Source organism: Muntiacus reevesi, chromosome 9 (assembly GCF_963930625.1).
Source record: "Muntiacus reevesi chromosome 9, mMunRee1.1, whole genome shotgun sequence".
NCBI classification, from domain to species: Eukaryota; Metazoa; Chordata; class Mammalia; order Artiodactyla; family Cervidae; genus Muntiacus; species Muntiacus reevesi.
Window position 1 is genome coordinate 58127553 of NC_089257.1, and position 249341 is coordinate 58376893.

The 249341-nt window shown below is 44.1% G+C and overlaps 3 protein-coding genes, 2 long non-coding RNA genes, 2 other non-coding genes and 1 pseudogene across 9 annotated transcripts; 6 read left to right on the plus strand and 2 right to left on the minus strand.

Moving 5' to 3' along the window:
- Positions 1-47096: 47096 nt before the first annotated feature.
- Positions 47097-65170, minus strand: LOC136176011 (uncharacterized). The gene is made up of 3 exons (XR_010664462.1): positions 65155-65170; positions 48827-48927; positions 47097-47129 (listed from the first exon to the last, which is right to left on the minus strand). It is a non-coding gene; the product is annotated as an uncharacterized lncRNA (long non-coding RNA).
- Positions 62494-159322, plus strand: CLMP (CXADR like membrane protein). The gene is made up of 8 exons (XM_065946183.1): positions 62494-62512; positions 63084-63426; positions 140657-140814; positions 153499-153700; positions 155766-155933; positions 156399-156521; positions 157503-157644; positions 158235-159322. The coding sequence occupies exons 2-8, from the start codon at positions 63399-63401 to the stop codon at positions 158533-158535; spliced, it is 1122 nt and encodes a 373-aa protein (XP_065802255.1). The 5' UTR covers positions 62494-62512; positions 63084-63398; the 3' UTR covers positions 158536-159322.
- LOC136176010 (uncharacterized) lies at positions 154294-164379 on the minus strand. The gene is made up of 3 exons (XR_010664461.1): positions 164023-164379; positions 157472-157582; positions 154294-154614 (listed from the first exon to the last, which is right to left on the minus strand). It is a non-coding gene; the product is annotated as an uncharacterized lncRNA (long non-coding RNA).
- A 75-nt stretch (positions 164380-164454) lies between these two features.
- HSPA8 (heat shock protein family A (Hsp70) member 8) lies at positions 164455-168990 on the plus strand. Of its 2 annotated transcripts, none has more exons than XM_065946180.1 (9): positions 164455-164659; positions 165387-165596; positions 165872-166077; positions 166222-166374; positions 166465-167020; positions 167219-167421; positions 167653-167851; positions 168042-168274; positions 168555-168990. In XM_065946180.1, the coding sequence occupies exons 1-9, from the start codon at positions 164470-164472 to the stop codon at positions 168750-168752; spliced, it is 2148 nt and encodes a 715-aa protein (XP_065802252.1). In that variant the 5' UTR covers positions 164455-164469; the 3' UTR covers positions 168753-168990. The 2 variants fall into 2 exon arrangements, with proteins under 2 accessions (XP_065802252.1, XP_065802253.1); XM_065946181.1 differs by having other exon boundaries at positions 164516-164655.
- LOC136176172 (small nucleolar RNA SNORD14) lies at positions 167063-167150 on the plus strand. Its single transcript, XR_010664539.1, has one exon. It is a non-coding gene; the product is annotated as a small nucleolar RNA SNORD14 (small nucleolar RNA).
- LOC136176173 (small nucleolar RNA SNORD14) lies at positions 168363-168446 on the plus strand. Its single transcript, XR_010664540.1, has one exon. It is a non-coding gene; the product is annotated as a small nucleolar RNA SNORD14 (small nucleolar RNA).
- An 8277-nt stretch (positions 168991-177267) lies between the features above and the next one.
- On the plus strand, positions 177268-178687 carry LOC136175944 (large ribosomal subunit protein uL16-like; annotated as a pseudogene).
- Positions 178688-206616: 27929 nt separating this feature from the next.
- On the plus strand, positions 206617-247820 carry BSX (brain specific homeobox). 2 transcript variants are annotated; one of them, XM_065943960.1, is made up of 3 exons: positions 244153-244414; positions 246356-246552; positions 247581-247820. In XM_065943960.1, the coding sequence occupies exons 1-3, from the start codon at positions 244153-244155 to the stop codon at positions 247818-247820; spliced, it is 699 nt and encodes a 232-aa protein (XP_065800032.1). The 2 variants fall into 2 exon arrangements, 1 of the variants encoding a protein (XP_065800032.1); XR_010664379.1 differs by lacking the exons at positions 244153-244414; positions 247581-247820 and adding an exon at positions 206617-206674 and having other exon boundaries at positions 246356-246447.
- Positions 247821-249341: the final 1521 nt, after the last annotated feature.

The following is a 249341-nucleotide window of genomic DNA, read 5'->3' on the forward strand; positions in this document are numbered from 1 at the left end:
CCAGGCCAGAATACTGGAGTGGGTAGCCTTTCCCTTCTCCAGGAGATCTTTCCAACCCAGGTCTCCCGCGTTGCAGGCGGATTCTTTACCAGCTAAGCCACAAGGGAAGCCCAAGAAAGAATACTGGAGTGGGTAGGCTATCCCTTCTCCAGCGGATCTTCCCGACTCAGAAATCGAGCCTAGGTCTCCTGCATTGCAGGAGGATTCTTTACCAACTGAGCTATGAGGGAAGCTTATAATGAACACCACCACCCTTTTATCTGAAACGCTAAGAGGACCTGCAGATACCTAGGCTGACCACCAGGTGGCACTAGCGCTGAGCTAATGCCGGCTCTAGCCTCCTGCTTGCCTAGCCCAGTAGAGAGGTAACCACGTGTTACCAACAGAGGCCAGTAAAAGGAGGTAAAATAAAAACTGGAAATAGGAGCTGGAAATAGGGCTGCTCTTATAATCCCACAGCGAGCCTTTTATGTGATTGCGACTTTTATCATTAATAGGGCTTTTGTTCTGCACCAGAGGCCCGAGTTAGCAGTGGATTAAGATTTGAAACCAGCCTAATGTTTAAACAACTCAGAGGAAGTTCAGAGGGCTTTCAGAGAAATGACCTGAGTAATCTCCCAGCTGGGTTAATGTAAATGAAGCTTTTCTTTGCTGAACTTCGTTCTGCTGCCCTGGGCTTTCAAAATTACAGGTTTTCTGAGGCTCACAGTTTAATTACCTATTTGTACAAAAATATCCTTAATAAAGGAGCAAGCTAACAGAAATGATGGCAACATTTTCCCAGCTATGACCAGCTCCTGGAGGCAGCCTAGTATAGGTAAAAGAATGGGTCTTGGAACTGAACTGGGGTTTGAATCATAGCTTTGCCTCTTCCTAACTGCATATCTTTGGGTGAGTTCTTTAATCTCTTAGGACCTGTTTCTCTATTAAATTAGCGTGATTAGGTACAGTCCACAGAATAGTAAGGGTTACGTGATGTGTGGCATCTGTAGATGCCTCACATATTGCATGCCACGTAGTAGGTGTGTAGTAAATGAGAATCCTTTCCCCCGGCCACTGGAAGGCAGCAGAGCTTTGCGCTGATAATGAAAGTGGACGCACTGTCCTTTGGCAGCCCGCATACCCTGGATTCTGTTGCTCTGAAATCACTTCTCATCCACCATTCCATTTTGGCTTGCACATTTTGAAACAGCTCCCTAGGGCAGAGAGCTGTGTGGGATGGAGGGTTTTTCTTTAAAATGCAGATTAAGGATAGATGCAGACCTCTGCATCGTGGGCTGTACTGGCACCTCCCACTGGCTTGCTTTCCAAAGCCCTGCACTGTCCAGTCCCAAAGACAAGCTCTCTGCTGAGATGGGAGAGGAACAGGGTGAGTGCCAGCATCCTTTCTGCTTCAGCTTTGTCACTTTAGAAACGTGGTGGTTGGGTTATGAGTTTGGTCTGGTTTCAGGTGGGCAAACAAAAGGACGGGTGTGGTTTTCAAAAGCCTGTGGCCTCTCTCCAGGTCTTTGGGAGGTCAGAATACATCATGATTTCTCACTCCTAAATGCACAGCCAGAAAGCCAGGGTGGGGCCAGGTGCTGGGGGCCTGGTGTGGGGTGGCGTGGAAAGCCTTCGACCTGAATTCTGCAAACATAGGGTCAAGACCCGGCTCTGCTACTATTGTATAACAAATAATTTGTCTGGTCTTTGTCCCAGGTTCCTGGGATGAAACTTAAAAAAAAAATATTATTATTTGTTTTTATTTATTCAGCTGCACTAGGTCTTAACTGTGGCATGCAGGTTCTTTTTAGTTGTGGCACGTGAACACTTGATAGAAAGTGAAAGTGTAGTCACTCAGTTCTGTCCAACTCTTTGAGACCCCATGGAGCCTGCGAGGCTTCTCTGTCCATAGAATTCTCTAGGCGAGAATACTGAAGTGGGTTGCTATTTCCTTCTCCATGGGATGGAGCTTCTTAAATGCTTGGAATTGCCCAAGTGATAGGAGTGTCTGTTATTCACGAGCCCTTTGGTCACACCTGAATTTCTAGTAATGAGATGGGTCAGGATGGAGACTGGTTACTAGAAAGACCAACCATGTGACTAGAGGATTGGGACATTTGAGCCTGGAGAGCTGTGGGGGGCTGGAGATTAAGTTATCAGTCATGCCCAAGTGATGAAACCCCAATATAAGTTCCAGACAGTGAGGCTCAGTGAGCTTCCTGGCTGTGCTGGGAGGGTTACATGCTCTGATTCCAGAGGGAGAGGACACAGAAGCTCTGCATTTAGGACCCTCCACACCTCACCCTGTGTGTCTTTTTGCGTGGCTGATCCTGATTTAGAATAAAACTACAGTTGTAAGCATGAAGAACTGATGCTTTTGAATTGTGGTGCTAGAGAAGACTCTTGAGAGTCCCTTGGACAGCAAGGAGATCAAACCAGTCCATCCTAAAGGAAATCAAGCCTGAATATTCATTGGAAGGACTGATGCTGAAGCTGAAGCTCCAATACTTTGGCTACCTGATGAGAAGAGCCAACTCATTGGAAAAGACCCTGATGCTGGCAAAGATTGAAAGCAAGAGGAGACGGGGACGACAGAGGATGAGATGGTTGGATGGCATCACCGACTCAATGGACATGGGTTTGAGCGACCACGAGAGGTAGTGAAAGACAAGGAAGCCTGGTGTGCTGCAGTTCATGAGGTCGCAAAGAGTCCGACACGACATATCTACTAAACGATGAGGCATAGAATTTTCCTGAGTTTTGGGAGTCCTTCTAACAAATTATCGAACCTGAGGGAGGTAATGGGAATACCCCAGGTTTGTAGCTAGTTGATCAGAAGTATGGGTGGCCTGGGGCTCCCCCTTGCAGCTGACATCTAAGTGGGGGCAATCTTGTTTCGGGCCTTGCCTTTAACTTGCAGGGTCTGTTGTAACTCTGGGTGGTTAATGCACAGCTGAGTTGCAGGTCACCAGTAGGCATCAGAATAGCTCCTTACAGCTGCCTGGTCTCTGGCAAGTCACGTCTGAGGTTCAGTTTCTTCATCTACAAAGTGGAGTTGGTGTGATGACTATTGGAACTACTCACAAGGAGATGGTATCAAGGAAGGTGTTTGGCAGTCTGCCTGGTGGTATACATGCCTGCCCCTGTTCCTCCTGACTCAGGCAAGTCCTACCTCCCCAGGCCTCAGTTTTCACGTCAGGAAGATGGGCCTTCTGTTCCTATACCTTACAGAGTTTTTATATAGTCAATGAGATTATCAGTGTGAGAAAGCTTTGGGGAAAAACTCCATATTATTTTCCAAATAAAGTTTTTACTTCTTTTTCTAATTTCCAAATGCATCGCACAGAAACACCTGAATACATTTTCCTTGAATTTGGAGTGTTTGGCAAGGTCAGACTTAAAAGATAATAAATAGATCACAAGGTAATAAAGGAAATTCACACCTGGGACGCCTCAAGGGGCTAGCCGGCCATCCTCCCTGGTGATGAGCAGAAACTAAGAACCTGCGAGGTCTTAGCGAGCAGGTACTTGGTGAGCAGTACCTCATGCAGGTATTGCTGACCTTGAGGTACCACTTGGGGGAAACAAACAGGAGTTTTGACATCAAAAACCACCAAGAGGGGTGGGTTAAAAATGGCAAGTGTTGATTTGCAGTGGATTTATTTTTCTCATGATGGTTAAGGATTCTTCCCATCAACTCCAGGCATGCCAGCTGGTTGTTGTTGTTTGGTCACCATGTCGTAACTCTTTGCAACCCCGTGTAGCTACATATGAATCTACAAGTTACAGATGCAGATGGATAGGGTATGGTGATCTAGATGAGGGAGTTTTCCGTCTCTTGGGAATAAAGTCCTTTCCTTCATGTTTCAGTTTGAGCCCCCTGATCAGCCCGGATGGGGGGTAGGGAGCTGCCTCTCTTCAGTTCAGAATGAAAACACAGACCTGAAGTAGGCTGCTTGTGTCCTATTGTGCTGGGGCCTTAGCACGTATAGCGGGGAAAATGCTCTTCTATCCTGCCCCCACCCCCACACACGTGCAATCTGCTCCTCCTCCCTGTGGGAATTTGGATAAGACCCTGATTAGTGGGGCCTTCATGGAACCCACCACCCACGCTGCTGCCCTCCTAAGAAACCTGGGGCAGACTCTCTTCCTCACCCCCTACTTCAGTTATTAACAAGTTCAGCTCATTGTACCTCTTAAAGATACATTTGTCAAACCCATTTTCTCTTCTCCAGTCCTTTGGCTTTGAACCTTGTTTGAAGCCTCATATCTAGGCTGAGAACCAAATTTACCTTGGCCTTCCTACCTCTTCATCCCTCTTATTTTCTTTGCTATGACCCCCAGCAACCTTCATTTAGGTCCTCGGGTGCAAGAAGCCTACTCAGACGATTGAGTATTTGCACTTGCTGTTTCTTCTGCCCAGAAGATTTTCCTAACTTCTTCTCATTGTTAGTTCCTAAATTAAATGTCACCTACTCAGAGAAGTAGCAACCTCCCCCATCACCTCTTGTTTTCTGCAAGACACTCATCAAAATATAAAACTACTTCTTTGTTTTCATGTTTCTCTTCCCTCCATGAGAGCAGAGACACCAGTGATCCTTTTAAAATCACTGAATTCCCAAAATCTAGAACCGCCTCTGACACATCTTAAGTGCTAAATGTTTGTTGGATGAATGAGTGAGTGAATGAATAAAAAAAAATTTTAACTTTGATGGCAGACCTAGCATTAGTAACTCTAAGAGCCTTTATTAACCAACAAGAAAAATATGAACAGGCTCACAGAAGGCTGTGGAAGCTCCCAGGTGGGAACCTAGAAAGCATTCTCAGCCCAGCCAATAATACTCAGACAATGACTTTCCTTTCCTTTTCTCTGACACTGAAAATGAAGAAGGATGTTAAGGAGCCAAAGGAAAGGGAGATTTGAGCCTGCAGATGGAATTGATGATAAAGAAGAGATCAAAAAAAGGAGGAAGAGGGGCTATGTGTCTTAGGTGGTGTGAAATGACCAGGCTGAACCAGGAGGGGTGTTGAGTCACTTCGTGATGACTACAGCCCATCCCAATCAGAAAAGTCCAGGACACAAAGTCAGCATTGTTCACTCTCTGACCTTGTCTAATCTCCCCTCCTCATCTCTATTTTCTTGTCTGTGGAAGAAATGAGTAGAATTAAAGAGGAATCAGGAAAGAGTTGACCTGTCTTTATACTTAGAAATGTCCTTTAATAGTAGGCTTCCCTTCCCTCAAATGGTAAAGACTCTCCTGCAATGCAGGACCCCTGGGTCGGGAAGATCCCCTGGAGAAGGAAATGGCAACCCACTCCAGTAATCTTGCCTGCAAAATTCCATGAACAGAGGAGCCTGGCAGGCTACAGTCCATGGGTTGCAAAGAGTCAGGCATGACTGAGCAACTATCACTCACTCACAGGGAAGAGAAAGGTGAGAAAGTAGGAATTTGGGGTAGGAGAGGTACATGGAATGATAAACAGCACAACATCTATCTAAGTGTTAGAAGTGAGGGTGTCATTTTTAATTTTTCTGAAGCAAACATATTACCAGTATAAAATTTTAAAATACAAATTTTTAAATGTGTATTAAAAGAACCTCAAGCATGAGGTGCAACAAATATATTCACAGAAACCCACCAGGTGTGCCAAATGTCACACATCCCTAGCAATGAGCACCTGATCCACACAACGGCGATGAGATGGTTTTGATCATAACCTTTGTATCTCCCCAAATCAATATCGGCTAAATGAAAAGTCACATGGCTACAGAAGCTCAGGATAGGAGAAAGGACACAGAATAGAGAGGCAAACCTTAGACCTTTCACCAATGACCCTAAGGAAGTAAGTGACAGGCTCAGCTCAGGATGCAGTGAGACCGACTGTCCACAAGGGGGCAGAGGCTATCCGATTGCAGACTCCGCAGACTGTACCGAATGTAGTTCTACGGGAGCGGAGGGAGACAGATCTCTAGACATGGATTAGTGTATGTGACTGCTTTGCTATCATTTAAACACAAAATACTGAAGGGTGAGAACCGTGACCATTTTCAGAAGTAGCTTCTCATGTGACGCTAACAGCATTTAGGGTCAACTCAGCCACAAACGGGAAAGAATCTGCCTGCAATTCAGGAGACCTGGGTTCGATCCCTGGGTCGGGGAGATCCTCTGGAGAAGGGAATGGCAATCCACTCCAGGATTCTTGCCTGGAGAATCCCATGGACAGAGGTGCCTGGCGGGCTACTGTCCGTGGGGTGGCAGAGTCGGACACACCTGAGCAACTCACACACACACACCCACAGCCTTCCTGCCCGTCATGTGCAAAACTCAAATGGGGCCTGGTTCAGAGCCATAGGAAGTTGGCAAAATGACCTACACTAGGAAAAAAAAAGTCTGAACAGAGAGTGGTCTGCTTGTTCCAGTGACAATTCAGTGCCTTCTCCCAAGAGAAGACAGGTGCCCTACTCCTCCAAGACAACCGGGCCCATCTGGAGGCACCAGAGCTGTGACTCTGAGGCCAGGATTCAGGACCACCTCAAGATCTCAACAGGACACAGGCCTCAAGCTCTGTTTGCCCCTAATTCCCTGGTGCCCAAGACCTAGCTTGACAAAGAAAGGAAACAAATAACGTGACCAGACACAGAAGACCACATCTACATTACTTACTCTCCGGATCCACGTTCATGACTTATTTCCTTTAGCTGTATTTGTAAATAATGAAGATTGACACTCCAGCACCCCACCAGCCACACACACTCACTTGCATGTACACATACCCACCTTTGCCCTGGTTAACCCACATACACACCATCCTGGCCTTTATCTAGGATCAACAGATCTCAAATGTCGGTGTGCATCAGAATCGCCTGGGAGGAGGGTGGGATGAACTGGGAGACCAGGACTGACATCTATACACTATTGATACGATGCATAAAATAGATAACTAATGAGCACCTACTGCACACCATAGGGAACTCTAAGTGCTCTGTGGTGAGCTAAATGGGAAAGGAATCCAAAAAAGAGGGGCTGTGTGTATACATGTAGCTGGTTCCCTGGTGGCTCAGACCGTAAAGAATCTGCCTGCAATGCAGGAGACCCACGTTTCATCCCTGGGTTGGAAAGATCCCCGGGAGAAGGGAATGGCTAACCCCTCCAGTATTCTTGCCTGGAAAATTCCATGGACAGAGGAACCTGGTTGGGCTACAGTCCATGGGGTTGCAAAGAGTCGGACACGACTGAGCGGCTAACACTTTCACTTATAGCTGATTCACTTTGCCATACAGTACAAACTGACACAACAGTATAAAGCAAATATACGCCGGCAAAAATTAAAAAAGAAAAAAGAAGCACCTGGAAAGTTTTCACAACACTATTTGCTGGACCCCGCCCTGGAGTTCCTGACTTAGTAGGACTGAGGTGGATGCCTATGCTGCTGGTTGGGGGACCACACTTTGAGAACCACTGTTATTGTTAACAAAGCACAGAGGGATTTGTCTCTGTCTCTTCATTGCACATCATCCTGAAGCACTAGAATGCTCAGGGAGAAATACCCACCAAATATGGAAATGTTTACTAAGATTACTGTATCCTCTACCTTCATTATCTCATTTTATTTGATGTGCACAAATTCTTGGAAAGTAGGGTTCATTATCCCCACCTTCAAATAAGGAAACAAAGGCTCCAGAGATAATTAATCAAGGTCATGCATCCATCAAGTATTAGAGCCCAGATGTAATCTGGTTTCAAAGATTGTGCTGAGTATTCTACTTCTCATATGAAAAGTGGATGATCCAAAATGAACAGAAGTGTAAAAATATTCAGCTTGTGAGGAAAAGTGAAAAAGCAGACAGTGTAAGAAGACACAATTAGTATCAACAGTGGACATGAGGTTGCCCCAGTGCCCCCAAAATACACAGCTCTTGCAAGAGATGGCCAGACTAAGCAAAGAACTCTCTGATGCTTAGATAAAGTAGGCACTCCAGTCAGACTCAGAGAACAGAACACTATACATTATTCAGAATAAAAAGTAGTTTCTATTTTTGCATTCTGAGGAGAAGTGGTATTCATATAAAAAGGTTGTTGGGGATGTTTGTTGAAAAGCTTTCTACATTAAAAAAAAAAAAAAAAGCTTTTTATAAATCAGAAATCCCCAAGCTGGAGGCTTGATGAATTAAAAAAGTAGAAAAACAAAATGTGATGAAATGCTTAAATGCCCAAGAAATTGATTAACACCCCTTAGAGTTTTTAGGTTTCTGCCTCAAAGTGTTTGCTTTCTTACACATTTCCTTTCTGTTTTATTTAATAATAAGAATTTCTGATTCTGAGACTTTTGATTGTGTGTATTTTGCAGGGCGTGGGGTGGAACTGTTTCTATTCAAAGTAATGCACTGTCAGGAAATACACTGTTTGCATGAAATAATCTTGACATCCAAAACAGACTAATAGTTGGTATGTCTTAGGGAGCAGCTAGACAGATTTTTATTAATAGCATAATCAGTCTGAAAAAATCTGATTTCAGCATTGATTTGATTTCAGCATAATTGTGTATTAGGTTATACACAATTTAATTCAACCAACAGAACCCACCTTGCAAACAAGGCATTACTTTCAAGAAACTTGCATTTAAATCAGTAGTATTATAGATATAATTATGGTAACTGATATGGACTGAAAGTTTATATCCCTTCAAAATTCACATGTTAAAATCCTGACCCCCTCATTGTGATGGTATTTGGAGGTGGGGTCTTTGGGAGGGAATTAGGTCAAGAAGTTGGAGTTCTTATGAATGGAACCAGTGTCTGTATAAAAAGAAACACAAGATAAATTATTTTTCCTTCAGCCAAGTGAGGATACAGTGAGAAGACAGCCGTCTGCAAATCATGGAGCACGTCCGCATCAGACAGAGCATCTGCTGATCTTGGACTTCCCCATCTGCAGAACTGTGAGAAATGAATGTTTGTTGTTTAAGCTCCCGGTCCACGGCATCTTGTTCTAACAGCCTGAGCTGAGACAGTAACTTCGATCCAACCAGGGAGGAAGCACACACAAAGACTGCCTCTTTCATCATGATCCCACTCATGTGTCTTTGTCTAGTCCCATCCCGGCTTACTCTCTGCCAGCTGCCATCCTAGCCATCCCAGCTCTCCTGTGGACTTGTTGCTCCTGACTCTGATTTCCCCAGCACATCGCTACCAGGTTTATCTTCCTAAATTAAAGGCACTCTTGATGCTGCAGGTCAAAGTCTTTCCATGGCCCTTTGCTGCCTGCAAAGCTGAAGTGCTCCTGACTGTCAAAGCCTCTCACAATTCAGCTATAAACCCCATCCTCAACTACTGTCTGAGCCAGCAGCCCCAGTCAAATTGATACATAGTATCATTTGAAAAGACCCTGATGCCGGGAAAGATTGAGGGCAGGAGGAGAGGGGGACAGAGGAAGAGATGGTTGGATAGCATCACTGACTTGGTGAGCATGAAGTCTGAGCAAGCTCCGGGAGTTGGTGATGGACAGGGAGGCCTGGTGTGCTGCAGTTCATGGGGTCAAAAAGAGTCATACACGACCAAGTGACTGAACTGAACTGATTTGCCCCTAAACGCTGCCAAGCTTCCCACTGGAAATACAGTAGCACTGAGGGTACCCCTCATCTAGTATTTGTGTGGGCTGCCTTGAGAGAATGTTTGCTCTGGTCTGTGTGCCTCATGACTGCCTCAGCTCCTAAGCAGGAATCCTGGGCTACTTGTCATATCCTCAGGACTCAGCCCAAGGCTGGGTACACAGTAGACTCTTAATCAATCCACCCAACTTTGACTGGGGCTTTCATTAAAGACATCAAGCCTTGTTTACATGATCCACACTTAAGTGCATCTGAGATAAATCTGCCTGTACAGAGTTATCTCAGAATCTCTTGGAGTGACATAAAATAATAGCCCAAGAGTTAAGTCCCCTCTGGACTTTTCAAGTGGATGCATTTGCTGTTCTCTGATAGGATAACACCCTGCTCCTTTCAAGGTCGATGCTAAGTGTCACACAACAATACTGCAGCTGGGTCAGCATCCTTTCCATCTGCTTGTGTTTAGTTCTCAGGTTGGGGAGGCATGTCCTCCTACAAAGAGGACCAGGCGGGGAACTTCTTGGCAGTAGAATGATCTGAAACCACTCTCATCAGCTGGGTGTGAAGAGCCTTCTGACGACTCTGCTAGACTCTTCTGACTTAACAGAGGTTTTTCACCCCGGATTTCAACTCAAATATACCTTCTGACTATAAGGTTTATTTCTCCCCTTTGCCACTTGGTTTGTCGTGCTGTTTGGGCCAAGTGGCTACTTTTTTTTTTTTAAGCTTTTTATTTTGTACTGGGGTATAGCTGACTAACAATCTTGAGATGGTTTCAGGTGGACAGCAAAGGGACTCAGGCACACATATAGCCTCTCTCCCCCGGACCCCCCTCCCGTCCAGGCTGCCACATGACTTGAAGCAGAGTTCCCTGTGCTACACAGTGGCGCTTTAAGTTTAGTGGTGTGTACACATCCATCCCCAATTCCCTTACTATCCCTCTTCCCACTCTTTCCCTTGGGTAATCCAAAGAGGAAAAAGAAGTGGAAGTTTTAGCCGTTCAGTTGTGTCTGACTCTTTGTGACCCCATGAATTATACCCCACCAGTCTCCTCTGTCTATAGAATTCTCCAGGCAAGAATATTGGAGTGGGTAACCATTACCTTCCCTAGGAGCTTCCCAACCCAAGGATCGAACCCCAGTATCCTGCATTGTAGGCAGACTCTTTCCCATCTGACCCACCAGGGAAGCCCCAAATGGCTATTTTTTAAAACTTGAACAAAGGTAAAGATCATGAATTTCCTCTGATCCATAAACATAGTGTGGGTTATTGTTTAAGATAGACAACAAGAAATTAAAATTGCAGAGTACATAGAAATTGTAAAATGTTTCCCTTATTTCTCTTCCTCTCCTTTCACCAAAAAGGCTTATTAGCTGTTCAATTTTGTTCAGGAAAATGATGACATTTTATTGTTACTCTGAGAACAACGGCCACACAACACTGGCAAAACGGTTGGGCAGGCCTGACTAGCTTACGAACAATAGCTACAAATATAAATAATATATAGAAAATATATTACTTATTTAAGAGCTGTTGAGCCAGGGAAAACTTCAGCTGTTCATCAGTCCTCTTGCCTAGAATTGATTCCAACTTGGCAAAATTAGAGAATCGCTATCATGCCATTGAGTTTCTGGAATACAAAGCAGTTGAATGATTCAGAGAGGAATTACTCAGAATTCCTGGCTCTGGAGAGTGGCGGCGGGGTCCTCATGGGTTGTCAGTATTTTAAATTTAGTATTTCATACTTAGATTATTTTAGATCTCAGGATTTTAGTATTTCAGGCTGTCTGTATTTTAGAAGTCTTACTTTGACCTAAACCTTTCTCACATCATTGGAGACAAAATCTCACTCGCATGAGCATAATGAGTGAATCGGACTCAGCCCTCTCCTGCCACCCACGACTTCCGGTGCCTCTGCATGTGTACTTTCCAAATTAGGAACTTGCAAAATCTGCTAAAAAATCACCAGTGTTGCCCTGTGCAGAGCAGCCGACTGCTTAAAGCCCAAACCCTCATCCAGACATCTCCGCTCTCCAGCAGGTGACCCTCCAGGGCACCTAAGTCTCCCTCATCACGTGTCACCGCTCCCTTGTGTTTCCATTAGATAGTCCTTTCTCTTGGACCACACACTTGCTTTGTCTACTTTTAAAGAATGTATTTACTCATTTGGCTGTGCCGGGTCTTTGTTGTAGCACAAAGGATCCTTGATCTTGGCTGAGGCCTGTGGGATCTCGTTTCCTGGCCAGGAATAGAACCTGAGCTTCCTGCACTGGGAGTGCAGAGGCTTAGCCGCCGGACCACCAGGGAAACCCCTCTTTGGCCACTTTTGACAGTTGCTGTAAAGCAAACACGCAATTATTGATCACCTATTATGCATTAGGTGCTACACAGACATTTCTAATATTTTGTTGAATTCCAATGAGAGTGCCACAAGGTCTTCTTCAAATAAGGAATAAGATTCAGAAATCTGTGGTTTGATAGTAAGTGTTGGATCATCTGTGACACTAACACTTCTCACAACAAATTTTCCCCCTTCTTTTGGTGTATCTTCCCAGCTCAATTTCACGTCTACAAATTCTACGTTTGCTCAAGGCCCAGAACTAACCTGCCTTCTCCTGAAACCTTCTCCTTTCTCTTTAGAGACATTGCCTTCCTTGGAGTTCGCAGCACTTACTGAGACTTTAAGTGTTAAGTGTTCGTCGCTTAGTCGTGCCCGACTCTGTGCGACCCCACGGACTGCAGCCCACCAGGCTCCTCTGTCCATGAGATTTTCCAGGCGAGGATCTGGAGTGGGTTGCCATTTCCTTCTCCAGGGGATCTTCCCAACCCAGGGATGAAACCCGGGTCTCCTGCACTGCAGGCAGACTCTTTACCGACTGAGCTATATACATAGGGTCTTGGGTTTTATATATATTTCATGCATGTATATAGTTTCTCTCCAACTAGACTGAAAGCTCCTTAAAAAGTCATGAATTTCCAGTCATGTTTACTCAACACAGAGCACAGAGTAAGTGCTGAATAATTTTCTTTTAAGGAACATGACACTACTGAATGTGTCTAATACCATCCTTGCTGAAGTCTGTCTCCTGTACTTGAACTAATTCAGGAAAACATCTAGCTAGCTTCAGAAAAAGCAGACAGATGCTTAACAAACAGAGTCTTTGGAGAAAGAAGGGAAAGCACCAAGGTTTGGATGTGTCTCAGAGACTTAACCTATCTTTAAATGCTTATAAAGGACAAAAAGTAAAAAGAGATCCATGATTACAATCAAACATGAAATGGAAATTTGGGCACAAGCATTGTGGCCATAAGATTAGTCAAGTCCTCCCAGAAAAGTGCCCATTAAAAGTAACTATCTTGGGACTTCCCTGTTGGTCCAACAGCTAGGACTGCATACTCCCAATGCAGCGGGCCTGGGTTCCATCCCTGGTCTGGGAACTAAATCCCACATGCCACAGCTAAGAATTCACATGCTGCAACTAAAGATCCCACATGCTGCAATTAAGACCCAGTGCAGTCAAATAAATAAGTATAAATATTTTTGAAATTAAAAAACAACTGTCTCAGAATATCCATCTCAGTTGCCCACAAACACGTATTTGGCATCTACTCTGTGAAATAGCACCCCCTCCAGTATTCTTGCCTAGAGAATCCCATGGACAAAGGAACCTGGCAGGCAAAGAGTCTGACATGACATAATGACTGAGCAAGCATGCAGGCTGTAGAAGACACCACTGGGGCTACCAAGTGGTATAAGAACCTGCTTGCAAAGAATCTAGAATGTGATTAGTGAAAGAGGACAAATACCTACAGAGAAGAGCAAAAACACCAGGGTGTATATACTAGTTAAGGAATTAAGTTCCTTGAGGGCAGGTGCTGGTGGAGGTCAGTGCGGGAGAGATCCCTGCAGATGTCACATCAGGAAGAGGGGGGATGGAGGTGGAGGGACCCTTCCAAGCACATGAGCCTCAAGCAGTGGTGGAAACTCAAATTTCTAATGAAGGTACAGAAACATATGAAGCAGCCAGGTCACCTAACACCCTGTCCGGCTGCTTAAGTACATGCCCCATGTGACACCTAAGTATGTTGCCTTTACAATGTTGCACTAAGGCAACACAAAAACCAAAAATAATCAAATGAATCAAATCTGTGGCTACTAGTTTGTGAGAACTGATCCTTAGGAATCAAGCAATATGTGTCCAACTCGATGCTAGGGAGTGTAGAAAAAAAAAACAGGACAAATTTAAAATGACTTCAAAAAACTAAACACTTACTTTAAAAGCAAGACCAGCTCACATGGAAATGTTCAACTCCACTTTAAAAGCCAGAATAGGGACTTCGCTGGCAGACCAGGGGTTAAGACTCTGGGCTTCCAATACAGGGGGCAAAGGTTCCATCCCTGGTCAGGGAACTAAGACCCCACATGCTGTGCAATTTGGAAAAAAAAAAAAAAATTAAAAACCAGGATGCTTGTAGGCAGGCTAAGTTGCTTCAGTTGTGTTCTACTCTTGGAGATCCTATGGACTGTAGCCCACCAGCCTCCTCTCTCCAAGGGACTCTCCAGGCAAGAATACTGGAGTGGGTTGCCATGCGCTCTGGGGGATCTTCCCAACCCAGGGATCGAACCCATGTCTCTTGCACTGGCAGGCAGGTTCTTTACCTCTAGTACCAGCTGGGAAGCCCCAAAACCAGGATAATCGGTGCTAAATTATCATCTTCTGACTAAACAACACAAAAGCATTTTAGAGACTAAACATATTAATATGATATAGGTGGTTCCTAGAGGTCCTGTTTCAGTAAATTTCCTGAGACAGCCCATCAAGATGCAGACTTTAGTTTGGCTGGTTTGCCCCAATTTCTCCTTCCACAGTCAGACTTCTTCCAGCCACTGAGAAATCTCTTGCGAGTATGTTGGAAGTGTTCAGTTCTAACCTGAAGCCGTTTACAAAGGAGAACAATTTCAAGGCCAGGGAGGAGCCACCTGACTCGTCAGCTTGGGGAGGTGGGAGAAGCTGGTGACGTCACCCTCCCACCAGATTCCATTTCTGCAGAGATCTACCAAGTGAGAGACACCAGGGCCAATTTGTGGGATATTAAAAGTGACAGACACAAGCACCCTGTGAGGGGCGTTGCAACTCCCAGGACTGAGTCAGTGAATTATGCATGAGGCAAGCTTCTAATTTTTTTACGGTTATAAAATCCACACACTCAGCCCATGGCAGAAGCAGCTGTTTTTAAACTGCCATTTAAAAGTCTGTCTGAAATTGTATGTGTCTTATTTTAACGGTTCCCAAAATGTTCTAGAAACACCAGATTCAGCCCTGGAGCTTGCTGAAAACTCCACCCACACGGCCATCTCCATTATCCCTGTGATCTATAGGGACCTAGCAGTCGGCCAACCTCCCCAGGATGAGTCAACAGTGCAGGAACTTGATGCGTAGGACTCCCTCCCCACTGGGAGCACAGTATATCCCTGGAGGCGAGTTGACTTTCTCAGCTCCAGTGACCTCTGGAGGAGAAGATAATCATCTCTGCCAGTGACTGAAGGAATGCAGTTCCAACCAGAGAAGAAAAATGAATTCAGCCTCCGAGGAGCCAAGTGGACGGTGACATAGATTTTTCACTTCCTGTGTGAGGAGGACCGCGGTGATGCCCCATCTATGGGTAAGGGATGAGTTCATAAATGAAGTCACAGTTCTCTACTAACTAGGTCAAAATGGTGAAAGAGACATCTGTAATCAAAAAAGCTACCTTTACTGAGGATTGCTGTACCGTCTTTCAAGCCTTTGTCCTATATCATCTCCTTTTGTCCTCCCAAGCCCCTGGACATGATGATATTTTGTCCCCGCTGTACAAAAAATAGATTAATTGTTGTAGATTAGAAATAGATTAATTAACTTTCTTGGCTTGACGTGAAAAAGAAAAAGTTAGTCACACAGTCGTGTCTGACTCTTTGCAATCCTGTGGACTGCAGCCTTGCCTGGCTCCTCTGTCCGTGGAGTTCTGCAGGCAAAAGCACTGGAATGAGTTGCCATTTCTTTCTCCAGGGGATCTTCCTGACTCAGGGACCGAACCTGGGTCTCCTGCATTGCAGGCAGATTCTTTACCGACTGAGCCACAAGGGAAGCCCTTGGCTTGACATGGTAAGAGGCAAAGACAGGACTGGAGCAGAGGCATTCTCACGCCATGATTCTCATGTCATGATTCTCACTCTATGATTCTCACGCCATAATTCAAGCTCTTTAACTCAGGCTTTACATCCAGATCCAGGGAACACTTAGGACAGGGCTTCCCTGGTGGCCCAGTGGTTGAGGATCCACCTGTCAATGCAGGGGACATGGGTCCGATCCCCGCTCTGGAAGATTCCACAATCTATGGGGCAACTAAGGCAACTAAGGCCACAACTACAGAGCCTGTGCTCTAGAGCCCGGGAACCGCATAGGAGAGTACTCCCTGGCCACTGCAACTAGAGAGAGCCTGCATGCAGCAACCAAGACTCAGTGCGATCAAAAAATTAATTAATTAATAAAAAATTAATTTAAAAAAAGTTAATTAATAAAAAAAAAAACACATTTAGGACATATAGAGAGATAGGAAACCACATGCTTATTCATGGTTGCTTGAGGGCAGGGATCCCAAGATGGCTTGGATGGAGTGGCAGCTGGCCAGTGTCATTGTACGAGGAGAGCTACAAGACCTATTAGTCCAGGTACGGTGGGAGGACAGGGGAGGGGTTAGGTGAGGCTTCCTGGGGAAGGCCCTGCTCAACCAAACTGTGGTACATACATGTAAATTCGAATTGGAGAAGCATGTGGTAGATTGGTTGCAAAAATGTCTGAAATTTTTCATTCCTCCCTACATCCCGGCCCTTTGTGATTAACTTTGCAGCTCTTCTCATAGAAAGCAGAGTCTATTTCTCAAGCTTTGAATCTTGGAACTTGCTTTGGCCAATGGTGTACGTCAGAAGTGATGTGCCAGTTCCAACCCTTGCCCTGCAGACCTCGTGTGTTTTTTTTTCTCTCTCTCTCTCAGACTTTGTCACGGACATGTGAAAAGCCTGGGCTAGCCTCCTGGATGATAACACCACATGGTCCAGTCATCCCAGTCCGCAGCTCACCAACCATCCTAAACCAGCCAGCTGCCAGCCAAACCAGCAACTGACTGCAGAGACCTCCGTGGGCTCATCAAGGTCAGCCAGGCCCAGCCCAGATTAGCAGAACTGCACCACTGACCACCAGCCTCGTGAGCAAAAATCAAGGTTTATTGTGTTACATCACTGAGGTTCTCTGGTTGTTTTTTATAAAGCAGGGTTATCATAAAAAGGTAGGCAGGTCTTCTTTTACAAGGCTAAAACCAGCATGGTAGGGACTGCACTGTAATCCTACTACACTTTGCTTGTTTTAAAAAAAGATATAATGGGACTTTGGACTTCCCAGGTGACTCTGTAGTAAAGGATTCACCTGCCGACGCAGGAGACGTGGGTTTGACCCCTGGGTTGGGAGGATTTCCTGGAGAAGGAAATGGCAACCCACTCCAGTATTCTTGACTGGAAAATCCCACGGACAGAGGAGCCTGGCGGGCTACAGCCCATACATGGGACTGCAAAAGAGTTGAACACAACTTAGTGACTGAACAGTAACAATGGAACTTCCTTGATGGTTCAGTGGTTAAAACTCAGCACTTCCAATACAGGGGGCCCAGGTTCAATTTCTGCTCAGCAAACTAAGATCCCACAGGCCACAAGGCATGGCTAAAAAGTAAAAAATAAAATAGGAAGGATGCATTATTCACTTGGTCCAGGATAGGTTTTCTCAAACTTGACGCTATTGAGATTCGGGGCCCAGTCATTCCTGTGGGGGGCTCTTCTGTGCATCAAAGTATGTTTAGCAGCATCCCTGGCATCCCACTAGATACCAGGAGCGTCTCCATTTGTGACAACCAGAGTGTCTCCAGACATGGTCACATGTCCTCTAGGGGGTAAAATTGCTCCCAGTTGAGAAACATCGGTTCAGAAATCAGTGCAAAAACGTTCAGTTACCAAATACCCCAAGTCCCCCTAACTGGGCACTCTTTCCTACAAGATGGTTCCAGCAACTGATCAGGCTCAAGCCCCATGTGAACACGAGCGCCTTCTGGTGTGGTACGGGAGTGGCCGCAGTCATGGGGGACTTCATGGGGAGGCTTCTGTGAGCTGCTCCAGCTCAGGTGGAGCCTTGCTCTGGCAGGGCATGCACTGACTCAGCACAATGTGTGGCCCACACAGTGAAGTTCAAAAGAAAAGAACCATGTAAATGCAGGACAGAGGCTGAAATTCCAACCACGTAAATCAGACCACTTGTGTTCAAAGATTTCCTCCAGGTCCCCTGACTCAGGCTCTTTTCCTAGTGCCTGGTTTCTCACTCTCAGACCCTTGTAAAAAAGAACAATTCATTATTGCATTCCCATTCATACTTGGATGTACTATAAAAGGACTCCTATGTTATCAGAGTGCTTCTTAAGTTGGAGTTCAAAAAAAATGGTTTGCATTTCTCTTATTCTAAGCCTAACATCTTTTTTTGTTTTTAATTTATTTATTTGGCTGTGTCAGATCTTAGTTGTGGCACATGGGATCTTTCCTTGTGGTGAACACATTCTTTAGTTGTGGCTAGCGGGCTTAGTTGCTCCACAGCATGTAGGATCTTAGTTCCCTAACCAAGGATCAAACTGGCATCCCCTGCATTGCAAAAGATATCTTAGCCACTGGACCACCAGGGAAGTCTCCAAAGCTAGCATTTAAATCAACATCTCTACTCATAATTGCACTTGCCAGGAGCTAAGTCCCCCTCATGAGAGAATGCCAGATCCAGGCTTTTAACATCACAACTTAATTAGCCCATTCACTGATTCCAGAAGAAGAAAGGCAGTGAAAGAAGATGGCCAAACATTTGCTGACTTCTACCTCACTGTTTGCTTGTGCATTTCATTGATAATGATATTTCATTGATTACACAAATGGATTTTGGTCTGAAAGGGTACATGCACTCCAGTGTTCATTGCAGCACTGCTTACGATAGCCAAGACATGGAAGCAACCCAAATGTCTATCAACAGAGGAATGGATAAAGATGTGGCACATATATACAATGGGATATTACTCAGACATTTAAAAGAATGAGATAAGGCTATTTGCAGCAACATGAATGACCTAGAGATTTTCATACTGAGTGGACAGAGAAGGAGAAATATGTGTAACATCCCTTACATTCAGAATCTAAAAAGAAATGATACAAATGAATTTATTTACAAAACAGAAACAGACAATGAACTTATTTTTGCTGCAGAAGATAGGGGGGAAGGGATAGTTAGGGAGTTCAGGATGGACATGTACACACTGCTATATTTAAAATGAATAACCAACAAGGACCCACTGTATATATCACAGGAAAGTCTGCCTAATGTTATATGGTAGCCTGGATGGGAGGGGAGTTTAGGGGAGAATGGAAACATGTATAAACATGGCTGATTTCCTTTGCTGTCCACTTGAAACTACTACATTGTTAATAGGCTATATGCCAATACAAAATAAAAACGTTAATAAAAATAAATGAACAGATGTGTTTTGGGGAGCCTCAAGCCAATTACCTTCTCTAGGCTTCTATTTTTCTAAAATAAAAATAAATTTTTCTTGCTTTACAGGAAAAACTGGTAGAATCAACCACAAATGATATGTATTTCACAAATCCATGAAAACTAAAGAGAACATCCATTAAGAAAAAGAAGAGCAAATCAAAGTTGAAGCTATCTTGAATTCTAAATTCTCAGCATCTCACAGGCAACTCTGTCTTCTTGATTTATTTAGTTTCCCAGTGGAACTGTGCCCAGTCGTGCATTTTAGGAGTGTATCAGAAAAAAAAAAGGTGAAGTCATAGATTCTTGGCATCTCAGTGTTGGATGCAGCCAGACTTTATGAAAATGAACTATTAATCACTTTCTTTGTAACTTGATTGTTATTTGTCCTACAGGGGGTTGTGGTAATGGTTCAGCTTTGTAAACACATGAGCATATTGGGGTGGAGAAGACAAAAGAGAGTTTGAGAGTTCAGGTGAGGTTCCTCTAAGGTTGTTTTCTGGGAATTTTCATCAAATCTAAGTGCTAGATATGATTGGTTTCAACATGTATAGAGTCTTTAGACAGAACAAGAAATGCAAAGGTTGTCTCCACAGGCTAATGGCAAAGGATGCTCCAGACTTCATCACCAAGGGCAGCCAAGCATTATCTGCAAGGCAAGGTGATTCCAAAGTGTGCCCTCACCCACCGGGGTCCCACAGGTGCTGCCCCATGTCCATATGGAAGCTATGATATTAAACTGAAGATAAAGCTCAGGTCCCTCTTCCTGAAACAGGCCAAAACCCTGCTTTTTTGCCTCCACAAACCTAACAAATCCACTGAGAGGAGAAACAGCCATTTCCATGGATATATTGACTTGCAGAATTCACAGCACTTTTCCTTGAATTACCTTGTTGAACCTCAAAGCTCTGTAACTTACATAGGAGAGAGATCATAACCCAGATTTTTTAAATGAAGGAATAGGACTTTGAAGACCTGGTCCATGATCACTGGAGGAATGAGGGTCAGAACAGGGTTTCCTGACTCCAGACCTTGAGCTCTGCCATCACACCTACTTCTCTAGGCAGATCTGGAACATGCAGATAGCTTGGCCCCCAGGTGATATTTTGCTGACCGCAGCTGCTTGTACAATCCCCCGCCCCTGCGCCCCGCAACACACTCTTATTCCCAAACCAGAACTTAGTTTTCAAACTAAGTGCTTAAACTTAGCATCCTTGGCTTCCAACTTCTCAAAAAGGAGTGCAAACAGGTGAGGCAACATGTTCCTTTTGTTGGTAGCAATTTTGTTACGGAGCCTCTCACATCAGGCCCCAGCCAGGGTCCTCGAACCCTACTGTTGTCCAAGCCAATAGAGTGAGACTGAGTTCAGTTTGGAAGCAAAGGAAAGCTTTATTCTCTCAACAGAGTGTGGAGAGATGTCAGCCTGGGCTCTAGAGTAGGGGTCCCCAACCTCCTGGATCTAATGCCTGATGATTTGAGGTGGATCGGATATAACACTAATAGAAATAAAGTGCACAATAAATGTAATGCACTTAAGTCATCCTGAAACCATCCCCTTGCCCCTAGTCCTTGGAAAAATTGTCTTCTTTGAAACGGGTCCCTGGTGCCAAAAAGGCTTGCAGATGGCTACCCTAAAGCACACGCACCAGGTGGAGGGCGGGCTGCTTTCTAAGGTCCTCTGGGCGGGGAGGCGGGCTCTCGAGGGATCGGCCGCCGAGCGGCTCGCGCTCCTGCGCCCGCGCCTGGTGCAGGCTCTGCACACGGCCTGCCGCCGCCATCTTGAGTCCCGCGTGGTGCCTCGTGCAGCCGCCTTTGCACACGGCCCACCAGGCTGAGGGGTCAGCCTTTCTCAGGAGGAGTTCTGGTCCGAAGTATCCCGCTCTGGACTGGTGGAATTAGACTGAGCACAAAGGAAAAGGAAAAGGTTAGATTTTATTTGATTACTCGGATTCTACTTTTACTTCCTGAAAACGGTGAATGGGCTTCGCTGGTGACAGTATGAACTCTTACGCGCTTTCAGTCTCATTTGCCTTCTTGAGCATCAATGAACATTCAGAAAACAATGTGGATAACAGATAACTAAGCTGACTGCCAAAATGCAGTGAAAAAGACTAAGAACAGTCTACAAACCCTGCCTGGTTAACACGGGGCCTACATGGATTGGCGGGGCGGTGCGGGTGGGGCTCTGAGGGAGGGCCCCGCTGGGAGGAACTGAGATCCAGCCTTCATCCCCTTCCCCAGCCCAGCCCCCAACACACAGGGCAAGTTCACGTGGGAAGGGGCATTGGTTTACGATCCTGCACATCCACCCTCCCCGCTGCCCCCCACCGGGGTCCCTAAAGGTAGCATCAGTGGAGGACGGGGGACCCTGTTCCTCCGTCACACCAGGCATCCACAGTCCAGGTGCCTGCACCTGCATTGTCACGTGTACCAGGACCCCAGGGGTAGAGGGCATCACTGTCATTTTATCGGTGGGGTTGGCAAAGTGTAAAGAGGTCAAGTGGAAAAAAAAAGAGGTCAAGTGATTGGACCGAAGCCTCGTGGCTGGAACCACTTGTCGAATCCCAGGAGGGTGACCAGGCCCTAGCACTGCCATTTCCAGGCTGCACGCCAGTCTTTCTCGCACCTACCCACGTGTCTGGACCCTGCCCATAGGGGCAAGGAGGCCTTGAGAGTGAGCTTCAGAAACTTAATTCAGGGAGATAACCTCAAGATACTCATCAGGAAAGCTATTTAAATGCCTTATGCTTGCAGATCTGAGCCAAGATCCTCAGGCAAGAATTTTTCATAGATGATTGGAGTTCACACTTTAATATTCCCATTTCCCAAGGAAACTAGAGAAACACAAGTCGTAACCATTTTTCTATGCAATAGGGAGTTTCAAGTTAAGAAGATACTATTTAAGACGTTTATAAAAAAAAAAACCTGCAGAGACAGAACAAAGACTGCTTCTTGATTCTGAAGCCTTCATCAGGCCAGGAATGCCTGACTCTTCCCCTAAACCCTCTGGTTCCCTTCCTCCTCATCTCCATAATCAAATATTCTTTCTCCTCAGCTGTTGTCACAGTAACCACTTGAATCACGTGGCTGTCAATTTACCATCAGCTTATGGAGCTGCTTGTAATTCTTACTCCAAGGCATGGTGACAGCTCATTTAGAACTAATCAAACATTTATTAATAGAAAACCAAGGGGCACAGGCTCTTCACTAAAATTCTTTGATTCCTTGGCAAGGGCAAGAGCAGGGGGAAATAACTCACAGGTGGGGGTTGGCAGGCCATACTGTGTCTGGGAAAGAGTCTTGGAAGTCAAGGAAGCCTGACTTGACTGCTCTTTAGCTGTGCCTTCTAGGCAGGTAATGAAACCCAGCTGAATCTCCATTTCTTTCAAGAGCCTGTTGTAAGGCTTAAAGATAATGAAAATAAAAGGCCTGGCTCCCAGGAAGGAGTTAATATCCAGCAACCATTGTAAATAAAAGTTATAAAGATGGAGTGAAACAAAATCATGGTTTAAGACTGAAAACTAAATGAATGGAATTATTTAATCCAGCAGCTGCTTTCAAAGAGAAGTACTTTTAAAAACTTAAAAAAAAAAAACGCTTATTTTTTATTTGGGTGTGTCAGGAGTTTCAGGTGCATCATGCAGGATCTTAGGTTGTGGCACACGAACTTTGTAGTTGTGGTGCACAGGCTTAGTTGCCCCCATAGCACATGGGCTCTGAGTTCCCCAGCCAGAGGTTGAACCCACGTCCCCTGCATCGCAGGGTGAACTCTTAACCACTGTACCTCCAGGGAAGTTCCCAGAGGTATTTTAAGAACAGAGGCTACGTGGTACCAGGAGAAAACAGAGACAGGCAGAATTGCAGGGCACCATAAGGGGAACTCAAGACAAGTGAGCTTTGTTTCTTTGTTTGGTTTGCTTTTTGTTACCGGAAGCATAACTAAGGGGATGTCTTGCAATATCTTCTCTGTTCTGTGGTCTGGGGCAGGAGCTCATCTTCAGGATCTAGGTGATCCTGCTAGAAGCCCAACAGTAACCAGTAGAGTGCCTAGGGCTTCCCAGGTGGTGCTAGTGTTAAAGAGCCACCTGTCAATGCAGGAGACTTAAGAGACTCAGCTTTGATCCCTGGGTTGGGAAGATTACCTGGAGAAGGAAATGGCAACCCACTCCAGTATTCTTGCCTGGAGAATCCCATGGACAGAGGAGCCCAGCAGGCTACAGTCTGGGGTCAAAAGAGTTGGATGTGACAGAAGTGGTTTAGTGCGCGTGTGTGCGCACGCACACACACACACACACACCCCAAGTCCTTGTTAAATAGCTGTTGAATAAAAGAATGAATGACTGAGAAGTAAATTATTTAACAGACCTAAGGATCCCATAAGAACTCTTGGGCTTTATGAAAATGGAAGAAACTGACACTAACACCCAATTTCTTCCCTCTGTGTCCTACTTTCTTACAACTAAATGTGTTAACTATCCTTTCTTGGCAAAGGCTTTGGGAAAAAAAGAAAACAAAAACCCTAGAAATGTCCAGATGGATCTGACATGGGTGACAATCCCCAGAAGTGAAAAAGTTCCAAGATTGATGACTAGACCTCCTCCCTCTATACTGAGCCAGTGAAGTCACATCCAACATTTTCCATGTGAATTGTTTACAGCCAAAAAGATGAAACTGACTATAGTCTTTCAGCCTCGTGTCTCTGTTCTGTCAGCTCAGGCGCCTTGGGCAGTGCTAGGCTTGACCGCTGTGAGCAGACCTCACACCCATCCTGGATCTGCCCCACTTTTTTCTTTCTTTTCTCTCCATAACCTTCTTCTTTTTTCCTCCCTTTCTCTCCGCTTTCCTCATGCCTTCATTTTCCTTTTCTTTCACATCTTTCTTTACCTGTGTTCAGGGATTGTAATTCAACATCAGTGTTACTCAGGGTCAAAGAACATGCTGCTTTTTCACTGAAATCAAGTTGTCTTGTCACCCTGGGTCCCTGAAGACTCTTGAGTATAGTTGCACATTCAAGATCATAACATGACTAATCCATTTAAATTCCACAGCAGTGAGAGCCAGAAATCCTTCTATAAATCTCCCTCCTCCCGAGAAAGTATCTTAAGTTGTCTTGTCTTACCCCACCTTACCCAAGATGATGCCAATCTCCCTCTTCAAGACTTTTATTAGAGATTGGTATTACTGAGCGTATCAGCCATGACAGCAGTGTAGGTTGATTACAGTGACTCCCACTTCAGAGTCTTTGAAATTTGTACCCATCTTTTCTCTGCATTGTGGCTCAGTTGGTAAAGAATCTGCCTGCAATGCGGGATACCTGGGTTTGATCCCTGGGTTGGGAAGATCCCCTGGAGAAGGGAAGGGCTACCCACTCCAGTATTCTGGCCTGCGAAATTCCATGGAATATACAGTTCACGGGGTCGCAAACAGCTGGACATGACTGAGTGACTTTCACTTTCACTTTTCTCTGAGTTGTAGCTATGGGTAACTTCTACTACTTGCCTAATAATAAGTGTTGCTTCTTCCTTTTTTTTTTTTTTTTGCCATGCACCACGGCATGTGGGATCTTAGTTCCCTAACCAGGGATTGAACTTGTATCCCCTGCATTAGAAGGTGGCTCTTTAACCGCTAGACTGCCAGCCTCCCGAAATGTAGCTCCTTAAATCTGTCACATCTCTGCTCAGAACCTCCTCAGGCTCCCCATTTTCCCTAGAATAAAGTCCAAATATTGTGTCACCTGGAACCCTAAAAAACCTGGCCCCAGTTTCCATTTTCAGTAGCTTCTTTGTCCAGACAAACCATCCCCCTTTCTAGGTCCTCAATGTTCACTACACCTTCCTGCTTCCTAGCCTTTTCTGTCCTTTACTTGTATCCCTTTTTGACCTATCAAACTGGGGGACACTCTTTCTAAGTCTTACCTAAATACTCCTCCCTAGGAATCCTGGCCTGATCACCCCAACATGAAATAATTACACCTTCTCTGCTATCCAAAGCTCCAGTGTGCTTAACTGTCCCATGTTACAGATGGCAGATACCATGCCTTGGCACCTGCCTTGGGCTCAGTGCTGCTCCAGAGAACTCACACCAATGATCTTCTTTTCTCACAACAATCCCATTTAACAGAAGTAACAAGAGATCATGCCCAAGGTCACACAGCTGGGAACTGAGACCAGGTGTGTTGGACTCCAGGTCTTTTTCTATTACATCAGACTAGCCCACAAAAGATGGGGCTTCAGTGGTGGCTCAGAGGTAAATAATCCATCTGCAATACAGGAGACACAGGAAACATGAGTTTGATCCCTGGATTGGTAAGATCCCCCAGAGGAGGGCATGGCAACCTACTCCAGTATTCTTACCTGGAGAATCCCATGGACAGAGGAGCCTGATGGGGCCGCAAAGAGTTGGACATGACTGAAGTGACTTAGCATGCACACACACATCCCACAAGAGATGAAGCCTGGGCACTCTTATTCACACTCATTCATTGAGAAGCATTTGTGTGTATAGATCAGGTCCAGACATGATGCTGAGAGCCTGGTGTGGGACCAGACAAGTGATCTGGGGCTTAGGTAAGAACCAAGGCAGCAGGTATGAATTACTGTTTTCAACTATGCCTACATATCTCATCTATGAGATTATAAACTTTTCAAATATGTATGTGTGTCCCACAATTCATTTTTTACCATGTGAGTAAATATTTTTCTCTTTAAAGAAATGGACTTAAGTTTATGTAGATACTCCTTATGGTTTCAGATGCTGTCACCTTTGAGACCATCTAATTCTTATCTTCTTAAAAATACAGGGACTTCCCTGGTGGTCCTGTGACTAAGACTCTGCACTCTCAATGCAGGGAGCCCAGGTTCAATCCCTGATCAGGGAACTAGACCCCACATGCCTCAATGAAGACCGAAGCTCTTGCTCACCCCAACTATGACCCAATGTTGCCAAATAAGTAAATATTTAAAAAATAAATATAGAAGCCTAGTTCTGGAAAGGATAAGCCATCTGCCTGGAGTCACATAATGGAATAGTGGCCGGGGCGAGATGAGAAGGTGGGCTTGGACCCTGACTAGGTTATTTTCCAACTGTCCACAGTGAAGGTAAAGCCCCATTTCTCTTTGCTACTGCTTAGGCAGGAAAGTTTCTGTACTTTCTCTCCCAGAGTTAGTTATCAGCATTTAATTCTGGATTGTTTCCAGGTTGGAGCCTTCAAGTTCAGGTCAGCAGAAGCTTGTGAGTTGCAGTGAGAATTTTCAAATCTGACACTTGCCAGTTCCCATTGAGCTCCGGGTGAGAAATGTCCCTGGCCTCGTCCATTTTTAATGTCACAGTCATCCTAGCGGAAGAGATCACCTCCAGGTAAAGTCATTCAAAGCAAAGGTTTGTCATTTTAGTGCCATTCAACTGTGGCAGATCACAGGGCCACTCTGGCTCACCTCACAGGTTCTGGGTTTCCCAGGTGGTGGGGCTTGAGACAAAGGCCAGTTTTCCTTGCATGTTTTCCCTTCCCACCCAGTGTGGTCAGACAGAGACCCATGATAACATAGCCATTGACAGAGTTTCAAAGTGCTCAACCTCTAAGAACACTTGAACACAACCTCTAGAACTTGCAGTTCTAGTCTAACTTTGAACCACTCAATCTTTCATGGACTGCCTTTCTTCTTCTTTCTCTTTTTTGCTTATAAGTTGCCCTTTCTAGATCATATAAATTTTTAATGCGTTCTCATTTGCTAATAAGGAAGAGGGAAGAAAAGAATCAATACATTCTTCAATTTACCATTATTCATATAGTGAATTGCCAGTTTCTACATTTTTTAATTCTATTTTTAAATTTTATTGGAGTATAGTTGATTTATAATGCTGTGTTAGTTTCGGGTGTGTAGCAAAGTGATTCAGTGATGCATATACGTATATTCATTCTTTTTCAGGTTCTTTACCCATATAGGTTATTATAGAATATTGATTAGAGTCCCCTGTGCTATACAGTGGGTCCTTGTTGGTTATCTATTTTATATATAGTAGTGTGTATATGGGGCTTCCCTGGTGGCTCACTGGTAAAGAATCCGCCTGCAGTGCAAAAGACATGAGACATGAGTTCAATCCCTGAGTCCGGACAATCCCCTGGAGGAGGGCATAGCAACCCACTCCAGTAATCTTGTTTGGAAAAGTCCATGAATAAAGGAGCTTGGCAGGCTGTAGTCCATAGGGTTGCAAAGAGTCGGACATGACTTAAGCGACTTAGCATGCACAGTGTGTATGTGTTAATCCCAAACTCCTAATTTATCTCTCCCCATCCACATTTCCCCTTTGATAAACTGTAAGTTTGTTTTAAAAAATCTGTGAATCTGTCTTTTAAAAAGTTTATTTGTACCATTTTTTAAAAAATTAGATTCCATATTGAATGATATCATATATTTATCTTTCTCTGACTTACTTCACTTAGTATTATCATCTCTAGGTCCATCCATGTTGCTGTAAATGGCATTATTTCATTCTTTTTATGGCTGAGTAATATTCCACTATGTATGTATACCACATCTTTATCTAGTCTTCTGTTGATGGACATTTAGGTTGCTTCCATGTCTTGGCTATTGTAAACAGTGCTACAGTGAACATTAGGGTGCATGTATCTTTTTGAATTATGGTTTTCTCTGGGTATATGCCCAGGAGTGGGGTTGCTGTATCATACGGTAATTCTATTTTTAGGTTTTTAAGGAACTTCCATACTGTTCTCCATAGTGCTGTAGCAATTTACATTTCCACCAACAGTATAGGAAGGTTAATAGCACTGCATCATAACTTGACTATATAGTTTGCCTGAAATAACCACGAAAGCATTTTGTAAACTATAAATCACTATAGTAGCACAAAGTACCAAATCTTCAGGTTGTGTTAGGCAAATCCCTGAATTCTTTTAGGATTCGAAATGCTGGGGAGGTAGGGTGTTTAGTATCCAGAAATGGAGAAAACAGCCTTCTTCTCTGATGTTTGTTTAAGTATGTCTCATAGCACCCAGGAAACATGTTATTCTTAGAGGGATCTGCTTTTCTTCATTCTCTCAAAGAAGAGAGAGGAAATTATTGTTAGTCAATAAACACCATGTGCTCATTGATTTATTCCTTCAAAGGACATTCGTTAAGCACTGAGATGTAGCAGGTTAAGCACTGAGCTAAGTGCCAGGAATACAGAGATGAAGATCAACATACATGTGTAAACATTTAGAAGAAAGTCTGGAAGGTTGTCCCCCAAAGGTTCCTACCTGCTCTTTTTCCTTAAGTAAAGCTAATTTCACGTGCTCTCAGTCCTAAGTCAAGGTAACTGCAGGTTGGTTCTGGCATCGTGTCTGTGCTGGCATCCTCAGGCACCTCCCCTCGAAAAGGCAAGACAAACACAATGTTAACCAGCAGAAGCATCGTAGCTCTGTCTTCTTGGGCAACCTTTTATCTTTGAGGAAACTTTTCCAAAGTGACTGAAGAATTCCATTCACTTCTCCTTTGTCTGAATTGGGTCACATGTCCATTCTATATCACTGGTAAAGGGACCAGTATCCCTGGTTTAGACCAGTGATTCTCCAAGTGTGCTCCAGGGACCCTGACTCTTATCAGATGGGTCTATGAGGTCAAAACTATGTTCATAATACTACTAAGATTTTTTTTTTTTTTGCCTTTTAGTCTCATTCTCTTACAAGTGTACAGAAAGTACAAAAGATTTATAGATATGAAACTACTACCTTTTCAGAGTTTTTTCTATTTCTGTTTTTTCTTTTTTAAATTGAGATATAGTTGATGTACAATATGTTTCAGGTGTACAACATAGTGATTCACAATTCTGAGAGATTATACTCCATTTATAGTTATTATAAACTGTTGGCTGTATTCCCTTTGCTGCACAGTATATCCTTGTAGATTGTTTTATACAGAGTAGTTTGTACCTATTTAGTCCCTGCCCCTATTTTCTCTGTCTCTCCTTTCCCCTCCCCAGTGGTAACCACTATTTTCTTTTCTTTCTTTTTTTTGAAAGTATTTGTTTGGCTTTAGTACATGGGATCTCGCTATGTCAGGCAGGATCTTTTGTTGTGTTGCATGGGCTTTGTTAGTCGCGGTGAGCAGGCTTAGTTCTCCACAGCATGTGGTTCCCCAACCAAGGATTGAACCCACATCCCTTGCACTGCAAGATAGATTCTTAACCACTGGACCACCAGGGATGTCCCCATTATTTTTTTCCCTATATCCTTCCTATTTTTTGAGTATTGATGTAATAGCAAATCAGAGTGTCAACAATTATATAAAAAGAATATTGAAACACCCCTCCCTTTTCTAACCACCTATCTGTGAGACCACATTTCACACATTTTTTAAGCAGAACAACATATCACAACAGATTGAATGCTGAAGCAGATATGAAAGTCCAGCTGTCGATTAAACCAGACATTAAAAGATTTGCTAAAATGTAAAACAGTGCCACAGTTCTCACCAAATATTTTTTGTTTTGGAAAATATATTATTTTTCATAAAAAATGTTATGTGTTAACCTACAACAGGTTTATTATTGTTATTTTTAGATTGATTAGTAAATATTTAAAATTTTATTTTAACATCTAATACAGTAATGGAAACAGTGACAGACTTTATTTTTTGGAGGGGCTTCAAAGTCACTGCAGATGGTGACTGCAGCCATGAAATGAAAAGACACTTGTTCCTTGGAAGAAAAGCTATGATCAACCTGGACAGCATCTTAAAAAGCAGAGACATTACTTTGTCAACAAAGGTCCGTCTAGTCAAAGCTTTGGTTTTTCCAGTAGTATGTATGGATGTGAGAGTTGGACTATAAAGAAAGCTGAGTGCCGAAGAATTGATGCTTTTGAACTGTGGTGTTGGAGAAGACTATTGAGAGTCCCTTGGGCTACAAGGAGATCCAACCAGTCCATCCTAAGGGAAATCAGTCCTGAGTATTCATTAGAAGGACAAATGCTGAAGTTGAAATGCCAATGCTTTGGCCACCTGATGTGAAGAACTGACTCGTTTGATAAGACTCTGATGCTGGGAAAGATTGAAGGCTGGAGGAGAAGGGGACGACAGAGGATGCGATGCTTGGTTGGCACCTATGGACTCTATGGACATGAGTTTGAGTAAGCTCCAGGAGTTGGTGATGGACAGGGAAGCCAGGCGTTCTGCAGTCCATGGAGTCACAGGGAGTTGGACATGACTGAGTGACTGAACTCAACAGTAAAATTCAGACATAGCTTATTAAACTGAAGCTCTTTGGGCTTTCAATAATCTTTATGAGTGTAAAGGGGTTCAGAGACCAAAAAGTTTGAACAAGATTAGATATGTCACTGGTCAGGTGTGGGGTGAGGTAGATACCAAACTTTGGCAAGAAGGAAGATATAGGAAAACAACTATTAGAGAGGAACCCAGCAATGCATATAACCCCTGTTTCTGAATTTTGGAGTTACTGGCTATTGTTAATATAATTTTTAAAATTTTTGGCCACATCCTGAGGCATGTGGGATCTTAGCTCCCAACCAGGGGCCAAGCCCGTGTCCCCTACGGTGGAAGTGCAGAGTCTTAATCACTGGACGACCAGGGAAACCCCTGGTTATTATTATTTTTAATTTGAGTTTCTTTATGTAGTGAGTGAACTTTTAAATGTCTATTTATTTTTGGCTGCGCTGGATCTGCTTTGCTGCTCAAGCTTTCTTGTCTAGTTTTAGCAAGCGGGGGCTACTCTCTAGTTGCATTGTGGTGACTTCTCTTGTTGTGGAGCATGGGCACTGGGGCACTCAGGCTTCAATGGCTGCAGCTCCCAGGCTCTAGAGCACGGGTTCAATAGTTGTCTTGCATGGGCTCAGTAACTTCACGGCATATGGGATTTTCCCAGACCAGGGATCGAGCTGTGTCTCCTGCATTGGCAGGTGGATTCTTTACCACTGAGCCACCAGGGAAGCCCTTGAGTGAACTTTTAAAACAAAATATACTGCTTTTATGAGCAGAAAAAAATCAGTAAGACAACTTTTACTTTGAAATAAATAAATGAAAACAAGGATGGATAAGATTCCTAGTTACAGAAGCAGAGGAGTAAATCCCTGAGGATGGGCCAACTTCATCTTCCAAAATGCTTGGAAGTGAAGAAAAGGGGAGGGAGCAGTGAGCTAGGAGAGGAGGTGGGAAGGGAAGGAGGAATTCTTTTAAATACGAGAAATGAAAGCAGCATAAACCTATGCTGAGGGAAGGATCCAGTGCAAGAAGGGTGGTAGAAGGTAGAGGAGGCAGAGACAACAGATAAAACAAAGTTCCAGAGGAAGGGGCTGCCCAGGAGTAGAAGAGACAGAGAAAGAGATCTCTCCTCTGGAGACGGGAGGAAGAGATCAGAGAGCTTTCAAGGTGAAGTGGAGGGCGTTTGATCCTGTGTCTTTGTCTGAGGACACTCATGCCAAAAAGGGAGCTGTGAAGAAGCCTGGATGATAACCTGTAAGGGGAGTAAGCAGCCTGAGGCAAGAGTGCCAACTCAAAATTCAACAGGCTCAAGACTCTACTTACTAATCATTCTGCTCGTAATGCCTGACTGCTTGATATTCTGCACTGCTGATGTAGACAGACTCATTTTTCAATCTTTTCCACCCGTGACTTTCAAGTTTCTTGGGATTTGGATCTCTGGTAGCTCCGATAGTAAAGAATCTGCCTGCAATGCAGGAGACTCAGGTTCAATCCCTGTGTCGGGAAGAGCCCTGGAGAAGGGAGTGGCAACCCACTAGAGTATTGTTGCCTGGCAGATTCCATGGGCAGAGGAGCCTGGTGGGCAACAGTCCATGGGGTCGCAAGGAGTCGGACAAGACTGAGCAACTAACATTGTCATTGTCAACAGTATCAATTCAAAAAAGGGAAAACACTAATAATGCTGAGTTTTTCCAGTAGTTCTGAAGCAATATAAAATTTAACCATTTCTTTGAAGGAAATGTAAATATGATTGATAATTTAATACAGGTTTCAGCAAACAAAGGCAGCAAGACAAATCCTGCTTCTCACCTATTTTTGTTGAGCCTGGGTTAAGAATGGTTTTTATATTTTTATATAGTTGGGGAAAATCAAATGAATATTTTATGACAGGTGCAAGTTATATGAAATTCAAATTTCAGTGTCCATAAATAATAGTTCATCAGAATACAGACAATTCAATAGGAACATGCAGATGCAGAAAAAATTAAAAGTAAACTAATTGCAGTGTAAAGAATATTTATTAATATATATTGATGTCTGGGAGGGCTTCCAAGAGAAAGTGCTTTTCACATTTGGAAGAAGATAAAGGCCACAGGTTGGCAGGAAATGGGAAGGTCAAACCAGGCAAAAGTGCTTGCTGAAAGTCCCCTCTGTGCCAGGTTTGCCGGGCATCATGGGCAAAGAGCTTCCCCGGGTGGAGTGACTAGTGTCTGGTGCGTACAGAGGGTGACGCCTTCAACTGAGGTGCCTCGTTTGTTTACCTACTGTCTGAGTGCATGTGGACAGAGCTGTGAAGCACTGCAGAGGGAATGCAAGTAAAATGTAGGGTCCTAGACCTTACCTGCAGGATACTGCAATCTGCCTGGGAGATGAGATTTACTCAGTGCAAAATATTAGTGAAAACTCATAGACTATAGTGTTTGGATCTGATAGTATTTGCAATGGGATAGACTGGTTAAGTATAAAGAATACCTGAACTAAATAAAGGTCTCCCAATACTCTTCCAAATGGTCTCTCAAAATGATGGAGGGAAACTTTTGAATGGACATTTTGTTTTTGGCCCTGCTTAGCACTGTTCAGACAGCACAGCTGCTTTGAGGCCCAACCCCTCTTTCCAAATATTTTTTTCCTCCCTTTGTCGTTACCTCCTTTCTCTCTCCACCCCTCCCTTCCAGCCTCCCCTTCATGTCCCTTTTACCACCTCCTCCCTTTCTTGCTCTTTTCTGGTCCTTTCTCTCTCCTTTTGTCTTGATGAAAGAAGAAAAACATAGCAACAAAATAAAAAATGTTCATTTGTGACAAGAGATTAGTACTAAATGAAAAGACATTCCCCCCCTTTAAGAAGCAAATTTAATCATCTCTAATCTCTAACTGCTTTCATTCCTACTGTTTATATGGGCATAATTTTACATACCTGCTATCATAAAGTCTATATCAAAGCAATTTTTGCCGAAGGCAGAAATTAGAGATGTATTGCATTCTCCTGAGTTTTAATGGTCCACTGCTCGCTTAACCCCGAGTCAGTGCTGCAGTAAACAGTCAGACACTTTCATTGCAATAGGGTGCCAGTGATCTCTATAAAGAAAAAGAATACAAGGGAAAAAAAATTCATCCACTCTCCAACAGACAGTGCCATAGGGTAGAATGCTCTCAGGAGTCCTTTATCTTCCCTGCACAAAACCAACTTGCCAAATTGACAGAGTCCTCATACCTGAATAAAGACCCTCACTCTCTCTTCCCCTCATCCAAAAAATAAGCCTGTTCAATGCATGGGCTGCTTAAACTTTCACTTTATGTAAGTGCCAATTTGGGAATCTGTGATTAGCTGCCTGAAAAATCACTTAACCCAATTTTTATATTCTTTAGAGAAAATTTGTGCTTAGCCAGCCAAACCTTTCATTGAATGCCAACCTGTGGGGCTACAAGTTTAAGAGACAACAACACAAAAATAACTCCTGAGTGAACCAGGAGGCACTTTTACTTAAATCTTGAATGAACAATCAGTCTGGGTCTAAGGATTTTCTTATTTAATCTTCATCATAACTCTGTGCTTGTTGTTGTTTAGTCACTCAGTTGTGTCCCAGTCTTTGTGACCCCATGGACTGAAGCCCACCAGGCTACTCTGTCCATGGGATTTCCCAGGCAAGAATCCTGGAGTGGGTTGCTATTTCCTTCTCCAGGGGATCTTCCTTAGCCAGGAATTCAACCTGAGTCTCCTGCATTGTCAGGTGGATTTTTTACCACTGAGTCACCTGGGAAACCCAACTCTGTGGTATAGGTAATATAATTATCTCATTTTACAGAGGGGGAAACTAAGGCTTAGTTGCATATCAGAATTATGCAAGTGAGTCATGACAGAATCAGATTCCAGCTTAAGCAGTCTGACCCCTGCCTGGGCAGACTAACTCTTGAGTTTGTATCCTGAACCCTCACATCATACTGCTTCCTCAGACCTTGTTGGAGAGCCATCTTCTCTGTGCAACACCCCCTGCCTCCCTGCCTCCCTGCCTACCTTGCATCCTCCCAGAGCATCCTCAAACTTTTTTTAGGACCCTCATCAGAGCTCTTATTTGTGGTCTGCCTTCCCAAAGTCAGGGGATATGCCATTTAAAAAAAATTATTTGGCTACACTGGGTCTTCTTTGCAGCACGTGGACTTTCTCTAGTTGCTGAGAGCATGCTCTCTAGTTGCCCTGAGACCCGTGAGAGTCCCTTGGACTGCAAGCAGATCCAACCAGTCCATCCTAAAGGAAATCAGTCCTGGGTGTTCTTTGGAAGGACTAATGTTGAAGCTGAAACTCCAATATTTTGATTACCTGATGCGAAGAACTGACTCATTTGAAAAGACCCTGATGCTGGGAAAGAGTGAAGGCAGGAGGAGAAGGGGACGACAGAGGATGAGATGCTTGGATGGCATCACCAACTCAAGGGTAATGAGTCTGGGTAAACTCCGGGAGTTGGTGATGGACAGGGAGGCCTGGCGTGCTGCGGTTCATGGGGTCGCAAAGAGTCAGACACGACTGAGCGACTGAACTGAACTGAACCGACCAGGGATGAAACACACGTCCTCCTGCATTGAAAGGCAAGTTCTTAACTACTGAACCACCAGGGAAGTCCCTGGTGATATGCCATTTTGATCTTTATAGTCCCAACATGTAACTCAAGGTACTTTTTCAGTAGTTGTTTGTAGGTTGCCATGGATGGTCTACAAAACACATTCTGTTACCAGGAAGGGTCTTAGAGAGCAAATGTAGGTTCCTCATGGTGCCAACTTGTATTTTCAAAACTCACTTTCTTTTAGTCATTCCTTCTTCCCTCCTTTTGTTAGACCTTAGAACTCTTTTCCCTATGCAACCTCTCTCACAATTACCCTTTCCTCCTTCATCCATCACATAACATGAATTTATTTTGGACTATGGTTTCATATGTTTCTCTTGGTAGGCTATGAGATCTTTTCCTTGTTATTCATATTTATTTGTTAGAGACTACAAATTCTAAAACAGAATAAATTTTGTAATAAATCTCGGAAGAGGACTACCCTAGTGGTCTAATGGTTATGAATCCACCTGCCAATGCAGGAGACACGGATTTGATCCCTGGTCTGGGAAGATCTCAAAAGCCACAGAGCAACTAAGCCTGTGTACCACAACTACTGAGCCAGCACTCTAGAGCCTGTGAGCTGCAACTACTGAACCCACATGCCTAGAGCCTATGCGCTACACCAAGAGAAGCTACTACAAGGAGAAGCCCAAGCACCGCAACAAAGGCTAACCCCTGCTCTCCGCAACTGGAAAAAAGCCCACTCGCAGCAACGAAGCCCCAGCACAACCAAGAATAGACAAATTAAATAAACCTTTAAAAAAATCTTGTAAGAGCACCTTAAATCTAGAAGGCGCTTATTAAATTAACAAATACAATTCTTCTGCTCATCTTTCAATGTAGCACCATATGCAATTCAACATTCTGTCATGATTCGTTCATTCATTTATTGAGTAAATGAATAAGTGGCTCTTAGAGACAAAGTCACATGTTGTAGGCTGAGAATACAAAGATAAAACTGATAGGAACTTGGCCTTCAGGAAGCATATGTCTACATAAAGAATCTTCCATCAAGAAAAAACAGAGAATGCGATGATCATCCCCAGCAGAACAAATTAGAGAAGACTTCGAGGAGGAAAAGGACTTTACACAAGGTTTTAAAAATCAGTAATATTTAGAAATTTGGCAAGGAAAGAGACAGAAGGGCATAACAGATGGAGGAAAGAATTTGAGCAAAAGCAAAAAAGTAGGAAAGCCTGGGGCATGTACTTGGAACAGAGGAAAGTTCACTTGCTGGGGCATGGAGTGTGGAGCAAGGAAGGGTAAGAAGTGGTGATGGGAGTGTTTGTGAATTCCGGGTGATGAGGCAATCCAAAAGGGGCTCAGGACATCAGACCATTGGGAGCCTTCCGCTAACTTGTGTTGCTCATGTGTGCCATCTCTTTACCAACCAATGAAGGCCTCACAGGACCCTGGGCTATAGGGGATTGGCTGGTGTGTGTTTTCTAACACCAGCCACCTCCTAGCAGATACTTCTACCTTGGTGCAGATTTTCACTTCTGGAAAGATAATTCACATCATAATTATATTTGTAAGTGACTTTTGCACTTATGTAGCCTTGTACACACAAGGATTGCATTAACACAATATTAGGAGTTTCTATAAAAACTCGGGAGGAGACTGCCCCCAGGTTCTCCTTCCTACCATCAAATGCTTCCCATCACTCACTTCCACTACAAGACAGGAATGAAGCCCAAGGCAGTTTGAGCAGCAGACAGTAGATTCAAGGTATCCAGGGGCTTGACCTTCTGTGTTACAGTTGGAGGCGGTGTTCCAGATACAGGAAGATGGTGCCATAGGAAGGACATATCCAGACAGGAAAGCATTATTATTGCTGTTGAATCATTACCCAGAGTCTGTTGTATGTGGCACAGAGCTGGCTACTATACGCAGGAAGCATTCTCTCTGAACCTGAGTAGATTTCTTTGCTTCCCTAGGCTTCAGTTTCCTAATCTGTTATATGGTGGTAGGTGGGGAGAGGTTGCCATCACCCACAGTGTAAGAGTATTATGAATATCTTTAAGGCAGCATATATAAAATACTTAGCAGTTGCTAACCTATAAGGGGTACTCAGTAAATAGTAAAGGATGTATTGCTAAAAATTTAAAGACACTTATGTTTTATTATGGACTTCTCTGGTGGCTCAGTGATCAAGAACCTGTCTGCCAGGTTCAATCCTTCACTCAGGAAGATCCCTTGGAGAAGGAAATGGCAACCCATGCCCGTATTCTTGCCTGGGAAATCCCATGGACGGAGGAACCTGGCGGACTATGGTCTGTGGGATCGCGAAAGAGTTGGACACGACCTAGCAACTAAATAACAGCAACAATATTTTATTATCTGTGTGCAGTTTTATATATGTATCTACAAACATATATGTAGATGCATAGTGATTTTTCACAGTATCTGATGAGATAGGGAGGGAAACTTCCCAAAGAAATTAATCCCGTAGGACAGAAGATGCATTTGCCTGAGGTCACACATGAGTGGATGGCTTGGCTCAGAACCCAAGGCTCCCTTTTCCTAAGACCAGGCTCTTTTCCACACAGTATGGTACCCAAATGCACTTCAAGACCACCTGTATATAATAAATGAAAATCAGGAAATGAGCTGAGAGGATTCTATGACCAGAAAAGGCAGGGAAAGGAAACCGTCAGTTCTCCTTCAGGTTGCTGTTTTGACAAGGTATGTCTAGTTTTGCTGCACCTTATACATAGAGGCTGCTTTATAAGATGTCAATCATATTCCTCTCCTCTCTTCCAGGATTTCTTTAAATTGTGAGTGAAGTTTCTTCAGAGACAGGAGACCTGAACTGAGTTCACTTTTTAGATAAAGGCCAGACTCAGCTTAGGGCAGTGGCTCTGTGTGTTCTTCATGGCCAGGGTGCATCTCATTTAATCTTTGTCTCACCAGCATCCTGCACCTCATGGGCTGTGTATTCTCAGGGCATCTTGAGCTGTCATGGGTTTTAGTTTTAAGTATCAAGGTCCACAGGTCTGGTTATACCAGGATTGGCTGGAGGACAAGACCCAGGCAACAAGCGCAGAGGATGGGGCAGCAGGCAGGCAAGAAGGAAATGGGTCAAACCAGGCTGTTTCTTGCCTGGAGAATCCCAGGGATGGAGGAGCCTGGTGGGCTGCCATCTATGGGGTCGCACAGAGTCGGACACAACTGAAGCGACTTAGCAGCAGCAGCAGCAGCAGGCTGATCCAGAGGAGCAACCAGCAAAGCACAGAAGCACAGGAGAAGGGTGTGTCTGAGAAGCAGTTAAGAGCAGGGGAGCCCTTGCTCCAGGTCAGAGACCCTGATGAACTCCCCAGCTGCTCCAGCTGGCTTTCTGCCCTCTTACTTCACATTCTAATGTTCTGGTCCAGAAGAATATTAACAGAAAGGCGTGACCTGGATGTCTCAGAGCGCTGAGGCAAATAAACCCCCCCAAAAAAGAGAGGGCCAGAAATCTTTGGTTAGATAATTTGACTAGGATTACACTGTTACAATAACTGGGAGGGTGCCAGATGAACTGCCATCAGGGTGGTGTCATCTGCATATCAGGTTATTGATATTTCTCCCGGCAATCTTGATTCCAGCGTGTGCTTCATCCAGCCCGGCATTGCGCATGATGTACTCGGCATATAAGTTAAATAAGCAGGGTGACCATATACAGACTTGATGTATATATTTCAGACTGGAACCAGTCTGTTGTTCCGTGTCCAGTTCTAACTGTTGCTGCTTGACCTGCATACAGATTTCTCAGGAGACAGGTCAGGTGCTCTGGTATTCCCATCTCTTGAAGAATTTTCCACAGTTTGTTGTGACCCACACAGTCAAAGGCTTTGGGTTAGTCAATAAAGCATAAGTAAATGTTTTTCTGGAACTCTCTTGCTTTTCCGTTGATCCAATGGATGTTGACAATTTGATCTCTGGTTCCTCTGCCTTTTCTAAATCCAGCTTGAACATCTGGAAGTTCACAGTCCATGTACCACTGAAGCCTGGCTTGGAGAATTTTGAGCATTACTTTGCGAGTGTGTGAGATGAGTGCAATTGTGCAATAGTTTGAACATTCTTTCGCGTTGCCTCTCTTTGGGACTGGAATGAAAATTGACCTTTTGCAGTCCTGTGGCCACTGCTGAGTTTTCCAGATTTGCTGGCGTTTTGAGTGCAGCACTTTCACAGCATCATCTTTTAGGATTTGAAATAGCTCAGTGAGAGACTTTATTTTTTCGGGTTCCAAAATCACTGCAGATGGTGAATACAGCCATGAAATTAAAAGACACTTGATCCTTGGAAGAAAAGTTATAATCAACCTCGACAGCATATTAAAAAGCAGACGAGATCGGGCGCGTTCAGGGTGGTATGAATCCAGATAGGAAAAGAAGAAGTGAAACTCTCACTGTTTGCAGATGACATGATCCTCTACATAGCAAACCCTAAAGATTCTACCAGAAAATTACTAGAGCTAATCAACGAATATAGTAAAGTTGCAGGATATAAAATTAATACACAGAAATCTCTTGCATTTCTATACACTAACAATGAGAAAACAGAAAGAGAAATTAAGGAAACAATACCATTCACCATTGCAACAAAAAGAATAAAATACTTAGGAGTATATCTACCTAAAGAAACAAAAGACCTGTACATAGAAAACTATAAAACACTGATAAAAGAAATCAAAGAGGACACAAACAGATGGAGAAACATACCGTGTTCATGGATTGGAAGAATCAATATTGTCAAAATGGCTATTCTACCCAAAGCAATCTATAGATTCAATGCAATCCCTATCAAGCTACCAACGGTATTTTTCACAGAACTAGAACAAATAATTTCACAATTTGTATGGAAATACAGAAAACCACGAATAGCCAAAGTAATCTTGAGAAAGAAGAATGGAACTGGAGGAATCACCCTCCCTGACTTCAGACTCTACTACAAAGCCACAGTCATCAAGACAGTATGGTACTGGCACAAAGACAGAAATATAGATCAATGGAACAGAATAGAAAGCCCAGAGATAAATCCACGAACCTATGGACACCTTATCTTTGACAAAGGAGGCAAGGATATACAATGGAAAAAAGACAACCTCTTTAACAAGTGGTGCTGGGAAAACTGGTTAACCACTTGTAAAAGAATGAAACTAGAACACTTTCTAACACCATACACAAAAATAAACTCAAAATGGATTAAAGATCTAAATGTAAGACCAGAAACTATAAAACTCCTAGAGGAGAACATAGGCAAAACACTCTCTGACATAAATCTCAGCAGGATCCTCTATGACCCACCTCCCAGAATATTGGAAATAAAAGCAAAACTAAACAAATGGGACCTAATGAAACTTAAAAGCTTTTGCACTACAAAGGAAACTATAAGTAAGGTGAAAAGACAGCCCTCAGATTGGGAGAAAATAATAGCAAATGAAGAAACAGACAAAGGACTAATCTCAAAAATATACAAGCAACTCCTGCAGCTCAATTCCAGAAAAATAAATGACCCAATCAAAAAATGGGCCAAAGAACTAAACAGACATTTCTCCAAAGAAGACATACAGATGGCTAACAAACACATGAAAAGATGCTCAACATCACTCATTATTAGAGAAATGCAAATCAAAACCACAATGAGATACCATTACACGCCAGTCAGGATGGCTGCTATCCAAAAGTCTACAAGCAATAAATGCTGGAGAGGGTGTGGAGAAAAGGGAACCCTCTTACACTGTTGGTGGGAATGCAAACTAGTACAGCCACTATGGAAAACAGTGTGGAGATTTCTTAAAAAACTGGAAATAGAACTGCCATATGACCCAGCAATACCACTTCTGGGCATACACACCGAGGAAACCAGATCTGAAAGAGACACGTGCACCCCAATGTTCATCGCAGCACTGTTTATAATAGCCAGGACATGGAAGCAGCCTAGATGCCCATCCGCAGATGAATGGATAAGGAAGCTGTGGTACATATACACCATGGAATATTACTCAGCCGTTAAAAAGAATTCATTTGAATCAGTTCTAATGAGATGGACGAAACTGGAGCCCATTATACAGAGTGAAGTAAGCCAGAAAGATAAAGAACATTACAGCATACTAACACATATATACGGAATTTAGAAAGATGGTAACGATAACCCTATATGCAAAACAGAAAAAGAAACACAGAAGTACAGAACAGACTTTTGAACTCCGTGGGAGAAGGTGAGGGTGGGATGTTTCAAAAGAACAGCATGTATATTATCTATGGTGAATCAGATCACTAGCCCAGGTGGGATGCATGAGACGAGTGCTCGGGCCTGGTGCACTGGGAGGACCCAGAGGAGTCGGGTGGAGAGGGAGGTGGGAGGGGGGATCGGGATGGGGAATACGTGTAACTCAATGGCTGATTCGTGTCAATGTATGACAAAACCCACTGAAATGTTGTGAAGTAATTGGCCTCCAACTAATAAAATAAAATTTAAAAAAAAAAAAAAAAAAGCAGAGACATTACTTTGCCAACAAAGGTCCGTCTAGTCAAAGCTATGGTTTTTCCAGTAGTCATGTATGGATATGAGAGTTGGGCTATAAAGAAAGCTGAGCGCCGAAGAGTTAATGCATTTGAACTGTGGTGTTGAAGAAAACTCTTGAGAGTCCCTTAGACTCCAAGGAGATAAAACCAGCCTATCTTACAGGAAATCAGTCCTGAATATTGATTGGAAGGACTGATGCTGAAGCTGAAACTGCAATACTTTGGCCACCTGATGCGAAGAACTGACTCACTGGAAAAGGCCCTGATGTTGGGAAAGACTGAAAGCAGGAGGAGAAAGGGATGACAGAGGATGAGATGGTTGGATGGCATCACTGACTCAATGGACTTGAGTTTGAGTAAGCTCTGGGAGTTGATAATGGACAGGGAGGCCTGGGGTGCTGCAGTCCATGGGGTCACAAAGAGTCGTACATGACTGAGCGACTGAACTGAGCTGAACAGGTGGATAGTTGTCGTGGTATTTTTTTTTGCAGCAATCAGTGGATGAAAACAGGTTCCCACCTTGAGTGTGACATAGCACTGTGGCTCAAGAAACCATAGAAAAGAACTAAAGATTCCATATCCAGGGGCTAGTAAGATTCAAGTTGAAGAAAATCAGGTCATAGACTTGAGGGAGCTTAACTTGAACTTTTAAACTTAGATTTATTTTTTCTTTTAGTTAGACTTGTAACAAAAAATAGGTAAGAGAAAGTGATGGACAGAGGCCCTCAGACCTTGTGTCTAACTTTTCTCCCTGATGCTACAGTGTGAACCCCAGATTCTTTTTTTAAAATTTTTATTTATTTATGGCTGCACTGGGTATTCATTGCTGCTTCCCTGGTGGCTCAGACGGTAGAGTCTGCCTGCCTCAGATGGTAGAGTGGGAGACCTGGGTTCAGTCCCTGGGTTGGGAAGATCCCCTGCAGAAGGAAATGGCAACCCACTCCAGTTTTCTTGCCTGGCAAATTACATTTACAAAGGAGCCTGGCAGGCTACAGTCCATGGGGTCGCAAAGAGGCGGACACGACTGAGTGACTGATACCTTCACTTTACTTTCTGGGTCTTCGTTGCTGCCCACAGGCTATCTCTAGCTGCGACAAGCAGAAGCTACTCTTTGTTGCGGTACCAGGGTTTCTCATTGTGGTGGCCTCTCTTTTGGAGCAGTGCTCCGCAGCAGAGGCTCTTGGTCCACAGGCTTCAGTAGTTGTGGCACATGGGCCTTAGTTGCCCTGAGGCATGTGGGGTCTTCCTGGACCAGGCATTGGACTATGTCTCCTGCATTGGCACGTAGGTTCTTAACCACTGGACCACCAGGAAAGTCTGAATGCCAAATTCTAACAGCATCATTGAAAATAATAAGAAGTCAAACTACTCTTGTGTTTTTTCATGCTAATACCCACCAAATAAGCAGGCAGAATGGAGGTCCCAGAGCCCCAGCAAGTAACCACCTCTGCCTCCAGGACAGAAAAAGTCAGGGGCTCAAATTAAAGTGTTATCTTGCTGGCGATAGAAGTGTGAAAAACTGCTGTACCCTTTTCTAGCAACCCCAATAAGCTCATGTATTTTCATTTTGAGGTGTTAAACATTGCCAGAAAGAGGGCTTCCTATGGGTATTTAGGTCAATTGCTAGGATTTCTTTTAACCCTTCAGTGTTCCAGCTGAATTCCAAAGACTCTAAACCGAGATCCTAAAACTGGAACCTTAAAAGAGTCATCACTAATATTGTGGATTTTAGAAAAACCACCTGATTTTAGAGCTGCAGTGTCTCTTTCTGCCCCCCTATAATGATCCCTGTGGGAAACCTCCATCACGTTGTGCAGCGGCCTGTCTCTCCGTACTCCTTTCCCATCTGCGGTTGTATCCTGGCTAGCTCCCTGATGGGAGAGGGTTCCGTTCCTTGCTTGGTCACTCCCCAGAGAATTATATCAGGTTGTAAGATAAAGGGAAAGGCATCTCTTCCAAGCTTTTTCACCCAGGCAGGTCTCTGCAGGCCATTGGGAAGTCCTAAAACCTGGCATAAAAGACATCTGTCAAAGAAGCCAGACTCAGAAACAGAGTAGAATAGTGGTTGTCAGGAGTTGAAGGATGGGGAAATAGAGGAGATGTTGGTCAAAGTGTAGAAATTCCAGTGATAAGATAAGGTTTGGGGATCTAATGCATAGCATGGTGATTGTAATTAGCATTATTTAAAATTGTTAAAAGAGTAGGGCTTAAATGTTACCACCTCACATAAACACTCAGATCTTAATTATATGAGAGGATGGAAGTGTTGATTAACTTTATTGTGGTCATCATTTTGCTATATATATATATACCTAATCATCACATTGTACACCTTAAATGTACACTGTTTTATGTCAATAATAGCTCAGTAAAGCCGGAAACAAACACAAGAATTGTAACAAAACCGATGATGGTAATTCCTGGGGTTTCTTCGTAAGGGTGTTCAGTATAGAGAAGTCACTTAAACTGTAATTAAAGTATCAAAGTAAAATGGTTCAAAGAGAATCCCTGGCTTCTAGGAAAATACATTATTAACTGCAGGGGCATTTTACCTGGGAAACAGCTGAGTCTGAAGTGTGCATGTATGTGTGCCTGCAGCCTGGTAATGGTGGCAAGGCACAGGAAAGATGTGTAGTCTTTTAACCATTTTTAAAAAGTCCTTGAGAATGAATCAGTCTGTCAAGAAATTATAAGCAATCCACTCTTCATCCTGGAAAGATAAGTGAAATCAACTCTCTGTTTCTGCCCTAACACCAACAGTAACTAAACCCTAGGAAGCCTCAGCTCCCAAGAAGACACAGGAAGGGTCACTCAGACACCAACTAGCTACTTTTGGTGCTTGGTGTAAGGAGTTTGAGTTAAGAAAATTCAGTAGGCTGGCTCATACACAGTTATACACAGAAATCAGTGCCTTTCATCTATACAAATAACAAGCATCTGATAAAAGATCTATTTTACAACAATTTTTTTTAAAAAAAGAAGGGAATAAACTTAATAATACACAAGATGAATAAAACCTTAAAATGCTGAAACTAAACCGACTGGGAAACTTGGTAAGTGAAAAAGCTTGCCATGCTCTTGGTCAGAGCATTATTAAGACATTAATTCTCTTTTGCATGTGTGCATATGTGCTCGGTCTTGTCTGACTCTTGGACTGTATGTGACCCTATGGACTGTAGCCCACCAGGCTCCTATGTCCATGGACTTTTCCAGGCAAGAATACTGGAGTGCATTGCCATTTCCTCCTCCAGGGGATCTTCCCCACCCAGGGATCGAACCTAGTGTCTCTTGTGTCTCCTGCATTTTCAGGTGAATTCTTTACCACTGAGCCACCTGTATCTGTAAATTTAATGCACTGTCATTGAAATACTAAGTTTTTTTTAACCAGTCAAACTGATTCTAGACTTAATGTGGAAAATAAATATGTAAGAATATCCTTAAAATGTTTTAAGTGAAATTTAATGGGAGCGCAAACCTTAACAAGATACTAAATATACTCTAAAGTTACATTAATATAAATCATGTAATACTCATGCAAGGAATAGACAGATCTTGAAATAGAAAAATTTTTTGAGAACCACAAATGCAATTTGGTATATAATCAAGTTGGAATCACTAATACCCACTGATGTTTATGTAGAGAAAGAGATTATGGAATGGATGGCTCAGGGATGATAAGATAACCATTTAGGGAAACGATTAAGATGAAACCATAACACTAGAATAATCTCCAAATGAGTCAGAGATTTATATGTGAAACATGGGACTATAAACTTATCAAAAGAAACCTGGGAAAGTTCTTTTATAATCCCAGTACAGAAAGTCCTTTCTAACTGTGATACAACACTAGAAGCCATAGAAGAAAATAGTGACAAACTCAATAACATCAAATAAAAAATCCAACTATTAAAAATCATCATAAACAAAGTTAAAAAAGACAACCTAGGGAAAATATTTACAACTTATATCTTAGACTAATAAACCAATAGCAAAATTGACAAGATATGAACACACAGTTCTGCCAAAACAATGTATATATATTATTCTCAATTATGTGAAAAAATGCTTTACCTCAGTAATATAAAAAAAAATACAAGTAAAAACTACAATGAGATACTATCTCCCTTCTCAAAGTTCAAACTTTTCACAACCCTGCTTTCATGTTGGCAAGCACTCTCATATATCGCTGGCAGGGGCGGAAATTGCTACAGCTTTCCATAAGGAAAGTAATACCTCAAAAACTTCAAAAATAATAAATGTGTCTGTCATTTGACCAACCAGTTTCACTTGTAGGAATTCATCCTACTTAGTCATACAAAATTATATATATATATATAGTTACTCACTGCATCATTGCTGTTGTATCAAAAGACTGGAAACCATCAAAATAAATATTAATAAGAGAATAGCTAAATAATTATGGTATATTTATCCAGTGGAATAGTATGAAGCCATAAACAACAGTGAGGGAGCCCTTAAAGCAAGTTGCAAGACAGTGTAAAACAGTCTACTGTTTATTGGAAAAACAAAAAAGAATATATAAATATAGATGGTAGTATACTGGAAGTTATACAAGTTGACTTTGGGGAGGAAAACTGGGTGTCTGGGACACCAGTAGAAGGTAAAATCTTCAGAATATACACTTCTAACTTTTGGAATTTGAACCAAGTGGTTGTATTGACTATTTTTAAAAATTAGCAAATACAATTTTAAAAGATTTTACTGGATATGAGGAATGACAAGACAAACAAAAATTAACAGATGTGCCTATAATACATAAACATCAGTTCACAAACAGACCCAGTATGTGCTGTTAGCCAGCAGACTGTGAAGCAAAGTGACTTCAGTGGCGTGATATGATGGAAAGAGCTTGGAATATGGAGCTGCCATTGCATAACTTCTAAAAACGTGATTCTCCTACAAGATAGGGTTGTGATGATTATTAAATAAGATGTGTGTGTGTCAATTTTACACACTAAGTTCTATACAAAGCTATACAAATATTTAGTATCAGGATGGGGTTGTGTCATCCCAACCTGGCCCTTCTTTCAGGTTCTATTTTGAGAATCAGTTCTCTTAACTTCATCAGGGAAAGCGTTCTGGAAAAAATGACCTTGAATAGCAATATAAGGAGAGGAAGAGATGTCATGTGGTTGTCAGGAGGTGGGAGGTTATCCCAGACATAAGTGACAGTTTGGACAAAGGCTCAGAGAAAGGAAAGGGTGAGACCATCCCAGGGGACCACAAAACCGCCAGCCTCACAGGCTGACGGGAGATGAGAGCCGACAGGTCCTATGGCACACGTTGCAGCATCATAATAACTCACCTATCCCAAGAAACATCAGGGTGACTCCCGTCAGCTTTTCCCCCAAACGCCTCTAAAAACAGAAGGATGAAAATAACTCTCTAAATAGGCCACTACAATTGGGACACTTCTTTAAAATTGTGTTTTCTTCATAAATTCTTGAAAATTTTACATTCTATTTTATCACATTCCCAAGATTATTTTAATATTAAGAATACAGACTTCCCTGGTGGCTCAGTAGTTAAGACTTTGCCTTCCAATGCAGTGGGTGTGGGTTCAATCCCTGGTTGGGAAGCCGGGATCCCACATGCCTAAGTGGCCAGAGAAACAAAGCATGAAATAGAAGCAATATTGTAACAAATTCAACAAAGACTTTAAATAATTAAAAGATAGGTCTTAAAAAAAAAAAAAATCCTGCTTAAAAAGAAGAAGAAGAATACCACCACCACCACCCCTGCCCCTAGAAAAAGATCTTTGGTAAAACTGATTTACACCAAGATGTTCTATGTTCATTCTATAGTTGAGTATCCTAGTCAAGAGGCTTGTGTATACTAGTGTGAAAACACCATCCTATTAGCACCTTACTGTGATAAGTTTCAGTAGTCATGTATGGATATGTTAGAGTTGGACCATAAAGAAGGCTGAACACTGAAAAATTGATGTTTTTGAATTGTGGGGCTGGAGAAGATTCTTGGACAGTAAGGAGATCAAACCAGTCAATCCTAAATGAAATCAACCCTGAATATTCACTGGAAGGACTGAGGCTGAAGCTGAAGCTCCAATACTTTGGTCACCTGATGAGAAGAGTCAACTCATTGGAAAAGACCCTGATGCTGGGAAATACTGAGGGCGAGGGGAGAAGGGGGCGACAGAGATGAGTTGGTTAGATAGCATCACTGACTCAATGGACATGAATTTGAGCAAACTCGGGAGACAGAGGACAGGAAGGGTGGCATGCTGCAGTCCATGGATTGCAAAGAGCTGGACACGACTAAGCAACTAAACAACAGTGATATGGTTCATGACACCTCAGGGATAAAGGCTACTGCACAGGAGCTTCCACACTTGACTGAGGTCCTCTTGGGCACTTAAGGAGCCAGAACTTGGAGAAGGCCCAAGTAGAGGGCCTGCTATAGGCAGAAACTCCACTCCAGCCTTCTCTGCAGGTCTTCCTCTTTGCAAAGACTGCCACCACCCATGAGCCCCACCTGATGCCTTCTTGACCCTTGAAGGACTAACTGGTTTAGGGAGATTTATGACTACTTGATTTGGTCCAAAATTCCTCATTCTTTTGACTCCTTTAATTTCTCTGCTGCATCATTGGGTGTGGAAATGGAGCCCTAGAAGGGGAAGAGGCAGGAGAAGGGGGCGGTGCTGGAGATTCAGAACAGAGATTTATTTCCATGGGAAGGACAAGCGGTCTGAAACCTGTGACCTGGAGACCACCCAGACTCAATGCCTCCCACCTGCACAGAACCCCTTCTGCCATGCACATATTTCTGCTCTCTGAAGCTTCACTCCCTGAGGCAGAATTATTATTTGTTGATGATTAGGACCAGACTGCTGAACGCAGAAGGGACTCTGGTAAACTCAGGTTGCAGCCCTCCTAACTGGCTGTGTGTTGTGTGTTTTTCTTCATTAGAAGCTGCATGTTTTGCTCAGAGACTTGTTGACTAAATTAATGAGTGCCTCTTTGTGTCTCAAAGGGGAATTAGGGGTAAGCTGATGACTCTTCTTTGATCCCTTCTTCCCTCAGAACTTGTTTTTATTACCATCAAAGGGACTGGTGGATTACAAAATAGTTCAGAAGAGCACATAAAATATCTTTTCCCATTTGTTTCAAAATGGTGGAGGCTGGAGAACCAGGCAAAAATGAAATAGATAAAAAGGACTAACTGCTGCAGCTAATTGTTGAAATTAGGTATGAGGAATGTGGGAGATCTTCACACTATCCTATTTTTTTTTTAGGTTGGAAATTTTCTGTAAGAGATTTTTAAGAAATCCCTACCCTTGTGGTGATTATATTGTCTTGCTCATTCTTTGCTTCATCCTTTGGTGGCTGGTCCAGGAGCACAGGCTTCCCAGGTGGCTCAGTGGGAAAGAATCCACCTGCCAAGCAGGAAACAAGGATTCCGTTCTTGGGTTGGGAAGATCCCTTGGAGGAAGAAATGGCAACCCCCTCCAGTACTCTTGCCTGGGAGATCCCACAGACAGAGGAGCCTGGTGGGTTACAGTCCATGGGATCACAAAGAGTCAGACCCGACTTAGTGACTAAAGAACCACAAATCCCTGAGCACAGATTCCACTATCGAGTCTCCGCAGAGGGCTTCCTGGCAGGACTCTGACTTCACCTCTTGGCAGAACTCTTGCAAATCTGAGGAGAAGTTTCTCCAAGTGGGGAAGGAGGGAGGAAAGGGGGAAGGGAAGACCAAGACCCCTCACCTATAGGATCAGCACCCCCCAGGGGCAACTAAGACCAATTCTGAGCAGAGATGAGAGCTACTAACCCTTCACTTGACTAATGCCTAAGAACCAGTATCCAAAGTGAAATCTAAAAATGCAGACTTCCAGGCTCCATCCCCTTCACCTTGGGGTTGGAGAGGTAGGAATACATCATTTTAAAAGCTCCCCTCTGCTGCATCACCCGATGTGGGAATCACTGCACCAGGCCAGCACTTAGCATCATGTTGGTGGGGCTGCAGTGTGAGCTGGAAGATTTTAGCTGTAACAGTTTGATGCAACCTGCTGCTCCACTGTGGACCCCTCTGTTACCTTACTGTTTGCCCTGATGGTGCCTGGAGATCTCAGTACTCCCTTAACCACCCTGTTTGTTCATTCATTTTCACTGTCTTTTAGCTGTCTTGTCCCAGTGGGCAGCTCTGGTTCTGCCTAGTGGCCCTTTCCTGATATAGGTAACTAGTAATCCAAATTCAAGCTGGAACACGTGACCATCCCACCAGGCGTCCTAAAATTTCCTCAAACTCAGTGTATGTGAGTTCACTGGGCTCTCCTTTCTCAACCAGTTTTCTCTCCTGGCTTCTGTGTTTCTAGCCTCAGAATCATAATTTTTCTTGTCTCCTAGGCTTGAAATCCACATTATCACTGCTTCTTTCCATCCCTCCACATCCTTCATGCTCTCTCTAATCAATCACAAATCATTACTATTTACAAAAGTTTATATTCATGGGACTACCCTGGTAGTCCAGTGGTTACCCCGTACAATGCAGGGGTGCTGGTTCAGCCCCTGGCTGGAGAGTTAAGATCCCACATGCTTTCTGACCAAAACGCCAGAACATAAAACAGAAGCAATACTGCAACAAATTCAATAAAGATTATTAAAAAATTTATATTCACCATCTCTTCCTTCTGGGCACATGGCCTTTGTCCCAGCTCAGCCCCCTTTACCTCTCATCCGGAACACTGAATGCCCTAGAGGTGAGCTCTCCACCTCCAGGTGGTCCCAATGCCTCTCCCACCTCCATCATCTCCAGTCCCACCTCCACCCTTTAAGGTGTTTGCAACAAAACCCGACCACTCTTCATAAAGACTTTGGTGTTCTCCAGATCATAAACCTTCAACAGCTTCTTTTTGCTTCCTGAATAAAGCTTAGGCATTTTCTCAGTGATCTGGCCCAACTCCACCCTTATCCACCCACGTTTCTTATGCTCCCATAAAGCATTATCGTTCATGGATCCTTCAGAATTGCTCCCATTCAGATACTCTGAGCCTCTGGGCTTGCCATTTCCTTTATCTGGACTTCCACCCACTTCTTTCTCATGTATGAAAATGTCACCCATCTTTCAAGGCCTGAACTCAAAAGTCACCTTCTCCATGAAGACTTCCATGATCACCAGCCAGATGGGAGACGCCATGTGTCTGACTCCTAAGATGAGTACACTTTCCTTAGGACACTTTTCATTCCCTGTTCTTCCTGAAATTATTTGAGTATATGCCATAGCTTTTTTTTCAAGACTATACATTTTTTGAGGGTGTATTTCTTCCCTCTTTTTCTTTTGAATTTATTTGTTTTTAATGGAAGGATAATTGTTTTACAATATTGTGTTGCTTTCTGCCATATATCAACATGAATCAGCCTCTTCCCTCTTTTTTAAAATATTCATTTAATTAATTAATTTATTTGGCTGCACCAGGTATTAGCTGCAGTGCAAAGGATTTTTGATCTTCATTGTGGCAGGATCCTTAGTTGTGTCATGTGGGATCTAGTTCCCCGACCAGGGATCTAGTGCAGGGCCCACTGCATTGGGAGTACAGAGTCTTAGCCATTGGACCACCAGGGAAGGCCCTCTCTACTCTTTTCATATCCTCCCTTTTGTCTAACTTAATGCTTCTGTTTTATGGGGGTTTTGTTTGTTTGTTTGTTTTGATTTCAAGGCCAATGGGATCTTAGCTCCCGTACCAGGGATTGAATTCACATCCCTTGCACTGAAAGGCAAAGTTTTAAGCACTGGACCGACAGGGAAGTCCTTCTAACCTAATGCTTTACACAAAATAGTTGCTCAAAAACTCTAAGTATTGACAAAAGAAATTAATAATAGATTACATTGGAACAAAGAAGGTTGATTTTCAAGCGGTACGCTTATTATTACATATGTAATATTAGATGCTGGAATATTTCCATTCCCTTGGTCAGTTTAAGCAGCTACTGCTCTGGGCCTCTAGTTGCCCCCCAGTTGCCCTGGATCCTCCTCCAAGAGTCCCTGAACCCCTTGGATAACTCCCCAACTAAAGAGAGGACACCTGACACATCAGAAGGTCTCCAGAGTTAGTTGGTGCCTCCACGGTAATCTTGAATATCATCCAGGGGTGGAGCAGCTGCATAATCAAACAGGGTTAATGAAACTGACATTTAAACAGGATACTGTTCTCATCTGGGCATAGAAAGAACTAGAAATATAGACAAAGTTTCTGCACAGCTTACAATAGTAATGTTCTAGTGCAGATGGAGGGCATATTAATGTTTGTGTGATGACTAGTGAGGCACAGGTGGGTAATACTATTAGTTATTACACCAACCAGATTTACCAAAACACTTTTACTAACCTAAATTAATTTTCACCAGAACTCTTGGAAGCAACCGGTATTACTGGTATTACCTCATTTTACAAGTGGACCGATAGTCCCAGAGGACCAAATAGATACCACTGTGGCCAGGTTCCTACAGTCAGAATACATGCTCTCTGAATGCATGGGGTTCTCCACTGTTTTATGTTGCTTCAGCTTCAGGCAGCAATGAGAGAGAGAAATAGAAAAAGAGAGAATGAGAGAGAGGAAGGAAGAGAGGGAGGGAGGGAGGAAAGAGAGAGAGAAGGAAGGCAGGAAAGAGGAAGGAAAAAGAAAGAGGGAGGAAGGGAAGAGAGAGATGAGGGAGAAAGGAAGAGAAGGAAAGGAAAAAGAGAGAGAGAGAGAAACAAACTTATAAAAATTCCGTGGTCTTCCCAGGCCTTCCAGCCCCACATCACATCATACTAAGCATATTAAAGTATATTTGAGGGACATCCCTGGTGGTCCAGTGGTTAGGGCTATGCACCTCCTCTCCCAAGGACAAGGAGTTCGATTCCTGGTCAGGGAACTAAGATCTCATAAGCTGTGTGTGTATGAACTGTTAACTTTTCTAACTACAATAATATTGCAGTATTTTTATAATTTTCCTTTTGATTTCTTGGTGATCACTGCACATATAATCAGGAATTCTGCCAATGATGAAAAACTGCAACTTGTTTTCAAATAGGTAAAAAATCTTGTGATAATACATGTAACAATTAAAAGGTATCATACATCCCCATAGATTTAGTGAGGTACCTATTAATTTTATTTTCAGGGTCTTCTTTCATATTGTGAAGCCGATTACATTTTTTAGATCTTCGGCGTTTTTAGGTCTCCGGCATTAGCCTTGGGGCAAAGAGCCTTGGTTGAGCCCACTGTGAACTTAATGTTGACACTTGAAGTACTGGACGTGCCATCCGCCACCCTCTCCCTAGGGCATCTTGGTCCATCTTCAGGGGCAGGAGAACTGTGCTTCCACAGTGGAGTCATTCCATCTCCCAGGACCTCTTGTGGAAACTCGCTCCCCACTCTGGATCTGGCAGCGCCAGCGGGATACCAGGAGGGAAGCTGCATCCAGAGGGCTTGAGGCTGGCGAGCTCCCTGACTCGCCAGTCCCTGGGCCCAGAGGGAGAGGCAGTGAGCACTGTTTACTTGGCCAACCTGAGCACATTCCCAGCCCAGGCCGCAGTCAGAGATGACGCTGAGCAGGCCTCCTTTACTTTGGGGGTTGCTATGACAGCCAGGAATTCGCAAACCAAACCAGACCTAAAGAAGAATTCTGTCCTTGGCCCCAAAAGTTAGTGGTTCCACGTGGTTCTGCTTGTGGTTCCTGCTGTCCCCTTCGACACCTACCAGATGTAAGAATCTCTAAACGGAGGATTTGGAGATGTCCTAACAGAAAGGCGATTTCTAGGCTGGCCAAAGCCATGTTAGAAAGAATCTAGGTGTGATTGAAGAAACTTCTTGGCAAGAAATGTTGGAAAATATTACATTAGATCCCAGAGAAAACCTCATTATTCTCTCAAAAAAATCTTTTGTATTTGTTTAGTGTTCTGTGGTTTGCAAAGCACATTCACATAAATCACCTCATTGAATCTACACGTCTGCCCAGTGAAGGAGTCAAAGTTGATATTATTATTATTCTCAACCAAAGACAGGAAATTGAGGTTCAGTAAGAACAAGGTCAAGCAGCTAACAAGCAGCAGATTTGAGATGTGAATATAAACTTTCTGACTCAAGACTTAGCTCTTTGAATTAGACCATGATGATCTCTGAAAGATAAACTAGGTCACGTTTGTTATGGACAGCTTAGGAGCAGATTTTTTTTTTTTAATATTTATTTATTTGGCTCGGTTGGGTCTTAATTGTGGCACTCAGGGTCTTTCATTGTGGTGCATGGGATTAGTTTCCCTGAAGCTTGTGGGATCTTTGTTCCCTGACTAGGGATCAAACCCTTGTCCCCTGCATTGAAAGGTGGGTTCTTAATCACTGGACCACCAGGGAAGTCCCAGGAGCAGATTTTTTTTCCAAAGTAAGTGATGTTTTAGATTAGTGAATTTTTAAATTTTGGTAAAATACACATAACATAGAATTTATCAACTTAACCGTTTTGAAAGATATAGTTCAGTGGTGTTAAGTACATTCACATTGCTGTTTAATCATCACCACTGTCCTTCTCTAGAATGCTTCATCTTGCAAAACTGAAACTCTGTATCTATCAACACAACTCCTCATTCCCCCTCTCTACCCTACCCCTGAATTCACCATTCTACTTTATGTCCCTATGACTGTGACTACTATACATACTTCATGTAAGTGGAGTCATTCCGCATTTATCCTTTGGTGACTAGTTCTTGTCACTCATTATAATGTCCTTAAGGTCTATCCACGTTATAGCGTGTGTCAGAATTTCCTTCCATTTTAAGGCTGAATAATATTCCATGTATGGATATGTCACATTTTTTTTATTTATTCATCTATGGATGGACATTTGGGTGGTTTCCACCTTTTGGCTATTGTATGTTGCTATAAATATGGGTGTACAGACATCTTTTTGAGTCCCTACCTATAGTTCCTTTGAGTATATACCTAGAAGTGGAATTGCTGAGTCATATGGCAATTCTAGGTTTCATTTTTTGAGGCGTCATCGTATTATTTCCCACAGCAGCTGTACATCCCCACCAGTTCCTCTCTCCACATCCTTACCAGCACTTGCTGTTTTCTTGTTTTTTTTTTGATATGTCATCCCAGTGAGTGTGTGGGCTTCCCAGGTGGCTCAGTGGTAAAGAATTTGCCTGCCAAGCAGGAGATGAGGGTTCAATCTCTCGGTTGGGAAGAAGCCCTGGAGGAGGAAATGGCAACCCACTCCTGTATTCTTGCCTGGGAAATCCCATGGACAGAGGAGCCCGGCGGACTGTGGTCCATGGGGTCACAAGGGACACGACTGAAGCGACTTAGCATGCACACATGCTCCCGTCAGAGGGATGAGTTAGAGTGTTATCTGTAAAGAACTTTGGAGGAAATGCACTGTGTAGGCTGGGCAGGCGTTGCCTCTTTGGTGGATATATATAGGGCATGGGCTAGGCAGCCAGTGCACAGGGTCTGTCAGCCCTGTCCTTGCGCTTGACACGTCCTCCGGGAAGTGAGAGGGGAGGGTGAGGGAGGGTGAGGGAGTCCTTTGCCCCTTCTGTTTCTTCTGCATGCCGTGCTATGTCTGCTGTGGGTGCACATGAAACACTCCTGGATTCATCGATTTTCTATTCCAGCTGAGAAACAGGGGGAACAGAGAAGAATGACCAGCTCTAATCAGGTCACGTCAGTTCCGACCATCTACACTCCTAATAATACTTCCCTCACCTTCATAAAAACGTAAAAACTTAACCATGTTCTAGCATTTGTATTGTCTTCAGATGAAAACAAAGGCTCAGAGAGGTTAAATAACTTGTTCAAGATAACTAAGTAAGCAACAGTGCCAGGAAGGGCTCAGAGCTGGTCTCCCGATGCCACACTTCTTGCTCTGTCCACTGCCCTCCAGGTCAGCGGTTTCAGGCCACAGCTATCCTGTACCTCACCCTGATTCATGGGAACAGTATGGTCAGGGGAGATGCAAGACAACACAAGACAGAGAGCTGAGTTTGTGTCATGAACTTGTGAGTGTGCTGTGGTCAGGAAGACGGGGGATGGTGATCGTCCCCGCTGGCCCCTCAGCCTGGCCACTGCAGACACCGGTCTTGTCACTGAGCAGCTGCAAACAGCTGCTCGTAGCTCCCAGCACCTCAGCCTACAAACATAGGAGCTCCTCACAGGACACCAGTGGCGTACACAGGCTTTGGCTATATTGTCCTCAGTTTTATTCGATGGCTTTGACAGCCTCATTCATTACTAGAAAAAAAAAAAAATCCCAGCTCTTCCTGGGGCCCTGTCACACGTGTTTCTGCCAGCAGACACCACGCACTTTTCTGTGCTCATTCCCGACCTTTCAGGAGGAGGCAGAGCCACTCTGGGTGATCATCGTCCACACTGCTGGAAAGACAATGGGCTGGTCTCTAGGCAACCGGTCTCCAGCTTGGCTCTGCCTCCAACTTGAGTATGTCTCCGAGACAGCCCCCTCTCCCGGGGTTGGGTCACAGTTGACAAAGTGAGGAAGCTTGACCGAAAGGAACTCAGAAGACCCATCCAGCTTGATAGCAGAGACAGCAGCTGCGCAGAGGTGGAACGAATGTGGGCTCACGGCTGGAACACTTCCGTTAGGGCTGGATGAGTGGAAAGCACGGGAGAGCTCATGCAGCTGCCCCATCCCCAGCTAGGAAGATAGGAATGATTTCTGTCTTCTGGCTTGGCCATTTGTGCTCTCTGCCCTGTGTTTACATATTACAGGGGACAGCATGCTGCTGGATTCTCGGAAAATCACCTAGGTCTCTGTCCAGCTGCAAAATGAAGCCAGGCGTGGGTCTGCTCACCTGCCCTGTTGAAGACCAGAGCAGACCCGCAGGAGACGTGGCCAGAGCACTGAACTAGGCATCAGACTGAAGCCCTGGTCACTTCTGTGCCACCAGCTGGCTGTGTGGCATTAGGCAGGTCCCTGATGCTCTCTGAGCTTGAGCTCTTTTCAGTGAAATAAGGATGTTAGATCAGATGCCTCTGCTCATCTTTGCAATCAAATGATCTGAAATTTAGTGCTTAACCTCATTCCTCTCATACAGACTTCCTTTGAACAGCTTGTCTTGAGGGTAGTTCTGAATATTATTACAAAGAAAACCTTCAGAATTTCATCTCATCACAGAGATGGGGAATGAGAAAGGGAGACAGCACAGAAATACTTTGACTACTCCTTTTGCTGTGTGTTTATAAGGCAGTCACTTCACATCACCCTGAGAGGGAAGAGATGTTCTTTCTCCCCTTCTTTGAGCAGTGACAGCAGCCCCTGCAGACCTGGTTTGTGATTAAGAGGGAACGTAGAGGGAGCCCAGTGTGCTGAGCAGTAGTGTGCCCTGTATTAGGTGCTTTCTCCGTGTGTGTGTGTGTGTGTGTGTGTGTGTGTGTGCGCGTGCGCGCTAGTCGCTCAGTCGTGTCTGACTCTTTGTGACCCCATGGACTGTAGCCCACCAGGCTCCTCTCTCCATGGGATTCTCCAGGCAAGAATACTGGAGTGGGCTGCCATTCCTTTCTCCAGGGAATCTTCCCGACCTGAGGATCGAACCCAGGTCTCCTGCATTGCAGGCAGAAGCTTTACCATCTGAGCTACCAGGGAAGCCTGCTTTCTCTGCATAGTTTCATGTAATCATCTCAAAAATCCTATGAGAACTCATAGATGACCCGAAGTCATAGAGGCCAAGGGAAGTTAAGAAACTTGCCCAAGTTAGACACAGTAAGGAGAGCTGCAGGAATTCAAAATCAGCCTGTCTTCTCCCAAACTCTGAATTTCATCCCTGAGGGTATCACTTTAGCAGGATTTGAAAGTAGAATGTGGTGAGGAGCTGGGAAATCCCAGATCTAGCTGATCTCAGAGAAGAAGGTGGTGTGGAAAGCCAAGATTCCAACTTCTTAGGATCAGCAACTACATTAACCTTCTCTGTTTTTCATCTTGCTTCTTGACTCTTCTGAGAGCACCTAAAAACCCCACTGGGGTGGGGGCACAGACCTATGCCTCCAGGGTCCTGGTAGGTGTGGGGGAGGCAGGGGTCATTTCTTCCCTGACAAATGTGCTGCAGGAAACCCGACCCCCACCGAAACCCCAGGTTCTCAGCTGACCACACAGGTCAAAGCTGGGGGCTGTGGTCTCACAGGGTGGGGTAGAGCAGGGCACACTGTTCTCACCTCTTCCCACTCAGTGGGGAGAAGAGCTGCCTCCTGTACCTCAGGAGGACCCCTCATTCCTCAGCCTCCGTCAGCACACAGGGCTCCTCAACACAGCCTCACAAAGGGCGGCCAGTCAAGACCCTGACAGCCACCTGGGGCCTCTTACCATCCAGCCATACAGAAAACCAGCGCCCTCAACAGCCGAGGCAAGAAGTGATGTCCTTGTGGGACAGGAAAAAATATATGAAGATAGCCTGTTTTAAGAGAAAAAGAAAATGAGACAAGAGCTGGCTTTTTGTGGGGTTGTTGTTGTTGTTGTTTACTGCAGATAATGTAATTCTGTGAACTCAAATTTTAGTTGGAATGAATATTTACTGAGTCTCCTATGTGTTATATACTGTGTGAGACACCTTCATCAGAATCTCATTTCTTCCCCATTACAGCGTCAGGAAAAGAGAAAAAGGCTCCGTGACATCAAGTGACCTATTGAAAGCCACAGAGAACCCAAACTGTCTGCCTTGCAGCGTGCAGCTCCTTCCATTCATTATCTGTCAGCTGCATGGTCCTAAATGCCCTCAGAAATGTGTCTTCCTCTAAGAGAGCAGGGCCCGGGTAGATACTGTAATACAAAGGGATGAGAAGACATGGCCCCTGGCTCCCAGGTGTCCTGCAAGAGGAGACACAGCACAGATCTCCTTCCCCTCCTGCTCAGGGAGGCCACCGTGATGTCTCCTACACCAGGTACAGGGCCCTGCCATCAGTTCACCCTTCAGCATATTTCTCACTCTGGTTTGTGATTGGTTCTTTGTTGTCCATCTTCCTTAACCCACCATATGCTTCTGGAGGGTGAGGACAACTTTTGCTTTGTTCACCGTTGACTTCCCAGTGCTTGGCACCTAGTAGGTACTTAACAAGGATTTACTGAATTATTGATTCAAACTAAAAATAGAAAAGTGGATGAACAGATGGATGAATGGATAGATGTGGTTTATCATTTTCTATGAGTTACAGTGTCTCAAGTTAAATGGATTTTTCCCTTCCTGACAAATTAACTTACTTGACTCCCTAGGAGCAATTATCATCAAAAGTCAGTGGGGGCTTTCCATCTTCTAACTTTAAATCCTGGCTCAATCATTTCCTAACCATGGAATGAGAAGCAGTTTACTTAATCACTCAATTAGTGATTGATATACTCATTTTAATATGTTATAGTGAGGCTTATTGATGACACATAATCCCTGGAATATACTAGAAGGTCTATAATTATAGCTTTAATCTTAGCATATATAACAACATAATAGATCACTTATCTTTAGTGTCTCTTGTCTTGTACTCCCTCTCCCACCCACAACGACCAATGGATATTTAATCTGGCTTATCTTTCTCCCAAATATCTTCTGTTTGCCTCACCACCCTCACCTCATCTCCCCACTTAACGCAGTAGGTTCTAACCAGTTTCTCTTCAGATTTTTCTTCCATTGTTTCATGCACACCCTGCAGTGGCTCTAGAATTCCTGTAGAGAAGAGATACAGTGGCTCTCTGGCTCCACTTGGAGTGGGGAGGGTAAGGGACTTGTCTTGAAGCTGTACGTGCATATCACTTTACAAAATGTTGAGAAAATGTAATTGCTTATACTAAAGCATGGGGATAGAGAGCCTGATGGATAAGAAAGGATACTAAAGCTTTCCACCCTTGGCCAATCTGTAGGATCACCTCTGGGCACTGCCAATTTATATCTCTTAAAATATGGTTTCCATCAAAGTGATTTTTACTAAATTTTTTCCAGGATGCCTGGAGAAGGTGCAGAGCAAGTTCCAGAGTCCAGTCCTTTGCCTCACATTCAGGACTCCTCACAATTTTGCTGGAGGCTAATTGTTCCAAAGCATTTTGCACCACCAATTTTTCATTTCAGGGATTTCATACCATTCAATGCCACCTGAATATACCCCAGCTACTCCTAACTCCATGTTTTCTTTCAGGAGTGCCCCTGCCTCTCAGTGGTCCTCCCCAGGTCCTCTCATCTAGTGAAATTCTCTCCATCCCCCAAGGCCTGGCTTAAGAAGTGTCCTCCCAGGGAACCTTCACAGCCACCCAAGCCCACAGTGCTCCCTCCCTTCCTGGAATTCCCAGTGTTTCTTGTTGTCAGGATAATTTATTCCAGCACTTAACTACATAACTTTCGTGTTTGTTGTGGAAACATTTCGCATATTGATGCTTCCTCTCTCACTGGACTGAGAGGTCCATTTAGGGTAAGGACTGCTGTGTACCTCTTCAGATCCCCATGGCACCCAGCCCGATCAGTGTGAACACAGCATAGGTAGGCTATGTGTTTCTGAGTTACGGAGCCATTTCGGGGCACTCTGCTCCCGGGCAACAGATAGGAGGCTTCGGATTCAGAAATAGTCATCTCCAGAGACCTGCAGACTCTCCTCAAGGAGAAGATCCCCAATATAGACTGGCTGTAAGACTTTAGACCTGGGTAAACTGAATGTTTATGACCCAATTTTAGCAAAACTCATAAGAAATTGGCATTTCCTATGCTTTGTTGTTGTTTAGTTGCTAAGTCATGTCCGACTCTTTACGATCCCAAGAACTGTAGCTCGCCAGGCTCCTCTGTCCGTGGGATTCTCCAGGCAAGAATACTGTGGTGGGTTGCCATGGCCCCCTTCCTGACCCAGGGATTGAACGAACCCTCTTCTCGCACATCTCCTGCATTGGCAGGCACATTCCTTACTACTAGTGACACATGGGAAGCCCACTGAGCCACCAGGGAAGCCCCATTTCCTATACCACCAACTGACTAACAGCTTAGAGCTAAAGGCATTTTGTTATCTTCAGCTTGAGCAATGTAAGTTTAAACTCATGTCTGCCTGCACCCACATACATCTGTCTTTATGTGCACACCAGCCCTCATGCAATACATGGTATCATGAGTTCATCAGAAAGGCCACCAGCAGTGAAGGAATAGAGATGGGGCTTTAAAACTTACAAAAATATCTCCTTTATAAAGAAACAAAAAGTATAGATATAAAGAAAGAAATCTGGATGAAGTGTATCAAAAATCTTTGTACTATTTTTGCAGCTTTCATATATCTGAAAATATATCAAAATATTAAATTTCAAGACAGAAATGACAAAAAGCTGCTTTCTCTATTAAGTTACCTTCCTACCTTCCTCAGCCTTTAAGAGAACTGACATTTTTTCAACACATTCATTTGTGAATTATATTTATGAGTGATTTTTTCCTATTAGACAAGAAATATAAAATGGAGAACAAAAATACTTTTAAAATATTTTATTTTTAATATAAAATAACATTAGAAGGTTAATATTGGAATAGAAGAGTTTTAATATTTTGGGACCTGGGGCAAGATAATTAACCTCTCTAGGTTATAGTTTCCTCAGCTTTAAATATTTTATGTATTTATTTCTTTGGCTGTGCTGGGTCTTGGTTGCAGCATGTTGTATCTTTAATTGCAGCATGTGAACTCCTAGCTGCGGCAAGTGGGATCTAGTTTCCTAACAAGGGATTGAACCTGGGTCCCCTGCATTGGGAGCGCAGAGTCTTTAGCCACTGGACCACCAGGAAAGTCCTTCCCCCTCTTTAAAATGGAATAAAAATTGCCTATCCTTTAGCATTATCATAAGAATTAATAAAAAGTTAATATGCTTCCTTGTCGATAGTTGGTGCCAAGATATACTAATTCCAGATGTTTAAAAAATGTCAATAGCCAAGTTCTACTCACTTTGTGTGCTCAATGCCTAAAAAAGCATCTGGCACAGAGTAGATGCATAATAAATTGTTATTGAAGAAGGTCGGGGGTAAGGGATGGGTGAGGAAAGAGGGGGTGGGGAATGCTAGAATTTTACTGGCGCAACTCTCACAGCTGATCCCAAAGCCCCAAGAGCAGCTCGCCTTCGCCTTCCCTTCTGAAGGACCTGGTAGGAGCGCCATAACCTCTCCACGCCTGTGCTATCCTCACCTATGAAATGGGGTTGGCTCATGGCAATCGGAAAAGACAAGCTAATTAGGGAGTACTTGCCTGGAGAATCCCAGGGACCGCGGAGCCTGGTGGGCTGCCGTCTATGGGGTCGCACAGAGTCGGACACGACTGAAGCGACTTAGCAGCATCTGCAGCAGCAGCAGCAGTACATCCCCTGGCTTCTAAAGGCGCGGGGAGAGAGAACTGGTTTAAAGTGTGATGGAGCAGCCTGCCAGGCCCAGAGGTGAATCTCTCCTGCGCACTGGGCAGACGCCGCCGGCCGCCGGAGGCTGGCCCCAGCTCCACTCAGCGGGCACGGTGAGGTCGTGCCTCCTACGGCTGAAGGAGCTGCTACCTCTCCAAGGACATCCAGAGGCCGGGGACCAGAGAGTGCAGGTCCAGGCTTTCTCGGAGCCCCAGTGCAGTTGAGACCTCAGTGTGGCAGTCGCTGCGGTCTCCTCCCGCCGCCGGGGGTCCTGGTGGGCACAGCCCCAGGCACCTGGGAGCGCGCGGCAGCGCCCGCAGGGTTTCCTTGACGGGGTCCCTCGTACAGAGGAGGTAATCCGTGTCCTCTGCCTTATTTTCTGAAACAGGGTGATACCTGTTTTGCCCAGGGCCACGTGCAGGGTGGTCTGCACCAGGGCGTCCCAACGGGCCCCTTTGCATCGAGTTCTGAACCCCCGTCCGCTTAGCTCGGCCCGATCCTAGGGTGGGCTGCTAGGATCATCGCCGAGAGTGAAAGAGAGAAGGCCAAAGGCCGAGGGAAATACAGGGAAGTCAGGAGCGCGCAACCAGACCCGTGCTTGACAGCCCCGACAGTCATTTTCAGGCTGAGCAGTCCGGAAAGGTGGGTCTGGAGTTTCACCCCGACTCAACGTGGCAGGGATGGCTGAGGAGAGGAGAAAGAGCGAGGAAGGAAGGGAAGAGGAGCGAGGAGGTGGGAGAGGCAAGGAGAATGCAAACGCGAGAGAAATGCAGAGAGATGGAAGCCGAGACAGCGCAGACTTGTGCGGAAGCCAGAGTGTGTGTGAGCGAGAAAAGGATGCGCGAGAGAAGTGGAGAGATAAGGACGAAGTGAGGACGCAGACCGAGGAGACTGACAAGGCCTCATCCTCGCTCGTGGCCCAAGTGTCCCCGGTTCTCTCCTACAGAGTCGATCCCACACCGGCCCCCGCGCGGCTCCATGCCCTCTCCTCCCCGCGGCCGCCTACAGAGCGCCCCGCCCCGGGCCGACCCCCGCCGACCCCCGCGGCTGCCTAGCTGGCGCCCCGCGCGCCCCGAGCGCTGGGAGGGAGGGAGCAGCGAGCGAGCGAGCGAGGGAGGGGCTGCCGGTGGGAGGCAACCATGTGGTTCCAGCTCACTCTTTTTTTTTTTTTTTCCCCTTCTCTCTTTCTTCACTCCTTTTTCTTTCCAAACAGGGAAAAGTGTTCCACGAAGCGGTAGCGTTTTTCCGTCTCGTCTTTTCCTCTCTGACCCGGGTCCCCGCTCCCGTCCGGGTGCAAGCTGGTGGGGCGAGCACTGGAAGCCCCTCTGCGCGGGGCGCGGGGACCCCGGAGCCGGGCGCGGGGCGTGGGGCCGTTCCCGCGCCGGCACATGGCTGCAGCCACCCCGCGCGCACCCCGAGTCGCCGCGCCCAGCTCGCCAGAGGTCCGTCGGCTGCGCTCTGCTGCACCCCCCCGCCACCGGAGCCAGGCAGCGGCTGAGCGGGGAGGAGCCCGCGCCCGGGCATCGGGATGACCCTCCTCGTCCTGCTGGGGCTAGGTGAGTGCCTGGGGAGGACGGGAGGGCGAGTGACCCCGGGGAACACACTGTCCCGCACCCGGGCGGCGACGCGGTCTCCGAACGTTCCTCCCCGCGGCCCCAGAGTGAGCCGGGCTCCTCTGTGCCTGCCTCCCGGGCCACTCTGAGCACATCTGGCAGCGGAGGGCCCCCTGGTCGGCCATCGAACATCTGGGCCTGGAGCAGGCTTTGGGGTGGGGAGTTTCCCGGTGGAGCTGGGCGGTGAACAGCTCCGTGTGGAGGGTCCTTTGGGGGGGCGGTATTTAGTTTCAGGGGTATCTGGGGAAACGGGAGAATTAGGGGAGGGAAGGTTTATTCAGGAATGTTTTGTGCCAGGTTCCTGAGGGTGGGGGGAGCTTTTTCGTTTCAAGCAGACGCCTGGAGGGCGCAGATTAGAAACAGATGTGTTGGAGGGTAAACGAAAAGGAGTAGGGGAGGAGGGGGAGGATAGCCGGAGAGGGGAAGGGCCGAGCACCAGGAGGACCAGGAGGGTGCGGAGCGCCTGGGAGGAAGAGAGGGGAAGGGAAAGGACTGGGAGCAGGAGAAAAAAAGGAGGATAGCGAGGCAGAACAAGACTGAGGGAGGCCGAGCAAGACCTGAAGAAAGATGGAGCACAGGAGAGCAGAGAGGGAAGCAGAGAAGTGCTGCCTGCATGCCCCTTCCAGGGGTCACCCAGGCGAGACTCCTGAGGCCTGGGAGGCCCCAAGGCAAAGACTCACCCCAGGCAGGAAGCAGGCAGGTCTATAGGACAGTGCCTGTCCAGGATGTATGGGCAAGAGCTGACAATGGGGTGTACCAGGGCAGGGAAGGTGGCTGGGGAGCTGAAGAAAAGTCAGCACAGGCACCAGGGAAGCGTGGGCTACACCTGACCCAGGACCAAAAGTGAGCCAGTGTTCAGAAAGCCAGCCAGCCAGCGAGCGTGGAGCTTGAGCACTGCCCTGGACACCAGGCCAGGGGAGAACAGCCCCCCGGTTTTGAACTGACCAGCTGGTTGACCTTGGACCACGTACCCACTACCCAGGCCTTCGGTTCCCTTAGCTCCAAAACAAGCAAACCAGACAGTTCCTAAGTCCCTTCTGTCTCTGACAGCCTTAAACACCAGGAGTTTGCTTGGGGCCTGATGGATAGAAAACCCCCCAAACCAAAGCAAAGAGGCACTAACAAGTCCCTCTGAAATAGACATCTAGGGCTGTCTCTTTTTGAAACCTTACAAACTGGCTAGGCCAGCCTCAGGCCAACAATAACCCATCACCCAGGTTGAGAGGATAAAAGAGGTGGATTAACCTGAACTATTGCTCAAGTAGGGCATGTAAGGAGCCATGATTTTTCTCATCTCTTTTAAATACCAGCCAAGTATGGCAATATCACTCCTGGGCACAGCTGGCATATCTGGATGGCACCTTTGTCACCTTTAACAGCCTCTACCCCTAAGCCACCAATCACCAGAAGTTAGTAGGCTCAGACGTCAGAGCAGTCTTATTCAAAAGAGCTGAAATTCACTGAGTACTCATTATACTGAACATGTTACACGGCCCATCTTGTTAGCTTATTTATTCTTCACACCAACCTTATTGGCCACCCGCTGTTATGATCCCCATTTTACAGATGAAGAAAACAAGACGCAAAGAGGTCAAATATAATAACTCACTCAAAGCCATAAGCTCCTGATTGCCAGAGACGGATTTGAATGTAGGTTGTTTGCTCACTAACCTGCCATGAATACAGCCTTCCAGCTCCACAGAAGGACTCTTAAAGATGTTTTCTTCAGTGAGATCCCATTCAGTCCTTTTCATGGAGCAGGAAATGTCAGTATGATCCTGCCTGTGGGAGGAGCCTGGGGAAGGGAAATAAAACAAGGGTGTTTGAGTCCCTGCTCTACTCCAGCCCTCTTTGGGCACAGTTTCTGATGGAAAGTGACTTTGGCCCACATGGTCAGTTGAAATCAGCCAGCTTTGATGATGGTCCATCCATCTCTTGGTTCATGAAAAGGAGAAAATAGACTAAGACATGGATCAGAAGATAACGTTGATTCCCTGGCCCTTTTTTATTGAGTGCCTACTGTGTGTAATCATTCCTCTGGTGAGAATATCATCTGTTGGGTTGGCGCTCTTTCTCATAGAAGCTGTCTCTTGTGATGTCTTTTTTTGGGAGGATGGGGGTTTGGTCTTTATATACCAAAGGCCATGTAGAAGAGAGCGAGTGGGCTGCTGACTTAGAATTGTGCATAACTGGATGCTCATCTACAGGTCGCCTGAGAGCAGGATGATCACCTATACTAAGCTTTTGCCGTATCTATGCCTTTGTCAGAAGTACACAGACTCATGACATCACAGACCTCAAATAGACTGTTCAAGTATGAATTCACAGAGGGACAACCTAGAGGGGTGGTGTGGGGGCGTAGGGGGGGAGGGAGGCTCAAGAGGAAGGGGACATATATATACTTATGGCTGATTCATTTTGGCAGAAACCAACACAACATTGTAAAGCTGAGGTTTTGAGCCCTGGGATGCCTGGGTGGGCACTCGAGAAAGCCAGGAGGAAAGCCGTCAGAGTTGCCTGAATCCTAAAATCATCTCTGGTCCCGAAAGGGACAGTTCCGCGGTGGCTTCTGGCCACTGCTAGTGTGATTTCTGGCCTCTTTTTTCTGGAGAAAGTACAGTATTGAAGGGGAGTCCGAAGGGCTAAGTGTTCATAATCTGAACAAGCATGGACCTAATGACTCCTTCCTTTCTAGACCCACCGGTGAGTGAAATCAAATGTCCCACCTCTCTGATGTGATTGAACAGAAGTTCATTCTTGATCTGATCTCTGATCTCCATGGAGGAGAAAGAAGGGGGACTTTGTGGACTCTCCCAGCTCCTCCTCTGCCCGCTGCCCTTCCCTCTCCCCTGTTGCTCAGGTCTCATCATCCTATCTGAACTTCTTCCTAGACTTCTATATTAGCAGCCACGTGGCCTCCTGCTTGAGCTCTCTCTTCATCCTGCACACTGCTACCCCAGTAATCTCATGAAACAGCTGTTATAAGACAAAGAATTTGGATTATGAATCTGGCAAGCTTTCTGGGTTCTTGTTCTGACTCCCTTGACTGTAAAATGAGGGTGGAGGGATTTTAAATTCAAATTTTCTCTGATTCCTTGATCTTGGTCTGCTCCTCCATAAACCTGGAGTAGTCTCCATTGCCTATTATAGCACTGAGGTTCATTCACATGTTAAAGATATTATACAGTATCATTCACAACTCACCCCCCCCCACACACACAACTCTTCAATAAACCTGGAGTACGTCCTGTATTCACATTATGCCCCATGCTTCTTTCTGGTTCTCTGCTTTTGTTTATGATAATTCCTCCATCAAAAATGCCCTCTTACGCTCCACCCTTAGATTGTTGACTTCAGATCAAAATCCTGTTTCACCCTTTAAGTCTCACCTCAGATACCACTTCCTCCATACACCCATCCATGATTTTGCCAACAGAATATACTTTCATTCCTTCCTTGAATCTCAACAGCCTTTCTGTTGTGCTGGTTTGTATTATAGTGATCTGAATGCTTAGAGTGTAAGCTCCATGCCTCATTCATCTGAGTATCACTTTCCGTACCTTGCATAAACTGAAAGAGTGGAAACTATCTGTTAGAATAGTTGGATTTTTGAAACATTTGGAACACTTAAGATCAAGAGAAGTGAAAGCTTTGGAATATGATTGCTCTTTGACTGTGGAACAACACAACTGTGAGGAGCCTAGTTTTAACTGTTTGCTTTTGTGTTTCCTCATCCATGAATGCAAATACAACCTGTACTGTTTTAATTATGTATAAAAATTTTACATAGAACATTACATGGACAGGGACCAGACAATACATCTGTTATACAAACTGGTTGTATCGACAGTACCAGATTTTTTTAATAGACTTAAAAAACTTTTTTTCTTCTATTACTCATTAATTAATTAATTAATTTTTGGCCACACTGGGTCTTTGTTGCTGTTAGTAGCCTTCCTCTAGTTGTGGTGCTCGGATTTCTTGTTTCAGTGGCTTCTCTTGTTGTGGAACACGGGCTATAGCGCGCTCGGGCTCAGTAGTTATGGCTCACGGGCTTAATTGCCCCGCAGCATGTAGAATCATCAGAGCAGGGATCAAACTCATGTCCTCGGGATTGGCAGGCGGATTCTTAACCACTGGACCACCACCAAAATCCTGTTAGCACCAGATTAACAACAGACTTCATTGAAACTTTTGCCAGGATGGGGAAGGGGCTTTGTTTCTGAGAAAATGAGTTTGAGGAGTGCTTAAACAGCCTACTGGCCCATGGCTTGATGATCAGTCAGTAGGCTTCCATGTCCTTCCCTTGTCTTCCCACATAAATAGTGATGGTCATAATAAAGATATGTTCCCAGTAGGCTCATATCGGTCTCATTCAATTTTTGTCTTGTGCTCAACTGGGCAAAAAGTATGCATGAGTATATTTCATAAATATGACTAATGATGATGAATTACACAGACATTTTTAAAAGGTAGAGTCAGAGATTATCAGACATGGGGAAAAGATAAGATACTATCTAAATCAGTGCAGTTGTTCTTAAAATTTTGAATCCCAGGCCCCTCTGAGAATCCAATGAAAACCCTGAATCCACTTCTTAGAAAAAGACATTTACACATCAAATTTTCCTGTAACTTCTAGGGGTTCAGCAACCTCCTAATACCATTCCTTGGAACCCAACTAAATCCTTGATCTAAACCCACCCCTTCTTTTGTGATGAAGAAAGAATCAAAGTTCAGAGAGATATGGCTAAACTTAAACAAGTAGCTTAATAGAAGGGCCCCCTAACTCCATAATCTATCCTAGCACACATTCTCGAGGTAGAAAATCTCCCTCTCTCCACTTTAGCTCATTAGTTGAGCTCCAACATCACAGTTGCTCTTCAGATGCTCCATTTAAATGAGCTAAGCGCTGAATAATTGCCATTTGGTTTTTATGTTGAGAAATTGCCTGAAAAATAGGGCAGATGTCACAGCATTTCAATTTAACCAGCTTAACTGAAAGTCTTGGAAACTTCTGCAGTGCCTTGTCTGGTGTACTGGGGGGAAGGGATTATACCCGAAGTCCTAAAGATGTAGGTGTGCCTTCAAGGAATCGAGCAGGAAATCAATAGCTCTAGCTGCAACTTCATGGTTTCACTGGTTTATTCTGGGCAAGTCATTACCATTCTGAGGCTCAGTTTCTTTCTCTCTTTCACATCAGTTTCTTTCTTTCTCTGTAACCTGAGGTTACTAGACTCAGGTTATCTCTAAATTTCCTTATATTCTAACATTCTCTGGTTTGTTTTATAATTCTGAGAATTTGTCAGCTGGTCCAGACATGGCTGTGGTCAGAACACATGGGTGTTACCATGCTTGTTTGATTTCTTTTTTTTTCAGGCATTGCCCACTCATGGGAATCGGTAGCATATGATTATGAATCCAGAAGGGCTGGCTGCCTGAGGTGACGAGAGCAGTTGTAACTCCACCCTGGGTCTGCCCTGGGGTGCTGATAGCCAGGCAGCATCATTCAAGGTCAGGGTAGATGGCCACAGACCTCTGCCCTGGAAGTTTAGTACCTGAAATACTCATCAAAGGCCTCGTCCTGAGCAGAGTTACGTATAAAACAACCCCAAGTGTGGACACCCAGGGTAGACTTCTGAGTAGCAGGTCTGTTTATGGAACTGTTTACAGGGATTAAGCATTTCCTTCAGTTTTTTAAATTGAGGCATAATTTACATATGATAAAGTGCACCCACTAAGTATGTAGCTTAATGGCCTCCCTGTGTGGATTTGAACTTGTGGTTGGATTTTGAAATATAAATTGTATATTTTTAGCTCCCTCATAGTACCTGAGAGAGGACTATGTGGGTGGGATTGTTATGACCGCAGAATTTATTGCTAACATTTGTACAAAGTTCCACAGTTTACATACCTTATCTCATTCTCAAGTCACTTGAGGGTAAATGTCATCATTATGCCACTTCACAAATAAATAAACTAAGGTCTAGAGAAATAAAGTGAGTTTCTCAAGATTACCATCTTAGTAAACAACTGAGCCAGGACACCAAGCAAGCATTTTAGATTCCAAAAACAATTTGCTTTCCAATTTTCAGGAGGCACATAGTTATTCTGAAATCAAGTCTTCTGTGTTACCAGGAAGAGAGGGTCAGGTTGAAGCAAGGCTTCGTTTAAAGAATCCTAAACCATAAATCCCACGGTGGAAAGTTCAGTTAGAACATTATCACCCCTTACCCCGTACTCCATTCAGGGGGTTAAGAAATGTTTGTTTGGGTTAATGCTTGTTGTTTAGGATCCAGAATTACTGCATATGACATACAAAGATTACCTATGCCGAGGAATGAAGCTACATACACTAGTGAATCAGAAGACTCTCCTAGTCCTCAAGGTCATTGTCATGGAGAACTTGCTGTGCTTTTGAGTCGGATGCGTGAGCTCAAGCTCCTTGTTGGTACTGAGCCTGGGTGATGATGGTGTACGTTTGGCTATGACTTGCCCTATATATTGCCTTTTCTAGTTAAATTCCTCTTTTCAGCAGTTTTGATTTCTTTGTTTCCCGTCCCTGAAGAAGAATGCAGACTGTACCAGAAAGAAAAAAAAAATTCTGGTTTTCTGAGCTTCTTAACTATCTAGATTCTGGGAAAATAAAAGTTTGTTTCCTTTGGCACTGAATAGACCAGAATGGGGAAGAAGGCTGAAATCAAACAGTCTTGATTTTGCTAGTGACAGCGGTGTGGAGCCCCACCAGAGTCCGCTGGTGATAAGACTAAGGTCTGCTTTGTCTTTGCGGAAGGCAGGAGAGAAGCCACTGCCTTTGTGACCACACTGAGAAGGGAACATGGGCAGCCGTCTTCAGACGCCAGTGTGGAATATGGGAGCTTTTTCTGAAGCCAGGCAGCAAGGGGATCTGAAGTGTTCAGGCCATCACAACAGGGGAGATGAAAGAGGAGCAGGCAGAATAGGAAGGCATATAAAAAGCAAGAGAAGAGGATGCCAAAGCTGAAAGCTAGCCATCCTGGCTTTATGGAGCTGCTTCTTTGAGCTCTTTCTACCGCACAGCAGAAAGGTGGCCACAACTTTTGAGAGCTTCCAGGAGCTCTTATGTGGGTCCCATAACATTTTTGACTTCATTCACACACCCTCATTCACAAAACAACTAGAGAGGGGGGGGGGGGCGGGGTGCTCTTTCCACAGTTCAGGCTCTGTGCTAGACTCCCAGGTGCCAGTGATATGAAATGCAGTTCCCACCATCTAAGAAGTCAGCCCAGTGGGGCAACACAGTCATAAACAAGACTGTCATTGAGTGCTGTCATAAACAAGTGCCATCACTGAGGAAAGTGCCAGGGTTTCTAGGTGTCCCAGGGAGAAAGCAACTCCATCCTGTGTTGTCTTATGGGATGGGCTGTACGTTCCTATGTGGGTCTTCAGGCTGGTGGCTGATGTTCTCCGGTCGTCAGCAGCACTTGCACATTAGTGGGGCTGGTGCTAAATAAACAGCTGGTCGGTTGATGGATCACCCGCATCACCATAAGAAGGGATGGATTCAGTGGTGTATGTCCTTGGCATTGAGCCCAGTGCTTCCTGGAGGGATCGGACCTCCCAAAGTCCTCGCCTATTGAAAGTTATGGGTCATTCTCCATCACAGCCTGCCAGTTCCATGGCTGCCTCTGGTTCCCTGTCCCTCATGGGATGTTAAAAAGAAAAGAAAAAGAGAGAGAAATACATCAGTGAATTTGGATGTCTTAGTTAAGAACGATAGTCTGTTCACCTGAGGTTTTAATAGCGTTTGTCCACATGAAAAGTGAATAGGATCAAGTTAAGAAGGAATTTTTTGTTCCATAAGAACAAAAAATTTTGTATTGAAAAAAAAATTTGTATTGAACAGTCTAAGCCCCTGACATATCCTTACTTTTCTTGTTGGGGTGTTGGGGGATGAGGGGGTGTAAAATCCTGGAGAGGGAGATTGCTTTGCGACTTCATTGTTTAAATTTAGGCTTGTGTTTTTGGGGGTCATTCCAACTCGGAGCAATAAGCCTTCCAACCCAGCTTCTGTCACTTCTCATTACTTCCAGTGACAGTTCCAATTATTTCCAATCACTCTTCAAGGGAAGAGTCGGGGCAGGCACAGGAACGGCCATGTGGACTGGCAGGGTAGCCGCTTCTGTGAGCACCCGGCCCCGGGGTCCTGGGTGGGCCTCTTTATAACCATGTGACCTTGGGCATTGCCCCTTCCTGACCTTAGTTTTCTCACCAGTGATCACATCTCATAACGCATAGGTTTGTTGTGAGAGTTAAATGAGTCAGTGCATACAAAGAATTTATCATCCCGCTCAGTACATAATAGGCTAATAAATGACTCTCTCTGCTGGGAGAGACTCAGCCCAGGGGGATTGGAGGGTTTGCTTGAAATCAGCCAACACCAGGCCAGCAGGGCCGGCCTTCAGGGTTCCGACCAACGCTGCCCCTCCATCCGGCAGATGAGTCCCCAGATGTCCTTTGGGGAATGTCACCCTGCCCCATGACCCCAGGAGGTGCATAGACTCTGTCTGCACTGCAGTTTCTGTAACTGCTCTGGGAGAGTAATTTTTTGTGTTACTCAGTCCTGGGCAAGAAACACCCACTCTGCTTACTGTCCACTGAAGCCGGATCACAGGGGGCCGGCTCTGCCCTGCCCAACACAAGCTCCCCAAGGCCCATGCCCACTTGAGCTGTCCAGCCTGCTCAAACACAGGCTGGTTCATTTCTGCTTTCACTCTCAGGCAGTGTTTTATTGAGCACCTGCTATGTAGCAGGCATCATGCTAGGGACTTTCCTACAAGAAATTTCTGGTAACCTCAGAGCAACACGAGAGGCCGGTATTATCATCATCCCTCTTTTGGGTCAGAAGAGTGAGAGTGAAGGGGTCAAGTGTTCTGACTTAGGCTGCAAAGCTGTACAGACTGGATCTGAGTTTGCCTCCTGCTTTGGCACAGACCTGGGGAAGATGGGAGGGAGAGACAGATGGATGACACACCTGTGGGGACACACAGATGGGAGGCCACTCAGGGACCGAGTGGCCACCACCTGGTCTTTGAGAATCTGGCCTGAGAAGCAGCTGCAAGGCCCCGCACCCTCCACTTTCGTCCTGACCAAAATTAGATCCAGTGAGCTCAACGCCCACACTCGACATGTTGAATTGTATTTCCTGTTTAAATTTGGGAGGAAAGGAAAACCTCAAGGTGGGAAGGAAAATGTCTTGTTTTTTTCCACTGACCTGAACAGCAAAGAGAGCAAAGAGTGTGATTCCCTCCCCGTTCAAGAGGGCTAAACTGGGTGTCCCAGATTTCCGTAGACCTAGAATTCCCACTCAGAATGGATTCCTGGGCCAGGTGGGTAGAGGCTGGGTGTCCAGCAGAGGCTTGGTCTCCATCTGCTTTCCTTGGCTGGAGGTCCGTCCCCCCAGCCCTTCAGCCAATGGCCTCCCGCCTCTAGGCCTGTCACCCTCAAAGGAGGAGAGCTAGAAATGCGAACCCCTCTTCACAGCCTCCATCTCTGCTCCACCACCTCTCTCTCCCTATTCCTGGAGTCCTGCAGCTTCCCAAGCCCCGAGGGAGTCAGATGACCATCCCTCACACACCTGCCACCTGGACCTGACCTTCCCCTCACTCTGCCCTTTCTGCTCTGGACCCAGTATGGCTGCTCTCACTGGACCCAGTATACCTGCTCTGGCAGGTATTGAGAGGGAGACAGAGATAGAGAGAGAGAAACAAGAGAGTGAGACAGAAAAACAGAGAAAAGACAGGAAGACAAAGAAAGAAGCAAGGAAGACAGAAGAAGACAGAAAAAAAAAACCAGAAAGAGACAGAAGGACAGAGACAAAGGCAGAGAAACAGACACACACAGAGAGACAGAGACACACAGAGAGAACCAGAGACTTAGGCGCGCGCACACACACACACACACACAAAGAGCAGGCACGTCCTCTGTAAAGCTCATCTTTCCTGCATCACCTGTCACATGGAGTCAAAGGTCCTCTTCCTCTTTTTCCCTTCTCTGACCTAGTGGATTCACCCTGCGCATCACTGACTCCACTGGGGTATCTGCGGTAGGGCGAGCAGAAGAGACACAAGTCAGTGATTATAGAATGTGTTGGTGGGATTTATAAAACATTATTTCCAGGCTTAGGGCTTATGTGTATGTTACCCCATATAATCTTCATGACAGCTTTGTGAGACAAGTATTCTCAGTCTCCATTTAATCGATCAGAGAGGTTAAGACATTTTCCTGGTGTTACGTAGCTAATGAGCAGAATCAAAAGGAGAAGGCAGGTCTTCTAATTCTTAAACAATTGCTCATCCCCCTCCTCCAGTGGACCATGAGAACCTCTATCCATGGCATCAACACCCCCCAGCACCGAGCAGGGTCCCTCACACGTTCCCACCTCTGCTTTCTCATTGCCAGCTCGTGGAGCAGGGAGTGAATGAGCTTCCTTTGAAAGATTGTTGCCCGTTGTGATTGTTCTCTACCCTGGGAGGACTTGAGGTTTGTCTAATAGGCACAGTGACCAACCGTCCTGATTTGCCCAGGACTGGAGGGTGGTTCTTAGAATTTGGAATACAGGATTGTCAGTGCTAAAATCAGGATAATCCTGAAAAAAACCATTTGGTTGGTCATCCAAGCTGTAGACTATGTCACCATTTCAGGTGTGATCCTCATGTGAGTGGCAGGGGTAGCACAGGGAGCTTGCTAAAAGTGTAGCATCTCAGGTCTCACCCGGACCCACTGAACCAGAATCTTCAAGATTCCCACAGAACATCGGAAACATCTGAGAAGCTCTAGAGCGGGACATCAGGCATGTTTGGCAGGAACTGGGGAATGGAAGACACACACCTTAGTTCCCTGATCTGGCACCATCACCTGCTATAACCTCAGGTGATGCCCATTGACACATAAGATGTGAGTTTATAGGCTGAAGGGAAAAGCATTCAAGGTCCCAGATTTGACCCCACAGGGGTGAGAGGCTAGAGGGTGTTTTGGTGCTGTGTGGGCGGGCGGAGTGAATTGTGGTTAAGCTTTTCCATCTGTCCTTGGAATGATGGTGTTATAAAGGTTCTGAAGTTTTCTGGATCTCCTTCCCTTTTATTGGGGTGAGGCTGGAGCAGGCAGTGGCCGACAGCAAATTACCCAGGGTGTGTGCGGGGCCACAGCAGCCTATGCCCCTGGGCCCTGGGGACACGGGAAGTGAGAACACAGAGCGTCTAACAGACCCATTATTGTCGAGGAGCAGACTTCCATGGTTAGTAGTTGAAGGAACAATGCAAGCCTATGCAAGCCGTGCCCCTCAACTACAGGATTTCCTGTCTGATGCCTGCTTCTTACTGCAGGAACCTGACCCAACTTTGCAAGCAAGCTGGTGGTGGTTACCCAGCCCTTCATGGCAAGCACTTCACTGGGCTGTAAATAGGAGTCATCGTGACCCTGTGCTCAGTGAGGAGGCAGTTGGCCAACTCCTCCATGCTTCACCAGCTCCTGTAGGTCTGAGCTTATCTCAGAGTTGAACCCGGGTCAAAGCAGGTGTTTTGTCCTCCGAGTGATGGTGGCGTGTCACCTTCTGTTAGTCTTTTTGCTCTCAGACCTGACTTGTGAAAATCACAGGGACAAGGCAAGGTAGGAAAAGATACTTGCATGTCTAGGGTGGCGGGACAGCCTCAAAGTAAAAGAAGCATAACCCACATTTGTCTACTTTCTCTCTGCTCCAAGTCACATGCCCAGCAGGGACTCTGAAATAAGAGCAGCCCAAAGGAGTGGGTGAGAGGCAGGCCTGGAGATGGATGTGTTCATCCCCTCAGTTAGAGCTGCTTCAGACAAAGCTGATTTCTCCTGTGATTTTAAATTGTAAAAAAAAATTTTTTTTTTTGGCTATGCTGGATCTTCATTGCTGTGTGCAGGCTTTCTCTAGTTGTGGTGAGTAGGAGGTGACTCTCTAGTTGTGGTTCGAGGGCTTCTCATTGCAGTGGCTTCTTATTGCAGAGCATGGACTCTAGAGCATGGATTCAGAAGTTGTGACCCATGAACTTAGATGTCCCATGGCATGTGAAATCTTCCTGGACCAGGGATCGAATCCATGTCCTGTGCACTGGCGGTGGATTCTGAACCACTGGACCACCAAAGGAGTCCCTCTGCTGTGACTTTAATCCCACCCTGACACTGAGAAGTCAAACCATCACTCTTCTTGTAATAGGGAGAGATGTCTCTGACCTAGGGTGGTTTTGTAACTAGTTTCGTCTGTGTGTGTTGCTTTCCCTGAGATCTCCAAGGGCTTAACTGTGGGTGGATTTTTTCAGAGGATTCACATTTCCATTATGAAGCAACTCCTGTGTCCTGGGTTACTTGCTCATCGACGTTCCGGTCAGGGGACCAGACTGACAGAGGGAAAAGGAAATGGTGAGAGAGGTCAGACAGAATGTGGTTAAAGGCCAAAATGTTTGGCAGAGACAGGAAGTGAAATGTGGGTTTCGGAAAAGGAGAGTCATTAAGGTGTAAGATCTTAACTTGAGCTAATGGTGGAACAAGAGTATGTGTCATGTGAGGTGAAGTCGTTTCGTCAGAGGTTGGGTGAGAAGGCAAGAGGAGACACACAGCTGGGGCGTGGAGTGGGGGGAGGATACATGGGGAAGTGTGTGAATACTCAGCCGCATTCTGGAAATAACACATACTTGAAGCTTTCAGGCCAATTTGGGGACCTACCTCAGGCAGTGTGGAGAAGGACCTTGGGCATCTATCTCACTCTCTGGGTCTCGGTTGTCACCCTGCACAAGCTGAGGTTGGAGGGAGAAGTTCCAGGTCCTTCCAGCTCTGCCGCAGGCGGGCTCTGCGGGGTTCCTTAGTGGGAGACGGCAGACCCCCGTGATCCCTTGCCACCCTTCCCACGCAGACAGTGTGAGCTGATGCCTTGCCTGTGCCCACCCCCCCCCCCCAGATCTCCCTGATCCCCGAGCCCCCAGTTCTGTCCCCACTGCTTTCCCCGGCACAAGAATAGACCCACACAGTCTGCCCTGAAGATGCCGAAGCTGCTTCAGTCCCAGGACCTTTGCACGTGTCTCTCCCTCACCTGGTGCACTCTTTCCCTGGTCTTTAAAGGCTCCTCTTGCCTTACAGTTTTCACTAACAAACATTACCTCCATGAGACCCTTCCTGAGCTCCAGTCAGCCTCGGTCTGGTCACATCACATTACCCTGCTATATTTTCTTCCTAACATTTATCACAATCTGAAGTCTTCTTTTTACTGCTGCTCAACCCCTTGTCTCTTGTCTGTTTCCACAAGAGTCTGGACTTTGTATGCCAATTTCTGGATCCCCACAGTGCATCTACACAGAGGTAGATGCTCAGGAAAGAGATGAATAAACATGTCTGCTTTTTACCCTCTATGGTGTGCATAGCAACTGAGACATTTTATAAATGAAAAAAAGTTATGTAATGAGCCCTTGTTTGTACAGAGCTCTTTGTATATATTATTTCATTAATAATTTAATCCTCATGAAAATGCTACTATGTAGATACTATTAGGATCCCTTTTACAGAGGAGGGCATGGATCATTATAGAGGTGAAGTCCTTGCTGAAGGTTACACAGCTTCTGAGCCATGAGGCCTGGGTTTGAACCCAGGCAGTCTGACTGCAGAGCTGGTGCCATAAGTTCACGTGCTATTAGTCACCTAAGCCAGTGCTTCTCAGACGTTAAGGTGCTTATGAATCACTTGGGGATCTTGTTAAAATGCAAGATCTGATTTAGCAGGTCTGGGGTGGGGACCTGAGATTCCATGTCTCCAACAAGTTTCCAGCCAGTGCTGCTCGTCCATGGAAAACACCTTTCAGGAAGGAAGGGAGAGATGGAGCGAGAGAAACTGAGGCTCAGAAAGGTCAGGTGGCTTTCCTTATATCATGCAGCCAGTTCATGGCCAGCCCAGTATCCTGGCTCCTAGCCCAAAGCTCTTCAAGCAACTCAGAAACGCTAAGGATTTTAAAGCATATACACATTTTCAAAGACCCTGTGTATAGGACATAGTCACCTGAATTAGAGATTGCAGAGGGGCCCATGATGATGGCCTGTGCACCCTGCTGATCATGACCAGGGTACCTGATTGCAGCTGGACTTCTTTCCCTCCCAGGGCAGAGGGCATGGGGGAGGCAGGGGAGAAGGGGTATGTGGAGATCACATACTTTAGCACCCTGAGTGTATGTGCTCAAAGGAGGTTTGGAAATTCTGGGAGACCACTCTTGTCTCTCAAAACAGGAACTGTCATGCCCAGGAAAGAAAGTGCTGCTATCTTGGGTTTATCAAGTTTTCTCTGGCTGTTCTAGGGTTTGCCGACATAGTGTTTATTACAGGGAACATCAGCTCATTTGGGGCTATCTCTACCCTTCCCCTGCCTTCCCCGTTCCTGTCTTCCTGACACAGAGGATTCAGTTCCTGAAGACTTTTATGCGTCTGTCTGTTCCCCTTCCCACCCAGCAGAAGTCCCTTCTGGAATATGGTCATCCATCCTCCAGTGGAACACACTGCAGGGTACTCAGGACCTGCAGAGCCCTGTTCTCTCTAGGACAGCTCTTACCCTGGGAGGGACTTTACGCTCTGAGCTGGAGTCACTTTTCCAGGTAAATGTCACCCACCAAGGCTACAAAGATTCGGAAAAGCCATAATGGCCTTAAAAGTGAAGGGCCCGCCAGTTTGTAAAGTGATGTTTTAAAAACATTTGTCTGTGATGGGTACTGTGCTAGACATTTTCACATACACATCACCTTGTGTAATGTTACAAGCACAGCCTGAAGTGTGTAGTGATCAATCCCCCTTTTGTTTAGGGACACTGAGACTCAGGAAGAGATTAAGGAACTAGGCTCAAGACAGACAACTAATGTCATTGCTATTACATCATAGCTGCCCATCCTCATTTTATCCCAAAGCCCAATATTCTTTCATGGTTGTCTCCTGTCCTGCTTTTCCATTTTACAAGCTAAATACTCCTGTTTTCTTTAGTCTTTCTCCCCACTTATTGCAACCAAATTCCCTGGTGGCTCAGATGATAAAGAATCCACTTTCAATGCAGGAGACCTGGGTTTGACCCTGGGTTGGGAAGATCCCCTGGAGGGGGGCATGGCAACCCACCTGAGTATTCTTACCTGGAGAATTCCATGGACAGAGGAGCCTGGCAGGCTACAGTCCATGGGGTTGCAAAGAATTGGACATGACTGAGTGACTAACACTTTCATTTTTCACTAATCGAAGCCATACTGTGAGCCAGGCACCCAATATGGAGACTGAATTCATTTCTGTAAAAACCCTAAGACATCTCCATTTTGTAGATGAGCAAAATACTGGAACTAAGAGAAGTAATTTGTCCAAAGTCACTTAATTAGTAAGTGACAGAAAGTGAGAATTTGAGCCTGGGCTTTGTAGACTGAAAAAGAGAAAAATGTTGGGATGGAAGGAGAACAGTGGGAATCAGGTGAGAAATGATGCAAACTTGGAAGTTCTCCCATCGTAACTATTGTGTTGTCAGGCGTGGCCTCCCTTACTGAATAACCTCACACTAAATAGATCTTCAGGGGGAACTGAATCTGCGGGGAGGAGGGACTTGAGTTATTGAGGGCTTTGTTGTTGAGAAGGTTGTTTTTGTTTAATCATTAAGCCGTGTCTGACTCTTTGCAACCCCATGGACTATAGCCCATCAGGCTCCTCTGTCCATGGGATATCCCAGACAGGAATACTGGAGTGGGTTGCCATTTCCTTCTCCAGGGGATCTTCCCAACTCAGGGATCAAACCTGCATCTCCTACATTGGTAGGTAGGTTCTTTACTGTTGAGCCATCTTCACACCAATTCAAAGTACTTAAAAAAAAAAAGCTTTATTGAGATGCAATTGACATATAATAAACTATCTATTTAAGGTATATAATTTGTTAGGTTTTGGCATATAAATATACCCATGAAACCATCATCACAATCAAGATATTTTAAATATACATCATAAATCCAAAATGACGGCATCCCCAGTAATGAATGTTGAGGGTTCTGAACTTAATGGAGGGTCCAGTATAAGGACTCAGGAAGGGTGTCAACCATCTCCAATCCCTGGAAAGTCTTGAGGTAGCCTTAGACCTAAGGTCACCTGTTGTCCAGATCTGTAGGACAGATCTCCAGCCTCCCTCTGCTTCTAGATGTTTGTGCTACTTGGCAGTCTTCTGACTTATTTTGACCTTGAGGCCAGAGCCCACGGCTCTAGCCCTGTTTGACTTCTCTGGATTCCTGTGAACCTTTCAAGAGTAAGTTAACTATCAAGTTCTTGGGGTTGAAAAATCAAGTAAAATGGAAGCCAACGTGGCTGGTCCTCAGCTCAGCGGTCTGTCCTTGCAGGGTTTTGGATTCAGTAAGGATAAGGTGGCCCATCCGATTCTCTAAGAGGATACCCAGGAGATAAGAGGTACTGGGCCAGTGTCCACTTCTCATCTTCCCACTGCCCCTCTTTCCTCACCCTTGCCTCCTGAAGTCCCATCCCTAAATACACACTGTGTTAAAGGGACCCTAAGTCTTATGGATTCTGATTGAAGAGTCTTGTTGTAGGATAGACGAATGGCCTAAATCCCTCTTCACTCTAAGACCTTCCAACGTTCCCCCTCTGGTTGAAGTCATCTCTGCTCTAAACTCCCAGAAACTATCCATATGTCACCAATCTTCTTCTACCCTTTGAAATATAATTATTCACTTTCTGGGTTGCATGCTTTCTCAGGCATGGTCCTGGTTTGATCTGTCTTTGCATCCCACGCAGTGTAGTAGTAGACACGGTAGCTGTTGAACAAGTGAATGAATGGCCCACCTTGTCCTCAACCTCAGGGAAGAGCTGAGCCTAGCGCTACCCCAGTGTCTCTCACACTAGATGAAACACGTGGAGTATCAGTATATTACACCCCAAATGCGATTCTCACTCAGGTGATATAAATAGAGCCAGAAAGATACACACACCGGCTTTGCACACTCTGTTAATTCTCAGCAAGGGTGAAGCGTAGCTTGACAGGCTTGGCCCACAGACGGAAGTGTTCTGCTGTCACTCGTGTGACTGCTGTCCAGAGACTGTGTAGCTGGTGAGGCTGTCTCCAGGGAGACGTGGCTCCCGACTCCCGTGGTTCCAGTGGATGCTAATGAGCCAGGGGAGAATAGGTAGCTGAAGTGGGAGAGAATAGTTCTGAGCAAGGGGATGGGGGCGGGGGGCTCAGCAACTAGGGTCCCATTTGGCAAGAAGTCTACAGAGTCCTGGTACTGTGAACCACCAGTCTGATTCCCCATCCAGAGATAGACAGAGAAAGACCCAAGTGATTAGGTGCCTTGGGTCACTGGAAAGGAATTCATTCATGGATTAGGCAAAATTTAGTTTGAAGTATAGGCATGACTAGATTATGGTTTCTCAGACTTTTAGATTTCAGGGGTCAGTGAAATTTCAAAAACAAATTTGGGGACCTCCCTAGTGGTCCGGTAATTAAGAATATACCTTGCCGTGCACGGGACGTGCATTCAGTCCTCGGTCAGGGAACTAAGATCCCACATGCTGTGGAGTGACTAAGCCCATGAGCCACGACTAGAGTCCAAGCGCCGCAAGAAGGGATCCCGAGTGGGGAAACTAAGACCCGTGGGAGCCAAATAAATAAATAATTTTTTAGAAAATGATTAATGCATAAATAAATTTGGACACAAAATCCACTTTTAAAATATTGCTGATTATTGACATTATACAAAAATGTAAACTATCATCCTTTTACAATTATTCCTAAAAAGAAATGGCAACAACAACAATAATAGAAACAAAAAGACAGTTGACAGCCATGCTTGGACAGCTGTCTATCTCAGCTATTTACTGAGTGCTCACCATGTGCTAGGCACCATTCTAAGTATTTTATTTTCATCTCATTTGACACCATACATATTACATCATTTACATTTTTCCTTCCCTACAAAAGGAAAATCTTGTCATGGGCCACCAGCACCAGTTTATATCTGAGAGTTCAGAAATCACCAGCTAAAAGAACTTTTAGAGGTAACTTACAGCCCTAGGAGTCAAACTCCTAATAAACCTTCAAGCTTCTGCCTGGTGCAGAGGCCAGGACAAGATCTTTCAGGGTAAACTCTTGAAATAGGATCACAAAGACCTTGCTCTGATGTTTTCTTTGAGATGTGGGACCCAACGAGTTCTGTTCCCAGTTACAACCGAGACTTGCCAGCCTGCAACTTTTATCGACAAATGCGATGACCCAAGTAATTCGCCATCCAGCCAAAGATAAAATGCTTCCAACTACATTTTTGGGTCATGAAAGGTGAAGGAAAAGCTACCACTTTTGCAAGATAAGTCCTTTTCTCCCTTTCTCTGCCTGTAGTTTGAAAAGCTTAATATTCCGCTATCATGTTTCACAACGAACACAAACCAGATGGCTGAAGCCAAAGGAAAAAATGCTGGGTTGAGTAACAGGGTATGAATTAAATAACTCTTAAACAGCCATGTAAAAAAAATTCCTTAGTGTTTCCTAACTTCTGGATTAAAGGAGGCCTGAAATTGAAAGAGAATATAAAGGACTTTAGAACACTGCATGGGTGGGGGCTTCCCAGTTGGCTCAGTGATAAAGAATCTTCCTGCAAATCCCCCCATAAGAGATGCGGGTTTGATCCCTGGTTGGGAAGATCCTCTGGAGTAGAAACGGCAACCCATTCCAATATTCTTGCCTGGGAAGTCCCATGGACAGAGAAGCCTGGTAGGCTACAGTCCAGGGGGTCACAGAGTTGGACACCACTGAGCACTCACTGTGGATACTGCCTCTAGACAGAAGGCCCTTCTTCAGATGGGCAGCCAGCAAGCTCATCCATTGCTAAGTCTCCCCAGAGATCAGACACATCTTCAAAAGGAGGAAGCGAGTGGGAGGCACTGTTGTTTATTTTTCCAGTGCTTAACAAATCAGCTCAAGGAAACCCAATGTCAGGCCTAGACGTGAAATACTATGTTTCGGGAGATAGTGTTTTAGTACCCAGATGGAAAAGGAGCCAGATTCAGGATAGTATGTGGTTTGAGTCCAGGCAAACCCATGCCTTTCCTTCCCCTCAGCCACCTTGCTTCCCTGAATAGGAAAGAAGGTTGCAGTTGAAACTTCCTATTATAGATGGAATGCCACAAAAAAAAATTTCAAACTACTTCTTATTCCCAAAGAACCAGATTTGGAGGGAAACATGAGGAAGCATAACATAGTAGAAAGAGCATTTATGTAAACGTAAGAAGAACTTCTCCGGAGAAGGCAATGGCACCCCGCTCCAGTACTCTTGCCTGGAAAATCCCATGGATGGAGGAGCCTGGTAGGCTCAGTCGTGTCCGACTGAGAGACTTCACTTTCACTTTTCACTTTTATACATTGGAGAAGGAAATGGCAACCCACTCCAGTGTTCTTGCCTGGAGAATCCCAGGGATGGGGTCGAACAGAGTCGGACATGACTGAAGTGACTTAGCAGTAGCAAGAAGAACTTAATCTGAAGGGCGAGTCCTAGCCTCTATGTCATGGACGTTTAGACTCATGGGGCTGGAATATTTAAACTCTGGTGGGGGATGAGGAACCCTGGAGAGCAATAGCTCCATTTTCTATCAGCTCTGTTAACCTTGGGTAAGTCACTTTTTCCTGAGTCTCAGTTTCCTTATCTGCAAAATGAGGATACCTAATCATTAGAAAAGACCTTGATGCTGGGAAAGATTGACAGCAGGAGGAGAAGCGGACAAAGAGAATGAGATGGTTGGATGGCATCATTGACTCAATGGGTGTGAGTTTGAGCAAGCTCCAGGAGATGGTAGAGAACAGGGAAGCCTGGTGCACTGTAGTCCATGGGGTCTCAAAGAGCCGGACATGACCGACCAACTGACCAAGTCCCACTTTACAAAGGAGGAAGATAAGATCTTAGAGATTCAGCAGCTTGGCCAAAGTCACAGCCCAGTAGATATCTTATTGCAAAGCCTGTGATTTTCTCCCTAAACCACACCAAGATGAGCTCATAGTCACTGAAATGCTTATAACGAGCCAGGCGCTGTGCAGTCGCCCCTGGTGGCTGTTAGGTACAGACTTCCATCTGGCATGTGCAAACACACATGTCCGCCCACTTTTTCACATGTCCACGAAGACACACAAGACAGTGCTTTACAAGTAGAAGCAAGTTCCTACTCTCACCAGCATGAGAATACTTCAGGAATAAATGGGCAAACCTAGGGACTCTCCCATAAATCCAGGCTTTACAGTAGCTCCAGTCATAGGAAAAGCAATCGTGGGTCGTGGACAGTTGTTCATGCTCTAATGCCAGTTCTTCTTCTTTTTAAAAATATTTATGTATTTATCTAGTTATTTATTTGGCTTCAGTGGGTCTTATTTGCAGCACAAGTGGTCTTTTGTTGCAGCGAGCAGGCTTCTCTCTAGTTGTGGCTCCCAGGCTCCCGACTCCAGAGCGCTCAGGCTCAGTAGTTGCCTGCTGCATGTGGGATCTTAGTTCCCCAACCAAGGATTGAACCTATGTCCCCTGCATTGGAAGGTGAATTCTTAACCCCTGGGCCAGCAACGAAGTCCCTCCAATGCCAGTTCTCATCTTTCCATCAGGGGTGACATTCATTTCGCTCTGGGAGAAACCTAGTCCAACCATCCTGCCTCAGAAATGAGTTTTTTCTAAGAGGTTAAAGCAAACCACGTCTGCTCTGATTGATCATTCCTCTGGGGAGGTCTGGGAAAAGAATGTTGACTTTGAGGAAATGATAAAGACGGAGTGGACTCCTGGTCTGCACCCAAGGGGCAATGCTCAAGCATAATTAGTGGAGTGCTGATAACACAAACCATTTTAAAGAGCAGTTTAAAGGAATTTTAAAGCCATTCATAGCCTGGGACCAACACTTCCATTGTTAGGAACCTATGCTAAAGAGATAATCAAATAGAATGACCAAAAGTTTATGTATTAGAATGTATTCACGTATGAAGATGTTCACTGCAGTTAAAACACTGGCACAAACTAAACGTCCCAGAATAGGAAAGTGACTAATTAAATTACAATTCATGAATCCATACAGTTAAAATATAATGCTGTTAGTAAAATAGGTTACAAAGCACTTTCATGACTTGAATAAATGTTCTTGATATAAAAAGTAAAAAGACTACAGAACTATGTATATAGTAAAATCTCTGTGCGTGTACACATACATACATGTATATATACACATATATGTGCTCAGTCACTAAGTCATGTCCAGCTGTTTGCAACCCACAGACTATAGTCCACCAAGCTCAGACTCTGTCTGTGGAGTTTCTCAGGCAAGAATACCGGAGTGGGTTGCCATTTCCTTCTCCAATATACTCACACACATATATATAAAAGACTGAAAGGAAATTTTACAGATCTTCATTTTTTTCTGGGTTATTTTTGTCCCTGTTTTCCAATTTTGTATAATAAATATGTATAACTTCTATTTTTTTAATGTTACTTTTAAAATTACTGAAATGTCTAACTGCTGCTTGTCTTTAACAGGCTTCTCCTTTGCTTGAGTAACTACAGGAACCTCCCAGCTGTCCCTCTCCCCCCACCCCGTTCCACTAGATTCCCAGCGCAGTCTGTACTGTCTCCAGGGTTGTCTCCTCTGCCTCCAAGCTGATCAATTTAATACTGTTGGTCCAATACAAGCTCTGGCTACCTGTTGCCTTTAGACTGGAAGGTTGGTCCAAACTTCTTTGTATGGTTTGCTGTTCAACCACACAGTGCAGACTCTCAGATCTGGCCTCAAGCATGGTCTTCCCTCTGCATTAAACACCCTTTTCCCTCCTTTTCTGCCTGGGAAAGACTTACTTGCTTTGAACGACAAGCTCAGAAGTGAGCCCCTCTGGGAAATCTTATCTGTGAATCCCAAGCAGAGCTGGTTGCTCTTGGCTCTGCTCCCAACTTTGCCCATAGCTCTGTTTTAGCAAATATAATTTATCGTAATAAATATATTTTAACATCTCTTGCTGCCCCTTCAACTTCCTCCCCGTATAAGACCATATGACTATGAGGATGAAGTCTGAGACTCATTTATCTTGGTATGCCTGCTGCCTGGCACAGAGCACCTGTCTGGTGATGGATAGATAAACTGGTGGGACGGAGCTAGACCAGAGGAGGCAGCAGGGAGTCCTAAAGCCAAGGGGTTGTTGTTCAGTTGCTCAGTCATGCATGTCCAGTCGCTCAGTCTTTGTGACCCCATGGACTACAGCATGCCAGACTTTCTTGTCCTTCACTACCTCCTGGAGTTTGTCCATCGAGTTGGTGATGCCATCCAACCATCTCATCCTCTGTTGTCCCCTTCTCCTTCCACCTTCAGTCTTTCCCAGCATCAGGGTCTTTTCTAATGAGTCAGTTCTTTGCATCAGGTGGCCAAAGTATTGGAACTTCAGCTTCAGCATCAGTCCTTCCAATGAATATTCAGGACTGATCTCCTTTAGGATGGACTGGTTGGATCTCCTTGCTGTCCAAGGGACTCTTAAGAGTCTTCTCCAACACCACAGTTCGAAAGTATTAATTCTTTGGTGCTCAAGCTTCTTTATGGTCCAGGGCTTGTGTGGTTGAAAGCCAAGGAGACAATCTGTAAGATGGTGGTGAACTGACTTTTCATTTCATTTCAAGCAAACAGACTTAAGTTAGCCAGAAAATGTTCACAGTTTGCCGTCACTGGAGTAGATGAGTGTTTGGGATAGGAGGATGGTTTCAGAAGAAGGGAGATACCTCCCTGTGTAATAGGGGTTGAATGCTGTCCTTCTTGGAGACTGCAGGGTGGACAAGGGAACCTCTGCCAGACCCAAGCTTCAGCGAATTGTCTGCATAAGCAAACCCAGATCTACAGTTTAAACCTAAAGGTCCTCAGATAAAGAAGACTGAGCTGAGAGTGAGGCCAATTGCTCACAGAGCCCAGCAGGGCTCTTGGCTCCACAATACTCATTAGCATCTTAAGCTCACACAAATATATATGAGGCCCCCCCTGGGAGTCCCAGAGGCCCTCACAGCCAAAGTGAAATCTCTCCCTCTTTCACCTCCTCCTGTGCCTTCTGAGCCCAGCTGACCCGGAGCCCAGTGTTGTGTGGCTGTTCTCCAGGAGTGCTACAGTTTATTTTCGGGGTGCAAAGATAGACGTTTGGTCCTTTGGGAGACCAGCTCTGTTCTGCCCCTCCCCTCCTTGTGGTGGTCCAGAATCTCTAAAGACCAGGGGTTTCCCCGCTGTTCCTCTCTCAACACAGATCCTGGACACTAGACGGCAAAGTGAACCCACAAAATGCCTGCAGGATGGCCCAGACTGGATGTTGCAAAATGTAGGGCTGTGGGAGTAAAGGCTTGGGGCTTTTTGTCCTTAAATGGCCCCCAGTCTAATGGAATATGCAAAAAAAGAGAAAGAAAATCAGAAACCAGAAAACTGAGACACAGTACAACCGCAGAGAGATGAAAATGGAGAAGATAATCAGCAGTGTGAGAAGCCTGTAAACTCCCAGGAAGGAAGTCTGGCTCCATCCAACCTCAGAGCTTCTTGGAGGAGGTGAATTTTGACAGGAGAAAGATGGAGTTGGGAAGGGAACTGACTACTGCGTGGGGCCGGCTGATTGCCTCCCCCCACACCCAGGGGCCTTGCAGGGCAATCAGAATGGCAGGGAGAAAGCAGCTTCAGTCCACCAACTCCCAGGGTTAACTTCCTCTCGTTCTGAAGTAACTAACCCAACTACCACAGTTGTTTCCAAGTCTGGAAGGAAAGAAGGGCTTTCGGAGAAAAGCCAGGGAGTGAAATCAGTGGGATCCCCATGTATGTGGGGAGAGCCTGGAGTGGGTGGCTGTGCCTCAGAGCTTTCTGCCCAGCTGCAGGGTGGGGAACTGCTGCAGCTCCACCCTGGCCAAACGTATGACTCTGCTTCTGCAGCTTGCTGTGTGCGGAAAGCACATACATGCTACAGAGGACTAGAGGAGGGCGGTGGACAAAGTAGGACGGGGACATTTTGGTGGCAGGTTTCCAACCTCCGAAAGCATTTTCAGCTCAGATTCTTTTTTGGATTTTTTCTCTTACATGAAGTTTCTTACTATGTGATAGTGTTAAATTTAATCACATATTTGATACACAGAATTTCAAAATAAAATTACCATATTATTGCCAATAAGTAGACTACTGTTAAGATTTATTTAAAACTCTGCTTCTCCACAAAATATATTCCACTAAATATGAAAAGTCAAAAAACCACGTGGAAAATAATTTTTTGAGTGTTTGCATGTGTCTCTAACTTGATACACAGTTAGGTTCATGTTTTCACTTTGTCTTCATATTTTAGGGCTTTTACTTCACTTCTAATCTCTTTCATCATCTTCTCTTTTTTGAAAACTTTTTATTTTCTATTGGAGGATAGCCGATTAACGATGTTGTGATAGTTTCAGGTGAGCAGAGAAGGGTCTCAGCCATACATGTACCTGTATCCATTCTCCCCCACACTCCCCTCCCGTCCAGGCTGCCACATAACTCTGTCAGCTCAGATTCTTTGGACGATGTTTCTCTAGTCCCATGCCCTTTGCTGGCCTGACAGCCCCAGTGAGGCTAAGAACAGGCATCCTGCTTTCTGAGGCATCTTTCACCCTAGTCATCTATCCATCTTTCTTCCTTGGACCTAAGAGAGCCCAGGCTCTGCATCTGCTTCTCATGAACCACAGTCAGCCTGCCCATCCACAGCAGACCCTCCTGGACAGGGAGGGAGGCAGGTTTCACAGGTAGGGAGGCGGTTTCCTGGCTCTGAGATCTTCAACTTGAAGTCACAGCAGGTAACATTGGAAGAATCCTTAGGGGTTGTTAATTTCAAATCACACCTCAAGAGCGGAGTAAAGAGTTGACTGGGCTGTAGTCCGTGGTCCTTGTCACCACGGTAAGAGGTGGCACAGAAGGGAGGCTGCAGCACCGTGTCTGACTTTACACCCCTTCTTTCTGACTTGAATGTGATGAACCCTGGAATGAGTTTTTGAACATTTCTAAGGGTCTATTTCCTCAGCTACCAAAAAGAAAGAAGACAGCAGTGAATAATAATTCACCTTTGTAGAATGACCTGCATGATTATTGATGACAAGAGCACTCACTTACTGAGTACTAACTGTGTGCCCCTGTTGTGCGGGTATCACTCCACCAAGCCCGGCACTGTGCCCAGGAGACGGTCATTTACCTGTAATTGTGACCACACACAGACCCAAGTCACTGATGCTGGTCGTAGACATGCCTCTCCTTTGCTTCTGAGATGATGGAACTCCTTTGATGTCCAGTTTCTAGACGTCAGAGGGCCTCAAAGCAGGAGAGCAGTTTGCATTCAGTCTGAGCCCTGGCTTGCTGACCTGTCCTCTGGCACTGGGGAAAGGTCCCCGGCCTTCTGGTCCAAACACAGCCTGCCCTCATCTTATTTAAACAAGACCCCAGAGGCAGGCAGAAGGCCTGTTGTCGGGGAGGAAGAAACAAGGGCTGTTTGGGATTCCATGTAGGCTCTGGGCTATTGAAGCTGTCAGGCTGATACACAAGCTCTGTCAGGCTTGTAGCTCTTGGCATTCTGGCTGCTTCCCCGTGATGACCATTTATAGTCAATCCCTCCGAAGCGAGTGAAGCCCTGGGGTTGGGCAAAAATGATGAAGCTGGAGGAGAGGCACCTGGCCGAGGGAAGGCAGGAGTGGGGTGGGGGTGGGGTTGGGTGTTCACTACAGACACCTACCTACCTCCACATGCTACACGTTCCCTGAACCTGGCCTCAGCTGCTCCCCCTTTAGGCCTGAGATGTAAGAGCAAGTCAGTGCTGAAAGGGAGTTGAGAAGTGGAAGGGTTTGGATGGATTGAGGCCACAAATCATGAATTTGTAGCGAAGTGTTTTGTTTGTTTGTTTTGGCTGTGCTTGGCAGCATGTGGGATTCTTAGTTCCCTGATCAGGGATCGAACCCACACTCCCTGCATTGGAAATGCAGAGTCTAACCACTAGGCATCCAGGGAAGTCCCTAGAGAGTTTTGATGTAGGACAAGTCCATATGGTTTTGTGGTAGGAAATTCAGTCCCTATGCCCCTCGAAGTTTTATCTGATTTTCCCTTAAAATATAATTTAAGATGTCTTTTTTTTTTTTTTTTTAATAATATTGGGAGTAGGGCATCTTTAACATTGCTCAAGAAAGAGAAAGGTGGCTTGACAGTGTCCACAGTCCAGTCTGGTTGGTAACCTGTGACTTCTATTGCTGTGATTTCCATGGTTTCTGCTTCAGAGAAGGCACTAGATTACGTGGGTCTTAGGCAGACCCCGTGCCCTCCTGGTGACTCTGATGGTGAAAGATTAAGAAGTAGGTTTGGAAACAGTCCTGCAGAGTCAAGGTTGAGTAACAAGGACACTGTCCTCAAAGCCAGCGGGTGAATTGCTCGAAAGATGCAAAACTCCATGTAATGGAAGCTTGCTGGCTGCTGAGGCCAAAGGAAAACAGTACTCTAAAGTGGTCATCATGAGCCTACATGCATGTGTAGGAATGCAGAATGATGATGACCTTGTTAACCATGATAGGGGTATGGGTGGGTGGAGGAAGGATGGGCAGAGACAAGGGGTAGAAAGGAGCATTGATAGTTTTGTCCTAGATACCAGATGTTGGGTTGGGAGCTTTATATACACTAATTTATTGCTTATTTACTTAAAAATTTTTTTAAATGTTTATTTATTTGACTGCGTTGGGTCTTAGCTGCAGCCTGTGGGATCTTCAATCTTCTTTTAGTTGCAGCATGCAGAATCTAGTTCCCTGAACAGGGATCAAACCCGGCTCCCTGCTTTGGGAGCTCAGAGTCTTACCCACTGAACCACCAGAGAAGTCCCTACACTAATTAATTTTTTAAGGTCTATAATGAAGTCAAGAGAGCCTTAGGAAACATCACTACGAACAAAGCTAGTGGAGGTGATGGAATTCCAGTTGAGTTATTTCAAATCCTGAAAGATGATGCTGTGAAAGTGCTGCACTCAGTATGCCAGCAAATTTGGAAAACTCAGCAGTGGCCGCAGACTGGAAAAGGTCAGTTTTCATTCCAATCCCAAAGAGAGACAATCCCAAAGAATGCTCAAACTACCGCACAATTGCACTCATCTCACACTCTAGTAAAGTAATGCTCAAAATTCTCCAAGCCAAGCTTCAGCAATATGTGAAGCGTGAACTTCCAGGTGTTCAAGCTGGTTTTAGAAAAGGCAGAGGAGCCAGAGATCAAATTGCCAACATGTGCTGGATCATCAAAAAAGAAAGAGAGTTCCAGAAAAACATCTATTTCTGCTTTATTGACTATGCCAAAGCCTTTGACTGTGTGGATCACAATAAACTGTAGAAAATTCTGAAAGAGATGGGCATACCAGACCACCTGACCTGCCTCTTGAGAAACCTGTATGCAGGTCAGGAAGCAACAGTTAGAACTGGACATGGAACAACAGACTGGTTCCAAATAGGAAAAGGAGTACATCAAGGCTTCATATCGTCATCCTGCTTATTTAACTTATATGCAGAGTACATCATGAGAAACGCTGGGCTGGATGAAGCACAAGCTGAAATCAAGATTGCTGGGAGAAATATCAATAACCTCAGATATGCGGATGACACCACACTTATGGCAGAAAATGAAGAACTAAAGAGCTTCTTGATGAAAGTGAAAGAGAAGAGTGAAAAAGTTGGCTTAAAACTCAACATTCAGAAAACTAAGATCATGGCATCCTGTCCCATCACTTCATGGCAGGTAGATGGGGAAACAATGGAAACAGTGACAGACTTTATTTTTGGGGACTCCAAAATCACTACAGATGGTGACTGCAGCCATGAAATTAAAAGATGCTTGCTCTTTGGAAGGAAAGCTATGAACAAGCTAGACAGAATATTAAAAAGCAGAGACATTACTTTGCCAACAAGGGTCCATCTAGTCAAAGCTATGGTTTTTCCAGTAGTCATGTATGGATTTGAGAGTTGGATTATAAAGAAAGCTGAGCACCAAAGAATTGATGCTTTTGAACTGTGGTGTTGGAGAAGACTGTTGAGAGTCCCTTAGACTGCAAAGAGATTCAACCAGTTTATCCTAAAGGAAATCAGTCCTGAATATTCATTGGAAGGACTGATGCTGAAGCTGAAATTCCAATACTTTGGCCACCCAATGCGAAGAACTGACTCACTGGAAAAGACCCTGATGCTGGGAAAGATTGAAGGCTGGAGAAGAAGGGGACGACAGAGGATGGTTGGATGGCATTACTGACTTGATGGACATGAGTTTGAATAAGCTCTGGGAGTTGGTGATGGACAGGGAAGCCTGGCGTGCTGCAGTCCATGGAGTGGCAAAGAGTCAGACACGATTGAGCAACTGAACTGAACCTTGAGAGGTCAGTTTTAATCATATTTTACCAATGAAGAAACTAAGGCTTATTGCCTGTATTGCGTGCAGGCTCAGTCATGTCTGACTCTCTGCCACCCCATGGACTGTAGCCTGCCAAGCTCCCCTGTCCTTGGAATTTTCCAGGCAAGAATACTGGAGTGGGTTGCCATGCCCTCCTCCAGGGGATCTTCCTGACCCAGGGATCCAACATGAGTCTCCTGCATCTTCTGCATTGGTGGGTGGATTCTTTACCATTCTGCCACCTGGGAAGCCCTTCTAAGACTATCATAGAGTCCAAGTAACTAGTTCAAGTTTTCAGACTTACCATATGATGGAGCTGGGATTCAAACTTCTTAATACTCTGTCAGGGCTTTTTAGCAGCTGAAGGTTAGTTACTTGTTCAGGACACTCCCATAGAGGGTGTGGGAGGCACATGTGCTCAGGAGACCAGATGACAGACCAGAAGTGGCTGCAGTGAATATGAGGATCCTTCCATCAGACTGAAGGATCTGAGATGCTGATGAGGTTCTCCATTCTTAAGAGGTACCTGTTCTTATCGGAACAGCCTGTCCCCTGCACAGTGTGGAATGACACTGTCACAGTTTCATTCTTCTGGTTCTTTTTTCTGGAACTTTGTAAAGATCATGACCTTTCTGTGATGACATCCTTTATTCCTTGGCTAAATGAAAACATACTTGGTTATGTTTCAACATTCTTTGGTTAGCTTCAAATCCAAGGATTCTGAGGTCCTGTTTTTATTAAATTGAAGAGTTTGTTATCACATTCTAAAAACCTTTTTTAGTGCAAACTGCAAATTCATTCATTCATCCAAGTTTATTGAGTCATTGCTATATGCCTGACACTGGTTCAATACTGCAAACAGGAGAATGACTAAGTTTGTGTCTTCCTCTTTGAGGCAGATATATTATTATATGCCAAAACATTAAAACAAAGCATTGTACAAATAGCCATTCTCACTCAATTGATTTTTCATTCATTAAAAAAAAATAAATCAGTTCACTGTGAGGCACTATGTTAAGTAAGAGAAAAGTTATGAAGAGTCAAATGGGGGAAACAGATGAATAAATCGATTAATTATATGGTACAAAGGGGGATAAAAGTCTGTAACAATTAAGGGAAGTTTTTGGTTGGCATGTTACTATTGATTTGCCTAGAGGTAAATGACTTAGTCCATGCAACAGGGTGAGCACTTACACGGGAATATATGTTGCTGTTATCATCATCACTATTACTGTTCTTGTTAGCAAGCATTTGGTGAATTAATGTGGATTGTTTGTATAAAATTTATATCTGGGCAATATTGTTATCTCTCCATTTTACAAAGAAAATTTTACAAAAATATGTGTTAAGTGGCTCCACCATATAATGATTTGTAGTATACAAAAATTAAGCAAATACTCTGGTTCCTGACATATCCTTCTAGCTATGGGCCCTGGAACCCACAGCTGGTCAGTAGTCTGGTCCACTCAGTCTTAATGAAAATTGATTCTGACTCTACCCTCAACCCTTTATGGTCCAGCCCTCAAAACATCTGGTGTTATTGTCAAATCTTCTCCTTCTCCTACTTCCTGTATTTAGGAAGTTGCTGGTGATTGCAGCAATGAAATTAAAGGATGCTTACTCCTTGTAAGGAAAGTTATGACCAACCTAGACAGCATATTAAAAAGCAGAGACATTATTTTGCCAACAAAGGTTCGTCTAGTCAAGGCTATGGTTTTTCCAGTGGTCATGTATGGATGTGAGAGTTGGACTATAAAGAAAGCTGAGCACTGAAGAATTGATGCTTTTGAACTGTGGTGTTGGAGAAGATTCTTGAGAGTCCTTTGGACAGCAAGGTGATCCAACCAGTCATCCTAAAGGAGATCAGTCCTGGGTGTCCATTGGAAGGACTGATGTTGAAGCTGAAACTCCAGTACTTTGGCCACCTGATGCGAAGAGCTGACTCCTTTGAAAAGACCCTGATGCTGGGAGGGATTGGGGGCAGGAGGAGAAGGGGACGACAGAGGATGAGATGGTTGGATGGCATCACCAACTCAATGAACATGGGTTTGGGTGGACTCCGGGAGTTGGTGATGGACAGGGAGGCCTGGCGTGCTGCGGTTCATGGGTTCGCAAAGAGTCGGACACAACTGAGCGACTGAACTGAACTGAACTGGACTGGGTCCTCATAAACCGTTTTTTCTTTTTTTTTTTTTTAACAACTGATACCATCTTCTGCTAATATAGCCTCCATTCTCATGGGCAACACATCCCCACACCTTCTGCCAATTACTTCTCAATCTGGCAGTCACAGAAAGCTTTATTTTTAAAAATCGTATTGGAGTATAGTTGATTTACAATGTTGTGTTAGTTTCAAGGGTACAACAAAGTATTTCAGTTATACATACACATATGTCCACTCTTTTTTAGAGTTTTTTTCCCCATGTAGGTCATTACAGAATATGGAGTAGAGTTCTCTGTGCTATACAGTAGGTCCTCATTAGTTATTTGCTTTTATATAATAGTGAATATATGTCAGTCCCAATCTCCCAATTTATCCCTCCCTCTCTTACAATCTGGTAACCATAGTTTGTTTTCTACACCTGTAACTCTATTTCTGCTTTGCATATAGGTTTATTTGTACCCTTTTTTAGATTCCACATATAAGCAATATTTGTCTTTCCCTGTCTGACTTACTTCATTTAGTATGACAGTCTCTTAAGTCCTTCCAGGTAGCTGCAAATGGTATTATTTTGATCTTTTTTTATGACTGAGTAATATTCTAATGTGTGTATATATATATATATATATATATATATATATATATATCACATCTTCTTTTTCCATTCCTCTGTTGATGGACATTTAGGTTGCATCCACATTCTGGCTATTATAAACAGTGCTGCAATGAACATTGGGGTGCATGCATCTTTTTGAATTAAGAGTTTTCATCTTTTCTGGATATACACCCAGGAGTGGGATTGATGGATCATATGGTAGCTCTACACGGACAATGAAAGACCAGAAAGAGAAGTCATGGAAACAATTCCATATACCATAGCATCAAAAAGAATAAAATACCTAGTAATAAACCTCCCTAAGGAGAGAAAATACCCATTCTTCTCTAACATTGCTATGCATGCAGATCACCTGGAGCTCTTGTTGAAATGCAGTTTCTTTCTTTCTTTCTTTCTTTCTTTTTTAATAAAAAAAAGCAGATTCTGACTCTATAGGGGTCAGACTCGGGTCTAAGGTCCTGCCTTTCTAACAAGCTCCTGTTGATGCTGGTGCTGCAGGTCCCTGGACCACACTTTGAGGAGCGAGCTGTCTGTTATAATCTCAAAGCCTCTCTGTCAGTGACCTTCCCTTCTCTTGCTCGGGCCCTTCTCCCCTCCTCTACGTTAGACCCAGCCTCCTCAGTGGTCTCCCCACCCATACATGCTACTTCCACCCCCATCCTATGTGCTTCTTCAAAACTCATCTTCTCACGATATGACTGCCCCCAGCCTGCTCCCCTCCAAATGCCTTCCGTGACTCACTAGCAACGGAACACAGATTTCTCCAGCTGCAGTGAAGACCCTCCTGAATTTAACCTCTGCCTCTTCAGTGTGAGAAATCTCAGGATTCCCATTGATTGCTCCTACTCCTTCTCTCCATCGCTTCTTTGCCTCAGGGACTTAGTGGATTCTCTTCCTCCCACTGGTGCCCCTTCCCACTTATAACTGTGGCTTTAATCTCAGCCCCCAAACTCACTCCCTCCTTCAAGGCACACGGACACCCACTTCCCCAGCTCGAAATGATCTAGAAAGTGCTACAACTCTGGGCTCAAATATGGTCATTTATGGGACTTCCCGGGTAGTCCAGTGATTAAGATTCCATGCTTCCACTGCAGGGGGCATGGGTTTGACCTGTGGTTGGAAACTAAGATCCCACATACCGTGTGCCCATAAGTAAATAAATAAATGCACTTTCATCTTCCCTGGTGGGGTCCCGCATCTCTCTCAACAAACCTCACAGCGTCTCTCACAGGACCTTGCTCCCAGTCAGCCCTCAATCCTCTCATCCCAGTGCCTGAGAGATCTGTTTCCCAGTTCCTTTTAATAGGACTCTGTTCTATTTGCATTATTTATGCTCCTGTGTTAGATGTATTTTCATGGTGGTAAATCACGTCAAATCCTGTTTGGAAATTCAGTTCAGTTCATTTCAGTCGCTTAGTCATATCTGACTCTTTGTGACCCTGTGGACTGCAGCATGCCAGGTTTCCCTGTCCATCACCAATTCCTGGAACTTACTCAAACTCATGTCCATCGAATTGGTGATGCCATCCAACCATCTTATCCTCTGTCAGCCCCTTCTCCTCCTGCCTTCAGTCTTTCCCAGCATCAGGGTCTTTTCCAGTGAGTCAGTTCTTCGCATCAGGTGGTCAAAATATTGGAACTTCAGCTTCAGCATCAGTCCTTCCAATGAATATTCAGGACTGATTTCCTTTAGGATGGACTGGTTGGATCTCCTTGCTGTCCAAGGGACTCTCAAGAATCTTCTCCAACACCACAGTTCAAAAGCATCAATTCTTTGGTGCTCAGCTTTCTTTATAGTCCAACTCTCACATCCACACATGACTACTGGAAAAACCATAGCTTTGACTAGACAGACCTTTTGTTGGCAAAGTAATGTCTCTGCTTTTTAATATGCTGTCTAGGTTGGTCATAACTTTCCTTCTAAGGAGTAAGCGTCTTTTAATTTCATGGCTGCAGTCACCATCTACAGTAATTTTGGTGTCCCCAAAAATAAGGTCAGCCATTGTTTCCCCATCTGTTTGCCATGAAGTGATGGGACAGGATGCCATGATCTTAGTTTTCTGAATGTTGAGCTTTAAGCCAGCTTTTTCACTCTCTTCTTTCACTTCCATCAAGAAGCTCTTTAGTTCTTCACTTTCTGCCATAAGGGTGGTGTCATCTGCATATCTGAGGTTATTGATATTTCTCCTGGCAATCTTGATTCCAGCTTGTGCTTCATCCAGCCCAGCGTTTCTCATGATGTACTCTGCATATAAGTTAAATAAGCAGGGTGACAATATACAACCTTGATGTACTTCTTTCCCGATTTGGAACCAGTCTGTTGTTCAATGTCCATGATTGGAAATTGGTGAACTAGAAATCAGAAATAATCAGCTGCCAGAGTAGACATTCAGGAAATATGTGTTAAATGAATAAATGGGTGCTTACTTCAGGGCCGAGAAAAGAGCAGGCTGCTGTCCGCTCTTCCCACTCCTTCCTGCCTCTGGCCCTTTTGCACATCTGTCCCTCTAAATGTGCAAAACACATTTGTCCCCCACATCCCACACCAAGCCTATTGAATCAGATGGTTCTCAGATTCTTGTGTGTGTGTGTGTGTGTGTGTGTGTGTGTGTGTGTGAGAGAGAGAGAGAGAGAGAGAGAGAGAGAGAGAAGCACCTGGAGGGCTTGTTAAAATGCAGGTTGCTGGGCCCCAGAGATTGTGGGAATGGGACCAAGAATTTGTATTTGTAACAAGTCCCCAGACAATGTTGATGCTGCTCTGAAAACTTTGGACCACTGCTCTACAGGTGAGGCCCAATCACTGTGTACCTAAAGAGAAGAAACCACAGGGACTTTCCTGGTGGTCCAGTGGTTAAGGCTCTTTCCCACTGAGAGTGTGTGGGTTTGATCCCTGGTCAGGAAACTGAGATTCCGCAAAAGAGAATAAAGAAAAGAAAAGAAACCACAGAACCTCTTATGAACTGAGTGTAACTGGTTTAGCACATGGTAGGGACTTTGTAGATATTTAATGGATTAAGGGCTTCCCTCATAGCTCAGTCGGTAAAGAATCTGCCTGCAATGCAGGAGACCCAGGTTTGATCCCTGGGTTGGGAAGATCCCCTGGAGAAGGAAATGACAACCCACTCCAGTATTCTTGCCTGGAGAATCTCATGGACAAAGGAGCCTGGCAGGCTACAGTCCACGGGGTCTCAAGAGTCGGACACGACTTATTGACTAGGCCACCACCAATGGATTCAATTCTTTGCTCCAGGACTTCTATGATGATCCAGTGGTTAACAACCTGCCTGCCAACGCAAGGCATACCAGTTTGATCCTTGGTTTTGGAAGATCCCACATGCCATGGAACAACGAAGCCCGTGTGCCACAACTACTGAGCCTGTGCCCTAGAAACCATGCTTCACAACAAGAGAAACCACTACAATGAGAAGCCCGTGTACCACAACTAGAGCGTAGCTCCCACTCACCGCAACTAAAGAAAACCTGCGCACAGCAACGAAGACCCAGCACAGCCAAAAATAAATAAATTACTGAAGATTCCAATTAAGTTAGAATAAAATATATATATTCTTTGCTTCAGCCAGCTTAGTCCTTACTTCCCAAATAGATTATATGTCACTTGCAGTTAGAGACCAGGATCTTCAACTGCTTCCCTTACAAATTCCATCAGGCAGATCCCAGGGCTGGGCACCATGTTTGCCCTCCAAACAGACCTTTGAGTGAGTAGCAGCCTTATCCTGCCCCTTTTCAACATCGCTGTCATAGGAAAGCCAAGAAACCTCAAGTTACCTGTCTCAACCAATTGATACAGGCAAGCTCAAAGTATTTGAGCTCAAATACAACTTTGTATTTGCCATACAACGCTGGCAAGCTCTTTGTCAACTTCTTGAAGCATTCATGCCCAAGGTGTTTATAAGGCGAGGAGGCTTCTAAATAGGAGAACCACAGCAGGTCCCAGCCATTCTCTGCACTGGGAAATCAGTACATCAAAGCCCTGTCTCTAACCCAAACCATCCCAAATAACTCAGCGCCATTCAATCCCCCGTCCGCTAGGTTCTGGTGCTGCATATCTGCTCTGCTCCGATTTTCCCTTAAAATAAACAGTCAGTGTCACGTGAGCCAGAACTTTGTTGTTGTTGTTGCTTAGTCGCTAAATCATATCTGACTCTTTTTGACCCCATGGACTGTAGCCCACCAGGCTTCTCGGTCCATGGGATTTCCCTGGCAAGAATACTAGAGTGAGTTGCCATTTCATCCTCCAGGGGATCTTCCTGACCCAAGGATCGAACCCACATCTCCTGCGTTGGCAGGCGGATTCTTTACCACTGAGCCACCTGGGAAGCCCTGAACCACCACTTAGGAAATTATAAAAACCTATAGAGAAGCCATTCAGCAAAATCTGCTTCTAAGGACTGTCCTTCCCCAAATGTCAGTATTTATTTACCTTCACAGGCGAGGAAAAATTAAGTTCATGAGGGTATAGCTGGACTGTCGAAATAAATTCTTATCACCAGTGTCTGCTTTGTGGTCCTCATTTTTTAAAATAACACACACCCATCCATATTTCAGCACATTCGTTTCTTTAATGCTTTGACAGATCTTTGTTCCTTCCACATTTTACAAATGTCTTAGAGCCAGGCCTGCATGGCAACTACTTCATGAACTTCTTGAGGGAACAACTGTCTTTAATATTTGAATCCCCAGTGACTAGTATAATTCCTGGCACATAAAGGAGCTCAGAGAATTAAATACAGATAGCAATAGTCATAGCTAATACTCCCTGTGCATTTTCTCTGTGCCATACATTGTGAAGCCCTTTATGTGATGATCTTACTGTGACCCTCACAACTACCCCAGGGGCTGTGGATTACTAGCCCCACACCTGGTAGATGGAAACAGCATGGGGCTCAGAGAGGGAAGTAACTTGTTCAGGTCCAACAGCCAGGAAGTGGTAAAGCCAATTTTGAACCCAGGTCTGTCTAGTTCCAAAGCCCCTGTGTTTGACATTGCATAGTATAAGGACAAGAGTGAAACTAACCTTGATTTTGTTGTTTAGTCGCTAAGTCATGTCCGACTCTATTGTGACCCCATGCACTGTAGCCCTCCAGGCTCCTCTGTCCATGTGGTTTCCCAGGCAAGAGTACTGGAGTGGGTTGCCATTTCCTTCTCCAGGGGATCTTCCTGACCCAGGGATTGAACCCACATCTCCTACATTGGCAGGCAGATTCTTTACCACTGGGCCACCTGGGAAGCCCTAATCCTGGTTTTAGAGACTGAAATATTCAGGTACTCTATTGGCTTTGTGATTTATTGCAAAACTAAAATAATATACCTGATGGCATAACATATATGAGAATAATGAATAGTGCCTTTTAAAAAGGGAGATGGTGAGGCCCAGCTCGGAGACTGGGTCCTACCAAAACAGTCAGGCTGAGCTGGCACTGTCCCTGAAGTCCCCAAGGCTGATTTCCAGCATCGTCCAGAGTGTCTGAATTCTCCACCCTTGTTCTCGCTCTTAGTCTCCTCCAGGAGAGAGGCATTTTATTAAGACTGCAGCATTCCATTATGTAGGCATGCTGAGAGTTAGCTAGCTCACTCATTAAAAGGGACGGCTCTCTCTGATTGATGGGGCGGCGGACTGTAATTGGAAGGGCACTCCAAGGCTGAGAAGCAGTACGTGACTTGCCTAATATTCCAGGGCAGATCTTTGGTGGCCGATCGATATTAGAGCCCCAGTCGCCTCACCCCATCACAAGGGCACTCTCCCTTCCCCCACCTTCCTACCTGACAAAGCCTGGCTGGGTATCAGAGTTTTAGCAAAGCGGCAGAGGGTGCTTTCAAGTGGGCTGAGTGATGGAAACCTGCCAGAGCAGGCCTGGGGAGAGGGCTGTCTGTGCAGAAGGGACCGCGTAGGAAGGAGCAGGGGAGAAAAATCATTTAAGGACGAAATGGCTGCGGGAAGGGAGGTAATGCAGAGCTGGGAGACGTCGGGATCCCCTGCAGAAGAAGCAGTGGCTTGGCGCTCTCCCCCCAACCCCGAGATAGGACAGTCTGCACTGAATCCAAAAGCCAGAGCTCCAGGCTCTGCTCCCTCATTCACACGCACATCCTGTACACTCGGGCAAGTGACTCAGCCGCTGGGCCTTTGTTTCTTCTTTATCTTGAGATAGAGAGCTTGTCCTGGGGCATTTCTGAGACATCCTAGCTCTAATGTTCCGGGATTTTCCTGAACTCGGATTATTTAAAGTTAGGCCTGTTTTCCTAAACCTTCTCAGACATTGTGACCTCCTCTCCCAGTTCCTCTTAATTTTATTTTAGAATAAGGAGCCAGCTGATAAATTGGTATTTAACATCTGTGATTCCATCGTTCTCCTGGCTACACTGGGTCTTCACTGCTGTACACAGGCTTTCTCTAGTTGCAATGCACGGGCTCTACAGTAGTTGTGGCTTGCAGGCCCTAGAGCACCGGCTCAGTAATTGTGGTACACAGGCTTAGTTGCTCTGTGACATGTGGGATCTTCCCAGACCAATGATTGAACACCTGTCCCCTGCATTGGTAGGTGGATTCTTCACCACTGGACTATCAAGGAAGTCCCACTCCTGAAACTCTTAAACATTAACTTGGTCATAAACTTCAGCATTCAATAGAAATATTAACCAGAATAATGTTAGCAAAATAAAAGACAGAGATCAGGAAAGAGAGAATGCAAATAGTGATATTTGAGGAGATTTCCCCTGGAGCCATATGCAATAAGCCATATGCATTGCTGCTGGGAATGCTTAGCAGGTATTTCCGGGAGGAAGGAAGCATCTTTTGGGAGATGACTGGCAGGTAGATTCTTTACCACTGAGTCAGTTGGGAAGCCCCTTAGTTCTCTGACCAGGAATCAAATCTGTGCCTCTTGCATTGGAAGCTCAGAGCCCCAACCACTGGACCACCCAGGAAATCCCAGGAAGCCTTGTCTAAGAGTTCACCTGGGGGATGAAACATAGCTTGGCTCTGTCCCACAGATGACGTCTCACAAATGATGTGCTTTTCCTTCAGCTATGCAAAATGCCCTTTGGGTACTGCCTGGCCCTAAACGGCCCTCTCCCTCACTTCTTGCATCCGTCATCTATTGCCGCATATAGAAGCATCCGCCCTCCAATTAAGTGACTTAAGACAACATGCATTTCTTATTTCACAGTTTCTGTGGGTTAAGGATTCAGAAGAGGCTTACCCAGCTGGTTCTGGCTTGGGACCCTGAGTTTGCGGTCAAGCTGGGGCTACAGTCATCTGAAGGCTTGGCTGGGGCTGAAGGATCAATCTGCTTCTTTGGTATGAGTTAGCTCAGGCTAATGTGATAACAAAATATCACAGACTGAGTGGCTTGATATTTTGGCTAAGAAACACATTTATTTTTTCGTGGTTCTGGAAGTTGGAAATTCATGCGCAAGGTGCAAGCAAATGGATTTCTTCTGAAGGCTCTCTTCCTTGCTTGCAGATGGCACCTCCTTACTATGACTTCACATGGCCTTTCTTTGGTTCATGGGTACAGGGAGGGACGGGGGGAGATGGAGAGAGAGGGAGGGAGATATGGTATACATGCTCTCTGATTCTCTTCTTAGAAGGACACTAATCATTAGCCCCCCACCCCCACCCCGTGACCTCGCTTTAACTTTAATTACTTTCTTAGAGGTTTCATCTCCAAGTGTGGCCATGCTGTGAGGGGAGTTAGGGCTTCAGTATGTGAATTTGGGGGACACAAACCTTCAGTCCACAATAGCTTCCAGGATGGCATATTTACATGATGCTGGTTGTAGGCAGAAGGCTCAGTTCCTCCCCACGTGGGCTTTTCCATGCACTGATTTATCATCCTCATGCCATGATGCCTGTGTTGCTGAGAGAGAGCAATCCAAGAAAGCAAGATAGAAGTTACAATGTGTTGATGACCCACTCTCAGAAATCACACATCTTCATTTCTACAAAACCCCATTGCTTACAAAGACTGGTTCTATTCAGTGTAGAAAGAAACTATACAGAGACATGTGAATTCCAGGAGGCCAGTCATTGAGGGCCAGAGCAGGGAGGCTGGCTGCCATGTCTCTGCATGAAAAGACATGATGAGATGGTATCAAAAAAAGGACATATGTTTTTAAAATCCACAGACTTGGAGCTAAAGTCAAACCCTAGCTCCACACTTGTGAGTTCTGCAAACACTAAACCTCTCTGAGTCTGTTTCTCCATCAATAGGCTAATAATACCTTCCTCATAGGAGGACTGTATTAAATGAAAGAATAGATTTGCTGAGTCACAAATCATGGTCATCAACTAAATACGTTTTCCCTCCCCAATCTTCTCTAGTCTCTCACCACCTTGCTATTCCCACTTTCACTTGCCCAGGTTTCACATACTTTTCTTGTACAATGACAATACAGAGACAATCAGGATTCTAGAATTTCAGAGTTAGGAGGATTTCTGTATCATCTATCTAATAATTCCCAACTTTTTTAACCACCAAAGTTCTTTCTATTGTCTTTCTCCCAGTGAGACCCATATTTAGGATACTTTTGATCCCTCCAAATTACACTAACTACATAATTCATTTCCATTAAATTCATCAAAGGCATGTATAACTGCCCATCAGTTATATGGTGGGCAGTGAGAGACTTCTGATCAGTGAGAGACCATCAGTGTTTCCACACTGAGTTGTGATAATGTCAGTGAAAAGCAAAGCCATTCTCAGAAGCCCAGAAAGATGAAAGGTCATTTAGATTAGTTAATGATAGAACTAGGACTCAAATTTGGAGGTGGACCTCCAAATTCCAAACCAATGATCATCCCCTAAATCTAAGTTGTTGCCGTATTTATCTGATGTGCTATGCTCTACCTCATGATATCTGACATGATAAAAGAACTGTGGTACCTTTCAGACTAACATGATAAAAATCCAGGATAAAATATCTACCTTCTTGAGGCTCCGGTTCCATGAATAGCACAAATGGGCAAGACCTCCAGACCCACCAGTGTGGGCCCATTAACACCCCAGAACAGGCCATTGTTTGTGTTGCCTCCGTGGAGGGCTGGCCCACTAACCCATATGCCTGTAAGATCTAGGGCTATTTAGTCAGAGCTTTCGGATAGGGAGCTAGTTTTCTGTCTTCAGGTTTGCTGTTCATACTCCAATCACAAAGAGAAACTAGCTTCTCACTGACAAACAGAAGTCAAGTCAGGATAGAGCAGAGACATCATCCCCAACACCACTGTGTGGAGGAGGGGTGGGAGGACCGCATGATCATGGGTCTGCATGATCTCTGTCTTGCCGCGAAGAATGAGAGCTGAGGAGTGTAAGGGCTCTGTATTCATCTGGGGTGGGCCAGCAACCCACTGCCATACCTCGAGGCTTTCAGGATCTTAGGTCCCCCACCAGGGATTGAACCTGGGTCCTCAGCAGTAAAAGTGTGGAGTCCTAACCACTGGACTGCCAGGGAATGCCCAAGACCCACTTTTGCCCAGAAGGTCGGTATATGACAAATGTTTAATTCCAGTACCATCTCTGAAAAGGAAAAGAAGCAAAGGAAGAAAAGGCAAGGAATTAAAGAGGAATTTGCTCAGCCTAGAGGTGGAAATAATAGTGCTTGTGAGTAATTTAAGTGGGCCAATTGTTTAAAAACAAATACTTCATAAATATTGTTATGCTCACATGCACATACAGGCTATTTCATATACGCGTTATATATAAACATATATGTTCACTCCTCTTATAGTTCACAGTAAAGTTCTTTTTGAATGTTCCTCTGACTTATTAACTGGTATAAGGAGAGAGGACGTTCTGTTTTCTTACTTGGGCCAAAATTTTAAGTGGGCGAGGTAGATTTCTAGGGACAGATATGGTCATGGCAATAGGACTCAAAGGAGAAAAGCTGGCAGGAGAAAAAAGGAACTTCAAAGAAAAAGATTAGATAAAAGTTTTCACTTGTGCCTTCCTCCATAAAGAGAAAATAGCTGAAACTCTTATTTGCTGAAACCCTGGAGGCAGCTCTGTGCCTGGGGAGAGGAGAGGCGTTCAGTGTTCCAGACGATGGGCAAGCTTGAATGTCAGTGCTTCCTGCAACACGAGCCCGGAAACCTTGGGAGCCCCATCAACATCGGTCCAGGGAGATGCTTTAATGTCAATTACAGTTAATGTCATTGCTCTGTACTCTCTCAGCCACATGCGTTTCAAGGCAAGAGATCCCGTTTCCTAGAGAAAACCTTTAGAAAAAAGAACAAATGTCCTCAGTCAACTTCCTTTGAGGTCAATCTGTACAGCCCAATGGCTGAAACACTTTTTTCAACATGCTTCCCCTTCAGGCATTTCTTATACAACCTCTGTGCTCCAAGTCCCTCATTGGAGCCCCAAGTATGTGTAACAGAAGATGTGGTCCTGAACTTTCAGAATGCACCGTCTGGTGGGGACATAAGTGATATACAACATGAAAAGATACAGAGGGAAAGATGGAGGAAAAGGGGAAAATGACAAGGTACTTGGCAAATAATTCCCTAGTTAGAGCTTTGGAGAAAATCCAAAGTGGCTGCCCTTCAGGGGCTCCATCATGGGAGGATTATTGTGCTAGGCCTGTCCTAACAAAGTACCACATACTGGGTGATGAAACCAGCAGAAATTGATTTTCTCACAGTTCTGGAAAGCTGGAAGCCCAAGACTAAGATATCTGCAGGATTGAGTTCTTCTGAAGCATCTCTCCTTGTCTCGTATATAGCTATCTTCTCCCTCTGTCCTCATATGGTCTTCCTTCTGTACTTGTGTAACTTCTAACCTTCTCTTCTTTTTCTTCTTCTTTTTTTTTTTATGCTCTTGGGAACCCCTGACACAGTCTATAGTCTATCTTTTGGTTTGATGTTTTTAGGTTCTTTATGAAAAATTTATTTATTTAGACTCTTTTGTTTTTGACTCTTAGGTCTTCGTTGCTACATTCAGCCTTGCTCTAGCTGCAGCGAGCAGAGGCTGCTCTCTAGTTGCAGAGCATGGGCTTCTCACTGCGGCGGTTTCTCTTGCGTAGGCACGGCCTCAGTAGTTGTGGTGCACCAGCTTAGTTGCTCCACTGGGCATGTGGGATATTCCAGGACCAGAGATAGAGTCTGTGTCCCCTGTGACAGCAGCAGATTCTTAATCACCAGGCCACCAGGGAAGACCCCTTGTCTTCTTAAAAAGACACCTATAATATTGGATTAAGACCCATCCTAATGACCTTGTTTTAAGTCAGTTACCTCTATAAAGACCCTATCTCCAAGTACCTTCACATTCTGAGGTACTGAGGGTTAGGACCTTAGCATATGAATTGGGTAGGACAGAATTCAGCCCATAAGAGGGGCTGTCTAGTTTAGAAGAGGGGACAATTCACATCCATGTGAAAAGTTATGTAAGTCTATCAGTTAGGTGGCTGTGCTACATGCCACGTATGTACTGTTACAGGAAGGAGCTCAGGAGATGGAGAAATTGCCATGACCCTGAGTGGTTTGAAGAGGCTTTTATTTTTATTTTTTTAACTTTTTATTTTATATTGGCGTCTATAGGTGATGAACAATGTTGTTAACTTCAGGTATATAGCAAAGAGATTCAGTTATACATACACTTGTATCTATTCTTTTTCAAATTCTTTTCCCATTTAGGTTATTATCCATAACATTGAGTTGAGTTGCGTGTGCTATACAGTAGGTCCTTGTTGATGATTCATTTTAAATATAGCAGTGTGTACATGTCCATCCCAAACTCCCTGACTATCCCTTCCCTCTCCTTCTCTGCTGGTAACCATAAGTTTGTTCTCTAAGTCTATGAGTCTGCTTCTGTTTTGTAAATAGTTTCATTCGTATCATTTTTTTAGATTCCACATGTAAGTATCTCTTACAATGTTTGTCTTTGTCTGACTTACTTCACTCAGTATGTCAAGTTCTAGGTCCATCTATATTGCTGCAAATGGCATTATTTCATTATTTTTGATGGCTGAGTAATATGCCACTGCCCCTGCGTGCATGTGTGTGTGTGTGCGTGTGTGTGTGTGTGTGTGTGTGTGTGTGTGTGTGTTCACTCAGTTGCTTCAGTTGTGTCCGACTCTTTGCAACCTATGGACAGTAGCCCACCAGGCTCCTCTGCCCATGGGAGTTCTCCAGGCAAGAATACTGGAGTGGGTTACCATGCTCTCCTCCAGGGGATCTTCCTGACTTAGGGATTGAACCCATGTCTCTTATGCCTCCTGCATTGGCAGGCAGGTTCTTTACCACTAGCGCCACCTGGGAAGCCTATATATATACCACATCTGTTTTACCCATTCATCTGTTGATGGGACTGAGACAGCTAAGTAAGAAAAGCTTACTAAGGAAAGACAGGAAAGTGAGGCTTGGATGAAAGTAGAGGGAGTCTGATGAAGGCCAGGGCACTTCAGGTGGGAGGAATAGCATGGGAAATGGTCCAGATGGGGCTGTAAGAAGATGTGCTCAGAGGATGCTGACTATACTGACCTTGTAAGAATGTAGCATCCATTTTGTAGGAAAGGAGAGGTGAAGAATTTGAGGATGTAAGCTGAAACTCAAGTATGTAGGGCTGGGCTGCAGAGAGTGTGTCTCCCACTGAAGGCTTTTAAACCGCATAGTAAAATGAGAATAATAATAATGTATGTGAACAGCCTCTTACGATTATTAAGATTTTTCATAAACATTATCCCATTTCCTCACCACAGATATTTAACGAAATCAGCAGGGCATCATTACAACCATCCTACAGATGAGTAAGTTGAAGTGGTGAGAGTTTAAATTGCTTGACCAGCAGATGTAAGGGCTACAATCAGAACTGTGCTGTGGGCAAATTAATCTGACAGGCTATGAAGAAGGCTTTAGAGAGCGGAGAGGCAGGGGGCAGGGAACTGTTAGAAATCAGAACAGGAGTAAAGTTGATGAACGCCTGAATGAGGGGAGTGGTACCAGAAGTGGAGAAATTTAAACAGACATACTATGTTGGTTCTGATTAATAAATATGCTACGAAGATGCTATGAAATTAGCAAAAATACCCCTGGGAAAGGTAACTCATTAGGTTCTCACCAGGCTTCTGTACTTCAGCAGGAATTAATTGACCAGATTCCTCCCTGACCTGGGTAAGTACAAGCAAGGAGAACGTAAGTGCAGCTCTGTTCCTCTGTCTCTCACAAGCACTTAGCGTGTTGCACTATAATTATATTCATATATCTCCTCCCTCACCAGAACATGAGTTCCTCCAGGAAAGTGATAGTATTTTATTCATCTTTGCAAGCATACTCACCACCTAGTAAAAGGCTTCTGTAGTTAGAAGGTCAGTGATCACTTTTTGAATGAATGAATGAGAGTGACCCGGTGGGGACACCAATACAGAGGGAGAGAGCATAAAAAGCAGAGGCGAGGGGCCTTGAGGACAAGTGTCAGTGATTTCACAGATGTCCCCAGAGCAGCCTGCCTGAAGCAAGTAAACAGTCGTATGCTTAACAGACATCTCTGTAAAACCAGGAGACTTCAAGGAAGTGGTTTGCACACTAGGTCACTCCAGGCACCAGCTTTTTTCATGTATGGACTTTTTTGTACAGAATTGCTGGGGAGGTGGCACCAGTGATGGGAAATAGCTTGTTTCAAGGAACAGATTTATAGGCAGAAACCAGGAGTTTCTGTTCCACAGTCTCAGCCCACCAGTGCTCCAGGGTCCTTCCCCACAAGCTCCTGGATGCCTCCTCTCCTCTCTCCTGCTCTCACCCCAGCTGCATCTCAGCGGAGCCCCCAGAACACCTGCTAAATGGACAGATCCACTTTTAAAGAAAAGTGGTGAAAGGTACAAACCTCCAGTTATATAATAAATAAGCCACGGCGATGTAATATGCAGCATATGAAATATGATCAATAATATCGCAATAACTTTATGTGGGGACCACTGGTCAGTAGACTTACCGTGGTGGTCATCTCATAGGGGATGCAAATGTCAAATCACTATGTAACACACCTGACTAGCATGTTACTGTACGTCAGCTATGTTTTAATTAAAAGATAGAAAGGGGGTGGGGTGAAAGGGGAGTACCTGAACACTTCAGCATGACTTGTTCTCCTCTCAGTGTCTATTGAGACGTCCAAGTGGACTGGAACACCTGACCTACCTTTTTATATCCCCAGGGTATAACTGTGATCTGAATCAGTTTGTTTCAATGCATAGATGTTGTGAAAATGACAAAGACAGGGACCAGACAGCCATGCCTTGCTGCTGTTGTTATTGTTCAGTCGCTCAGTCATGTCCGACTCTGCGACCCCATGGACTGCAGTGCGCCAGGCTTCCCTGTCCTTCACCATCTCCCAGAGTTTGCTCAAACTCATGTCCATTGAGTTAATGATACCATCAAACCATCTCATCCTCTGTCATCCCCTTCTCTTCCTGCCCTCAATCTTTCCCAGCATCAGAGTCTTTTCCAGTGAGTCAGCTCTTCACATCAGGTGGCCTTCAGTTTCAGCAGCAGTGCTTCCAATGAATGTTCAGGACTGATCTCCTTTAGGATAGACTGGTTGGATCTCCTTGCTATCCAAGGGACTCTCAAGAGTCTTCTCCAACACCACAGTTCAAAAGCATCAATTCTTTGGCACTCAGCCTTCTTTATGGCCCAACTCTCACATGCATACATGACTACTAGAAAAACCATAGCTTGACTATGTGGGCCTTTGTCAGCAAAGTGGTGTCTCTGCATTTTAAAATGCTCTCTAGTTTGGTCATAGCTTTTCTTCCAAGGAGCAAGTGTCTTTTAATTTCATGGCTGCAATCACCATCTGCAGTGATTTTGGAGCCCTCAAAAATAAAGCCTGTCACTGATTCCATTGTTTCCCCATCTATTTGCCATGAAGTGATGGGACCAGATGCCATGATCTTAAGTTTTTTGAATGTTGAGTTTTAAGCCAATTTTTTCACTCTCCTCTTTTACTTTCATCAAGAGGCTCTTTAGTTCTTCTTTGCTTTCTACCATAAGGGTGGTCATCTGCCTATCTGAGGTTATTGATATTTCTCCCAGCCATCTTGATTCCAGCTCGCGCTTCATCCAGCCTGGCATTTTGCATGATGTATTTTGCATGTAAGTTAAATAAGCAAGGTGACAATACACAGCCTTGATGTACTCCTTTCCCACTGTCCTCTTCTAATCCTCTATGGCATATGTGTGCCTTTATGAATGTCTAGAATTATAGCCTATTAGAACTGAGAGAAAATAATGCTGGGGGTCTGTTGAGAGCCTCCCCTAGGGTGGTGAGCGTCTACTTAAGGAGCAGAAGATACTGAGGCAGCTGGGAGCTCCCTGAGCTTGGCCCAGAACCAGGCTTGTGGGGGTGGAGAATCTTCTTCCCCTGGGAGGGCAGCAGGTGTGAGTTGTCAGGCAGGAGGGGATATGCAATGTGACAGGGTGATGCAGTAGGTGCTCCTCCAGGTGCGTTCATCAGGCTCACTAGGGCTCAGAAGCGGAAGCTCCATGTCATCCTTTATCACACGGTCAGGAGCACAGCTCACTTCATCACCAGGGATGTCTGGCTCTTGGGACCGTTAGTTGCAGCCTGAGAACTCGTAGTTGCACCATGTGGGACCTAGTTCCGTGAAAGTGAAAGTTGCTCAGTCATGTCTGACTGTTTGTGACCACATGGACTATATAGTCTGTGGAATTCTCCAGGCCAGAATACTGGAGTGGGTAGCCGTTCCCTTCTGCAGGGGCTCTTCCCAACCCAGGTTTTCTACTTTGCAGGATTCTTTACCAGCTGAGCCACCAGGGAAGCCTAAGAATACTGGAAATGGGTAGCCTGTCCCCTCTCTGGTGGATCTTCCTGACTCAGGAATTGAACCAGGGTCTTCTGTGTTGCAAACAGATTCTTTACTTGCTGAGCTACCAGGGAAGCCCTGTGATCTATCCAGTGATCTATCCTGGGCAGGCCCCCTGTATTGGAAGCTTGGAGTCTTAGCCACTGAACCACCAGGGAAGTCTCAGAGTTAATGTTACTGAAAAGCAATGCTGTCCAACAGAAAATATGGAAGAATGTGAGCCCACTTGTAATTTAACATTTTCTAGTAGTCTTGTCAAAGCATGGAGAAACAGATGAAATAATTTTAATATATGTTTTATTTAGCCCTAAATATACAGAATATGGTTTTTCCAGCAGTCACGTACAGATGTGAGAGCTGGACCATAAAGTAGGCTAAGTGCCAAAGAATGGATGCTTTGGCCACCTGATGCGAAGAAATGACTCATTGAAAAAGATCCTGATGTTGCTGGGAAAGATTGAGGGCAAGAGGAGAAGGGGGCAAAAGAAGATGAGATGGTTGGATGACATTACTGCCTCAATGGGCATGAGTTTGAACAAACTCCAGAAGATTGTGAAAGACAGGGAAGCCTAGCGTGCTGCAGTCCATGGGGTAACAAAGAGTCAGATACAACTTAATGACTGAGCAACAATAATACTTAAGCAGCTTGCAAGAAAAATTGGGGAGTAGGAACTAGAACTCATTTGTGCTCCCACACAGGGACTAGGCTGTCAGAAGCCTCTGCTGGGTTCTTGACATGCCCCTCCCTAGATCTGTGGAGACCACAACGATGAGATGTGAACAGCAGCCTTGAAAGAAGAAATCTAGAATAGTAATAAAATTAATAACTTTTGGGGGGGCTGTGCTGTATGTCATGCGGGATCTTAGTTCCGCAACCAGGGATCAAACCCACGCTACCGCAGTGGAAGGGTGGAGTTTTAACCACTGGACTGCCAGGGGATTCCCAAATTAATAACTTTTTTAAAAAATTTATTTATTTTGGCTGTGCTGGGTCTTTGTTGCTGTGCGGGCTTTGTTGCTCTGTGGCATGTTGGATCTTTCTGGATCGGGGACCTAGCTGCTGTCTCCTGCATTGGCAGGTGAATTCTTATCCACTGAGCCATCAGGAAAGGCCCCAAATTAATAACTTTTGTGAATGACTTGGGAGAGAGAGGGAGGATTAAGGAGAAAGGGTTTGAGGGAGACCTTGAAGGATTTCCTTTTTTTAAAATGAGACTGTAGTTATGGATTAATCTTCGAACTTCATGAAGTTTTAAAATTTAAAAAGATTACCGTGTATCTTATACTATATTGATAAATATGCCTCACCACCCCCTCCCACACCATCAAAAAAAACTCACCCCTCTTTTCTGTTTTGTGAGGAAATTGAGGTCTCTTGTAGGTAGAGAAATCTAGGAGAGGGCTGCCAGCAGAGGCCGGGGGCCTGGGTGATTCTGGGCATTTGGGATGGAGGTGGGGTGGAATTACATTCATAACTTTTTTTTTCTTTAAAGGGAAGAGCAATTTACTGCTCTTTCTGCTTTTCTGCTGGGAGATTGGGGGAGGGGGGTGTCTAGGGCCCTTAGAGCCTCTGACTGTGGAAACAGACGGAGCAAGGCTGGGGGAGGGGCGGGACGGGGCGCTCCTTCAGGGTCTGTTCAATCCCCGAACAGAAGCCCCGGCAGCTCCAGCCGATTTTGATTTCTTTGTTTGCCAGGAGCTGGGCCCCTAGCGGGTGGCTGCCCTGGGGCTTGGCCTAACCCTCTTCTGTGAAATTCCGGAAATCGCAGGGCCGCCCCAGGCGACCCGCTGCAGGCTCCAGCAGCTGCGCAGGGAGCCAGGCTGCTGGGTTGGGGCCGCTCGGGATCTCTGGGGACCACTAGCCCTGAGACCTCTTGGCCGCCGCTGGCCAAAGCAAACAACCAGCAGATGTCCCCAGCGCGACCTCTGGTGAAACTGTTTATTCTTAGGAGATGGCCATCTCCCCTCTGGGACCCTGCCGGTCCGCCAGCCTTCCTCCTCTCTCACTTCCGCCTCCCTCCCTCCCGCTGAGATCCCGTCCTCTGAATTTGATGCCACTTGGTGAACTTTAAAACGACGGACTGCAAGGAAAATCCAGCATTCCAAATTCATCAATTCCAGTTTGATGCTCTAGCATAAAGAAGAGTTGCTAGAAACTTCTCTTGGGCTCAGGGAAGTAGGCATGGGCTCAGGGAAGGAGGTTTACTTCCCCAGTTTGGAATGAGGAGACAAACCCTGTCAGTCTGTGTTGACAGCCGGTTGCATCTAAAACCAGAAGTCTAGCCAGACAGCCCATAAGTAAGATTCCACTTAGGGCTAGTCACTAGTTACAGTTAAACTTTGGACGTACATTTCAGATGCATTGCTTAAAAGTAGTAAGCTAGGTTCCAGCCAGGAACTGTTACACTGGTAATGAAAACCTATGGGCAGTCATCTTACTTTTCAATATCCAGCCTGTATCCTGAAAAATATCTTTGACAGACACCTCATTCAGTTTTTTGTCCTCATTCAGTTTTGTTTTGTTTTCCACTGTACTTCCCTCTTGGGATATTAACTTTCAGTCCTTAGCCTTGACCTTACATACGTATAGTTTACCAACTCTATAAATCAGACTGGCCATTTGCACAGAAATACTTTACTTTTTTTTTTTGTTTTGTTTTTTTGAGAAATACTTTACTTTTGAGAATGTCAGCACAAACATTACAAGATGTTTGACATGTTTCTCAGGTATTCTGTTGGCCTCGAGGCAAATAGGAGAAAGGAAAATTTTCACGAGGTCAAAAGTAGTTTATTTATTTATTGCTGCTACTGGGTTTATCGCATCTGGCTTCCATGAACCAAGCTCTCCCCTTGCAGTCCATTTGTCACACAGGTAAACAGAGTTCTCATACTAGAGTATAAATTTAAGCATGTAACATCCCTGCTTAAAAACGCTTATGGCTCCCTATTACCTATACACCAAGGATAAACTCTATAGTCTTCTTAGTAAATCAGGCAAACTTTTCCTGGTCTGGCCCGATCTTACTTTTCCAGCTCATTTCCAGTCACCAGATCCGTGTCAACTCTATGATTAAGTTTCTGGTAATTTCTCATCTTACCCTGAACATATTTCCAGGTCATCCCAACAACTCTGGCATTCCTTAGTCCTCAATGATAACCAGAGAGCACAGAGAGATAGGAAACACTGGAGAAGCTGTTATTTAGGAAACAGCCTTCTCCACATCAACCCTCCAAAAAGCTTTCCCTATTCCACAAATAAGTGGGATCGTGAAGTATTTGTCTTTGGCAATTTGCTAGTATTTCCTTTGATGAGTTCGTTAATAAGAGCTGCTGCCTGCTTGATTGCATCAGATTGTCAAATTGCCCTGGCATCAGAGTGAATCAGCACAGAGGAAGATATAAATCATATTTTTCTGCAATTTGCTCGAAAAAGATGTTGTTTGTTCTAGCAGAGGCCCTGCCTCAGAGCTTAGTTCCACTTCTTCCTTAGAGGTTGCTTACCTATATGTCCTCGCTCTCCCTAGAATGACTACTTTCTTTCCACTTTTGTACTCCTTATAATTACAGCTAAAACATAGTTCATACAATATGCTTTAAAACAAGCGTCCCTTTGTTTAATCCTTACAAAAACCCTATGGAAAAGGGACTACTACTATATAATTTACAGATTATAAAACAAGGTATAGACAAGTTTAAGGATTTTAAAGCCACATAGTATCAATAAAAGGCAGAATCAGGACTCAACCTGACCTAAGCCTGCTCAGGTGACCACTCTCCACACTGTTTTTATACTTATTATTTTAAAATTCTGGAGGGAGAAAGTTGCAGGCTTTTTTTGTTGTTACTGTTCTTTGTTTTGTTTTGCTCCTAATCTTACACACAGGCTCCCTTGGTAACTCAGCAGTAAAGAATCCACCTGCCAGGGCAGGAGACCTTGAGTTTGATTCCTGGGTCTGGAAGGTCCCCTGGAGAAGGACATGGCAACCCACTCCAATATTCTTGCCTTGGAAATCCCATGAACAAAGGAGCCTGGTGGGCTATGTAGTCCATGGGGTCACAAAGAATCTGACACAACTTAGTGACTAAACAATAGCAATAAATCTTAAACACATAAAATGAAACTAACAGAAGTTAAAAATTTGCTCCATGCCTCAAAATATTCTTTTTCCTATTTATTTTTTAACCTCTATGGCTACTGGGAAATATTTCTTTTTCTTTTCTTTTTTTATCTTTTCAACATGCTGTGCTACATGTAGGATCTTAGTTTCCAGACTGGAGATCAAACCTGCACCCCCTGCATTGGAAGTGCAGAGTCTAAACCACTGGACCGCCAGGAAAGTCCCAGGAAATGTTTCTTTAAAAAAAAAAAAAAAAATTATTTATGACTGTGTTGTATCTTTGTTGCTGCACTTGAACCTTCTCTAGTTGCAGGGAATGAGGGCTACTGTCTAGTTTCAGTATGCAGGCTTCTCATTGCGGTGGCTTCTCCTGTTGCAAAGCACGGGATCTAGGGCTTGAGGGCTCAGTAGTTGTGGCACACGAGCTTAGTTGCCCCATGGCTTATGGGTTCTTAGTTGCCAGACCAAGGATCAAACCCGTGTTCCCTGCATTGGCAAGTGGATTCTTAACCACTGGACCACCAGAGAAGTACCCCCAGGAAATATTTCTTAATGCAACAGATGGGGCAAGGGAATTTCTATACCTTTTATGATTGAGGAGGGAGAACAAGGAACTAAAACTAAATGATTAAACTAATTTGGGGGAAGGGAAAACAATCGTGTACTTTCATCTGACTTTGGAATGATGTATATTAGTTTTGAAATATAGCTGGGGAAGAAAAACAGTGATTTTGCAGATCTTGGGTCCACTTTTTTGTCTCTGTGTGAAGATGGTACACACATGTATACCACGATGTGTTTAGAAAAACTTTCAACCAAGCTTTAGATTTGTACACATTTTCTGACTCCTGAACTAGTTTGTTTTTCCTGCAACCATTTTCAACAGCTTAGTGTTCATTGTTCAAAATGCTTGCTCCACATTCCTCGACCTGGTGCAGGCCATAGGAATGATGCCAGTCACGATGAGTGCAGGCCAGGGAAGGTGGGCTCCTTTCTGTCTGGGTGAGAACATCCCTTAGGGGACCTCAGCCTGTGTGAGAGGAAGGGGCCCACACTGCTCTTCTCCCTCCTGACCTGCTTCAACGCTATCCAGTCCATAATGTTTCTCTTCTTAATAACATTGCTCGAGTTGCAACGAATTTTTTCATTTTAACTTTACCAAACCTTTCCAGAGGGCAGGGCAGAACTCCAGAGTCTTGATGCCCTTGGATCCACTTCCCAGCACCTCTCAAGTGGTTCTGAGAAGCCCTGGGGGCTATGAGTAGGAAGATAGGAACTGATCTTTGTCACAAAAGGGCGGTTTGAGGTCTCCTGGGGCACTTACATCACCTGCATTCCTTTTTTTTAAAGCAGCTTTAAAAATTTATATTTATTTATTTTGGCGCACTGGGTCTTAGTTGTGGTGTGAGATTCAAGATCCTTTTTTTAAAGTTGCTTTATGTGAACTCTTCGTGGTGGCATGCAGGATCTAGTTCCCTGAAAGGGATCGAACCTGGGCCCCCTGAATTGCCAGAGCACAATCTTAACCACTGGACCACCAGGGAAGTCCCTCACCTGCATTCTTTTGCTTGGGCTCCAGAGTTTCAAATCTCCGAGACATGAAAACCATGGTCATCCTCTACCCTCACCCTAACTTTCTTTGCCTCCTTTCCCCTTTAATACATTTCCTTTCTCACCATCTGCATTCCTTTAAAGGGAGAGTTCCACTCAATCCTGCTTTAAGATGACTCTTTTCTGAGAGTAGGCAGTGTCTTCTATGTGGCTCCGTGGTTTTGAATGCTAAACAAAGCAGGAGACGAAATGCAATTCTTGGCTCTCTAAATTATATTTCTTTCTCTTGTATTTTGGACCCGGAGCTCCGAAGGAGGAATAATGGGTGTTTTGATGAAAAGGCAGGGGTGGGAGGATTAGATGTGAAAGTAACACATAGTGCCCCAGCCTGAATTCTAGTCCTAAATTTGCCATTAACCTTAATCAGCGTGACCTGATGCTCAGTTGCCTAACTTATAAGGTAAAGTGGCTAGGTGAGAAGTAGTAGTGACCACTAACTCCAAACAACAGATCGTAGTTCAATTATTAGCTGCGCCATTTACTAGTTGTATTTCCTTAGGCAATTTATTTGATTTCTCCAAGCCTCAGTTTCATCATCTGTAAAATGGAAATAAAAGTTGAAGCTATTTTATAGAGTAGTTTTAAGGATTAAATAAAATAATGTTCATAGGGTTCTTAGCAAGCGCTCAATAAAATAAGCTATTAGCGTAGAAGTTCCACAAGTTTCCTCCTACCTCTGCATTTTATGATTCTATTTGCAAAGAAGTCATTGATTATTAAATTTTTAAGTAACGTTCACTTAACTTGTAGTTCTGTCACAAGAGTGTATGCTCCTCGGTTCTTTGTCTCGTCACTCGGTCCATTCGAGACCTGAGAGCTATCACACGGTCTGTCCTCTGAGAGCTGTGACCCGCCAAGGGGCTTTAATGTCCGTCACTCCAAATTTTTGTTGTGACGAGACAAAGAGCCGAGGAACATACACTCGCGTGACAGTTCTATTTTGTTTTTTTAATTTGGCTGTGCTATCTTTGCTGCTGCATGCAGGATTTTTTTAGTTGTAACATGAGGGATCTAGTTCCCTGGCCCAGGCCCCTGTACTAGGGCACAGCATCTTAACCACTGGACCACCTGGAAAGTCCCTTGCTTTTTATTTTTTAAGAAGTTTCCTTTTTCCTGTTTTCCTAAGAATTTTTTTTTTTTTTTATCATAAGTGGGTGTTGAATTTGTTAAAATTCTTTTTCATCTACTGAGATGGTATTTCTTTTCTCCTTGGGTGTACATATGGGTGCTTGCTGTGATTAATTTTTAATGTTAAATCAACCTTATGTTCTGAGGAAAACATGCACTTGGTCTGATGTATTATTCTTTGCATTTATTGTGTGATCTGATTTTGTGAAGAGCTGACTGCATCTATGCTCCTGGGGGTACGGGTCTGATTTTCTTTCTTTTGCATGTATACCTTTCTCTGGTTTTCAGGACCACAGTAATACTTAAAATGTGTTGGGAAGAGTTCCCTCCTTCTCTGTTTTCTGAAAGAGTTTGTGTAGTATTACTATCCTGTTTTTTTTTTTTCTCCTTTTTGGCTGCATGCTGAACTTCCCCAACCAGGGATCAAAAAGCAGAGTCTTAACCACTGGACTGCCAGGACTGCCACGGAAACCCTGGCTCTGGTTTTTAAATGTGAAAGAGACTGTTCTTTTCAATTCTCCCCTTCCCTGTATAAAATGGAAAAGAAGTCATTATCTCAAGATGCAGAACAGTCTAAAAATACAGTTCAGAAAGGGCTTGAACATACACGGAACTCTACTCAATGTTACGTGGCAGCCTAGATGGGAGGGGGGTTGAGAGGAGAATGGATACAGGTTTATGTATGGCTGTTCATCTGAAACTGCCACAACATTGTTAATCGGCTATACCCCAATATAAAATAAAATGTTTAAAGTTAATCCAAACAATATAATTGTGTGGAATATTAAGTACTCAAAGTATAATTTTTCAAGATGGAATCATATATGTTAATAGTTTCCTGTACTTTTTCTATAAAACATCTCTTTACTTTTACAGATTTTAGTTATATTTAATTGAGCACATTTTATGTAACTTAACACTGATAATTAAGTGTTTTTCTTTTATTTCTGTGAGTCTTCATCACACAATTATAAGCTTCATGAGAGAAGAGACTAATTCTGTTTTTTTTTTACTACTATCTTCATAAACCTGGCTCAATAATAGAAAGCCAGCAAGTAATGAATGTATAGATGATGAATAAATTAATTAATTCTTTCAGATGAGTTTCCCAGAGAATTTGCATGTCCCTCTGAAAACTTAGGGCTTCCCTTGTGGCTCAGCTGGTAAAAAATCCACCTGCAATGTGGGACACCTGGGTTCGATCCCTGGGTTGGGAAGGTCTCTTGGAGAAGGGAAAGGCTACCCACTCCAGTATTCTGACCTGGAGAATTCCGTGGACTGTATAGTCAATGGGGTCTCAAAGAGTCAGACATGACTGTGTGACTTTCACTTTCACTTTCTGAAAATTTAATTAGTTCAGCTTCCTTTCCCTGAGGACTGGTAACAAGCATGGTATGACTACAAACATGGGGGCAAAACTGTCCTTGCTTAGGAAGCTTAATGTCCAGTGGGAGAAAAGCTGAGCGAATAGACACAACACAAAGACTCTTGACAGGTGTCTGTTGAGTACAATAGAGAAGGGAATAAGAGAAAGCCATGCTGTTGAGGCAAAGCCGCCTACTTGGGCTGCTCCCATGAAAGAGGGAGAGAGGTTTTCCAGACAGGGGAGGTGAGACAAAAGATTATAAGCAACTTTTCTCTCTTTCTTTCCCCCTCAGCATGCAGCTTGCAGGATCTTAGTTCCCCGACCAGAAATTGAACCCAGGGCCCTGGCAGGGGAAGTGTGCCATGGAGTCTTAAACACTGGACCACCAGGGAATTCCCAAATGTGAGCAACTTCTTGTGGGTCATGGTCAAGAATGTGTTTTGTCATGTACAGACCCCTACTCCAGCGCCAAGCCTGGTGGGTATTGAATATGTGTCCATATGTAATTTTTGCACTTAAGAACGAGTCTTGGGACTTCCCTGGCAGTGATTATGATTTCGTCTTCCAATACAGGGTGTGCAGGTTCGATCCCTGGTCAGGGAGCTAAGATCCCACATGCCTTGAGGCCAAAAGTCCAGAACATAAACAACAGAAACAATACAGTAGCAAATTCAATAAAGACTTCAAAAATGGCCCACAAAAAAAAATATATGTATGTATATATATTAAAAAAAAAAAAAAAGGAACAGTCTCTCCTGCCGAAGGAAGAGGCAGAGGGAGCAAGGAGTGTAAGTTACAAGCAGAGTGGACTTGAACCTGATCCTGGAGAACCTTTAACTTCACAAGATCCTGTAGGCCAGGCCAAGACCACTAGGGGTTGTCACACAGGGCAATGCTTGCAGATGTTTCCACCAAAGTGCTCCTGATGGTGGGGGAGTGCACATGTGTACCTCTGGGGACTTGAGAACAACCCAGAACAATCTGTCACACGTGAGACATTTCTTTGAAGTCTTACTTCAGCTTAAAAATGCATGTGAATTTTTGCAGTACTGTTTACAATAGCCAAGACACAGAAGCAGCCTAAATGTCCATTGACAGAGGAATGGATAAAGAAGACACGGCACATATATACAATGGAATATTACTCATCCATTAAAAAGAATGAAATAAGGCCATTTGCAGCAATATGAATGAACCTAGAGAGTGTCATACTGAGTGAAGTAAGTCAGACAGAGAAGGAGAAATATCATATGATATCCCCTATATGTGGAATCTAAAAAGAAATGATACAAATGAACTTACATACAAAACAGAAGGTGACTCACAGCCTTAGAAAATGAACTTATGGTTGCCAGGGGGAAAGGATGGTCAGGGAATTTGGGATGGTCATGTACACACTGCTATATTTAAAACAGATAACCAACAAGAACCTACTGTATAGCACAGGGAACTCTCCTCAATGTTCTGTGGCAGCCTGGATGGGAGGGGAGTTTGGGGGAGAATGGATACATGTACATGTATGGCTGAGCCTCTTCGCTGTTGACCTGAAACTATCACAACACTGTTAATTGGTTATCAGTTCAGTTCAGTCGCTCAGTCGTGTCCGACTCTTTGTGACCCCATGAACCACAGCACGCCAGGCCCCCCTGTCCATCACTCCGGGTGACTCCCGGAGTCCACCCACACTCATGTCCATCGAGTTGGTGCTGCCATCCAACCATCTCATCCTCTGTCGTCCGCTTCTCCTCCCACCCTCAATCTTTCCCAGCATCAGGGTCTTTTCAAAGGAGTCAGCTCTTCGCATCAGGTAGCCAAAGTATTGGAGTTTTAGCTTCAACATCAGTCCTTTCAATGAACACCCAGGACTGATCTCCTTTAGGATGAACTGGTTGGATCTCCTTGCTGTCCAAGGGACTCTCAAGAGTCTTCTCCAACACCACAGTTCAAAAGCATCAATTCTTCGGTGCTCAGCTTTCTTTATAGTCCAACTCTCACATCCATACATGACCACTGGAAAAACCATAGCCTTGACTAGACGAACCTTTGTTGGCAAAGTAATGTCTCTGCTTTTTAATATGCTGTCTAGGTTGGTCATAACTTTCTTTCCAAGGAGTAAGCATCTTTTAATTTCATGGCTGCAATCACCATCTGCAGTGATTTTGAAGCCCCCCAAAATAAAGTCAGCCACTGTTTCCACTGTTTCCCCATCTATTTGCCATGAAGTGATGGGACCAGATGCCATAATCTTAGTTTTCTGAATGTTGAGCTTTAAGCCAACTTTTTCACACTCCTCTTTCACTTTCATCAAGAGGCTCTTTAGTTCTTCTTCACTTTTTGCCATAAGGGTGGTGTCATCTGCATATCTGAGGTTATTGATATTTCTCCTGGCAATCTTGATTTCAGCTTGTGCTTCATCCAGCCCAGCGTTTCTCATGATGTACTCTGCATATAAGTTAGATAAGCAGGGTGACAATATACAGCCTTGATGTACTCCTTTTCCTATTTGGAACCAGTCAGTTGTTCCATGTCCAGTTCTAACTGTTGTTTCATGACCTGCATACAGGTTTCTCAAGAGGCAGGTCAGGTGGTCTGGTATGCCCATCTCTTTCAGAATTTTCCACAGTTTATTGTGACCCACACAGTCAACGGCTTTGGCATAGTCAATAAAGCAGAAGTAGATGCTTTTCTGGAACTCTCTTGCTTTTTTGATGATTCAGCAGATGTTGGCAATTTGATCTCTGGTTCTTCTGCCTTTTCTAAAACCAGCTTGAACATCTGGATGTTCATGGTTCACGTATTGCTGAAGCCTGGCTTGGAGAATTTTAAGTATTACTTTACTAGCGTGTGAAATGAATGCAATTGTGTGGTAGTTTGAGCATTCTTTAGCATTGGAATGAAAGCTGACCTTTTCCAGTCCTGTGGCCACTGCTGAGTTTTCCAAATTTGCTGGCATATTGAGTGCAGCACTTTCACACCATCATCTTGTAGGACTTGAAATAGCTCAACTGGAATTCCATCACCTTCACTAGCTTTGTTCATAGTGATGCTTCATAAGGCCCACTTGACTTCACATTCCAGGATGTCTGGCTCTAGGTGAGTGATCACACCATCGTGATTATCTGGGTCGTGAAGATCTTTTTTGTACAGTTCTTCTGTGTATTCTTGCCACCTCTTCTTAATATCTTCTGCTTCTGTTAGGTCCCTACCATTTCTGGTTAATTGGTTATACCCCACTACAAAATAAAATGTTCCTCCAAAATGCATATGAATTTAATCTTCTACTCCAAGTATTTTTAAAAATACAGGGGATTATTTTCAATTACTTACAATTTAGTAAAATGACAGTCCAAGAAAATACTGATCATGTGGTTATTCTATAATTCTATGTGGTCCTGTCACACTATCCATGAGCCCCATGAGAGGAGCATATCTTTTTGAGAAGCAAAAAGGGGATATCCATTCTGTCCACTGCTATAGCCCTAGCATCTCAAAATGTGTCTTAGTAGGTGCTCAGAAAGTAGTTATTGAATGAATGACTGATGTGCATGAAATGACACAGTCAGATACTCTAAAACATGACATGGACAGATGCCAATTAGATAATCTCAGAGACACAAGACAGAAAAACAGGGACTGGATGCCTTAGGCCTCTGCTGCCAGATAGGCCTGTGTGCTGAAGGAAATATAACTAAATTCCTTTTTATCTAGATTTACTCATCTGTGACCCTGAAACTGTTAGTCACTCGGTAGTGTCCAATTCTTTGCAACCCCATGGACTATAGCCCAACAGGCTCTTCTGTCCACGGAATACTCCAGACAAGAGTACTGGAGTGGGTTGCCATTCCCTTCTCCAGGGGATCTTCCTGACCCAGGGATCAAACCGGGGTCTCTTATGTTGTAGGCAGATTCTTTATCATCTGTACCACTAGGGAAGCCTATTTGTGACACTACAGCCCACCCACTAAAAGCCTGGAGATTCGAGAGGGGTTGGGAGAGTGGGACGCTCACAAAATTAATTCTCCATCTGCTTCTGGATTAATCTCAAAGAATGGTAAATCAGGTCAGGTGGGAAAACTAGATAAAAAACCAAGACTATGTTTACACTAAAAACAACCAAAAGAAAAATTAGAGTTGTTCTCTTAGGACTCTTTTAAATAGTATTTCTCTAGAAGCTTCTGTCTCCTGAATCTCACCTCGAATGACTTGCTTCCCCCTCACTGCTCCTCTTACTTTCCCTTGCAATGCAAGCTTGAGTGATCTTGTCGTTCCTGCCCAAACATCCAGCCCCACTCCCAACAGCCTGCCTGGCAAAGTTCCCCTCTACCGGTCACCCATCCTACCTACTGAAATACTGTGATCACTCAGACCACAGGGATTACTTCCTCCACAAATTGTCGTCATCCCTGGGGTTTTACCATCTCCTCTGAGCTCCTGAAATTTCACAGGATTTGCCCATTTTGTACTGTCTCATAGTATTCTCATTCTATCACACCACTTACAACTGTATTGGATCCTTTGTGAGCGCAGGAATCAGGAATACTGTGTTAATCCTCCTCTCATATTTCTCACAGAATCCCAGTGTGCAGCGGGGACATAATTCATGCTCACACTGTTGGTTCCCTCATTGATCCAGGAGCTAGCAGTGAAGGAAATCTGCTTGCATGTCCCACGCAGCTCCTCGTGGGACTCACCACCAATTTCTCCTGGACAAAAATCTGCAGATCTCTGCTAGAGTTCTGTAGAGTTCATGCCCTCAAATCACAGTTGGAGGCCAGTAATATGCCCAGAAAAGCTGATTCTGGGACTAAGAACCACAGTGGCTTTTAAAGACCACAGAGAAAATGAAGGCTTTATTTAAACAAATATTTTTCCTAGGAAGATGTCACTCTTTTGTAGGGTTTCTAAGCTGCAAACGCAGCAAAAGAGGTGAGGGTAGATGAAAGCGGGTGCTGGGCAGAACAGGGATTCATTTACATTGGGCAGGATGGCTTGGTCCCCAGGGTTTCTGGACTGCTTCAATGCATTCTGAAAACCTTGATTCATTTTTCCCCAATCCGAGCCAAAATAGCTGAAATACAATATTCCTGGTGAACAGGAAGGAAGAAAAAAAGAAAAGAAGGAGAGAGAAAACAAGACACTAAAAAAAAAAAAAATCCCACACACTTTTTCTCTATGGGTTCCATAGGTCAAAGCTAGCAAAGTGATTGCAGTTTCCTCACTCCAGATGAGACTTGCTTTCACATCATTCTGGTACCCTGCTCTCAGGCACGGTCCTGTGGAGAAGACAGAAACGTCCTTTCTCCTTCAGGCTGAACAAAGGAGGTTGCAGCAGAAATGCTTTCCAGCAGGGCTGTGACATCGTGAGCGACCTGAGGACAAGAACATATAAGCTCTGGTCCTGAAAGACCGTCCTATGGGGCACTGTCACAGTTGTGAGGCCCACCCTGCAAAGGTGACTGTCTGCTGAACAGGAGAAGTGAGAGGATAAGAAGCCACAGGTGTTGTTAGTTGTTCTCAAACATGGAGCAGAGACCATATCTAGGACATCGAAGACAATGCCTGCTCTCCACCTCCGGTCACTTACTGGGTTGAACACAGGTGTTCTTAAGTCCCATTAAGATGAAAGTAAAGGAATAAAAGGGCTGCAAATCCACCCAGGACTAGAGAACATAGAAGGAAATTGAGGGGAAAGAGAAATGTCCACAAACGTTTGGATGAAGGGACGTGGATGAGGAGAGAACTGATTCACCATGTCCCAGGGACTGAAGCCCACTGCTCATAGAGGAAGAAAGGCTTGGGAGCTGAAGCCGGTCCACAGGTGCAGCAAAAACATGAGCTGGGGCATGTTCTTAAAGCCGGGGCCTCAAGTGACAATCTGTTTTAAAAGACCTACGTGTCTCCTCCCGCACACTCTGCAGAAAAGCCCCAATTCACCCCACCCCACAGGAGAAGGGAGTTTGGAGGACCAAACCTAGAGACATCAGACCCAGAAGACAGCAAAGGGCCAAACTGGAAACACAGGGCTTCCCAAAGTCGGGGTCCGGAGCACCTCTTCTCTGAGGCTGTTGGATTTGCACTCTGAATGGGACTCCCCTGGCCCCCACTCCCACCCCGGCCCCACAGCTTAGAGATCACTGGCAGCCATTACCCACCTTCCACTAATGGGTGGGTGACTTGAGAATTCTTCTCCAGAGAAAGAGAAGAGCTACAGAGAAAAAGCCTCTGAACACTGACATTTGGGAATCCCAGGATGAAAATGCGCACAGAGAAATCTGTGGTGCAAAAAGCCCTGCTCACTCAGGATCCTTCCAAAGAGCTTTTTTGTATCCCTCCCTCCACCATGGCACACTTGAGAAAAGTAAGAGGAAAACAGAAGCAGAGACTCTGCAAGAAACCCTGTGGTCATACCCTAAGGGACATAAGGGAAGAAACTGTGGAATGTTAGGCAAAAGGAACAGATGAATGATAATAATAGCAATATTTATTGAACATTTACTCTGTACCTGGTATGTATTTAAACTAACTTAATCCTCATAACATGCTTTTAGTCCTCATTTAATGCCCATGAGTGGGGTACAATTATTTCCCCCATTTTATAGATGAGAAAAGTGAGGCACAGAGAGGCTGAGGAACTTGTTAAAGGTTATACAACCAGAAAGGAGTGTGTACTAAAATTGTTTGAATTGCTGATTTTAACAACATCTAAGAGATCCTTTGGGGAGAAAAAAAAAACTTTGGGGGGAGTTCCTTGACGGTGCATGGTGCACTGATTAAGGTCCACGATAGGGGGTGTAGATTCCATCCCTGGTGAGAAACTAAGATCCCGGAAACCATGCTGTGCAGTCAAAAAAACAAAAACTCTTGAGCAACTCAAACAATATGAGAAAAAGATAAGAAAATGAGAGGATCAACCCAGGAAATCCAACATCTAACATATATGCATACAAAGAGGAAGAAGTGAAAATGGAAGGAATTATATGATTATATATTTAAGTAGTCTAATTACATTTCTTGACATTTAAGTGAAATGAGCTTTCAGATTACTAGCCATAAATGAATGGGGTTGAGGGGGGAGGAAGACCTACAACCCCAAACCCATCTTAGCAAAATTTTCCAACTCCAGGGATGAAGATAGAATCCTAAAAACATCCAGAGTGAGGGGAAAAAAGAGGTCATCTATGAAAGATCAAAATTAAAATTGGCATCAGACTTAGCAACTAAACAGCAGCAGACTTCTTAATAGTAACTCTGGAAACTAGAAATCAGTGGAGCAATGTCTTCTGGAATTTGAGTGAAAACTGTATCCAACCTAATATTCCATAGCAGCCAAGCCAGGAGTCAGGTGTGAGATGCTGAGTGCACAGGAACTGGTAGCAAGTGTTACCTGTTGGAGAGAACCTGAGGGCCAGGTGTGGGGGAGACACCTTTCTCAGCAGACCATTTTGTTCTCTTTGAATCTTTACCATATGCTTATATCACATTATTCAAAAAAACTTAGAATCAAAAAATCACTTAAGTAGTGCCAATAATTAATTAGATTTGGGAACCACCAAAAGCCTTTGGGTGATTTCCAGTTCTCTACGTCTTTTCTGTAAACATGAAGTAGGCAGGGAGAAAGGGAGGTCCACCAGAACCTATTTGCTGCATGATGAACATGCAAAAATTCTGTGGAAGACAGTCCTCTGGCGAGCCAAAGGCAAGACTCATCATTAGGTCATTGGAATAAATACATGATTGAATGAAAGGATAAATGAGCATGAAGCAGTCATTTGAGTCATTCGGGTGTGGGTAAGTGACAGGAAGGAAGTAAAATTAGGGGAAATTCTTTGGCATTGTAAATCCTCCCTTGCTGAGACCTGCCATTTTCTGCAGGGATGTATCCTGGGGGCCGGGAGCCAAATTGCCATGCTGGGTCTCCTCCTGCCACCTTAACATGATAAACTGAAGTCTGATTTAGCTGATTTGGCTGCATACCATCATTAAGTAGCATACAGAGCAAGGTCCAGATTTCTAATTGCCATTCTCTGTCTCTGGGAGAAGAGAAGCTCTGAGATGTTTCTTGTGAAGCATGAGCTAAGCCTGATTATAGTTCTGTTCACACATTTGATGTAGGAAGCATATTAAAGCTTATTGCGGTCCTTAACTTATCTGATACGCTAATTATGTTTAAACCCTTTTAAAAAGTCTGTGTTAAATGAATGATATGAATGAATGAACATATTAGTAAGGGTATATTAAGACAATTTATCCAAATGTTAATAGGTCAGTAGCATCATCCTCTTGAAGAAAGACTGTATCCTTAAATGTTAGATACAAAGAGTGTTTGGGGGAATTACTGTCTTTCACATTCTAACTGAAGATAATTTTTTTTCCCTCCCTGACATTAGGATGGTTCAGCTTCTATAAAAATTTCTCGATGACCTATTCCAGGAAAATGTATTACCAGAATGATATGAAGAGTATAGTTTATATCATTTATAGCGCATAGGAGGTCTAAAGTCAGACTGAGTTGATATTATTAGCTTTGAGATCTTAGCAAATTACCTAACCTGAAATGAGGCAAACCTTGTTTCACAGGATTAAGTGATTAAATGAATTTATTCATATTTTGTTGTTGTTCAGTCACTAAGTCATGTCTGACTCTTGGACTGCAGTGCACGAGGCTATCCTGTCCTCCACCATCTCCTAGAGTTTGCTCCAACTCATGTCCATTGACGGTGCTGCTATCTAGCCATCTCATTCTCTGCTGCTCCCTTCTCCTTTCGCCTTCAATCTTTCCCAGCACCAGGGTCTTTTCCACTGAGTCAGCTCCCTGGTGGCTCAGACAGTAAAGCATCTGCCTGCAATGCAGGAGACCCGGGTTTGATCCCTGGGTCAGGAAGATCCCCTGGAGAAGGAAATGGCAACCTACTCCAGTACTCTTGACTGGAAAATTCCATGGATGGAGGAGCCTGGTGGGCTACAGTCCATGGGGTCGCAGAGTCAGACACGACTGAGTGACTTCACTTTCACTTTCTTTTCACCTGTTTGCATCAGGTGGCCAGTGCTGGATCTTCAGCATCAGTCCTTCCAATGAATATTCATGGTTGATTTCTTTTAGGACTGACTGGTTTGATCTTCTTGCAGTTGAAGGGACTCTCAAGAGTCTTCTCCAGTGCAACAATTTGCAAGCATCAATTCTTTGGCACTCAACTTTCTTTATGGTCCAACTCTCACATGACTACTGGAATATAAATATATTACATATAATGTGTGTGTATATACACACACACACACACACACACACACACACATATATATTATATATATATTCCTTATCATACAGTAACTGGCATATAATAAGCACTCAATAAATGTTACTATTGTTAATATTATAAAGCATTTTATAATTCGCAGAGTACTTTTAGATAAGCTAATACGAAACTACTTATTCTGCATAACAAAACTCAAAATATGTATGGGAAAGAATTGTGAAATCTAAAAAGTGCTATGCAAACATAAAAGTTATACTGTTGAGCTTGTCATTGCATTTCTATAAAACAAAATAAAGAATTCATATCATAACCAACTCCTAGGGATATTGTGGTTGCCAAAAAAACTTGTGAAAGTATTTTTAATTCTATGATAGTGATTATCATTGTGAGTGGGGAGGCAGAAAAAGCTAATGTATAAATTTTTACACTTTTATTAAAGGATGTGGTTGGCAGCCTCTAAGATTATCCCGAGAATTCCTGCCTCCTAGTATTCCCTTATGCTTGAGTATGGACTGGACCCTTTGTCTCTTGTGAATCTTGCATTGGCAGACAGGCTCTTCACCTGCCTGTTGAGTCACCCTGGAAGCCTGATGAAACCACAGCAAAGTCAGTTACACCATCTCGACAGGTCTGTTAATATCAAATTGTTTATTGTTGTTTATCATAAGATAAAGAGCCTCTTGATGAGAGGGAAAAATGGAGAGTGAAAAAGTTGGTTTAAAATTCAATATTCAGAAAACTAAGATCATGGCATCTGGTCCCATCACTTCATGGCAAATAAATGGGGAAACAATGGAAACAGTGACAGACTTTATCTTTGGGGGCTCCAAAATCACTGCAGATGGTGACTGCAACCATGAAATTAAAAGACGCTTGCTCCTTGGAAGAAAAGCTATGATCTACCTAGACAGCATACTAAAAAGCAGAGACATTACTTTACCAACAAGGGTCCGTCTGGTCAAAGCTATGGTTTTTCCAGTAGTCATGTATGGATGTGAGAGTTGGACTATAAAGAAAGCTGAGCGCCAAAGAATTGATGCTTTTGAACTGTGGTGTTGGAGAAGACTCTTGAGAGTCCCTTGGACTGCAAGGAGATCCAACCAGTCCATCCTAAAGGAGATCAGTCCTGGGTGTTCATTGGAAGGACTGATGCTAAAGCTGAAATACTTTGGCCACCTGTTGCAAAGAACCAACTCATTGGAAAAGACCCTGATGCTGGGAAAGATTGAAGGCAGGAGAAGAAGGGGATGACAGAGGATGAGATGGTTGGATGGCATCACTGACTGATGGACATGAGTTTGAGTAAACTCCAGGAGTTGGTGATGGACAGGGAGGACTGGTGTGCTGCGATTCATGGGGTCGCAAAGAGTCGATTATGACTGAGTGACTGAACTGACTGACTGACTGATTCAAACCAAACCTATGCGCTTTTCATTATGCCATGCTGTCTCTCTTCAAGCAAACACAAAAGCATTTTGCAACAGGGTCTGGCACCACTCTGAGCATTGATAGTATTCTTGTGCTTATTCATTCAATTGTGTCTGACTCTTTGTGACCACATGGACTGTAGCCCTCCAGGCTTCTCTGTCCATGGGATTTCCCAGGCAAGAATACTGGAGTGGGTTGCCATTTCCTTCTCCAACTGATATCTATAGCATTTCCTTAAACTAACACGTTATCCAGGATGCTTCAGATTCTGGGTGTCACAAACTAACAACAACATTGACGGAATAGTTGGCACACAGAGGTGGGTGAGAAATGAAATATTTCCTGCCATATCAATAAACAAGGATGTCACAGTCATCAGGGATTCCCACCCTCCAGCATGAGCTGATAAGCCCTAAGGGCACTCAGGAAGGAGAATAATATCTGCAATCTAACAGCCAGTAGACTGTGGCCTCCCCCCCCAGGGTGAGCCCCAGGGGAGCTCAGGATGTGGAAAACAGGAGATGCTGGCCTAGGAAAGCTGAGAGGCATATGAAAGGAATGATTTCGTGTGCCCAGACTCTTGCATCTTCCTGTACACAGAAAAGCACCAAATTCCTTAACTTGGGATACTGGCTTCCTTTAAATTAACAATAATCTTTTGATGTTCAGACTACCTGCCCTTTGCTGGAAAACTTATGTATAACCTGGCTCCTCCCCTTGCCTCCTCAGAGCAATTCTTTCAAGGTTACTTGTGATGGTGTCTTCAGGGCTTGAAGTCCTAAAAATTCCCACAGATTAAAACGTAACTCAACTTTTAAGGGCTTCTCAGGTGGTTCTGGGCATGCATGCACTCAACTTTTAGGTTGTGAATATTTTTTAAGACAACAGTGGTGACGAGGAGTGGATAGTTTGTTCAACGAATATGAGCTGCCCTCCTGTTCCCACCCTAAGTGGTGTCAGGCTACAAAAATGAATGACATTGTCTTTTTGTCTATGAAGGCACCCCGATAATAGAGAAACAAGACAAACACCCAACAAATCTATCTCAAGGCAATGTGTGATCAATATGAAGGTGAGGGTCAGAATGTGCTCTAGGAATTTAAAAGAGGAAGATCACCAAGGTGATCAGGGATGGCTTCATATGGTGGTCCAGTGGTTGAGACTCTGCATTTCCAATGCAGGGGGCACAGATACAGGTTCAATTCCTGGTCAGGTAACTAAGATCCTGCATGGAGCATGGCCAGAAACAAGAACATGAAGGAAAAAAAAGGAGGAAAGGAAATATTGAATATTTAACTTGGGCCTGAAGAATAGGTTGGACTTTGAGCAGCTCTGATTGATAGGTAATGACATTCCAAAGACTGGGAACGGCAGTCTGACTGCTTAGCAAATGAGTCGCCAAGCTGACCTCAGTGTTTGGCAGATCAGACCATCACTGTGGACCCTCAGTCCTGGTGAGGTCTCACACACTGGTCACCAGTATCACATAAACAGCATGTAAGCTCTACCACTGACCTACACCTGGGGGTTGGCTATCTGAGAGTGATGGTTTATCCAGGTCAGGGGAAGGCTACAAAGCCAGGCTAAAGGGATCACTGTGGACTCAGAGAGACACCAGTTATTCCTCAGAATTCTGTTCTCAGTAGTATGCTTGCTTGTACATGTTCCACGCATGTATTTGTGTTCACATATGCAGGAATATACAAATACACGAACCTGTCTAGAGACCCCTACAAGCCTGCCCATGTCTATATGCAGATCAGATGAGAATGTATGCCTTTGATGCTGACACTCCAAGAACTAACCTATTTCATTGACATGCCTATTTATAGCTTCTATCTCATTTCAAATGCTAAGTCGCTTTCTAAATCTAAATCTTTTATCACCTTCAGCAGAGATTCAACCAGAGAGGGGAAATTAAAAATAGAAACAGACTGGCTATTGAGAGAGCAGCAATCAATTTTTAGGGGTTCATGGCAATGGAGACTTGAGATTATGTTGATAATTAAAATCCACTGATAAGTTAAAGCCTCAGTTCAGCCTTTGACTTTATCCTTCATCCTCCACCTTCCCATCAAAGCTAATGACAAAGAGAAGATGACCGTCCTGAACTTCATCTGTTTCACCCTCCATTACCCTCTCTAGGGACAGACAGAAGAGCCATGAAACCAACAAAATTATAGTACAAATTTGTCACTCAATATATTTTAAAACTAGAGTGGGCTTCCCAGGTGGTGCTAGTGGTAAAGAATCCACCTGCCAATGCGGGAGACAAAGGTTTGATCCCTGGGTTGGAAGATCCCCTGGAGAAGGAAATGGCAACCCTCTCCAGGTTTCTTGCCTGGGAAATCCCCTGGACAGAGGAGCCTGGTGAGCTCCAGTCCATGGGGTCACGAAGAGTCGGACACAACTGAGCATACACACACACTAACAAACCAGTCAAGATCGTGTAACAGTTTTGCTGTGGTTTCAGATTTTGTGATAATAAGAGACTATGAACAATTTGATATGTTTTAGCAGATTAGTTTTAAATATGAAATTTACCTGAAGGTAAGATAATAACCAAAATGACCTTCTGGGCCTTCTCAAGTTTGCAATTCTACGTTACAGAGAACCAGCCCATTCCAGGGTTTTGTAATTCAGTAAGTTACTGGCCTAGAACAAAAGCTAAACATCAAGATTAAAAGGACCCTAAGGGTTCTTCTGCTAATTCCTCTCCTCTAAAATACCTCGAATGGATATTTATTCCTTCACTCTTTGCCTTTCTTTTTTTTATTGTTTTTCGGTTACTCAATCACATCCAGCTCTTTGCAACCCCATGGACTGCAGCACGCCAGGCTTCCCTGTCATCCACTGTCTCCCTGAGTTTGCTCAAACTCGTGTGTAGTGAGTCAGTGATGCCATCTATTTATTTATTTTGCTGTACCAGGTCTTAGTTGCAGTACTTGGGATCTTTGATCTTTGTTGCAGCAGGCAGGATCTTTAGTTACAGCATGTGAACACTCAGTTGCGGCATGTGGGATCTAGTTCCCTGTTCTGGGCAGGATGCCCAGGGATGGAACCTGGGCATCCTGCATTGAAAGCTCGGAGTCTTAACCACTGGACCACCAGGGAAGTCCCTACCTTTCTTTATCGACTCTCTGCAGATGACACTTCACAACACCTGAGTAATCAATTTGTTTCATAAGAAATTCTGTGATGAAAATAAGTTTTTTTGGTCTCAGACAAAATAAACATCCATTTCATCTGGAAAAAGTTAAACCAGTGACCTTAAGTTATTTTAAAAAGTGTTTCTATTTCTTTAATGGATTTTTTTTCCATGACCCCTGGAAACTAAATGAATATAGTTTGAAATTTAGCATATAACCACAAATGGCAGCAAAGTACTTAAATCCAAGGTAATCTATAATTCTTCATCAATGTTAATAATCCGTTTTACTAATATGAGGCATGGCTAATTCTAAGTAAATTCTGCCCCCTTGTGGATTAAAATATCCACAACTAGCTGCATGGGGCCAATTCCTTTTAGTTTAGTTGTCTTCAATGATCTTTAAAAATAATATATTTGTATAAATTGTGTAAGAGCTGATTGATGATGACAAAATATAGTGACAGTGAATAGTATACATCTGTATCTTACACTTTGTATACTAGGACCGTGTCTTGACTATACCAAGTACTGGATAAATATTCATAGAAAGTTAGGAGAAACATGAAATATTGGGTTTAACATCCACATAGAATTCCTTTCATAGCTCCTGATACATCCCCACTCAAGTGACTCCAGGAATGGAAAATTCATTAAATGATACAGGTTGTTCTTCAATCAAGCAGGGATTAACTGTTAGAATGTCTATCAGCATATTAAGCCAAAGTATGAATAAGCAATAAGGTCATACTGTATAGCACAGGGAACTATATTCAATATCCTGTGATAAACCATAATGGAAAAGAATATGAAAAAGAATGTATATGTGTATAACTGAGTCATTTTGCTATATAGTAGTGATGAACACAACATTGTAATTCAACTCTGGTGGTGGTGGTGGTTTAGTCACTCAATCGTGTCCAACTCTTTGCGACCCCATGGACTGTAGCCTGCAGGCTTCTCCATCCATGGGGTTTCCCAGGCAAGAATACTGGAGTGAGTTGCCATTTTCTTCTCCAGGGGACCTTCCCAATCAAGGGATCAAACCCTTCGGCTTGGCAGACAGATTCTTTACCACTGAGCCACTTGGGAAACCCACTATACTTCAATTTAAAAAACAAACAGCAACAATATATGTATATGTGTATATATATATATATATATATATATATATATATATATATATATATATATATATATATAAAACCAAAATGGAATAAATCTTTTGTCAGAGAATCATATCATTTCAGAACTGGAAAGAGGTATTGGAGATCTCCCAGTTTATCCTTTTATGGTTGAATCCATTACACCATCTGGACCTAATTCTGCTCTCTGGAACAACACTCAATAAGTTCCATCCTGCCAACTTTTCACCGATAATTGTCAACTGTTCCTCATATGACATGTTTTTTAGATCCCATCATCTCCCAGTTACAACCCTGGATGCTGGCTTTGTTGTGAACATCCCTCCCATGTACAGCTTTTAGAACTGAACACAGATGTCTGGATGTGCTCCTTTGTCTAGGATAGACAGCAATGAAGTGGTTATGCCTTAGGACATTAAACCTCTTTTAATGCAGCCCAAGCTCCTTGGGATTTTTCAGCAATTATATCATACTACTGGTCAGTATAAATCTTGTAACCTCCCAGGTCCTCCAGGTCTTTCCCAACCCTGTACTTCTGCCTAACTATAACTTTTAACAATTGTTGCTATTAAATTTCATCTTGCTTTTGCCTCAGAATCTCAGCGAGCAAGACAATTATATCTTTAAAAAATATATTTATTTATTTGGCTGTGCCAGGTCTTAGTTGCAGCACAATCTTCTATCTTAATTCCAGGATGTTTGGCTGTTGCATGTGAGCTCCTAGTTGTGGCATATGGGACCTAGTTCCCTAACCAGATTTTGAACTCAGGTCCCCTGCATTGGGAGCACAGAGTCTTAGCCACTGGATCACCAGGGAAGTCCCAGATAATTGTATATCTTAATGTGTCTACTCAGATTAGTTCTGCTACCTAGCTCTGTGCCATCCATATTTAATAAACATGATCTCTGTGTTTCCAACCAGTCAGTTTCAAGGCAGAAGCTTTGATTCAGAAAAGAGATTAGGAAACACTGGAGGTGGGCCTGTGTTCCTGAAGGGCTCCCCATCAGCCATGTGGCCTCAGTGTGTGTCCTCTAATTTCTCTTCTCTGAAACAGAGGTGATGACATGAGCTTTCAGGTGCTCCTAGGGCTCACATGAAAAAATGCATTTGAATAGGCTGAGTTAAGTGTTAATTGCTAAATAAATGTAGAGTATTATTAATCAAACTAGCTTTCAAATGGTTTGAGGAGGGAGGAGAAACTGTTATCGTCTTTTGTATCTCTTTTCTACCTGATAGGTGAAGAGCACCTTAGATTTTTTAATGTGGATAAATACACATGAAGTACATATTGAGACAGTTTTTCACAGAGGGGAAGGGAGGTGAGTTGATAGTTTTTAATCAGCCTGTGTTTAGTCTGGAAACTTATTCAACTATCTTCTATCAGCGTCTCTCCCTTTCCCCCCCTCTTCTCTTTGTCTAGTCTGACTCCCTTCCTCCCCTCTCCCTTCCCTCCCTCCCTTTCTTCTTCCTCCCTCCCCCTCCTCCCCTCCTCCTCTCTCCCACTCTCCGCCCCCCCTCCTCCTTTATTCCATCTTTCTCCCCGCTTTTCCCTTCCTTCCCCTCCTCTGAAACCAACCCTCAGATTGGACAGCAGGAGGAAGCTCTATACACCCCCTGCCTCCCCGGACCCACCACCACCACCATCACTGAAGCCAAGGCTGCCACCTAGGTCCTTGCAGCCACACCGTTCATTTTAGGATTTCAGGAACAAATATTCACCTCCTTGGGGGAAAGATAACAAGGCACCACACTGACTCCCAGATGCCTGAAATTCCTCTGATAACCACAGCTGTGTTCCTTCAGCTCCAGTCTGTTTCTAAATATCAAATATACGTTTGTCTCTGAGAAGACAGCGAAATGAATCATTTAGCAGCTCAGAGTGAATGTGGTTTTCCTTTTCCAAAGACCTCATAAAGGCCGTTGGCTGGAGAGATTCTGGGGTCAGGCTAGTAGGGGGCTGGGAAGGCAAAATAGAAAACTCCCCTGGTTTACAGCCAGGGCGCCCGAGGGGCTGGTGGGGCGGGGGAGGGGCTGCCTCTGCTGCAATGCAGCGGCTCCAGGGGCGCGCTCCGCCTTCCCTCGGGTCTGCAGGAAAAACCTGTCTGTCTCCAGAACTAGTTTAGTCCCACTTACTCCTCTGAGTCTTCCTTAACCACTCTTGTCCGAAATGATTGATCCTTCCACTAATCATGCAATGTGGTTACTTTTCCTGGGTGTGATCTTGATGTTGAAATATAGCAGCAAAAATATGTGACAAAATATATCTGTATATATATATCAAATCCTGGTCTCCTGCATCGCAGGCAGATTCTTCACCATCTGAGCCACCAGGGAAGCACCCCCCTCCCCTCCACCAAAAAAATAAAGACTAGTGTGCGTTCCTGCTAAGTCGCTTCAGTCATGTCCTACTCTTTGAGATGCTATGGACTGTAACCCACCAGGCTTCTCTGTCCATGGGATTCTCTAGGCAAGAATACTGGAGTGGGTTGCCATTTCCTTCTCCAGGGGATATTCCCGACCCAGGGATCAAACCCTTGTCTCCAGCATCCCCTGCATTGGCAGCCGGGTTCTTTACCACTAGCGCCACCTGGGAAGCCCATCTGTATATATACATACATATATATGGAGGGAGATTGAACAAAAATGGCCAAACATTAAGTTATCTAGCAAAATGACTTTCAAACTCCTCACAGTTCTGCTTCACCTCCTTAGCATGTTTTTCTCGTTTTCCTTGTCTTTCATACGGTGTGTACAACTATTAATAATGACCATTTGTTGAGTATGTACTGTATATCCTGTGCCAGTGTCAGACATTTGATATACATCTTAATAATCCTTACAATCGTCTCTCATGATTGACGTTTTTATACTCATTTCACAGAGAAAAGACTCAGAGCAGTCAGGGAATTAATTGGTCTTAGAGCAAATTTAGTCCACACCACATCTATCTGACTCCAAACTCATGGTCCTTCTATTATATCTTGAATTGCATACAGTGTTCCAGAAACAGTCTGGAAGGTACATTCCTGCGCGCGCACACATACACCCCTGCACCTACAGAATTTTACCTATACATTAGTCTAGAAACTGGAAGGCCTTTGGGTGAATCACTTTTCTCCAAGCCTTGATTTCTTGATCTATAAGAGAAGTTTAAAATTTCCAAAATCCGGACTTCCCTGGTGGCACACTGGATAAGAATCCGCCTGCCAATGAAGGGAAGATTCCAGATACCAAGGACGAGCTAAGCCCGTGAGCCACAACTACTGAAGTCCATACAGAGACTGAGTCTGTGCTCTGAAACAAGAGAAGCCACAGCAGTGAGAAGCCCACGTACCACAACTAGAGTAGCCCCCATTTCTCTTCACAACTAGAGAAAGCCTGAGTGAAGCAGTGAAGACTCAGCACAGCCAAAAATAAATTATTTTTAAAAATAAAATTTCCAAAATCCTTTTTATTTTTCTGAATGACATTTGATGATTTTGGTTTTCCTGAGGCCTTCTTGAATATTCCCTGTAAAGCAAAACACAAGGAAACTTTCCTCCCACTTAGGAAATTGAACAGGTCCATTGAAAAGAGTGTGACCACTGAGTGGAAGGTGGGTGCTTGCACCCCTCCATCGCCCTTCACGAGTGCCCCACTGTACCTTAAATAGTGGCAATGATGCAGCTCCTGCACTTGACTTCAGACAGTAACTGCTACTGCTGTCTATGTTACTTGTAAACAGTTTGTCTGCACAGCCTGATCATCAACAACTCAGTTCTAAAACATGACCCAGAAGGCACTATGGCCTCTCCTAGAGGGCCTAGGGGTACGTGGGGTTAGAGTTACAGAGTTAATGACGGCAGCACTAGAGGATCCATTCTTTGGAGGGAATAGCACGCCGACCCTGGGCAGCTTGTGCCTCATAGGCATTCAGTAAATATTTGAGAAGTAGAAAATTCTCTGCTAGAGAAATAAGAGAGAAATAAGATACTTTATATGCAGATCCTAGTTTCTATTAAAAGTTACCCTGGGCGGACTTCTTTGGTGGAACAGTGGCTAAGACTCTGCGCTCCCAATGCAGGGGGCCTTGGTTTGATCCCTGGTCAGGAAACCAGATCCCACCTGCCACAACTAAGAGTTCAAAGGCCACAACTAAGACCCAGCACAGCTAAATAAATTGTGTGCTGTGCTCAGTCATGTCCAACTCTTTATGATTGCTTTACTGTAGCCCACCAGGCTCCTCTGTCCATGGGATTCTCCAGGCAAGAATAGTGGAGTGAGTTGCCATTTCCTACTCCAAGGGATTTTCCCAACAGGAAAACCAGGACAATGGCAGGGTTCTTAAACCATGTCTCTTGCATCTCTTGCATTGGCAGGTGGATTATTTACCACTGCACCACCTGGGAAGCCCATTAAAATAAATAAATAAATAGAAATAAATATATTTTTTGAAAAAGTTACCCTGGGCCATTTGTCTTTTTGCATCCATAAAAGCAAGATAGCTTACCAGATGGCCTTAGCCATCTTAAAAAACTCAGCCAGGGTTCTTGATCCTGCCACGTCTGCTCGAACTGACAGTCTGATCAAGAAACTGGGCCTCAATATGTGAGGGAAAGTCAGTGCAAGAAAACTATAGGTCTCACTTATTTGAACTAAGTAAGCCTCCATGAAAGGGTCATCCAAGGCGTCTATTTGACCACCAAAACAATGCCAGTTCTTTGGACATAATATTTTCAGAAAGACTTCAACTATGCATGTCTTATGACAAATGTAGAACCCATTGCTGCAGTCCATGGGGTCACAAAGAGTCAGACACAACTTAGCGACTGAACAACAACAAGTCTTTCTCTGGCTTCCCAGGTGACTCAGTGGTAAAGAATTTGCCTGCCAAGCAGGAGACTCGAGTTTGATCCCTGGGTCAGGAAGATCCCCTGGAGAAGGAAATGGCAACCCACTCCAGTGTTCTTGCCTGGGAAATCTCAGGGACAGAGGAGCCTGGCGGGCTATGGTCCATGAGTTGCAAAGAGCTGGACACGACTGAACGACTAAGCAGCAGCAGCAAGGTCTTTCTCAGTGAAAGTGAACCCTTCAGTGCCCAGGGAACCCAAGGCTGGCCCCTGGGGGTTAAATTGCCCCTTCTTGCTCACCTGCCAGGCAGCAGACACATGTTCAGCAGCCCCATGAGCACTGCCAAGCCTGGAGGTTGTAAGGAGAGCACAGGCACTTTGCACATAGACTTCAGGAGTTTGAGCTAAAAAGCACAGAAGTACCTGAGAACTCTGCAGGGATTCTAGGGACCTGAGGTTCAGAGAAGACTAGAGGTGCATGCACCCTGATCCTGAGGCTCCTTGCCTTGGTAAAACCATTTGTGATTCACGGAGTGGCCTGGCCCTGCACTGCTGTGTTAATTCTGGGTGTGGTATAAATAGAACTTGGTGATCTGGCAAAGCACACCACCCACCACTGTGTTCCTTTCCTTTGAGGACATCAACCAAATCTGAGCCTCTGATTCCCTCTAGTGGCTCAAATTGGCAACTTTCCTAGCTGATTCTTTTGCATTATAGTGAGTGCCTACTGTATGCACCGAATTGGTGCTGGGTTCTCTAGCTTTGCCAGGGGTGCTTCATCTGAACACTGTCCTGTCCAGTGGAAAGTGATCAGAGATATAAACCAGAGCTCCTCCATAGAAGCTTAGCTTAGTACAGGGCAAGCCAGCTCTGCTTTATGAGAACTGAAAGAGGATGGGTTTTATATGGGTTAGTTCTGCCACTAAATGAGTTCTAGGACCTTGGGCCAATTCCTTTATCCCCAGACCTCAGTTTGATCACTGGTTAAATCAGTGCATGGGTTAGATTCAAATCCATCCAATACGTATTTATTGAGCACCTGCAGTATGTGAGACACTGACTAAGTACTCTAGGCATGCAGTGGTAATGGAACTTAATCTCAAGGTGCTTAAGAGGCAAATGGGAGAACCAGACCCTCAGGAAGCCACATAAAATCAAAGGTATGAGTAGTTTAGCATGGCTGTCAGGATGCGCTTTGCAGGGAGACAGATCGCTGGGTGGAGCCCTGCGCTGACACTTCCTAGCTGTGTGATACTGGGCAAGTTGATGGGATTCCTGGTGATCTAGTGGTTCGGAATCCACAGTTGCACTGCTGGGGGCCTTGGTTCCATTCCTGGTCAGGGAACTGAGATCCCACAAGCCACACAGCCAAAAAACATTACAAAATTAAGCTGCTGACATGATATCATTTCTGGAAAAGGATGAAAGTTAAAGAAAGTAGAACTGAATTCCTATTGGCCAAAGGAATATTGGACAGATGAAGGGACAGGATCCAAATATGCTAACTTGGAATTTTGCTTTGGGTAGAAAGTGCTGCTTCCTATTTTGCAGCCATGTGATATGAAACTATGGAGAATGAAGATGGAAGCTGGGGGAGTAGGAGACTGTATGTCCCTTAAGGGAGCAGGGGTTGCCACAAGAGCCCACTTGTTCATGGAGGCACGGCTGCACTTACCGAGAGTTCTGTGAGGGCGGCCGGACTTCAGGATGGCTCTGAGGAGTGAACCGTATCCCGCCTGTGCTGGGAGGAGGCTAATCCTGTCCTCCTTGCTAGTTTCCGTCCTTGCAGAAGCCTTTGCTAGTAGGAGAGAGAAAGGTCAAAAATCAAAGTTGTTTTTGACCTGAGTGGTTTCTAAAAACCCTGGAGGGTAAGAAAGGTGGTCATTAGCAGGAGTGTAATTTGGGGGGGAGGTATGGAAGATATGATGAATTCAGTTAATGGAGGAGCCAGTGGGAAACCAGGGACTACCAGTACTTCTGGACCAGGGTTCCTCCAACACCTTGACGTGACTCTTGCCCGCAGAAACATCCAGTGTTTGTTGTAGTATTTGTTTCCTGCACTGTCATCCCGTTTCTGCACTCATTGGAGGTTTTCCTCTTCCAGTTTCCTACTACGTTGGAACCATGGGGACCCACACTGAGATCAAGAAAGTGGCAGAGGAGAAGGTCACTCTGCCCTGTCACCATCAGCTGGGGCTCCCAGAAAAAGACACCCTGGATATCGAATGGCTGCTCACAGATCACGAAGGGAACCAGAAAGTGGTGAGTGTGTGTCTGACTGGAGTCTCGCCTCGTTTTCCCTTGTCCTCCCACACCTTGCCTTATTCCTGCATCTTTCCCACTGGGTAAGAAACTTCTAGAATTGCTTTTTCATTTGATTTAGAGTTGGAAGACTCTAGATACAATACTACACCAAGAAAGGGTACTGGGTTGTGAGGATAAGAGATTCTGTTTGGGGGAAAGCAAGAACTACAAGAATCTATCATTTTACCAAGGAGGGAATCTACACTAGTGGCATCTTTCCTATGAGAGGGATGAGGATGCAGCAGCTTGATCGCCTAGTCTAGTGGGCCAGAACCACACCTGAAGACTCTTCAGAGTCTGTTGGACAGCAAGGAGATCCAACCAGTCCATCCTGAAGGAAGTCAGTCCTAAATATTCATTGGGAGGACTGATGCCGAAGCTGAAACTCCAATACTTTGGCCACCTGATGCGAAGAACTGACTCATTTGAAAAGACCCTGATGCTGGGAAAGAGTGAAAGCAGGAGAAGGGGATGACAGAGGATAAGATGGTTGGATAAGATCACTGACTCAATGGACATGAGTTTGAATAAGCTCTGGGAGCTGGTGATGGACAGGGAGGCCTGGCATGCTGCAGTCCATTCGGCTGCAAAGAGTCGGACACGACTGAGCGACTGAACAGAACTGGCGGTATAAACAGATTTGTCACACTCTGCTCCTGATGACCTCCTGGCATGACATTTATTAGAGAATGAGAGCTAGGTAACCTACTGTTACCAACCTTTCTGCTTTGGCTGCACTCAACCACTCTGCACTCAACCACTGTACCTTGGCTCAACCTAGGTTTTCTGGCGTAACTAGTCTTCAGTAGCCTTTGTGCATGTTTGTGCATGCTCAGTTGTATCTAACCCTTTGTGACCTCCTTGGACTGAAGCCCACCAGAATCCTCTGTCCATAAAGTGGGTTGCCATTTCCTACTCCAGGGGATCTTCTCAATCCAGAGACTGAATTAACAGCCTTTACCCATTGACTTTTTTTTTTCCCCAACACCATAGACTGGCTTTTATTTTGTTGTATTTTTTTTTACACAAGTGATTTATTTATTTATAGTTTTTTAAACTTTTATATTATATTGGAGTACAGTTGATTAACAATAATGTGTTAGATTCAGGTGTACAATGAAGTGATTCAGTTATCCATACACATGTATCTATTCTTTTTCAAATTCTTTTCCCAGTTAGGCTGTTTCAGACTATCGAGCAGAGTTTCCTGTGCTATACAGTAGGTCCTTGTTGGTTAACTGTTTTAAACATAACAGGGTGTACATGCCCATCCCCAACCCCCTAACTATTCCTCTCTCCACCCTTCCCCCCATTGACTTATTTTTAAAACTTTTTGTTGAAAGTTTTGTGGTTAAAAAAAACAAACTACATCCTACAGAAGCTGATTTTAGACTTTCCTTCTTTTTCAGAACTTCACTTCTTTCCCTACTAAAAAGGATAAAGTTGTCCTTTCCTCTCTGATATCTATGCTACTAATTTCATAAGGTGGTTTATGCAGAGGGAAGCTAAGGTTTTCGCTGAAAATAAAATTCAAGATCACAGTTGAAATTGAACTTGCTTACAGAGCTGCCTACATCACCTTGGTATTTTGATACTGCTTGTCATTCTCTTCTCCTAGCGCACCATCCCAAGACTCAGTCTGTTCTCTCCCGAGCAAGGTCACCTTAACCTGAGCGTGTTTATTCCAAGAGTTTCATAATCAATCCTAGACCTGATACTCTCAGTTCTGAACGAAGTAAATAAGTGCCCATGTTCCTCTAATAAAAATCCAAGAATGACGTTATTGTCTAACTTTTACCCAAGTGGTTTCATTTAAACTAAAGAAAAAAAAAGTTACTTGGTTTTATAGCCAGGTGAATATAAGGATTGATTTAAAAAGGCCACTGAGGGACTTGCCTGGTGGTCCAATGGTTAAGACTCCCCCTTCCAATGCAGGGGCTTCAGGTTCAATCCCTAGTCCAGGAACTAAGATGCCATGGGGTGCAGCCAAAAACTAAATAAAATAAAAAAGGTCACTGATACAGCTTCTGTCCTCACCCTAATAAGCAGGCACCGTTCCCTACTTATCTTCAGTGAATGCTCTAAAGAAAGGATTGCCGTTTATTCACTCATTCAGATGGCAAGATTTTTTTTTTTTTCCGAGCCACGTGGCATGAGGGATCTTAGTTCCTCAACCAAGGGTTGAACCCATGCCTCCTGCACTGGGAGCCTGAAATCTTAACCACTGAACCGCCAACGAAGTCCAGATGGCATGAATTTATTTTGAACTTACTGTATGCCATGGTAGGCACTGGGGTATAGCAGTGAAGAAAAAATCAGAATCTTGGCCTTCTAGGAGCTCAAAGTAAAACGACATTTAATAATCTTTTTTAAAAATTTAAGTACAGAACAATAAATACCAGCTGCAGGCCAGGCACAAATCTGTTTAGCACATATTGTCTCATTTCACTTACTGCTCATAACCGGGATTATTGGTACCATTTTACAGATAAGGAACTGAGGCATGTACACACACAAAGTGAGAAAATTGCTTAAAGTCACCCATTTTTGAAATTGGACACTCTGATATTGGTACCTAGACTATTAACCACTAGCTGTGTTATCTCCATAAATAATTAGAAATTAGAAAGTTCGTGCTGCTATATAGGAAATACGGAAAATATGGGGAGAAAAATTATTCCAACAGATTAATTATGCAAAGACCCTGATGCTGGAAAAAGCTTGGCGCTATTGCAAGTTCTGAAAGATTAAAAATCAATTTAGTTGGGACTTCCCTGTTGGTCCAGTGGCTAAGACTCTGCCCTCCCAAGGCAGGGGTCCTGGATTCCATTCCTGGTCAGGGAACTAGATCCCACTTGCTGCAACTAAAGATCCCCAGTGCCACAACTGAAGAAATGCTGCATGCTGAAACTAAGAACCTGAAGCAGCCAAGTAAATAAATCAGTATTTTATAAAATTGATTTAGTTAAATTTAATAAATATTGGATTTCCAATATACACACACACTCTCTCATGAAGGAGCTACTTGAAGAGATACGTATCAAGACTGAGATAAGCAGAATGTTCTAGAGGAAAGCAGAGGAGGAGCCACTGGCTGAGCGTCCTTGGGGAGAGGTCGAGGTGTGCTTCTGGTAAGAAGGCACAGTTGATTTGCATGTTTATAGAAGGCACTGCCCTCAGGAAATCACGAGAGCAAAGACACAGGCGGGCCCATTCTGGGAACTTCTAAGCGGCTGATGCAGTTAGAGTGCAAGTTTCAGCTTGTGGGGTTGCAGGACCAGAAACTGAAAGGTCTTGTCTACCATACCAGGGAGCTGAGAATTTTTCTCATAATGTCATGGTGTTCTTGAAGGATTTTCAGAGTGAAAAGGGCATCTTTGCATCTTAGAGCAAGCACTCTGGCACTCTGTGAGGCACATTGATTTAAAGAGGACTCAAGTAGAAGTATCAAGATTAGTTAAATAGTTTCCAGCTATACAATAAGGGCTTAAAGTACAGTCATGGGTGGCTGGGATGCCAAGCAATGGGTAAAGCTTCCTGAGCTGGTTAATTACCAGGGTATTGGGAATGAGAGTGAGGGGAACTGAGAAAGAAAATACAGGAAGGGTTGGAACAGATGTGTTGCTTGTTTTTCTTTTCTTCCCATCATGCCTCTCAGCTTATGGGATCTTGGTTCCCCAATGAGGGATCAAACCCGTACCCCCTGCAGTGGAAGCTCAAAGTCCTAACCACTGAACTGCCAGGGAAGACCTGGATGAGGTGCTTAAAAATAGGCTAGCCAATGACCTAGATCCCAAGGTCAGCTTTGCACTTTAATCTGAGCAGAAACACTGCATCCCTCTTGTCTAGGACTCTCAGATATGCAGGAAACATTTAGGGGTGGGAAGGCAGCCTCAGGAATATTTGAATTTCAGCCTAGACAGTAGGGTCACTAGGATTCTGGAGCATTCCTCCTGGTTCTAGGATGGAAACTTGGTTGAATTTCCAAAGTAAGAGTGCTCAGAAGAAGAGTCAGGAGCTCACAACACACACTTTTCCCCTGTATTTTTTCAGATGGAAAAATTAGGACAGAGATGCTCAATCTCCCACGCCAACTATCTTGGCCACTCTTTCACCCTTTCCCCTTTCTCTTTGGCTTTGAGCAAGAAAAATCTTGATCTAAAATACAGAGAGAGGGACTTACATCCATCTCCTTCAGGGCAGTTTCACAACTGCTACAATGGACCTGGCGCAGCAGAGCAACTGCCAGAAGGTTGAGCTGATCCATCTGTTCCATCTGAGTCCTAACAAATTGTCCTGCCTTGTCTCCCTAAAAACACATCCGGAGCAGGACACCAGGAATGTCATGAGACACAGTCCCACAACAGCTGCAGTTCATATATTTAATCTGTTTGCAGAAGGGTTAGATTTATATTCACTGTTCCCCCATCACACGCCTATTGACCCTTGGCTTAGTCTCAGCACCATGTTCCTTAGAATTAGAAACAAAATAAAACAGAGAGGCACACAAGCATCTGATATTCACTGTATGTCTGAAAAAAGAAAGCTAAATTGCAAGACTGTAGCTGAACCCCAACTCTGTCAAAAGTGTTTTGAAATTCTCATATTAAATAAGGGTCATTTAATTATATTAAGATTATTTTGAAGTTGTATACACTCTGCTTTCCAAAGATGTTAAATATTTACCTGTAGTTATCTCTTTTTTCTTCATTTACTATTAGGACAGGAACTTCCCCAGTAGTCCAGTGGTTAAGAATCAATGCTCCCACTGCAGGGGGCATGGGTTCAAGCCCCGGTGTGGAAGATTCCATATGCTGCAGGGTGTGGTCAAATATATATTTGTGCTCAGTCACTTCAGTCATGTCTGACTCTTTGTGACCCTGTGGACTATAGCTCGCCAGGCTCCTCAGTCCATGAGATTCTCCAGGCAAGAACACTGGATTGGGTTGCAATACTCTCCTCCAGGGGATCTTCCTGACCCAGGGATTGAACCTGAGTCTTCTGTGGCTCCTGCATTGCAGGTGAATTTTTTACTGCTGAGCCACTGGGGAAGCCTATATGTCATATATATATATATGACAGGAACTAGGAGAGAGGGAGGGAAAAGCGATACACCAGAAAAGCTCGTATACACAGAAGGTGACCCTCACGCTTGATCTTGAGACCTGTAGAGGTGGTGTTTAGATGAAAATAAAAGGAAAGGCATTTCAGAAGGAGGAAACTTTATGATCCAAGACAAAGACACATCAGAGGACACTGTTCAGAATCACAGGACTCGAGTTTGGGGATTAGGCTATTCAGAGATCCGAGGGCAGGGGCCAAAGCTGAGGTGTGGTCCAGGCTGCACTGGCCTTAGGGGCCACATTCAGAGGGTCGAGCTGTGGACCACAGCTTGATTTAGACCACAGGTGAGGGAACCAGTGGAGGTTGTTAGCCAGGGGAGCTTCCCTATACAAGTGAACAGAATGCACGGGCTGAACAACTTGGAAACCTTAGGGGCTTCCTAGATCCCTGGATCCATCTAATAAAAGTGATCGTGAGGGCCCCAAAATCCTGTGAAGTAGCTTGTCCCCCTGTGACCATTGAGGACCTGAGGGATTAGGAAAGTTCATTAGCTGAACCGAGGCACGCAGCAAGTGGAGAAGCTCCCTTTTGAATACAGAAGACTACTGACTTCCCAGCCAGCACTCTCCATCACTGTCCCTGGTATAGCATCTTTTCAAATTAGGACTCAGTAGTGGATCATAAGCAATCAGATTTTTTTTTTCTTTTTAACTTTTGGTTACGCTGGGTCTTCATGGCTGCACACAGGCTTTCTCTAGTTGAGGTGACTGGGGGTTACTCTTTGTTGTGACACATGGGCTTCTCATTGCGGTGGCTTCTTTGTTGTGGACCACAGGCTTTAGGTGCACAGACTTCAGTAGTTGCAGCACTTGGGCTCTAGAGCCCAGGCTCAGTAGTTGTGGCACTCAGGTATAGTTGCTCCCAGACATGCGGAATCTTCCTGGACCGGGGATCGAACCCATGTCCCCTGCATTGGCAGGCAGATTCTTAACCACTGGTGGGTTAGTCGCTGAGTTGTATCCAACTCTTGTGACTCCATGGACTGTAGCCCACCAGGCTCCTCTGTCCATCGGGTTTCCCAGGCAAGAATACTGGAGTGGGTTGCCATTTCCTTCTCTAGGGGATCTTCCTGACCCAGGGATCGAACCTGTGTCTCCTGCATTGCCGGTAGATTCTTTACCATCTGAGCCACCAGGGAAGCCAAATTTGTGCTATAAATCTAAATGATCATTGCCAGAAAGAACTGTGCCCTTGCTCAAAAGCTGTCTTTTAAATTTAAATCTTGTTATAAGCCTGGGAGGTCGGTAAGGTAAGGATTGTTACAATAGTTCTTTTAATGCATGAGGAAAATTAGACCTCCATCTCTAGAAAACTTGGATTCTAAACCTTTCAGACTTTCAACAGTGAAGGCTTTGCCTAAGATGAATTTCAGAGTTCAGATCTGAACCAGAGTTAAAGCCCTCTGCCCCTCCCCATGGCTTGCAGCTTCTGTGGAAAAGAATGTAGGCATTCAAGATAAAACCTCTGCCTGGGAGTAAATACCGGACCTTTGATGAAAATCATGCAGTTCCTGTACTTTCCAGAATGTTCCTCAGCGTGAAGGCAGTGTTCAGGAGACCCCTCCCTAGGGGGTAAGTTGTGGGGTGGGGGTGGAAGTTTTCAAGCAGGGGTGGGGAGACAGCCTCTACTGGAATGAGAATGAGAATTAGCTCTCCTGTAGGCAGTTTCCCTGCCCCCAGTGCTCCATGGGCTCCTCCAGGTCTGCGGTCACCCTGAGTTCACCAGTGACTCACTGAGTCTCTAGTCACAGGCCCAGCCTTACCCATGGATGACAACTCCTCTTCCTCCTACCCTCTCTTCACTCTCCTAAATATTCTCTAACTGACCATGCTTGCCTACTTGCTTTTTTTTTTTTTTTTTTTTTGGCTATGCCGCTCAGCTTGCAGGATCTTAGTTCCCCAAGCAGGGATCAAACCCATGTCTTCTGTGGTGGAAACTTGGAGCCTTAACCTCTGGACCTCCAGGGAATTCTCCCAGTTTGCTTGAAAAAGTCTTTGCAGAGTTCACCTCAGCCTTAGGGAGAAGCTGGATGGTGCTGTCCTAATGAAGCTGTCCCAATTTCCCCTCCACCCTCATTCCAACAAGAAGGAGACAGTCCCACAGTGCTGTTCTCAGCAAGTTGAACCTGGAGACCACACCCTAAGGGAGGCAGCTGTAGGAGGACAGGGAATGCACCAAAACAGGAAACAGCCTTCAGGGGATCTAATTCCCTTTATTGTCATACTGAAGTGAATTTCTCCCTGCCTGAGCCTGAAAACCTGCCCCTTCCCTGTAATACACCATAGGGAAGTGTCTCCTGAATGTCAGCTTTATGCTTAGAGTCCAAGTTTTCTGGAGATGAATTAGGGTCTAATTTTCCTCTTGTATTAACTTCTGTAGAAATAGAAATTACCTCATGGAATGCTGATAGTGATGCCAAGTTTCCTATCCATAGGATGAAGATGGTTCCTGTCTATAGACATGCAAATGAATTTTGTCCAAAGGAGAATGTAAATCTCTTTAGTCCAATTCTCCTTTGAACTTGTTTGTGACAGCTTTCTGGTTCCATCATGAATGAATGAGTTAAACATTTTGATATGTGTTTATTCTCTTTGTATATGAGCATCATGATTTTTACCGTTTTTTTTTTTTTTTTTTTGGAAAAAGAAAAAGCTGTCTTTTAAAACTGTTGTTGTTTAGTCACAAAGGTGTGATTGACCCTTTTGCGACCTCAAGGACTGTAGCCTGCCAGGCTCCTCTGTTCATGGGATTCTCCAGGCAAGAATATTGGAGTGGGTTGCCATTTGCTTCTCCAGGGGATCTTCCCCACCCAGGGATTGAACCAGCCTCTCCCAGATTGTGGGCGAATTCTTTACTGCTGAGGCACCGGGGAAAACTAGGGCAGGAAAAATTACGTTTTTCCCTCTACTCACCTAAGTGTTCAGGCCGGGGCACTGTCAGTTAGATTGAAAAAAGGCAGGTTAACAAGAAAAAAGCAAACAGTATTGTGTAAATAACACCTGGGCATACCCAGTGATGAGTAACTCAAAGAGGTGGTTAGAACTAGGGCTCTGTATGTTTACCTAATTTAGTAGGGGAAGGGAGGAGTAGAAAGGGCACTTATGGAAGAGCAAATGGACACTTAGAAGAACAGATGGGAGATATGCTGGTTTGTGACATAGTCTGGGTGAGATTCCCACCTCTGCTCTCCCAGAAGGGAAGATTAGAGTTGCCCTGGGAAAGGGGATTTAGGGACACTCAGATTCTTTGGGGAGGCTCTGCTTTTAGGCAGATAAGGGATTTCAGGAACTCAAGTGCATTCAGCTGAAATTAATCCTTGTGCATATGCAAAGTGACATATTTGGAGGTGGCATGTCCTGGTCCCCAAAATTATAAAACTCATTTCTTTGTATTGTTATCATCTCTAGAATAGTGCCAAGTGTAGAGTATGTTTCAATTAATGTTTGTTAAATAAAAGATTGCAGGGTTGCAAAACTGGACAACAGACATACATAAAATCAGTATGAGGCTTCCGTGGTGGCTCAGTGGTAAAGAATCCACCTGCCAATGCAGGAGATACGGGTTTGACCCCTGGGCTGGAAAGATCCCTCATGCTGAGGAGCAACTAAGCCCGTGCGCCACAGCTACTGAGCCTGTGCTCTAGAGCCCGAGAGCCACAACTACTGAAGGCTGACCACCCTAGAGGCCATGCTCTGCATCAAGAGAAGGCATTCACAATTAGAAGCCTGTGTACTGTAACTAGACAGCAGTCCTCACTCTCCACAGCTAGAGTTAAAGCCCACACAGCAACAAAGACCCAGCCCAGGCAAAACTAAAGAAATAATATAATTATTTTTAAGTTAAATAAATAAATAAAATCAGAATGGCCTGAAGGATCCTCCAGACAATGCCCATAACTACAGAAAGGGGACCCAGCAAACTGTCTGCCCAACATCTTGACTTTCACAATTTTTCCTCACATAAAAATGGTGCCAAGACATGCTATGGATGACAGCAGAGACCATTCTAAGCTTGTGTCATATTAGGGACGTTTTCATAAGGAAACTTCACATTAACTTGGGGTTTAAAATAATGAATAGGGATTATTTGGGGCTTCCCAGGGGGCTCAGTGGTAAAGAACTTGCCTGCCATGCAGGAGACGTGGGTTCCATCCCTGAGTCAGGAAGATCCCCTGGAGGAGAGACTGGCAACCCACTCCAGTATTCTTGCCCAGAGAGTCCCCATGGACAGAAGAGCCTGGCGGGCTATAGTCCATGGGGTTGCAAAGAGTTGGACACGACTAAGTAACTAAACAACAACAAAAAGCTTATTAATACATTATTATGTAGGGTAGTTTGGAAAGGACAGACATCTATAGTAGCCAGACAGCTGGAAGTATAAAAATGGAGCTCAAAAATGTGTTGGTGTCTGGACTTCCCTGTGGTCCAGTGGATAAGGCTCCACGCTCCCAATATAGGGGGCCCAGGTTCGATCCCTAATCAGGGAACTGGATCCCACATGCCACAGCTGAGTGTTCACATGCTGCAACTAAGAACTGGTACAGCCAAATAAATAAATAAAAATACATATTTTTAAAAATGTGTTAGCAATAGAGATAAGGATGTCAGAATTATCACAATAGCTGTATTGGTTGAAGTGAGGGGACAAAATCAAATACTGAAAACATTTTAAGTCATATTATCTCTTACCTTAATTTTCTTTTACTTGATTCGCCGGCATTTTGTCCTTAAAAGACTGTGAGACTCTCGGGGTAGGAACTATGTCTTATTCATGATTGTTTTCCAGAGCCTGGCAAAGTACCTGATGTGGGCACTCAGTAAATATTTGGTGAAGAAAAAGAACATACAGAGAAAGGAGAAAACACTTGTTTTTCAGAGAGGTGGTAAGGGCAAAATGGATGATGTTGAAATGTCCTAATATAATGGTGAGAGAATCTATGGCCATTTTGTTGGATGGCTCCCGGTCTTTTCAGGAAGGCATTTCCTGAGCTGCAGAGCATCACGTGATTGACAGCAGGGTTCAGGGCTTAGAGTGAAACAGTTTGGAACAGCTGAAGCCAGAAATGTGCTTAGGGGACTCCCATGTGCTTTTTTTTTTTTTTTTCAGTGCTGTTCCCTGTGTTTGGAATGCACCCTCTGGCAATCATTGCCCTGCCTCTCTCATCTCTTACTTGGCCTACTCATCTTTCAAAGCCTAACTCAAATGCCACCGACTTTTCTGGGAACAGTCTCTCTTGATACTATTTCAAGTTAGTCATTCCTTTTTCTATGTGTATACTTCTCTCCTTGACAATCCCGCTAGATTATAAATTACTTGAAGATCAGAAGAGAGTTTTACTTCATCTGAATAGCCTCCTCCTGACCTGGTGGGGAGCAGTCATTCCATAAATGTTTGCTGATGTTTAAATCAAGTAAGTTTAGGAATATGATTGCTAAGTGGCAGCAAGGGCATAACGGAAGACAAGATCAGCATGGTTTTTGTGATTAGTAGGAGGTGATGGGGAATTCCCTGGTGGTACAGTGGTTAAGACTTCGTGCTCTCAATGCAGGGGGCATGGATTTGATCCCTGGTCAGATGCCCAAGATCCCACATGCTGCATAGCTTTGCCTAAACAAACAAACAAACAAACAAACAAACCCCAGCAATAAAAACAACCCAGGAGGTGATGAATAACAGAACCAGGAAGTGTTTCAAGAACTACAGGTCATGATGCTGTGTGCTTCTTCGCTCAATTGTGTCCGACTCTTGTGATCCCATGGATTGTAGCCTGCCAGGCTCCTCTATCCATGGGATTCTCCAGGTAAGAATACTGGAGTAGCTTGCCATTTCCTTCTCCAGGGGAAATCTTCCTGACCCAGGAATCCAATCCAGGTCTCCTGAATTGCAGGCAGACTGTTTACTGACTGAGCTACAAGGGAAGCCCTCATACAGGTCATGATGCAGGCAGATGAAAATTCAGGAAAAATCATGATTTTTTTTTCTGTTGGGGAAATCTAAACTTTGGTCTCCTTAGCAGTGAAAACAATGACACATGTGTATTTTATGGAAGGAAAAGACATAGTTTCTTCCCACCTAGCTTACTCTTACTAATCCACAGTGAAGTCAAAAAGAAGGAAAGTCACCAATGATTCCCTCAGTATCAGACCTGGACTGTAACATTAACTTCTATTCCTTTACTTCAGCTGGACTCTGAACTTTCGTAAAGACAAAGCACATCTTTTTGCTTCACATTTTCTCCCTCATTTCCAGACTTTCTGGAAGAGCAGTTTATGAGCAGTGAAATGAATGCGGGTGGGGAAAGGAGAGGTAATCATGGTAACCAGAACAGTAAAAAGAATGGCTTCAGATGGCCACGTTCAAACCCTGGTTCTGCTACCTGCCTGTAAAATGGGGACAGATAACGCTTGCTTGGAAAAGCTGTGTGAGAAATAAACTAGATGTAAAAGCACTTAGCACAAGGAGTGTATGTACCTTGACCAGATCATGTGCAAGTGGTAGGAAATGCAAAGTGAGGAAGAAAGGTATGCAGGGGAAAGGTAAGACTCCTCCCCTCCCTAGCTTCTGTTCTCTCCATTTCCCTCAGAGTCAACTCTGGAGACCATTCTGTGCATTTACTTTTTTCCTGGGCTCAACTGTGAGAACTAGAGTCTGTAATTAAAATTTAAAATCCCTTACTGCACAGGGAACTATACTCAGTATTTTGCAATAACCTATAGGGAAATCTGAAGGAGATTTTTTATATATATAAGTATATAATATATAAGCCCACATTATATATATTTATTAAGTTATATAAATATATATTTTATATATATAAAATATGGGCTTCCCAGGTGGTGCTAGTGGTAAAAAACCTGCCTGCCGATGCAGGAGACATAAGAGACCTGGGTTCGATCCCTGGGTCAGGAAGACCCCCTGGAGGAGGGCATGGCAACCCACTCCAGTATTCTTGCCGGGAGAATCCCCATGGACAGAGGAGCCTGGTGGGCTACAGTCCATAGGGTCACACAGAGTCGAAGACGACTGAATCGACTGAACACACACACACACTTATACATAAAATATATATATGATTATATATATAAAATCACTGAATATATATATTATATAAATCTATATATTAAATTTATATATTATATAAAATCACTGAATCACTGTGCTGTACTTCCTGAAACTAACACGATATTATAAATGAACTATACTTCAATAAAAAAAATGCATATGAAATTTTAAAAATAAAAATAAAATTCCTTACTTCTAAAATGGAAATGTTCTGAGCATTTAATGGAACAATTACTACTTTATAGTTAAAAGGCTACACAAATATGAGGAGCTGTTATTCTCAGGAGAAGGAAGGCCTGGACAAACATAGTGTATTTAATTTTGTCTAGAGCAGAGGTCTCCTGGACTCAGCCCCAGGCTTGACTGCTCTGCTCCACTTCCTTTCCTCATCTTGCCCGTAGCAGGAGGGGAGGCTGAGAGCCACACAGCGTGACTCTGCCTCTGTCTGTCCCACAGGTGATCACTTATTCCAGCCATCACGTCTACAATAACTTGACTGAGGAACAGAAGGGCCGAGTGGCCTTCGCTTCCAATTTCCTGGCAGGAGATGCCTCCCTGCAGATTGAGCCTCTGAAGCCCAGTGATGAGGGCCGGTACACCTGCAAGGTGAAGAATTCAGGGCGATACGTGTGGAGCTACGTCATCTTAAAAGTTTTAGGTAAGACAGAGTGCCCCAGTAAGTGCCTACGTCTTATTAATAAGGGATAGGCAAATGCATCACAGTGGTAGAAACATCTTCAATACTTCATACTTTTATTTTTTTTGTTTGTTTGTTTGTTTTTTATTTTTTCCCCAACACACCTCACCCACACCACCCCCGAGGGCCCCACCGCCACGCGGCACGAGACCGTCCCCAACCCCCGACACCCCAAGGGCCAACACCACCCAAAGGCCGCTTGCGGCGCGAGGAAGCTCTCAAAGGGGGAAAGACACCGACCACGGAGGCCCGGGGCCTCGGCGCGAGCTCAAATCCCCCTTCTCTCCTCCCCACAGGCAGGGCCCCCCCAGCCACGGAGGCGGGGGGACACCGTGTCTACACTTAGGGGGACGGAGGGCCCAGGGGCCCTGCGAGGACACCCCCAGCCACGCAACCCCCCGGGGAGGCGTGCACATGACACACACGCACCCCGGAGGGGCGATTGATCGACAAGCGACGCTCAGACAGGCATAGCCCCGGGAGGAACCCGGGGCCGCAAGTAATACTTCATACTTTTAAAAAATTATTTTCTTTGTTTATTTTTGGCTGTGCTGGGTCTTCCTTGCTGTGTGGATTTTTCTACAGTTGCAGCAAATAGGGGCTACTCTCTAGTTTTGGTGTGTGGCCTTCTCATTGCAGTGGCTTCTTTGGCTGTAGAGCATGGACTCTGGGGCACGAGGGCTTCAGTACTTGCAGCTCCTGGGTTCTAGAGCACCGGCTCAGTAGTTGTGGCACACGGCTTGTTGATCCGAGGCATGTGGGCTCTTCCCAGATCAGGGATCAAAGTCTTGCCTCTTGCATTGGCAGGAGGATTCTTTACCACTGAGCCACCAGGGAATATATCATATTGTACAGACATCACCTAGTCCAGTTCCCTGGGGAAAAGCGTGTATATTTTGTATTTTAGCCATAATGAAAGAAGAGAATCAATTTTCCATGGTAGCTCATTGTGCTGTGCTTAGTCATTCAGTTGTGCCTGATTCTTTGTGACCCCATGCACCCACCAGGCTTCTCTGTCCTTGGGATTTTTCAGGCAAGAATACTGGAGTGGGTTGCCATTTCCTCCTGCAGAGGATCTTCCTGACCCAGGAATTAAACCTACATCTCCTGTGTTTCCTGTGTTGCAGGCAGATTCCTTATCCGCTGAGCCACTGAGGTAGCTCATTACAAAAGTTAAATGTCCTCTCAAGTTTAAGTAGTATCCTCATAGTGAAACAAATCTCTCAGATCTGATTTAAATTCATTTCTTTGTTTTGTGACACAGCAGAGTCTAACTTCTTCTTAACTGCTTCCAAGTTCATGAACTTCTGTCCCTGTTTCAGTGTTAATAAAAATCACACTGGCACTTTCTTGGTGGTCCAGTGGTTAAGACTTCTTGCTCCTGGTGCAGGGGCCTGGCTTTGATCCCTGGTCAGGGAACTAAATCCTATGTGTCACAACTAAGACCCAGCACAGCCAAATACATAAATATTTAAAAACATAAAGTAAAATCACACTCAACTTTCCTAAAATTTCCAATTATAAAAGGTTTTTTGGGGGAAAAAAAAAAAAAAAGGTTTTTTGGAATTCTCCAGTGGTCCAGTGGTTAGGAGTCCGAGCATCCACTGCAAGGGGCACAGGCTCAATCCTGGTCAGGGAACTAAGATCCCACAAGCCTGGCAGCATGGCCCCCCCAGAAAATAATGCAGATTCCTAGGCCCACAGTGAGTCCCACCGAGTCCAAGTAGGGCCCCAGGAATTAGAAAAAAAGATCAAAACATTTTTTTCTTTGAGAAGTGATGAGGGAGTTTCTGAGGCAACCTCTCTAAGTTACAACAGCAACACTGGAAACAGCTGGAATTGGCTGTGTATGTGTGCAGGGGATGGAAGTGGGTATATTTTGGGGAGTGAGATGTAAAGCACGCTAGGTAACAAAGAACTATTAAATCACACTCAAAAGTTGACCATTTGGAGGAAAAACAAGTCAACAGGATGTTGTTCAGGGGTGCCAGGGGATCTCTGACTTCTTCTTTTTTTTTTTTGCTAGTGAGACCATCAAAGCCCAAGTGTGAATTGGAAGGAGAGCTGACAGAAGGAAGTGACCTGACTTTGCAGTGTGAGTCATCCTCTGGCACAGAGCCCATTGTGTATTCCTGGCAGCGAGTCCAGGAGAAGGGGGGAGAGGATGAACGTCTGCCTCCCAAATCTAAGATCGGTAAGTCATCTTTTCACTGGTCCACTGAGACAACAGGACAGTTAGTCCTCTCTCCATGGATTCTGAATCTGGTTTTGTCAGCACCTCACAAGGATCTTGAATACACTGCTGAACCTCACTGTTTCTATTTTTCATGCCTAACTGGGAACAGAAAAATATCTGTCTTTTCTTTCCCCAAATGGCAAAAATAAAAGTGGCAAGGAGATTAGGAATAAATGTACTCTATAAATCCATTCTAATTATTGTGTTTAGTATCCCTTAAATGTTCAGAATCTTTTGTGACTATTGAGGGTGCACTGCAGTTTAAAAGAATGTTCACCTCCTTTCTTCCCACATTCTGGATCAATTCTATCACCTCATCCTTGGCAAACTGCATCATAGGATCTTAGGTCAGTGACACAATAAAGTAGACGATAAATACAGACCTGTCACTGGGGGATCACGGTCACCTTTCTGCTTGTGTAGACTACAACCACCCTGGACGAGTCCTGCTGCAGAATCTCACCATGTCCTCCTCTGGGCTGTACCAGTGCACAGCGGGCAATGAGGCTGGGAAGGAGAGCTGTGTGGTGCGAGTGACCGTACGGTGTAAGTACCCAAAGTGTTGGTGTGGTTTTGTCCCTGCGCTGTGGTTCAGTGGAAAACATTTTTAATCACAGGTAAGAGTATGGTCAAAAGCTTCATCTCCAGAAGGACATGGTTATCACTGAAATAAATTCAGTAGTTGCCAAGGACTATTCAACAGTTGCAGCTAACTCTAAATTTACAAGTATGTGTGAATTTTACGGCCCCCTAAAGAAATTTATTTTATCCATGAGGGAACCAAACAGAGGTTTCCTTTATAAATGCAAATTTCCCTTACAGCAGGTAACTTCTACTGTTTTCAGAGCTTCTCCAGTGTTTGCTGTTGCTCAAAAATGATCAGTTTAGGGACTTCCCGGGAGGCCCAGTGGTTAAGACTCTGTGCCCAGTGCAGGGGGCACAGACTCCATCCCTGATCAGGGAACTATTTAATAGATTCTGTATGCTACAACTAAGATCTGGCACAGCCAAATAAATAACATATTAAAAAACCTAATCAGCCCCAAATAATCCTAATGTCAACAGGGCATATTTTAGGGTGACTCTCCTGCTCCCCATCAATAGCAGGAGGGATAGTCATACACACCCAGAGAAGGTAAGTGGGGAACTCAGGGAGACAGATATGAAGATCTGGAAATACTCATCCAAAGCTTTATGTATTTTAAGTCTATGTATTGCATAACTTCGGAGAAGGCGATGGCACCCCACTCCAGTGCTCTTGCCTGGAAAATCCCACAGATGGAGGAGCCTGGTAGGCTGCAGTCCATGGGGTCGCTAAGAGTCAGACATGACTAAGCGACTTCACTTTCACGCATTGGAGAAGGAAATGGCAACCCACTCCAGTGTTCTTGCCTGGAGAATCCCAGGGACGGGGGAGCCTGGTGGGCTGCCGTCTATGGGGTCGCACAGAGTCGGACGCGACTGAAGTGACTTAACAGCAGCATTGCATAACTTACGTTTGGTTTTGCTTTGTCTCTGAGAAAACAGATGTCCAGAGCGTGGGCATGATTGCGGGAGCAGTGACAGGTATGGTGGCCGGAGCCCTGCTGATTTTCCTCTTGGTGTGGCTGTTGATCCGACGGAAAGACAAAAAGAGATATGAGGAAGAAGAGAGACCAAATGAAATTCGGTAAATCTCCCACAGAATCCCCTTCCGCACCTAGGCTACCTTTCTAGGGCCAGCTCCATAATGACCAGCCAACAAAACTGTCCCATTTCCTCATAACCTTGAATCTGTTACAAGGATTATTCTGGTTGGTAAGGACTTGCAGTCCAGGGGCAGAAGGACGGTTTACCTTGACTGTCTTGTGAAACTATCTGCAACAGAGACTTAATAGATAAACTTCACGTTACTTCTGATTGCCTTCCACTTATAAAAGCCATACAATAAAGGAATGGGCCTAGCCCATTCATGGGCCTTGAAAGAGTCTCTGCAGGCAGACTCCGAGTCGAGAGTCGAGGGGACTGCTGTGTGGACACCCGGTGGGGAGTTCCCGGACCTCCACCCACAGTCACAGGGTTGACCTTGGGGATGCACATCCACCTGGGCCCACGTGAGGGCTCAGGATGCAGGGGGAGTCCATATTTCCCTAAGTGGTAACTCGAGGTTTCCAGCTTGAGGAGTTGATGGATGGGGCAGCCTCCGAAAGCCGCAGCCAGAGCGGAAACTTTCACAATCTTGTGATCCTAAAATCTATCTTTGGTGTTTTTCCCCTTCAGAGAAGATGCAGAAGCCCCGAAAGCCCGCCTGGTGAAGCCCAGCTCCTCTTCCTCCGGCTCGCGAAGCTCTCGCTCCGGCTCCTCCTCCACGCGCTCCACCGCCAACAGCGGCTCCCGCAGCCAGCAGACCCCGTGCGCCGAGGCGGCGCGCCGGCCGGGGCTAGCCGCCCACGTCTACGGCCCGCTGGGGCCGGAGGCCAGAGGTTCTGAACCAAAGAAAGCCCCCCACGCTACCCTGACCAAAGCAGAAAACACCCCCAGCACGATCCCCAGCCAGAGCAGAGCCTTCCAAACTGTCTGAGTTAGAGTGGACTTGACCAGGCGTCAGGACTCTTCTGGTCATCGCCGCTCAGTCACCAGCCACACGACCCGCCTCGAGCCCAACGAAGGGTCATTTAAGTAGCAGCGACCACTGCACGGAACAGATTCAAATGAATACTTTTCTTACATGACACCAAACGAGGAAAAGGATGTAAGCTGATCATCTCCAAAAAGGCACCTCACTGTGCCTTTAGACCAAAGTGAGGGGGAAATGGGGGCCCAGATCTGGGTGTTTGGGGACCAGGAGCCATGGTGAGAGAGTTGGGGAAAGGGGAAGTGAACACACTCAGAACTTCTCACTTGGGCAGTTTTATTTCAACACGTTGACTCACCATTGTCAAGAAACGAGGTGTTGTTCATAAATTTTCTATGCATTTCTGCAAACCTACTGAATTATTATGACTATTCAGAGTCAAGCAGAACCTACAGCCTTATATTACACCTATTTGCACCATGAGAAACTCCAGAAAAGGAAACACATCTCTTCTATCCTGACTTGACTTCATTTACCACAAAGTTTGGGTATTAATTTCAAGAGGAGTTGAAATAGTGGGAGATGGAGAATGACTGAATTTTTCCACGACTTACTGGTCGAACACCAATAATCCACTGTCAATCTTCCTACTTATATTGAACCATAAAAGAACTAAAAAAGGAGTTCAAAACGTGTAATGAGGGACTGTGAATAACTTTCCATTTTTATGTTCAGAGGGCCACTGACAAATATCAGAAATATATGCTGGAATAATTGTGGATTTTCCCTCAAAGTGGATGTCTCTAAGGATTTTCTGCTGGGTGTCTGTGAAGCAAGAAAACTAGGTGTTTTAACATTTAACAGTCTCCTTAGAAGGAAGTCTTTGAGAGAAAAGGTCTTTTCAGGATGCTGGAAGATTATCCAACAAACCATTACAGTCTCTTCTTTCTGCGAACGTATGAAATCAGAATTTCAAGACTGAGTAGACCAGAAAGGGAGATTAGATCAGTTTTCTCTTAGTATATCAAGGATTGTCATCAGAAGTTCAGTACTGCTCCAAACTTGGGAGTTTCCTCCATTTCTTTCCTTTCAGGAGAAGGATGTGAACATGGGACTTTTATTGATTCTAGGCCTTAAATTATCAAAGAGATCAGGGATTGTCAACATTTCCTGGTGGCACTGCATAGACATCATACCGTTCCCTCCTGAGAGGCTGAGACAGACAGAAATTCAGTACTTTCCCAGTTTAGCCTGTAAGGAAGCCTAGCTCTAGGATGGAAAGAAAGGAAATGAACATTTAGGGAAGAGATGGGTGAGGATAACTAGTGGGTGGCAGGGGGATCTGGGTTAGTGCCTGTTAAATATTGTCAGCATCTTGGAAATATTCGCGGAAATGATTCACCAGGATAGCTCTCACAAGAGCTGACTCATGAGAGAAGAAAGGTGGGGTCTGCGAAATAAAAAGAAAGCAGCCTCCCATACAATAACTTGCCTTTTTAATAGTTTTGACTACTCTGCTAGTCAAATTCATCCTACAATTCATTCTTTGGCAAGAATGCCAAACCTGAAATAGCCCTTCAAAGACTCTAAAGTAAATGTCAACAGGTCACCATTGGTAGAGCAAAATGTTTATTATTATTAAAAGGCCAAGAAGTCCCTGGCAGGGCAGTGGTTAGGACTCTGCTTTCACTGCCAAGGGTGCAGTTTCAGTCGCTGGTCAGGGAACTACAGTCCTGTTAGGTGAGTGGGACAGCCAGAAGTAATAAATTAAATAATTAAACATTGTTAAAAAGGCAGCAGGCTATGAGAAAGGAAAAATAGTGCTAAATGTGGTGATGAAATCCCTGTTTGTTTTGGGAATCTAAGTTCCCCAACCAAGGATCAGATCTGTACCCCCTGCATTGTGAGAAAGGAGTCTTAACCACTGGACCACCAGGAAAGTCCCGATGAAAGCCCTGTTTCTAAAATGGGAATCAGGTGCTTAAAGGGGAAAAGTTGACCTAGGATTTTGTCCCATTTTTGTTTTCATTTTTACTTCTAATTCTCACATACTACAAATGCATTTCTAAAGTCCTCTAAGAGGCGGGTTTTACCCTTGACTAAACGTTTCATTTTGAGTTTTGTCTTCCTCTAAGAAAAAAAGTTGGGGGAAATTCCCCGCAGTCCAGTGGTTAGGGCTCTATGCTTTCACTGCCAAGGGTGCTGGTTCAGTCCCTGGTCAGGGAACCAAGAGCCCACAAGCAGCACAGCTCCGCCAAAAAAAGTTGGGAAATGAGACACTGAGGAAGCAAAGAACGTCTGCCATTAGTTTAAGAGGGCTGGCATATTTGGAATGCTTCTTATACTAACACTGCCTCCTTGTAAGATATACATTTCTTATTTACTCCACCAACTTATTCTGGTTGTGTGGTGTCCAGGCGACATATCAATTCTGCTGTGTAATTCAGAGAATTCTCATTCCAAGAGTATCTGAGCCAAACTGAGTATTCTGTGGCAGCTGCAGCAGTGCCATCACTAGCAATTTGCTCTTATCATTATTTATTACCTTTGAACCTAAGGGTTCCTGCCTATGCCTCTGCAGGTAGGAGTCAGTCCCTTTTGCATGAAAAGGTTTAGATTAAACAGGTTAGTTATTAGAAGACTAAAATACCAGTTGAATATCCATATTTTGGAAATCTAGTCACACTGGAGATCTACAGAAATGCCACAAATTATTACCTGAAATCAGAAATTCTAGGAACTGAAGATTCTGAGATAAGATACTGAAGTGTTAATGGTGATGGTGCGCTTGCTTCTCTTTCAGTCAGGCTTTGGGGTTCAGATATGACAGGCTCGGGTTTAAAATAAAGTTTGAACCATTACTGGTGTCAAACCATATTCCGTTAACCTTGCTAGTCAAATACATTCGATTCTTTAATATAAAACAAAAAAGGATAAAATAGAGGGTAGAAGAAAAGGTATTTGTAGAAGGAAGATACAGATGGAATGATGTGGATGTTTAGAGAATAGCCATTTCAATAAAATATATATACACTAAACTTAAAATTGTAAAATAATTAAGTGATGCCTTTCTTGTTACACTGTATAAAAAGAATTTCAAAACTGCCATTGCAAAAAGACACATAATTTTGCTTGATTTCCGGTGTTAAGCTGTTTATATTTCAATTTTAACTTCAAGTTGCCTTGTCAATGGGATTGTGTTTGATCACAAAAACCAAATATTACTGATGCATCTGTGTCAGCAATTTAAAAATAAATAAGTGAAGGTGACATTATAGGAGAGGTTGAAGCTCATATAATCTGCACTGGAAATTTATTTATTAGCTTGCTGCCAAGTGAAGAAAAGAAGAACTCAGACTGCATATGATGTATTATTTATTGATTTTAGTCACAAATAAATCAAGCACTTTTTTCTCACAAGGCAAGATACTAAGTAGTCCTGGACATGCAAAGTGATGACAAAGTTCATGACAGTTTGCCCTTAAGGACTTAATCAAAATAACAAATAATATTTAATAAGCAATATTTTATGCCAAGGTGAAGTACCAATAAAAAAGTACACAGTAAGGGGTTCAAACAAATCTGGGAAAAAAAAGTTACCAAATTAAATGAGGTAATATATACAAAGCCCTTAGAATAATGATTGGCCTGTGACAGGCACTCAAAAAATGTAAATCATAAACCTCTTCCCCAGCCAGAAGCCCTAAGGTTCAGACTCCAGTACTGACTGTAGCCCTTGAAACCTTGTGCATTTTAAAGAGGTGGAGACAGGACATTTATCATAATCTGAACTGTGACTCATTCTAGTTAAAACGAAGAGTCTTTGAATCCTCGAACATGTTTTGAAAATGACCAGAGACCATAAAGGAAGCTTATCTGCTCAGCTTCCTGCAATCACTGCTATTAGGCGCAATTCCCCAAACCCGTGGAGTTGAGCCTTCATTCTATCTTCCACTGCTTCATATATTGTAGGTAGTTCAGAGCTAAGTTTAAAAACCTGCAAAACGTAGGGTGTGGTTCACATTGTACTTGATAAGTTGGGTGGGGAGAGGAAGTCTGCAGATGATAAAAATTGAAAAAAAGCCTGCCTCAGCACACATCTTTTGCTTTCTGCAGTTCGAGTTACATGAGCTTCCAGGAAGGAAATTACTAATTAAAAAACACCAAATAATCTGGAATTAAGAGCTAGGCTCCACTCTAGCTCAGCTAGCTGTTTAACTTCCCACAAATAACATCTCTGAACCTCATTTCTCTCCTAACACAGCAATGAATGCTATGTCTCAGCGAACTGTCTTGATGATAAAATAACAAATGAAAGCACATTGTACCCCCATGAAAGCATCATATAAAAGGAGCTCCTTGAAAAATGGGGAGAAATTAGGTGTGTACCTCCATGGACTCAAGCCCACATTTCCCTCCAGAAGGCAAATACAGAAAGAAAATCCTTTGATCCAATATTCGACTCTGTCTCTAGGCTTTACTGGCTTTGACAAGGGCAAGGTAACCCCGTTCTGTCAGCCTCTCTCTAAGTCTGGAGACGTCTCTAATTCCAGCCACACCACTGAAAGTTCTGCTAGGCAGTCTTAAAAAACCCTTTTCACCTATTTGTGCCCACTCATCTACTAAACAGGAACAGTACAGTCTGTTTGAAAGAGCACACTGGAAAGCATTCAACGTGGTGAGAAAGGCTTAACAAGGCCCCAAACACCACGCCATGCACCACAATTTGAAATTCTAGGTACCGTTTTATGCGCTTCACGCGTTCAGTAACATTTTCAACGCCTCTCTGCCAGGTCGCTCGGTTAGTTTTTGACGAAAGTCAAGGCAGGAAATATATTACCTCATATTACTGAGAACAGGAGGCTCAGGAAGTCTAAATACAAGGACACGGGGCTACCGGGAGCCAGGTTCCTAACGCCTGGATCATTTACAAGGAGAGAACTCCCTAGTTTTTCTTTAAAAAAACGAAACTGAAAAGTGCGGGGGCCCGGGCGGGTGGAGGAGGGGCCAAGCCAAGAAGCCCCATCTATTTTCGGCGGGAGATTAGGGGCGGCAGAGGCATCAGGGCTCCAAAAAGCGAGTTTGGCCATCTATTTCCCTGAGGATTCAGACACAGCATCCGACCCCGGAGATTGAGAAGTCGAACCCCTCCAATCTCTGCGTCGGGGTCAGCCGGCCTCCAGCTTTCATGAAATGAGGTGCTAGGGCCTGCGCGGCTAACCTGTCGCACCCTGCGCAGAGGCGAGACCCGCAACTTCCCTTCCTTCCGCCACGGCGGCTGGCCGGCTCCTTCCATCCCTACATCTGGGTGCCACTGGGCAAGTTACCATCCCAGCGCCCTGGGGTAGGAACGTCCGACTCCGCCGCTCTGGATCAGCCCTAGACTAGAGCCACGGTGGCTATGTGGGTGTGTGGCCTCCGGGAGGTCCTAGAAAATCACCCAGAAGGCCAAGGTGGGAGTCGTGCAAGAGAGTGGTGGGGGAGGGGCGCAACCTTAGCCGCCATCTTGTCCTCGCTCCACTTCCGTCTTCTCTCCCCGGCTCCCGCGGCCGGACCCCTCCCCGCAGGCCCTGCGCTCTAGCTCCCGTGGTTCCGCATGAGCGGGATTGCGGGTCGCGCTGCTGTTATTGGCTGGATCCAGATTGGCCCGCCCCGCTTCCTCCCCCTCCTTCCGTCCCTTCCGCCTGAGCTTTCTGGGGACGCATGCGCAGGGGCAGACGCGCCCTTCCTCCCCACCGCAGCCCTCCGCCAGGGGTGACTGAGGACTCCCGCGCGCGGGCTCCGTCGGCCCCACCCTCCCTTTCCCCGGGGCCATTCGGAGAGCGGGGGCGAGAATGAAAGTTCCAGAACGCTGCGGTGAGTGCGTCATCGCGAGGCGGGGCGGGCTGCGGTCGTGAGAGGGAGGCCTGAGCGGTAGAGCCGGGTTCGTCATTGGGTCTTATGGAGGTGGCCGCGCCCCCATTGGCTAAGGAAGATATGATGGGCACCGGCAGGGGTGGACCCCTTCTGGAAGGTTCTGAGGCAGGGTATAAGAGACGGGGCGGCGGGCGGAAACCGGTCTCGTTGGACGCACCGGCAGCATTCCAGGTTGCTGACTTATTCAGCAGAGCCGGCTCTACGCTTTTAGTAAGTAAGGCCTACGTATTTCTTCCTTCGATGGTTTGTTGGGAGCATGTAGGCCGCTGCAGACTGCATGGATTTGCGGCGGCTCGGGACTTTCTGAACATCTCAGGCAGGGGGTGTGTGGCACCCCCTTCTTTTGCCTGGATTGGGGGGCTTTGTTGTCGAGGGGAGGCGGCAGCCCAGTGTTCCAATTAGGGACGGAGGAGCGGGGCACGGAGGGAAGGCGGCGTGGGAAGCTATGCGGTGAAAAAGGGGCCGCACCCGTCTATAGGGCGTGGAGCCAGCGTCTTTAGAGTCGGCGGCTCCGGGTTTCCTTGTTCTAAGACCCAGTGTTCTTAAAAGAGGAAGTCGTCGTTGGCTCGCCCCCAAGATGGGGGAGGGGGCTTCAGGGCATTTGCGGACATTTGCAGGCCTTGCGGCATTAAGTACGGGTAGGGGGCAGGGCTGAGGTTCAGCCCGGGGCGCTTGACCACGTGTTCGCTATGCCGCAGAAGAGACCCTCCATGCTGGTTTTTCTGTCTGCGGCGGCCTCCGCGGTTGGCAGGGCAACCTTACTGCAGCACTTTACGCTTGCTGTGACTCTCTCGCGTGATTATTTTTGACAAGGGCAGTTTCTTGGGTGAGATGCTAAGTATAATTTTCAGAGTGGTCATAGCAGGTTGCATTTACTTGGTAAATGCCTTAGTGCTTAATCCGCTTTTTTTAACCACGTGTTTTTTTTTCTTCTCCTTTAGCAACCATGTCTAAGGGACCTGCAGTTGGCATTGATCTTGGCACCACCTATTCTTGTGTGGGTGTCTTCCAGCACGGAAAGGTGGAAATAATTGCCAATGATCAGGGGAACCGAACCACCCCAAGCTATGTCGCCTTCACTGATACCGAACGATTGATCGGTGATGCTGCAAAGAACCAGGTCGCAATGAATCCCACCAACACGGTTTTTGGTAAGCTTTAATTGTGGTGTGAATTTGAAGGATTTAGGCAATGTGTAATTTGAGAAGCTGTTACTGTTAAGTGTGAGGCGGCCATGAAGTCCTTGAGAATAAGAAAAAACCTGTAGGAAACTTGATTATCCTTTTAAAATCTAATTGTATCATGGGTATTCAGAAGTTGAATCCATTTAATTATATGAATTTGACAGGCATTTAGTCAGGATGATGGGTTCTTAATGAAAAGATGTACAATGAGTCAAGGTAACATTATTTGATATCTTTGATAGATGCCAAACGACTTATTGGACGAAGATTTGATGATGCTGTTGTCCAGTCTGATATGAAACATTGGCCCTTCATGGTTGTGAATGATGCTGGCAGGCCTAAGGTTCAAGTAGAGTACAAGGGAGAGACAAAGAGTTTTTATCCAGAGGAGGTGTCATCCATGGTCCTGACAAAGATGAAGGAAATCGCAGAAGCCTACCTTGGGAAGGTGAGCCACATGCTGCGGGAAGATGTGGGGGTTACCAGGTTTCTTGGGACTGGGGTTCTGGATGACTCAAGGGTGAGTAGTAAAACTTGAATGGTGAAGATGTATCTTTGCATATCCAACTTGTTTTAATCTTTTTTTTGCTAGACTGTTACCAACGCTGTTGTCACAGTACCTGCCTACTTTAATGACTCTCAGCGTCAGGCTACCAAAGATGCTGGAACTATTGCTGGTCTCAACGTACTTCGAATCATCAATGAGCCAACTGCTGCTGCTATTGCCTATGGCTTGGACAAAAAGGTACATACATGTTTTATGTATGTCTGAGTCAAAACTGATTTAAGTCATCACAAACAGATGAAAATAAGTTAATTGTATTTTAACTTTCAGGTTGGAGCAGAAAGAAATGTGCTGATCTTTGATCTAGGTGGTGGCACTTTTGATGTGTCAATCCTCACTATTGAGGATGGAATCTTTGAGGTCAAATCTACAGCTGGAGATACTCACTTGGGTGGAGAAGACTTTGACAACCGCATGGTCAACCATTTTATTGCAGAGTTCAAGCGCAAACACAAGAAGGATATCAGTGAGAACAAGAGGGCTGTCCGTCGTCTCCGTACTGCTTGTGAGCGTGCTAAGCGCACTCTCTCTTCCAGCACCCAGGCCAGTATTGAGATTGATTCCCTCTATGAAGGAATCGACTTCTATACCTCTATTACCCGTGCCCGATTTGAAGAATTGAATGCTGATTTGTTCCGTGGCACCCTGGACCCTGTGGAGAAAGCCCTTCGGGATGCCAAGCTGGACAAGTCTCAGATCCACGATATTGTCTTGGTTGGTGGCTCAACCCGCATCCCCAAGATTCAGAAACTTCTCCAGGACTTCTTCAACGGGAAAGAACTGAATAAGAGCATCAACCCTGATGAGGCTGTTGCGTACGGTGCAGGTAAATCTCTTTAAACAGCAGTTAGGAGGCCTAAGCTAAATTTCGCTGTGATGAATGATTTTTAAGCATTCGTAGTTTCCACCAAAAGTTTTAGCTAATGATGGTAAAACTTCCTTGGATGTCTGAGCGATTGAGAATTGTTAATAAGATGAGTTCAACTGTGGTTTTCCTTAAAAAATAATTTCCTTTTTAATATAGCTGTTCAGGCAGCCATTTTGTCTGGAGACAAATCTGAAAATGTTCAAGACTTGCTGCTGTTGGATGTCACTCCTCTTTCCCTTGGAATTGAAACTGCTGGTGGAGTCATGACTGTCCTCATCAAGCGCAATACCACCATTCCTACCAAGCAGACGCAGACTTTCACCACCTACTCTGACAACCAGCCTGGTGTGCTCATTCAGGTAAGATGGCTCAGTTTGGCTTACTTGAGCTGCTATAAAATTGGGCAGGATTTGTTCTGCTGTGATGATGGATTCCAAAACCATTCGTAGTTTCCACCAGAAATCCTGTGTTGGCCAACTCCTTCCTTGGATGTCTGAGCGATCAGTCTTGCCTAATCCAGCTTATCCAAATTTAAGCTGGCAGAGAAACCGAGTTTTTTTCTTCTGTAATATAGAATGTAATTTCTATAGGTTTATGAAGGTGAGCGTGCCATGACTAAGGATAACAACTTGCTTGGCAAGTTTGAACTCACAGGCATACCTCCTGCCCCACGTGGTGTTCCTCAGATTGAAGTCACTTTTGATATTGATGCCAATGGCATTCTCAATGTCTCTGCTGTGGATAAGAGCACAGGAAAAGAGAACAAGATTACCATCACTAATGACAAGGGTGAGTTTGGGCTACATATTGTGTGTGTAGTGAGATCCGGTTTTAAGAGGTTAGAGTTTGGGTTTTATTTTCCCAAAAAGTGTTTCTGCTTCCTGAAGAGTATTCAGCCAAACGATCACACCAAGGGGAGTTGCAGGGTAGTTAATTCTTGCATAAAAGATTGCGCGTAAAACACTGCTTAATCTTGCAGGCCGCTTGAGCAAGGAAGACATTGAACGCATGGTTCAAGAAGCAGAGAAGTACAAAGCTGAAGATGAGAAGCAGCGGGATAAGGTGTCTTCAAAGAATTCGCTTGAATCCTATGCCTTCAACATGAAAGCTACTGTTGAGGATGAGAAACTTCAGGGCAAGATTAATGATGAAGACAAACAGAAGATTCTTGACAAGTGTAATGAAATAATCAACTGGCTGGATAAGAACCAGGTTTGTAATTATTGCTGGAAACTTGAGGGTGTGGGGTTTTGTGTCTTAAGGGTTTTAGAAAAACTTAGGTTGGTTTTATAAATTGAGGTCACAATGATGAATGGTCCAAAACATTCGCGGTTTCCACCAGAACACTAGGTGTTGGCAATTCCTTCCTTGGATGTCTGAGTGACCCAAGACCTCCAATGTAACCTAAATGCTGTTTAGTGTTAGGTTGATTGTATCAAACTTAACCTTCCATTTAAACAATTTATGGTAATAGAATGTTACTTCTTTTTAGACTGCAGAGAAGGAAGAATTTGAACATCAGCAGAAGGAGCTGGAAAAAGTCTGCAACCCCATCATTACCAAGCTATACCAGAGTGCAGGAGGCATGCCTGGAGGAATGCCAGGAGGAATGCCTGGGGGCTTCCCTGGTGGTGGAGCTCCTCCATCAGGTGGTGCCTCCTCTGGGCCCACTATTGAAGAGGTTGATTAGGCCAGCCTAGCATAGATCTAGCATTGTTCCACACAAAACATGGAAGGACCCAAATTTGTAGCAAATCCCATGGCAGTTACGAAGTTGAGCTGCTATATAGTAAATAACTGGGCATTCTTGATACTTGAACATGGAATGTGTGTGCACATGGAAAAACATTGCACTTTACAAGCACTGTATTGTAAGTGGAAAAATGCAATGTCTTAAATAAAACTGTATTTAAAATTGGCACCATAAAGTTGTCTTGACTCTGCTTACAAGGGTAGCTAAGTGTTTGGCTTTGGGAATTATTTCTCTGGCTAAACATTATAACAGTATATTGTTATATTGTTCAACCTAAATGAATGCTTAAAGACTGAATTAAGGTAAAATAGGAAAACATAAACATTTCCATCACTATACTCTGACATAGTCTACTCTGACAGTGCTAAGTTTGTTACTACTGATGCAGTTTGAACTGTAGATACTGATACTTTGTGGTGTCAGGCAGCTCAAATGTTCAGTAAATCTTGTGGTTGACTGAAACAGTTTAGAAAACATTGAGGCAAAAACTGGGCAAGGAAATGGATAACAGGTCACAATCTGTGCAACTAGACCATCTTGCTGTGAAGCCCTGTTAATCTACTGGCAGAGGCTTTTCTGTTTTCCAACTTGAGGCTTAGGAGTTGGGTGTTGTAAAGCTGGCTGTTAAGGTTGGCATAGTGAGGGCCTTTGCCCATCATGTAATCAAGTTTGAGAAATTGGGCATCTAATTCTGATTTCATTTTAAATCATAGCCAGCCTTAACTCAGGAACTTGAGAGGCAGAAGCTGATTCTGAACAGTTATGCTTATCAAGCCTAATTACGCTGGATTGCCTTTAGGTAAGCTTTCTTGGGGACGGAGACCTCAGTATACCTTGGCTGCTTAAGCTTGAGTTGACAGAATCAAATGAATGTTGGGCTGTGGGTCTAAGGTCTTGCATCTGGGATTGTGAATCCTGTGAAGTCATCATTGTGAGTTAATACGGGTGTTACATACACATTTGCAACCCCATGGACTATGTCCCACTAGGTTTCTCTTTGTCCTTGGGATTTTCCAGGCAAGAGTACTGGAGTGGGTTGCTGTGCCCTTATTAGGGTATCTTAACTGCCCAGGGATGGAGCCCATGTCTCTTAGGTCTCCTGTGTTGGCAGGTGGGTTCTGTAATCACTAGCACCATCCATGTGCTCATGATTCCTGCTTAACACCAGTCTGCCAGGGTTCTGTAATCACTAGCACCATCCATGTGCTCATGATTCCTGCTTAACACCAGTCTGCCATCTAGTGGTCATTTAGGAAAAACTAGGCCAGGGATGGTGGTCCAAATCACTTTAAGCTCAAAGTGACCAATGGGACCCCACTCCAGTACTCTCTTGAGTACTGGAAAATCCCATGGACGGAAGAGCCTGGCAGGCTGCAGTCCGTGAGGTCACTGAGTCGGTCACAACTGAGTGACTTCACTTTGATTTTTCACATTCGAGAAGGAAATGGCAACCCACTCCAGTCTTCTTGCCTGGAGAATCCCAGGGACCGGGGGCCCTGGTGGGTTGCTATCTATGGGGTCACACAGTCGGACATGACTGAAGCAACTTAACAATAGAGTGACCAATAACCCCAGGCTGCTTCAGGTCTCTAGCTTGTGTAGTTCTTGGTTTTTGAGTGACCCAACTAACATAGTTTGGAGTTCAAAAGAATGTTTCTGCATTAAGGAAAGATATTTTCGGGTTAGTGGGTATAGCCGGGAGGCTGTCATTGGTAAAACAGTTGAAGTTTAGTAAGAAAAGAATTTAGTGAAAACAGTAGTGCATATCACATTGGCTATTTTGTGACTTAGGTGTTAATGTTTGACATTACTCCAGGAAGTTTTGAGCCATCAGTGGAAGTCATTTTTTCACCAGTTCATGAAGGTGACCTGGGTTTGGTGCAAACCCCATGGGGCAGTTTTGGATTTTTGGTTGTTGGTTTTTTTTTTTTTTTTTTTGAGACCACTCAATAGTTTTGTTTGTAATCTTGGTGAGAAAATTGGAGATGAAATGTGATAGTGAAGTACAAGACCTAGCCCGATCAAAGGTTATCAGTGGTAGCTATTACTACAAGTTGAACAGAATGCATGTTTTCAATGAGACAAGTAAAATGCACTATTTCCATTACACAGATGGAGGAAATGATGCATTGCAGGGCTTGTATAATAGGGTTTGGCAGAAGCTAGGGGTTACCTCGGAGAAGGCAATGGCAACCCAATTCAGTACTCTTGCCTGGAAAATCCCATGGACAGAGGAGCCTGGTAGGCTGTGGTCCATGGGGTCGCTAAGAGTCGGACACGACTGAGCGACTTCACTTTCACTTTAATGTATTAGCTAAGGAAATGGCAACCCACTCCAGTGTTCTTGCCTGGAGAATCCCAGGGACTAGGGAGCCTGGTGGGCTGCCGTCTATGGGGTCGCACAGAGTCGGCCCCGACTGAAGCGATTTAGCAGTAGCAGCAGCAGGGATTACCTATTTGCTAGTTATACTGGTTTTTCTGTATTTAGTCTGAAAAGAATGCATATGAGGACTCGAGAAAAGAGGTTGAGTAAACTTGAATTACACTGGGTGAAGAGAGCCAGTCAGGCATATTTAAGTATTGGGTAGACTTTATTCTAGAACTCTGTTCTTGCATGCCAGTGTGTCGGCACTGGCTCATCTTAATGTAGAGCTGGACTTCACGTTTACTGAGAAATTTTTTCTTTTTTTTTAAAAGCAAGGGAGTTTGTAATCTGAGAAAAGTTGGAGTTATGTACCCAGGTGGGACTAGTGGTAATCTGCCTGCCAGTGCAGATGGAGAGATGCAGGTTTGATCTTGGGTCAGGAAGGTCTGGATGAAGGCGGGGCAACCCACTCCAGTATTCTTGCCTGGAGAAGCTGACAGGCTGGCTACAGTCTGTAGGGTTGCAAAGAGTCAGATACCACTGAATAGATTTGGCATGCACTTAATGATTTTGGTTCCAATATTCATCAGATACTTAAAAAGTTCCCTGTTAGGTGTTTCCCACCTCGCCCCAGTCTTTGGTGTTCAAACGTGGACACTTTTGCAGGAAGTTGAAGTAATTTGAGGTTTTGAGAAACCCAATGATTGAAGTCAATTTTTGTCTTTCACTTTGTGTTAGTGTTTTTTAATTTCTTGTTGTGGGCAAAGCCCTGAGAGCAGTAGATGCAGAAGCTGGTAAAGGTGTGTTTCAGCCTTACAAGCGTCTAGAGTAGCAGCAGAGACTGCCATGCACAAGATGAAGACATTTACAAGGTGGCATCCTTATTGTGGGAAGACACTAGCAATGTGTGTAAATTAGGTTGTTTATTACAGCTTAGGAAAAGATGTGGAGAAGGTAGCCATAAGAACAGCATTTTTTCCATTCAGTTTAGATGAAGCTAAGTGGTTTCCATTTAATCTTGCCTTATTTGATTATCTTTTAACAACCGTAGAACGACTGTTGGGTCGTCCGGCTGTGCATGTATAAGTCTACAGGATGACCAAAGCACCTTTACTTCTGTGTGGATTGTTGTAATGTGGTTATAAAGAGTCATGCCTCTGGATGCCTGGCTTTTAAATTTTGCACAGGGTGCCATTGACTTGGGAACAGAGCAAAAAGTTCAGGGTCCCTCAATCTCCATGTCCACTTTTAAGAGTTACACGCTCTTAGCAGCTGGACTCACTAACACTTAACAATGTTATGGTTGTGTTTAGAAATGTATTTTTTTTTTTTTTAGAAATGTATTTTTATTACTCTAGTTGAGTAACGGTAATTGTACTTATAAACTACTAAGAAATAATTTTTGTCTTTAAAAGCCACAGCCATACATTTACTCCCCAAAATACTACTGCAGTCTTTGTGTACTTAAAGTGTACTATAAAGAAAATGATGCCTGCAAACAATGCTTTGCTCCAACAATACTGGGTATTTGATTGAACAGTATTACTGTACAATATACCTTCATAGAAAAAATAGCCTTTTCCGTTCTAATAAGATGGAATGGAGTTGGTGAGGGAGAGGGAGTCCTGGCGTGCTGCAGTCCACGGGGTTTCAGGGTCGGACACGACTAGGCAACTGAACAACAACCAGGTGGAATGGAGTGATTTGTGGGACAGACTGGAAAGGTTGAGGGTTTTCCTTTCAGTAGTCTATGTATGGCTGTAAGGACATCTTTATCCACTAGATGGCAGTAAGCAATTTAGAAAATGACAGCTGAGGGAGGCTGCTGGAACATTTTTACTTAGGTTTGTGCTTTTTGTTGGTTTCACAAGTTGCCTAACTGGAAGCACAGTAAATGCTGAGGAAGGAAGTCAGCCTCAAATGTTCACATTCACGTTCCAGGCAAAGCATTCCCAGCTGAGTAAGTTGAACAGGTGCCCTGATGGGATGTATGGGTTAAAGTAGAGATTTTAGGGTAACTTGAGACAGGTGGGTCAGATACAGAGCTTTGAAATGTGCAGGGATGAAGGGAAAAAAGGGGAGTCTCCGTGGGAAGAGAAAATAGTCTTTCCTGATCCTTTCATGGTCCATTTTTCCAAGTTTAAAGTGTTAATGTTATTTCCCTCATCACCCTTGACTCTGACTCCTTAGACTCTCAATACCTGTATGAAATGTTTGAATTCCTCACTAAACTCAAGCTCATGAATGAATGTAAGAATATCCACACACTCCCGTATAATGTCTGGCACATTGTATAGGCATGTAATAGCAAATGAGAAGGGGTGGGGCAGGTACCCAAGAGGTGAGTGGTAGAATATGTTCTCTGTGGGCTTTATGATGGTTTGGTCATGGCTCTTGGAGTGGTGAGAGGCTGGCTGGGTTCAGACTCCCTACAGATCTTTGCTACAGTTGCTTATTGCAGAGCTGGGGAGCCAAATTAGGGCTGCATGAGGTGAGGAAACAATCAAGCCTGGAAGAGCTCTAGCCAAAGGAGACTTGGCAGTAACAGAGTTGTCGATCTTTGTCCTAAGGAAGGGACCGCTTGCTCTCTTTAGATTGCTTCTGAGATCTGGGTGATATGGGGAGTGAGTGCTGAGCAGCATGAGGACAGTCAGGGCTTGCCAGGAAGACTGAGACCTGTCCTAATAAGCTGAGCCATAGTTCATAGGATGTAGCCAACCCAAGGGCCCTAAGGAGAAGACTGTGGATCTTCTTGACCTTGGATTAGACACAAAACAACAAGCAACAAAAGAAAACAGATATGTTGGACTTCATAAAAACTAAAAATGTGCTTAAAATGACACCATCAATAAAATGAAGAAAGGCAACCCAGAGAATTGGGGAAAATACTTGTGGATGTGCTCAGTTGCTTCCGTCATGTCTAACTGTGACCTGTGGGCCGTAGCCCCAGGCTCCTCTGTCCATGGGATTTTCTAGGCAAGAATACTGGAGTGGGTTGCCATGCCCTCCTCCAGGGGATCTTTCCAACCCAGGAATTGAACCCATATCTTTGGCATCTCCTGCATTACAGGCAGGTTTTATTGTACCTAATAAAGTACTGCTATCTAAAATGTACTAAAAAACTTGTAACTCAAAAGAGAGAAACCAGTGTTTACAAGGGACAACTGATCTAAATGGGTATGTCTCCAAAGAAGATACACAAATAACTAATAAGCACAGGGAAAGATGCTCAATATCATTAGCGATCAGAGAAATGGAAATCAAAACCTCAGTGAGAAGTTTGTATTCACTAGGATGTCTGGACAGGAACATTTGGCAAGGATGTACAGGAACTGGAACCCTTATACACTGCCTGATATGAATGTAAAATGCAGCAACCCATTTGGAAAACAGTCTGGCAGTTCCTCAAAAGTTAGAATCAATTAGCATATGACCCAGGCATTCTACCAGTTATGTACCCAAGAGAAATGAAAATATACATCCACACAAGCACTTAAACACACACAGTATTACAATACCTCAAAAAAGACCATAACCCAAATGTCCATCAACTAATGAATGGATAAATAAAACAGTATGTCCACACAATGGAATAGTTCCTCAGCTATAAGAAGGAATGAAGTATTGATACATGCTCTAACATAGATGATCCTTGATGATATGAAATGTCCAGAATAGGCAAATCTTTTGAGATAGAAAGTAGAAATAGGTGGTTTCATAACGCTGGGGGAAAGGACAGTTGGGGAGAGATGCAGAGTTACTGCAGACAGGTATGGGGTTTTGTTTTGGGATGATGAGATCATTATAATTAGTTGTGGCAATAGTTGTATAATTCTGTGAATATGTTAAAATACTGAATTGCACACTTTAAATAGAGAAATTAATGAATTGTGCGGTACAAGTAGTATTTCAACAAAGCACTTACAAATTTGGGAGGGGTTGGAAAAGAAGTTGCAGAGCTGGCTTCCACAAAGTGAGGGGAGAGAGGGAGGAAGGGAGAAAGAGGACGTATGTGAATATAAGATTTTTATTCTCAAGGAACCAAGTAATGTTGGCTGTGCATTGGTTTTCCTTTTTATCCCCAGCTTTACTGACATAATTGTCATATAATATTGTGTCAGTTTAAGGGGTACAACGTGTTGGTTTGATACTCATATTGTGAATTGTTACCACGGTAAGGTTAGTTAGCACCTCCATCACTTTACATAATTGCCATTTCCTTTTTGTTTATGTTGAGAACATTTAAGATTTACTCTCTTGAATGGACATGTGGACATGGGTTGTGGGGAAAGGTAGAGTAAGATAAATTGAGAGAGTAACACTGATGTATACACACACAGTTCAGTCGCTCAGTCGTGTCCGACTCTGTGCAACCCCATGGACTGCAGCATGCCAGGCCTCCCTGTCCATGGCCAACTCCCGGAGTCTACTCAAACTCATGTCCATCGAGTCGGTGATGCCATCCAGCCATCTCATCCTCTGTCATCCCCTTCTCCTGTCTTCAATCTTTCTCAGCATGAGGGTCTTTTCCAATGAGTCAGTTCTTCGAATCAGGTGGCCAAAGTATTGGAGTTTCAGCTTCAGCATCAGTCCTTCCAATGAATATTCAGGACTGATCTCCTTTAGGATGAACTGGTTGGATCTTCTTGCAGTCTCAAGAATCTTCTACAACACCACAGTTCAGAAGCATCAATTCTTCAGCGCTCAACTTTCTTTATAGTCTAACTCTCACATCCGTACATGACTACTGGAAAAACCATAACTTTGACTTGATGGACCTTTGTTGGCAAACTAATGTCTCTGCTTTTTAATGTGCTATCTAGGTTGGTCATAGCTTTTCTTCCAAAGAGCAAGCATCTTTTTTTTTTCAATTTTTTTTTAAGCATCTTTTAATTTCATGGCTGCAGTCACCGTCTGCAGTGATTTTGGAGCCCCCAAAAAGAAAGTCTGTCACTGTTTCCATTGTTTCCCCATCTATTTACCTTGAAGTGATGGGATCAGATGCCATGATCTTAGTTTGCTGAATGTTTGAGTTTTAAGCCAACTTTTTCACTCTCTCACTTTCATCAAGAGGCTGGTTAGTTCTTCGCTTTCTGCCATAAGGGTAATGTCATCTGCATATCTGAGGTTATTGATATTTCTCCTGGCAATCTTGATGCCAGCTTGTGCTTCATCCAGCCCAGCGTTTCTCATGATGTACTCTGCGTATAAGTTAAATAAGCAGAGTGACAATATACAGCCTTGACGTACTCCTTTCCCAATTTGGAACCAGTCTGTTCCGTGTCCAGTTCGAACTGTTGCTTCCTGACCTGCGTACAGGTTACTCAAGAGGCAGGTCAGGTGGTCTGGTATTCCTATCTCTTGAAGAATTTTCCATAGTTTGTTGTGATCCACACAGTCAAAGGCTTTGGCGTAGTCAATAAAGCAGAAGTAGGTGTTTTTTGAAACTCTCTTGCTTTTTCGATGATCCAACGGATGTTGGCAATTTGATCTCTGGTTCCTCTGCTTTTTCTAAATCCGGCTTGAACATCTGGAAGTTCATGGTTCACATACTGTTGAAGCCTGGTTTGGAGAATTTTGAGCATTACTTTGCTAGCGTGTGAGATGAGTGCAATTGTGTGGTAGCTTGAGCATTCTGTGGCATTGCCTTTCTTTGGGATTGGAATGTGTGTATATTACCATGTGTAGAATGGAAAGCTTCTATATAGCACAGGGAGCTCAGTTCGGTGCTCTGTGGTGACCTAGCAGGGAGGCTCCAGAGGGAGGGGATGTAGGTATATATAGAGCTGATTCACTTCATTATAACTAATGTTATAACAGTACTGTATAAACTATACAGTGTACAGTACTGTATAAACTACTGTATAAACTAACAGTACTGTAAAGCAGTTATACTCCAATTAAAAAAAATTTACTCTCAGCAATTTCTAAGTATTCAGTACATATATTGTTAAATAAAATCATGGGGCTGTACATTAGATCCTCGAACTTACTTATCTTGTGACTGATAGTTTAGACCCTTTCGCCATACTCTCCCATTTCTCCAGTGCCCTGTGCTGTTTTATTTTTTGGGCCACACTGTGCGGCATGCAGGATCTTGGTTCCCTGACCAGGGATCAAACCCATGCCCCCTACAGCAGAAGTGCAGAATCTTGACTGCTGGACCTGGACCACCAGGGAAGTCCTGTGCTGTTGTTTTCTAATGCCTACACTTCCCTTGGAGACATTGTGGCCTCTCAAACCAAGCAGATACAGATTCCAAACCCAGGAGTTGAAACAGGTTGGTGGGCTGAAAGAAAGCAAGCTGCAGGCAAGTAACCACTTGAGAGACACTGCAAATATTCACCAAAAATCTTGTTGTTGATTTAGTGTTTCTTATGTGTCTGTCTGGGACCTGCTCTGCTGTTTACTGGGTTTGTGACCTTAGGCAAATTATTCTGAAACTGAGTATCTTTACCTATGAAATGGGAATTACAGTCATCAACCATTAGGCTTGTTATGAGGATTAAATGAGCCAGTGTATGTAGAGTGTTTAGCTCTGTGCCTGACTCATAGAGTAAGTGTTAGAAGAGCTAGTATTATTAACTATTAGTTAGATAATATTAACATTTCCTAAGGCTGCCATAACAAAGTACCAAAAACTTAGGGGACGTCCCTGGTGGTCCAGTGGTTACCACTTCACCTTCTAATGCAAGGTGTGTGGTGATTTGATCCCTGGTCGGGAGCTAAGATCCCACATGCCTCATGGCCAAAAAACAAAAACATAAAACAGAAGCAATACTGTAACAAATAAAGACTTTAAAACTGGTCCACATCAAAAATCTGTAACTCTCCCTTTGGCACACTGCTGAAGATCCTGGTGTCACCATTGGCCACTGCTCCGCCCAGTGTTACCGGTATTGTAAGAGCAAGCCGTACCCAAAGTCTCACTTCCGCCAAGGTGTCCCTGATGCTGGGATGTGCATCTTGGACGTGGTGCGGAAGAAGGCAAAACTGGAAGAGTTCCCCCGTCTGTGGCCACATGGGGTCAGATGAGTATGAGCAGCTCTTTTCCGAAGCCCTGGAGGCTTCCCGTATTTGTGCCAACAAGTACAAAAAGTGGTGAGAAGCTGTGGCAAAGGTGGCTTTCACATCCAAGTGCAGCTCCACCGTTCCACATCATCCTCAACAAGGTGGTGTCCTATGGTGGAACTGACAGGCTCCAGACAGGTGTGTGTGGTGCCTCTGGAAAGCCCCAGGGCACAGTGGTCAGGGTCCACGTTGGCCAAGGCACAATGTCCATCTGCACCAAGCTGCAGAACAAGAAGCATGTGATTGAGGCCCTCCGCAGGGCCGAGTTCAAGTTCCCTGGATGCCAGAAGATCCCCAGAAGTGGGGATCTTCAAAGTTTAATGCAGATAAATTTGAAAACATGGTGGCAGAAGAGTGGTTCTTCCCCTGTGGCTGGGGGTTAAAAACATCCCCAGTCATGGTTCTCTGGACAAAATGGCAGGCCCTGTACTCATGAGAGCCTTGAGGTGTCCCCTCCTTACTCATGCATGCCTAGCAATAAATCCTACTTCCCTGCCCCCCAAAACCCTACAAAGTACAAAAACTTAACAGAAATGTATGGTCACAGTTCTGGAGGCTAGCAGTCAGAAATCAAGGTTTGGCAGTGCCATGCTCTCGAGTACTCAGGGAGGGAGTGGTCCGGCTCCTCCCTTCTGGCTTTTGATGACTGCCTGCATCCTTGGGCTTAAAGATGCATCAGTCCAGTCACATGACTGTCTTCTCCCTGTATGTCTTCACATCTTTTTCCCTCTGTGCATGTCTGTTTCTGTGTTCAAATTCCCTTTTTTTAAAAAAAAAATAAGGACAACAGTCATACTGGGTTAGGACCCACCATAGTGGCCTCATTTTAACCAATTACCTCTGTAGTGACTATTTCCAAACGAGGTCACATTCTGAGACGGGGATTAGGACTTCTTATTTTTTTAGTTGGGGTGAAGGGGACACAATTCACCCCATGACAATCACATTCCTGGTCATCACAGAAGAGGAATCCCCTCCCCAGCTTTTGCGCAAGAGTAGAAAGTAAACCAGCTGAAATCTGAATACCTGTTCTTATGGGGGACCAACAAAAAGGCCTTTCTTTGCAGTCTCTTTCTCAGAAGCAGGCCCACCGCAGGCCACCAGCTGTGGCCAGTGTTCCCTTGTATCCTTTTACCAGCCCTTGGTCCCTCTGGATTTTCCAACAACGCCTAATTCTATTATTTCCAGTGATTTCCCCGTGGGCAGCAGTTTATTTCTGTCATCAAGTCTCTGATGAAATCTTTAGCCATGAAATATTTAGTCCAATCCCAACAAATCGTGTATAGTGTTAACATGTCACAAGCTGCCCGTGGCCTGCATTATGTGGTAATTTGGAAGCGAGAGGAGTGATAATACAGGGCTGGGCTTCTTTTGTGAGCTCGCATTAATGCTGGAGCTGGTGATGTCAATTGACAGCCCATCGATTTGGACTAATAGTGCTTGGAGGGGGCAGAATTGGGGCGAGGTAGGGGATAAAGGATATTGACGGTCAGTCGCCAGGATCCCGGCAGCTTTTAATCTATTATTGCCGTCTTTTAATGCAACTTCCGTGTCAACTGCATTTACTTCCACCAGCTCTACCCGCTGTGCTGAACTGTGAAGCCGGTGGGATGCCACCCCTAGAGTGGCCCAAAGTTCCCCAGTATTGATTCTTTGATACTCTGGGGTGTGAATTATAATTATTTCATTAAGCTCTTTAATGGGTATCAACTATGAACCTTCGCCAGCCCAGGCTGGGGTGGCCAGGGCGAGGCCCGCATCATTAGTCTGTGTTCATCTCGTTGCCACCAATTGTCCTGCCCTCAACCCTATTTTTTTCCTCCTATTATCGCGTCTATGGTTTTAGTGGGAAGCAGGTCGATCTACTCTCAGAGAGGAGCTGGGAAGGGGAGTTGCTGATTTGGGGAGGCTGGAGGGGAGGCCACGGTTGAGCAGATTGCATTGTCGGCTATTCACACAGCGGAGCTAATCACTCGTCAGACCTGCTCTGCGCGGCTCTAGTCTGCATGTGGGAGGAGGTGGTGCACGCTATCTTGGGACAAAGCAGCCACTTGCTTGTGGCTTTGAGTCCTGTTGTAGCTCAGGAAAATTCATACCCTCATGGAAGTCGTTCATCAACCTTCTGCCCTCAGGCAACTTCACCTCTAGTAGAGGTATCAACAAGTGAATAAGTAGCAACAAGACACTAGTGAACCTTGAAAACAGGCCAAGTACAAGAAGTGAAGGCACTCCACAGCAGGGGCCTTGACCCAGGCTTGGGGGTCAGGGAAGGCTTCCTGGAGGGGTGAAAGCCCAAAGTGAACCCGAAGAACAAGTCAGAGGTAGCCACAGGGAAGAGGAAGGGCACGCTAGTCAGTGGAGCAGCATGTCGGAGAGGCCCAGGGATGAGAGGGAGCAGGTCCGAGAAAGGTGAGGACCTCGTGTAGTTGAGTAAGGCCACACTTTGTATGAGGTGGGGACAGGTCCCTCTCTCACCCTGGTTCTTGTCTTCTACCTGCCTGTCATTGCTGATGAAGCTCATCAGGAGCTTGAGGAAGCTCAAATAGTCGCAGATGGTGTTTCTCATCATTTTCTCAGATGCTTTCTTATTTCTACCATATTTATTTCTACCATACTTTAGGCCAGGAGTGATTTTTATTTCAGGCCCTTATTTGGTTTATGTGGTGGTTTTAAAACATGTCTGCAAGTTTTTTTGGGGGGCACTTCTTTTATCAAGGTATGGAGTCTTAATTCCTCTCCTCATGAATGCAGCCTGGCTATCCTGACTTCTAATGGATAGAAGGTGGAGTAGGTAACTCTGAGTAACTTCTAAGTCTAGATTATTAAATTCCTGCTGCTTCCACCTGGTTCTCTGGACATTCACTGTAGACTCTTCAGCTGCCCTGTAGGAAGTCTGATCCTGAGTCCACCATGTGGAAAGACCACTATGAGAGAAGCTTGAGGAGCGCCAGGTGTTGCATGGTCCTAGTCTGGGCACCAGACTTGTGAGTGCAGTGGCCTTGGAAATGACTCTAGCCCCAGCCATCAGCCACTATATCTTCATTCAGAGAGCCCCTGAGTGAGAAAAGGTCAGCTGAGCCCAGTCAACCATGTACAAAATCAATGATTGCTGTTGTTTTAAGCTACTGTTTTAGGGTGATCTGTTATGTGGTGATAGATAATTGGAACAGTTAAACTTGGTTAAGTTTGTGTTTAAGTCTGATTACTATAGCCTCCATAGTAGGTCTTCAGATCAGGCAGTCTGAGTTCCCCAACTTTGTTCTTCTTTTTCAAGTTTGTTTTGACTCTTCTAGAGCTTTTTATTTTGCAAGTATATTTTAAAAATCAACTCATTTCTTTAAAAAAAATCTCCTTATATTATAATTGATATTTTAATGTTGTTGTTGTTTAGCTGCTCAATGGTCTTCAACTCTTTGCAACCCCATGGACTGTAGCCTGCCAGGCTCCTCTGTCCATGGGGATTTCCAGGAAGACTACTGGAGCGCTTTGCCATTTCCTTCTCCAGGGGATCTTGGTATTTTAATGACTAAAGTTTAAATTGGGTAAAGTTGATATCTAAACAATATTACTAAATACCAATCCATGAACATGGCATGTCTTATCATTTATTTAGGTCTTCTTTAATTTCTGTCAGCAATGTTTTGTAGTTTAGAATGAAGAAATCTTTTGCCTTTTATTAAATTGATTTCTGTTTACATTTTTTAATGCTATTGTAAATAGAATAGTTTCAAATTTTCATTTTCCAATTAATTACTTCTACTTTGCAAGAATACAATGGAACTCAAATGTTGACCACATACTGTATTATCTTGCTAAATTAACTTATTAAATTCCAGTACTGGTTTTGCCGAGTTTCTTCAGCTTTTTTTTCCATAAGCAGTCATGTTATCTGCAGGAAAGATAATTTATTTCTTCCTTTTCCAGTATGAAAAGTTTACTTCTTTTTCTTTCCTTATTGCTTTGGCAGAGACCACCAATAAAAGGTTGAATAGAATGGTGAGAGTGGACATCCTTTGCCTTGTTTCTGATCTTAGGAGGAAAGCACTTAATATTTCACCATTAAGTATGATACTAACCTTGAGGTGGTTTTTCTTTTTTTTTTTTTTTTTAGTTTTGTTTTCAATTGGAGGGTAATTACTTTCCAGTGCTGTGGTGGTTTCTGCCATATATCAACATGATTCAGCCATAGGTATATATATATCCCGTTTCTCTTGAGTCTCCCTCCCCATCCCACCCCTCTGGGTTGTCATGGAGCACCAGATTTGGGTTCCCTGTATCATACAGAGAATTCCCACTGGCTATCTATTTTACATATGGTAATATGTTTGTTTCAGTGTACTCTCTCAAATCATTCCACCCTCTCCTTCACCCACCCATATCCAAAAGCCTATCCTTTATGTCTTCATTGCCTTTGCTGCCCTGCAAATAAGATCATCAGTACCATCTATCTAGATTTCATATATATGGTGTTAATATACAATATTTATCCTTCTCCTTCCAACTTACTTCACTCTGTATAATAGGCTCTAGGTTCATTCACTTCATTAGAATTGACTCAAATGTGTTCCTTTTCATAGCTAGCCAATATTCCATTGTGTATATGTTCTACTACTTTTTTAGTCATTCATCTGTCAATGGACATCTAATTTTGGGTTTTTCATAGCTATTCTTTAATGAATCGAGCTTTGGTATCATGCTTGTATTAAGGATAAATTTAAGCATGGCAAGCTTTCCTATGTAAAACTGCCAGCAGAGACCAAGATGGAGGAAGAAGACTAATGCAAGAAACACAGGTGCTCCCAATTTAAAGGAAACTACGAAACTAAAAGCAGGAAGTGTTGCAAGATGTGGTTTTCAGAGATAGCTTGGGGGGAGTGGGCACAGGTTGGGCCAAGAGAGAAGAAAGTCATCAAGATGGGACTTGTGGGCTTAGAATGACTTTTCTTCCTCTCCACCTGGTGATCTATTCATTTTTCAAAAGCTGAAATACTCCCTCTCCAGACTCTTCTGGGCAAAGTGGGTGACTCCCCCACTCAGTGCTCCCTAATCATTCCACACCTTCCATAGAGTACTTTGCATATATTTTGGAGCTGTCTGTGTATCTGGCTCTCTCTTTCCTCAGCAGTGAGATCCTCTGAGGTACAGGCTATGGCTTCATTTTCACATTCCTCCCCCACTCTTTCTAGACCCTCCTTCCCTGGGAATCAGGGAGCAGAGTCAGAGCTCTGGGGTCTGCATAGCATGTTCTCCCCACTGTGCAGACTTCAATAAGTTTTCCTTCTGAAAATGTTTTTCTTTTCTTTTTTTAAAATGTGTTTATTTATTTGGCTCTGCTGGGTCTTAGTTGCGACATGTGGTATCTAGTTCCCTGACCAGGGATTGAGCCTGGCTTCCTGGATTCGGAGCGTGGAGTCTCAGCCACTGGACCACCAGGGAAGTCCCTGAAAATGCTTTCTTGAAAATATAATTTCCCTCTAAGAAGTTGTACCAAAGTTGTTTCTGACTTCTGGGAGATTCTGTTTTCTCACTTAATACCTATGTTAGAGGTAGTTGCTACATGCTCTTTTTTGGGGGGTAGGCACCCAGTGTATATGTGTTGAATCAAGGGACATAGTTTCTAGGTGTGGCTTAGCAATGAACAAAAGGAAAATCTTGCATGATCTCAGACACAGGGTGTGAATTTGAGTGCAAACTTCCGATTACTTAAATCCTACCAATCTTTGGAAAGCATATACAACAATGCAGTGGAGTTACTAACCCAATTAGAGCTTGAACTTCTTTTTTGTAACAAATATTCTGTAATATCCTCTTTACTATTCTGGAATGAAATTCATAGGGAACCAAAATATTCCATTTAATACTCTAATTATAAATCTGAAAAAGTGAAAGAAACTGTTTGCAATAAATTGATGTGTGTTTTAATAGACAGATGCTCAAGTTCGGTTAAACTGGAAGGCATAACTGTGGGGTGCTCACCCCTTCTGCAGAATCCTTGTGAAAGCAGAATTCAGCCCACTGTTTTAATGCCTCAGACATCACTGCATGGCTGTCAAGACAGGCTCTTCTGAAATGCTGACCAAGTCTTTGTATTGTCCTAACTGAAAGACAGACATTTCACTTCTCCTTTTACATGGTATTTACATGCAGGAAAAATTCAGTTTATTTTTAAATTAAAAAATACTTCGTGTTTTTTTTTTGTACAACATCATAGAAAGCTTTTAAACCTATGTGAATATCCAAGAGACATTCAGAAATCACTGGAAATGTGGAAGGAAATTTCTTTGATGTGCAGAACTGACGACCTTGGTATTGCAAAGAATCAAACCCGCCACCCCCCACCCCCCACCTCCACCCTCACTGAAAGCCACTGTGCCTCCAATCACAGCTGCAACAAAAACTTCCCACCAATTTCCCCAGTCCTCTTTAGGGGGCAGTACCATCCCTAAGCCCTGGTTCTGGAGTTAGCCCTGGGTTCAAAAACCCTGGCACTGCCTCTTGTCTACATGGCCAGTTTATTTTCAGTGTAAAAAGCAGATGATATACCCAGTCACAAGGGGTGTAAAGGTTTAATTGACAGGGTAGCCAATGACACTCTGTACAATGTCAAGTAACCAGTGCTCAGAAATAGCTAATATATATTGAACATTCATTATGTGTCATGAATAGTAACAACCCTCTTGAGTTCAGTGCCATTATTGACTCTTAATTTTCCATTGAGTAAGTGAGGCCCAAGTTGCTTGCCTAAGGTCACATAGGCAGTGACACGGTAGAAGGATGACCACAGGTGGCCCCCAAGCTGGTTTGGTTCCTCTTCGTGCCGTCCTGAGTCTACCATGAACAGAGCCAGGCAAGACTCTATCCCTGCAGTTGGCAAAGATTGATCCCTCCTGAAAGCTCACTGCTCTTAACAAGGATCTCCACGAACTCATGCTCTAGAGGTCTCAAGTAAACTGAGGAGGAGAAAGCAGCTAGGCCAGGTGATGGGGGAAGTTGCAAAGGACACACCCACCCACCCTCTGCATTTCCCTCCGAACCTCCCTCCCCGCTGCCCATGTGGTGGGATGGAGAGTTCTCCTCCAGGGAGTCCTAACTGTAATCATGCCACAGCCTCAAGTGGGAGAGGTGGTGTCCTGAATTGCACAGGTCACTTGCTTTGAGGACAGGCTGGTTTGGACTCAATACAAAGAATTTCCCAACATTGACAGCCATCTAACAGCTAATCAATGCCGAGAAAGCCCCAGGTGTTTGTGGTGTTATGCTGAATCCAAGGGAGCACAGAAATGAGCCAGAGATTCTGTTTTAAGGAGCGCACAGTGAAGAAATCAGTGTAAGGCTCTGTTAGGCTGGAAAAGGAAAGCTTGGGGTGGCTAGGCTACCTACTCTTCTTTTTTAATTTTTAAAAGCATTTAAAAAAAAATTTTTTTCTATATTGAACTACAGTTGATGTACAATGTAGTGTGAATTTCAGGTGTACAGCAAAGTGACTCAGTTATACGTATTTCTTTTTCAGATTCTTTTCCCATTTAGGTTATTATACAATATTGAGCAGAGTTCCTGTGCTACACAGTAGGTCCTTATTGGTTATGTTTTTTAAATGTAGCAGTATGTATGTGTCAGTCCCAAACTCAATCCCCATTTATACCTACCTCCTTTCTCTTTTGATAAGCATGAGTTTGTAAGTCTGAGACTCTGTTTCTGCTTTGTAAATAAGTTCATTTTATCATTTTGTTTTATTAGATTCCGTGTATAAGTAATATTATATGATATTGGTCTTTGTCTGTCTGACTGACTTCACTTCGTATGATAATCTCCAGGGCCATTCATGTTACTGCAAATGGCATTATTTCTGTTCTCTTTCATAGCTGAGTAATATCCCATTGTATATATGTACCACATCTTTATCCGTTCATCTGTTGGTGAACATTTAGGTTGCTTCCATGTCTCTGGTAATTTGAATAGTGCTACTATGCATATTGGGGTGCCTGTATCCCTTTGAACCATGCTGTGATTTATGTCAAAAGTGTTCTACCTATGTTTTCCTCTAAGGGTTTTATAGTATATGGTCTTACATTTATGTTTTTAAATCATTTTGAGTTTATTTTTGTGTATGGTGTTGAGACTGTATGTTGTAATTTCATTCTTTTACATGTAGCTGTCCAGTTCTCCCAGCACCATTTATTGAAGAGACTGTCTTTTCTCCATTGTATATTCTTGCCTCCTTTATCATAGATTAATTGGCGATAGGTGCATGGGTTTATTTCTGGACTTTCTGTTCTGTTCCATTTATCTGTATTTCTATTTTTGTGCCTGTACCATACTGTTTTATACTGTAGCTTTCTAGTATGGTCTGAAGTCAGGGAGCCTGATTCCTCCAGCTCCATTTTTCTTTCTCAAGATTGCTTTGGCTATTCAGGGTCTTTTGTGTTTAATATAAAAAGTTAAAAAATTTTTTTGTTCTAGTTCTGTTGAAAAAGGTCATTGCTAATTGGATAGGGATTGTCCTGAATCTGTGGGCTGCATACCCTTGATAGCTGAAGAGTGTGAATATATTCCAGGGTTACTCTGGAGGTCAGAACTGGCATCTGTAGCTGAGCTGAAGTTGCTGTTGTTCAGTTGCTCAGCCATGTCCAATTCTTCGTGACCCCATGGACTGCAGCACACCAGGCTTCTCTGTCCTTAATCATCTCCCAGAGTTTGCTCAAACTCACATCCATTGAGTTGGTGATGCTCTCCAACCATCTCATCCTCTGTCGTCCCCTTCTCCTCCTGCCTTCCATCTTTCCCAGCATCAGGGTCTTTTTCAGTGAGTCTGCTCTTTGTATCAGGTGGCCAAAGTCTTGGAGCTTCAGCTTCAGCATGATTCCTTCCAATGAATATTCAGGATTGATTTCCTCCAGGATTTACTGGTTTGATCTCCTTGCTCTCTAAGGGACTGTCAAGAGTTTTCTCCAGCACCACAGTTCAAAAGCATCAGTTCTTCGGTCCTCACTCTTCTTTATGGTACAACTCTCACATCCATACAGACCACTGGAAAAACCATAGCTTTGACTAGACGGACTTTTGTTGGCAAAATGGTGTCTCTGCTTTTTAATGTTCTGTCTGGATTGGTCATAGCTTTACTTCCAAGGAGCAAGCATCTTTTAATTTCATGGCTGAAGTCACTGTTTGCAGTGATTTTGTAGCCCAAGAATATAAAGTCTGTCACTGATTCCATTGTTTCCGCATCTATTTGCTATGAAATGATGAGACCAGATGCCATGATCTTAGTTTTTTGAATGTTGAGGTTTTTTTTTTTTTTTTTTTTTTTTGGATATCTATGTGTTTAATGTCAGATTCTTTTCATACAGTAGTGTAAATTTCAAGAACATAAGCCACCCTCCCCCACCCCTCCCAACTTTCTGGCATAGGAAAAGAGACAAATATCAAAATAATTATATAAAGGCACAAGGCAAAAAAGACTTTAAAAATCCCTGTGCTCTATATTTCTTAGCTTTGGGCTCAGCTAGGATAATTTATCGTATTTTATTTTATTTTTTTAAAGTAAACGTGTTATTTTTTTTTCCATTTATTTTTATTAGTTGGAGGCTAATTACTTTACAATATTGTAGTGGTTTTTGTCATACATTGACATGAATCAGCCATGGATTTACATGTGTTCCGTATCCCGATCCCCCCTCCCACCTCCCTCTCTACCCCATCCCTCTGGGTCTTCCCAGTGCACCAGGCCCGAGCACTTGACGCATACATCCAACCTGGGCTGGTGATCTGTTTCACCCTAGATGATTTACATGTTTCGATTGAATGTTGAGTTTTAAGTCAGCTTTTTAGCTCTCCTCTTTCACCTTCATCAAGAGGCTCTTTAGTTCCTCTTCGCTTTCTGCCATAAGGGTGGTGTCATCTGCATATCTGAGGTTATTGATATTTCTCCCAGCAATCTTGATGCCATCTTGTGCTTCTTCCAGCCTGGTACTTCACATGATATACTCTGCATGTAAGTTAAATAAGCAAGATGACAATATACAGCCTTGACATTCTCCTTTCCCAATTTTGAACCAGTGTATGTTCCATGTCCAGTTCTAACTGTTGCTTCTTGACTTGCATACAGGTTTCACAGGAGGGAGGTAAGGTGGTCTGGTATTCCCATCTCTAACATTTTTCCACAGTTTGTTGTGATCTACACAGTCAAAGGCCTTATCATAGTCAGTGAAGTAGAAGTAGATGTTTTTCTGGAATTCTCTTGCTTTTTCTATGATCCAGTGGATATTGGCAATTTGATCTCTGGTTCCTCTGCCTTTTCTAAATCCAGCTTGAACATCTGGAAGTGCTCCGTTCACATACTCTTGAAGCCTAGCTTGGAAAATTTTGAGCATTACTTTGCTAGCATGTGAAATGAGTGCAATTTATGGGGTAGTTTGAACATTTTTTGGCATTGCCTTTCTTTGGAATTGGGATGAAAACTGACCTTTTCCAGTCCTGTGGCCACTGCTGAGTTTTCCAAATTTGCTGACGTACTGAGTACAGCACTTGAGCAGCAGCATCTTCTAGGATTTGAAATAGCTCAGCTGGAATTCTATCACCTCCACTAGCTTTGTTTGTAGTAATGCTTCCTAAGGCCCACTTGACTTCGCACTCCGAGATGTCTGGCTCTAGGTGAGTGATCGCACCATCGTGGTTGTCTGGATCATTAAGATCTTTTTTTGTATAGTTCTTCTGTGTATTCTTGCCATCTCTTCTAAATGTCTTCTGCTTTTGTTCGGTCCATACTATTTGTTTCTTTTATTGTGCCCATCTTTGCATGAAGTATTTCCTTGGTATCCCTAATTTTCTTGAAGAGACCACTAGTCTTTCGCATTCTATTGTTTTCCTCTATTTCTTTGCATTGTTTACTTAGGAAGGCCTTCTTATCTCTCTTTGCTCTTCTTTGGAACTCTGCATTCAGATGGGTATAGCTTTCCTTTTCTCCTTTGCCTTTCACTTCTCTTCTTTTCTCAGTTATTTGTAAGGCCTCCTCAGACAACCATTTTGCCTTTTTGCATTTCTTTTTCTTGGAGATGATTTTGATCACCACCTCCATCCATAGTTCTCCAGGCACTCTGTCTATCAGATCTAATCCCTTGAATCTATTTGTCACTTGTGCTGTATAATTATAAGGGATTTAATTTAGGTCATACCTGAATAGCCTAGTGATTTTCCCTACTTTCTTCAATTTAAGTCTGAATTTTGCAATAAGGAGTTCATGGTCTGAGCCAGTCAGCTCCTGGCCTTGTTTTTGCTGACTGTATAGAACTTCTCCAACTTTGGCCGGCAAGAATATAATCAATCTAATTTCAATATTGACCATCTGGTAATGTCTATGTGTAGAGTTGTTTCTTGTGTTCTTGGAAGAGGGTGTTTGCTATGACCAGTGCATTCCCTTGGCAGAACTCTGTTAGCGTTTGTCCTGCTTCGTTTTCTACTCCAAGGCCAAACTTACCTATTACTCCAGGTATCTCTTACCATTTTTGCATTCCAGTCCCTTGTGATAAAAAGAACATCTTTTTTGGGTGTTAGTTCTAGAAGATCTTGTAGGACTTCATAGAACCGTTCAACTTTAGCTTCTTTGGCATTAGTGTTTGGGACACAGACTTGGATTACTGTGATATTGAATGGTTTGCCTTGGAAGTTAACCGAGATCATTCTGTCATTTTTGAGATTGCACCCAAGTACTGCATTTCAGACTCTCATGTTGACTATGAGGGCTACTCCATTTCTTCTAAGGGATTCTTGCCCACAGTAGTAGATATAATGGTCATCTGAATTAAATTTGCCCATTTCAGTCTATTTTAGTTCATTGATTCCTAAAATGTTGATGTTCACTCTTCCTGAGTTGAAATAACAGAAAGCAATTTGGGGGCTATTATGTCAGTTATGAGAGCTTCCCATGTGGTGCAGTAGTAAAGAATCTGCTTGCCAGTGCAGGAGACATAAGAGACACAGGTTCAATCCGTGGGTTTGGAAGATCCCCTGGAGGAAGAAATGGCTACCCACTCCAATATTCTTGCCTGGAGAATACCATGGACAGAGGAGCCTGGCAGGCTACAGTCCATGGGGTTGCAAAGAGTCAGACATGACTGAGTGACTGAGTATGCATATGTGCATGTCAGTTGTGAAGTTATTTTCACTAGTGCCCAACTCATCCTTTTAGACTCTGCCTTTTGATGAAGGGTCTGGGACCCTGAAAACCATATTTCTCCTTTGCCATTAGGATCCTGTTAAGTACTGTTAGGGGGCATGGAAGGGAACCTGGGGAGCAGAAGGAAGGATAGGGACGTGCAGTCTGGTTCACTGTTACTGATAGCATCCTCCAGCAGTGGCCCTCCACCGTGACAGTAGCAATTGGTTCTAGCATCTAGCTTTTTCCAGCCCTCCCAGAGCAAATATCGTGGCCCTTCAGAGGCTGTCAGCACTGGGTGACATGGCCCCCGCAGACGTCTCAGTCTCAGGGCTCTCCTCCAAGCTCACGAAGTCCCAGCGACAGCCAGGCAATGCCCTTCCTCAGAGGCCTCAGTCCTGGGCTCACTGGGGAATCACCTAAGCCTCTAGGCTTCAGTAGCCCCTCCTTTTCCCTTTGTGTCCCAGCCTCGCATGAGGTGACTGAAGTTATTATCTGTGCGACCTCAGAGTCCCCTTTTAGCTTTGTCAGTTATCTGATTCCTATTTATCCAGTTTCTTACAGGAAATTCCTTCCATTGAAATCCTTAGTGTGGATTCTGGTTTTTTCACTGGACCCTGACTTAGCTGCTATCAAGAAAGTTTCATTTAATACTTATATATATTATTTACTGTATGGAAGACATTGTTTTGAACTCTTTGATAAATAGCTCATTTAAACCATAACAACATTCCTTGGTAGGCACTATTGTTAGTCCCCCTTTCCTCAGGTGAGAAACCAAGATACAGACAGGCTAGGTACTTTGACCAAGATGGTGCGTGCGTGTGTGTGTGTGTGTGTTAAGTTGCTTCAGTTGTGTCCAACTCTTTGTGACCCCATGGACTGTAGCCCGCCAGGCTCCTCTGTCCATGGGATTCTCCAGGCAAGAATACTGAAGTGGGTTGCCATGCCCTCCTCCAGGGTATCTTCCTGACTCAGGGATCAAACCTGCATCTCATTATGTCTCCTGCATTGCAGGCGAGTTCCTCATCACTAACGTCACATGGGAAGCCCCAACCAAAGTCAGGCAGATAGTTAATTCAGACCTAAGATTTGGACCAAAGATTTCTGGCTTGAGTTCCTACTTTCACCCATTTTCTCTCTGTTGCTGTGACTAGCAGCAGTGCCCAGACTAGAGTCTAGGACAACTGATTACATTCTAGCATTCTCCTGCTACCATGCTGAAGGGAGGGCAGATTGCCACTCTGGGCTGAATTCACATTTGGCGAGCCTTCCAACACATGGATGCTAATTTATATTACATTTTTAGAAACTTCCTGTCACCTACCTCAAGAAGCACTATGTTATATTCATTTACCACCTATAGTTAAAAGTTCTCCAGGGCCTGGCCTGGTGTCTGGCACTGTGCAGAGTGGATTCTCCAAGATGCATTTAAAGAGAGGCTGAGTATATAATTACTGTCAGTATTCATAGTAGCAGCAACAACTAATATTTATATTAATCATTAAAAAGATTTTAAGGTTAAAGTATTTTTAATTAGGATAAAATACATATAACAAAAGTTACCATCTTGACCATTTTGAAGTGTACAGTGCAGCAGTGTTAAGTATATTCCCGCTGTTGTGCACCCAGTCTGCAGAAATTTTCCACTTTACAAAACTGAAACTCTGCATCCATGAAGGAATAACTCCCTGTTTCCCACTCCCTCCAGCCTCTGGGGAAATAGATATACTAGTCTACTTTTTGTTTCTAAGAGTGACTCCTCTAGAAACCTCATATAATATATATGACCTTTGCATAACTAATTTTACGTTCTTAATCCTATTTGACTTCAACATTAATCTTATAAGCAGATACAACAGAACCTTTTAGAGGCCTGGACCATTTCCTTTTTTTTTTTTTTTTTTAGGCTCTGCAGATATTAAGAAATGAAAAACCGAGATTATAGCAATTGTGGTATATTTAAATTTTTATAACATAGAATAAATGAATGTTTTAAAAAATGCAATGCCCTGTGCTTGGCCCAGACAAAATTTATTTTTAAAAATCTAGAATGTGCCACGGAAGGTGGCACAGAAATTACACATCATCTTCAAAGTGGAGGATGAACATTTTCCTCTTGACAGCATTTCTCCACAGTTGAATGTATGTTCATTTTGAGATAATGTCAGGATCTAAATGTGGAGTACATCATTCATGTGAGGCTCAGGCGAAATGACCCTTTCTTTTCTCTTTTCCAACCCTTCCTGTTGGGAAAGTCCATGGGGTAGATGTCATCCCCATTTTTACAGACTGAAAGAGTGTCAGGAAACATGGTTCATACTTGATGATATGACAGCAAATTCAGTGGTGGGGTCAAGACCTGAACTCAGACCTGAGCTCAGAGCCTAAACACTCCAAGTGCCAAGCCTAACTGACCAGAACTGTCCACATTTGGGTTCACGACAACACAGTAGAATGTTAATAAGTTTGCTGTAAAGGGTGCTGCTGGCTTCTGCTGAACATGCTGGTTGAAATGGGCTGTCTTGGAGGTATTGAGACCTCAGGCTTTGGGAGCAGTCAAGAAGAGGTTTGCAGAACAGAGGAAAAGCAACAGCAGGATGGTATACACACACACACAGAGAGGAATATTACTCAGCCATAAAAAGGAACGAAATTGGACCATTTGCAGAGATGTGGATGGACCTAGAATCTGTCATACAGAATGAAGTAAGTCAGAAAAACAAAATATTGTATATTAATGCATATATGTGAAATCTAGAAAAACAGTACAGATGACCTTATTTGCAAAGCAGAAACAGAGACGCAGACATAGAGAACAAATATATGGATACCAAGGGGGAAAGAAAGGGTGGGAGGAATTGGGAGATTGGGTTTGACACTTATACATTATTGATACTGTGTATAAAATTTTTAAAAAATAGAAAATTTTCATAAATTAAAAAAAAAGGAGTATGGGGTGTGAGTGAGGAGGAAGGAGTTACGTGAGATTATTTCCACCTTCCCTTCAGACCCCATAGCACACGGCTGAGCCCAAACCATTAGCGTCTCTGCTCTCTGGGGGCGGCTGTCTGGGCTGCACCATCATTCCCGCATCCTTTCATTTGCAGCAAACTGCTGCTGGTTGTCGGGCAGCCGCAGCTTAATTTGAGTGATTGGGCTCTGGTTTCCTAAGGAAAACAGTCCGAGCCCCCGCAGCCATCCATCAGTATTCTCTTCAGTCCCCCGACAGCTGCTCACTGCGGCTGGCTCAACCCGCGCTGACCTCATCTTCTCACATGGAGCAGAGGAGGGTTTGGAGAAATTAGTTATATTAGTGACTCCCCGAAACACTCCGTTTACTTGTGATATGACAAATATTTCAGCCATTAGGATCTCTCTGTCTCTTATCATCTTAAATGCACTCACTTACATTCCAAATCACTACTTAATTTAAAAGCCTATTTGTCGAGATTGTCGCAGGCCCGGGGAGAAGGAGAGACAGACACTCAGCTCTGGCTGGAATAGAATCAGACTTGGAACCTTGATTGAATCTTTCTCCCCAAGACTTATGCTCAGTCAGGTACGATCTAAACACGCAAGAAGCAAGAAACTTAAAGGGAAACCCACACTGGAGAGATTGATAAGCTCTGCTTTGAAGTGGCCGTGTGGCCTGGTGACCTTGAGCAAATGACTCTATTGCTGGCAGTCCTTGTGTGTGCGCCCTGACCCCCAGATATAGTGCCTCATTCAGTGAACATTTATTGAACGCCTCGGATATGCTGAGGATACAAAGATGAATGATGAGTAAGTCCTTGTGCTCAAAGCTGTTCTCAGTTTATTATTAGTAGTAAACATTTATTGAGCACTTTCTGTTTGCCAGCTAAGCTAAGCACTGTTAGAGTCAGCCCTTTCTTGCCAGAGATTCTGCATCCCGGGTGTGGAGGCTCTTTTACATAAGGGCCTTGCTGGGCTGAGCTTGGTCATCAGTCGTGTCCGACTCTTTGTGACCCTCTGGACAGTCGCCCACAAGTCTCCTCTGTCCATGGGGCTTTCCAGGCAAGAGCACCGGAGTAGGTTACCATTCCCTTCTCCAGGGGATCTTCCCGACTCAGGAACTGAACACGAGTCTCCTGTGTCCCCTGCACTGCAGGCAGATTGTTTATCCAGGGAGCCATCGAGGAAGCTCATTAGAGACTTGAGCATCTGTGAATTTTGGTACCTACGGGGGTCTTGGAACCAGTCTCCCACAGATACCGTGGGATGGCTGTATGTGCTTTTTTATTTTAGTCTGCCCCAGAATCTTAGGTAATACACTTTATTCCCATTTTATAAATGAGAAGACTAGTCTCTTTAATATCCATAATATTAAACACTATGCAATACTGTCTCCCCTCAAAAAACTTCTAGTGGAATTTGTAAATGGAAAGTTTTTTCACGCAAAAGGTAGCATTTTTAAAAATATATATGTATATATGTTCCACACCTTGCTTTTTTCACTTGGTATATCCTGAATCTCTCTCTACATCAGCATATACATATCTATCTCGTTACTCTTTATAGCATCTCTGTAGTCATTGCATGCATGTACCATACTTACTCAACTAGACATTAGTGGACATTTGAATCATTTCTGATCATTTGCAATGATATATAATACTGCAAGGGCCTTCTGGGTGATTCAGTGGTAAAAGAATTCTCCTGCAGTGCAGGAGATGAGGGTTCAATCCCTGGGTCAGGAAGATCCCCTGGAGAAGGAAATGGCAACCCACTCCAGTATTCTTGCCTGGGAAATCCCACGGACAGAGGATCCTGGCAGGCTACATTCCACAGGATCACAAGAGTTGGACATGATTTAGTGACTAAACAACACCACCAAATAATACTGCCAAGATTAACTTTGTGTAAGTCATTTGTAATGTTTGTTAATGTATCTTTAGGGTAGATTCCTAGTAGTGAGATTTCTGGGTCAAAGGGTTAATGCACGTATTTTTCTACATATTTACATATCTCCTTCTAATAATATAGTGATGCCTTTTTGAGCCCCCAATAACAACAACAGAGTACCTATTTCCCTACAACTTCATCAATAGAATATACTCTTGAACTTTGAGGGTTTTGCCACTCTGATAGATGTAAAGCCATGTCTCATTATAGTGAATCTGACTGTGTATCGATGACGGTGTTGATTTTTCTGCCTGTTCAGATCTTTCCATGAACTTTTAAGTATTGGGTTAGCCAAAACATTCAGGTTTTTCCATAACATTTTAGCCCGAAGGAGCTTTATGGCCAACTCAGTATATTGTCATACAATAATAATGTCAGAACAGCCAGTGAGGTAAGGGACTGGTATCATTACTTTATAAAGATGAGAAAACAGCAGGTTAGAAAGGTTAAGTAATTTACCCAAGGTTACACAGCTAATGTGTAACTGAAGTCACGCCCCTATCTGTCTGGCCAGGTAGATTCTCTATGGATATATTTTCAGGAGTGAAATGTGGAGCTCCAGGATTTTGGTTTTAACAAAGGGTCAGTATGTTGATGTCACATCCCTGACACAGGGCTGCTTTAGCAGGTTCTGCCATGACTGGGCCTGGCAGAGGGTAGGGGGCCTGAGCTTATGAAGAGAAGGATGGTCCCTCGTGCCACCGAGCAGCACCCAGCCCACTGGGGTCTTTGAGTCTCACTGGTAGAGGACAATGGCGAGAGACCTGCAACCTATTTAATTCTGTTAGAGAATCAGTGAGGTGCTTGTTGAAGCCATTAACTGGGGTTCGTGTCTCCATTCTACTTATAAGACTCCAGGAGGGCAAATGCTGATGGAAATTTATTGATTTCTTTTTCTGCCTTTACCGAATGGGTCAAAACCATGGTATAGCACTGCTGGTTCCAATTAAAATCACCTGTTAGCTTACAAAGGTTGGCCCTTTCCACCCTCCCCCTTGTCCCCCATTTAAAAAGGGTTTAAAAGATTTTCATTTAATTGATTTGCTGTAAAATGCCCTTTACAATTACCCAGATAAACTAGGCATCACCTGTGGAGTAAGAGCCAATTTGAGCTGTTTATCAAGACTTCGCCTCTGGCCCCTTCTCACCCTGGGATCTTGAGTCTCTGTATTGATAGCTTGCATCTGTCAACATTGGATATTTTTAGTGGGCTGCAGAAAGCTTTTAGGGAGATGCGGATGGTGGGGCTGCATCTTTGAGCAGGTGAAGAAAGCATGATGGGTTTTTTTTGTTTGTTTGTTTGAAGTGAGAATGCCCTATTGTGCTGCAAACAAGTTCAGAAAATCAGCCCTGGCCCCGTATGCCTAAAAATAGTCAGAGTGGGCCCCATTTAAAAGCCAGGCAGTGGAGCGCACGGAAATGGGAAGGCAGGCAGTGGATAAAACCAAGTAACAGAACTTGCCCAGATTCTCTTGGTTTGGGTTTCATATGAATGTATTTAATGTTAGGAGGGAGCAGCTGACGAGCTTTTGTGAGAGTTGTCTGTGAAGTGGCATGTGTGTTCTTTGAGCTGATGGAGGCAGGTGGAAGTTTCAGGGGGTGGGAAGCGAAGAAAGCAGGACCCAGGGTGTTTTTTCTAGATCTTGTGTATTTCTGAAGTCATATTCTTAAAGCCACTTAATCATGGAAACTATATCAGTTCTGAATTATGAAAAGAAATTGATGCTAGAAAGCAAAAGATAGGCAAATATGGCAGAGGAAAGATACTCCCAGTTGTAGACCAATAATGAAACTGATCATGGCAAAGTTCTAGACATATTATGAAAAAAATGTTTTGTGACATTTTTGAAAGAAGACATGTCTTTGAAAGAAGATGGTGGGTCACTGAGAATGAGTTAGGGGCTTCCCTGGTGGCTCAGTGGTAAAGAATCTGCCTGTCAATGCAGGAGATATAATTCAACCCCTGATCTAGGAAGATCTCCTGGAGAAGGATATGGCAACTCACTCTAGTATTCTTGCCTGGAAATCCACACAGACAGAGGCGCCTGGTGGGCTACAGTCCATGGGGTCACAAAAAGTCAGCAATTAAACAAAAACAACCTTCTCACCAACAAAGCCTCCGAGTTAGACACAACTTAGGGACTGAACAAGAATGAGGTATAATTTCTACTCTGTTATCTAACAGGGAGATGCTCTAGACACAGGAGGTCTTGAGGTAATAGAGTGGTTGAAGAGAATAAATAACAGAATATTTACTAAAGTCCTTGGCATGTGGTAGATGCATGATAAATACTAGTTGTTCTACTTTAGACTCTCAATCCATCATTGTCAAAGTATTTCTAAAACTTGTCCACTTTTGCCATCTCTGTTTCCTCCTCGCCTTCATTCCTGACTCTGGTATGAACCCTGCTGTCTACTAACACTGCTCTCTGGTTATTTCCAATGACCACCTAGTCACTAAATGCTATGAATAGTCTCCATTCTTATTTTGCTTGAACTCTTTGAGAATTTTGACATTGTTAGTGTCTCTCTTCTCTCCAAAACTTTTTCTTCCCTTGGATTCTCTGACATCACACTTTCCTGGGTCTCTTCTATTCTATCTTCCCACTTTTCAAACTCTTTGGCATGCCACCATTTCTACACTGATCCTTAACCAACTGTGTTACCCAAGGTACTTTGCTAGATTCCATTTCCCACTCTTCTTCACAGTGACTCCAAAACAATTCCTATTCAGCTTTCACCAAGGTGGACAACTGAATGTGTGCATGCTAAAGCACCTCAGTCATGTCCAACTCTTTGCAACCCTATGGACTACAGCCTGCCAGGTTCCTCTGTCCATGGGGTTCTCCAGGCAAGAATGTTGGAGTGGGTTACCATGACCTTCTCCAGAGGATCTTCCCAACCCAGGAATCGAACCTACATGTCTTATGTCTCCTGCATTGGCAGGCGGGTTCTTTACTACTAGTGCCACCTGGGAAGCCTAGATAACTGGATACCCACACAAAACAATGAATTTAGACCCCTATTTCATGCCATGTACAAAAATTAACTCAAAACTGATCAGAGTCCTAAATATAGTTGCTAAAACTGTAAAACTCTTAGAAGAAAACATAGTGTAAATCTTTGTGAATTTGGATTTGGTCAGTGGTTTCTCAGCTGTAACACCAAAAACAAAAGCAGCAAGAGAAATATAGACAAACAGGACACCATCAAAATTAAAAGCTATTGCATGTTAAAAGATATTATCAAGAAAATGAAAGACAACCAACAACCAAAAGAATGGAAAGAGATTTTGCAAATCATACATATGATGAGGGATTTGTATCAAGAATTTGTAAAGAACTCTAACAACTCAATGATAAAAAGAAAAATAGCCCAATTTAAATATGTGGAAAAGATATAAATAGACATGTCTTCAGAGAATATATACAGATGCCCAAGAAGCACATGGAAAGATGCTCGACACCATTACCCATCAGAAAAATGCACTCTAATCCACAAGATACCATTTCATATTGACTAGGATATTGAAAAATTAGAACCCTTACGCACTGGTGTGGATGTGAAATAGTGCACTAAAGCACTTTGCTTTACTTTGTTTGTTTCTTTTTTGGCCATGCCTTGAGGCTTGCAAGATCTTAGTTCCCTGACCAGGGATTGAACCTGGGCCTGAGCGGTGAAAGAACTGAATCCTAACCACTGGACCACCAGGAAATTCCCATAAAATGGTGCAGCTGCATTGGGAAGCAGTCTAACAGTACTTCAAAAAGGTAAACATAGAATTACCATATGACTCTGGAATTTCACTCCTACTTATACATCCAAGAGCAATGAAAACATAGGTCTACACAAAAATCTGTACACAAATGTTTGTAGCAGTATTATTGATAATGGCCAGAAAGTGTCAACAACTCAAACACCGATCAAATGATGAAGGGTAAATACAATGTGGTCTGTCCACACAATGGAATATTATTCAGCCATTAAAAGGAATGATGTGCTAGAACATAGATGAACCTTGAGCGCATTGTGCTAGGTGAAATAGACCAGTCATAAAGGACCACATATAATTCTATTTATATGAGATATCCAGACTATGCAAATCTGTAGAGACAGAAAGAAGACTGGTGGTTGCTTAGGACTGAGGGAGGGGTTTGAGGGAAGAGGTCTGGGGAGAAATGTGGAGTGATTGCTAAAGGGTATGGGATGACAAAAACGTTCTAAAATTGATGGTGGTGTTAGATGCACATCACTAAAAGTCATTGAATTGTACACTTTGTTTTTATTTTATTTAGTTTTTACTTGGCCACATCATGTCTTAGTTGCAACATGTGGCATTTTCATTGCATCATCATGTGGGCTCTCTCACTGTGGCACGTGGAAACAGTCCTGGCACTAGGGCTCAGTAGTTGCGGGGCGTGGTCTTAGTTGCCCTACGGCATGTGGGATCTTGTTCCCTGGCCAGGGATCAAACCCACGTCCCCTGCATTGCAAGGTGGACTCTCAACCACTAGACCACCAGGGAAGTCCCGAATTATACACTTTAAACAGGTACATCATGTATATGTGAATTATATCTCAGTAAAGATGTATGGTGTTCATATCTTAGGGAAAAGTAAATTGGTTCAGGCTACTAAGTATCTCAAATCTGTCCATTTCTCTCTGTCCAGTCTGCCACCCTCTCCTATTTAGATTACTGCGAAAGCCAACTGACTGACTGTAATTATAATAATAAGCATCTTGTGGAGAGATACTTTGAGACTATGTAAATGTCTTGCTCCCAGTCATATTTTGACCTGCTAAAATAAATAACTTTATAAAATTAATGGTTTTAGCATCCATCGATGATGCCTCCTTGAAACAGTTACTACTGTGGTGCTTGGAGTTGGCGATGCTCCATTTCCATCCTTTCTTCCACGTTTATTAACTGGAGGGCATAGTGAGAAAGAACTGTCGCATTTCCTCCATTTATCTATTTATTTATCCAGTCATCTATTCATATAAACATGGACTCTTGAATAGTGTTTTATTCTGTTGATTATAACTGCTTATTATCATTTCTTACTTTGTTGCCCACATTATCCAAGATTTTGAAACTCCATCAGGTTAGCTTGTGTCATTTCAATATGTCCCCATGACTTTTTGAGTCCCTCCTTGCTTGCTGATGTCCCAGGTTCACGCTGTATTTCCCCTGCTCCAGTCATACCATCAGCCATCTCTTTAAGTAGGCCTGTTTTATTGAAGAATAATACTTAGAAACAAAGTTCTGGACACTAGGGGTTCATTGCTACTGGAGTGGTGTTTCTTCACTCCGTGGGCAGAGTTAGGAGATATATATGCATGTGATATACACACACCTCTACTCATTTTCACATCTATCTATTACAAACATGACTTTTTACTGATACCTCCCATTTCATTCCAACACTTAACATTCATTTCATACCTTTCCCCTTTCTATTTGCGATTACTTTCTCTGACAGTACAAAAACCTGGTGCTTATTAATAACAATATACTTACTTATTGACTCAACCTTAAATTATACAAAAAGCAATTTTAGAATTCCTAACCTACAACCTATTTGAAAAACAAACTTCGAGTACCATACTATGTACTCTTTAGCCTTAGAGAATATGGTTTCAATTATTGTCTAAAGTTACTTAGGGTGACTATCTTTCCTTCACGCCCTTTACTGTGGTTATGTTATTAACTTGTAATAAAGTCAACACGTGTTTTTTAAAAGTGAGCAGTATTTGTAAAAATATTTTGAAAAAGCAAGATGTGTATGGGTTGTTTCTCTCTCATAACCCTGAAGGCCTGGAGAAATATGCTGAGGCTGGGTACTCCTTGGAGGAGGCCTGCAGTTTCTTCTGTAGGGAAATTCAAACCCTGATCTCTTCCTGTTCTCCTCCTGTGGCCCATACCCGGCTCTGTTCCTGTGTTGCCTGTTTCTTTAATGCTCTGGGAGGTGCTTTCAAGTCCTGAATTTCAATCCAGCCTACCCCTGAGCTCTCCGAGGCTTTGGCCTCAGCCCAGGTAAAACCTTTTGATACCTGTAATGCCACCTTCACCTGTGGGGAGTTTTCCATACCCAGCATCAGTCCTACCTGGATCAAACATCTTGATTCAACTCGTTTCCTTTCTCTTGAGTTGAGGAGCCACCAGATGGCGCCTCAGAGTCCACAGCAGTCGCATTTTAAGAGTGCTTCTGGAGTGGTGAGTTTGGCTTTAGGAATGGCCTTCCTGAGAAGAGGGAGAGACATTCTCGTTGTATTTTTAATTTAGTTAAAAAATTTCTTGCCATTTAGGTCTTCAGTTCTGCTCTCGGCAAAGCAAAAAAAGTCTCTGTCCAGTCTTTGCCTAGAAACCATGGGCTCCTTCCCCTTTCCTTTTGTTCAAACTTCCTCCAAAAGGAAAAACAAACTTTTCTTGTTTGTTAGCAGCTGTAATGGTTTACCTGCGGTGGGTGGCGGGACTGCGTGATGTGACTGTGGGCTTTGGTCTGTTAGCCTCTGCAGAAAAAGCTTAACCAGGACTTTAAGAGGCTGGAATTCATGTAGGACCTCCCCCACTATCTGCACCTCCTTGAGGAGTCACTGAGCTGTCCTGGACTTCACTTTAACTATGTGTAAGATTAAAGGATTACCGAATTCTGTGGCCTCAAACACAAATCCCTCAGGAGCCGGGGGTGTCAGTGGGGACAACATAAACCTACTTTGTTGTTGTTGTTCAGTGGCTAAGTCGTGTCCAGCTCTCTGTGACCCCATGGACTGCAGCATGACAGGCCTCCCTGTCCCTCATTGTGTCCCGGAGTTTGCCCGAGTTCATGTCCATTGAATAGGTGATGCCATCCAACCATCTCATCCTTTGTTACCCCTGTCTCCTCCTGCCCTCAATCTTCCCCAGTTTCAGGGGCTTTCCCTTCATTCCCATTGTTCCCCAGAGCCTCCAGATAGGCGCCCAGATATGCAGAAACCTTGATTTTGGCTTTGTGAGGCTTTAAGCAGAGGACCCAGTCCAGCTTGCCTGGATTTTTGACTATAGAACCGTGAGAGAATAAGTGGGTGCTGTTTTAATGCACTGAGTGTAAGGTAATTTGCTATGAAGCAATAAAAACCTAGTGGAGACACTCAGCCAGCACTGTGGAGAGACCTACATGGAGTGAAGCTAAGCTTCCAACCTGCCGCATGGGGGTGAGCCTTCCGGTGCAACCCCAGCATCTTAACGGCAGCCTCGAAAGAGATCCTGAGCAGAACAGCCCAAGCGGTGGCTCCCTGATTCCTGACTCACAGAAATCACAAGAAATTATTATCATGCTTGGAAGTCACTGAGTGTGGAGCTGCCCTCCCGCAGCCCCGCCTTGGAATTCCTGCCTTGGGTTCTTAGAAGCTAGAGTTGCCTGAGTCACTCTGGTGAGTGAGCTTAAGAGCAGACTAGGTGGACTTCCGTGGGGGTTCAGTGGTTTGGAATCTGTCTGCCAATGCGGAGGACACAGGTTCGGTCCCTGCTCCGGAGCCTGTGCATCTCAAGAGAAGCCCCTGCCATGAGAAGCTCATGCACCACAGCTAGAGAGCAGCCTCTGCTTACCCCAGCTAGAGGAAGCCCACAGGCAGCAACAAAGAGCCAGTGCAGCCCAAAATAAATACACACATACAACGTAAATACATACACTTTTAGGAAAAGAAAGCAAACTAAGCTGCCTTAGGAGGAAGGTGAAAAAAAATTGGTATTTTTTTTTTCTTTTGTTTCCTAGATACTTTAATAAAACTTTGCATTTTGAAATTAACTAGATGCAACCTGGGAGGCAACATACAGATTCCATGAGCCCTCTGCCCAGCCTCCCTACACACTTGCAGCAGAAACAGAGGAGACACTGAGATTTAAGTTACCCCTAAACATACAAAATGGAGGTACAAACCGCTAGGTTCTTTAAGGGCTCGTTCCAGTGCATGACGCTGAGTGACCTTTGCCGATTCAGAAACAGAGCTGCCCGCCCTTTTGTTTGCAGGGCCCTGGTTGAAACAATTCCAAACAACTGAAGGGTGCACAGGTCGCAGGGGGCTGTGAGCAACCTCATGAGTGGCGGGGACGCAGGGCTGCCGTGGGTCCTGGCCCTGCAGAGGCGCTGGTGCTGGCGGGAAGCAGACGCTGTTTTTTTTTTTTTTTTTTGAGTGGGAAGAAACATATTTACTTCACAACAACAATTGGTTGTTTGTTTCTTTAAAATATGGGCCATGCTTTTTGCCCAATTTAAGTTATTATATTCTTATTGAAATATAGTTGATTTATAATGTTACTTTCTCAAGTGTACAGTAGTTATACATATATTAATATATATAAATATATGTATTCTTTTTTACTTTCTCTTCCATTATAGGTTATTACAGAAGAGTAGAGTTCCCTGTGCTGTGTAGTAGGTTCTTGTTGGTTACCTATTTTACATACAGAAGAGTGTGTCTATTAACCCCCAACTCCTAATTTATTCTTCTCTCCACTTCCCTTTTGATGGTCATAAGTTTGTTTTCTGTGTCTGTGAGCCTATTTCGGGTTCATTTGTATCCTTACACAAATGTATTGTTAATTTAGTGATGATAGTTTGAAAACAACACTGTAGTCCCTAAAAAGATAGGAAAAACGCTCTCTAGATGTGGAACATTGACCAAGACTGTTAATACTAACGGGCAGCAGGTCTATTTTTAAAGGAAAAGAGCAAGGTTCAGAACAGTGTGTCCTCCTAGCTATCACTGTTGTAAATATATACCGTGCTGGCATAGAGTATCTTCAGTAACAAAGATTACCTTTGGGGAAGATAACTGGATGGCTGGGGGCAGCGGTGGGAGGGAGCTCTCTCTTTACTGTGTATCTTTTGCACTTTTAAAGTCCATGTACATGTATTATCTATTAAAAATAAATTCCTTTATTGGAAAGAGATAATAGGAGCTCACCAACAATATACTATTTCCTACTCCCCTTGCTTAACATACTCACAGCTAGAACTCTCTGCACACACACCCCTTCCTTCCACAGGTGCATCTGAACAGTTAAAAGAGAGCAAGTCTTCTACCTTGTACCACAGGACCCAACTATGCCTATGCACACAAGGCAGCCATGCGTCTGTCATACCCCCAGTCACCCCATGCATGTACCCAGCAAGAGTCCCATGTATGAATATGTGTGCTTTCATGTACATTTATGCATGTGCATATATGTGTGTATGCATATGTGTATATGCCTGTGTGCCTTTGACCAGCCCCCTTACTCTCTACCCTCACCTATGCCCGCTTCCATGTGGTACACCTGGATGGAGGCCTCCAATCACAAGGCAAAAAATAGGTCCTATTCAAAAGCACTGAAGGGGCCTAATTATAGGTGACTGTGAAACTCCAATTAGACAAGGTCTCATTAGCTGCCAAACAAGGGAGGAGAGAGCAGACCTGAAATTCAAAGACCTGAATGACAATTGCAGCCTCTGTGACAGGAGAGAGGGGCTTAATTGCCCTTTGAGAAAACTGGGATGGGGTAGACAGGAGGAGAGGGAGGCCCATCATCAGAGAAGGGGAATCCTGCAGAAAAGGCCTTCTCTACTTGTTCTCCAGCATCAACCTGGAGGCCCTGCCACTTGGCTTCCATTGCTGCAGATGAAGAGAGGAGCTGGCTTATTTATTTTTGGCTGTATCGGGTCTTAGTTGTGACGTCAGGCTCCAGAGTGCATGGGCTCGGTAGTTGCAGCGCACAGGCTTAGTTGCCCCACCGCACGTGGGGTCTTAGTTCCTTCTTGTTGTTCAGTTGCTAAGTTATGTCTGACTCTTTGCGGCCCCATGGACTGCAGCATCCCAGTCTTCCCTGTCCTTCGGTATCTCCCAGAGTTTGCTCAGACGCATGTCCGTTGAGTCAATGATGCCATCTAACCATCTCATCCTCTGTTGCCCCCTTCTCCTCTCACCCTCAATCTTTCCCAGCATCAGGGTCTTTCCCGATGGGTTGGCTCTTCGCATCAGGTGGCCAAAGTATTGGAGCTTCAGCAACAGTCCTTCCAATTAATATTCAGGGTTGATGTCCCTTAGGATTGACTGGTTTGATCTCCTTGCTGTCCAAGGGACTCTCAGGAGTCTTCTCCAGCGCCACAGTTTGGAAGCATCAATTCTTTGGCACTCAGCCTTCTTTATGGTCCAGCTCTCACATCCCTACATGACTAGTGGAAAACCCATAGCTTTGACTATACCTGGGATCAAACCCACATCCCCTGCATTGGCAGATGGATTCTTAACCACTGGACCACCAAGGAAGTCCCAGGAAGAGGAACTTGTGATTCACATGCGTTCTCTCCTTCCTGCTCTCTGAGCTGCCTCAGGGCTCCCCCAAGAATCCTGGGGCCTTGGTCCCCTTCCACTCATCTAAATCCACTTTCTGGGCTGCAAGAATGCCTCATGTAGAGGGTTCACATTCTAATCCTGACTCAGTCCCTCCATATCTGTGTGACCTCTGTGAGCCACTCACACTAAATGAACCTGTTTCCTCCATTACAAAATGGGCCAATAATGTCTATTTTCCAGAACTGTGAACAAACACAGAATGGTAAATGAGAAAGTGCTCCATAAACTGCAAGTTGCTACATAATTATTGGCCATTATGGACCAGATCCACTGGACCAGATTGGACATGCCTGAAGGACAAGAGTCATGTCTGAGTCATCTTTGAGTTCAGTCTCCAGCTATGGGTGTCTGATAGAATGGAATCGAAGAATCATTATCACTGTGGGTTCAATGACAGATCAAAACAAATAAGTCGTCTTTATCCTGGTGTGGACAAAAGGAGAGAACATTTTACAGTGGGAAGGAGCTGTGGTGGCCGTACTTAAGTCCTTACTGAGCACTTACTGTGCAGCAGGCATCATCTTAAATTAACAAGCATTCATTTATTTGATCTTCACAATGTCCCTTAGGAGGGATCACATTGTCAGCATCATCTCTATTGTAAAAGAAATAAAGCATCAGATTTAGGAACTTACCCAAAGCTACACTAATGGTAATTAGGGGAACAGGACCAAGGCAGTCTGGCTCCTCAGCCCACACTCTTTAACCATGTAGAGTTTAGGTACCACCTCACAGATGGTGAATCACATATGAGGTGTGTGGCCTTTTTGAAGCCCTTGAGTTATTGTTATAAGCAACATCCCTTGAGTGCTTGTAATACACTGGGTCCTATGTTAGGACTTTTACATGTTATCTCCTTTAATCCTCCAAAAAGCCTACAAGTGCTATCTTTATTTTCTTGATTTTATAGATGAAGAAACTGAGGCCCAGAGAGGTGAAATGAATTACCCAGGATCACAGTAAGAGATGAAGGTACAGGTGTATCTCATTTCATTGCACTTTGCAGATGTTGGGTTTTGTTTGTTTACAAATTGAAGGTTTGTGGCAACCCTGCAGTGAGCAAACCTATTAGTGCCTTTTTTTCCAACAATATTTGCTCAGTTGGGTTTCCCTATAACATTTTAGTGCATTATTTCAAACTTTTTCATTATTATTTCATATTATTTATTTTGGAGATCTGTGATAGGTGATCTCTGATGTTACTATTGCAAAAAGATTATCACTTGCTGAAGACAGATGATGGTTAGCATTTAACAGCAATAAAGTATTTCAAAATTAAGGTATATAGAGTGTTTTTTAGGCATAATGTTGTTGTTCAATTAATAGAGTACAGTATGGTATAAACATAACTTTTAAAAAAATTATAGTATTTTTGACTTACAGTATTTGTTAGTTTTAGGAGTACAGTGTAGTGATTCAGTTAGTTTTTTTGATTGTTTATATTATAGGGTATTATAAGATATTGAATATTATTCCTTGTGTTATACAGTAAATCCTTGTTGCTTATCTATTTTATGTATAGTAGTTTGTATCTGTTAATCCCATACTCCCAATTTGTCCCTCCCTTCATCCCCTTTGTAATCATAGCTTTATTTTCTATGTCTGTTTCCGTTTTCTATATAGATTCATTTATATTATTTTTAGATTCCACATATAAGTGATATAATATAGTATTTGTCTTTGACTTCACTAAATACAATATACTCTAGGTTAACCATGTTGCTGCAAATGGCAATATTTCATTCCTTTTTGTGGCTGAATAATATTCCACTGTATATCTGTACCATATCTTCTTAATCCAGTTGTCTATTGATGGGCACTTGGGTTGTTTCTATATCTTGGCTGTTGTAATTAGTGCTGCTGTGACCACTGGTGTTACATGTATCTTTTTGAATTAAAAAAGTTTTTATTTTTTTCTGGCTATATGTCCAGGAGTGGGATTGCAGGCTCAAATGGTAGCTCTATTTCTGGAAGCTCTATTTCTGGTAGCTTTTTCTGGAATCTTCATACTGTCCTCCATAGTGGCTGCGCTAATCTACATTCCCACCAACAGTGTAGGAGTCCCTTTTCTCCACACCCTCTCTGGCATTTATTATTTGTAGAACTTTTTTTAAAAAACACTTTCCTTTCTTTCATTTGTTCTTTTATCATTTTTGGCCACATAGCATGTGGGATGTGTTTCATACATGGGTGGGGCAGAGTCTTAACCACTGGACCACTGGGGAAATTTATTTGTAGAATTTTTGATGATGGCCATTCTGACCAGTGTGAGGTGATACCTCATTATAATTTTCTTTAATTTAATGTAAATTTCTAAAGTTTATATAATTTTTGGCTGTTCTGGGTCTTTGTTGCTACACAGGTGTTTTTTCTAGTCATGGAGAGCAGGGGCTACTCTCTACTTGGGGTGCATGGCTTGTCTTTGTGGAGCATGGGCTCTTGGACATGGGGGCTTCAGTAGTTGCAGTTTCCAGGCTCTAGAGCATAAACTCAGTAGCTGTGGCACATGGGCTTAGTTGTCCTGTGGCATGTGGGATCTTCCCAGATTAAGGATCAATCCTGTGTCTCCTGCATTGGCAGGCAGATTTTTTTACCACTGAGCCACCAGGGAAGCCTGCTTTGTAGTTTTGCTTTGCATTTCTCAAATAATTAGTGATTTTGAACATCTTTTCATGTGTCTGTTGGCCATCTATGTTTTCTTTGGAGAAATGTCTGTTTATATCCTCTGCCAATTTTTTCTTTTTTTAAAACATGGGCTATCTTTTTTTTTTTTTTTTAATTATTTTTTTTTTACTGCACTGGGTCTTAGTTCTAGCACCTGGGATTCTCTCTAGTTGTGGTACATGGGCTCAGTAGTTGCCTGGCAGCATGTGGAATCTTAGTTCCCCTACCAAGGATCAAACCCGTGATTCCTGCATTGGAAGGTAGATTCTTAACCATCAAACCACCAGGGAAGTTCCCTCTGCCAGTTTTCTAATTGAGTTGTATTTTTTTTGGATATTGTTTTATCAGCTATTTGTATATTTTGGATATTAACTTCTTGTTGGTCACTTCATTTTCAAATATGGTTTCCCATTCTGTAGGTTGTCTTTTTGTTTTGTTGATGGTTTCCTTTGTTGTGCAAAAGCTCTTGATTAGGTCACATTTGTTTATTTTTGCCTTTATTTCTTTTGCCTTGAGTGACTGATTATGAAAATATTGCTATGATTTATTTCTGAGAATGTTTTCCTATGTTCTTGTCAAGGAGTTTTATGGTATCACATCTTATTTTTAGGTCTTTAAACCATTTTGAGTTTATTTTTGTATATGGTGTGAGGGAATGTTCTATTTCATTGATTTACATGTAGTTGTCACATTTCCCCAACCCCAGTTGAAAAGACTGTCTTATCTCCATTGTATATTTTTGCCTCCTTTGTCATATATTGATTAACAGTAGGTGCATGGGTTTATTTCTGGATTTCCTATTCTGTTCCTTTGATCAATATATCTGTTTTTGTGCCAATACCATGCTGTTTTGATTACTGTGGCTTTGTAATATAGTGTGATATCTGGAAGGGTTATACCTCCAGCTTTGTCTGGAGGTTATACCTGGAGGTTATACCTCCAGGTTATACCTCCAGTGTTTGTCTTCAGGATTGCTTTGACAATTCTGAGTCTTTTGTGGTTCAGTATGAATTTTAGAATTATTTATTCTAGTTCTGTGAAAGGGTCCCGGGTGTTTTGATAGAGATTGCATTAAATCTATAGATTGTTTTGGGTCATGTAACCATTTTAACAAGATTAATTTTTCCAGTCAAAGAGCATGGAATAACTTTCCATGTCTTTGAATCATCTTCAGTTTCCTTTATCAATGTTTTACAGTTTTCAGCATATAGGACTTTCACCTCCTCAGTTAATAAACAATTTTTATATGTGTTGGGAAGCAAAATATTCATGTGACTTTATCAAGATAGTCTCTTTATCACAGGTCTGGAATCAAACTTGCACTATTTCTGAGGTGTGCCTGTAGAGTTAAAGTTGGAACTTTGTTAGTCTGACTCAGAGCCTATATCCTGAACCTCATGATATTTTGCAAGTACTTTGCAAAAGCAGCCACCTCTGTTGTTGAAGCTGTAAGAATAATTCTTCGTGGTTAAACTAGTCTTGTTCTAAGAAGAGAAGAGTCTGATGGGTGCACACCACGGATGTAGAGGAGGGACCGAGCAGGTCATGGTGTGCAGGGAAAGAGAAAGGTGGTGACACTATGTCTTCTAAAAGCAAGATATCTTAGTCTCTTTGGGGTGAAAAGATGATATAGGCCTCCAAAGTGTTTGTGGCCTAGAGGTGGCACAGAACTAATACTCAAATTATTAGGCTATAAGGCTTACATGTTGAAGAGAAGTGCATTGGTGGTTCATCATAGAGAGATGTGCATATGATAGATGAAATCAGAAAGGATAAGGAGGAATTTGACCTGGGTCTTTTTTTTCCTTGGCTGCACAGCCTTCAGGATCTTATTTCTCCAGCCACAGATTGAATCCATGCCCCCTGCAGTAGAAGTGTGAAATCTTAACCACTGGACTGCCAAGGAAGTCCCCCTTAACCTGAGTCTTCAAGGGAGTAGAGGATACCAGTGAATGAAGAAAGCTGGGGAGGGGATTTCCAGGTCCTACAGTTATGAAGAACTATAAAGAAAAGATCTTCATGGCCCAGACAACCACGATGATGTGATCACTCACCTAGAGCCAGACATCCTGGAATGCGAAGTCAAGTGGGCCTTAGGAAGCATCGCTATGAACAAAGCTAGTGGAGATGATAGAATTCCAGCTGAGCTATTTCAAATCCTAAAAGATGATGCTGTTAAAGTGCTGCACTCAATATGTCAGCAAGTTTGGAAAACTCAGCAGTGGTCCCAGGATTGGAAAAGGTCAGTTTTCATTCCAATCACAAAGAAAGGCAATGCCAAAGAATGTTCAAACCACCGCACAATTGCACTCATCTCACACGCTAGCAAGTGATGCTCAAAATCCTCCAAGTCAGGCTTCAACAATACGTGAACCATGAATTTCCAGATGTTCAAGCTGGATTTAGAAAAGGCAGAGGAACAAGAGATCACATTGCCAACATCCATTGGATCATAGAAAAAGCAAGAAAGTTCCAGAAAAACATCTACTGCTGCTTCATTGACTATGCCAAAGCCTTTGACTGTGTGGATCACAAAAAACTGTGGGAAATTCTTCAAGAGATGGGAATATCAGACCACCTGACCTGCCTCTTGAGAAATCTGTATGCAGGTCAAGAAGCAAAAGTTAGAACTAGACATGCAACAACAGACTGGTTCCAAGTAGGAAAAGGAGTACATCAAGGCTGTATATTGTCACCCTGACTATTTAACTTATATGCAGAGTACATCATGGGAAATGCGGGGCTGGATGAAGCCCAAGTTGGCATCAAGATTTCCGGGAGAAATATCAATAACCTCAGATATGCAGATGACACCACCCTTATGGCAGACAGTGAAGAACGAAAGAGCCTCTTGATGAAAGTGAAAGCGGAGAGTGAAAAAGCTGGTTTAAAACTCAGCATTCAGCAAACTAAAATCATGGCATCTGGTCCCATCACTTCATGGCAAATAGATGGGGAAACAGTGGAAACAGTGACAGACTTTATTTTTGGGGGCTCCAAAATCACTGCAGATGGTGATTGCAGCCATGAAATTAAAAGACGCTTGCTCCTTGGAAGAAAAGCTATGACCAGCCTAGCCAGCATATTAAAAAGCAGAGATATTACTTTGCCAACAAAAGTCCATCTAGTCAAAGCTATGGTTTTTCCAAGTAGTCATGTATGGATGTGAGAGTTGGACTATAAAGAAAGCTGAGCGCCGAAGAATTGATGCTTTTGAACGGTGGTGTTGGAGAAGATTCTTGAGAGTCCCTTGGACAGCAAGGAGATCCAACCAGTCCATCCTAAAGGAAATCAGTCCTGAATATTCACTGGAAGGACTGATGCTGAAGCTCCAATACTTTGGCCACCTGATGCAAAAGGTCTTTGGAAAAGACCCTGATACTGGGAAAGATTGAAGGCAGGAGGAGAAGGGGAAGACAGAGGATGAGATGATTGGATGGCATCACCGACCCAATGGACATGAGTTTGAGTAAACTCTGGGAGTTGGTGATGGACAGGAAAGTCTGACGTGCTGCAGTCCATGGGGTCACAAAGAGTCGGACATGACTGAGTGACTGAACTGAACTCAACTGACAGTTGTGATACCTAAACTTTCCTTTTTGCAATGGCCCTACATCTGTAAGACTGTGCTATCAAAAGAGATTTATTAAGGAATATATTTTTCTACTTATAATGAAAGCAATAAAACTGTTGATTAAAGCTCCTGATCGTCACTTACTAGACAGTGTTTACTCAACAAACAGGTATTTAGCACCTTCTATGTATATAGTGTTGTGTCTGGTACTTGAAATACATTGATACATAGGTCACTGCGCTTCTTCAAAGAACTTTCTGAGTTTTCTAACTGGACAGTTCTGTCCTATACTATCTTGTGTACATCTGTTATTAGGCCTTTTGAAATATTTGAAAAGAAGAACAACTACCATTTACTGAGAGACAGCTCTGTGCCAGGCACACATTGGGCACTTTCTGTAGGTGTGGTTTTATTCATTCATATCTCCCTTCCACCCACACTCAAATACAAGCTTCATGTTTTGATTATTGCTGTGCCTCCAGTGCCCACAGTGATATAGAGTAGGTGTTCAACAAATATTAGTTGGATTGAGCTCATGAATTAATTCAATTCTCTAACAACCTGCAAGGTAGTTGTGATTCATTTTCTTTCACTGCTGAGCAATCTACTCAGAGATTGAATAAGCTGCTCAAGTCCACGCAACTCTTGGTGACAGACTGCTGCTGCTGCTAAGTCGCTTCAGTCGTGTCCAACTCTGTGGGACCCCATAGACGGCAGCCCACCAGGCTCCCCCGTCCCTGGGATTCTCCAGGCAAGAACGCTGGAGTAGGTTGCCATTTCCTTCTCCAATGCATGAAAGTGAAAAGTGAAAGTGAAGTTGCTCAGTCGTGTCCAACTCTTCGAGACCCCATGGACTGCAGCCTACCAGGCTCCTCCGTCCACGGGATTTTCCAGGGAAGAGTACTGGAGTGGGGTGCCATTGCCTTCTCCAGTGGCTTCGACTTGGCATTCCAAATTAAAGGGGCCTGGGTTTGATCCCTAGTCAGGGAACTAGGTCCCACATGCTGCAACTAAGAGTCCACATGCCTAAAGAGATCCTGCAGACTGCAACTAAGACACAGTGCAACCAAATAAATAATAAATAACCATTTAAAAAATATTTATTTATTTATTTGGCTGTGTTGAGTCTTAGTTGCAGCACATGGGCTTCTCTAGTTAAGGCACACAGTCTTAGCTGCCCTGCAGAATGTGGAATCTTAGTTCCCCAATCAGGGATCAACCCATTTACCCTGCATTGCAAGGCAGATTCTTAACCACTGGATCACAAAGGAAGCTCTCCAATAAATACATTTTTTAAAAAATTTTAAAGTAAAAATACAAGTGCTCCTGTCATTCTGTTCTTCTGCCAGAGAGGCCTGAAGACAGGCATACTATGTGGGAAAGCCCTGAATGAGACATGTGTAAAAGAGGGTTAAAGCAGGGGGGAAGGCCAGGGTCCAGGGCTAGAAAAGGAGTGGGGAATGGGGCTGCATCGTGTGCTAATGTGGAAGGCCGGTACACTGGGCAGAAAACCTTGACTGGATTGGGAAGGCACTTGTGCGTGTGGTGCTAAGTCTCTTCAGTCGTGTCTGCCTCTTTGCAACCCCATGGACTGTAGCCCACCAGGCTCCTCTGTCCACGGGACTCTCCAAGCAAGAATACTGGAGTGGGTTGCCATACCCTCCTCCAGAGGATCTTCCCAGCCCTGGAATTAAACCTGAGTCTCCTGTAGCTCTTGCATTGCAGACGAACTGTTTACCCTTGAGCCACTGGGGAAGCCCTGGGAAGGAATTGGGTAACACAAATTTTTGGCTCAGTTGGAATTATGTTTTAGAAAGATTAGCAGTAATAAACAGGAAGGTTAGGATTTTAGAGAGATGGGAGATGATCAGGCCATTAATTCATCAGTTGAGGGAGAGGTAATCAGTAATTGAATGGAGGTGGTGACAGTAAGAATGGAAAAGAAGGATGGTGTCAGAGTAGACTCATGTCCCAATGAGGGACCGAGATAAAGCTCAGATATGGATTTGCATTGATAGGTGGGTGAGGTGGCTGGTGTGAATGGTCTCTTCCCCCCTCCTACGTCCAGGTGGGCAGCAGCCTCTGTAGGACCACAGCTTTCACCAGTCATCTGGGCAGAGCCTATGGCCAGCCATTTCCCTCGCAAATATTTATGGAGCACTTAGAATGATCTGTTCACAGCCTCAGCATTAGTACTGCTTTTGCACTTTGGGCTTAGGTCAATAACATGCATTAAGGCTGCACTGTCCTAGGGTTTGGAGATACAATGAGAGCAGACATGTGGGACTCGATTAGGCTTCCCCGTTCAATCTATGTGTAGCTCCTCCTTTCAGTTTCTTCAGCCATAAAATGAGAAAAATAATCCCATCTATCTTACTGTGCTGTGAGGATTCAATGAGCTAATATAGGTTAAGCAAATAGAACAGTGCCTAATTATAGGAGAAATGCAAGTGATTGTAGCAGTAGTAGTAAGTGACTGGTGTTTGCTAATGTGATGTGTAAGACAAAGCCCCTCCCCTCAAGGACAGCATCATATAACTGTATTCATCCAGTCTAGCAAGACACTGCGGAAACAGGTATAGACACAAGGGTCATAAAGAGTTCTAAAGTGGAGTGATTTTTTTAAAAAAGTATTTATTTACTATTTACTTTTTTGGCTGCCACGCAGTATGTGGGATCTTAGTTCCCCCACCAGGGGCTGAACCTGCACCCCTCAATTCGAAGTGCAGAGTCCCGAAGTCCTGGGAGTGGTTTTTTAAAAAAAATTTTTATTGGAGTATAGTTGATTTACACTCTTATGTCCAGTTTAGTTCACTCGCTCAGCTGTGTCCGACTCTTTGCAACCCCATGAACCGCAGCATGCCAGGCCCCCCTGTCCATCACCAACTCCTGGAGTTCACCCAAAGCCATGTTCATCGAGTTGGTGATGTCATCCAACCATCTCATCCTCTGTCGTCCCCTCCCCCTCCTGCCCTCAATCTTTCCCAGCATCAGGGTCTTTTCAGATCAGTCAGCTCTTCCCATCAGGTGGCCAAAGTATTGGAGTTTCAGCTTCAAAATCAATCCTTAGTTTCACGTAAACAACAAGGTGATTCAGTTATACATATATATCTATTTTTTAAAATCTATATCTATTTTTTAACTTGTAGGAAAAACCTACAAGTTTTTTCTCCTTGTAGGTTTTTACAAAATATTGAGTATAGTGACCTGTGGTATACAGTGTGTCCTTGTTGGTTACCTATTTTATATATAGCAGTATATATATGTTAATTTCAAACTCCTAATTTATCTCTCCCTTCCTTCGCCTTTGGTAACCTTGTTTTTTATGTCTGTGGGTCTATTTCTCTTTTGCATATAAGTTCATTTGTATCTTTTATTTTAGATTCCACAAAAAAGTGATATCGTATGGTATTTGTCTTTCTCTGCTACTTCACTTAGTATGATAAACTCTAGGACCATCCATGTTGTTGCAAATGGCATTATTCCATTCTTTTTTATGGTTGAGTAGTATTCCATTATATATATGTGTGTGTATATGTACATACACACATATACCACCTCTTCTTTATCGTTCCTCTGTTGTTGATGAACATTTAGGTTTCTTGCATGTCTTGGCTATTGTAAATAGTGCTTCAGTGCTTCAAATAGTGAAGTAAATAGTGCTTCAAATAGCACTATTATAATATTTCATTGATTAAAGGTGAGTGATGCTTGTGATTACTTCTCTATTGTTCAACCAGATCCTTGCCCCTGACAGTCAAGCTCTCTTTATATCTCTCAAACTCCTCAGTGATAAAATGACTATCCACTCTTCCCCAGCATCCAGAATGCTAGATTTCCCACGAGTGTGTGGGAATCAGAGACCCCCATATAATTCTGGAGGTGACATTTATCCCTATCAAGCTCAGCAGATCTGCACGAATTAAGTCCTGGGACAAATGAGATTATGTTCCCTCTGGAGAGAAAAAAAAAAGACAATCTTCACCTCTCCCTGGACACAGATATTCTTTTGCTTGATCACCTGTAAAGCAGATGAACCTCCGAGATGCCCTTTTTCTTGTTCACTTAGGGGTGAAAAATTACCAGCAAAAAAACAATTAGTATCTTCTACGAGCAGGTCCCAAGCCTTCTGGAGCCAATGTTTTTACTCCTTTCTCTGCACAGAAAGAGCATCTGCTTTGGGATCTGGTCCTAATTGAGTCCAACCTGTGCCTTTGTTATGTGTTAATTGTATGCGCAAGAGAGAAGGGGGAGGGAGGGAGGGAGGAAGGGAGAGAAGGGGCTTGGTTCTTCCTTTGTCTCCAGCCTAGAAAAAGGCAATCAAGACAGAGGGTGGTTGGACAGAGGGGTCAGAGGTCAAAGATGGAGGAACTACCTAGACACATTAGTGACTGATTTACATGCGATAAAACAGGATTAAAACAAATCCTTTTTTGAGCACTCATTAATTGTGCACCAGGAACTTTTTTTTTTTTTTTTTTAAGATATGCCATGGGACTTGCAGGATCTTAGCTCCCCAACCAGCGATTGAACCCAGGCCCTCAGCAGTGAAAGTGCTGCGTCCTAACCACTGGACTGCCAGGGAACTCTGACCAAGCACCATTCTAAATGCTATTTATGGATTAACAGAGTTAATCACAACAACTCTCCAAGTTGCTTCCTAGGTGGTGGTAGTGGTAAAGAAAAAGTGTTAGCTGCTCAGTCATGTCCGACTCTACAACCCATGGCCTGTGGCCCACCAGGCTCCTCTATCCATGGTATTCTCTAGGCAAGAATACTGGAGTGGTTTGCCATTTCCTTCTGCAGTGGATCTTCCTGACCCAGGGATTGAACCTGGGTCTCTTGCATTGCAGGCAGATTCTTTACAATCTGAGCCATCAGGGAAGCCCCAAGTGGTAAAGAACCTGCCTGCATTGCAGGAGACATAAGAGATGCAGGTTGGATCCCTGGGTGGGGAAGATCGCCCGGAGGAGATCATGGCAACCCACTCCAGTATTCTTGTCTGGAGAATCCCGTGGACAGAGGAGCCTGGTGGGCTACAGTCCATAGGGTCCCAGAATCAGACATGACTGAAGCAACTTAGCTTGCACATATGCACTCTCCAAGTTAGGTGTAGTTGTTAGTTCTCATTTAAAAAATGGGGAAAATGTGGGCACTAAAGAATTAAGTTTTTGCCCAAGGCCACAGCTAAATTGAAGAGAAGCCAAGATTGGGCCTCAGTGTTCCTGCTGCTGCCTCTGCTCTAACCACTGTGCCACTTGGCTTCTCCCCGAGGTCGCCCCTTGGCTGCTCTCAGAGAGCTGAGCTAGCAGCGGCATCAGAGCAGACTCAACTACAGGTGCTGCTGCTGAGAATCATCTCTGTGATTTCCCAGTAACCTGCCAAGAGAGCCTGGATGAGCAGCAGATGGAGGTGCCTTCTGCATGTAGAGCTCTGACCTGGCTGCAGAGGAAAGAGGCAGTGTTTGGGGACATTAGGTGGACTTCCCAAGTGGCTCAGTGGTAAAGAATCCACGTGCCAATTCAGGAGACACAGGAGACATGGGTTCGATCCCTGAGTTGGGAAGATTCACTGGAGGAGGAAATGGTAACCCACTCCAGTATTTTTTTTGTTTGGACTAATGAGTTTTTTATTCATATAATTGGAATTTTTAAAGCTTTATTATGATTAACATACCATAAAATTCACTCATTTAAAATACACAATTCAGTGGCTTTTAATATATTCGCTAAGTTGAATAACTATTATTGTTGTTGTTTAGTCACTAAATTGCGTCCAACTTTTTTGCAACTTCATGGACTGTAGTCCACCAGGCTCCTCTGTCCATGGGATTCTCCAGGCAAGAATACTGGAGTGGGTTGCCATTTCTTTCTCTTCCAGTAGTCTTACCTGGGAAATCCCATGGACAGAGGAATCTGGCAGGCTACAGTCCATGGTGTCGCAAAGAGATGGACGTGACTGAGCGGGAACATCCATTAGGGCTATCAAGGAAACAGGGTATGCAACAGGTTGAGACAAGCAAAGGCAGATTAACACCTGCCACTGGGACCATGGGCTGAAACACAAAGCCCAAATTCTCTAGTAAAGCACCACAGGTGCCTCACCTTGTGGCTTCTGCCAAGTTCCCAGCCTCAGGTACTTGTTTTGGATGACGACTGAGAAGAGGAAATTCCTCTCTCCTGTTGCACCTTCTTCTCATTGCCACCCTACTGGCTAAACACAGCATCCCCCTGATTGCAGAAGAATTGCTTGGGTTCAAATCCGCATGCCAGGCTCCAATCCTTCTGTTTCTCAGAGCACAGAGTTACATGTTCAAATATCCTTGGGAAATAAAGGAGGTATAGCTCAATAGTGAGTGAGTGGTGCCTCCTGCCTTAACCTTAAAAGCACGCATTTTGCCTAAAAGCTTTCAGGATAAAAACATAAAAAAACACTGCTGAGCAGTTCAGGGCTCTTGGCTCCCCAGGAGGAGGAAGGATGGGAGTGAACCTAGAATTTCTCCTTTCCTGTGAATTCCTAATAATAAGGAAGCAGCATGGTGTGATTCATCCATACTGTAAAGGCATGCATGGATTCCGAAGCCAGATTATGTGATTTTGACTCCAGCTCTACTATTCATTACCTGTGTGACCTGAGGCAAACTTATATGCCTCCCTTGGCCTCCATGTCTTCATCTGTAAAATGGGGGAAATGGTAGAACCTGCTTCATGACAGCTGTTGTAAGAATTAAATGAGTTACATGTAAACTGCTTAGAAGAGTGTCTGGCCCCTATTTGGTTCCATACAAGTGTTAGCAATTACTATTTCTACAGTGCACATCTCACAAGTTCTGGATGCTGTGGATATACAATGACAACCTACAGTTCTGTGTGCAGCCTGACAGCAAGAAGGTATATATGTCATGTGTGCATGCATGTTAAGTCACTTCAGTTGTGTCTGACTCTTTGTGATCCCATGGACTATAGCCTGTCAGGCTCCTCTGTCCATAGGATTCTTCCAGGCAAGAGTACTGGAGTGGGTCGCCATGCCTTCCTCCAGGGGTCTACCTGACCCAGGGATTGAATCTGTGTCTCTTATGTCTCCTGCACTGGTGAGCAGGTTCTTTACCACTAGTGCCGCCTGTTGTTGTCCAGTCACTTAGTTGTGTCCAACTCTTTGCAACCCCATGAACTGAAGCACACCAGACTTCCCTGTCCTTCACCATACCTGGGAAACCCCATATATGTCACAGTATCTCTAATTTACCAGGTTCCCTGGAGTTCACCATTGTATCACTCATTATTTTGTAATTATTAATAATAAATAATTAGTAATAGTATTATTTATTATGTAATACAATGTTTTAATAACAATAAAATTAACTAAAAGTAATGGGGTTCCTCTGTCCATGGGATTCTCCAGGCAAGAATACTGGGGTGATTTCCATTTCCTTCTCCAGGAGATCTTCCCAACCCAGGGATGGAACCCCCATCTCTTGCATCTCCTGCATTGGCAGGTGGATTCTTTATCACTAGCATCACCTGGGAAGCCTACATATAGAGAATGTTCTATTAGTTGGATGCCACACTAACTATTTTCTATGTATCATTTCAGTTTTCCCATAAATTGTACATGACAAGGACTATTATTATCTTCATTTTACAGATGAGGTTCCTGAGGTTTACCAAAGCTAACTAAATTACTCAGTCAATTTTTATAAAGCTGCCTCAATTTAATATAATCCTATGTCAATATCTTTTTCCATAGGACTGGAAAAGGTCAGTTTTCATTCCAATCCCAAAGAAAGGCAATGCCAAAGAGTGTTCAAACTACCCAACAATTGCACTCACCTCATGCAAAGTAATACTCAAAATTCTCCAAGCCAGGCTTCAACAGTTCCTGAACCAAGAGCTTCCAGATATTCAAGATGGATTTAGAAAAAGCAGAGGAACCAGAAATCAAATTGTCAACATCCGCTGGATCATAGAAAAAGCAAGAGAGTTCCAGAAAAACATCTACTTCTGCTTCATTGACTATGTTAAAGTCTTTGACTGTGTGGATCACAATAAACTGTGGAAAATTCTTCAAAAGATCGCAATACCAGACCATCTGGCCTGCCTCCTGAGAAATCTGTATGCAGGTCAAGAGATAACAGAACCGGACATGGAACAACATACTGCTTCCAAATTGGGAAAGGAGAACGTCAAGGCTGTGTATTCTCACCCTGAGTATTTAACTTATATGCAGAGTACATCATGGGAAATGCTGGACTGGATGAAGCACAAGCGGGCATCAAGATTGCCGGGAGAAATAGCAATAACTTCACATATGCAGATGATACCACCCTTATGGCAGAAAGTGAAGAACGAAAGAGCCTCTTGATGAAAGTGAAATCGGAGAGTGAAAAAGCTGGTTTAAAACTCAACATTCAGCAAACTAAGATCGTGGCATCTGGTCCCATCACTTCATGGCAAATAGATGGGGAAACAGTGGAAACAGTGACAGACTTTATTTTTAGGGGCTCCAAAATCACTGCAGATGGCGACTGCAGCCATGAAATTAAAAGACGCTTGCTTCTTGGAAGAAAAGCTGAGACAAACCTAGACAGCGTCTTAAAAAGCAGAGACATTATTTTTCTGACAAAGGTCCATCTAGTCAAAGCTATGGTTTTTCCAGTAGTCATGTATGGATGTGAGAATTGGACCATAAAGAAGGCTGAGTGCTGAAGAATTGATGCTTTTGAACGGTGGTGTTGGAGAAGATTCTTGAGAGTCCCTTGGACAGCAAGGAGATCCAACCAGTCCATCCTAAAGGAAATCAGTCCTGAATACTCATTGCTAGGACTGATGCTGAAGCTGAAGCTCCAATACTTTGGCCACCTGATGCGAAGAACTTTGGGAAAAGGTCTTTGGAAAAGACCCTGATGCTGGGAAAGATTGAAGGCAGGAGGAGAAGGGGACGACAGAGGGTGAGATGGTTGGATGGCATTACCGACCCAATGAACATGAGTTTGAGTAAGCTCTGGGAGTTGGTAATGGACAGGGAAGCCTGGTGTGCTGCAGTCCATGGGGTCACAAATAGTCGGAGATGACTGAATGACTGGACTGAACTGAACTATGTCAGTGTCTGTAAAACTTATGGACAAGAAATTCTAAAGATAAGAGCTTTTTCTTTTTTTGGCCATGCTGCATCAAAAGGAAGTTCCCTGACCAAGGATTTAACTTGGCCCTAACCACTGGATCACCAGGGAATTCCCAGAATTATTCTTTAAAAGGAAATTCTTGTGCTGTTTCCAGGTAATGACCTGTTAGGCTAGGAGGAGATAGCTTGGAGTAAAAGGAAGCAGAGAAACTCAAGGTTGAAGATGTACAATTTAAACTGTGCAAAAGTGAATTTGGGAAAATGTGCACAGCATTTGGCATTTTATTGAGTGCCTTCTGGTTGCTCTGGATTGTTTTTGAAACAAGGTATTATGTAACTAAATAGGGATGTCACATTATTTTTTGTTTGGTTGGTTTTCTTTCTTTATGACTGTGCTGAGTCTTCACAGCTGTGCATGGGCTTTCTCTAGTTGCTATGAGTGGAAGCTACTCTCTCGTTGTGCTGCGCGGGCTTCTCACTGCAGTGGCTTCTCTTGTTGTACAGCACAGGCTCTAGAGAGCTGGCTCAGCAGTTGTGATGCACCGGGTTAGTTGCCCCAAGGCATGTGGGATCTTCCCAGACTGGGGAGCCAACCTGTGTCTCCTGGCAGATGGATTCTTAACCACTGGACCACCAGGGAAATCCTCTGTCTCTTTTTAGTATTTATTTATTTATCTGGTTGTGCCAGGTCTTAGCTGTGGCATGTGTGATATAGTGCCCCGACCAGGGATGGAACCGACCAGGCTCGGGAGCACAGAATCTTAGCCACTGGACGGCCAGGAAAGTCCCACATTCTTTTCTTGAACAAACCTCTGCGACAGTTGTGGGATCCTCATTCTATAAGTGGGGCAAATGAAACTAGGAGGGGTTGGGTGACATGCCTAAGTTCAGTGCAGACACAGGAGTCAAACTTGCGTCAGGAGGAAGTCAGGTCCTGTGCATATAAGAGAGATTTGTGCACAAAGTATACAGAACGTGCTGACCCAACAGAGGAGACCAAAAGGGAGGAGCAGAGAGAGGTTGCTGCCCTGCTCAAGACTCAACCTCAACATCTGGCACCCAGCTGAACTGCAGCACGCAGAATCTTTTATGGCCACAAAATGTCTCTTCCTTTTCCTTTCCTTGAGTTGCCTGCATGTTTCATTATGATTTTGATTGAGGGCTGGAAGATTTATGCCCTGCAACCCTTTTCCCCAGCATTCTCATCACTTTAATTTGTTGAGCTGCCTAATTACCTAAATACTTCTGGCCAAGAAGCAGGAAGGGGATGCTGGGGCTGGTGTATCCATCACCTTCCTCCTTTTCCCCAGCAGGGCCGTCCCCATCTCAACTCCAAAGGCCCAGCGGTTTCCATCGGAGGGTAGCAGCTCCATTTCCCTCCAATATTAATAATTATGACATTAGAGGGGTGATCTGCTGCAATTCAGCCTTTCTATTTGCAGGCTGGTGGCTGCATATCAATGGCATGATTAGGCAAATGAAATCAGATTGGCACTGTTATGAAATATTTACATGGCCAGAATGCATATGCTTCAATCTCATTGTTCCCATTATTAAGCCATTTTATAATCTCATAACATTTAGACTCACACTTTGCATTTCTAATTAACTTGAGGAGTGACTTCGCTGGGAATTAATTGCAACTTGTGCATTCTTATACACACAAACTCGCCGAAGAACAAACTCTGGTTGGCAATCATGCAGCTCACCCCCAGGCTGGACTCTAGGCTGACTTCTGTTCTAACCCATCCTCTGTCAGTTGGGAAAAGTGGTTGGAGACTTTAGTTTTCATTAAAATTTGGCTACAAATCACATGCAGGAACAGTCTGAGTGCCAGAGTCCTGTTTCCTTGTGGAGGAACTTGTGTCCACCTACATAGCCTTGCACAGAGAGCATTGTGAGGGAGTGGTTTTCAGCCTTTTGGATTTCATGGATCAATAACATCTTCAATAATAATAATGATGAAAGGTTTGGGACTTCTAAGTAGCTGTTGTGTTGAGCTATTATATTGTCTTTATTGAAAATTACTTCAGGATGAAGAATATGGTGTATTTCGCACTCTTTAGTTGGTTAGTTAGCGTTTGAAAATCTCTAATCACAAGTCCATACCCCTAAAGTGGTCACTACAAGCATTTTAGTGATCTTTAACTCTTATTAACATCAGAGTTTTGTTAATATGCTCAGTTGGTGTCAGAAATGACTTTTTATACTGGAGAAATGACCGGTGTTCAAGATATTGTGGATGGGTTAGAAATACTGATGAGGCATTTTCATGAATGAACAACTCGTAGCCCAGTGACCTACACAGTTCAGAACAGGCCCAGAATTTTGCCTTGTCAAATTTTAAGAAACTTGTACAGGATCTGGCTGCCTGGATTTGATTAAGAAATGATCCTAGGGCTTCCCTAGTGGCTCAGTGATAAAGAATCTGCCTGCCAATTCAAGAGACACAGATTTGGTCCCTGATCCAGGAAGATCTCACACACCTAGGAACAACTAAGCGTGTGCATCACAACTATTGAGCCTGTGCTCTAGAGCCCAGGAACTGCAACTCCTGAAGCCTGAGCGCCCTAGAGCCTGTGCTCTGCAACAAGAGAGGCCAACACAGGAAGAAAAGCCCTTCCTTCACAGGCCTGAAAACCCACGAACTGTCTCAATGAAACAAAAGCTAAGTAGCATGACTCCCATTCTGCAGAGGAGAAAGCAGGCTTCAGCAGCTTGTCCATTGTCACAAGGTTAGTATGTGTTTTCCGTATCTGAACCCAGATCTCCCCACCTCTAAGTTCTCAGAAAGGTAACATCTCTGCTGCGACGTGACCTAAGGATGGTGGGTATGTTTCCACTCAGCATCTGACGGAGCATAGGATTGAATATTCTTTGGTGGATCATCCGGTCCAGAGATTCCCAATTTTATTATAGATCCATGAACCTTTAAAGAAAAATTTTTTTAAAGTTTTATTTTATTTATTTTTGGCTGCTCTGGGTCTTCATTGCCGTGTGTGGGCTTTCTCGAGTTGTAGCAAGTGACGGCTACTCTTCATTGCGGTGCTCAGGCTTCTCATTGTGGTGGCTTCTCTTGTGGCTCTTGGGCTCTAGGGCACTCGGACTTCAGTGCTTATGGCACAGGCTTAGTCGCTCTATGGCATGTGGGATCTTCCTGGACCGGGGATTGAACCCATGTGTTCTGCATTGGCAGGCAGATTCTTAACCACTGGACCACTAGGTAAGTCCCATGAACCTTTTAAAGATAATTATATACTTTGATTTTTTTCCAAGGAAAAATATTTTAAAAATACTCTGATACTACTCATGCCATTTCATTGAAGAAAGTATATTTTTAAAAATAATTTTATTTATTTACCTTTATTATTTATTTTTGGCTGTGCTGAGTCTTTGTTGCTGTGCAAGCTTTTCTCTAGTTGCAGTGAGTAGGGGCTACTCTTCATCGCAATGCGCAGGCTTCTCATCGTGGTGGCTTCTCTTGTTCCAGAGCATGGACTCTATGCATACTGGCTTGTGGGCTCAGTAAATGCAGCTCCTGGGCTCTAGAGCATAGGCTCAATAGTTGTGGCATATGGGTTTAGTTGCTTCTTGGCATGTGGGATCTTCCCAGATCAGGGATTGAACCCATGTCTTTTCCATTGGCAGATGGACTCTTTACCACTGAGCCACCAGGGAAGCCCAAGAAAGGATATTTTAATGCTAGGAGAATAGAAAGGAAGTAATTCCGTCCTTCCTTCATTCAGTGACTATTTATCAAGTGCCCATTTCATACTTGTATTCTAGGTGTTGGTGAAAAAACGGGAAATGAGAGCATCAAAGTCCTTGTCCTCTTGGAGCTGATGTTCCAATAATATAACTCAACTCTTTAAGTAAAAGAAATTAAACTCTATGAAAGATTCATTCCAGGGTACCTATTGTTATCTTTTCATCTTAATTAGTAAAATCCTTGTGTGGCGGGTCTGATCCACAGACGAGCATTTGGGAACTCTGTATCTAATGCATTTGTCTGTTTGCAGGGGCAGAGCCCTGAAGTTATCTCAGATGGAAAGAAATCAGATCAAATTTTAGTTACTGTCTGGATTCTCACAGGGCTCACAGGGAAATGGGGAGTGGCCTTGTGCACTGGAGTGGCAAGTGCCAGGTTTCTCTGAGTGCAACTTCTGGTGCTTTGGTTCCACGGGTTAAATGGTGAAGTCCACGTCCTTTACTTTGCCTGCTTTTTCTGTGCCCTCACTGGTATGCCTGGGGACCCTTCAAAGCATTCCAAGCACCTTTCCATCTCCCAGTTCATTGCTGCTCATTTACAGCCCTGGGAGGTTAGGTTCATTTCCCCCTCAGGGAAATGAGCCTCAGGAAGAGGTCACTTGGCAAGGTAGAGGTGGCTTTAGGACCAATCCTGGCTCTTCTGCTTTTCATCCATAGATCTATTCGTGGGACAAACTAGAGTCCTCTCTGTTGCCCTAATCAGGAACCTCAGAATTCAGAGCAAAGGGTCATCAGGGCTACTATCTCTTACTTGCTGAGCTGTCCAGCAGGCTCAGAAATGGCAATAAAATGAGTCACACACTGAGAAAGTGTCCTTGAGAGAGGGCACAGTAAAGAGGAAGAGCATAGCGGGAGAAGCAGGCCTGAAGGTCTGAGGCTGGAAGGCTGTTCAGGGTGGTCTCCAGGCTGCCCAAACTTCACGGTGGAAGTAAGAAGGCCAGAGTCCTTGCCAGAACTTGACGGCTGGAAAATAAACAGTGAGCTTCCCTTACTCTACGTGAGCTTGGTTTAGTTTTGCTTTTGTTGTCCTTGTTTAGTCAAGTCCTGTCTTACTCATTTGAGACCCCATGGACTGTCACCCTTCAGGGTCCTCTGCCCATAGGATTTTCCAGGCAAGAATACTGGGGTGGGTTGCCATTTCCTTCTTCAGGGGATCTCCCTGACCCAGGGCCTGAACCTGCATCTCCGACATTGCAGGCGGATTCTTTGCCAACTGAGCTGCCAGGGAAGCCCCTAGTTTTGCTTTAGAAGAAAGGAAATTCCTGCTTGATCTTTAAGTAGCATCTGATGTCTCTTCTGGCCTCCAGGCAGGCCTACATTGGTACCATCCCTGGTGGCTGCCACTGGGCCGGATGCCCCTCCCTCCTGCCAGGCTGTGCAAGCCCTCTGCCCTGCTTCCGAACGCCTCCCCTTCCCCATCACTTCCCACAGAAGCTTCCTTGGCTGGTGAGAGTGTGGGCCTGCACAGGCCTCACCTTGTTCATGCTCACTCCACTCTCTTCTTTAACTCTGGGATTCCCTCTCAGTCGCTGGTGCTATTGCCACGGAGAAGGGTGACTGGGCAACGGTACAAAACAGTGCCTGGTACCAAGATCTTTCTGTATGGCGCTGAGAAGTGTGAGGAACTTCTTGAGAGAGTTGCATATCTTTTTGCTTTATTCTTTGGGCGGAGACTGAAAATGAGTCTGTGGTTCCTGAGCCCAGAGCAACTGCAAACAAAGTGAGGAATCCCAGGAAGCATGGTTGGGTTGAGAGCAACATTCTTGAAACGAGTGCTTGGCCATGGAAGATCTCAACATGCACGACCAAGAGGCAACCTTTTTTTTGTAGATTATTTTATTATATTTTCATTGAAATAGAATAGACATATAACATTAGCTTCAGGTGTACAATGAAATGATTCCATTTTTGTACATATTGCAAAGTGATCACCTCAATAGGTCCAGTTAACACCCATTGCCACACATAGTGACAGTTTTTTTCTTGTGATGAGAACTTTTAAGATCTACTCTCTTAGCAATTTTTAAATACACAAAACAATATTATTAACTATAGACAACAATGTTAAGAGGTGATCTTTTATATATAGCATTTATTATGCTATTTAATATTTATTGGGTTGGCCAAAAAGTTTGTTGGGGTTTTCTAAGAGGTTATGGAAAAACCCAAATGAAGTTTTGGCCAACCCAGTATGTCCAAATATGTGACTAGTTTAGTTTCTGCTAGTCAGTAAGATTTGGATTGACTTTTTGTCCATAAGTGTTGGATTAGTTTATCAATAAATGAATACAATGTGTATTTCTATGCAGCCTTATTCATGCCACATTTGGAATATTATGTTCAGTTCAAGGCAGGTTCTGTTTTAAAGTTCAGAGCTCCACAGCGGTGAGAGGGCTAAAAAATGATGTTACAAGGAGCAGCGCTGGTTCTGAGATATTTATTCTGGGAAGGAGAATGCTCAGAGAAAACAGTAGAGCTTTTAATTTTTGTTTGTTTGTTTGTTTAATATTGGAAAAGCTTTTCTGTAGCAGTTTTCCTCTATGTGATTCTATGCTCAGAACAGGAATCAGTTGTACAGGTTACACAGAAGTAAATTGAGAGTTCATAAGAAGGAGTCATTACAGTGTCTCCCATCTTTTAGGTGGGAGGCCTACTCTGAGTAGAGTTTGGACAAGTGTCTGCTGAGGCCCTTTCCTGCTATAGAATTATACTACATATGTGTATATACATGGGCTTACCAGGTGGCACTGTGGTAAAGAACCTGCCTGCTAATGCAGGAGATGCAGGAGACTTGGGTTGGATCCCTGGGTCAGGAAGACCCCCTGGAGGAGGGCATGGCAACCCACTCCAGTGTTCTTGCCTGGAGAATCCCGTGGACAGAGGAGTCTGGCGGGCTGCCGTCCATAGGGTCGCACAGAGTCAGACACAACTGAAGCGACTTGGCACACACACGCATATGTACTTGTGTGTGTGTGTGTGGCATATGGTTCTCCTGCTGTACCCAGACATAGGTTTCTGCTCGTCTTTTATTATGGGTCAATGTGACTAGTATTGTCTAATTACCACGAGCTGGACCCACCAACCACTTTCCATGCACTCTCTCATTTAAATCTCCCAACCATCCTGTGAGGAGATGGGACCGTTTATTTATGCCCCCATTTTACAGATGAGACCGAGGTTCTGAGAGGTCCCAGATAACATACCCAAGGACACACAGGAAGGGTGAGCTGGGCTGAACACCCAGGTGTGTCTGATGATCAGCCCCATGAAAGAGGATGTGTGATTTGTGTTTAAAGACAGACACACATTCCAAGACTGGGCATTTATCATGGAGACCACATAACTAGCTGCTGCTGTCCAGGTCAGTCACTGTCTCACCGCATGATGGGACTGCAGAGGCGGTGGGGTAGCTTCTCTTCTGAGTGACGGGTTCACTTCCTCCTTCAGGATCCTTTTACTTCAACCTCAAGGAGCTCATGGCCAGGCTGGCCAGGCTGGGCCATGCTGTTGGTCTGGGATTTCCCTGCCATGGCCCCATCACAGAATGGAAATAACCTCACATTTCTTTAGTTGAAGCAAATGAAAATTTCTGTGCCTTATTTCACTTTGGTTTTTCTGTGTTTGTGTCCATATGTACCTATACACATGGGCTGTTGTTTTTATTTTCCTAATGGGTGAAGTTGGCATGGCAGAAGCTGAGCTCTCTGCAGCAGAAGGAAGCCTCTTGATGAATGAGGATGGTTAAATGAGAGGAGATGCTTTTCACAGTTTGTCTCAAACAATCACATAATGGGCACAGGAAATTTCTGCGAAATGGGTGAATAGCCTGGGTCCATTTTATCAGCCCCTTAATGAGGTAAAGCCCGCTGGCTTTTAAGAGCCAGGCAGCAAAGAAAAAGTGGTCTTTATCCTCACACACCAAATCTGTGCATCGGTAAAGTGCAGGCCCTGACAGGAATTTCAATTATTTAATCAGAAAGAAATGAAAGAGGTCTTAAGTGTTGTGATTTGAAGACAGCCTTTTCATAGACCAATCTAGTGTGCGCTCACATTGAATATGAAGCAAAATGGGAAGGAAATTAAGGCAGCTTTGGCTTAAATCATGTGATTGCAAATAGTAAATTAGTTTCTCGATGTTTTCATTTAAGTGTTTAAGTGGAAGGTTTTATTCCTAATGTAGCGTAGTGACACAGAAGAGAACCTTCACCGACTCCAGCTTCCCCGTCTTCAGGCGGTGATGCATTTGCCCTGGGGAGGGAGAGGGAGAAAAGGAGGCTATGATGGAGAGAGAAGGGGAAGCGGAGCCTCAGTCACGTTGAGGTGCTTTTGTTTTAAATTGCTCGCGAAGTAGCTTTCACAGCAACTCATTAATCGGGCAGATGAGTAACGTCTGTTGAAAATGTACTGAGTGAAATGCATTTAATTTGGAAGGGAAATCAGAAACTGCATTAGTCAGAGCATTTAAATGGCAGCATCATCCAGTCGCCTGTTGTTTTGTTAGATGCGACCTCACTGAGTTTGTTCTTAAGGGATAAGGGTTGGTAAAACCGGTTGGCATTGAGCTTCAGAGAAAATATGCCCCTCTGGCTTTCAAAGGCTTTTGGGCAGTTTCGCTGGGGCTTCAGCGGGAACCTGCTGGTGGGATGGGCGAGGACATCCGGGGAATCTCTCGGGAAAGCACTAATTGGGTTGGGCTGAGTTGACCTCTGACTGGTGCAACAAGTAGCTGGAGGTCATTTCTTTGCAAATGAGCATCCCTTTGTGTTTGTAATTAGCTTTGATTATTCGGCTAGGGGCTCTAGGTGGTGCGCAGCAGGATGTCTGGCTCTGGCTCCCTCTGTGGACCAACAGTGTATGGACTTTTAATATCAAATTAGGCAATAGGGCTTGGCATCTTTGAGGATTAGACTTGCCAGCACCCCGCCTGTAGCCCACAGTGGGAGGAGAATGGCAGTGAATTGTCTTTAAACTCACCATTGTCTTGGTTATGCTAGGATTACTGACCTTCCTGTATGTTTCAGTTTCAGTCATCCAACGTCCCCCCTCCTCCAGGAAGTATTCCTTGACTACCACAGGCCGAGAGATTTATTCCCCCACCCCCCCACCCAGGAGTCTAGGGGACTCCTCGAAAGCTTTTGGTCTGTATTTCTGTGATGTTCTCTGGACACTGAATACTGAACATACACAACTTTTACTGTTGTCTAACTTTCTTTTTATGGTTGAATGGTATTTTTGGTCTTCTTTTTATTATGGGAATTTTCAACAAATAGAACAAAGAAAACAGTATAAGGAATTTCCATGTATTGCTCACTAAATTTTACTGGTTGTTAGCCTTTTGTCATATTTTTTTCCTCTTCCCTGCCCTGGTCTCCAAGACTTAGTTACCTTTTTCCATTATTCTAAAAGAATTTTTTATGCTTGGTATGTTCAAGCAGAATTTAATCAAGGACCGCACATTGTGTTTGATTTTGTGTCTTAAGTTTCCAGTCCTCATTTTATTTTTATTTTCCTCATGACATTGTCTTGTTGAAGGAAATGGGGAATTGTCCCGTGGAATGCTGAATCACCTGGATTTATCTCACTACTTCTATGCAGTATGGCTTAGCTTACCTTTGGGTCCTTTGTATTTTCTGAAACTTAAAGTCAGATCTAAACCTGATTGGATTCAGCTTAAGCATTTGGCAGGAATACTTTATAGGTGATGACAGGTGCTTCACGTAACATCACAGCAAGGACACAGGTAATGTCTAGTTGTTCCACCATTAGGGATGTTAAGATTGATCACTGAGTTGAAGAGTTGACCGCCTGATTGCACCAATATAGAGTTATAGTTCCTTGTCTGTAGATAGCAAGTAATCTGTGGGATGGTACTTTTGTGCCATCAAAAAAAAAAAAAAATCAGTTTCCCCACTTCATAGCAAATGAGGGCCAAGAACCTTGCGTTAGAAAGTTTTCTGTTTTCTGCAGCACCTAGTTGTGTAACCAATATGGTGACAATTCAAAAAGTGATTGGTTTTGAGAGAATAAAATAAAAAACTTAATAAGAAATTCTGTATACCCTCCTGTGACTGATACATTGGTTAAAGGGCTCAACAACTTTGGGAGTCATGAAATATAACACTTCACTTGATGTAGAGAGACTCAGGTTTCCTAGCCTCAGCGCAGCCAACAATTTGCTGGGTGACTTTGGGCAAATCATTTACCTTCTCTGTAGCTGATTTGTAAAACAAGGAATACGAAAAGAAGGAATCTGGGACTTCTTGGCAATCTAGTTGTTAAGACTCTGTGCTTCCAGTGCAGGGGGTGTTGGTTTGATCCCCGGTTGGGAAACTAAGATTCTCACATGCTGCAGGAAATAACCAGGAATAAAAAGAAATCTCTAAGTTTCTACCAGCCTTAGAATTCTAAAAAATATGAAGAACTATTTGGACCAAGGGGTTGGAGCCTGCAGATCTTGAACCTACTTGTATCTGCAAACCACCAGTCCCTTCTTGCACCATAGGTTTGTGATATTTAATAAGCTTACAGGTTGTCATAGCAACCACCGCCCTCCCCATAGCTTATTATCTGATTGCCAAGTCGGCTCTCTGCCCCATTTGATAGTGAACTGGAAAGGTGACCAGGCATTGATTGGCTTTCATGCCATTTTATAAACAGTGGAAAACACTTGCTTCTTTCCCAAGCCAAGAAAAATCTTCCAGGCTTGATCATCTGAATGGTTCCTTCACCTATGCTCTTATTTATTCTCTTAATAGTTGAGACCTTACTATGTGCCAGACATTGAACTTTATGCTTGAAAGATCATTGGTCCTCCTCACTGTGGAGTTTACAGTTTAGAGAGGGAGTGATGGTGGTTTAGTCGCTAAGTGGTGTCTGACTCTTTGTGGTCCCAGGGACTGTAGCCTACCAGGCTTCCCTGGGGTCCATGGGATTTCCCAGGGAAGAATACTGGAGTAGGTTGCCATTTCCTTCTCCAGGGGATCTTCCAGACCCAGGAATTGAACCGGGGTCTCCTGCACTGAAGGCAGATTCTTTACTGACTGAGCCACAAGGGAAGCCCCTAGAGAGGCTAGACAAATGATTAAAGAGACAGTTGCAATGTAGTGAGAAAACTATGATGATGTCAGAAGTATGGTAGCACAAGGGCAGGGCGCCTAATCCACCTGGGGGCATCGGGGAAAGGCTTCCGGGAGGAAGTGATTTGTTTTAGCTGAAAACTGGAAGCCAGTGCCGACCTGTGAGGTGGCAAGAGCAATAAATGTTCCTGGCAGAGAGGGTAACTTAACCTACTGCCAAAGGATTTTAAGCATGGACTAACAATCAGATTTGTACTTTTGAATCATCACATTGGCTAGTGAAGAAAGGATTGGAGGGAGTGACAGATGAGGGACACAGAGACTATTAGCATTTAAGATCATGCCAATATCATGAGGTTTGAAAGTCTTAAAAGCAGATGATGTTATATTTACATCTTTTTTTTCTTCCATTTATTTTTATTAGTTGGAGGCTAATTACTTTACAATATTGTAGTGGTTTTTGCCATACATTGACATGAATCAGCCATGGATTTACATGTATTCCCCATCCCGATTCCCCCTCCCACCTCCCTCCCCATCCCATCCCTCTGGGTCTTCCCAGTGCACCAGCCCCGAGCACTTGACTCATGAGTCCAACCTGGGCTGGTGATTTGTTTCACCATAGATAATATACATGTTTCGATGCTGTTCTCTCAAAACATCCCACCCTCGCCTTCTCCCACAGAGTCCAAAAGTCTGTTCTGTACATCTGTGTCTCTTTTTCTGTTTTGCATATAGAGTTATCGTTACCGTCTTTCTAAATTCCATATATATGCATTAGTATACTGTATCGGTCTTTATCTTTCTGGCTTACTTCACTCTGTATAATGGGCTCCAGTTTCATCCATCTCATTAGAACTGATTCAAATGAATTCTTTTTAATGACTAATATTCCATGGTGTATATGTACCACAGCTTCCTTATCCATTCATCTGCTGATGGGCATCTAGGTTGCTTCCTGTATTTACATCTTCTAAGCTACTGCTGGGCTTCCCTGATAGCTCAGTTGGTAAAGAATATGCCTGCTATGCAGGAGACTCCAGTTCTATTGCTGGGTCGGGAAGATCCTCTGGAGAAGGGATAGTCTACCTACTCCCGTATTCTTGCCTGGAGAATTTCATGGACTGTATAGTCCATGGGGCTGCAAAGAGTCAGACACGACTGAGCAACTTTCACTTCACAAGCTGCTACTAACATGGCCGACATCCACAGAAAGTGACTGGTAAACATTTGTTGGGCTTCTGTTGTGGCTCAGTAGTAAAGAACCTTCCTGTGATGCAGGAGATCGTCTGCAATGCAGGTGACTGGGGTTCTATCCCTGGGTGGGGAAGATCCCCTGGAGAAGGAAATGGCAACCCACTCCAGTATTCTTGCCTGGGAAATCCCATGGACAGAGGAGCCTGGTGGGCTACAGTCCAGGGGGACCTTACAATATAATGCTATCAGAGAGTAAGTGCCCTAAGCTATTATCCTTAGTAACAATTAGCATTTTCATGCTGCTGGACAGTTTTGAAAGATCTTTTGCATATTTTCCTCATAAAATAGCCCTACAATGGGTCTCTGAGATAAGTGACATTATCCCCACTTTGCAGATAGAGTAACTAAGCCTCTTAAAGTTGGAAGAGTGGGATGGGAAGATTTTTCACGTCATAACTTTTATGGTTTTTCACCTTGAATGATCTGAATATTTTTCCTATAGAAAAAATAACACATAGTCTAGTTGGAGAAATAGAACATGGCCATGAAAAGAGATAAAACATATCAATGTTCTAATTAGCCTATTTTAAAAACCCAGTGAGTGGAACATCTGCTAATACTATGGTGACTAAGTGCTATGGACAGGGGTAGTTTTCTCAGGGACAAGGGTATGAACTGGATCTAGATTTGGATGGAAATTTTCTGTGTAGATGGCAGGTGATATGGATGAAACTTCCTGAAAGAGACAGATGAAAGCAAGTTTTAATAATCAAGTTTTGTGAGGCTAAGACCTCAGAGTGCAAAAGAGGAGAGTGAAAAAGCTGGCTTAAAACTCAACATTCAAAAAACTAAGATCATGGCATCTAGTCCCATCACTTAATGGCAAATAGATGCGGAAAAAGTGGAAGCAGATCAAACCCACGTCCCCTGCTTTGCAAGGCAGATTCTTAACCACTGGACCTTCAGGGAAGTCCTTGATATTATTTTCTAAATTAATGTTTCTGAACTCTGTCTGGGGGAAAGTAGGAACATGAATAATGCAGCCATCCAATAAGAAGTTGTCATCTTTCTAAAAATCATCTTCAAAGTATCTTCTAGAGATAAACAGCTATTCCCTACTTGGATCCAAGAGATGACTCCACCTTCTCAAAACATTCTTTTTTTTTCTTGACAAAAACTCTTTCTGCAATTATATAAGCCTGCTTTTGTGTAGCAACATGGTGTCAGATTCATTGATCGCTCATGTCTGTGATATTGATCATTTGGGCTTGCTTTTATCAGTTAGTTAGGCCACCAGCACCACTGCCACCACCATCACCTCCATGTCTATCACCAGCAGTAGCACCAGTAGCAGGGCCACTTACATTAACACAGTTAATGCTTACCAAGCACTGAGCAAAATGCATTACATATATTATCTTTTAAAAATTTAGATATAAGGTAATTCCATTACCTCCACTAGCTTTGTTCGTAGTGATGCTTTCTAAGGTCCACTTGACTTCACATTCCAGGATGTCTGGCTCTAGGTGAGTGATCACACCATCGTGATTATCTGGGTGGTGAAGATCTTTTTTGTACAGTTCTTCTGTGTATTCTTGCCACCTCTTCTTAATATCTTCTGCTTCTGTTAGGTCCATACCATTTCTGTCCTTTATCGAGCCCATCTTTGCATGAAATGTTCCCTTGGTATCTCTAATTTTCTTGAAGAGATCTCTAGTCTTTCCCATTCTGTTGTTTTCCTCTATTTCTTTGCATTGATCACTGAGGAAGGCTTTCTTATCTCTCCTTGCTATTCTTTGGAAATCTGCTTTCAAATGGGAATACCTTTCCTTTTCTCCTTTGCTTTTTGTTTCTCTTCTTTTCTCAGCTATTTGTAAGGCCTCCTCAGGCAGTCATTTTGCTCTTTTGCATTTCTTTTCCATGGGGATGGTCTTGATCCCTGTCTCCTGTACAATGTCACGAACCTCCGTCCATAGTTCATCAGGTACTCTGTCTATCAGATCTAGTCCCTTAAATCTATTTCTCACTTCCACTGTATAATCATAGGGATTTGATTTAGGTCATACCTGAATGGGCTGGAAGAAGCACAAGCTGTAATCGAGATTGCCGGGAGAAATATCAATAACCTCACATATGCAGATGACACCACCCTTATGGCAGAAAGTGAAGAGGAACTAAAAAGCCTCTTGATGAAAGTGAAACAGGAGAGTAAAAAAGTTGGCTTAAAGCTCAACATTCAGAAAACTAAGATCATGGCATCTGGTCCCATCACTTCATGGCAAATAGATGGGGAAACAGTGGAAGCAGTGTCAGACTTTATTTTTCTGGGCTCCAAAATCACTGCAGATGGTGATTGCAGCCATGAAATTAAAAGACACTTAGTCTTTGGAAGGAAAGTTATAACCAACCTAGACAGCTTATTAAAAAGCAGAGACATTACTTTGCCAACAAAGGTCCATCTAGTCAAGGCTATGGTTTTTCCAGCAGTCATGTATGGATGTGAGAGTTGGACTGTGAAGAAAGCTGAGCACCAAAGAATTGATGCTTTTGAACTGTGGTGTTGGAGAAGACTCTTGAGAGTCCCTTGGACTGCAAGGAGATCCATCCAGTCCATCCTAAAGGAGATCAGTTCTGAACATTCATTGGAAGGACTGAAGCTGAAGCTGAAACTCCACTACTTTGGCCACCTTATGTGAAGAGTTGACTCGCTGGAAAAGACCCTGATGCTGAGAAATATTGAGGGCAGGAGAAGGGGACGACAGAGGATGAGATGGCTGGATGGCATCCCCGACTCGATGGACATGTTTGGGTAACTCCGGGAGTTGGTGATGGACAGGGAGGCCTGGCGTGCTGCGATTCATTGGGTTGCAAAGAGTTGGACACGACTGAGTGACTGAACTGAACTGAACTGAGTATGTAAATGTGATGGAGCCAGATCTCTAATCTTAGTCTGCTTGACTCTAACCCTGTTCTATTTTCAACTGGCAGTGTATACTGCTCTCATCATCTTGAAGCATGTGTGTATGTGCATTCATACTGCAACTTTAAAACAACCTTTCTGTTATTTTAAGTTCTGGTTATTACAGGTCATGATATGAATTTTATAAATTTTGTAAATTGGAGGATTTATAATCCTCCAGTGAGAAGAATTGGGGAGATTGTCCTCTTAAATCAAGGGCAGTAGTTTCAAGTTCCATTCCAGATGAGAAACAGGCAGCATCTATTATTGTTTTGCTTGTCTATAGTAATGTGGTTGGAATGAACAGAGTGTGGACACTGGGGTCAGATAAACCTGAGTTCAAATCCTGGTGTACAAAGCTGAGTGACTGTATCTAAGTGATCTTCCACTTCTTATTATGTAAAAAGGAACAGCTGTGATACTCAAATGAGAAGACAGAGCAAAATGTATGATAAATAATATAAATGCAAGAAATTCACCTCATTATCCATAATGTTATCACTGAAATAGTTAAAAAGCATTCTTCAAAGACTTGAAGTGACTAAATCCACATTATTCTTAATTTCTGGATGAAAGTGAAGTGTGTGATCAACTTTGAAATCACATATTTTATATGAAAATAAAGACTTGAAGAACTTTTACTAAGGAATTAAAATTTAATGTCCCTTATAGGCAAACATCAATTAAACACAACAGTGTACTAATTTGGGTCTAGTAACTTACAGAGAAAAGCTAAAATCATAATAAAAATAATAGAGTGAATTTTGATTGGAACATTTTGGGGTTAAAGTATAATAACATTTTTCTTTTCTATTTTAATCTTAAAATTATTATTGAATAAATGTTACATTCATATGATTCTTACAGAAAAAATACAAAAGGGCATTTAGGGAGAAACCTACTTCCCATCAAGTCCCTGGCATCTCAGTCCCTAAAGGCAACTAATGCTAATACTTCCTGGAGTTCCTTTTGTTCTGGGTTTGTATAATTTAGCCATGCTGTGCAAATCATATCTGTTGGATAAATTTCAATGTGCATTTATAATTTTGACATATATTACCAAATTGTTCTCCATAGAGAGTGTACAAATTTGCATTTTTTGCATCAATATATGAGAGTGCTTCTTTCCTGCACAGCTTTGTTAACAGATTGAGTAATTAGATTTTTTAATTTTTTTATTCAACAGGTTAATGTCTCATTGTTATCTTTCATTAGTCTTATTTTTAGTAGTTATCATTATTATCATGCTTTTAAAATGCTTGACAGCCATTTATTTATATTTTCTTTTAGGTGAACTCTTTCTATCCTATGCCCATTTTAAAATTGTACTCTTTTTAAAAAACAACATTTATTTTTATTTATTTACTTATAAATAAATAAATTGGTTGCGCTGGGTCTTAGTTGTAGCACACCTGATCTTTGGTTGCAGCATGTAAACTCCTAATCCTAGCATGGAGGATCCTGTTCCCTGACCAGGGATCAAAACCCGGGCATCCAGCATTGGGAAGGTGGAGTTCTTACCACTGTGCCACCAGGGAAAGCCCTTATATTGTACTCTTGATTTTTTAAAATTGACTTGTAGGAGCTTTTTATATATAAGAAATTATCCTTGTGTCTGGGATACAAATTGCAAATACTTTCTCCCAGTTTCTTGTCTTTTTCCTTTGCTTATGATAATTTTTGTCATGCAGAATTTTTAAAAATCAATTTTTATCAATGTTTTATTCTATGACTTCCAAGTTTTTATGTTATACACAGAATGATTTTTCCTATTTTAAGTTTTAAAAAACTTCCCCAATACTTTTCCTTCTGTTTTCTTTTAAGATTATGTACTATGTTGGTTATTGGAAGATAAACCCAATATTATTCTCTTACAGTGACAACATTTGTACCTCCCACGTTTTTGGTTTTTTTTCCATTTATTTTTATTAGTTGAAGGCTAATTACTTTACAATATTGTAGTGGTTTTTGCCATACATTGACATGAATCAGCCATGGATTTACATGTATTCCCCATCCCGATCCCCCCTCCCACCTCCCTCTCCATCCCATCCCTCTGGGTCTTCCCAGTGCACCAGCCCTGAGCATTTGTCTCATGCATCCAACCTGGGCTGGTGATCTGTTTCACTCTTATAGTATACTTGATTCAATGCTGTTCTCTCAGAACCTCCCACCCTCACCTTCTCCCACAGAGTCTCAAAGTCTGTTCTGTACATCTGTGTCTTTTTTTCTGTCTTGCATATAGGGTTATCATTACCATCTGTCTAAATTCCATATTTATGTGTTAGTATACTGTATTGGTCTTTATCTTTCTGGCTTACTTCACTCTGTATAATGGGCTCCAGTTTCATCCATCTCATTAGAACTGATTCAAATGAATTCTTTTTAATGGCTGAGTAATATTCCATGGTGTATATGTACCACAGCTTCCTTATCCATTCGTCTGCTGATGGGCATCTAGGTTGCTTCCATGTCCTGGCTATTATAAACAGTGCTGCGATGAACACTGGGGTGCACGTGTCTCTTTCAGATCTGGTTTCCTCAGTGTGTATGCCCAGAAGTGGGATTGCTGGGTCATATGGCAGTTCTATTTCCAGTTTTTTAAGGAATCTCCACACTGTTCTCCATAGTGACTGTACTAGTTTGCATTCCCACCAACAGTGTAAGAGGGTTCCCTTTTCTCTACACCCTCTCCGGCATTTATTGCTTGTAGACTTTTGGATAGCAGCCATTCTGACTGGCATGTAATGGTACCTCACTGAGGTTTTGATTTGCATTTCTCTGATAATGAGTGATGCTGAGCATCTTTTCATGTGTTTGTTAGCCATCTGTATGTCTTCTTTGGAGAAATGTCTCCCATGTTTTTGGTCCACCTAACTTGATTGCATTGTTAATGAGAGTTTAAAGAATAAAAATCAGTTTGCTTCATGAACAATATTCTCAAACAGAATATAAACAATCCAGCATTTAAACAAAACACACCCAATATTTAGTTCTATGAACATAGTCCTTTTGGAAAATGTTTATAAATTTCTGTACCCAATGATAGGGTTTGAAAGGATCTTATACTCTCTGATATTAGAAAATCGCATAGTAAGTATTATGATAGCAACTCATTATTTTTAAAACTATGCATACTAATTTTGTATTGTTGTTTAAAGTACATTGTGCTAGTAGGTGCTAAGTTTTAAATCAGACATAGAATTTAAATGGTTTAGAATTGAAGAAAAGAATAGTTAAACGGCATTTTGTAAGCTTGTTAGGTTTTTTTCCCCTCTGGTAATAAACTTAGTTTTGGGGTCTTGATGTCTTTTGGAGTTTTGATGAGGAAATGGTGGAATACGAATGAGAAACTTATTCAAACCTCATTCTTATTCTACTATATACTTCTTAGAGGATTAAGAAATGATATGTACTCTCTCACATTTCAAACCTTTAACATCAGGTCTTTTTTTCATTGTCACTTTGTGAAGCATGTTTTGAATTGAGAGGTCAGTCAGCACAGAAAACTTCAAGAGAGAAATGGAAGTTTTTAACTCTTCTGACCTTATCCTCAATGAGCAAACTGGATAGAGTTATTTCTCCTTAGGTTAGGAATACTATGATTTAAATACCCTATCCTTGAGTGTGTTCTCATGAGAGTTCACATCCTAATTTTCAGTGTAAAAGCATTATTTGAAGATACATTTGCAGGAAGCATTCGGTGACTCTTGTTCTTTTTCTCGGCATGTCATCCACTTTGGTAGTGCTTAAAATAAAGTACTCAGATAGAAGGTAAGTTGAAACAGACAACAAGCAATATAATACAAAATGTTATGAGTAAAGTGTGTTACTCAGATCCTTCTAAAATACATTTCTCTCTATTTTGAAGGCCATGGTATAGGCATCTTGACTAATGGAACCAGTCTCTTCCTTTGATCATCAGTAGGGTTATCTTTTTGGGAAACCAAGTCTCAGTTGAGATGACAGTTTTAGATGAGGCTGACATGAAAGAGAGAAGGACTTTTTAATTATTAGCTCCCTGAGAAACATGCATTCTCTCTCTTTAGATTAATAATTTTCCAGCTGAAACCATAAACAGGAGCTTGATCAGGTCTTGTGGGTTGAAGGGGGGATTTATTTGATCTTTATTTTTTTGCTCAGATAGTAAATAGGATCTGAATTTATGTGTCAGCCTGGCATACAATTACAGCCTGCTCACTCTGGGTAGATCAATTTTGGTCAAACGAGAATAAAAAAATAAATGTAACGTGAGTGCATTTCTTTAATCTCCTAAGGCTTTGGGAAAGCTTGTGAAGATGGGTAGTGAGTACCCTTTCAGACAGTAGATGCTCAATGAATGCTCACAATAATAGAATATCATAGATGGATGAAAGGCAAGCATTGAGAATGTTGGAGGCTGACTTCAACAACTGCTTTCCATTTTCTGTTTGTGAATACCTACATTGGAAAAGGGCAAAAGGAATTATGGCAATTAACTAAGTATGTACTGTTCAATAGGTAACCACTAGCCATATGTGTTTTTTGAGCACTTGAAATGTGGCTAGTCTGAACTTTGAACAGAGATGTGCAATAAGTATAAAATACACACTGGATTTTGAAGATTTAGTATAAAGAAAGGAATGCAAAAAAACTCAATGATACCTATATTGATTACATGTTGAATAATAATATTTTTGATATATTGGGGTTAAATGAAATAAATTACTATTTTACCTCTTTCTACTTTTCAAATGTGACTGATAGAAAAATTTAAATTACTTATGTGGTTTGCATTATACTTTAGTTAGATGATGCTGGTCTGGACTGTGGAGATAATGTAGGCAATGAAATATCTCTGCCTCTAAGGGCCAACTTGCAAGCTATATAACAATATGACTACTTTATTCCTTAGGTAGACTGGTGGGAGAGGAGGGGGGAGGGAGGCCTGTTGACTCTGGAATGCCTCTTCCTTCCGACCTGAGCCTTCATCATGCAGGCAGGCTCAGTCGCTCAGCCCTATCTGATTCTTTTGCGACCCCATGGACTGTAGCCTGCCAGGCTCCTCTGTCATGGAATTCTCCAGGTAAGAATGCTGGAGTGGGTTGCCATTTCCTTCTCCAGGGGCTCTCCCTCACCCAGGGTTGAGTCTGTGTCTCTTGCATTGGCAGGTGGATTCTTTACCATTGAGTCATCTGGGAAGCCCACCCTGAGCCTTTCCCCAAAACTGAATCTCAAGAAGGGGCTGGGCACCTCGGGGGCCTCCCTCACCTCACCTGGGAAGTAGGATGGGCCAGACCAGAGCCCCAGCATCACAGAGAAACTTGTCAGCTTTCTTAACCTCTCGATTTCCCAAGAGTCTGGGCTGTAGTAACTATCTAAGAAGAAAAAGGAACTGCCGTGGGACAAGCCCCACCAGCACAGCCTGCCCTTGTGCTGGACTCAGGCCCCAATGCCCCTAGTGGGGTCCCAGCTGAGATTACCTGAGCCCCAGGGAAGAAGGGTGTATCCTTAATGGAAAGGGGTGGCGTCGGAGGAATCCCTCGCTCAGCCTCCACTTCTGATCCCCAATTTCCACCTCTGAGCCTCCAGGGGCCTGCGTTAGTGTGAACAGTGGGTCCACTCTCTCAGTCACGGGGCTTTGCTTCCCAGCACCGTCAAAAGGGGAAAGGCAAGGAAAACTAGCAGTCTTGGAAGTCCTGCCTCTTCTCAGAGCTGTCCAGTTTCCTCCCTCCACTCTCACTTCCCAGGTTCCCAAGTTCTGCGGAGGCAGAGGAGGGAGGGCTGGACTCCTGGGGAAAAGGCCCTCAAGCTCTCCTTGTTGGGGCTGGGCTCTTGGGCAGGCAGGTCCAGTGTGAGCAGTAGAGAGAGGGGAGCGTGGGCAGGGCCTGGGGAGACAGCCTTAGCTTGGAGGGAGAACAAGGAGTATGAAATAAAAGTATATGAAGTAAGGAGGCAGTAAGGACTAAGCAGGCTGTGTACCTCGCCCTCTCCCTTCCCTCCTTGGATCCTGTGAACATCCCAGGAGAGGTGTAAGGTTGAATTCTGAGAAAGGGTTTGCAGCACCTTGGCTCCAAGGTAACTGCTATCCAACAGAGTGTTTTACTGCCCTTACTCCCAAGGGACTTTCAGAAATCTTGTCGTTTCTGAGGCTGAAGTTAGTCCCCACCCCCAAGTGAAGCTGAAATCCCACCCTCAAGGGTGGATGTGAGTCTGCTCCGTGTAGGGATGCAGTGTAGGTGTGCTGACCCAAAGTTCTTTACAGTGGCTTGTGCTGTTTGTATATGCACCATTCCCTCAATGGCCACTCTGCCTCTAGAGTCTCAGGAGACAAGATGCCTCAGCTCTCACTGGGAGCTGGTAGATGTGGGTCAAGTGTGGACTGTCACCCCCACCACCTCTTCACGAAAAGTCTTCTTTGTCTTCCCCTGGACCCAGAGCTAAAACCAAGCATTGACTCCCAGAAGTCTGCTGTGTTCCCTCTCTGAGACCACCTGCTTTGGGGTCTTCAGTTCTTACAATTATAAGCTTTAAAAAGATCACATTTCAAGCTTCGGGACATGAGTTCTGACTTCATTTAGAGGCTTACTTTCCAAGATCTTATTTTAAAGTTATTTTCCCGTTCTTTCTCCTTCCTCTCACTCTCCTCATCTATTTACCATTTACCAGTTCATCCGTATGGAATACGACGCTCCCACTTCTTGGAGCTCTGTAGTTTGGGGCCTAATTGATTCTGGTAATTAATTTGTTCTACCTGCTAGATCAGATGGAAATCCTACCCGAGCGCCCAAGGATTAGCACTTGGCTTTCTAACACCTCCTCTAATTATCTAATAGCATGGGTTGTGTGGACTCAGTCTCTATTAAAACACTTTTACTATTAGCAGTAGTGATTGGAATTGTGATGATGACTAGATTTCAACAAATTAGAGCTTAAAAATGGAGAGATGGAAGAGAAGTGGCTTCTTTTAATTTCCCTGAGTTTAACATCAATAATTAGAGCAATTTTCGGAGATGCGAGCTGAAATTACCCCTGCTGTGTTGTAGATGATCACCTTAATTTTAGCAAATTGACTCCAGGGAAATAAATGTAACAGTTTAGAAAAAGACAAACAGGAAAAAAAAAAAAAAACCAAAAGATTGGAGGGAGGAAAATGAAAAGAAAGGTTGCAAAAGGGAATGGGAGACAAAAACACAGTACAATTATTTTGCAGGCTAGGGTTGATTGACAAGTGATGGTATAGCAGAAATAGCAGGTCATGTGAGTGGAATGAGGAGGAAGTAGTGGAAATTGGAGAGGAGGAGGAGGCTGTCATTAAGAGATAGTTCTGGACATATTTATACAGATCAGATTACTTGACTAGTGTAGATATAACTTTCCTCACACCACCCTCTAAAGCTAAGGTAAATAATGTAAAACATTATTTATGATCATTTGTTTACCTCCACAATCCAGTCATCCCTTAGCCATCAACTTAAGTTGGGTCAGCAGATACAGGGTCTCTCCTCACTTCTTCTCTCCTCCTCCTGCTATCATTGCTCTAAAGTTTTAAAGCCCAGACCCCAATGCTGAAGTACGTGCTTTATTCCTGTTGCTTCAGGGCCCCTTAAATGCCCTCTGCTCTCTAAAGAGGAGTTTGTCCGACGGTAGAGACCTTTTCTTTTTCGCTTTCTTTAAAAGACGACGGGGAGCTAGGCAGCTCCTGCAGTGGCCAGGCAGAAATTGAGGTCCAGAAACCTGGTAAGAGCAAAAATCCAGTTCTCTCCGCTCCACTCTTCCCGGGCCTGGCCGGTCTCATTCAGCACCGCGGACAGCGCCCCGCCCCGCCCCGCCCCGCCCCGCGCCCACCGCACCCTCCCCTCTGCCTCTGGCAGCCTTGCCATTGGCTCTCCCAGCTCCCCTCTCCAAGCTGCCAATTCTCCTACACGAAGACCCAATCTACCCAGGAGCTTATCTTCTCGCCTCTCCAGCTCCGGGGTAGCCCAAGGCCGATAAGAGAGCATCAGGGATCCGAGCTCGAGGGTGGTTGGCTCTCGACCAGGCGTGGTGAGACGCCGCTTGCTTCCTACACTTCGTCCCCGGCCCTGACCCTGTGGCAGGCGCTCGGTTCAAGATGAATCTCAACTTCACCTCCCCTCTACACCCGGCGTCATCTCAGAGGCCCACGTCCTTCTTCATCGAGGATATCCTGCTACACAAGCCCAAGCCGCTGAGGGAGGTGGCCCCTGACCATTTCACCAGCACTCTGGCCTCCCGGGTGCCTCTGCTAGACTATGGCTACCCACTCATGCCCACACCCACCCTCCTGGCTCCTCACCCCCATCACCCACTACATAAGGGAGACCACCACCACCCTTATTTCCTCACCACCTCGGGTAAGTAACAGGGGTCTCAAGGAATGGGGAGCAAGAACAGGTCTTCCAGCAGACTCTGAGCCTGTATTGGAGCGGAGGAAAGGCCAGAGCTGCCTGGGACTGGCTTGGCGGCCTCCTTCTCTAAGTGACAGGGGAAGAATGTTGGGGATATAGCTGAGAACACAGGGAGCTCCCTTGAGGCATGCCAACCCAGGGTGGTAACTGTACTTTTTATAATGAAGGAAGCATGCCTAGCCAAGAAATGGCTGTAGGTTTGGGCAATGTTCTTGATGCGCAGTGTTCACTTTCCTTTTTCTTGGTCTTGGTCACTTTGGTTCATCTGTGTGTCCCCATCGCGATCTCTTTCACACTGAGGGGGACCCCTGACTATCCCACCCTATGGAAAGGAACTCAACTTTTCAGCCCAGAAGCTCAAAAGGCCCCAGTGGGGCCAGCTCTCTTCTTCCAGGTGCTGAGCATTCGCAGATACTTCAGGGGTTTAGAAGTAAAGGAGGGTTTGGGATATTGTAAGGACTGAAGGTTTGGACTGGCCTAAATAAGAGAGAAAAGGTAAGAAAAAAGAGAGGGGAGGCTGTTCATTAACCCTCTTCACTTCCAACATTCATCACTTAATTCACAGTCTTGGGCTGGGCTGCCCTCCCTTGCCCCAGTTGCTGGCGTCTTTGGAGCCGCAGCCAAAGTAATCTGATTTCCGAGGCATGGCAAAGAGCAGAGACCAGCAAAGTCTGGCTGGGACAGGGATATGTGGGGTCTGCCTCTCTCTGAAAGGCCACATTCACACTTTCTTTTCCGGCCTCTTCGTTACAGCCCGAATAGAGTGATTCGTTGAGTCCAGATGCAGAGCGCAGCGGGAAAAACAATCCCGGTCGGGGTGGGGTCTGGAAAGACAGGGGACAGTCTGTGAGATGTGGGCGCTGGAATCCACGACAAAAGCTAAAGCGTTTGTGAAGCGGTAAAACCCAGACTTCGGGGCACTGTGTTGGAGGGGCAATTATAAAACTTGCGACTGAATTCGCCTTTTGGTTTTGGCTTCACCACGGGCCAGAGACAGCTCTTTAGCGCTGCACCCATGCTCCCCGCAAATAGCGGACAAAGCCCGAGATACAGGAATACTTGTTTTCTGTTTCTGCTTTTTCTCTCTGGAATCAGCCAATATTGATGTCTGTGGCGGTTGGTCCGCTTGGCGCCTCTCAGACACGGAAAAGCCTGCGAGGGTCAGGAAAGACTCGAGAAGTCTCCCGAGGCAAGGCGCTTCAATCCTTCTGCGTGGGGCTGGAGGGAAAGAACGAGAAAAAGAATGAGAACCAGATCAGAAAGCGGGGTCCCCAGCGCTTCCCCGAAACTGACAGGAAATGAGCGAGACGGAAACTACCCCTCCGTTTTCGCTCAGTAGCTTCACTTGCATCTGACTGTTGGTCTATTCCCTTTGGTTGCAGGCGGGAGAACCGGGGCAGCTCAGGGAAGAGAAAGGTGCTTTTTAAGTAAGGTTGTGAGGCAGGATCACATTCACTGCTTCCATCAGCCCCAGAACATCACTGATTGTCACTGAGTGTCCAGAGAAGACTGCAAGGATCGGGTGGGGGCGGGTGGGGAGGAATAGCTAGCTGCTGAACCACTCGACGTTTGCACGAATATTTTGGTAGGCGCAGCCAGAAGTTTTTCTCCAAGAGGACATTTTCAAAGGCCTCCGGATCTATTTGATAATTTTCTTTTCCATTTTACTTACTGTTTACTGTTTGTATTTACAAATGGCCTTTCTGATAAAGATCTCCAAGCGCTATTCTTGCAATTTGTTCCCCCCTGCCCTGCGATTCCTAAGAGAAGCTTTGAGGGCCAGGGGTGGGACCGGTGGGGGCGCGAGGCGGAGGGGCTGCCGGGGAACTAGGGTGGGAGTGGGGCGAGGGGCGCTCTCTGCCCACTTGACCACTCTTCTCTTCCCAGGGGTGCCGGTCCCCGCTCTGTTCCCGCACCCCCAGCACCCGGAGCTGCCGGGGAAGCACTGCCGCCGCCGCAAAGCTCGCACGGTTTTCTCCGACTCGCAACTCTCGGGCCTGGAAAAGAGATTCGAGATCCAGCGCTACCTGTCCACGCCGGAGCGGGTGGAGCTGGCCACGGCCCTCAGCCTGTCGGAGACGCAGGTGGGCCGGAGGAGGGGGAGGCCCGTTCTCAGCGACTCCTAACGCCTCTGGGCGGGCAGTAGAGCTCTTGAGCGGAGCGACCCCGCTCCCCTTTATTCTAGACTTCTCCAAAGACCCGTAGGAAGACTACCGACACTTCCAATCTCTTGTCTGAGTCACTGAAGCAAAATCTCTCGAGCGGTTCCGGACACGGAGGAAAACCCCCTCGAATGATTCTGATGATCACGTCCTGTTTGAGAACTACCATTTCTGCGCCTTCCCCCACTCCTTTCCCATCTGGGCAGTAGCCCGGGTCAGAGGCAAATCAGTAAGAAATAAGAGGGTTCTTGACCCGAGAGAATTCCACATAAGGTTCCCCCCTCTTAATGTTTCTCACAGCCGCAAGTCTTCATACCCGCCCTCTCCCTAACACACACTCACACACACGCACAAATATGAGCCTTCTTCCTATTTCCCTGTCCTGAGTGGGAGAATTGTTTTCACTTTCTTCCAAATGCTTTTCACCTGCAACCTCAAAACGCCTGGCTCCACTCCCTCTCCTCTATTCTCTGAAACCCAACTTGCTGTGAAAGCGCAGGCCTGCCAGGCTCCAGTGATTTTCTCTCTGATGAGAAGCAGCAAGTCCGCTTCTCTCCTCTTCCTGTCCAGGAGTCTTGCTGGACCAGGTATTTAGATGTCACAGTCAGAGAAACGGGAGTTGAACGGAAAGGAAGCTCACCCATGCGCACTTAATGTTAGAGGTTCTAATTAATAGCAGTATTAGTATGTACTAAACACACCGTATTGAGCCTCGCTGTTATTTTGGGGCAATTAATTCTGAGAGCCCTAGGATATGTGGTCCCCATTCAAGCTAAGACGACAACTTGTGAGCCGTTCAGGTGTGACCTAACCCAAGCGTGAGACAGTCAACAGCTTCTGGATAATTCCTCAGTGGGTTGAGGTCTATTTTCTTAAACCCCAGCAATCGCTTTTATCTTCGCTGAGTCTGAAGGAATGACGTGCTTTTCTTTCTTTCTCCCTGGAATCAGGTGAAAACGTGGTTCCAGAACCGGAGGATGAAGCATAAAAAGCAGCTGAGGAAAAGTCAAGACGAACCCAAAGCGACTGATGGGCCCGAGAGCCCCGAGGGCAGCCCCCGCGGCCCCGAGGCCGCACCCGCCGAGGCTCGGCTGGGCCTGCCCGCCGGCTCCTTCGTGCTGACGGAGCCGGAGGACGAGGTGGACATTGGGGACGAGGGGGAACTGGGCTCAGGGCCGCACGTGCTCTGAGCCGCCGGGTTGGGGAGGCGGGGAGGACGCCGCGGGGCGGGCCTGGGAGATCGGCTTCGGGAAGACAAACGCTACACACCTGTTAATCCTCCAACCCGTGCGGGCCCATGCGCCCGGCCTCCCGCCCCCTTCCCCCGCCCGCCCGCCGAGCCCGCGCCGCCGGGGCGAGAGTGCGTCTGCTTCGCCCGTCCGCGCGTCCCGCGCCTTCGGCAGCGCCCACGGGAGCTTGGGCTCTCGGCGCCCTAATTCGGTGCGGGGACCTCTTCCCTGCCGCGACTGCAGACCCCTCGGCCCTCGCCCTCAGCCACCTGTCCCCGCTCGTTGTCCAGGCGCTGCGGCCTCTCCACCGGACCCCTTGCCCTTCCTTGGGCAGACCGATGGGCTGCAGGTAAGGACCGGGTGTTCCGCTCACATCCACCCCGGGACAGACTCGCGCGCTGCTCGCCGCCACGCTCCCACTCTCCCCCGACTCCCTCCTCTTCTCAGGGCGGCGCTTCCATCCTCTCTATCCAAGGTTCTCCTCAAGAGCTGTTGGTTCTGCACCCAGAACCCTTTTTGAGCTTGTGGTCCCCCATACCCCCGCGGTCATCACTCTGGTGACCCCCGGCCCCCGTACTGGGAGGCGAGAAACTTGGGCGGAGAAAACCATCGAGCAATTCCCGCTCCCGACCTTGTTGCGTGCCTGCCCCGCAACTCTTCCACATCCCACCGGCTATTGATATTTTAAAACTGAGCGTCTCTCGGGTTCTGTGGGGAAATGCTCGTTCTCATTGCATTTTAGGGAATCTTAGCAAGATGAAGCCTAAAGGAGAATGCGCATCCCCTACCAGGCGTGCCTCTTGTTTGGGGACTTTTAAGGTGGGGGCAGGAATCGGGTTGGCCCTGCCCGTCGCCCCCCTTTCCTTTCCCCTGGGAGGTCTCCTATTCTTTTCCCGGGTTTGCACTCTCTGTAGATAATAAAGGGCTCGCCGGGCAAGACTGGGAACGAACACGAGTTTCCGGGAGTCGTTTGTTACCGCGACCTCCTGCGCGCACGCCTCCTCCGCTCAGCCTCGGGCAATTTCCTGTCCTCGGCAGGAACGAGCAGGGCTAATAACTTTTACTTAACAGATTCCCATCTCCCCGACGCCGATTTTTCTGTTTCGAATCGTGTAATAGTCTCGGGTTCCACCTACGTGTAGAAGGTCTCTGCAGATGGTATTTTTGACTCTCAAATGCTGAAAGGACAGCGGTCTCTTGATTATAGGAGTTTGAAGTTGTGCTAAACGAATTGTGTGACGACACTACGTACTCAGTACACTTATCAGACAGAGCACCCGCGCCAGAGGCGACCTCAGTTTCCGACCTTCCTTTCGTCCTGGTTGTGTATTTAGGTAAAAGAGCCCAGGAAACCTGGAAAAGAGGCTATGTCGAGTCCTGACTCTTGGCTCCTAATGACCAACGTTAATTACGTGAATTACAGCTGCATGACCTTGGGTTCCATTTAATTACAATTTTTGGCTCCTTATTTCTCTAATAAGA

Bases quoted from the DNA above. Each gene is read 5' to 3' on its own strand.
- BSX (XM_065943960.1), top strand. From the start codon at position 244,153: ATGAATCTCAACTTCACCTCCCCTCTACACCCGGCGTCATCTCAGAGG. The intron at 244,415-246,355 runs GTAAGTAACAGG...TTCTCTTCCCAG, and splicing joins TTATTTCCTCACCACCTCGG to GGGTGCCGGTCCCCGCTCTG. The intron at 246,553-247,580 runs GTGGGCCGGAGG...CCCTGGAATCAG, and splicing joins TCAGCCTGTCGGAGACGCAG to GTGAAAACGTGGTTCCAGAA.
- CLMP (XM_065946183.1), top strand. From the start codon at position 63,399: ATGACCCTCCTCGTCCTGCTGGGGCTAG. The intron at 63,427-140,656 runs GTGAGTGCCTGG...TTCCTCTTCCAG, and splicing joins CCTCGTCCTGCTGGGGCTAG to TTTCCTACTACGTTGGAACC. The intron at 156,522-157,502 runs GTAAGTACCCAA...CTGAGAAAACAG, and splicing joins GGTGCGAGTGACCGTACGGT to ATGTCCAGAGCGTGGGCATG.
- HSPA8 (XM_065946180.1), top strand. From the start codon at position 164,470: ATGGAGGTGGCCGCGCCCCCATTGGCTAAGGAAGATATGATGGGCACC. The intron at 165,597-165,871 runs GTAAGCTTTAAT...TATCTTTGATAG, and splicing joins TCCCACCAACACGGTTTTTG to ATGCCAAACGACTTATTGGA. The intron at 166,375-166,464 runs GTACATACATGT...TTTAACTTTCAG, and splicing joins CCTATGGCTTGGACAAAAAG to GTTGGAGCAGAAAGAAATGT.